General features: G+C 42.3%; 8 protein-coding genes and 1 pseudogene across 11 annotated transcripts; 6 read left to right on the forward strand and 3 right to left on the reverse strand.

The window, feature by feature from the left end:
• The first annotated feature begins 348 nt into the window (after positions 1-348).
• On the forward strand, positions 349-49,777 carry DSE (dermatan sulfate epimerase). 3 transcript variants are annotated; one of them, XM_030556161.1, is made up of 6 exons: positions 349-430; positions 16,397-16,865; positions 37,316-37,569; positions 40,609-40,848; positions 44,434-44,641; positions 47,469-49,777. In XM_030556161.1, the coding sequence occupies exons 2-6, from the start codon at positions 16,450-16,452 to the stop codon at positions 49,228-49,230; spliced, it is 2,880 nt and encodes a 959-aa protein (XP_030412021.1). In that variant the 5' UTR covers positions 349-430; positions 16,397-16,449; the 3' UTR covers positions 49,231-49,777. The 3 variants fall into 3 exon arrangements, with proteins under 3 accessions (XP_030412021.1, XP_030412022.1, XP_030412023.1); XM_030556162.1 differs by lacking the exon at positions 349-430 and adding an exon at positions 4,447-4,487; XM_030556163.1 differs by lacking the exon at positions 349-430 and having other exon boundaries at positions 16,791-16,861.
• Positions 49,778-71,643: 21,866 nt separating this feature from the next.
• CALHM6 (calcium homeostasis modulator family member 6) lies at positions 71,644-79,308 on the forward strand. Its single transcript, XM_030554234.1, has 2 exons — positions 71,644-72,240; positions 78,183-79,308. The coding sequence occupies exons 1-2, from the start codon at positions 71,710-71,712 to the stop codon at positions 78,600-78,602; spliced, it is 951 nt and encodes a 316-aa protein (XP_030410094.1). The 5' UTR covers positions 71,644-71,709; the 3' UTR covers positions 78,603-79,308.
• A 9,681-nt stretch (positions 79,309-88,989) lies between these two features.
• On the forward strand, positions 88,990-91,302 carry LOC115648488 (calcium homeostasis modulator protein 5-like). The gene is made up of 2 exons (XM_030556168.1): positions 88,990-89,529; positions 90,906-91,302. The coding sequence occupies exons 1-2, from the start codon at positions 88,990-88,992 to the stop codon at positions 91,296-91,298; spliced, it is 933 nt and encodes a 310-aa protein (XP_030412028.1). The 3' UTR covers positions 91,299-91,302.
• Positions 91,303-91,357: 55 nt separating this feature from the next.
• On the reverse strand, positions 91,358-129,837 carry TRAPPC3L (trafficking protein particle complex 3 like). Of its 2 annotated transcripts, XM_030556169.1 has the most exons (6): positions 129,539-129,837; positions 126,589-126,636; positions 123,883-123,980; positions 119,469-119,568; positions 94,871-95,056; positions 91,361-93,920 (listed from the first exon to the last, which is right to left on the reverse strand). In XM_030556169.1, the coding sequence occupies exons 1-6, from the start codon at positions 129,578-129,580 to the stop codon at positions 93,801-93,803; spliced, it is 594 nt and encodes a 197-aa protein (XP_030412029.1). In that variant the 5' UTR covers positions 129,581-129,837; the 3' UTR covers positions 91,361-93,800. The 2 variants fall into 2 exon arrangements, with proteins under 2 accessions (XP_030412030.1, XP_030412029.1); XM_030556170.1 differs by lacking the exon at positions 126,589-126,636 and having other exon boundaries at positions 91,358-93,920.
• LOC115648487 (calcium homeostasis modulator protein 5-like) lies at positions 95,792-100,712 on the forward strand. Its single transcript, XM_030556167.1, has 2 exons — positions 95,792-96,355; positions 99,675-100,712. The coding sequence occupies exons 1-2, from the start codon at positions 95,816-95,818 to the stop codon at positions 100,059-100,061; spliced, it is 927 nt and encodes a 308-aa protein (XP_030412027.1). The 5' UTR covers positions 95,792-95,815; the 3' UTR covers positions 100,062-100,712.
• Positions 129,838-146,573: 16,736 nt separating the features above from the next.
• RWDD1 (RWD domain containing 1) lies at positions 146,574-164,063 on the forward strand. The gene is made up of 7 exons (XM_030556171.1): positions 146,574-146,716; positions 149,231-149,296; positions 150,960-151,090; positions 154,605-154,748; positions 156,297-156,429; positions 158,671-158,733; positions 162,029-164,063. Exons 1-7 carry the CDS (start codon positions 146,644-146,646, stop codon positions 162,139-162,141), a joined length of 723 nt encoding a protein of 240 aa, XP_030412031.1. The 5' UTR covers positions 146,574-146,643; the 3' UTR covers positions 162,142-164,063.
• A 58,558-nt stretch (positions 164,064-222,621) lies between these two features.
• On the forward strand, positions 222,622-236,074 carry LOC115647509 (amine sulfotransferase-like). The gene is made up of 6 exons (XM_030554235.1): positions 222,622-222,775; positions 227,384-227,592; positions 228,462-228,588; positions 230,482-230,576; positions 233,153-233,330; positions 235,950-236,074. Exons 1-6 carry the CDS (start codon positions 222,634-222,636, stop codon positions 236,072-236,074), a joined length of 876 nt encoding a protein of 291 aa, XP_030410095.1. The 5' UTR covers positions 222,622-222,633.
• Positions 236,075-243,288: 7,214 nt separating this feature from the next.
• Positions 243,289-274,413, reverse strand: LOC115647510 (amine sulfotransferase-like). The gene is given in 7 exon segments (XM_030554236.1): positions 243,289-243,522; positions 259,761-259,939; positions 264,680-264,771; positions 270,165-270,291; positions 272,228-272,436; positions 274,022-274,059; positions 274,061-274,413. Coding segments are annotated over 7 exon segments (948 nt in total). The 5' UTR covers positions 274,162-274,413; the 3' UTR covers positions 243,289-243,320.
• Positions 251,300-251,555, reverse strand: LOC115649537 (annotated as a pseudogene).
• Positions 274,414-288,358: the final 13,945 nt, after the last annotated feature.

The raw sequence follows: 288,358 nt of genomic DNA on the forward strand, positions 1-288,358 counted from the left end.
GTTGTGTCCCCTGCAGGCCGGGGGGGGGGGGAGCATGTGCCTTGTTTGTGCTGCACCTCGGGGGAGGAAGCGCCCTGCAGGCTCAGCAGGGGTGGGGTCATGCTCTGCTCTCCAGCCGGGAGGGAGGATGTCCGGGCCCAGGCGGGGGAGGGGGTGGGCGCGGGGGGCTCCCCAGGCGTTTCCCCTCCCCCAGCCGCACTCGGTGACGTTGCGGTTTCCTCCCTCTGCTCTGGCGGCGCTCGGGTGTCCCGGCGGCGCCTGCACATCCCGGCTCTGCGCGCCGCGCCCGGCCCCAGGCGCCTCCGTCCGCCCCGCGCGGGGATGGCCCGGCCGACTCGATGAGCTGGGCGCCTCCGGAGCGGCTCCCCCTGCGGCTGCCGGGCGCTGCCGCCGCGCCCGGGACGGGCTGAGCAGGAGACTCGGGGGCGAGGTAAGGGGTGAAGGGGGCGCGGGAGCTCGCCCATGCGCTTGGAAGTGGAAACTTTCTGGGAGCGGCTCCGCCGCGGGCGGGGGGCTCCGCTTGTCTCCCGGCCCTGCCCCTCGCAGCTGGGGCTGGGGCTGGGGCTGGGGCTGGAGAAGATCGGATCCATTGTCCCGGGAGAAGCGCAGGGGCTCTCGAGCCGCGCTAACCCCACGGCAGCCGCTGCTGCTCCGGGGCGTCGGGCAGTGAGTCGGGCGAGGGGCTTGTTGTGGGGCTCGGGAAGAGTTCACCAAAGTGCGTGAGCCGTGCTCTCTTGGGATGTGTTGTGTACCGCAGTGCCGGGACACGTGTGCGGCTGAGCCTGACCGACTCCTGGTTCTCGTCAAGCCTGGAGCTGAACCCTCTCCCCCCAGCGTACGCAGCAATTGCATTTCCGAATAGTTCTTTGCAGCCAGGAGTTATGTGGCATGTTTTCTTTTTGACAAAGTGCTTCCAGTCAGTGATCTCCCTCTACCAGGAAATGTAAGGGGGATTGACACATCCAGAGAGAGGGATGGGTTGGTTTGTTTTTCATTTGCAGAGGTGCTGTGGCCACCAAAGTGACCTACTGACTCCGATGTGGCTCATCACCTTTGGGAATCAAGCCAGTAGAATTTGAGTAGAAATGTCAGTTTTCCTTACCTGTCTAAATCAGTTTGCAACAAACCACTTGGGAAGTGATCCTGAGGGTCAGCGTCCTTTCAATGGTCTACTCTAGTGGTTTTCAACCTTTTTTCGTTTGCAGCCCCCTAAAAAATTTCGATTGGAGATGCGAGGCAATTTGGAAATCTTAGACCTACTCTGCGGACCCTCAGAGTTGAAAACCACTGGTCTAGGCAATGGCTGCTCATTACCACTTGAGACATTCAGCACCTTACAGAATTGGGCTGTATTAGAGAAAGGTTGGGTGGTTAGGTGGGAACAAAATGACTAAAAGTAGTACAAAAGCTTTAAACTTTGGAGCTTTGTGCTCTTCTGTAGCGCCAAGAGCCCCCAAGCTCTTTACAGACACTAATGAGTTAAGACTTATAAAATGCCCATGTGAAAGGTGAGCATCCTTGTTTTGAAGCTAGGGAAACTGAGGCACAGAGCAAGAGCATGATTTGCCTGAGGTTGACCAGCTTGCCATTTTTGCTTGTTATCAAAAATGTTTAAGTGCTATAGGACCATTATTACTAGATCATCAATTTCATCCCCCCATTCCCATGATGATGGTGGGATATATTTCCTTAAAAGAAGAGAGATCACATACTGTACTAAATTGATAATACCCTGGAACACAGGCATCAATATCTGGTGCTCCAAAATGAAGTTGCAGCAAAGTGGTTATAATCCTTACCTTTCTAGCACTACAGATTCTTCCATGTCAAAACAATGTGAGTTCATAAAGACTCAATATAATTATTTCTCTGGATAGTGAAGCTGAGGTAGAAGCTGTTTGCTAAACTGTCCTTCAAACGTACACAATAACAGCATGTTTTTTGGTTGCCACAGAAAGGCCAGTGTCTATTTCAGTAACATTAAAGTTTTTTGACACAATCCAGCAAAAACAAAGAAATTCCAGGCAAGAGGTGGCTCATTGGCTGTCTTTATCATACTATGTTGCCAATATATATTGCAGCACAACAAAATATTTTAAATCTAGTAGTTGAAGTTCAAGATGTGGAGTCAATATTTAGATTCTGCTTCTAAAATAGTCTTGTCGGGTCACCCTGGGGCAAGTCACTTCACCTCTCCAGGCCTCCGTTTTCTCCACCATAAACAGGGATGTCTGTACTTTTCCCATCTCACAGGGTTGTTGTGAGGTTTAGTCAATGTAATGTTTGATAATTGCTTAGAGATCTTTGGATGGACAGTGCTATTGATATGCAGAATCTCATTTCAACTTTGAATCCACTTACAAGTGATCATTGCTTACATGCACTTTTTGTGAGCTAAGTAATATAAAGATTCTAGCACAAAACAGCAAAAGTAAGGAAATCTCAAGCTAAAGCTGACACTCTATCTCTAAATTGCCCTGAACAGCAAAACAAAGGGGTTTTAAAGGAATACATTGTATTGGTCCAAAGTTGTTAGAGCTAAATAAAACAATAACAATTTTAATTCCTAGCAATCTTTTCTATTATTCTTGCTAAGTACAGAAGCTCTTATCTCACATTTATCTGGCTGTATATATAGCTTGATGATTTTGTTTGTTTGTTTGTTTTTGTTTTTGTTTAATGTTTGATATCACTTTGTATTGTCACCAAAAGAATGACTCTGCAAATTGAGCATTACGTTTTAATGCAAGATCAGTTAAAAGAGAGAAGAGTTTATGAATCAAAGAACCAGAGCTTAAAGCTTTAGCTGAACTTTCAAGGCACTTCACACCTTACAGACTGATCTAACTATAACTGGAATAGTAGTAAACAAATCTCTCCAATACCGGAACAGGAAATAGATATGTATTAGTTACTTGTGGGCAAACCACATTGGTTGGGTGCATCTAGCACAATTTGGATGGTATACGAATAAAAATAACAATAATGAAAACAGTAGACAAATAGAGTTTTAGATATAAAGTACCAGGACTTTAGGATTAATAACATTTTATCCAGATCTCTAAACCTGTTGAAGTCTTCTGTGCATTCCATTTCACTTGCTCAAGAGAATGATAATGGGATAGAAAGCCTTTCATCAGAACTCAAGCTATAAATCCAGTTCAGGTCATTCCCACTGTGGAATGGGTGTTGGGTGACTTGAGTATGATAGTTCAGTTCCTAGTGAACAAATGTTCTTATTTATTACCAAGGCCTGGTCTACCCTTAAAAGTTTTGCCTGCATTGCTACACCAGCTAGGAATGTGTGTGTGGCGGGAGAAGAGATCACAGCCTAACCGACATACCTGTGCCACCAAAAATCAAATATAGATGCAGTTATTCTGTTCAAAAAAGCCCTTTTACTAGTATATCTTGTATTGTTCAGGAAATTGGTATAAGCTATATTGGTGAAATCACTGTTTTGCTGGTATAAACTGCATCTCCACTAGCTAGATTAGGTATGCCTACTTAGCTATACATGCAAATCCGTTCTAGTGTAGACAAGGCCTAATTAGTAGTCTCAGCAGAGAGAACAAGTATTGAATGGGATTATAAACAGAACTATCCTCCCCATACAGAAGCAGCAGAGTCCTGTGGCACCTTATAGACTAACAGACATATTGGAGCATGAGCTTTCGTGGGTGAATACCCACTTCGTCGGATGCACTCCATACAGAAGTGATCCCTCTAGGTCAAGATTGAGACACATTTCGAGGATTGCATGTAGAAACTTGCACAGTTCGTATCCATGATATATCCATTCATTGAGTAAAAAGATTTTTGTTCCCGCTGCTGTCAGTCTGGTGCCTTTAACTAGCAATACAACTATTTTTAAAGGATATAAAACACTTTCCCCAAACCATTTTGGTTGATTGGTCTAACCAGATAATACAAAAAAGTTGATTTGAGAAAAGACTGACCTATGTTGGAGACCTTTTCTTATCCCTTTAAGTAACATTCCAGCAACAAGTTTGTCCCAGCCTGTTTTAAAAAATTGCCCAGTCTACATTATACACAGAGCCATATCAAGAACCAAGTTACAGCAGCTTTGTGTTACAAACTTGGTACCAATCTGTATTCTGGAACTTAACTGCATTTAGTAACCAGGCTGAATCTAAGTTATTTCTTTATAACTCCTCCATAAAAAGCAGCCCAAACTAATATGAGGCATTTAAGTTTTGTTTCAGATGTTTTTATGAGCACTAGTCATAGCAGAGCTAGGAATATAATCCAGGGTGAAATCGTAGCTCCACTAAAATCTCATAAACTCATAGACTTTAAGACCAGGAGGGATCATCGTTGGAGCCCTGAAAATCTGCGGCTATCTGCATTCGGGAAGTGGCGCAGGCCAAGGGATGTGCTGGCCACTGCTTCCTGCAGCCCCCATTGGCCTGGAACGGCGAACCGTGGCCAGTGGCTGTGATCAGCCGAGCCTGTGGACACTGCAGGTAAACAAACCATCCTGGCCTGCAGCTGATTTCCCTGATGGGCTGCATGCCAAAGGTTGCCGATCCCTGATTTAGACCAACAGCTCTCAAACTATGGGACGAGCCTGCCAAGGGAAGTGTGGGAATGTGCTAAGGGAGGCACGAGCTATGTGCTTTATTTTATTTTTTGGGTTTTTTTGAAAAGTTGTGGCTGTCAGCCCAGGATAGTTCGCGCTCGTGCAGAAGGGCCGTGCACACTGGAAGGTGGGGATAAAGGAGATAACCGGAGCCCTGCCACTTAGGCTCTCTTTCCACTTGCCCAGTGCCTCGTTGGCAGTGGCTCAAGTACCCCCCCACCGAATTCCTTCTCCGGAGGCATCCCAGGGTTAAGGTCTCTTTCCTCCTCATCTCCAATCCTTACCTGGAGGAGGTAGGGCTCCGGCTGTCAGCCCAGGGGTGGCAGCAGCAAGGCAGAAGTAAGGGTGCCAGTGGGGCAATAAATCAGCTGTGAACAGTGATATTGGTGAATATCATTTTTCACATTGCCATTCTTACTTGTGCGCTGCTGCACACTTCTGCGTCTGCTGTGAACAGTGAGTGATATTGACAAATACAGCTTTTCACATTGCCATCCTTACTTCTGTGCTGCTGCTGGTGCAGCGCCTTCAGAGCTGGACTTCTGGCCAGAATCTGCTGCTCTTCATTCTGCCTTCAGAGTTGAGTGGTGGTATATGTACTTGCGGGTGGGGAGGGAGTATAAATGACTACAGACACAAAGAAGGGGAGCTCAATCAAGTAAGTTTGAGAACCATTGCTTTAGACTGTAGGCTCTTTGGTGCTAGGACTATATTTTTGTTATGTGTTTGTGCAGTGCCTGCCATGACAGGGTCCTAATCCATAACTGTGGTTTATAGTTAATAAATAACATGTGAATGTGTTTCCAGGATTATAGCCTTGAATGTTATCAGGGCTTGAGAACACAATTAAAACATACTTTGGGTCCATCCTAACTGAAAGACTAAACATGTTCTAGAGTTTTCTTCTATTAATCTTAATTTCTCTGGAAAGATTTTACAAATAAAAATAACTGTATTTTATATCCTGAACTACATACCTATCCCTTAATAAGTGACTTCAGTTGAGTCTGAAGTAAAAAGTACTAAGGCTGTGTGATTCAGGACATCTTTCTCTGTGTTTGTGTAGTTTTACATTTTTGATGGTGACACTGATTGATGTTTCATTCAACGAATGCAAATATTTAAACGAGTCTGCACTAGTTGGGAATGAGTGCCTTTAGGAATATCCCAAAATGACTTATTCACTCCATGGAGCGTGGGATAAAAGGGCCTAAATGGAGTTAAGGATAATAATGTTAGCACAAGTAGGAGATTACTGAAGGAGCATTTCAATACTAAGTAAATATTATATTAGAAAAAAAATCAGTTGTTGGTGTACCAACAGTTTAAATCTTGTTTTGAAACTGACAAAACTTTGCAGTTAATCTTTTTAATATAGTGCGCTTCGCTTTTATTGCTCTATGTAAACGGTTGTAAAATGACAAATTATAAGACGTGAAAAAATAACTGCAAGAAGTCTACATACAGAGAAAATGGGCAGATTAAAAATGCTTAAAATAAACGGACTAAAGTACATTGCTGTAGCTATTTTACCAGTAGCATGTTGCAAACTTTTTGCAACCCTTAGTTCTTACCAGTGTTCCTTCTAATTTTTCCCACACGTGTGCGGAATGACGCATCACCACCATATTGGTGCATAGAACAAAATTCATGTGATGGGGGTGGGGCCGAGGGATTCGAAGTGTGGGAGGGGGCACAAGGCTGGGGCAGAGAGTTAGGGTGCAGGGGTGTGAGGGCTCTGTTTGGGGGTGCAGGCTCGGGGTGGGGCCGGGGATGAGGCGTTTGGGGTCGCAGCAAGTCTGGGGCTGGGTTGGGACTGGGAGAGGGGCGCCCCTCCCCCGGCAGGTCCCAGCCAGGCAGGTTCATCAAGCACCTGTGTGGTGTTTAATAGCCTGCTGTGTGGCCATGCAGTTTACAGGGAACCTAGGTTTTTATGAGGTGATATTTCTTGCAGGGCTGCACACTCCTCTAAATACATGGAGAGCTAAGTGCATAATTTAAAACCATGTATAAACTTAATTTTAATTAGCCAGTGAAATTGTTCAGTATTACATACATCAAATATTATTTCCTTAGTATTGAAAAATATTGTCTCTGGTTGTCTCTTATTTCTCTGTATACCTCGTAGTGGGATATAAATAGTGAAAAACCAACTTTTTTCTTAGTAAGATGCCTTTGCAAACATATTAGCTGTAGTTGAGATTTATGGAGATGAATTAAAAGCAAAGTTCAAAATGCTTGTCCGTATCCGAAAACTCTAGGATGACGATGACAGATTGCTAATTTTGGAAGGTTAGTGCCTAGGAAACATGCTGTGCCTGTATTTGACTTCCTGGCTTTCATACTGTGGGTTTGCATATCGTGTGTACAGTGTTTCAATACAAATTATTTTCTCAAGCTAAAATGTATTTGCTTACAGAACAATAAATAAATCAATAACATTTGCCATTTAACATTTTTTCTACCCAGTGGACTCTACAGCAGGGGTAGGCAACCTATGGCACGTGTGCTGAAGGCGGCATGCAAGCTGGTTTTCACTGGCACTCGGGTCTGAGGGCCTCTGCATTTTAATTTAATTTTAAATGAAGCTCCTTAAACATTTTAAAAACCTTATTTACTTTACATACAATAGTTTAGTTATATATTATAGACATAGATAGAGATCTTCTAAAAACGTTAAAATGTATTACTGGCACGCAAAACCTTAAATCAGAGTGAATAAATGAAGTCTTGGCATACCACTTCCGAAAGGCTGCCGACCCCTGCTCTACAGTAAAATAAATGAAGTAATGGCCCATAGTAAAGGTATATTGTGAATCAGGAAGTTGTGCTTTTGAACTCTTCTCAGTATTTTATTCTCTTATTTGGCACTGGACTGATGTTTGGTCACTGGTTTTGCATGGTTTAAATGGGTGTGGGGAGGGAATGAAACAGAGGACTTCTGCTGACTGTACTGGAACATCTGAATTTCTTGCCCCATTGTCCCATCATGAAGTTCTGAAAAGAACAGAAAATACCTTGTTTCTAGTGCTGTTTGAACTGTGTAAGTATGGGAAGTCTGAATAGTTAGGTTATAATTTGTATAGAATCAGGTGGTACTTTTCCTGGGCCCTCTCTGTGTCCTGCTTAATTTGCCATGGGGTACATGCACACATGTGGGAACTGCACACATATCCAGGAATTCCCTTTACCTGTATTACAGTGTTTAGCTCTTAAGCTCTGTTGATCTCAGACCAGATTGGTTGATTGCTCTTCCATATGTAACTCTGTTTTGCTAAATATTTAAACCAGTATTAAATCACTTTTTTAATGGGAAAATAGTGAGGGAGCTTGCTATTTCAGGCTAAACAATTCTCCAGTCAATATGTGGAGGATTTACCAGCTATTTCCATTACCATCAATGAGACTAAATTGCAACATGTATATATGGAAAGATTTGCTTAATTTTTTGAAGACTGTGGGCCAAGTGCCAAAAAGGAAATTTCCTAGCCTACCATGACTAGTGACCTAGCCTACAACCAGCTGAGAGACTTAACTATATTATTGGCAGTTATCAGCAGTTGTGCAAAAGGATGTCTATGCATGCCTATTTAGGGGAATATAATACACTCTGCTGTTCAGACCAACATAAGAAAGCAGCTGTTATTGGAATTAGATAATTTTCCACTCACATTTTCACAGCTCTTTTATCTGATTGGCTGTGAGTGGGTGTTTTCAAGATTTGTATTTTGACATTGTTGCTTTAATGGGCTGATATTATCATGCAATTTAAGTTATTACATGGGAAGTGTCGTCACTGTGTAATTCAAGACAGGATTGGGGATGGACTAACGCAATATATTAACCTGAGTAGTAGAAGCTATCACTATGAATAGTGTATCAAGAAATTATGTTTTTATTACAATTAAAGAACAGAATGACAAAAACAATATCCCTGAAACTCAAGAGCCCCTTTTTAGAAGACAAGTTCTCTTGCAGAACTTGACATTTTTCATTATGATGGAAGAGAGTTTCATTTAAAACTATGGTACTGTTTCAATTGTATCACTCTTCTGAGTGCTTAGTCTCCATCATGTACATCTGCTCATATAAGAGATGAGCCTCACTGGAGTTGAGGGTGCTAGCAAGGTCTTAGGTCACTTCGGCTTTTGGACTTGTAGAGCATTATTCTGCAGTTGTCATGCCAGCCAAACTTCCACTAAAGTTTAGTAACGTTTTTTGAGCACAATGACTGTATAATCAGTCCCCAAAGTTAGTTCCAGGACACTCCAAATAATGCCTATGTTGTAAAGACACCATGAGGGATCTAGAAGATCAGATTATTTAAAGGGTTTTACCATAAATGAGGTGAAACTGTATAGGCAGGGAACCTTGTGGGTCTCCACCCCTCCCTCTCACCCTCCCCATCTTGTGGAGCTCAATGCTGGAATTTTCTTTGCATGCACTTCTAACTAGAGTAAAGCCTACCTCTTGTTTTACCTTAAATGCTATATCAACCTAACTTTATTTGGAGGACTCACAATTTGCACATAGCAATATTCAGCTCCATAAGGGCCCTCAATGTTATGACACATTTTGGCTACAGTTGAACATCCGTCCACTGATTGTGATTCACAGGAAACTGTCCTTTCAAACTATTGAGAAATTGGTATATTAACCTTTTTCTTGGCCAGTTAGGCATTTGCCCTCTTTTTATACTGACTGTATCCGCGAGTGATTTCCTACTAATTAGGCAAAGAAAATTCTTTCCCCAAAATGTTGAATGGCTTTCTAAAGCTTAGCTTCCAAGTTGTGTATGGCGGCTATGTGGCTTCACATTCTGAGACAAGATTAAGGGAAATCTCTTAATTTAAATAATAGTGTATGATAGGATCCCAATTATCTGACTGCCCGGTATCCTAACCTTTCTGTCTAACAAACTATCTCCCCACTGATATCTGATTGAATGAGCTGCCAATTATCTGAACAGATTTGGAATTGCTTGTTGAAATAACAGCTGTGCAAGTAATAAGGTTTTTTATTCATTTGCAAAATAACTTGATTTATTTCTGTAATGTTCATTATTTTAGAAAAAAAAGCACATTAGAGAACAATACACAAACAATATAAGTCAGTTGACTGTCCTGTTAAAGGGTATTCAGCTTGCAGAAGTTAATTTTCAAAATAAATGAATTCTACTACAGTAATTAAATTTTGCTATATAAATCAATCCATTTGTAGTGAATCTAAAACATGTGTGCTTTTATTATTATAATTGTTACTATTTGGGGCCAAATTTTATCCTTTGTCCTTACATAGCACCTTACATCTGAAGATAGATATAAAAATAAATGAATTTACCCTTTAAACAACCATGTAAGGTGGGAGAAAATTATCCCCATTAGACTGATGGAGAACATTCTAAAATGTCAAGTATCAGAGAGGTAGATGTGTTAGTCTGGATCTGTAAAAGCAGCAAAAAGTCTTGTGGTACCTTATAGACTAACAGATGTATTGGAGCATGAGCTTTCATGGGTGAATACCCATGCATCCCATGCATCCGACGAAGTGGGCATTCACCCACGTCCAATACATCTGTTAGTCTTTAAGGTGCCACAGGACTCTTTGCTGCTTATTCTAAAATGTGTTGACTCTTTCAGCTAGGATGGACCCAGAGTGCATTTTAATTGTGTTCCTAAGCCCAGAAGCCCCAATTGAGCAAAGCACTTAGGCAAGTGATTGAGTCCATCCCTATTCAGCAAATATGGTTGCCAACTTTGTAATATTTAAAAACTGGACAATCCCGGAGGAGTGCCGGAACCTCCCCTTCCCTACCCCTTCCGCCAGGCCTCAACCCACCCTGCCTCTTTCCCCGAGGCCCCGCACCTGCCCTGCCCCTTTTCCCTGAGGCCCACCCCACCATTTGCTCCTCTTTCCCTCTCCCTCTGTCTCTCACTGCTTTTCTCCTCCCACTCCATGTGTGGGTCGGGAGGGACTCACCTGCAGAGCTGGAGCTGGAAGCTGCAGCCACCCAATGCTGGTAGGAGGTGGCCTGGGCTGAGTAGGGGCTGGTGCAGGTGATGAATTAGTACTTCCCCTGCCCACAGTAACCAGATGTTGGGTGTCCACTCAGTAGATTCAGTTGAAAACGGGCCACCTGGCCACCCTATCAGCAAAGCAAGAATTGGCCACGTACTTAAGTCACGTTGATTTCACTGAGACTTAACCATGCATTTTAGTGCTTTGCTGAACAAGGATAGATTTGTTTCATCATGGGCTTAAGTGCTTTGCTGAATCATAGACAAAATGATTCGTCTGATGGTGAAAGAAGGTCTGTGACAGACACAGGAATAAAACTCAGATCTCCTGAGTCCCTGTCCTGTTCTTTGTTCACAGTACCACCTTTCATTATCATAGCTTCTTCTCAGATGAGTGCCTATATTGTATCTGGATGAGGAGAATTCATACTTCATGATATGGGAACATAACTCAGATAATGTGGGTGTCATGGTATAATTTCCCACTCTGAACCTTAGCATCCAAAAGATGGGGTACCAGCATGAATTCCTCTAAGCTCAATTACCAGCTTAGTACTTGTAGCGCTGCCACCAACCAGGAATTCCAGTGTCTGGTACACTCTGGTCCCCCCAAAACCTTGCCCCGGGACCCCCAAGACCCAGACCCTCTGGATCTTAACACAAGGAAAGTAAACCCTTTCCCTCACCGTTGCCTCTCCCAGGCTTCCCCTCCCTGGGTAACCCGGGAAGATTACTGTGATTCAAACTCCTTGAATCTCAAAACAGGAAAATTCACCTTCTCCCCTTCTTCTCTCTCCCCCTCCCGGACTCTCCCTGAGAGAGAAAGTAATTCTAACACAGAGAGAAAATAACCTTTCTCTCCCCCTTCCCTCCTTTCTCCCCACCAGTTCCCTGGTGGAGCCAGACCCAGTCCCCTGGGATCTCACCAGAATAAAAAAAACAGTCAGGTTCTTAAACAAGTAAAGCTTTTAATTAAAGAAAGAAAAAAACAGTAAAAATTATCTTTGTAAATTTAAGATGGAATATGTTACAGGGTCCTTCAGCTATAGACACTGGGAATACCCTCCCAGCCTAAGTATACAAGTACAAATTAAAATTCTTTCAGCAAAATACAAATTTGAACTCCTTCCAGCCAAATACACCTTTGAACTCCTTCCAGCCAAATACACATTTGCAAATAAAGAAAACAAACATAAGCCTAACTCGCCTTATCTACCTAGTACTCACTATTCTGGGCATATAAGAGACTGTATCAAAGAGATTGGAGAGAAACCTGGTTGCACATCTGGTCCTTCTGAGCCCACAGAGTGAACAACAAGCAAAAACAGCACACACAAAAACTTCCCTCCCACAAGATTTGAAAGTATCCTATTCCCTGATTGGTCCTCTGGTCAGGTGACAGCCAGGCTCACTGAACTTGTTAACCCTTTACAGTCAAAAGAGACATGAAGTACTCCTGTTCTATTAACCCTTAACTATCTGTTTATGAAAGTGGGGTTATATGGAAAACTGCAACTACACAGCTCCTTCCGAAGTGAAAGGAGAAGAGGAGTGGGCCCCAATTTTGTCCTAACTTTGTGCTCCTGCTTGGGGAATCTCAACCCCGAACTGAAGATAAGAAATTGACAGTGTGCATGTCTTAAATGGTGAGCCACATCCAGTGTGCTAATCTTATCAAATAGTTAGAACAGCTCCTGGAGAGCCTCTTTTGGAGCTTAAATGAAAACTGATCCCCCTGGCAGAACCTCCAAGAGAGGGCAGTGGTTGTACTGCTATCTGACCTTCTTGGGGGGGAGACACAGTCTGTCGTAGTGGTCCCAGTGTGTATAGGGCTGCATAACCTGTAATTACCATTATTTTTTATCATTATTTATTGTTTTATCTGATTTTATTCTTGCAGCTTTTAATGTTCCATGATCCTTAAAGCCGTGTGATTGTTTCCATTATTACTGTCATCAGTGCTGCTGCTTCCAAGGATTCCAATGAACTCTGCTAAGATCCAGAGTTTTTGTCTTGCCTTTTGACTGTTTATTCACTTACACCAACCTTTTCTCTGTCTTCACAAAACCCAAATAAGTGGGTTTTGGGCAGGGATCATCTGTGTTTGTTGGTGAGGAATAGTCCAGACCCCTACCCAGGTTGTAGAGTCCAAGGGACTCTCCCTGTTGTATGCAGAACAGTTTGAACAGGGGTGGGGTGGAGTGAAAACCTAGTTGGGGAGGCAACCTGGTGACAGATGATGTGGAAAACGCTGAAGTACTCACTGCTTTTTTTGGCTCAGTTTTCACAGACAAGGTCAGCTCCCAGAGTGCTGCACTGGGCAACACAGTATGGGGAGGAGGTGAGCAGCCTTCAGTGGTGAAACAGCGTAAGGACTATTTAGAAAAGCTGGACATTGGGGCTGGCTTTAGACCTATTCCACCAATTCCCCCAAATCGGGCCCTGTGTCTAAGAGGGCCTCGTGCCCAGTGAGAATCTCTTCCCTGGCTAGAGGCGCCTTTCAAATTTTTACTCACCTGACGGTGCTTCAGGTCTTCAGCGGCAGTTCAGCGGCAGGTCCTTCGCTCGCTCCGGGTCTTCGGCACTTTGGCAGTGGGTCCTTCGATGCCGCTGAAGACCTGGAGCAAGTGAAGGACCCACTGCCAAAGTGCGCCAAAGACTCAGAGCACCACCTGGTGAATACAAGCCCCACGTGTTTTTTCACATGGTTTTTTTTTTTTAGTCATCCCTGCCGGGGCTCCATCAAAACTGTTTGAACTGAGCTCCGCACTTCCTAAAGCCGGCCCTGCTGGACATGCACAAATCCAGGGGTCCAGATCCAATGCATTCAAGGGCTGAGGGAGTTGGCAGATGTGATTGCAGAGCCATTGGCCATTATCTTTGAAAATTCGTGGGAATCGGGGGAGGTCTCAGACGATTGGAAAAAGGCAAATATCTTTAAAAAAGGGAAGAAAGAGAACCAGGAGAACTACAACCTCACTTCAGACTAGATGACCTCCTGAGGTCTCTTCCAACCCTAATATTCTATGAACAGTGAATCCACAGAGACAGTGATCCCATGGGCTTGCCAGGATCTTACCCCATTGACCCTCTCCATACTGCGGTGGATGGTGCCTCCACAGAGAATAGAGTCTAAAGAAAGGAGTATGAACACCTTGTGACCTTCCTGCTCCCTTACATAGCTGCTGCTGATTTGGAGCCCCTAGATACTAATTAAAAAGGAGACATGATTTGGGTCTTTTTGAACTTTAGAGACAGTATGTTGTCTTCTCTGCAGCTTAAGAATATCCTTATGATCTTTTAACATTTTACTCCAGGATACATGAAATATAAACAGGAATGATTTTAAAGTACTGTTTTTACCAGTATCTGCTGACTTTCTTCAAGATATTGATTTCTGAGTATAATGAAAGATGAGGTTTATCCTACACCAGCCTGTCTTCAGGTCAAACAGTCTTGTATGATGGTTACTGTAAATGTCTGAGGGGGAAAAAGGTTCATGTGGCATTTATATTTCAGTTCCATTCTGAGACATTTATGAAGGGGGGAGATGATGCATGGCTTGTATTGACTGATGTTAATGGAATGATAGGGTACTAGGAAGATGTGATCTACCTTGCAGGGATCCTGGGAAATGCTCCTGTATTTTTTGTGGTGTTTGTTCAGAGAGGCTCTCATTTAGGAAGGCACTTAAGCACACATATGTAAGCAAATGTTTAAGTCCCATTGTTGTTGTAACGTACTTTCCTGAACTGGAACCAGAGAGAGGAATGAAGGATTTGCCTATTGAATGGCTGTGTCTTGCTTTTCTTGTGGGCAGCAGGGTGATTTCTTGTAATGTATGACTATGAAGATAACATTTCATTCTTCCTCTTATTCTAGAATCAGGAATTGTTGCTTGTTCTTCAGAAATCCTTTCTAGTTTATCTTTTGTTTAATCTTTTTTTTTTTCCCAGATCTAAAGAATTAAAAACTTTTGGAAAACTATGGCTTTTATTATGGAAACAGTCCTTCAGTACTATTAGGAAACCAACATCATGTTTGAAGCATGATGTACTGGTTTGGTTGGTTCTTAACTCCTTCCTGTCAGAATATTCTATTGCAGGAATTCATTGTTTACAGCTGGTTGATAGGATTAGTCTTAAGCGTAGCTGGATAAACCTGTGTGTGTGAGAGAGAGATTTGATATAATAGAAATAGTCCCCAGCAATCTACACACTTGCTCTATCATAATTCTTTTGTCTAAAAGACACAGAATTTATTCATACAATGTAACAAAACACAAGTGCTCTATTCATTTTTTTCCTCCTGTTACTTAGTGTTAAAAGAATTATTGTGCTGGAAATAAGTGTCTGAACTAGAATTCTTAGATTATTTTTATCCTGGTGGCACACATGAAAGAAGAAGCACAGCATGGCCAAAACTTAAAAGCTGGGTTCCTGAAGTTAGGCTCCTAAGTTCATATTTAGACACCTGAATCATGATCTGATTTTTCAAAAGTGCCCAGTACCAACAGCTCCCTCTTCTTTAGGGCTCCAGTCCAACAAAGCACTTAAACACATGTGTAACTTCAAGCACATAAGTAGTCCCATTGACTTTGAATGTGCTTAAATACCTTTTTGAATCAGGGCCTGGGTGCCTAAATATGGATATGACATAGCCTAACAGCTTTGAAAATCTTGGCCTCTGTGTACGTGGGGTTGGCGGGGAAGCAGGGGGTAACTGTGTGCTTTAGCTTCTTAAGATTTTTCTTTCTGTATGTATGAACCACGTTTTCCTTAGAAAAATCATTTTATCTTTGATTTTGGCTGCTGGTTTCCCTCAGCCTACTTCTCTTTTTAATAATTGAAAACTAGTCTTCATTATTTACATAAAACTGTCTTTCTTAGGTCTGCTTTCTATAACCTTTCCCGGCTGAAGAATTTCAGGAATTCCCTGATTTTCCTCCGGGGGATCCTAGCCTTGATTTGTCTGAGACCTGGAGCTAGAGAGCTAGTAATTTTCAAAAAGTAACTACCTATATTTAAATCTGTATAGATATGTCATTTAAACACATTTTAAGGCAGCCATTTATTTAGGATTTGCTTCTTTAGTGTCTGGTAGTAAATCTCCACGTGCAAAATGGAAGGCCCTTTAAAATAATAATAAGAAAAAAACTCCACACACCCTACGGGCCATTTATTTCATGTGCTTTGCCAGGACTCTGCTGCTTGCTTGCTTTTTTCTTTTTTAAACGAAGACGTGTCAGAACCAGAGGCCTTATACACAGTATAAAATGACCCCAGCACAAACCTCTTGCATTCCAAAATCTTTACTCCACAGCTGGTAACAGCCAATCCAGCACTCAGTCTTGGCTGCTGTTAACATAATCTCTGCTTCTCTTTCCCTCCCCCACCTTAGCTAGCACAGTCAGTGATGTTTTACATTAGGCACAGTCATAATTATTCTGTTTCTTAGGAAGTCAAGAGTTTAAGCTCCATATTGAATTGTATCTATCTGTGTATTATGTCATCCTCATCACTCTGGAATCTGAGTAAAGGTGTGTTTGTGGGAAAGGGCCTTTCCAAAAATGTACCTTCCCTGATTTTAAAGTTGGTTGCTCAGAATGGGTTTTATCTGAAGTATCAATGTAAAAATGATTTAAAAGCCACCTGTACAGCACGTTTTCTTATAATTCCAGACTGAATCAGATTTCTTGTGAAATATGCTGTGATGGCAACTGTTGTCCAATGAATTGTGTCTAATGGCCCCTTTCACTCTTGTTTGTCATCCCTAGGATATTTTAAAGATGGTTTGGCTGCCATTGAGACTTGGAGATCTGATGCCACAATGAGGACTCACACACGGGGGGCTCCCACTGTGTTTTTCATACATGTGGTTTGCTTTGCTTTGGCCTCCAGCACCGATGAGAATCCAAGCGCTGTGATTCCTTTTGTCAACGCCAACTACGACAGCTACCCCATGCTGTACTTTTCTAAAGGAGAGGTGGAGGATTTGCGGATCAAGGCTGCCACTACACATCAGCACATTGCAGCTCATCTGACTGAGGCAGTTCAGACCATGCTATCCAGTCCCCTGGAGTATCTTCCTCCCTGGGATCCCAAGGAGTTCAGTGCTCGGTGGAATGAAATTTATGGCAACAATCTGGGTGCCCTGGCAATGTTCTGTGTGCTCTACCCCAAGAATATTGAAGCCATAAACATGGCCAAGGATTACTTGGAAAGGATGGCGGCTCAGCCTAGTTGGTAGATTTTTGTCTTTTTGTTCTTACTGCGTAAACTTTACTTGGAATTGAATGAGTGAAGGAATGTGTGAGAGTATGTTAGTATAAGGTACTGACTTTTATATTTAACTTGATATGCTTGTCTTTTCTGAATATGCCAAATCATAATTCAGTTGTCTGTATACTTAGTTTGATAACAAATAATATTGAGAATTAATTTGCCCTCTATTAGAAATGGTGCACCAGCCACTCTTTAATCTCCATTGAGCATTATCTGTTATAAATAATTCTAATTGTGACAGAATCATCAGATTTACAATCCTGGAGTGACCTCCTGGCTCCGTTGAAGTCAATAGGGGAATTCCAACTTACTGCAGTGGAGGCAGGATTTCACCCCAGGTTTGTGCATGAGATGTTGGGTGGCTTTTTATCTTTGCCAGGCATGAAGGGCTGGTCTCCACTACACTGTTAGGTCGAGGTAAGGCAGCTTAAATCAACCTGCTTATGTCAGTGTCTACACTACAGCCTTCCTCCCACCGATGTAAGTGACCTACTACTCTGACATCATAACTCCACCTCCATGAGAGGTGTAAGGCTCATATCAGTGTAGTTAGGGCAAAACAGTGGCTGTGTAGACACTGCAGTTACTGTTGTTGTATGTCTTGTCAATTTCATGGCAGGAGCTGTGAAATTGACAAGAAAGCCTGGGAGCCCCCACCCACTCAATCCCCTGAAGAGCTGTGGGACTGGACCCTGCTCCTGGCTGGGAGCCAGGACAAGAATGGACCTCACTCTCCCAGCAGGGATCTGGCTGGACTCCACTCTTAGCTGAAATTGACATGGCTGCCTGGCTCCTGGTGGGTGGGGGGAGAGGGAGAGGGGGGAAGACCCTGCTCCCCAGGGGCAATAAGCCCTGGGCTACTTCCCCTCACCTTCTGACAGGGAAAGGGGAAGCGAGAAGTCCTGGGCAGCTTACCCACACCTACTTATGGTGGGAAATGGGGAAGCAAGAAGCCCTGGGCAGCTTCCCTCCTGTTCCTTACTGCGGTGGCTGTAAGTCAACCTAATATAGGTTGACTTATGTTTCTAGTATAGACATAACCTAATAGAGAAAAAAGATTACTTTCAGTGTAAGTAAGGGTTTCAGATTCTGTCCTTTAAGACCAGTAGAGGAAGTGCAAGATAATATTCTTCATCTGTAAGAGTTAATACTGTATATAGATGTCTTTTCCAGTGTTTAATTTCAAATTTCATAATATTGTCTTAAATAAAAACAATGAGGAGTCCGGTAGCACCTTAAAGACTAACAGATTTATTTGGGCATAAGCTTTTGTGGGTAAAAAACCCACTTCTTCAGTTGACTTAAATCAAATCTGTCATTCAGAATGACACATGGCATTTGCTTTCTTGATTAAATACTGTATGAAATGTCTAATTTGTCAAAGCTTTTCATTCCTGATTTGCAGCACCGATATAACATACTGTTCTTGAACCTGTCTTGTACACATCAGATTTTCAATTAATGAGGCATTATGAAAAGATAATATGTCTCTTGAAGAAACTTTGGTTTTGTTTGTTTGCCTGGTCATGTTTTCCCTTTTGAAATTCATTTATCTTTCTTACTCTGGGGTTTTTATGTTTTGAGTGGTATTTGTGTTTGAGCAAGTGTGCTATGAATATAGAGTGAAAAGTAGTGCGTTCTTCTGTTGCTTGTTTTCTTTTCATTAATATCTGCAACATTCATTCATCCCAGACCTAGGGAAAGGACAAATAGGCAAATGCATACCCCTTTGTAACAGCTAGTGATGGTGGTTGTTAGACTACGAATGGTTGGGACAGCCAGATTAGCCTAAACCTGTTGAGGGCAAAGATGCTGCAGGTTAGCAAATGAGAACCTGGGACAAAGGAAACAGGATTGAAAGAAACAAACCTGCAGAAACATCAGGAGAAAGAGAGCTAGCCGGGGAAGATCTTGATCTGAGTTGACTAATGAACCCCATGTTATTGTGAGCTACGTTGTTTATGCTGTAGTTTATAGTAGTTTTTGTGCCCACGTTTTTGTTTGGTCTCTTTTCCCAAGGTGGGGGTGAGGGGACTAAATCATTCTATTTTATTTTTAAGCTGTCTGGACTGGAAAATCTTTTTTCTTTATAAGCCAACTGTGCTGCTTGGTCTCTGACAGTCATCCTACACTCAATATGCAACCTCTGCTGTGTAGAGCAGTTGTTGATTTTCCTGTATTTTAATAGTAAGTGTCACTTTAGATCATGGTTTAACTTTTAGAGGGAAAACATAATGGATTTACATTGCCTCTTAAATTTTGTTGTGTTTTCATACACTGTGCAGAGTTAATATTTGTCTCCCTGTGCCTTCGATAGCAGTGTGTTCTGAGGTCAGTGCTTCCCCTTTTCTTTAATCACTGTTCCTTATAGTTACAAGTGACAGACACAGAATAAAAGAAAATGACAAATAAGATTATTCAAGATTAACATAAAAACTATCCGCTAATGCCTCTGAGCCCACATGGAGCAGCATGCAGGATTGGGGCTGTAGCTCTACAAAACTAGGCTTGGCAGAATTCAAAAATATCCATCAAAATTCTAATGTTTATTTTTAAGCATTGTTTTCTATTTTTATCTATTTATATTTTCACTTTTGTGGAAAACTATGCAAGGGGGATGGTCAGACCATAATTTAATGACAGTAGATGTTGAAATTCAAAAAGTGAAAGCTTTAACTGTTGAAACACAGATTGTCAGCATCACATCACAGGTCAAAATACACAACAAAATGTCTTCAAATCCAATTAAGTTTTCAAGGAGTGTTTTTCTTACTTTGCCTACATTTTGTACATATTGGTTATTATTTTTTCATTGGTTTGTGCGTCTATGGTGGAATCGATGTTTGTCAACATTTACTGATTAAAAATATAATCCTTCCAAGCCCAGATAAAACCCTTAGGAGAGGTGAGATAGAGAAAGAGGTGAATTATATGCAGGAAAAATTCTTCACTGGTTGCTTTTTAATAAAAACCAGTGACTGTTCCTTATCAAAACCTGTCATTGGCCTGCTCTGACCTAAACCTATTCAGAGTACCAAGCAAGTTATTTTTATTTTTTATTATTTATAAGGAGTCTTATTAAGAGTCTGTCACCCTGGAGATGTCCTCTGGGTCTCTCTACAGACTCAAGGGAGTCTCAGGAGGGATTTAGTTTGACTGTGAGCCCAGTCCTACCACATGGGTATCCTATGACTTGAAAAGCAGCAGAACTGCTGTGGTACTGCTGCATCATGAAGTGAGAGGGTTAAAAAACCCAACAAACCCTATCATGGTGGTCTAGGAGCTAGAACAGAACAGAGTGTAAGCAGGGGAGTAGGATGCAGAGATTCTGCACTGGCTGGGCATTGTGGGAGAATGCCACAGAACAGAAGCTTTAGCCACACATCACAAAGGGGATTTTTGGGAGAAAGATAGTGGCATGGCAATCAGGTCCCCAAGTACATGGATCAACAAAATTAAAAATCACACATTTAGTCTTTTAAACTTGGGAAAGGATTCCGTTCCCTGACTTCTGTAGCAGTTTACTGCACAAAACCCTTTTTCTCAGGCCTTGCACTCAGGGGGAGAGAATTTGGCTCTTGAGCTATTCAAGATGTCCCAGCTTTCACTCTCTCTGCTACCCAGCAAATCATGGAAAGCAAATGTGTTCTTGTTGTGACTTCCCTCTTCCAAGTGAATTTGGGAGCCTTGGATAGCCACGGATTGCTACAGAGATGCTATGCAGACAAGTCTTCAGATTCCAGTGTATCCACAAGATCCACTAAAGCACCACAATGAAGATGACAGTTGACAACTTCACTCCTCTGGCACAAAGGAACTTCATACAATAAGGGTAAAGCTCATCTGTATAGGAGACAGAGTTTCTCGAGTTCGTTCTCGCCACCTTTCACTCCAAGGGCACATTTGTTTGACTTTGCTTTCTCAGACATAAATACATAGCAACACATGCTCCACTGCACACACTTTTCCCCCTTGAGAGAGAATGAGAGAACAGACACATGACAGATTTTAGTTACATTGCTTAACATACTATTGGACTACTAGATGGAGCTCTGATACTACACTGAGGAGCATGGTAGATGAACCTATGCAGAATAGAACATTGCATGCACTATCACAGGAATGGAGCTTCAGAAAACTTGGACCTGTCTTGCTATAGAGTTTATTTAAATATACCTAATTTGCTTGGAATTATGGAAGAAAATTATCTTTCTTGTTGATATTAGTACAACCTCGCTGATTTAATAAGTGTGAGGGTAGATAACATTGTTTCTTTTAAAATGTCATTCTGTCATTGACAGGATTCATCTCAATATATTGGAATGTTTCAAAACTGGCTTTCTCAAAGTTTTGTTGTTAGCAGCTTGATTTCTTCTGCTGTTACATCTGGGTTTTGCTTTGATTTCTACGAAGATGACACTGAATCTGAAAATTAACACCCTTAATTTTTTAAATTGTAAGTGAAGATCACTTCACATAAGTGTTTAAGATCTACCATAAAACCAAAACAGGAATTTTGGTGACTTTGGCCATATTTAAATAAAATAAGTGTGATTCTAAGTGCCACAGGCTTTATTCCAGGGCATGATGGAGTGTAGTGAGAGTAAAAATTGTCATTTTAAAATTTCATTCTTGTGTGAATGAGGCTCTTTCCATTGTTAGAATATAATTTATTTTTTCCATAGTATAATTATGATAAAATATGAAACTGTTATATAAATTACAGAAAACCTAAGTGTCTAAGTAATTTTATCTTTTTATTACAGTGATGAATTTATAATATGTAATAAAGAAAAATCTTAAGTCAGTTCCCATTCAAAAAGTCTAAGCAGAAAATTGAACTGTTGGTTACAACAGGAAATGTTGGTAGCATATTACTGACTGCTACCCTGATGAAGGTTATTTCTTAAGTAAACAAAAAGCAACTATTAATGGAGAAACATTGTCAATCATTAAAGAAATAATATGAATGCAGAGGATCCTTTGGAATCTAGTAAGGAAGAAAGAGCACAACAGAAAGTCAGTCTTCCAACAGTTAATCAAAAGATACATTTTAAAAACGCTTGTACTGGGACATTAAGAAGATAAAGAGACCCCATTTATCCAAATAATTAGTTTGGTTTTCCTGGGATTTGACGTGAAATTTGTCTGAAATCTCAGGAAAAGTTTGTCCTTTTATTTAATCCATAGTATATTGTTTGGGGAACCTCTTAAAGAAAACAGGATAATTGTGGAGGTAATAGATTAGCTCTCTGGCATTTTATCTGTCATTAGCTTCTAGAATTTTTCCTAGCAAGAGTGCATTTTTGGCTGACGGGATATGTAATAGCAATTATTTCCATATGCTTGCTATGCCTATTCCAGAAATGAGTTATGTAATTAAGAGACCCACATCATGTAGACATAAGAGTCTCATCAGGTTTTATATTTTAAAGCATTTCTTTTTAACCCAGCCAACCTTAAAACTGTGCAATCCTATGCCCTTTACTTTCACAAGTTCTCTGTCCTTATTACAGTGAGATTGGGCATTCTGAAAGGCAAAATCTGTGTAGCAGAGGTCAAAATATTTTTTTCATTGTCCGCAGGCCATTTTGTTAATGCAAATATTTTGCCATCACATTCCTTAGCAGAGAGTGCAATCTGAAGATACGTCTTACTTGATGGGCCTTATATGTGAAAGAACTGTAGTCACGCAAATGCGAACTTTCTAACGAAACAGTAGTGAATGAAGCAGTGACTAACAAGAGATTATGGTATTGCAAATCTCATCCCTTGTTAACTCTTACCCCATTAGCCTTTTGGGGGTACCTTGTTCAAAGTTATAGAGCCCACCATACTCTTTCCATCAATTTTCAGGTACTGTTCAGTACAGAATTCACATATGCTGAAAGGAGATTGCACCATGACCATAAAGTTTATGAAGTTCTCACACAGCAGGACTTATCTTCTGGACTCATAAGTAACCGCCACCAGATATATTCAAATAATGGTCAACTAGGTTTTTTTTTTCATAAGATTGTGTCATGGAAACTTCTGTAAGAGAGGCATGGAGGATACAGCAATCATTTGGCCAGTCCATTTCTTAATTTAAAAAAAAATCCTAAAAAAGAGAATCTAGAATTTTTTTTAAAAGTAAATTTTATCATAAGGCCAAAGTGTTTCTTCATATATTTGCAACAGGCAGCTCAGCTTGGCTCACTAAGAAAGAATGGTTAAACTGATATTGAGAGTTTACAGTACAGCTCATTTTTGTGGCATGTCTGGTATAAACATTTGCTGCAAAGTACCAGAAAGTCTGTTGAAATAATAAAATGTAATATCTGTTTCTGAAAGGAACTGTACCTTGTTATGGCATTCAACACTAGTAAAATAAGCTTTATAACATAAGAACACAGAAGGATTATGATTAATACTAATTATAACTACAATTTCCAAACAATCGTTCTTCTAATGAAAGTCAAAAATCTGGAATCTTCCTCATGTGTAGATAAAAAAAGAGAAGAGGGTGTTTGAGTGGCATGAGAGTAGTTTTAATGGCAATGGAGGAAGATGAATGAGAGGGGAATGGAGGAGTCTCACAGATCCAAAAAAATAATGGTTAGTGTGCTCTCCCCTCTCCCCCCAGACACTCTAAGAGCTACATTATAACCAAATTCTTTTTGTTTTGAAATGTGCTCTAGAAAACTTAAATTAGTAAGGAAAGTTGCATTTTGCCCTTTACATATGGCCAATGCTGATTTCCCACCCCCCACGTTTTGAAGTGAGCTGAAGTGAACATGACTATTAGTACTTCCTTCCTCTTTTGTGTACTAGCACCATTGTGAGCTTGTGACTGCTGCAGCAGAACTAGGAAAAGGAGCATGGGCACATCTTTTTTTCCCAGGACCCCACAGAAATAGTAATGTGCAATTTTTGTAGATCTTTATTTTCTCAGAAGCCACCCCAGCAAGCTACTGAGCACCCTCTGAGAGGTGCTGAAAATTCTCACACTCCATTGTCTACGTTAAGCGTTAAAGGTATTCAGCACATTGCAGGATTTACTCCTTTAGGTATGGAATGTGATTTCTTTAAATTAAACACCAAAGGACGCTTGCTACCAAGATATAGAAATATTTAAGATCAGCCAAATTTGGGGGATTTATTGACATGTCCCTTTTCAGTTTTACATTGAGTGTATTAACATAAAAAGGGTAATTTTAAGGGGTAATCAGAGGTCTGATCTGAAGCCTATCAAAATAAATAGGTATCTTTTCATACACTTCATTGGATTTTGGAATGCCTGTGAAAATTAATAATTCAGGGATTAATGCAAACACTGGTAGGTTTTTTTAAGTTTGGTCTTCTCTTGCATAGATAACCCAGGTCCTACCCTTCTTTCTAACCCCTGTCTCTCTTTCCCTTCTTGTACTGTCAGAGAATTCCTCAGATACCTCCCTAGTCACACAAGTCCTTGGGAACTTCTGGAGACATCACAATGTCTAGATAATACCCATTATGTTTTGTCTTATTTTTCAGAAGAATGATGTTGACAATAAGCTACTATGAGGCTATCTTGTGAAGCCCTAGTTTCAAAAACAGAAGTGCACTGTATGAAGATTATTCAGTAAATCATTTCTAAAAGTTTCTTCTTGATAGTGCCTTAACTAGTTAAATCAATGAGAGAGCTGCATATGAATGTGAAAGAATGAGTATTTCTAAATTAAAGCAAATGCATCAAAATGTTTGAAGGGTATAAAATAATTCCATAGCAATTCAGGTTAGAAGTTGTTTTTAATCTACTTTTTCTCTGCTAATATTTCTTAGTGCTGCTAAATTTTGGCCTCACTACAGATTAGAGAAAATGATGGAGAGACTAAAGAAAACAGTTTCTGAAAAGAGAAATGGTGGCTTAAGGGAGCAGAAGCCAACTAAATATGAAAAATAAGTTGGTAGCCTAATAAAGAGGAATTAATGTTTGGTAATACATTAGTTGGCACACTTTGTCCTTGAGTGAATTTAAGGCCCCTTAATGGTGTTTACTGGGCACTGGAAATGCTGTCAAGCAATGAAGCAGAGACCTTCTTGACTACTCATGGTCACTTAAGATCTCATGGGACATTTCACAAGAGTAAGAATATTAATGCCAGTGTCCTACGCATATTCTAATTAAGTTATGCCTATCTAAAACTTCCTCTAATGTTTTAAGTGGAGATGAAATCCATCTTCACTACTTCCCTTAAAGAGCCAACCTCTGATTACTCCTATGGAATCCAGTTAATTAAATTGCACTGCATGGATACTGATGGTCCCATTTATGTCAGTAGTCACAAGAGGATTACAGGTCTGGGCTCTAACTTTTTACCTTACGGCTTATTGATTCTTAGAAGATGTCAGATCCAAAATAGATGCCATCTTGCACCAGGCCAGACTCTTGAAAAGCATCTAAGGAGCAAGTTGTTTCAAGCAACACTACTTATATAAGATTGTCAGTATTTCCCTTCAGTTTTACAGGCAGGAGCCAAATCAAAAAGTTGATTGTGTCAACTTCTCTTTGTTTAAAATAATGCAACAAAGATTTCTTATGAACTGAAAATAAAGAGCCTTATGTTAGATAGCTGAACAATATTATAAATTCTTTCTTCCTGTAAAGTTTGGCAAGCTTCCAATATGTGCCTCTTCTAAATGATATGCATTTTTGTACTACAGTATCATTTACCATATGTAAGCCATAAGTATATTTTTTTTCATTTGCCTCTATTTATAAGGATACATTTAAGGCCTATGAATGAAAGCTGTTCTGAGTCTGTTCAAAAAATTCAAGTAATCCTTCCTTCTTAATTGCATGGAGTCTAGTATATTTTGGATACATGTCTTGCCTTATCCAAAGTTTACAAAGAATTTACTGTAATAGTGGTAACTCCTTAGAATAAGTTTTCATGTTTGCGTGATCTCCTTCATGTCTTCCTTCTGTTGCCATCTCTAAAAAATATCTATTCTCCTTTCTTTGGGAAGTGTAAAGTAAGTCCTAATTGCATGGCAGATTCTGGAGCAGTAAGAGTAGTTCTAAGAGATGTCTCTTCCTTCTGAGTTTTTCTGTTAAGACTTCTCCCAAGCAAAAACTGTGGATGACTCTGTTTAGCCAAATACTCAGTAAGATTATGGTCACTAAGTGGTTCATCTTGCTTGCTGTCACTTTTTATTCGTGGCAAGATGATAGAGTTGCTGTTATTCAGGGATATCCCCTCCCAGGGATATTTTTAACCTCTCTCTGAAGATATAAATACATCCAATATTTCTAATTTAATATTTTAGTGTTAGGTGGTAGATTGACAGCCCAAGAGACAAAATCTGTTTATCCACAGAACAGGTGCAGCACAGACAAATAATTACAACTTTCCCCATTCTTAACCAGCAGTGTGTTTTCCAAATCATAGAATCATAGGACTGGAAGGGACCTCTAGAGGTCACCTAGTCCAGTCCCCTGCACTCATGGCAGGACTAAGTATTATCTAGACCATCCCTGACTAGTATTTGTCTAACCTGCTCTTAAAAATGCCCATTGATGGAGATTCCACAAGTTCCCTAGGCAATTTATTCCAGTGCATAACCACTCTGACAGGAGGTTTTTCCTAATGTCCAACCTAAACCTCCGTTGCTTCTTGTCCTATCCTCATAGGTCAAGAAGAACAATTCTTCTCCCTCCTCCTTGTAACAAACTTGAAAACTGTTATCATGTCCCCTCTCAGTCTTCTCTTTTCCAGACTAAACAAACCCAATTTTTTTCATAGGTCATGTTTTCTAGACCTTTAATAATTTTTGTCACTCTTCTCTGGACTTTCTCCATTTTGTCCTCATCTTTCCTGAAATGTGGCGCCCAAAACTGGACACAATACTCCAGTTGAGGCCTAATCAGCATGGAGTAGAGTGGAAGAATTACTTCTCGTGTCTTGCTTACAACACGCCTGCTAATACATCCCAGAATGATGTTTTCTTTTTTTGTAACAGTGTTACACTGTTGAGTCATATTTATCTTATGATCCACTATGACCCCAGATCCCTCTCCGCAGTACTCCTTCCTAGGCAGCCATTTCCCATTTTGTAATGTGTGCAACTAACTGATTGTTCCTTCCTAAGTGGAGTACTTTGCATTTGTCCTTATTGAATTTCATCCTATTTACTTCAGACCATTTCTCCAGTTTATCCAGATAACTTAGCATGATGTACAAGCTTGTTACTCTGTCAAAGAAAGCTATCAGTTTAGTTTGACCCAGTTTATTCTTGACAAATCCATGCTGACTGTTACTTATCACCTTATTATCTTCTAGATCAGGAGTGGGCAAACTACAGCTTTGGATCTGGCCCATGGGATTTCCCCCCTCCGGGCAAAGTCCCCCATAGCTCCCATTGGCAAGGGCAGCGCATGTGGAGCCCTCCATCCCCCTCCTCCCCACCTCCAGGGGCCACAGTGCTTCCTGGAGTGGCGCGGGTCTGGGGACAGGGCAAGCATGCAGGGAGCCTGCCCTGGACCCGGTGCGCGCCGCTGCTACCCCAGAGCCATTTGAAGTAAGCAGCACCAGGCCGGAGCCTGAACCCCTCCTGTACCCCACCTCCTAACTCCCTGCCCTAAGTCTCCTTCCTGCACCTTGCACCCCAACTCCCTGTTCTGAGCCCGCTCATACACTCCGCACCACTCCTGCGCCCCAGCCCTGCATACAATTTCCCCACACAAATGTGGCCCTCGGCCCAAAAAGTCTGCCCACTCCTGTTCTAGGTATTTGCAAATTGATTGCATAATTATTTGCTCCATTATCTTTCTGGGTACAGAAGTTAAACTGACTGGTCTGTAATTCCCCAGGTTGTCCTTATTTCCTTTTTTATAGATTGGCACTATATTTGCCCTTTTCCAGTCTTCTGGAATCTCTCCCCTCTTCCATTACTTTTCAGTGATAATCTCTGATGGCTCAGATATTTCCTCAGTCAGCTCCTTGAATATTCTGGTGACTTGAAGACATCTAGTTTTCTGAGTAATTTTTAACTTGTTCTTTTCCTATTTTAGCCTCTGATCCTACATCATTTTCACTGACATTCACTATGTTAGACGTCCAATCATGACCAACCTTCTTGGTGAAAACTGAAACAAATAAATCATTAAGCCATTCCCACATTTTCTGTTATTATTTTCCCCCTCCTCATTGAGTAATGGTCCTACACAGTACTTGGTCTTCCTCTGACCTAGAGGAATCGCTCTAGGAGTGAGAGGGGAGTTCAGTTTCCAGAACCATATAATGGTTGACCATTTTCTCTTCTGTGACTTGCAGCAAGGATTCCAGTTGTTGTGATGCAGATGTTTGTCCATCAAGAACTGTCTTCATTTATATAGGTCACTAAGGCCATGTCTACACTTGGAGCTGCCTATGTGCACCACATAGCTCATGATAATCGGCTTAACATGAGTCCCAATAACACCATTGGATTATTTTTTTCCTGCAGCCTGTGTGAGGCAGTAATATGATGATATTCTCTGACATGCTAGGGATCCACCGGAACCTTGTCACTTGAAAGATGATATATCTGTCAATGATGACATACCTGTGAATATTCATTGTAACTCGTGCCATGCTAGATATGTGAAACAGCAATGAAGTGATTAAAGTGTATGGGAGATGACAGGGAGCAGTTTGCTAACCTTTTAAAATAAAACCCTTCTGCTGTGCCTACCACAGTTACCTGGAATTGACATCACTGTCCTCCATTATCCTGTTTTTATGGTTGTCTACTTAGAATGGGATGCTGACCTCTTTAAATGTCTCTAACTATGAGTAACCCTTCTCCCCTCCATGCCCCAAAAAGTCAGATGCAAATTCATTTTTAAATGAGTACATCATGAACCCTGACCTCCAGATATATCATCACAAAATATTTGTGCATTCATTTCTACAGTATGTCAGCAGCAACTCCCTTGGTGCATTTCTTTAGGAGCTAGGTGTTCCATCTGGGCAGTGGACCTGGGGGTTGCAGCTGTCATTTAAGAAATGTGTCACCTGGCTAACAGATTTTTTAGGTTTCAATTTGGCTTAATGTGAGTCACATATTTGTTGAAGTTTCATGAGTATCAGGGCAAGTTTAAATTTCCTGTGCTGCTTTTGTACCTTACTTTCTGTGTTAGAGTCTGTGGGTCAGATTCTCAGGTGGTGTGAATTAGAATAGCTCTATTGAAGTTAATTACATTAATGGAATGCTGATTTAGCAGCTAAAAATCTGGCCCATGAAATACAAGCTTCATCATAAGTATAGAGATTGGCTCTTTTCCATGACTGTTAAAGCAGTGTGTTAAGTTTGATCCTCTTTGATTTGATACTTTCTGTTGGAGACAAGTTAGTGATTCATTCCTGTTGTCGGGCAAGTTACTATTTAGTGTTATTGCAGAATGATTTAGTTTAAGCTTGGGCAGGTACTCTACTGATGTAAAGTTTGTCTTGGGCATGTAACTACTTGTGTCAATGTTGTCTACTTCAGTTGTAGAATCTAGAGGAAGTTTCTGACAGACAGAAAGGCAAGAACTTTTATATATCAAAAAGCCAAGTTAAATTCACTGAAAAGGGAGCAAATCTGACCCTCTCCTGGGTAGCTGAAATTCCTTATTTTGTTAAAAAACATGTTTGTAATGAACTCACATTCACTCAAAATGTTTTAATATTTGAATTAGTAGTATTCTACAAAGAATCCTGTGGCACCTTATAGACTAACAGACGTTTTGGAGCATGAGCTTTCGTGGGTGAATACCCACTTCCTCAGATGCATGATGCATGATGCATCTGAGGAAGTGGGTATTCACCCACGAAAGCTCATGCTCCAAAACGTCTGTTAGTCTATAAGGTGCCACAGGATTCTTTGCTGCTTTTACAGATCCAGACTAACACGGCTACCCTCTGATAGTATTCTACACTTCATGCAAAGTAATGCACATCGGAAAACAATCCCAACTATGCATATAAAATGATGGGGTCTAAATTAGCTGTTACCACTCAAGAAAGAGATGTTGGAGTCATTGTGGATAGTTCTCTGAAAACATCCACTCTATGTGCAGTGGTAGTCAAAAAAGCGAACAGAATGCTCAGCATCATTAAGAGAGGGATAGATAATAAGACAGAAAATATCGTATTGCCTCTATATAAATCCATGGTACACCCACATTTTGAATACTGCATGCAGATGTGGTCGCCCCGTCTCAAAAAAGATACATTAGACTTGGAAAAGGTTCTGAAAAGGGCAACAAAAATGATTAGGGGTATGGAATGGCTGCCATATGAGGAGACATTAATAAGAGGGACTTTTCAGCTTGGAAAAGAGACGACTGAGGAGGGATATGATAGAGGTCTATAAAATCAAGGAAGTGTTATTTACTCCTCATAACACAAGAACTAGGGTCACCTAATGAAATTAATAGGCAGCAAGTTTAAAACAAACAAAAGGAAGTATTTTTTCACACAACGCACAGTCAACATGTGGAACTTCTTGTCAGAGGATTTTGTGAAGACCATGACAACAACAGGGTTCAAAAAAGAACTAGATAAATTCATGGAGGATAGGTCCATCAATGGCTATCAGCCAGGATGTCCAGGGATGGTGTCCATAGCCTCTGTTTGCCAGAAGCTGAGAATGGGCAACAGGAGGTGGATCACTCAATGATTACCTGTTTTGTTCATTCCCTTTGGGACACCTGGCTTTGACCACTGTCGAAAGACAGGATACTGGGCTAGATGGACCTTTGGTCTGACCCAGTATGGGCCATTCTTACTTTTCTTATGTTGATTCTAACCTAAAATCACCATAGTAGAACCCAGATACTGTGAACTCTAGCAGTACTATTACATTTATGATGAAGTATGGCGAAAGATTGCCAAATTGTTTACATTGATTCCAATATACAAGCTGTGATTGTATTTAAAGATGCTTCCACTTACAGTGAAGTTGAGCTTTGAACTTAGCTCTAAAATGGTTCCCTTCTCATTAATTTACTGTAGTTCACCCATTGGCCCGTGCCATATTTAAGCTGTTCCAGGATAAGGCACTTACAATGGCACCTCTGCCTCCTGAACACAGACTGAGCTTTGAATGTGCAAAGATCTAGTAAGAACCAAAATAACATGATTTGAAAATGAGGGGGTCTCTGAATACTTGTTCAAGGGTCTGTACACTGATCAGCTGTTCACGACATAGAGGTGAAAACTCTGGGATTCAGTATGCAGTTTTCAGAGTGATAGCTGTGTCAATCTGTATCAGCAAAAACAGACATTACAAAACCTAAACCTAATTTCCCCAATACTGTTTTTCCCCTACTGTTATTCACACCTTCTTGTCAACTGTCTGAAATGAGCCACTCTCATTACCACTTCAAAAGTTATTTTTTCTTCCTTGGTATCCTGCTGTCAATTGAATTGTCTCGTTAGTCTGACCTCACACATGGTAAGACAACTCACATCTTTTCATGTATTTATACCTGCTACTGTATTTTCCACTCCATGCATCTGATGAAGTGGGTTCTAGCCCACAAAAGCTTATACTCAAATAAATCTGTTAATTTCTAAGGTGCCACAAGGACTCCTCATTGTATGCAGTTGTACACCATAGCTGGAAAATGTGTATAGCATTTTCTAGTGTAGGCAATGTTTAATAGTCACATGAGGCACCTTCTGTGTTTGATAGAGAAGAATTCACCTTCTGAGCTCCCATGCTCTGTTGGTGTAAATTAAATTTTTCGTAAAAGCAATCTGCACCCAAAATGAATTAATGGGTCTAAATTCTGTCCTGAATTGTACATCATGCAATTCCATCAAAGTCAATGGTATTTCATGAGATTGTTAGGCAGAATGTAACATTTAAACTACAAAGAAATCTACCTCTTTATTAATAAGATCACATAGTTCAGAGTCATTTTAGTGCAAAAGAAAGATGCAAAAGCATATAATGGATTAACCAGACTTCCCAAGTTTTGTGGCTCTAAGGAGACAGTAAAAAAAAACAAAAAAACACCCTAGATGTGTGCAGACTTGTTCACCTAAGTCAGTTAGCGTCTCAGTTAATTTATTTGGAAATGTTTGCTGTTGTCAAATGGAAATGATGAGTTTCTAGGGAAAATGTGTAAAATCTTTGACTATAAGGGCTACAGTTCTTCTACACTGAACAACTGCAAACTCCAGTGAGAAACTTTGTTGCACCTGGCAACAAGCCCTGGTTACTAGATTTAGAGTTTGATTTGGCAGAAAATGACAGAAGTTGTTGAGGAACAGAATGTACATGTAAGGATTTGGGAAAGGATAATAGTTAAGGCATCGTCTTAAAGATAGTCAGCTCCACCACACCTTTAGTTGTCTATCTTTATATTTTAGGAAAGGGATAGAAAATAAGACAGAATATAATTCCATTATAGAAATCTATGATGTGCTCACACCTTGAATACTGTGTCCGGTTCTGGTTGCCTCATCTCAAAACAGATATAGTGGAACTGGAGAAGGTTCAGAGGAGGTCAACAGAGATGATCAAGGGTGTGGAGCGGCTTCCATACAAAGAGAGATTTAAAAGCTTAGAGCTGTTCATCATAGAAAAGAGATGACTAAGGGGGCTATGATAGAGAGAGGTCTATAAAATTATGTGTGTGGAAAAAAATGAATAGAAAAGTGTTATTTACACTTTCACACAATACAAACAAAAACGGGGTTACCACCCAATGAAATTAATAGGTAGCAGATTTAATAAAAAACAAGAGGAAGTACTTTTTCTACACAATGCACAATCATCCTGTGGAACTCATTGTCATGAGATGTTCTGATGGCCAGAGGCATAATTTCATTCAAAAAAGGACTGGATAAGTTCATGGAGGACAGGTCCATCAGTGGCTATTAGTCAAGATGATCAGGGATGCATCCCCATGCTCTGGGTCAACCCTAAACCTCTGACTGCCAGAAGCCAGGAGTGGAAGACTGGATCACTCCATAATTGCCCTGTTTTGTACAATCCCTCTGAAGCTCTGGTATAGGGTGCTGTCGGAGACAGGATACTGGGCAAGTTGGACCATGGTCTGACCCAGTGTGGTAGCTTTTATGTTCTTAGTGACTCCACAGTATTAATTAATGAATGAGTGTACAGTCTTCTTTAATCATATTCCATCAGAACCTCTAGCATACCTGTTTAGTCTGCTATTTATAAAAGTTTAAGTTGAAATCCTGGCCCCACTAAAGTCAATGATAAAAATCCCTTTAGCTGCAGTGGGCCAGGTTTCACCCCTCCTCTCCCTCCCTCCCTCCCCCCCGATAAGTGTTCAAAATGTATTTTTATAAATAAAAAACATTGTAAGGTGAATGAGTAGAGGTTAAAGAGAACTGAAAGCTCTGCAAGCAGTTGCTTATTTCTCATACCAAGTATTGATATTCAGGATATATTCCTTCAAACGCTGCTCTGCGAAACAAGTCTGAAACGTACATGATCCTATTGATTATGAGAATCCTTTGCTCTGCAAATTTTTCCCTGTTTAAATTTAATCCTTTGTTAGGCTTAGCATAATTATTATTCTTCACACAAGCAAATCAGATTTTTGAATAATAGCATTTTATTCCAGCTATTTCGTGTATTTGTTTGAAATTTGTATTTTTGATTATTCTAAATGTGTAAATTTGCTTTCATATCGATAGGCCAAAGTCTCCCTTACTTACTCTGGCATAGCTCAATTCCATGACTGTTTGATGGCCTACGTGAAATACAATAGTGGCCTGAATCTACTTCCTGGTGGACAAGGTGTCTATGTTGCAAAAAGCTCATTCACAGTTGGCACTCTTCTTGGCAGTCTTAACACAGAGTCCAAGAACTGATTGAGCACGGAGACTTCTGGAAGTGGCCCCTCTAGGTCAGGGATGAGGAATATTGGCAGTTGTGAAGGGGAACACTCACTGCCAATACTGCTTAGTGGTAAGGCTGGTGTGGCAAGTTGACTTCCTCACAGGCATTCCCCTTTTCCACTACTGCTCCACCCTGCAGTAATCTGTCCTTTCAGTGACTCAGCCCTTTGTCCAGGTCACATATTCAAGTCCACCCCTTTCAGGATAGATAAAAGAAGAGTTCAATAACAGATAAGTCTTCAGGACCAAATGAAGGATTCAGGGTTTCCTCCTTGGCTCATGGTCTTGTGGTCCGGAACTTTATATCTTCCAGGTCTTCCCCCAACTAAGTTCCCCATCGAGGGGTAGATTCCTGTAATGATCCCTCTTTAGGGGGTAGTCAGGAAGCCCAGGGCCACACCCTCCACCAGGCTCCAAATTAGAGCCCAATGGTAGGTACTTAAGTTGTGCACCAGGGGGTGCTGTGCAGCTCTTTCTCTGGATCACTTCCTACTAGTCCCCTTTCTTCCCACAGGGTAAAGTAAAAGATTGAACATAAAGATGAAATTCCTGACCCTCAGAGAATCAGTGATCTCTTTGCACACTTGGTTAGGCCACCATAGCCAGGTCTCAGGCAGCAACAGCTCCTATGGAGTTCCTTCCCAGGAGCTGAGAGTGCAAGTCAGCTCACTTGCACTGTCTGCCTGCTAGTGAGCTACTTTGCTTCCCTTTTAAATTTCCTCCTCCAGCAGGGTTGCCAACTTTCTGATTGTAGAAAACCACATTAAACTGCTGCCCCGTGCTTTCCCCAAGGCTATGCCCCTTCTCCAAGACCCCAACCCCACTCACTCCATCCCCCCTCCCTTGCTCACTCTCCCCCCCCACCCTTGTTCACTTGCTCATTTTCACTGGGCTGGGGCAAGAGATTGGGGTGCAGAAGGAAGTGAGGGCTCCGGCTGGGGGTGTGGGCTCTCGGGTGGGGCCGGGATGAGGGGTGTGGGATGCAGGAGAGGGCTCCAGGCTGGGGGGTGGGGCTGAGGGGTCTGGAATGCAGAAGAGGATGAGAGGTGTGGGCTCCTGGAGGGAGTTAGGGTGCAGGAGGGGGCTCGGGGCTGGGGCAAGGGGTTGGGGTGCGGGCTCCCTGAAGCAGCCGATATGTCCCTGCAGCCCTTAGGCAGAGGTGCAGCCAGGCAGGTCTGCGTGCTGTCTGGGCCCACAGGCTCTGCCACTGCAATTCCCTTTGGCCACAGTTCCCAGTCAATGGGAGCTACGGAGCCAGTGCCCAGGGTGAGGGTAGCACACGGCGCCTCCCTGGCTGCCCCTGCATCTAGGGGCCGAAGGGAACATGCTGGCTGCTTCTGGGAGCCACACATAGCCAGGGAGCCTGCCTGCCTTAGCCCCACTGTGCCACTGACTGGACTTTTAGCGGCCCAATCAGCAGTGCTGACCAGAGCCGCCAGGGTCCATTTTTGACCAAGAGCACTTGGAGGAGTGGAAAGTGATCAGTCAACATAGATTCACCAAGGGCAAGTCATGCCTGACCAACCTGATTGCCTTCTATGATGAGATAACTGGCTCTGTGGATTTGGGGGAAGCAGTGGACATGTTATATCTTGACTTTTAACAAAGCTTTTGATAAGGTCTCCCACAGTATTCTTGCCAGCAAGTTACAAAAGTATGGATTGGATGAATGGACTATAAGGTGGATAGAAAGCTGGCTAGATTGTCAAGCTCAAAGAGTAGTGATCAACAGCTCAATATCTAGTTGGCAGCCAGTATCAAGTAGAGTGCCCCAGGGGTCGGTCCTGGGGTTAGTTTTGTTCAACATCTTTATTAATGAACTGGATGATGGGATGAATTGCACCCTCAACATGTTCGCAGATGACACTAAACTGTGGGAGAGGTAGATACGCTGGAGGGTAGGGATAGGGTCCACAGTATCCTAGACAAATTGGAAGATTGGGCCAAAAGAAATCTGATAAGGTTCAAAAAGCTCAAGTGCAGAGTCCTGCACTTAGGACTGAAGAATCCCATGCACTGCTACGGGCTGGTGACCAACTGACAAAGCAGCAGTTCTGCAGAAAAGGACCTAGGGATTACAGTGGATGAGAAGCTGGATATGAGTCAGCAGTGTGCCCTTGTTGCCAAGAAGGCTAACCGCATATTGGGCTCCATTAGTAGGAGCATTGCCAGCAGATCGAGGGAAGTGATTATTCCCCTCTATTCGGCACTGGTGAGACCACATCTGGAGTATTGCGTCCAGTTTTGGGCTTCCCACTACGGAAAGGATGTGGACAAATTGGAGAGAGTCGAGCAGAGGGCAGTGAAATCAGGGGGCTGGGGCACGACTTACGAGAAGAAGCTGAGGGAATGGGGCTTGTTTAGTCTGCAGAAGAGAAGAATAAGGGGAGATTTGATAGCAGCCTTCAACTATCTGAAGGGGAGGTTCCAAAGAGGATGGAGCTCGTCTGTTCTCAGTGGTGGCAGATGACAGAACAAGGATCAGTGGTCTCAAGTTTCAGTGGGGGAGGTCTAGGTTGGATATTAGGAAACACTATTTCAGTAGGAGGGTGGTAAAGCACCAAAATGGGTTACCTGGGAAGGTGGTGGAATCTCCATCCTTAGAGGTTTTTAAGGCTCGGCTGGGATTATTTAGCTGGTGTGGGTCCTGCTCCTGAGGTCTCTTCTAATCCTAATCTTCTATGATTCTATGCCTGGCAACCTTATCATCCAGCTTCTGCAGGCTTTGCATGTGCAGCAAGATAGGGCTACCTGGGCCCAGAGAAGCTCTTAATCGCTTCCTTTTCAGTGTGAAGTTTGTATTCCCCATCACAGCAGGTCAGTATAGAATAGTTTGCACTGTTTCTGCCCATGTAATACTTGCTCTGGAAAGATATACTGTGCTATCATAGAAGACTCCAGAAGGCCACCACGCAGATACTTTTCACCAGCATTAAATTCACTTAAAAATAAAAGATTGTAACAAACATTGAGAATAATATTAAGTTTATGTTATTACTTTCAGATTAGAGGTCATCCTTGAAATTTATCAGTTTTACCTCAGATAAATGGATATTACCTCAATACCTGTAATATTACCTAATTTTCCACATATCTACTCCTGCAGCAAAACCTAGAATACTGCAGATACTGAGGTAAAGATATCCATTTATCTATGGAAAAGGAATTTGTTTATTGAATGCAACTAATGAGCTTTTAAGGATGACTACTGTATCTATTTAGAAACAAGTGAAATGCTCCAGAGAGACTTAATAGATAGTCCTATGATGTATGTGTTAGGAACATACATCATAGGACTGGAAGTGACCATCTGTGTTATTAAGTCCAGTCCCCTAGTATTTCAGGCAACCCTGTCCTATAAAACTCCATTCATAAATTTATCAAGCTTCAGATGAAAACTAGTTAGGTTGTTTCCTGTTGGAAGGCTGTTGAACTCGGCATTAGGTACTTAATTTCAAAGATATTGAGTTACTTACACATGAAAGCCTGGTGAAAAATCTTTGGACCTCAATTTATTAATTGACTTTTCTTCTTTGACAGGTTAGTGAAGGATGCTCCATGGGATGAGGTCCCTCTTGCTCACTCTTTGGTTGCGTTTGCCACTGCTTATGACTTCTTGTACAACTACCTTAGCAAGACTGAACAGGAAAGATTTCTTGAGGTGATTGCTAATGCCTCAGGATATATGTATGAAACATCATACAGGCGTGGATGGGGTTTTCAGTACCTACATAACCATCAGCCTACCAACTGCATGGCCCTGCTGGCAGGAAGCCTGGTTATGATGAATCAAGGTATGCACTAATCAGTGGAGACATTCTTTTTAAAGTGTGTTAGTCGCGTTTGTAAGTTATGAATAAAGTCTCAAGAACTGATACGAGTATGTATTCTAAGTTGTACATGTTAGTGCTCTACCTCTAATTCAGCCATGTGTAAACAGGTGCAAGTGTATGTATCAGCTAAAGTACAGCTATATTCAGCATCTTTTTTTAATTGTTGATTACACATATAACTCTACTGGTTTTCATTCATATGTGTATATATATAAATCAGTTACACACGGTGTAAATTGTACAGATTGTTGTAAAGGTGAAGATCAGTAATTGTCAAATCACTACTTGTAGGTATTAAAACAAATGTGACCATCCCAAGCATCCAAGTGTAGGCTCTTCAAGTCTTTCTAATTCAGGCTAACTGAATAGATCAGAAATTCCTTGGGGTGGGGGCCATCTTTTTGTTAAGCATTTGTACTGTGCCTGCAGCTGATCACTGATTAGGATACCTTACCCTCCCTACAGTAGTAATAGTAATATACCTAAGGGTTTTTTTTTCCCCCTGACATATAGAGTGTGAAAGTTGGCTTTATCTAAGTAGGTTCCCTAAATGTTCACCCATTCCTCATAATCTACTCTTTCCCCTTTGTGGTAGCTGAGGGTTGTCCCCACTTTCTCTGAGAGTAAAGAGCAGTAACTATGGTTTGCATCCAACAAGGTTGGCATCATGAATCTATCAGAATTTGCAGTTTGGGTTGAACACTTGATGTGAGCATGTGGCTACTATCATCTACTTTTAGCAACTTCGAATTCTTTTAGGAATTGGTAACATGAAACAAATATTACTTCTGAGTTAAAATTAGCAGAATAAATCTGTCCTAGATAGTGACTAAAATTAGCATTCAGGAAGAATTTTGATTTCTGTAGTTTATATCTGTAAGTTTCCAAAAAAGTAAAAAGAAAAAAAAATTATTGTAGTATTGCAGTATAGTTTTAGATTGCCTTTCTAGCAATACAATGCTGTTTAAAAATGTATTCTCTTTTAGCTTATGATAGAGCAAACAAATAGGTGAGGTAAACACATAATTATATAAAACTAATTTATTTTAATATTATGACTTTCAGGGCCAGCTCCAGGGGTTTTGCTGCCCGAAGCAGCCAAAAAAATTGCGATCTATGGCAATTCAGCGGGAGGTCCTTCATTCCGAGTAAGAGTGAGGGACCCTCCGCCGAATTCCTGTCGAATACCTGAAAGTGCCGCCCTGCTCCGGAATTGCTGCCCCAAGCACCTGCGTGATAAGCTGGTGTCTGGAGCCAGCCCTGATGACTTTATACAATGTGAATAACATACCATATGTAAGGAGTATTACAGTTGCGTCTAGAGGACCCAATTAAGATCAAGATCCCATTGTGCTAGGCATTGTGCAAACACCTTGTGTTGAGTCCTGCTCCAAACAGCTTACAGTCCTAATAGACAAAATAGACAAAGGAATCAGTATTATCTCCGTTGTATAGATGGGAGGGATTGTCACACAGAGAGATTAAGTGGCTTACCCAAGGTCAGACGTGATGGTTGTGGCAAAGCTGATAATTGAGCCCAGTTCCAGATGCAGTCTAAGTATTCAATAAATTATGATCTTCTGAGTTAAAATAACAACTCAGGTTGTTTTGAAAAATATTTGGATAACCAATAGGCTGATACATAATGTTCTCTAAAGGAAAACACTGATTCTCTTTTCACATTTGACTAGAGATGGTATTAAATAGCCTACTTGTTCCTTCTTATACACTGATGTGTAATAGATTGATGGGATGGAATAGTTGTAAACCAAGTAACAGCCACCTACTGCATGTTTCAGGATGATAAATGCACTGCTACTACTGAACCATGAGACGATAATTCTCCCTAGTGTGATATTTTAGATCAACAGTAAGGGTACATGTTAGAAATGCTAAAGAAATATTAACAACCAAAATATTTATTGTGGCTTTTATGTCACAGCACATAGCAAGGGTGATGTGCATCACTATAATGGAGGCATTATGTGCGTTAGGATGGCACAATGTCTCTAAGATCATTGAAGGGAGTTCTTACAGAGCAGTCACTAATGCACCTTTTAGCATGGTATAGTATGTGCCAGCTGCCTGCATCAGCTGATCTCTGCTAGATGATGCAGAAATGAGTGGTGCTCCACATTCACATACCTTGCTCTCTTTGGAGACTCTACTGCTGCTACTGCTAGTCTCTCAATATTTGTGTCTGGGTGCACATTTTGGCTGGCTCATGGGCAGATGGCACGATGTGGGGTTTCCTTCACCTTCTCCCCACTTGTTGAACAAGTCAAAAGGGACCAGAATGATAAGACCTCTGATAATCTTTTCTGGAGAAGAAATCTTTAAATGTTTAGATAATACAGTATTCTAAAAATGTACATAGTATGGAACATCTTCTACTATGTAATATCATTTAATTTCACTTTAAGTTTAAACTTCTTGATTAAGTATTCTTATTGTTAATGGTCATTCACATCTGTTAAGCACCCACCCATCGGTGTGTGCATTTTGTGAATGTTTCACTTGTGGCAATCAGATTGCTAAAAAATAAATGACTCAGATAATTCCATTATTGGAGCCCTCTGGTGGAGATAATAGATTTGTTTGCATTCTGTTTTAATTTCAGATGCATGATCCCATGTGGCAAGAAATGATTCTCACTATGTGAGTGTATTGAGCATAATAGGGACATCTTTCTTTGAAAGTACAAGATGTGCTTCCCTTATTTGTGTCCTTGCTTAATAACAAATAGGGGTTGGCAGATTTTCTTCACTAAATTAAGCTTGAACTCCTTTGTTCATCAAAAATTAAAATCTGCATGCAATCAGTTTTATTCTCACCCTACAACTGCAAGGAGATGGCAGACTTAGGTCATATTTTAGGACTTTAGGATTTTAGGACTGCAGAGGTCATACTTTGGAGCACCCCTGTTTTAAAAAAATCATATGCTGGAGGCACAGTATGTTATAAAGTTGTGTCAGCTTTATCCACATCTTCCTCTTTCAGGCTATCTTCAGGAAGCGTACTTGTGGACTAAGCAAGTGCTGTCAATCATGGAAAAGTCTATAGTCCTGCTGCGAGAAGTTACAGATGGATCCCTCTATGAAGGAGTGGCTTATGGCAGTTACACCACCAGATCTCTCTTTCAGTACATGTTTCTTGTCCAAAGGCACTTTGACATCAACCACTTCAATCACCCGTGGCTTAAAGAGCACTTTGCATTTATGTATAGAACTGTCCTGCCAGGTAGGTAGCTTGGATTAATAAAGGAACATCTGCTAATTTCTAAATCAATTACAAGTTTCACAGTACAATTGTATATAGCTCAAATAGTGCAGCATTCTGTATGTTTTTATATACTTGCATGAAAATGACAGTACTGTTGTCTATTAAGTGCTTGCCCTTAGAATTGGTCAAAAAATAAGAAAATGATTTTATGAAGAAGTTTAACATTTCAAAGTTGCTTCTATCTTTGGAATGGACCCATTTTCTGTTTTGGATTTTTTGTGTGTGTGAATTTTCTCTTGATATATTTTCTTGAAATTTTATCAGAATCATTTTCAAAATTGTCACTGAAAATTTTCTCTTACCAAAAATCATTGCATTGAAAACAGAGTTTTTTGGAATGGAAAAAATTGATAGGCATTTTTACAAAAATTGAAAAAGTTTTCATAACATCAGTTTTTCCCCAAGAAGTTTCATTTAAAGAAAAAGCAATTTTGACTAAAATATTTTTCATGTAAAAAAATATTAGCTAGCTCTATTGGTAGGGTTCTCAGGGCAGTACAAGGAGACATGGGCCAAATTGTTCCAGTGTGAGTGCCTAAGGTTATACAGATATATAACTATTTAGGCACCAGTGATGGCGCCTGCATTTTGGCTTATGTCATTGTGGCATAGAACTACTATCAGAGTTAGTTAGTGGAAGGGAAAGCTACCTTTGCTGGCTGAAAGTTTGGGAAGGTTAAATGGGGAGAGATGTCCCTCAGATACATGAAAGAGAAGTTTGTTTTTCTGTGGAAAAGTACCAGGAAAAGAAAATTATTAGGACTGATGGGCAAAAGAGTAACTACCTTCGGGCTCTCTATTAAGTTATACATCATTTGTTTCCTATGCTCTGTCAAGTTCTTTGTTTTCTGTTCAGTGAATATATTTTCTGGTATACATAATATGACCATGGGTTTCTGTTTTTGAGGTATTCCGTGTGTTCTAGTGGTAAACTGTATTGCTATTTAACATCCAAAATACGGGACTTATAATATCCTTTGGGTAGGTCAAGTCTTCTGCTGTTTCATACAGCACAGTGGGCAATGACTATGTTCAGTAAATAATAAGAAATACACCTCTACCCCGATGTAACGTGACCCAGTGCAACACAAATTCGGATATAACGCGGTAAAGCAGCGCTCCAGGAGGGCGGGGCTGTGCACTCCGGCGGATCAAAGCAAGTTCAATGTAACACAGTTTCACCTATAACGCGGTACGATTTTTTGGCTCCTCAAGAGTTATATCAGGGTAGAGGTGTAGTTACTAGCTTTTAATTTAATAGATATCAAAGAACTTTGCAAAGGAAGTTCATCATTATTCTCATTTTAGTGAGGAACAGAGATGCAAAGTGACATGTCCAAGGTTACCCCACAAATTAGTGGCAGAGCTGGGAGTGGAACCTAGGTCTCCTGGGTCCCAATCCTCTCTGTGCACTAGGCCATGTTATGTCTTAGTTACTTTAAAGTTCTGTGTTTACCCAGGAGCGGCTCCAGAGTTTTTGGTGCCCTAGGCGGGGGTCCTTCCGCGCTCCCTGTCGTTGGCGGCAATTCTGCAGCAGGGGGGTCCTTCTGTGCTCTGGGTCTTCGACAGCAATTCTGCGGTGGGTCCCAGAGCGAGTGAAGGACCCGCTGCAGAATTGCCGCCGAAGACCTGGAGCGCGGAAGGAACCCCCACTGCCGAATTGCCGCCAAGAGTGGCAAAATGCCACCCCCCCAAATCCTAGTGCCCTAGGCGACCGCCTAGGTTGCCTAAATGGAAGTGCCGACCCTGCGTTTGCCACTGTATGAAATGGAGGAGACAGGGTCCCTGCCCTAAGGAGTTTCCAATCTAAAAGACATACACTTGATGACCCAGAGGAAAACTCTATCTTAGACCATAGCAATGAGTTGTTGTATTTTGATAGGTATGTGACAGCATCATTCACATAGGTGCAATAACATTGGGAGGTTTCATGAAGAGAGTTTTAAGGGATTTAAATGGGAAGAGTTGGAGCCCTGTGGACTGCAAAAAGATGATGTTCCAGAAATAAGGTGCAGCATTGCGGGGCAGGGAAGGGTGGGGTTTGGCAGAAAGCATGAAGGCAAGAATGGGAGAAGGATACAAAAGTAGTGGTGAAATTAGTATCTTGGGCAGAGCAAAATGAGAGAGGACAAAGAGCACACTATGATTAAGCACAGACTTAGGTAGGCATAGAGTTGCACAGAGAATGAGATGCTCAAGTTTAACATGGAAGGCAAGTGGAAGCCAACAGAAGAATTAAATGAGAATGAAATTACAGTAATGAAATTGGGACAGAACCAAGGAATGGACATGCATTTTAGCTACATGGGTCATCTATTTTAGGTGTTGTGGGAATAGAAGAGTCATGACATTTAAACAACTTGGATGTGTGGAGACATTAGATAAAGTACTCATGAAGTATTTTGCAAAGCAGCTATAGGAGTGTGAACTGAGGAAAGATTTAAAAAGGGAGAATGGGAAATATAGTAATGTGGGGAGAACTTGAAAAGTTTGAGGTTTGCTTCAGACTGGATAAGTAGTCCAAAATTCTGTTCCTGCTCTGAACTTTTTCTGAGTTATTGTAACTTCTTGAGTTAGCAAAATTAGGCTGGAAATCTTGTAAGAGGCAGCACAGTTGCAAACTTTCTGGTACTTTCTCCTCTGATCAGGCTGTAATCATACTTTTGTTTTGAAGTCCCAGCTGGAATTAAAGTGCGGAGATGTAAATATGAAAATTAATTGTAAAAAATGTAACCAAACTTTGTCAACTTTCAGAAGAGATTTTTGTTCTAGTTGGGCTCAAGTTTGTAATGAAGACTTATGTTGGTTCTTTCTGTGTCCAGATCAGTTCAGCCTGCTGTAAATACAAGTTTAACCTCAAACTATGGGTAAAAATACAAAATCCTAACTTGGATGGATTTGAGGGGCCAGTTCTCTGCAGTCATAAATGGGCATAGCTCTGATACAGTCAGTGGAGCTATGCTGATTTACATCAGCTGAAGATTTGGCCCTGTATTCTGAATACCACCCAGAAGGCAAGAATACCTTTGACATGGCAGCACACACCCATATTAGAAGAATGGCTCACACAGACTCCACATGATACCTCAGGCATCGGCTTCAGAAAGATACTTAAACAACAAAGCACACTTGTTTTAGTTTTTTTCAAGGTATAGATTTCATTTTACCTTGAGGAGCTTCTGTGAGCTGTAGTTACTTTTAAAGGGCATGGATTGACATAAGAAAAACAAAATCTTTAAACTGATACTATCCTTTGTGAGAGGTTAAAGTGAAGAAAGGGAGGTGGATGGGGCCTTTCTCCTTGACATTTCTGTATCACTGTGCTTTCTTTAGTTTAAGAAGAAAGGCGAGTATTAAAGTATGCTACAGCAATGGGAAAAAGCTACTGTATAACCTGACTGTGGGTCATTCAAGAGTATGTCTATAAATACTTTAAAAAGGTAAACCCATTTGTAATGTTTGGCTTCATCATCCTTACTTTACAGTACAAGTCTTTGTTCATTTATTTGCTTGTTCTTGTGTTCCTTTTAACTTTTTACCAAGGATTTCAGAGAACTGTGGCAATTGCAGACTCCAACTATAACTGGTTCTATGGGCCAGAGAGCCAGTTGGTGTTTCTAGACAAATTTGTCATGCGCAACGGCAGTGGGAATTGGTTGGCAGATCAGATCAGAAGGAATCGAGTGGCAGAAGGCCCCGGGACTCCATCCAAAGGGCAGCGGTGGTGCACTCTTCACACTGAATTTCTCTGGTATGAAACAGAATGAGTAGGCTTCAAAGAAACATGGCAGCTGCTTGGCATTAATCAAAAGCCATTAACTTCCGTTTTGTAATGAACTGTACAAATTGATGTTATGCTGGTCATATACCTGTGTCTAGTCGAAAAGAGACTCAGAACTTCTTCAAGCCATATAATATATAGACGCATACAACACAGGTCTTGTACAGAACTTGTTTTCCATCTGTTTGTTGGCAATGCTTTTAGTTGCATTGTTGTAGATAACCATTTTCAAAGAGAGTGAAATTCTTGTACCAAAGTTCCCACATGAGTTCTTTAACAAAAAAACAAAAAATTCTTCCACTCATGTTACGGCTTATTGTGTGCTTTGGTAGTTAGTTACAAACCCATTGAAAACCCAGTTCCTTCTTTTAAATGCAATTTAAATGTAAATTTCAATGCTTAAAGAAAGAGAGAAACATAGATTCTTTTAAAAATGGTACATACATTAGCATGTAAGCAATGTTAAAATGGAAAAAAAAATCTGGAACAGGATTTGAGCCACATTTTCCACATAACTTACAACTCAGCCCTAATTTGTAAAACTAGATCATTCCACTGCAGACAAGAAATGAAAATCTTTTAGGGCCTTTAATACATCCAGTTCTTGCTGGTCAATAGTGTGTGTATATATCCAGCGTTTAAACTGGCATCATGTTTTTCCCTCACAGTGGCTCAACGTGTATTTCATGCATATGTTTTTGTAATTAAGATATGTACATTGAGAAAATTCATGGCTTGTTGGCTCCCTCTGGGTGCTGTGCTAGTTATATATTTAGTGCAAGCTCCCTTTCTCCTCCTCATGCACCCCTAGCAAGTCTTTAGTTAAAAGAGACTCCTTCCCCTGGGAAGATACCTTAACATTCAGGAGTAGGATGTTTCAGTGGATTTGAGTCACAGAAATAAGCCCTAAATGTCCTGGAACTTGACTACTTGAAAGAGTCCCACTCTTCTTGTGCCATAGTGCTTCTATTGCAGTCAGCAGAGGCACTTGCATTGAAGTCTCCTGGATTTAATAAAGAAAGGGGATCGTTGTAGAGCATTCTCCACGAGGTGTCATTGGCTGTGGAACAAGCTTTCACCTTTGGTCAAAATCACCGAGAGTTGTTGTCCTACCAGATATATTCCAAGGCCTGTCTTTGTGCCAGGGCCTGAAGGGGGTAGCCATTAATTAGAGAGATGTATTCTGATGAGGAAAGACTTTTTCATCTGGTTGTGTTAGAGATGGAGTTCTTGCTAGGGGATTGATGCTGGTTTTGTTTGTTTTGTTCCTTTAAATAATGCCTGAAATAGTATGTAGCTGCTCATATTAAATAGAAGGAAATAAAAAAATAATTAATCTTATTTAGGTACGATTTCTTTTTAAACTGAAGTGTATTACTTTAGTTTATATACCTACTGTCTTACAAGTTTGTCTTTTGGCTTGGCAGAGGATAAGATCATTTAAAAAAAAACTGGGGGATTATAATTTATTTTCAGTTTATTTCTAATCCTTTTGAAGAGTTCAGACTCTCCATATGCTTCCTTTCCTGGGAAGTCTGGAAATTACACCTTGTGCATGATAGGAATTGAGTTTCTTGTAATTGAGTAGACAGTATATGAGGGGGCACACTCTTCTGAGAGCCTCCTGTCATTTGAGTGCAAACCTGAACTCTCTTTTTTCTGTCAGCTGTCGCCCTCATCAGGCAGGTCTTCACTGGCTCAGCCTCTGGCTAAGTCACACACAGTTTAAAACAAATGAACCCTTTTCAAGGTGAAAAAGGGCCTGTCACTGTGCCCTTGTCAGTTTCTGCAGCCCTGCCTCTGGGCTCAGTTCTCAGCCCCTTCTGGGCTAGCTTTAAGTCTGTGTCTGTTCTGGGATAGAGCAGTAACCCCAGGGCTTTCTCCCTGGAAACACTTTGCCTTTGATGGTTCTTATTGCCCCACCTCTTCAGCTGTGTCACTCCTTCAAGTCCAATCCCTTCCCAGGATAACAAAAAGTTCAACAAAATGCTTAATTATTTTCAGTGTCTTCAGCCCCATGTGCGGGCGCCTGTTTAAATTCCAGCCCTTTGTTTGGGTTCCAGAACTAAACTGGCCCCTTCCTCGGGCTTTGCCAACTTTGCCTTTGGCCTGTGGGGGGGGTCCTGGGCCTACCCCCTACTCCGGGTCCCAACCCAGGGACCCTACAAATAGCAGCCACGTCCTGCTTCCTTTAATAGTTGCTGCTGCTGCATTCCCTGGGCTGCTTCCCGCTCTGTCCCATCACCTTTATTACCTGCGGGTTATGGTCCTTGCATTCTCTGTCTGTTCCCTGCCTGAGCAGGGTCTTTCCCAGGTCTCCTCACCTGGAGAGTTTCACAGCCCTCCAGTCCTTCCTCACTCAACCAGCAACTGGACTGCTCAGGCCCGGTGGCTCCTTTTAACTAAGACAGCTGTGCTCTGATGCGAGTGTAAACTCTTATCTGCAGACTAGCATTAAATTAGTTATTAAAATTAAGAGGACTGCAGTTTGACATGGTGGGGAAGATGAGTATGTTCCAGTGACCCTGAGAGCTATATCAGTAGGAATTTAACTCCTAGTAGGGCTACCCAAGCCAGACAGTTCAAAGGATAGGGACCAAATGAAAAGATATGCAGTCCACTTTTTCTCCAGGCTGGAGCCAACAACCTATCCTTGTAAAAATGTTACACTGTAGACAATTCTTTCTTTTAAATATTGCAAAATATCTTGAGTTTTGAATAGGTGCTGGAAAATCAAAATAAAATAATTCTAATTTTAATGTTTAAGTGTAAAACCATGTTCTTTGTCTTTTGGCAGGTATGATGCAAGCTTGCACTCCGTACCTCCACCGGATTACGGTATTCCAAAGCTGCATTATTTTGAGGACTGGGGAGTTGTAACATATGGAAGTGCATTGCCAGCTGAAATCAACAGGCCCTTCCTCTCCTTCAAATCTGGAAAACTGGGAGGTCGTGCAATATATGATATTGTTCATAAGAATAAGTACAAAGAGTGGATCAAAGGGTGGAGGAACTTCAATGCTGGCCATGAGCACCCTGATCAGAACTCCTTTACCTTTGCTCCCAATGGTGTACCTTTCATAACAGAAGCCTTGTATGGGCCAAAGTATACCTTCTTAAACAATGTGTTGATGTTTTCTCCAGCTGTGTCAAAGAGCTGCTTCTCTCCATGGGAAGGGCAGGTTACAGAGGACTGTTCATCAAAGTGGTTGAAATACAAACATGACCTGGCTGCAGACTGCCAGGGGAGAGTAGTCGCCGCTATGGAGAGAAATGGAGTGGTTTTTATCAGGGGAGAAGGAGTGGGTGCTTACAACCCAAAACTGAAGTTGAAAAACTTCCAAAGAAACCTTCTACTTCTGCATCCCCAGCTTTTGTTGCTTGTGGACCTAATTCATCTTGAAAATGATAGCCCCCTGGAGGTAGCCACCAGCTTCTTCCACAATGTGGATGTGCCTTTTGAAGAGACTGTTATTGATGATGTCCATGGGGCTTTTATTAGGCATCAAGATGGGATATATAAGATGTACTGGATGGATGACACTGGCTACAGTGAGAAGGCTACTGTTGCCTCAAAAATGTATCCCCGGGGCTACCCATATAATGGAACAAACTATGTGAATGTTACAACCCACCTGCGGAACCCAATCACCAGAGCAGTTTACCTCTTCATAGGACCTTCCGTAGATGTCCAAAGCTTCAATGTCCATGGAGATTCTCAGCAACTGGATGTCTTCATAGCCACCAGTGAGCATGCCTATGCCGTTTACCTGTGGACTGGTGAGGATGGAGGCCATTCTGTCTTTGCACACATTATTGCAGATCGCCAAAAAATTCTATTTGACCAAACCTCTACCATAAGGAACTCTGCTGTATCAGAGGTGAAAGATTATGTTCAGATTGTGGAGCAGAATCTTCAGCATTTCAAACCTGTCTTCCAGCAGCTTGAGAAACAGATTCTGTCCCGTGTGCGGAACACAGATAGCTTTAGAAAGACTGCTGAACGCCTGCTGAGATTTTCAGATAAGAGACAGACGGAAGAAGCCATTGATAGGTTATTTGCTATCTCCCAGCAGCAGCAACAGCAGCAAGGCAGGGCAAAGAAAAGCAAAAAGGTAGCCAAAGGCTACAAGTTTGTCGATGCCGTTCCTGACATCTTTGCACAAATTGAAGTAAATGAAAGAAAAGTGCGACAGAAGGCACAGACTCTGGCACAAAAAGAGTTACCAGTAGATGAAGATGAGGAAATGAAAGACCTTTTAGATTTTGCAGATATTACTTATGTGAAGCACAAAAATGGTGCATCAATCAAAGGCCAATCTGGCCTGGAACAAATGGTGAGCACTGCTCGAAGCAGTGCTCCATTGATATCGGCTTCTTATACCCGCCTCTTCCTAATTCTAAACATTGTTATATTCTTTGTCATGTTGGCAATGCAGCTGACCTATTTCCAAAAGGCCAAGAGCCTACATGGTCAAAGATGGCTTTATGCAATACTTTTAGCTGACAGCTGTGTATTATTGTGGCTGTATTCTTCTTGTTCCCAGTCACAATGTTAGCAAAAGATCATGTACTGCTTGACCTGTTTATGGTCATATCAGTCTATGCAAAAGAATTAACCCTAATAGGGCCATAGTTTGTTTTTTCCTTTTCTGAAACATTCCAGGAAACAGCTAAGGGAAGGTTGATTTCACCCCATGAGGGAAGAGGGGAAAATAATGCATTTTTGAGAGACCTAAGTGTTCTTCATCTGTGCTTTGGTTGCGTTTGACATCTGAAGAATATTATGCTTTGTTCATTAAAGCACAGTCTGTGAAACTGTAATTAATTTCTACCAAAAAAAAAAAAGAGCCTTCTTTAAGGGGTGATTTGTTTCCTAAGATCCTTGATTTTATACACAATTGTTTTTGCATAGTATTACTTTCAGGCTTCTAAAGATGCCTATGACAGGTAGGTAGGAAATGGTTTTCCTGCTCCATGAAACTGTTTGAGATATCAAAAAAAGTTCCTGTTCCAAATTGGGACATAAAATGACCAAACCTTGAAAATATCCATGTATCAAAAATCCACACACCCCCCCAAATTTGGGGTTTGAAAATGTAGAAACAGGACATTTTGACCATTTCATAACATTTTTTCCCCAAAATTTTTCAAGTTGAGATTTGTTGAACTTTCAAGAGAGATTTGAAGAAACCAACTCTGTTTCACAAACAATTTAGGTTTTGATGAATCATCATTTTTCAGTGGAAAAAAGGTATTAAAAATTCTCAACCAGCTCTAATGCCTATAGACATAACCTTACAACAGAGTGATTCAAATTTAAAGGGCATAGGAAAGATTAACAAGTTACAGTCGGAGGCAAATAAGAAGCAAACTTTATTATTTCTCATTATGAGAAATCCCCTTCCCATTCGCCAAACCAGATGAAAACTGGAAGATGAACCCTGATATGATCTGCTTTTGATTTTACAGGGTAACATTTCCCAAACATGTTCATATGTGGAGCACATCTCAATAGGGAAATTGACTCCTATAGGTCCTCTTCTTCTGTTTGCAATTGCAAAAAACCACTTCCATCACCACCACCACCCTGTGGCAATCCCAGCAATTGCTTATGTGGAAAAGCTGTGTTAAGAAAGTATTTGATGGGGGGGCGGTGGGGGGCAGGTTAGCTCTCAGGGTGATTATATAGTTGGAAACAAAGAAGAGCCAGAACCATGTGACCAGCCAGTTCTTCACTGACCACCAGCTAGTGCTCTGCAAATCATTGGAGGCACATGGATCATTAATTTGGCCATCATTGATATGGGGAATACTGTGGCTTTTGACAATGAGTTTGACACCTGCATTAATTAAACTGAATTTAAAAAATCATAAATGTCTGTGAGGTTTTCAGTATGGAGAGGCTATAGAACTGGTGTATATTACTGTATGTCTTTAAAAAACAGAAAAGCATTTCTTCTCATACATTTTGTTAAATGAACAAATCATAATTGTTTCTTATGCATAGATTTTTTTTCTTTGTTGACTGGAATATTTTCCGTGATAATTTAAACAATTCAGTGGTGTTCATTAGCTCCTAATTCACAACATATAATATTGAGGGATGGTTCTCTCGAATTTCATCACTTGGGCCCTTGATATTGATGTTTTTTCTTCAAATGGTTCTGGCCAAGGGTGGGGACCTTTTCATGAAATAAAAATATACAGCTGAATATCTTAAATTAATGGCCTAGGATGCAAACTAACACTTTATAAGATCTAGAAAATGTATAACAACACTTACCATTTAATTTCAGTTTCCTATACTGAGGCAAATTCTGCTCATGTACAGAAACCAGAAGTCTCTTGAAGAGCAGCAAAATAAATTGTCACCCAACATTATTCTTCATAACTATGCATATTGCTTTCTTCTGAGTTGGATTATAAATTGGTCCAATAATAGGGTGTTGAAGCAGCTGGTAACATTCGATAGATCAATAAAAGTGCTTAAAAATGGCATGTGATTTTCTGCTCAATGAAAATTTGTTTATTTCTGCATTTTACATTGAACAAATTTAAAAGAGGGGCAGAAACAGTTGTTGGGTTGTTTTTATTTTCCTAGAGACTGTTGATTAATTTTTAACTCTTGTGTAATATTAATGGTCATTAAATGTTGAATCTTCAGGCAAATGTGTGTTTTCTGTTTCTTAGTTACTTGGGGTTCAGTTTTGCTCTCTAGATACATTACTTGGTGGAAGCAAGGGAAGGGTTCCTGTTCTGCTTGGCCTTTGGGCACTGTGCCCCCTGCACACCCATGTAAGTACTAGACACAATCTGGCCATTGTTTTATTGAAATGAGATCGGATTTAGAGAGTAGTACAGAAATCCAATGGGCAGAGTTTGTATTTCCTGAGCCGTTACAGAATGTGCTTCGTGACCCCTATCAAGAGGTCAGTAAAAGCTGGAGAGAGCATGTATGTGTTTATATGTAAGCATACAGTAGAACCTCAGAGTTACAAACATCTTGGGAATGGAGGCTGTTCACAACTCTGAAATGTTTGTTACTCTGAGCAAAACGTTATGGTTGTTCTTTCAAAAATGTACAACTGAACATTGACTTAATACAGCTTTGAAACTTTACTATGCAGACAAAAAATGCTGCTTTTAACCATCGTAATTTAAATGAAACAAGCACAGAAACAGTTTCCTTACCTTGTCAAGTCTTTTTTTAAAATTTTCCTTTATATTTTTAGTAGTTTATGTTTAACAGAATACTGTACTGTACTTGGTTTGGGCTTTTGTCTCTGCTGCTACCTGATTCCAAATGAGGTGTGTGGTTGACTGGTCAGTTCATCAACATGGCTGTTGTTTTCTGATAGACTGGACTCTACTTAAAACTGATGTGAATTGTTCACACAGAAGCCAGTTTCCCAAACCAAGCTGACTTTATATATGGCTTCAGTTATCTCTTCGACACATAGAAAATGTTTGTTCTGGCCATTTTTCAGACATTTACCTCCTCCAGTGTCCCAATCCCTTCACACAACTGTGCTGTAACTATCCTAAAATTTCCCAGGGGGATCTGTTGTAGTCATTTCAAGTGTTTGTGATAGTTGGAAAAGAGGGGTGGTATAAGGGCAATTTTCTTTTTTTAGCACACAGCTTGGGTCAGTGTTAGTCACTGAATTAGGGAGTGGGGCTCTTTCTAATCCTTGTCGCATTAGTATGAAATACCACAGAGATCCCACAGGAGGGTCCTGTAAGTCCGCAGCAGCATCAGTGGCCATCTTCCTGGTTCCACCTAGACTTTTCGTGATGGACAATGTTTAGTGTTACTTTTTTCATTTCTTTTAATCATTATTTGGTCTTAAGTAAGCAAAGATTTGTCTTGTTTCCGACAACACTGAAAACCAAGCTGAAATATGTCTGCACATGCTATTCTGTTTAATTGCTTCTTGTAAATGTGTAAAACCTTATATTTTTCTCTGTTCTCTAAGGCCCCAGTGAATTCATGTATACATGAATCCATATTCTCTCTGATTTTATGTATGAGAGAAATGCAAGAAGCATGAAAGTAATTAACATGGCCTAAACTCCATATTCTATCTGATTTTACATATGAAAGGGATGCGAGTAGCAGGAAATTAATTAACATGGCCCAAATTCTGTGAGAGGAATGAAGGAAATGACTGTGGTATTGTTCTTCTCTTCTTCTGACCCCAACAAATTGCATGTTTGGAGTTTCATGGGGTTTGGGCTTATAACTGGCCAAAAGGAAAATTATTTATTTTCCTTTTCCCAGCGAGCTCACATTACCAATTATTTCCACAGGTTTCTTCTGTGCACAGTTCCAGTTCCGTAAGGGAAAGAAACGAAGGCAAGGAGGCATGGTAGCATGACTCCAAGTATATGTGCCTTGAGAATGCCCCAAAATCTGCTGGAAGGATTGGGTGAAATTCTGTGGCTTGTGTTATCTAGGAGGTCAGACTAGATGATCATAGTGGCCCCTTCTGGCATTAGACTCTATGAAATTGGTAAACTCCTTTTCAGTTCGGATGTAAGCTTTTAACTTGTGACAGTAGAATTTGAGCTCAGATCTCCACAATTGAAAAGCTAAGTGGATGAATTCACTGAGTTAACTAGTCTTTTCTTCTACCTGGTCAACATGTCGGTGTGCATACGCACCCTGACCCACTTTTATGCTGTGAAGAGAGTAATGGCAGATTACTTCAAGTGACAAACTGTTAGGTGAGTACAAGGTGTATGTGTGAGGTTACATATGCCCCTGGTGTTGTTCTGTTGCTGCATTTCCATGGTGTGTAGTAGAACTAGATAAATTCATGGAGGATAGGTTCATCAATGGCTATTAGCCAGGATAGTGTCCCTAGCCTCTGTTTGTCAGAAGCTGGGAATGAGCGACAGGGGATGGGTGACTTGATGATTACCTGTTATGTTCATTTCCTTTGGGGCACCTGGCATTGGCCACTGTCGGAAGACGAGATGGACCTTTGGTCTGACCCAGTATGACCATTCTTATGTGTACTTCATTTCTGCACCTAAGTGTATGGCAGCCTGCCCAGAGCTTCATGCTTACACAGGGAAGCAGCACTCATTTTGCTTAATGCAGTTTTCTGAAAGTTTCTGTTGAAAATCACTGGGAAATTGTCCAGCATTTGAAATCAAAGCTTTACAGTGTTAAATTATAAGTGTGACTCTAATGACCTGATTTTCCTGTCCTTATGCCGGTGGAACTTCAGTGATTTCAATGGCATTACTCCCGACTTACCCAGAGATAAGTGAGAGGGGGAAATCAGGCCCTGAGAGCATCGGGCTGTTGCAGCTGTCTCTCAATATTGTGTCCTGAGTCGCATGTGGAATCCAGAAAGTGACTTGTGAGGAACTAATTTTCCCTCTTTTCATGTAGAGGGCCCCTTGAGAGGATGTCATTTCACACTCTGTTTAAGAGAATAAAGGACTGAGGCCTGTTTTATGTGACAGATTTAATGTTTATTAAACTATAATTGATCCCCCTCACCCTCCAAGAAAGCCTCCATGAATACTGGTAGTTTGTTTCACAACTGCTCACAGAGAAATACCATATTAAAAAGCAAAGAGAAAGAGAGAGAGTTCCTTTAATGCTGCAGAGCAGGACTGAGTCGAGAGGTTCCAGGGAACATACAACAACCATTTTTTAGCATAGTAAAATAGACATGACTGGCACCTTCCTGAAAGTCAGTCTTCCTCCTGTAGCTGTCTGCCCCATTGTTGAGTGCTTAATGGTAGACTGACAGTCATTCATGGTTTGTACACTGTAATTATCCTTTTTTCTCCATTTTTGCTGTCATTGTGGGGTATAAATCCTATAGAGCCTTGAGTACTCAGAGAAAGACCAAAACCAGCTTAAAAGCTGCAGAGCCACTGTGTGAGGAGACCAAATCAGTGGTGACCCCAGTAGGCAACACTGAGATCTACAGTGAAACAGAAGGAGGTGAGTGAGATGTGTGTGTTGGAATATAGGATGGGCCAGGCAGTATTTATATGCCCATACTCAGCAGTGGCTGGATGCAGTCCAGCTGTGCAGATACTGCAAGCCCTACTTCCAAGTAGTTCATGTGGGCACAGCACTTTTATTCCTATGCCTGGAATGCCTTCCCTCATCCAATATAACATGCAGCTTACTCTCCTCCTTCGAACTCTTCCCTCAAAGCATACCTTTCATCACAGTTCCCTAAATAGCAATTTTCAACTTCCCGTCAATCTATTACTTAAAAATCACTAGGAAAAAAGCAATAAATCTTGGAATTAGTTTATAGCACCATCCAACTAACTCCAGAACATTATTCCATGTCCTCTTTGCACCATTCCCCTATGATTCTTATTTCCCTCAGGATCCTGTCTTGTGTGATCATCTTATTTTGTACGCTCTTGCAGGCAGGGATTGGTAAATCCTGAAATCCTTGTCCCATTGAAGTCGATGGGAGTTTAGACGTTGATTTTAATGGGGCCAGGATTTCACCCCGTCTCTGTACTTGCTATCTAAGGTGAACACCACTGTATACAAATACAGTATATATAAATGTTAAATATTACGTGGGCTTTACTAGTGGACTCAGAATTTGTTCCTAGGGTATTAGAATATTATTTCAGAACAAATTTCTCATGTCCACATTTTTCCTCAGGCTGGTCCTTTTTTTTCTTTCTTTCATAAATGATCGAAAATTCAGTGTAAAATGGATCAATGGGTGAAATAGTTTGTTAGAACAAAACTATTTGTTAATAATGTACAATCTACTCTTAGTTTGGATAGCCTCTTTGTTGGGACACTACTCAGAGAACTGATTTGGCTTAACCATATTGAATGGCAGTGCTTACTGCTTACTTTGTATGATATTCGCATCAATTCTGTTGAAAGAGGGCCAACAATTTAAATACACTTAGCCATGGATTAAATAGATGTGAAATTGAAATTTCCTGCCTTTTAATACAGAAATGGCTGGTAGCTGGGATGTCTCAAGCAAGAGGAATCTACAGGGTCAATAGGGTAGTTTTAATGTCGTTTTTCTTCAGTGTTTCTTTGAGACTTAGTATCATATTTATTTGTCATGAAGCCCTTGCATCCTTCAGCCTTCTAACTGGATTAATCTATTTGTGTCTCCATTCAAGCCAAGAAACTGCTAACCACAAAAAAGGTGTTGTGAGTTCACTAAGTAGAATTTTGGCCATTCCTTGGGAGCCTAGTAAAAACCAGAGCTATGGCCCTAAAGAAAGTAATTTGATGGTCAAAAAGTATACAAAACCACTCTGGGCAGTTTGAGATGAGGGAAGCAACAGGTTTCCTTTTCCAGAAGTGCATTAGCTCAGAAAGAACCCGTGAGATTTTGTACAGTTCTCTGTGAATAGATACACCTATTTTACTGTCTGCCAGTGCCTTAGCAATAAATACCCTTCATTTTACAGCCCAGTCAATTGGATGATCACAGCTGCTCTGAAAGAGTACTATTTTCTTAAGATGTTTAAACAGAACTTTTGGTATTAAAAATCAGCAGGGAATGGATAGAAATTTTACAGGTGTTTGCTTGCTCCTAATCAAGAGAATGTCTGTCTTAAGAACCATGAAAATGTGAGCACTCATTTGCAAGCTAGTTTTTGTCTAGCCCAGTCCTATTTCCACTGAGGTTAATAGGGGCTGACATCGGTAGGAGCAATACTGACATCAGGAGGAGAAGAATTGGGGCCAAAGTATAAAGATTTGGTTCCCTCGTGTCTAATTCATTATGGCTTACCATTGATTTTAGTGACATTCTTCATCTGTCATTGCAGACTATATCTCACTTACCTGGATTAACAGAGATAATGAATTTATATTGTATATTCTGTACTTCTGTAATAAGACTATTATGGGTTTAATTTTGTAATCCTTTTACCTGCACTCTATATGATGCCAACCCTCATTAACTCCATGGGTAAATATGTATGCGTTTAGTATTTTCTCCAAATTTAACCTTGACAAGTTTTTAGCATGTAAGCGTGTTGTTTTTAAATCCAGTTACTGACCATTTTCACTCCATTTTCCTGTTATTTTACAGGGCCGTCCGGGTTCAGCATTGTTTTAGGGGGCAGAGAAATCTGGTGCTGAGACCACGAACAGAATCTGGGTTTCTTCCTTGCCCTGGCCCTTACTTGCATGATCTGGGTATGTCACATAAAGAGTTGTGCCTCTTTTTCCCTATCTGTAAAACGAGGATAATACCCAACCCAGAATATTGTGAAAACTAATGAATGCTTGTGAAACACTTTTTGAGATCCTCAGATGGAATTGCAAATGCTCCATGTTTTCAATTATTTATGTATTCTTTATGCAATAATATCTGGACATTATAGAACTGAGGTAGAAAAAGACTTGGAGCCTTAGAAAGACACCACCCAACTTAGTCTAGGCAATTTTTTAAAATGAATTAAGAATACTTTCCAGTGCAATACCTGTCCCTGAAGCTCTGCTAACTATTTTTGATTAATATATTTTCATCTTTTTTAAAAATGATTTTCTCTACCCCAATCACTGTGTCTAATGCCAGGCGAAACGGACCGACTGACTACCTATATGGGGGAAATAATGGAATTGCACACAAAGTGCTTTCAAATAAACAAAGTAAACAAAATTATCTGGTCTTTTTTTTAATCTCTTTCAGTTCTAGTAATCTTAGGTTTCTCCTAAAAATGTCTCCAATATAAACCTTCCTTGCGAGATTCCCCGCACCTATACATCAGATTTTAAAAATCAGTGTAAACATGAAGCTATCATCTGGAGTTCATTTTAAAATACAATCAGCTTCAGAGCTCAAATGGAATTATTTTTCTTTTCTGTACATATGAAAAAAAATCCTTTACATTTTTCAATACTTTCATTTGACAAAATAAAGAGTATTTTTAGAAGGCATGCAAGCATTTCAGGGGCATGGGGACCCAGTGGGTTAGCCCATTACCTATTGATTTCTGAATCCCAATGTTCAAATCCTGGTTTAGATTAGAACTGAACCTCAGTTTGTTGCTCTCATGCTGGTCTCTGTTTATCTTAACACAAGCCAGACAAAGCCATCACAAATTTGACACAATTCACCATGAATGGTGTATGCCTGGAATAACAAGTTATTGCAAGCAAGGAATGAGACACATTGGTAAAATGATGTGAGGAAGCATGGACAGGGGCCTGCCTTAAGCAAGGGACATTTCTCTGCAGTGAGTATTAAATTCACTTACATGAGTCTAAAAACAGCTGTAAACATCCTTAGCGCTCACCATAATTAAATTAAAAAAGGTGAATGCACACTATGCAAGTAGAAATATATATTCAAATGGACTTAAATTGTGCTTATGTAAGTAGGCTAATCCAGTGGGAAGGGGGCTGAAAGATTTGTGGTAATGTCCAGTCACCCGCATTTCCTTCGACAAACTAGAACTTCCCGGTTAAGTTATCTTTGTCCCTAGGTTTACTCTAGAAAGCTGCTGCTGCTAATTTACTTTTACTGACAAAGGTGTATGTAATTTTTTCCAGGAGAATTTCAGTTAGGAGTTTCTTCCATGCGGTTAAATGTCAGATCTGTAAGTCTTCTAAACTTGTCAAGTAGAAATGACTGACATCTGTACGCACCCCTTCAAGGGCAACTCTAAATGCTTCATTTATGGTCATTGGGGTAGATCCAAGGGTAGTGGTTTTCCTCTTTGTGTTTTAAAGACCAACTGAGAGGCTTTCAGATGTCTTCTTTGTGCTTTACAGTAGATATATATTAGTTTAATGAAACATGGGGAACCAGAGAGAAATATTACATGTATTTCAAATGAGTCAGAACCTTACCCTTTAGCCAAAAGAGTAGCTTTTACATCAAAGGAACAAGAATTTGCTCATAATTAACCCACAGCCACTACTGAATGCATCTGAAGAAGTGAGCTGTAGCCCACGAAAGCTTATGCTGAAATAAATTTGTTAGTCTCTAAGGTGCCACACGTATTCCTGTTCTTTTTGTGGATACAGACTAACACGGCTGCTACTCTGAAACCATTCATGAGACTGTGTTTCTTCCAGGTTTCCCCAGCACTGGTGGGCAGCTTTCACACTTGAGGATTTTAGAACGTCTTTAGGGGCTCCCTTACTGCTGAGGTGAGGAAGATGAAGCTTTATGAAGCTGAAGCTCCATACTCTCCTGCATCTTGGTCTGGACATTGGGATTATAATGGGGGCTATAAACCAGGCTGGATTGTTAGTACTAATTAACATTAATGTTTGAGTGAAAGATCTTTCTGCCAACACGTTCATGTAAAAAAATTGTCAGGGACTGAAAGCTTTTTCTGAGGCACAGAAGGTTTGACTGTCAGAAGCTGGGGCTGAACGACAGGTGATGGATCACTCGAAAATTGCCCTGTTCTGTTAATTCCCTCTGAAGCATCTGGCACTAGCCACTCTTGGATGACCTCATACTGGGTTAGATTGGTCTGACCCCGTATGGCCTTTCTTGTGTAAAGAAAGTTCAAATGTTTGCAATCTGATAAACTTCCTCAATTTGGATTTTCTTTGTGTCTTTTCAGGGAGAAAACCAACTACTTTTGCCAGGGGCCAAAGACCTTCAAATCAAAACAGCAGCTGCGTGTTGGTTGCAGATTTATTAACACCCAGACTCTCCACATTAATTCACCAAGAAAAGGCAGAGGGTGAACTGACAATCATTTTTGTTTGTTTGAGCAGGTTTAGTATTTTCGAAGCCATTATTCGGGCTGAAGTTCACCCTTATGCAGAGAGCCATTACAAGGCATATGCAGACTTAAGTCCCATGTAAATTTTCAAAACTGAGCTTAAGTGAAATTTAAGTGGCCCACTACACAAGGGTGAATTTGACGCCTTTTCTTTTTGTGAGCAATATTACTTTTACTTTTTTGTTCTTCTTCTAGTGTATCTTCTCTTAGGCCCTGATTCTTCAAATCATCTCATACATGCATAACTTTATTCATACAAGCTGTCCCATTGAAGTTAACGCAGCTACTCACATGACTTAAGGTATGCAGGTAGGTAATTTTTTGAAGGATCAGAGTTAAAGCCGTTTCAATGGTTCTTACTTTAAGTAGTGAATTTCTGAACAAGAGGAAAGCACAGGACTGGAAACTGCAGGTGATTTTCAACTGCACTAAAGTTATGACATAATAACATAAACCAATCAAGAGAGGAGTGTAATATGAATATATTGAGCATGATGTTACAGTTGTAAGGATATCATGAGACAATCAAGATTTGATGTAACAAAGAGAAGAAAGTGATGTTATATGGCACATTCATAAAACCTTAGTATCCCTCCCCAATTCTAATCACATAGAAATAACTTGATTTTTTTCAAATACTCAGTGAATATTTTTCACAAGGACCTCAGTCATGTAGAAGACATTCAGAATCTCACAGACTTACATATGTCACCTGTGGAGTCGGTGTAGATCATACAGTAAATACCTTATAGTGTTGGTCCCTGTGGAACTACTGGACTCATTCCCCACCCTCCACTCCAGCTACTCTGCTGTTGTTGGAGCTGACTTGTGATGTTAGAAGAGCAACAGGAAAAGGGAAGGGAAGGGGGAAATCTGGTGGAATTACTTGCATAGTCAGATAACTGGTTTAGCACCCTTTATTTCCCTGTGAAAAGACAAGCTCGATTTTTGCAGAGCTGAGCTCTTGCTCACTGCTAAAACCTTCCTCCAGGCATACATTTTATTTTGTAAACACAATTCCTACCCAGTTCTGAAAATAAAAACTACTAATACACTTAATGCCATAAAATGCCAACAAATGTAAGATAGATATGCACAGTTATAGTGCTATTTCTCAGGCTGCTGCTCTGTTGAATATTAGTGTTCTTTAGCCACTGAGCTGCATGATACTTTCCAAACATGTAAGACAAGTGGTTCAATCATAAACTCAGAATAACTCCCTAGATTGCACTAGCTGGGGTTGTGGCCCCATAGGAGAGGTAAATCACCTGGATGGAAGGTGCAGTGGTACAAGCCACCTGTAACTCTTGCTCTGCTGGGGGACAAGAACCTGGCTGACTCAGGCCCATTGAAGACAATAGAAGTTTCGCATTGCTGTGAATGGAGGCAGGATATAGCCAGATCCCAGCCAGGAGATACAAAGATTCAGCAGGTCTTCTGAGCAGATTCCACCAACAGGGCTGTTATGGGCCACAAACAGATTTGAAAGCTACTTACCCCTGGAAGGAATCACTTCTCCATCAGGTAGTATAGATTGCAAGCTTTCTGCCTGAGGAAGCCAGTCTGGTTCTTTAGTCTGTGCCTATGCCTCCATTGCTTATCTGTAAAATGAGGGGAACACATCCTCACCTTGCACAGATGGCGTGAACATAAAATCCATCAGTGATTGTGAGGCTTTCAGATTCTATGTTGATGATGGCCATATTAGTACTACCTAGAATGAATGGACGGATGGTTTGAACTTGAAGTGAGCTGAAATAGGAATTGGGGATGGAGTGTGACTTGACCAGAGCAGTCAGCAAGAATAATAGATTTAATTACATCAAATATATCAATGTTTCCTCTGCTCTGACTGAAAATAACATTTTTTAAAGGTTTGCCGTGGTGTTGTAGCTGTGCAGGTCCCAGGACATTAGAGACACTTTTTTTTTTTTTTTACCAAAACAAATTGCCAGAATTTACAGAAATTTGAAAAATGTTGTGATCCCACCTAAGATTTGATCCTCTAAGATTTTCCAGTTTTACTTCCTGGAGTCGGATCTTAAACACCTTCTTGATTTGAAATTACTGGTATTTTTTTTTTATTTATAAAGGAAAAAAATTAAATGAAATTAGTTTTTGACTTTTCAATTTGCTCAAAATAGTTGATCTGAAACAATTTTTGTTTTCTGGAACTTCCAGAGAACTGAAAAATCCATTATTAGCACAGGTCTAGTCCCTTTGGGGTCTTGGTGGAAGCTGTTTATACTGTTAAAGTGAGGGCAGCTTTTACAACTGCTAATGCAAGGTCTAGCCTTAGTTCTTGCTGCACAGCAAGAACTGACTCAGAGCATGGCAGTTCCCCCTCTCTCCAGTAGAGTGACCAGATATCCCGATTTTATAGGGACAGTCCCAATTTTTGGGTCTTTTTCTTATATAGACTCCTATTACATCCCACCCCCTGTCCTGATTTTTCACATTTGCTATCTGGTCACCCAACTCTCCAACGAGAGTGGTCTCTCCACTTCTACCGTTACCGTATTTAGTGAAAATATGAGTTGTTGTTTTTTTTAATCTTTTTCACTAGAGAGCTCCCTTCTGCTTTTCCAGAAAACTTGGTCTTGAGATCATGTTTCTTTGTAGCTGTAAAAAAACTGCTGAAGTAGTGCCCTGAAATGGTGGTGTTAATCCCATGACCATAAATACTCCCCTTGCATGAATATTACTTGCTGTAGAAATTCGCTTTTTTTTAGACACCAAAGGTGTTAAATCTGTGCAACTGTATCTGTCACAGTGATGAAATATCTTTCAGTCTTCAAACAGTGATGCTTCCTGATTGTTGTGGGCTGCTGTACAAGTCTGAACAAGTCTCACAGAGTTTCCAGAAGTTCTCTGGCCAAACAAACAAACAAAATAGCGCTAATCAACACCCTTCACAGATGCTTCATGTCTGTCTTTAATGTAAATTCAATCATGACGGCGTGAAAATTGGGCTGAAGGAATAGCAAATACCAAAGAGGACAAAACCAAACTGCAGTGTCACCTGGGGAGATTAGAGCAGGAGAGACTGCAGATAATAAGGAGAGAGCCAATAACAATACATGCAAAGCCCTGTGACCGGAAAGAGCAGCTTCACCCATCACTTTGAAAGGTAGTGAATTTCACCTTGTCTGTTTTACACTGTTATCTAGCTGCTGCAGGGAAAGTGTAGAATTTGGATTGGTTTGCTAGTAGATTCTCTTGTGGATCATCTGTTTTAAGAAGTGGCTCATGAGATGAAAAATGTTGAGAGCTGCTTTAAACTAGCCCTATTCTTGAATTAAGGGGGAGGGCAGTTGATTCTCCCCATCACACTCCCCAGAAGCCTAGGGTGTTAGATGGAATTCGCTATGAAGAGATCCTGCTCCCCATAAAGTCAACTGCAAAACTAATTGTCTTCAATGGGAGTAGAAGCAAGTCCTGTGCTACTGTTATTCCCATCATTCCTGGCCCCCTCAAACACTCTTCCAGATATTCAGAGTTCTGGTTCCACCCTGCGCTGACAGTTACCTATACTTTAACATCGACTGTGGCGTAATAGCCCTTGTAAATGACGAGGAATTGGCCAACCCTGAGTAGGAAGGAAGAAACAGTATCTCTTATTAGGGGATTACTTTACGCACCAGTCACCCCCAGCTCCATAACACAGAAGTTAGCATACTGGCCTCCTAAACCACTGATCACAAATCTAAATCCCAGTAGCAGAGCCATAGCCAGCATGAATAAGGTCTGTGAGAAGATGTTGAGAAAGGCCTGTGATAGGCCCAAAAGAAGACGTGAAGGCTAATGACACCTCAAAGTAGGGCGACAAAACTATCATGTAAATACAGTGCATGGTCCAGAGCCAATTTACAGCAGCAGGTAAAGAATATGCTATTGGGTCAGGGGTTCCCTCTACAAATATGGGACCTCAATCCTCAGCTGTATTCTTCCCTGGGTGGGGATGAGAGATGCACTGTTTGCACCTCTCCATTTTTGAGGCTGCTCTGAACTATAGTCAGCCAGGAATGACCCAGAGGACCTGCTTGCTAGCTGGGAATTGCTGGAGTGCAGCAGCACGTCGGTCGTACTCCTTTCTTCTTAGGGTATGGCTACACTTGCAACTTCAAAGAGCTGCAGTGGGAACGCTCCCGCAGCAGCACTTTGAAGTGCGAGTGTGGTCGTGGTGCCAGCACTGGGAGAGAGCTCTCCTAGCGCTGCAGGTACTCCACCTCCCCGTGGGAATTAGCTTGCAGCTCTGGAAGCCGCAATCCCAGCGCTGCAGCACTGTTTACACTGGCGCTTTACAGCGCTGTAACTTGCTGCGCTCAGGGGTGTGTTTTTTCACACTCCTGAGCGAGAAAGTTGCAGCGCTGCAAAGTGCCAGTGTAGCCAAGGCCTTAGGAACAAGTTGAGCACACACTCTGTGCCAGGTCCTCAGCAGAGATCCAGCTGCTTTCTAGTGCTGTCACTTCGTAGAGGGAGCAGAGCAAGGCCCAAGACGGAGCCTAGTGTCTGATTGCTGAATTAAAAAATGAACATATATTTCGGCATGTATATTCCCAGAGTGCAGAAAAATATTCAGAAGTTCTAATGAACTTACATTTTAACCATTAAAAATTTCTGTCCATGCCAGGCTTTAGAATTCATTATATCTTATTCCCAAATAAAACACAGTCCTTTTACCGAGTGCAATTCCTACAAGAACATTTTCCCTAACTGTGCTTTTTTTGTTTAAAGGTGGTAATAGCTCCTGTTTTATTTAAACAATTTCTACAAACATAAGGAGAAATCCTAGTCCCACTAAAGTCACTGGAAGTTTTGCCATTGGCTTCAATGGAGCCAGGATTTTCCCTACATCATTTAAAAATTAGACAAGGTCAAAATTTGATTTTATTTTTGCTTCATGAAAAATAAATATAAAAACTGGGTTTTGTTTCGTTCAACATTTTTCACAATTTAATGGGGGGAGTGAAAGGGGGTTGTAACATTTCAAACCTGAGAAAACTAAAAAAAAAAAAAAGTGACAGTTTAAATTTCTTTGCCCAAACCACATTTGGGGGAGAGATAGCTCAGTGGATTGAGCATTGACCTGCTAAACCAAGAGTTGGGGGCCACTTAGGGATCTGGGGCAAAATGAGTATTTGGTCCTGCTAGTGAAGGCAGGAGGTTGGACTCAGTGACTTTTCAGGGTACCTTCCAGTTCTATGAGATAGGTATATCTCCATGTAGTTAAATATTTTATATTTAAATTTTTACAGAAAAAAAATCAACAAGCTCTATTAATGTGTGTAATTCTAAAGTGAAAGGAAAATGAATACACCACCGTTGGTAAAACTAAGGCTAGAGCTGCATAAAAGGATGCCTGTTACCAGTCAAGAGGAATGAACAAGTAAAAATGACATGTAAGTAACTATTTTTGTTACATTAACACTTAGCTTTGCTTTTTGTTAACATAAGAACGGCCATACAGAGTCAGATCAAAGGTCCATCTAGCCCTATATCTTCCGACAGTGGCCAATGCCAGGTGCCCCAGAGGGAATGAACAGAACAGGTAATCATCAAAAGATCCATCCCCTATTGCCTGTTCCCAGTTTCTGGCAAACAAAGGCTATGGACACCATCCCTGTCCATCCCGGCTAATAGAGATTGATTGATGGATCTATCCGTTTCTTCGTTTTTTGGAACGCATTTAAATTATTTAATACTGTTGTGCAGGAATGCCTACAATCTCTGGGATAGTCTCTGTTTTGATATTTGGAGAGGTTTATCTTGGAAAGGCACTAAATAATAGGGGGAAAACTCTTGTCAAGGTCAATAAATCATCAATGAACTATCCAATTATGTTACTGGCTCATTGCCAATAATCCTTTAAAATAACTTCCAAACTCATAATAAACAAATTCAGAAGTAAAAAGTCTTTTAATTAATGGTATACATAATATTTTTGGTGCTTTTTTAAAGCTCCCTGTCATTTTGTTTTGTTGTGTTTCAACACCCGAGCATGGCAGAGATTGCAAAGTGATGCACTAGCACCATCTAGCTTGTTTTCTAAGCATGCAACACTTATCCAAAAATAAAAATAACTGGAAGGTACTTTATGTGTTTTAGCTTTAGGCTCATATACAATCTTTATATATATATATATATTGCACTGAATAAAGGATGTACATATGAGTAATATGAATCGATCACAGTCACATTCTAGCTAACTTTTTAAAAAAAATAATATTTTACTAAGCTTACTATACCATTCAGAGGTGTCAGGATATGTTTTAAAAGTGAGGGGTAGCACCTCTGTAAGAGAGTCCCAAGTTAAGATGTGTTTGTATGTGTAGCATACATTTTCCTCACCAGTCTCTTTTGTATTTCTCTTTTAGCAGTGAGCAACATGAAATCTTAAGCCAGTTTTTAATTCTCCTAAGCTTTCTGTTCACCATTTTATTTCGCTTCACCTTTTTATGGCTTGTCTTTGTTTTAGTGTCTCTCATCCTACTGAAGTCAATAGGCAAAACTGGACCAACAGGCTTTGCACCACATTAATGATTTGTGGATTACGGTCCTGGATTACTGGTAAATTAGCATTATCAGCAACTTCTACCAACATCCCTTTGTTTTTCATTAATCTGATTTCTTCCAGGCACACAGACATCTTGGGTTTTATGATGGAGAGGCTGTCAGTGAAGAAAGAGTTATATAGTTGGCTACCATTCATGCATATTGATGGCACCTAAATCTGTGCCATCTCTCTCTCTTGATCTCACCCTCACAGACAATATGTTAAAGGTGATGAGGAAGAAAATAGAGCCTTCTGAAACTGCATGTGGTAAGGAGTCTGTATGATCTCAGTACCATCACCAAAGAGGTCTGTTTGCTGCTAAAGGGCAGAAGATTACTCATGTATTCAGTAGTGCCAAGAGCTTTGTTGGTTATTTTGGCTTGTTATGTGGAACATGGATTTGAAAAGCCTGACACTTGGAACAGGCTCATGGAAGTTACCTAGCATTATGACATGATGTTGGTGGTGAGTTTATGTTTCAGCATAATACATTTTGATCCTTGTACAGAGGTTGATATCCTGTTGCCTTCCATGTTCCATTCATGCAAATACAGAGCTAGATTTTGGATACATGATTTTACCAATGAGGATGTTAAAGTGTCAATAAAAAGGGCACTTCTAAGTTAGGTCAATGTTGTCACATGGGCCTTGGCTACACTGGCGCTTAACAGCGCTGCAACTTTCTCGCTCAGGGGTGTGAAAAAACACATCCCTGAGCGCAGCAAGTTACAGCGCTACAAAGTGCCAGTGTAAACAGTGCCCCATCACTGGGAGCGTGGCTCCCAGCGCTGCAAGCTAATCCTTATGGGGAGGTGGAGTATGTGCAGCACTGGGAAAGCGCTCTCCCAGTGCTGGTGCAGCAACCACACTTGCACTTCAAAATGCTGCCGCTGAAGTGCTTTGGAGTTTTGAAAGTAGCCAAGCCCTCTGTGTAGCAGTGTACTATTAGTCCAGCTATTTGGTTCATCATACTGTTTATTTAGCATTGATTGGTACACAACCTTTGATATATAAATGTCTAGGGATGCAATTGCAAAACAACATGGTATCAGCAGGCCTTGCTCCGCATACGCTGTTAGTGTGTATTTGCCGTCTTTCAGACAGCACAATTCCCTAAGAACATTAATAGTCACGTGAACCAGAGCAGAAACACACAGATGTTTTTACTCATGTTTTAAAGAATTCCAAAGACCCAAACTCAATCAAAAATAATTGAACCAGAATCAATGTTCTGGCACCTTCGTTAAACAAAGGAATAAACTTTAAATAAGGTAATTAACCTGCAAAGCATGAATTTAGACTGTAGGTGGCACCCCCAGTTGCTCCACAGTGAAAAGAAGGACTAACCTTCAGAGAACTAAATGAAGAGGGATGTTTTCTGTTGTCCTAGCATTACTATTCTATAGTTTTTTATTTTATGCTCTTTTTTTTCTTTTGAAACGGACTTGTAGAGTGAACCCTACTTTTATTAGTCACAGAAAAAGTGCAGCATGAGCAGTGATGATCCAAATTGCTGTATATCATCTCACCAATACCTCAGGCCCATTCGTAAGGTGTGAGACCACCTCACCCAGCAGCCAAGAGAACTAACAGGGTGGGAAGTTTTAAATGGCCTGTGAGAGTAATTACTTCAGCATAAATACCAGCATTTAGGATCTAAATGACATGGAGTCACATTGCTGATGTAAAGAGCTTCAAATTCATGTGAGATAGTGCTTCTTTTGATCTTAAAATTATGAGCAAATGGTTGTGATAGGCATGATCATAGCAACCACTAGGTCTTGGTTCTTCTGTATGTCATATAATGAGGGTCTTGGGAGGGTGAGTGGCATTGCTAGGAATTTTGATAGTAAGATGTTATGCTAAGTTTCAAAAGTGTATTTTCCTGGGAAGTCAGAGTTACATCCCTCTACACCTGTGGTAGGCAACCTATGGCATAGGTTCTGAAGGCGGCAGGTGAGCTGATTTTCAGTGGCACTCACACTGCCCAGGTCCTGGCCACCAATCCGGGGGGCTCTGCATTTTAATTTAATTTTAAATGAAGCTTCTTAAACATTTTAAAAACCTTATTTACTTGACATACAACATTAGTCTAGTTATATATTATAGACTTATAGAAAGAGATCTTCTAAAAATGTGAAAATGTATGACTGGCACCTTAAATTAGACTGAAACCTTAAATTAGAACGAATAAATGAAGATTCGGCACACCACTTCTGAAAGGTTGCCGATTCCTACACTACACAAACAACCCACAGAATGTTTCTCCTTTCTAAACACCAAATGTGTAACAATGACCTCCTAAGTGTGCAGCAAAGATCCAAAACAAGGACTATGTAGCCAGGGGGCTATTAAAGCTCCTGTCTTTAAAGCTCCTTTGATACTTAGGATGTCAAGAGGCTGAGGCATGATCTAGGGAAATGGAAACACTGCTTCTTTGGGGGTGAGAGCCTAGGAACATGTCTTCAAGGGAATCATCTTCTTCTTAAAATCTAAGGATCCCCCCCCCCCCGATTTCTCCCTTATTCCTCCACTCTGCAAATCTCTTCTTCCTTCATACCACCAGATTGACCTGCTTCCCCCTAGTCCTTTAGTGGCGCAGAAAAGTTGGAAAATGGGTCTCCCACTACATAGCACCACAGCAGCTGGAGCTTCAGAGGAAAGCACAGGCTTGAGCAATCCTAGGGTCAGGCTTTTTGCTGCATTGGCTGATTGCAGCTCTGGCACAGGCTGTGTCTGCTCTGCTCAGCTTCCTGAGCCACCTGGAGGCTAAAATGGTAACTCAGCAGTAAAAATAGTTGAGGGCTTATTCCTAGGGTGACCAGATGTCCCAATTTTATAGGGCCAATCCTGATTTGGGAGACTTTTTCTTATATAGGTACCTATTAACCCCCACCACTTGTCCTCATTTTTTACACTTGCTATCTAGTCACCCTAGTTATTCCATTTGTTGTTCCAACCAATACCTCCCCTCTTCACCCTCCCCAAAACAAGGGTTGCTCAGCTTCCTCCATCAGAGGCCGCTGTCTGCTCTTTTAATAGGAGGAGACGAGGAGACAAGAACAGAGGGCAGAGAACAAAATACAGAAACTCTCTGACTCAGTCTGAGGAGAGAAGCAGAAATTTGCGACAAACCCAGCAGGCTATGCAAAATTCAGAGCACTTGTGGTACAGTAACCACACTGTTAAACGTGATTATTATGAAACCAGATTATGACATGCTAAAACCAGCCCCGGGCCAAACTACAAGTCCAATTCTGCAAAAATATTACTGCTGTGCACACAGCTCACTCCTGTGAGTAGTAATAAGGCAATCACAACTAATCCTAGTGGAAGACATCAACGCTTGTTACTAAGTAGGGTGACCAGGAACATTCAGTTGAAAGGGATCCTGGCAGCTCCGGTCAGCATTTCTGACCGGGCCGTTGACTGTCTGGTTGGTGGTGCCACACGGAAGGGCTAAGGCAGGCTCCTTGCTAGCCTCCACGCTGTGCAGCTCCCAGGAAGCAGCCAGCATGTCCCAACTCCGGCTCCTATGCATAGGGGCAGCCAGGAGGCTTCGCAAGTTGCTTGCACCTCAAGCACTACCCCCACAGCTCCCATTGGCCGGAAACTGTGGCTAATGGGAGCTACGGGGGTGGCGCCTGTGGATGGAGCAGCGCGCAGAGCCGCTTGGCCATGCATCCACGTAGGAGCCGGAGGGAGGATGTGCCGGCTGCTTCTAGGAGATGCTTGAGCTAAGTGCCACCTGGACCCTGCACCCTTGACCCCCTACCAGGGTTGGGGCTTCCCCAGCACTGATTCCACCTCCCACCTTCTGAACCCCTCAGTTCCAGCCTGGCGCACCCTCCTACATGCCAAACCCCTCATCCCCAGCCCCACTCCAGAGTCCACACCCCTACCCAGAGCCCTCACTCCCCCCACCACATCTCAACTGCCTGTCCCAGCCCTGATCCTCCTCCCACCCGCAAACAGCTCATTACCAGCCCCACTGGAGAGTCTGCACCCCCAGCCAGAGCCCTCCCCCCACGCACACATCCCAACCACGTGCCCCAGTCTGAAGCTCCCTCCTGCACCCTGAACCCCTCATTTCTGACCCCACCCTGGAACCCGCACCCCCAAATAGAGCCCTCACTCCCCTCCCGCACCCCAGCCCTCTGAACCAACCTAGTAAAAATGAGTGACTGAGTGAGTGAGGGTGGGGAGAGCGAGCGACAGAGGGAGAGGGGATGATGTGAGTGGGTGGCACGGCCTCAGATAAGAGGCGGGGCCTCAGATGAGGGGTGGGGCAAGGGTGTTTGTTTTTGTGCGAGTAGAAAGTTGGCAGCCCTATTAATAAGTGATGGCTAAATCAGGATCTAAATTCTAACCATTGTTTTGTTGGTTTTTGTTTTTTTAATAAAAAATATATTTTAAGGCCATCTACAATACATATAAGGATCTGTGGACTTAAATGTCCAAACCAAGCTTGCTAAAGCTTTGGCACATTTCTGAGACATACAAGAGATCCAGCCTGCAGTGCAAGCCAACTGAACTTCAATCATATCAGACAATAACCATGTTGTAACTGGGTCCTCCAACCCAGTTATACATTTAGTGTAGGCCTCTGTTATGCTGAGAGTTACTGGTGACTGTATCGAACACAAACTGCTTTGAGTCTGAGTGTAAACACACCCTTCATTTATCATAATTGTCAGATGACTTAACCAGGAACTAAGACAAAAGAGGGTTGTGGGCGCACCAAAGAGTTTGGGCTGAGAGGGGGTTTTACTGAGTATTGTGTGTGAGACGGGTGGGTAAAAAAGCAGAACACACACACACACACACACAAAGAACAAAGAGTGATGCAGAGTAAAGCAAGAAAGCCAAGCAATGTCCTGTGAGCATAAGGTATAACCCTGGAAAAGCTGGAGAGAGACTTTTTGGGTCTGATGTTTACTAAAGAGGCTTGGAGCTGAAAGCTAAAAAAAATGCTCCTTTTGTTATTGATTCTTTCTGCATTCAGAGACACAGGACTGTGGACATCCTTTGCAAATAATACACAAAATTGCATCAAAGAAATAATTGCCTATCCCCAATTTCTCCTCTCAACTGGAATATTACCAGGGCTGTGAACTTTGACACCCGGGCCAAAAGGGGCAACACCTCAGTTTAGATCTCGGCATGATCTAAAGCATATAGTGAGCCTGTTTATGATATAGTTTGGCTCCATCTAGCCAGAGGCCAGATCAAAGTATTCTATAACTAGAGTTAGTCAAACAATACAAAAAATACTTCATGATATTTTTGTTTCTATATTATTTCCTTTTTCCTTGACATTTGAATTTTTGACAAAAACCTTCCTAAAAACATCCAATTTTGGGAGGGGAAATTTTAGCCTCCTCTACTTATCAGTCACAACCAAATTGATCAGCCATTGTGAGACTCAGGCATTCTGGGGAAAGTATATGTAAGATTTAAAGAAGCAATGATGGTGGCGTGGGAAAAATAACAATAGCAGTGTGGGTTTCGTGTGCTATCTGCCTGCTGTTTCCTGTAAGTTCAAAAATGCAGAGAAAATGCTCAGTGGGTATTTTCAGATGTTTTCTCCTACATTGCGCCACCTTCACTAGACCGGGAGAAAGTGAAACCTTTCTGTCTGTTTGTGAGAGTTGTGGGAACTAGAGACCTCACATCCTCTTCCTTTTGTACACATAATCAAGTGAGATTTCATCCCCCTCAAAGGCAAGGGCACCAGGCAGCAGCGGGGCAGGAGATGGAGAAGTTTCGCACTGTGTTGGATTTCTACCTCAGTCACCGGAAGGTGCTCAGTTACAGCGCCGTGTCCCTGCTGACCGCGGGCAGCGAGCGTCTCTTCTCAGTCGTGGTGTTCCAATGCCCCTGCAACTCCTGGAACACGCTCTACGGCTCTGTCTTCCTGCTGGTGCCTGCCCTGATCCTCTTCCTTCTTGGCTACCTGCTGAACGTCAGGACCTGGCGGCTGTTCACTGGCTGCTGTGCCCCAGGCAAGTGTTGCTGCTGCATCCATAGGAGGCGCTGCTGGCGCTACTTTAGGGTGCTGTGGCTGGTGACGGTGAGCGCTGCTGTGGCCCCGCTCACCTGGATTGCTGTGGCCCTTCTTGGAGCCAACTTCTATGAGTGCGCAGCAAGTGGGAGCAGCCTGTTGCAGAGGCACTTGTGCCAAGGCAGAGGGACCCAGTGCCATGAGCAGGTGGCCAGAATACCCTGTGGTGGGACTCTCTCCCAAGAGGCACAGACATTTGTGAGCCTTCGGGCTCAGTCCCAGGTACGGTCTCTTCCATCCTTTGATTGATCCTATTGGCTTTTGCCCCATGGAGGTGCAATGGACGCAGAGTGATTTCCGAAGAGATGGAGAGGCAACATAAGTTGGTCAGTTAAAGTAGGTGCTGTCCCTACAGGTGCCACCTCAGCTTACTTATGCTGATCTGATGGCCTTGGGATGCAGCCTCAAGACTATGATATGAAAAATAAATTTTTGCACTTATGTAGTTAGCAAAATATTCTAAACTGGCTAAAAGAAAGGTAATATGTTGTTAGTTGCATCTCCCACTGCAGTCTGTATTGCTTTCTACCATTTTGGCCTGCTGTAAATCTGAGGAGATTGCTTCATAACGATGTCCATGCCTTTTCCTTTGAGGCAAGTTGAGAATAAGCCTGCATGGGCAGGGAACTTGACTGGATGTCACATAATTGGGCTTTCCCATCTGTAGATTTTTGTACCCATTTCAAAAGAGATGTATTTTGAATTTCTCTTCTCTTTTTCCACTTCTTTGCCTCTCTTTAAATCATGAACCCTTTTAAGTTCAGTTCCTATGCATAAGAGGCAGCTGGTGTTTATTTAAAATCTTTCATTACAGCAGAGAATTAGCATTTGAAAAAGAATGTATTGAGGGTCTGACTGTGGGGCCCCCAAGTTTGAAATCACAGTCAATTTCACACTCATATTCCAGAAATAGGATTTAATTTTTGTTTCGCTGAAAGCAAAGTAGCTATTGACTGTGGAGAGCTGAAAAGGAAGAATGTGTTTGTTTCCCCCTTCCCCTTCTTTATGATGAAAAAAGAGGCCTACAAAGTTTGGGGACTTTTTTGTTTGTTCTTGTTTTAATTTCTCCTGTTTTCTTCCATTAGTAATCCAGGTTTGATCATCTCCTCTTTTCATTAGAAGATTATAAGACTTTGACTTCAATAAGAAAACAGGGTGTATCCTTAACTGGAGTTTGCTAACTAGAAGCAAAATCCCAGTGAAGACATGGCAGTTTGTAGTTTTTGCATGAGTAAGCAGCTCAAGTTAATTACTCAGAGTATGGCTACACTTACAGCTGTACAGCGCTGGGAGTTACAGCTGTCTTCGTACAGCTGTGTAGGGAAAGCGCTGCAGTGTGGCCACACTGACAGCTACCAGCGCTCCAGTGTGGCCACATTTGCAGCATTTGCAGCACTGTTGGGAGTGGTGCATTATGGACAGCTATCCTACAGAGCACCTCATCCCATTTTGGTGCCGTGGGTTGTGGGAAGGGGACAGAAGGGTGCAGGTCATTCCGCTTCCTGTCCCAACGCCCCGTGATGCATCGCTTCACATCCCAACAGTCACTGTTTTTCCGTCCATGTTTGGCGCCATTGTGACTCTCCCAACAGTTTCTGTGCAGCGTGATTTCTGTGGGAAATGGAGCCCGAACTGCTGAAGACTTTGCTGACGAGTGTCGCCAGCACATCCCGTTTGGCAGTTGAGCTGTTCCTTCAGCTCCAAAGTGACAGTGAGGAGTCCGACGATATCGAGTCACCTGATGCGTGTGACACTAACTTGCTTGTGGCATTCACGGAAATGCTCAGCACCGTGGAACGCCATTTTTGGGTTCGGGAAACAAGCACTGAGTGGTGGGATCACATTGTCATGGAAGTCTGGGATGACGAGCAGTGGCTGCAGAACTTTCGGATGAGAAAAGCCACTTTCATGGCACTGTGTGCTGAGCTCGCCCCCATCCTGCGGCGCAAGGACACAAGATTGAGAGCTGCCCTGCCAGTGGAGAAGTGGGTAGCTATTGCAGTCTGGAAGCTGGCAACGCCAGACAGCTACCGATCGGTCCCCAACCAGTTTGGAGTGGGAAAATTGACCATTGGAATCGTGTTGATGCAAGTTTTCAGGGCCATTAATTGCATTCTGCTGAGAAGAACCGTGACTCTGGGGAACGTGCAGGACATTCTGGATGGCTTTGCACAAATGGGTTTCCCTAACTGTGGAGGGGCGATAGATGGGACGCATATTCCTATTCTGGCACCAACCCACCTAGCATCCGAGTACATTAATCGGAAGGGGTATTTCTCTATGGTTCTCCAGGCGCTTGTGGATCACCGTGGGCATTTCATTGACATTAACACAGGCTGGCCTGGAAAGGTGCATGATGCACACATCTTTCGGAACAGTGGCCTGTTCAGGAAGATGCAGGCCGGGACTTTTTTCCCAGACAGGAAGATTACAGTAGGGGACGTTGAAATGCCCATTGTGATCCTTGGAGACCCCGCTTATCCGTTAATAATGCCTGGGCTCATGAAACCGTATTCAGGGAACTAGACAGGAGCAAGGACTGGTTCAACTACAGGCTGAGCTGGTGCAGAATGACTGTGGAGTGTGCTTTTGGCTGTTTAAAAGGGCGCTGGCAATCTCTGTATGGGAAGCTAGACTTTGGGGAAAGCAGCATCCCTGCGGTTATATCCGCGTGCTGTACCCTCCATAATATTTGTGAAGGGAAGGGTGAAACATTCAGTCAGGAATGGATCTCCGAGGTTCAATGCCTGGAGGCTGAATTTGCACAGCCAGAGAGCAGGGCTACTAGAGAGGCCCTGCACGGGGCTACAAGGATTAGGGATGCCTTGAGGGAGGAGTTTGAGGCTGAAAACCAACAGTAGTGTTTGGTGCCTTGCACGGGAGTGAAGTGCAGTGGTTACTATTGTTAGTAGGAATGTTTTTCCTGAAATGATTTGCAGTGCATGTTTCTTTCCTGGGCTACGGTATCTTTCACTTTCTGCAATAATAAATACTGTTTTCAAAGCCAAGAATTTATTTATTGAAAAGAAAATAACTTTCTTGACAGACACACAACTAAAAGGGCAGGGGTATGGGGTGGTGAACTGTACAGTCACAGGTGTGAATATGTCCTGTCTGGAGTGCTGTGCAATGATTGCTGCACTTCAGGATGCCTATACTGCATGGTGATGGGAGTTGAGTGCAGAGGGTAAGGGTCGTAGTTCTCAGGGCTGGTTGGTGAACGTACAGGTGTTGGGGGCAGCTGGTGGTGGTAAGAACCTGGATGCTGGGGAAGGGGGTTTGGAGCTGACATTGGGGCACAAGGGAAAGAGCTTTGGGACGGGGGGATGCCGGCACGGTAGTGCTCTGCCTGCATGGCTGCGAGTGGCTGGATAGAGTCCGCTTGGCGCGCCAGGATGCTTATCAGCTGTTTTGTGCTTTTCTTCTTAGCCGCTGTGTTTCTCTGGCGGATCCTGCTTTCCCTTTCCCTCCAGTCCTGCAGTTTTTTACTCTCTCTGGCAGAGTGATCCATAACTGCTTTCAGCATGTCTTCTTTGCTTTTTCACGGCTTCTTCCTGAGGTTTTGTAGCCTCTGAGCAGTGGATGATACGGGCAGTCAACTAGTCAAGGACACTTTTTGAAAGGCAAAAATTGCAACAGTTAACAGGGGCTGCATTGTTTATAATCTCACCCAGAAAGTTATTCCCACACAGTGAAGGAGTTTACAGTCTTCACTTTAGCATACTTTTCCCATACCAAACAGAGCGCACATAACCCGCAGGAGCCACGAAATGGTGAGTAAGGGAGACTGATTGCTTCAGGGATGTGAAGGGGTTTCTGTGCATTGGGGAAAGCAAACTGCTCAGGGGGCATCTACACTGAACAGTCTCCCAACATTTTCCACAGGAGTTAATCCTGGAACATATCTCGCTGCTGCTGGTCACCTGGGAAGAGCAGGAGGGTCTTCTACAGCAATGCGGATTCCGCCTTGGCCCCTACTCAGCTTGCCTGTGTGCATCAATGGTCCCCCCACCCCTCACGGCCCAGTGGCGCGGACGCGTTAGCCCGACTGGGACAAGGACCACAGTGGCTCTCCCTATAAACTTGCGCAAGCGCATTGCCAACGCTCTGGCTGAAACTTTTGAAGAGAGTACCGAGGCCGATTACCGCGATGTGATAGACCACATCAATGGACTATTCCACATCTAGGCATGCATGCATGCAGCCCTAACCACCCCCCTCCTCTCCTGAAACATTTCTATCCTGAAAATAGAAGCCACTTATTGGGAACCCGCTCCTCTGCTTGTCCTTCACCAAGTACCAGTTGCTGAGACTGGCTGCCTTCCTCCTGGCTCGAGAAGAGCTCCTGGGCTGCATGCCTCCTGGGACTCCGGGGTGTCTCCCTCCACCCCAGTACCCTCACTCTTGGTTTCCTACCCCTCCTCCTCCTTCTCCTCCTGTCCCCCCCCTCTCTCCCCCCGCTCTGAGGTGTCCATCATTGTTGTCAGATTGGCAGTGGGGTCACCCCCAAGTATCACGTCCAGCTCTTTGTAAAAACGGCAGGTCGTGGGGGCAGCACTGGAGTGGTGGTTTCCCTCACAGGCTTTTCAATAGGCACTCCGCAGCTCCTTCACTTTAACCCTGCACTGCACCGCGTCCCGGTCATGGCCCCTTTCCAGCATGGCCCCTTTCCAGCATGAGATCTGCCCATAGGTATCGTAATTCCTACGGCTGGAGCACAGCTGTGACTGCACAGCTTCCTCCCCCCAAACACTGATGAGGTCCAGCAACTTGCCATTGCTCCATGCTGAGGCTCGTTTGGCGCGTGGAGGCATGGTAACCTGCAAAGATTCTGATTGCACTCCACACCTGGCTGAGCAAATAGGAAGGGGATTTTTAAAATTCCGGGGAATTTAAAGGGCGGGTCACCTGAGGCCAGGGCAGTAGAGTGTGAAGTGATGAGCAGAGTGGCTGAACAGGCATTCTGGGATACCTCTGAATACTCTGGAGGCCAATTACAGTGCTTTTGGTGGCCACACTGGTGGAGCAGCGCTGCATCACCAGCGCTGCAATCGTTATACCCCAGGCAGAGCAGGAGTACAGCCAGCGCTGCAGCCAGGGAGATGCAGCGCTGTATGTGCCTTGCAAGTGTGGATGGTGAGTAAGTTGCAGCGCTGTAAACCCACCACCAGCGCTGCAACTCTCCAGTGTAGCCATACCCTCAGTTCCCCCAGAGGCAACTTGTGTGAAAACTAAAGACTGCCTTGTCTTCACTAGGATTTAACCTTGAATGAACTGACTCAAGTTAAGAACACACCTTATTTTCCCTAGTGAAGATGTGGCCTGTGGTTGACTAGAGAACTAGATTTGTGAAATCAGGGAAACCAGGTAACTGAAATCTAATTAGTTGAGATGGGAAGAGATTTTTAATCAGTTAGTTTAACATCCTTTGTTTTTTATCAGCACCTGTTTAATTCAAACGTGTCAGAGAAAAGAGTTGACAAATTGGTCAAAGAGTTAGCACACTGTTCCTTCAAGTAAGGAACTGGGATGGGAAAGGTACCAATCCATATCTGTGAGTCATGCAAAAAACCTGTCAAAACCAGGGGAGATAAGATCAGCTATTCCTGATATTTCTACGGTAAAAAAAACAAATAATAAACCAAACAAAAAAGATTAGACTCTTATTATTTATTATTATTATTATTTTTAATCAGGTCTTTATAGCTAACTAAAAAGCAAAAAGGGATACAAACCCATTTTTTCTTTGATGGTCAACTTTAAATATTATAAAAATACATTGGCTTTTTTATTTGTAAGACTTAATCTGTAGGAGGTCTTATATGAGAGTGGACACTATTAACGTATCCCCAGTCAGCATTTATAGCCATTTCCAACAGAATGTTGGCTAGAAACCTGAACCCACCCACAGTCAGGATGAATTATTCTCTTCCAACCCCAAAATCTCATCCCAGGCCCTTGAAGTTTAGCACACTTTGCTGGGATTGTTCACATACGTGGGGTACCCATTGTCCACAGACAGCACAGTGTGATGGGCTTTTCCAGCAGTGACCGCTTATTGATCCCCTGTCTAAAACAATGTTAAACTGCATATTCTTATCCAAGAACTTTTGATGCTCCTAAACATTTGCAACCTTCATTGATCCATCTGTATGTTCCCCCAGGTGCTAGGCTGCATACTGGTAGCAAGCATCATGGCTTTAGTACTGACTGTCACATGCATCAACCGCTGTCGTTCTCCAGTCAGTTTTCTTCAGCTGAGGTTCTGGAAAATCTACTTGGAAAAGGAACGGGAGGTTTTTGAGAGGAAGGCCAAGGAGCATGCAACCAAGCTGGCAGAAAGGAACCTGAAGTGCTTCTTTGAGTTCACTGAGCCAGAACCATTTCAGACACCCAGCAACAAAGACTGGCAGCAGATCTCATCCTTGTATGCCTTCAATACTAAAGGACAGTATTACAGCATGATACACAAATATATTAGTGCAAACAGAGGCACCAGCATCAGATCTACTGCAGAAGATGTGCTTTCTCCTGCTCTAGGATTTGTGGATGGCACTGATTTTAATGAAATGGGGACATTATAATGAAACAAAGAAATTCTAATTTTGTAGCATGGACAGTTATGTAATTCTGGCCATATAAAAAGGGTCTCGTTCTATGCACTGATCTCTTGTTGACATCAATGGGACCTATGTGCAGAGTCTTCAGGAGAAGATGACCCATAAAGTTTGCAGCATTATTTTTAATGGATTTTCTTACTTTTACTTACGTGCCTTTAGTAAACTACATATTTCTGGGTGGTGGTTTTACAATATTTTTATCCCTTTGACTCTTTCAAGTTATGATATTAAATAGCTTAAATCCCAATATCAAAGACAAGTGTATGTGCTGTTTTGAAGTATTACAAAGCACTTACTAGAAATATATATTAGCTAGTCTGCCCGCTCAGAACATTTGGCAATTAGAGTCGCAAGACCAAAGTTTTACCCTTGTCATTGCTTGCCCATCAAAAACAATAATACTATATATTTTTTAAATTAAGAAGTAGTTTTCTAGGCTTTGAGCCATAAGGAAGTTCCCCACAAGTGTGCAGAGAAAGAGGGAATGTTGAGTGTGTCTTTGTATCAATGAGCTGGTGCATTCTGATGAATCACAATTGAGAAGCTTGCTATTAACGCTGAAACGGAGGGTCACACAAGCCGTTAATGTGCAGCAATAGTCAAAATAAGTTAACAGAATGTTAGGAGCCATTAGGAAAGCAATAGATAATAAGACAGAAAATATCATAATGCTACTGTGTAAATCCATGGTACGCTCATGCATGCAGTTCTCATGGCCTCATCTCAGAAAAGATATATTAGAATTGGAAGAGGTACAGAGAAGGACAACAAAACTTACTAAGGGTATGGAACAGCTTCCATATGAGGAGATATTAAAAAGACTAGGACTTTTCAGCTTAGAAAAGAGACTATTGAGGATAGATATGACAGAGGTCTATAAAATCATGTCTGGCATGGAGAGAGTGAATAAGGAAGTGTTATTTACCCCTTCAAATAGCACAAAAGCCATGGGTCACCCAATGAAATTAATCGGCAGTGGGTTTTAAACAAATATAAGGAAGTACTACTTCACACAACACACAGTCAACCTGTGGAACTTACTGCCATGGAATGTTGTGAAGGCCAAAACTATAAACTTGATGATTGTCTGTTCTGTTCATTCTCTCTGAAAGCCCTTGCATTGGCCACTGTGGGAAGACTGGATTCTGGGCTAGATGGACCATTAGTCTGATCTAGTATGGCCGTTCTTATGTCCTTGTAGGAGACCAAAGAAAGTCAGGAAAATACTGAGCATGAATCTGAGTATATAACCTAGTTTATTAATGAAGTGACATGAAAATACCTCTTGAAGGATAACTTCAAGCAAGCGGTGGACTAACCTGTGTCTGTGTCTGTCTTTAGTCTACAAGCTATCTAGGAAAGGGTCATCCCTTCAAATAATATGTAGTTCCAATTAGGTTGTGAACATTCAGTAAGTAATAACTCTAAATCAGTGGTTCTTAACCTGGACTGCACTCACCTCGGGGGTGGGGGGGAGATATGAGATTCCCTTTCTAAGAGTGTGAGACATGCCAGATTTTTTCAGAAGGTAAATCATCGAAAACACAGATTAAGCACAGGCATGTAAGTACAACTACTTTGTTTCATCAAACCTATGTATGTATTAACATTATACATTTTTTAACAATTACTGTAATATACAAACAAAAATATATCTAGGTTTAAGGGGTGTGAGAACATATTTTGAGAACCAGGCTGTAGTAAAGGTTAAGAACCACTGCTCTAAAGTTTGGCCCAAAGTTTGGTTGGCTGGACTGAAATATGCGAGTGTTACTATTTGTGTACAAGCAGAACTGCACCATAGTAGTGAAACTAAAAACTTCCTTTGTGGTAACTTCAGTTCTACTTTACAACAGTCTGAGTTGATCAGAGATTGCAACATAGTCTACTAAGTTGCTCCACTGCTAGTATCATGCTGCCCAAAGATCGATCTCTAAGGTCTGAATGCACAAAATGAGTTAGGTGCCTGAGTCCATTTTAGGCACCTAAGCCCCAGTCTTGAAACCACCATGATGCACAAAACTCCCACTGAACCCTGTAGAGGCCTAAACTCACTTGATGCCAAAATTTTTGCAGTAAAAGTTCCCTGGGCACCTATGTTTCTGCCTCTGGGTATGCACACTGCTGCCTACCTCTCAACACCTGTATGTCTATCTCCCGCTGATAACTACAATTCTTACCCTGTGCACTCCACCCCCATTGCACTGCAGCATAGTAATCCTGAAGTGCAGCAGACATTGAACAATAATCCAAACAGGACATATTCAAACCTCTGAATGTACAGTCCACCACCCTAACCCCCCTGGCCTTTTATGTACTGTACTTGGAATAAAGGATTTTATGGCTTTTACAATACGTTTTATTATTGCAGGAAGTGGTAAATATTGTACCCCAAGGTAGAAAGGAGCACAGCAAAGGCACCAAACATTACTGTTGGCTCTCAGCATCAAATTGCTCCCTTAAGGCATCCCTAATCCTTGAAGGCCTTTCCTGGGCCGCTCTAGTAGCCCTGCTCTCTGGCTGTGCAAATTCATCCTCTAGGCGTCGAACCTCGGAGGTCCATTCCTCACTGAATCTTTCAGCCTTCCCTTCACAAATATTATGGAGTGTACAGTACGTGGATATAATAGCAGAGATGCTGCTTTCCCCCAAATCTAGCTTCCCATAAAGACACCTCCAGCGGGCTTTCAAACGGCCAAAAGCACACTCCACAGTCATTCTGCAACGGCTCAGCCTGTAGTTGAACTGGTCCTTGCTCCTGTCAAGCTTCCCTGTATATGGTTTCATGAGCCATGGCATTAAGAGGTAAGCGGGGTCTCCAAGGATCATAGTGGGCATTTCGACGTCCCCTACTGTGATCTTGCAGTCTGGGAAAAAAGTCCCGGCCCTCAGCCTCCTGAACAGGGCACTGTTCCGAAATATGTGTGCATCATGCACCTTTCCAGGCCATCCTGAGTAAATGTCAGTGAAAAGCCCATGGTGATCCACAAGCGCTTGCAGAACTACGGAGAAATACCCTTTGCGATTAACATACTCTGATGCCAGGTGGGGTGGTGACAGAATAGGAATATGCGTCCCATCTATTGCCCCTCCACAGTTAGGGAAACCCATTTCTGAAAAGCCATCCACAATGTCCTGCACGTTCCCCAGAGTCACAGTCCTTCTTAGCAGGGTGCGATTAATGGCTGTGCAAACTTGCATCAGCACCATTCCAACGGTGGACTTTCCCACTCCAAATTGGTTCGCCACCAATCGGTAGCTGTCTGGAGTTGCCAGCTTCCAGATTGCAATAGCCACCCGCTTCTCCACTGGCAAGGCAGCTCTCAATCTCGTGTCCCTGCGCCGCAGAGTAGGGGCGAGCTCAGCACACAGTCCCATGAAAGTGGCTTTTCTCATCCGAAAGTTCTGCAGCCACTGCTCGTCATCCCAGGCTTGCAGGACGATGTGATCCCACCACTCAGTGCTGGTTTCCCGAGCCCAAAGGCGCCGTTCCACGGTGCTGAGCACGTCTGTTACTGCCACAAGCAATTGAGTGTCTTGAGCGTCAGGTGTTTCAATATCATCGTCTGACTCCTCACTGTCACTTTGCAGCTGAAGGAATAGCTCTACTGCCATGCGTGATGTGCTGGCAACATTCATCAGCAAGATCCTCAGCAGCTCAGGCTCCATTTGTAACAGAAATCTCAGAAATCGCGCTGCAGACTCACAATGCCACCAAAATGCTCGGAATGTGTAGCAAAGCACCACGGGGCGTTGGAACAGGAAGCGGAAAGACCTGCACACTTCCTTCCCCTTCCCACAAGCCACAGCGCCAAAATGGGACGAGGTGCTCTGTGGGATAGCTGCCCACAATGCACCACTCCCAACAGCGCTGCAAGTGCTGCAAATGTGGCCACACTGCAGCGCTGGTAGCTGTCAGTGTGGCCACACTGCAGCACTGGCCCTACACAGCTGTACGAACACAGCTGTAACTACCAGCGCTGCAAAACTGTAAGTGTAGCCATGGCCTAAGTGCGTATTGAGGATCAGATCTGCTTACTTGTGTGACAGAAAAGATTTTGCTGCTCTTTACTCCTGTTAGCTTTGGGAATCTGGTTCTGCCTAATCATCAACAGAATTGGTACCCAAGTTCTCCAGAACTGCATTTCTAGTGACTGTGCATGAGCCAGAAAAGCCCAGTTTGACTTTGAGATCCCAGGTTGAATTTACTAGGTTGCCTCTCCATCCTCTTCCCCCTGCTCCATTTTTTTTACTTGTAAACTGGGCACATTTAACATGGAAACCATTAAGACACAATAAATATTGAACTCCATAGAACTTCTTTTTTAGTCACTTTAAAAAGAAACCAGAAAAGAAGATCCTAGTTTAACTGACTGGAGATGCCTGGCCTGGAAGACTATATTCTTATTGTAAACAGTGAAACTATAAAAATATAAATAAAAACTCAAATCAGTGATTTTTTGTGTTGAGAAGTCAAAAATGCATGTTCCCCCCGGATTCAGTACTCTGCTTAGGGTTTTGGTCTTCCCAGCAGGTAAAGACCAGCACAGTAACAAGACAGTGTATTTTCATTGTGCCTTTAGTTTGTGATACCCAGTAAATGTCATTCAGTTAAAAATGCCCTACCTTTCTCTGTCACATATGAGTTAATTTGCTCATTAACTACTAACAAGAGTAATTCTATTATAGATGGTTCCACCGTGCAAGAGGGTGAAATCCTGGCCCCACCGAAGTCAGTGGGAAAACTCACATCGACTTAAATGGGGCCAGATTTTACTTATGGAGTATATAATAGAATCACTCATAGACCCATTGATTTTAAGGTCAGAAGAGAGCAGCATGGTCATCTCGTCTGATCTCCTGCACATTGCAGACCACAAAACCTCACTCATCCACTCCTGTAATAGACTTCTAACCTCTGGCTGAGTAACTTAAGTCCTCAACTCATGGTTTAAAGACTTCAAATTACAGAGAACCTAGTTTAAACCTGAAATAACCTGTGCCCCATGCTGCAGAAGAAGGCAGAAAATCCCCAGGATCTCTGCCAATCTGATCTGAGGGAAAATTCCTTCCCAACCCCAAATATGGTGATCAGTTAGACCCAGAACATGTGGGCAAGACCCACCAGCTGGACACCTGGGAGAGAATTCTCTGTAGTAACTCAGAGCTCTCCTTGTCTAGTGTCCAATCACCATCTGTTGGAGATATTTGCTGCTAGTACTCACTAATCAGTGACATGCCATTGTAGGCAGTCACATCATACCATCCCCTCCATAAACTTATCAAGTTCTCTTGAAGCCAGTTAGATTGCTTACCCCCATTACTCTCCTTGGAAGGCTGTTCCAGAACTTCACTCCTCTAATGGTTAGAAACCTTCATCTAATTTCAAGCCTAAACTTGTTGATGGCCAGTTTATATCCATTGTTCTTGTGTCCACATTGGTGCTTAACTTAAATAACTCCTCTCCCTCCCTGGTATTTATCCCTCAGATGAATTTGCAGCGAGCAATCATATCCCCCCTCAGCCTTCTTTTAGCTAGGCTAAATAAGCCAAGCTCTTTGATGCTTCTTTCATAGGGTAGCTTTTCCATTCCTTGGCTCATACTAGTAGCCCTTCTCAACACCAGCTCCAGTTTGAATTAATCTTTCTTAAACATGGCAGACTAGAATTGCACACAGTATGCCAGATGAGATCTCACCAGTGCCTTTGTATAATGGTACTAACATTTCCTTCTCTCTACTGGAAGTACCTTGCCTGACACATCCTAGGACTGCATTAGCCTTTTTCATAGCCACATCACATTGGCAGGTCATAGTCATCCTGTGATCAGCCAATACACCCAGGTCTTTCTCTTTCTTTGTCACTTCCAACTGAGACGTTCCCCAGCTTATAGTAAAAATTCTTGGGTTTTGTCCCTAAAATGCATGACCTTGCACTTTGCACTATTAAATTTCATCCCATTTCTATTACTCCAGTTTACAAAGTCGTCCAGATCTTCTTGTATGATATTCCAGTCCTCCTCGTTATTGGCAAGACTATCGAACTTTGTGTCATACGCACATTTTCTTAGTATACTCTCACTTTTTGTGCCAAGGTCAGTAATAAAAATGTTAAATAAGATTGGTCCCAAGACCAATACCTGAGGAAAGCCACTAGAAACCTATCTCCAGATTGAGAGTTCACCTTTCAGTATGACCCATTGTAATCGCCCTTTTAACCAATTCCATATCCACCTTTCAATTCTCCTATTAAATCTTCATCCTCTCCAATATAGCTAATAATTCCCATGTGTAAATGTATCAAATGCCTTACTAAAATCCATATAGATTAGATCTTCTGCATTTCCTTTGTCTACAAAATCAGTTACCTTCTCAAAGAGGGAGATCAGGCTCGTCTAGCACAATCTACCTTTTGTAAAACCATGTTGTATTTTAGCCCAGTTATCATTAACCTCTATGTCCTTTACTTTCTATTTCAAAAATGTTTTCCAAGACCTTCCATACAATCAGGGCTACCCACGGGCGGGGGAGCAAGTAGGGCAATTTGCCCCAAGCCCCGCAGGGGCCCCCACGAGAATTTTGGAGGCTCCCGCCCGCGTCCGCCTTCCCCCATTCCCCGGCGCCTCAGTGCTCCGTTCCCAGGTGGCCCTGGACAGAGCTAAAGTGGCATGGTTCTGCTGGGGCCTGAGCTCCTCCTGCGGTGCGCTGAGGCTCCAGGAGAAGGGGGAGGTGGGAGTAAGAAGCATGGTAAGCCCCTCTGAGCCGGACACTCCTGTGATCCCCCGCTGCAGGTCCAGTCCCTCTGAGCCAGACACCCCCCTGACCTCCCCCCTACAGCCCTGATCCCCAACTCCGAGTCCAGCCCCTCTGAGCCAGACACCCCCTGACCTCCCCCCCCACAACCCTGACATCCTGCTCTGAGCCCAGCCCCTCTGAGCCAGACACCCCCCTCACCCCCAGCTCTGAGCCAGCCCTGTGAACCGGGCACCCCTTGATCCAGAGCCCAGCTCCCCACCGAGCACTGGACAACAGCAGCACCACCCCCCGGCAGCGACAGCCCATTGACACCAACCATCATCATCACTGAGCGACAGCCCATTATGTAAATGCAAACGTATACATACCATGAAAGCATTTAATGGTTTTAAATAATGTATTTCATGTATTTTTAAAGTATTAAAATTTAATTTTTGAATGTATTTCAGTGGTTAGTATCATGTATTTGGAAATGTAAAAAATATAGTATTGCAACTTTTTTTTATGGAAGGGGCCCCCGGAAATTGCTTTGCCCCAGGCCTCCTGAATCCACTGGGTGGCCCTGCATACAACTGAGGTCAAACTAACAGGCCTGTGGTTTCCTGGATCATGTTTTTTCCCTTTCTTAAAAATGGGAACTATATTAGCAATTCTCCAGTCATAGAATATGACCCCTGAGTTTACAGATTCATTAAAAAGTCTTGCTATTGGGCTTGCAGTTTCATCCACCAATTCCTTTAATATTCTTGGATGAAGAATTCCCCCCTGATTTAGTCCCATTAAGCTTTTGCATTTGACTTCCACTCAGATGTGGTAATTTCTACCTTCATATCCTATTGTCAGTAGGCATCCTGCCACTCTCCCATAGTACTTCGTTAGCCTCATTAAAAATGGAGGCAAAGTTTTGTTTAGGTGTTGAGCCATGCCTAGATTTTCTTTAATCTCCACCCCATCCACATGCCCATCCTAGTGGGCCCATTAAACACACAACACCCATAGTCTTCTAGATTATTGAGTCTATTCTCAAACCAGTAAAAGGTATAGTTCCACCCCCACTGTTGGCATTTGGTTTATAAAATGCAGGAGGGGGCTATGGAATTACAGAGTAAAGGAAACAACTGTTATCTGTTAGCTTAGAATGAAAAACCACATAAAGTACTTAATGACAAACCAATTTATCCATAGCATGGTGACAGGTTTCAGAGCAGTAGCCATGTTAGTCTGGATCTGCAAAAAGAACAAGGAGTACTTGTGGCACCTTAGAGACTAACAAATTTATTTGGGCATAAGCTTTTGTGGGCTAAAACCCACTTCATGGGATACATGAAGTGGAAAATACAGTAGGAAGATATATACACAGAGAACATGAAAAAATGCATGTTGCCATACCAACTCTAACAAGACTAATCAATTAAGGTGGGCTATTATCAGCAAGGGGAAAAAAAACTTTTGTAGTGATCATCAGGATGAGAGTGGATGGGTCATTGCACAAAAAACACTATTTGCCCAGGCTAATTTTCCCCCTACTGTTACTCACGCCTTCTTGTCCACTGTTTGAAATGGGCCATTCTGATTATCACTACAAAAGAAGAGAGGGACTGACGGACCCGCCGCCAAATTGCCACCGAAGACATGCCGCCCCTTTTCATGGGCCGTCCCATGCACATGCTTCCTTCGCTGGTGCCTGGGGGTAGGTCATTTAGCTCCTTTGTCCCCAATATTAAAGTAGGACAGTTTTCCCCATCATTATAACTGGAGGAATTAACTGTATTTATCTCACATAACTATATGGATTCCGTGCAGTTGGTAAAGATTATTAATGATTGCTTATAAAGTGCTTTGAAATCCTTGGATGAAAGGCAATATGTAAGCACAATGTATTATAATCTATGCATGCGGAAAGACTAAATGTTCAGACATTTCTGTGTGTTGGTGTGAGGAACTTCGTTCCCTGGGGTATAAAATGAGACATACTGACAATGGAGACAGCCAGCCTACAGAAGGAGAGTGCTCTGGACGTCAGCTCACTTAATTCTTCACTTCAAGAACAGCAATGTTGTTGTGATGCTGTCTAACAGGTTGCCAGCTCAGACCAAGGCAGTAGGCTAATTCACTTGCATGCTAAGAGAAATCAAAGGAGTGTCAAAAGGCATTGTAACGTGATCAGGCCAATTCACTTGTATATTAACATAATTCAAAGGAAATGTGACAGTATTGCCTTAATTTATCTATAACCTGTTGGATTTTCTTACATTACAGTTTATATTATATATATATATATCCCTGTACTTCATTAGCCCTAGATCAAAGGATGTATTACTGTTTAGATGAGAATTTACTTAATGTGTAAAACTGCATGAAAACTAATGAAGGATTGTTTCTGTCATAATGTCCTTCTGCCATATCATCAGGATGTGTCTTACGTGTGATAAAATGTCAGTACCACTTGTGTTTGGGCGATACACAGCACACAGTCACAGCATGCTAGTTAAATGAAAATTTTGTAATGGCCATACATTCAGGATCAATGCGAGACAGAGAGGGTGTGATGGGGCGTTCACCCCACACTAGCGCTGAAGGGGTTAAGAGAGGCCAGTTAGCCGTAGGCTGCGCCTGCTGGGGAGCTAAGGGGCAAAGATAGTAATTGAGAATGAAGCTCACCTGGGCAGGAACAGGCAGGGGGGCTCCTATAAAACCTAGGAGCTGAGGATAGAGGAGGCAGCTGTGAGGTAAGCCTGCAGTCACACACTCTGGTACTAGGTGGAGACTAGAAGCCTGAAAAAAGGGCAGTCCAGGGAAGGAGCAGCAAAGTCTAAGATAGTATAGACCCGAACTGCTGGTTTGAGGGTCCCTGGACTGGAACCCAGAGTAGAAGTTGGGTCTAGGTTCCCCTACCAGCCATTGCAGGAGTGGCAGAGTTAGTGCACGGATATGGAGTCTGCCTGAGACTTTGTGGAAAGAGCTTCTGATGAGACCCTGGAAGCAGAGGATGATTGTGACGTGGCCAGAGGGTTAAGCCAGGAAGCAGAGACACTGCAGCTCCTGACTAGTGAGAGAGATGCTGCAGAGCAAGTGACTGAGGCAACGGGCTGATTGGGGTGCAGACTCCCCAGATGAGCTACGAGGAGGGGCAGCGAATGGTGAGTAGTAGAATCCATTGCAGAAGGGGTAATTTCAACTACCAGGTTTTCTCTTAATCATTATTTATTATTTCATAGCTATTTTAAATAAGAAAAAAATTCTATGGCTAATATAACTGCTCAGTAGACACTAAGGCTCACATTGCTCAGAGTGATCCAAAGGAAATAGCCAGAACTAGTGGGCAACTATAAATTGCATAGGACAAAACTGAGCCTGGTGCAAGACTGGTCTACTTGCCCACTGACAAAGGAAGGGCCTGCTGTATGTGTGCCATTTGAAGCAAGATTTATTAATGATGACAAATGACTGTTCACTTCATCTGAGCTGCTCCAAACCAGAGAGACTTGTTTTTTTCCTTAATAAAAAGCTCCACCCAAACAAGTGCTAGAAATAGCACTTGTCCCACTGATAATGCCTCACTTTTCTCCTGTTTTGTGGGGTTCATCAGTTCAAACATGGGTATCTCCCAAACAGTTTTCAAATTCCTCAGTAGCCAAAAGAAAGCAATTGGTTACAGTTTGATGGGACTGCTAACAGTGGGAAGTGAGCATTTATTTTCTCTTTCTGCCTTTAAATGTCCTTGCAGCAACAAAAACTACACGTATGGGCTGGTGTATCTCTTTGTCCCAGCCTTGGTACTACTATTTGTTGGGTTTGCGTTGAATGGCCGTACCTGGCAGCTCTTCACAGGCTGTTGTGTGAACCCCAGGAAACGATTTCCCAACGGGAATAGCTGCCATTTTTTTCATGCCTTCGGTGAGATCACCTTTAAGGCTTTTGTAGCCCCTGTGATGTGGCTTTCTGTGGTTTTGCTCAATGGGACTTTTTATGAATGTGCCATGAGTGGCTCAAAAAATCTGAAGTACCTGGAGATGCTTTGCCACAATAAATCCAACAAGTGCTTGGAAGAGCTTCCCAAAGTAGCATGTGGCCAAACTTCTCTGTCCTCTTGGGAGACTGAGGAGATCCTACTAACACTTCAAGCGGAATCTCAGGTAAGATATCATTTTAATTCAATCATGCTTTGTGTTATCCTTTTTTTTAACATGAGGCCCTAAAATCAAGTGTCCAGAGAGTTTAACTATAATTTTAAAAAATGTCAAATACATATTTCATTGCAATGCAAGCAGGATTCAGACTGCGTTTTATGGGAGTGTCAGAGAAGTGAAATATCCAGCGCCTCAGGCAGATTTCTGTAAGCAGCATAGCACACCAAGGTGTGGAAGGGTTTGGCAGCTCAGAAGGGCTTGATAGGATATTTGCCAACAGAGGGAGGTGGGAGAATTTTAGCAATGTGGCTAGAGAATTCAAGTTGCTTGACGTTTTTGGGAAGAGGGCTGAACAAAAGGTTTAATCAAAGTATAGGAATGGTAGGCAGGGTTTCGAGGATTGGGAAGGGAAAAGCCTAAGCCTAACCCTAACCCTTCCATTCATCTTGAAGGGTTTTGGGACAGTGGTTGGTCATTTTTAGGGTAGTTCATAATACAACAAGGCTCCTCCAAAGTGTACAGCCCCCAGGATTTTTGCAAGCGTTGGGCTGACCCTGAAGGCAACAGTAGAACAACAATGTTAAACATCTGGAGACAATTCTTTTGGAATAAAGCTTTACTGAGTTTAAAATTAGGAAGAAAAACATATATGTACCTTGTTAGAGGGCTCATGCCTTTGAATAGGCCTCATTTAGACTTTCTCTTTTTTTAATAGCAAGATATGAAGTACCCCAGCAATTATTTTAAATTGTGCACTTCACTTTCAACCATTTAGTAATGTAGACAAACATTCCGTTAGTTTATCTGTACATACAATAATCATTCTAAATATATATAATAATGTGTCATAAGAATTCATTAATACTTCAGACAGTAAGATTTATTACATGTATTTTGGATTTATACTATTAGGGCCTGATCTAAAGTCCATTAAAGTCAATGGGAGTCTTTCTATTGACTTCAGTGGGCTGTGGATCAAGTCCATAATCCCTATGTTTAAAGTGCTGAGACTTAATTTTTGGTTAGAGCTGTTCAAAATGTAAAGGTATACAGAAAAATAATATTTACATAGCTGTGTAGATCATATGATCCTGAAAATGACATCCAATTTAATCTCTGACTCTACTGATGGTCCTTACAAATTCAGGGCCTCTGCTTGTGAATAGAATTGACACTTGGTGGATCACTTTATTTTCAAAATCTTGTATTTTATTACCACTTTTCAAGGTTTTTATACTGAGCATTTAAAGAACACAGTCTCAGTGCAACAGTAAGAACCAGAATAACACTAGTTCTTCTCAATCTAATTTGAGTTTGCGATCAGCTTTTTTATTATAGCCTTTTCTTTGTTCTTCGATACCAAATTATCCTTTCTTTAACAGGTCATAGGGTGGTGTGTGATAGTTTCTGCTGCTTTTCTGTCTTTGTTGATCACTTGTTATGGTCACTGCCAATCTAATACCAGCCATCTCCAAAAGATGTTTTGGAAGATCTACACTGAGAAGGAGAAGGAACAATTTGAAAAATATTTTGAGGACTATGCCACCAAATTGAGCGAACAAAATCTGAAAAGCTTTTTTGAGAACAAGAAACTGGAACCCTTTCCCATGCCAAGTTTCCGGGTCTGGGAAGAAGCTTCTGCTTTGGACTCTTTCAACATTAACCAGAAGATCTTCAGCACACTTCATAAACTAGTGGAAGACAGCATGAAAGAAAATGATTCCAGTGAGGCACAAGATACAATGGTAAACTTAGGTGAAGGAGAAACAGTTTAGCTAATATCAGCTTTCATTAACATTATAATTTAATATAATTCACTACATTTTTCACTTTTCAGTCTTCATTTCTGTTTTTCTGGTAATGACCAGTTTTCTGCCATAATTTCTCTCTCCCACCAAACTTCTATAGCACCTCCTCAGGCAAGATGGCAAATGTTTTCTGAGCTCTAATAGCACAACCCAGGACTCAATACAGTTCCATGAGGTCCATTGTCCTACACAGACTAACAAAATAGCTTTCCAAGGGATGTTCCTCTTCTCTCATATGTGTCTACTGTGCTCATGTTATTTAAACAAAACAAATACACCCTTAATGTTACTGTTTTTCATAAATGAAATTCTGTCATTGTCCTTCTTTCCTAGAATTGGGTATGCAACTCAAAGACAACCAGTGAAACAGTAGAATTTGATACTGTTCAGCTTCATTATGCTTGGTACTGAGGCCAGCGGTTACTAATTTGAATGTGCTGTCTTTTGTTAACTACCTTGTCTGCTTCTGCATACATCTTGAAAAGAGTTAAGGTGTTGTAAATGTGGAGCAGTCAGTGTACATTAGGCTTGATCTTTCACCACTGATGTCAATGGCAAATATTCCATTGAGTTCACTGGGTTGAGGAACCGGCAGACTGGGGTTAGCTGAATTTTTATACTCTGGGATTTTTAAAGGAAATGGCCTTTTCCCTCTTTTGAACCTGTAAATATTTTTTTCATACCCTACATGAGACCTAAGCTCTGCACCACTTAAGTCTCACTAAATTAATCAATGTACAGGCTTTGTCCTGATCCTCAGCACAAAGAAGAATGTCATCCTCTATAAAATGTGAACTCTAATGGATACTTTTTTCTTTTTTTAATTATGCATTAATATTTTTTGTGCTTTGCTTTGTCCTGCCTTAGCACATAATGGACATACTCTGTATAATGAGGGAAAAAATGAAAACTGAAATTAAAGTGTGTGTGTGTACTGGCTTTTTGAAATGTACTATGAATAAGTTGACGGGGAAGAACTTCAGTGGGGATTCACTAGTAATTGAGTGTTTTGCTGAATCAAGGCGTAAAGTGGAAGCTCATTGCTTTCCTACATTGAGCCCTGCAGCAAACACGAAGTTCATTCATTTCTAACAATTTTAGAAGATTTGGTGACATGGCGTGAAATCTTGGCCCCATTTAAGTCAGTCGCAAAACTCTCATTGACTTTAATGTGGTCAGGATGTCACCAATAGTCCCTGCCACTTAAGTCCAGGGCCCTGCACAAACAACCTATTCACATCACATTGCAGGATTGGAACCTAACAGACAAAAGAAGATGGGAAAGGGAGATGAAGGACAAGTGTTTCAGTAACAGGGTCATATGTTTACTATGGGCAGCATTTTATTGATTGATTAAGACTGATTATTTTGCATTGTAATAAAAATAGGGAATTCTGGCTCCTAGAGAGAGGCTAAGAAAGGAAGGTCTAGTGGGTAGGCCAGTGGACCAGGACTCAAAACCTGGGCTAAATTCCAAGCTCTGCCACAGGTTTCCTGTGTTACTTTGGCAAAACACTTAATCTACCCTGTGCCTCAATTTCCACTACCTCCACACCTCATTAGGATTTTATAAGGATTAAATCAAGTAATGATTGCGAGATGCTCAGAAACTGAGGTGATGGGGGCCATGTAAGTACCTCCACAGAGAAGAATTGGTGGCACAATAGTGTTTGCATTTTTTATTACAGTTTGCTTGGGTGAAGCTCATATTTAAGATGACTGTGCATTAGAATACATCATGCTTTTTCAGTTTGCTAACAATCTATCTAGTCTCAAGAAGAACACACAAGTTAAAGCTGCACAAGTTGCTTAGTCTCAAACAGCATCCATATTCCATTATTTAGAAAAATTCTCTACATCTGCTATATGCACCTGAACAAAACTGCATATTGTCATGTTTACCTACAGAAAACCTGATCCCAGTGGAATCACATCTCTGTTTGATTTCAGTAGGAGCAGATTAGGCAAAATGAAGGAAAAACCATAGTCACAAGTGAAACAAAGGAAGATGCATTGGAATGAGAAAGTGCACAGTTTATAGCAAAACAATTTCTTGTTCACAATCATAAGGGCTAGAAGGAAAAGCATCAGTACAAGCACAGTTCTTTATGTCTTTGAAGCATCACTAATGAGCAAACTGGAAAATACAATCACATATTTAATGAAAAAGAACAGGAATTAGGATGGAGATTTGGGGCCCAGTCACACATTTGTTACTCAAGCAAAACTTCTGATGAAATCAATGGGATTTTCCCTGTGAAAGGAGTAAAGGACTGGTCCTTTTTAAGAATGTATGTTGAATTCTGCGAGATGGTGACAGTACATTTTGACTATATGCTCTGACTGTCTTTACCACTCTAAGATGTAACTATACCTGAATCAATGAAGCCATTGCCACTGTGTGGATTTTCTTCCTAAATAGGTAAAAATGGGCAAATTGTAAGTTAGAGAGGATTCCTTCTATCAGCTTCACTTCTTTCTTTTGTGCTTCTTGTCTTCGACCTTCTTTGAAAATATAATTCCTATTTCCGTCACATCATCACCCTTCAGTCTGTCTTGAACGAAGGTAACTTCTGCTGCTAAGTGAACCTGGAGAGAAACAGGCCCGGTCACTTCATTTAAAGTAATTTTTCTTCCTTTTCTCCATTTAGTTCATCCAGCTGTTTATTCCCACCACAAGAGGGGCCTCTTTCTAAAGTTTCACTATAGAGGAATTCTATAAAGAACCTTAAGAACTGCACAACGCATTTGAGTTAAAAATATATCCTTCTTATGAATTGAAGCATGTATACAAATTTCATTCTGCTAACAATAAGCCAGTATTTTGGTTAGTAGGGCTTAATGTCAGAATGGTGTTTTACTTTTTTCTAAGGACATGAAACATAAAACAAATGAGCTTCATATTGTGATCTCAAATTCCTGCCCCCCCACGTAGTGAAATGATAACACTTCTGTTAATACCCTTATAAAATGATATCAGAATCTTGAGATTGATTTACAGCCCTGTACATGAAACTGTATTCTTATAGTACCTAGGAAACATATATTATGTGGCAAATTAGATATTGTTTGTAGGAAAGAAGATTGTGGACAAAATGCATCCTTGGTGCAGTTCTACTGTCTTCAGTAAAGTAATACCAGAGTTGAATTTGGCCCTGCAAGTTCAAAATGATGTGAGTTATGACTTGTTCTGTTGCAGCTTTTGTAAAAGCTTAGATTTGAAAATAAAATATATAATGTTCTTTGCTGTACCATAACTTACTTCTGTTACTATATTGAGCCAAATTCTTCTGTTACCCCAGTATAACAATGGAGCAACTCCATTTATTTGGAGAGAGTAATTCTGAATGTACTGTGGTGTAAACTGAGAGCAGCTTTTCACTTGGTATATTTGGTGAGGTGCAGGAGTTGCTATTGCTAAGTCTGATACTGAGATTAAATATTTATAAGTGATATTACATTTACTTATCCAGTGTTTCCACTTTCCTATATCTATAGGTAACAACAGAGATAAGAAAGTTCAGTGTCCAGTTCTTTACCATTTCCAGGGCTCCTCTAATAACACCACACAGGAGGTTACAGTAGCAAAGTGAACATCGTCCTGCTGGGAGCTCCTCCACAAAGTCCACTAAAGGGTTCTTGTCCAGTATTAAGAAGAATTCATTTTCTGTTGTGTTACTGCAGCTCACACTAGGGGTAACCCCAAGGTACATCTTGAAAGCAACCTGTAAAGGGACAAAAAAATGTGCCACTTGAAACTATTTGTGTGTAAGATAGGCTAGAAGCTTTTAGATGCTACATTCTATTGTTCAGCTTACCAATGAGAATAGAAGTAAGGGCTGAGGCCAGGCAGAGAATCAGGGAGCTATGGCTGGCGAACTGACAGCTTCCCACTCTGCTGTACCCCACATAAGCTTGACACAGCAGAGAATCTGGGCCTATATTGGATTCCAAATAGTGTAGTAGAGGGGCACTGATTCCCTCCACATACAGTGGTTTTAGTCTGGGGTTACTCCATTGGCTTCAGCAGAGTCACACTTCATTTACGCTAGTATATGTGAGATCCAAATCGGGCCCAAAACTTTTATGCATATTTCTGTAAACACTGATGATCATTGCTCAAGAATTCCCATGATCATCTAGTATGTATTTCTGTTGCATTCTCATGTGAAGCTACAGTCAAAGAACAGGAATGATAACTGAGATTGTGATTTTATTTGACAACAGAGCATTGTCTATATTGCAGGTTACAATACAGATTAATAATACTGTAGATATGCAAAATCTGCTTTGCCAGTAGCTAGTCCCATATGGGTATATTTGTGAGGAAGAATCTACAATGACATCATCACTTTATCTAGGCTGCACTAAACCAGCCTCTAGCTGGGTATTTTTCTTCTCAAGAGCTCCTCCCTAATACATTGCTATAAACTTCTGCACAATAAACAAAGCCTTATTTTTTGTCTCTTTTATGGACATCAAACATGGACGGTATCCAAACCTTTCTGAAATTCCTTATAAATAGGAAAACTGCCATTGGTTACAGTTTTATGGCTCTACTGACAGTGGGAAGCGAACGTTTATTTTCTCTCGTTGCTTTCAAGTGTCCCTGCAGCAATGAAAACTTCATCTATGGTTTGGTATTTCTCTTTGCCCCAGCCTGGGTGTTGCTAGTTATTGGGTATTTCATGAATAGCAGGATGTGGAAACTTTTCACAGGCTGCTGTCTGAATCCTAGGAAAATATTCCCCAAAGGCAACAGCTGCCGTTTCTTTTATGTCTTTGGACAAATCACCTTAAATGTTCTGATAGCTCCTGTGATGTGGCTTTCTGTGGCTTTGCTCAATGGAACTTTTTATGAATGTGCCATGAGTGGCTTGAAATATCCAGGGTACTTAAACACACTCTGCAATAACAAATCTATCAGGTGCTGGGAAGAGCTGAACAAAGTAGCTTGTGGCAAAACCACCATGTCCTCTTCAGAGAGTGAGGAGTTAAAACTGACACTTCAAGCACAGTCTCAGGTAAGAAATTCAGAATAACTGCTTTGTTGTTTAGAATAAAGTTTTGTATTATTCCTTTGATTTATCAGCATGAGATCCTAACATCAGGGCTAACATAGTAATTTAAAATCAGAATGCCTGTACAGTGCAACAAAACAATATAGAATTGGCAAGGTGCAGATTCTATACACTTGCTCAAGTTGAGTAATGTCTTACTCCTCAAGTAGATCACTGAAATCAATGTGAGTAAGAAAATTCGAATCAGAAAGTTTGTTTCTTTAGTGAAAGAGAGTGACTCTTGGGAGAAGAGTGTATTGCATTGCTAGAGAAGGCTGAAGTAATTAAAAAGTCATTAAAAAAGTAAAAAAAAAAGGGGGGGATACTATCAGATTTTTTAAATCAATTACAGATTTTTAACTCTGTTACAAATAGCATCTTAGATTATTAAAACCAAAACTATTTTTAAACAGCTGATTTCCTGTGAACAGTTTATAAGGCTTATTTCATTTTGCATTTCTCTCATCTCGGATAATGAAAATGGACTAGTTAGTTTTACTTTTATATGAAGTGTTTTTATTATATGAAGGAAAATAGAACTATAGCAGTTACAGTGAAATAACAAAAACCATACAAAGTTAAGCCATATTACTCACTCATATCCTACAATTCTATTTTATATTTGTTCATTGCTTTGTGATATAAGGAAACTCAGCGAAAAAGAACTAAAGAAATTAAAAAGAGAAAGGAAATGAGGGAAAGATGCATCCCAGGTTACTGCATCCCAAGCAGAAGAAATTTCCTGCAGAGTCAGAAAATGATCATCATACGACAGTCATATCAATCTATAACAGTTGCCAATGCTGGAGACAGTTTAATTTTCAGGTCCTCATGCACTGGAAGAATCCTGCAATGTATGGGTTACAAACAGTGCAGGGGGATATTTTATTGTTCACAAAAATCAGTGTCCAGAAAATTAGAATTAAAAACTTGGATGTGTGTCTACTGGTCTTAAGTCGAGTATGTGGGAAACAGTGAAATTCATCTGGCTAGCTAATTGTGCATGAGCAGCTAGATCATAGAACCACAGAGTTCCCCGTGTCAGGGGGAGCACTGAACTGCTAAAAGGATAGATTATATGGGGAAAAGTTCATGTCACAAATTCTGCCAGTTAGTACAACCATGATTTGAAAATAAGCATAATGAGGCTGTCCTTTAAACACCTCTCTCAAAATTTGTAGTCAATAAAAGAACAAATGGTTCATCAGCATTCTGGTTCATCCAGGGATGTGATCATTCCCCTCTATTCGACATTGGTGAGGCCCCATCTAGAGTACTGTGTCCAGTTTTGGGCCCCACACTACAAGGAGGATGTGGAAAAATTGGAAAGAGTCCAGTGGAGGACAACAGAAATGATTAGGGGGCTGGAGCACATGACTTATGAGAAGAGGCTGAGGGAACTGGGATTGTTTAGTCTGCAGAAGAGAAGAATGAGGGGGGATTTGAAAGCTGCTTTCAACTACCTGAAAGAGGGTTCCAAAGAAGATGGATCTAGATTGTTCTCAGTGGTACCTGATGACAGAACAAGGATTAATGGTCTCAAGTTGCAGTGCGGGACATTTAGGTTGGATAGTAAGAAAAAAAATTTCACTAGGAAGGTGGTGAAGCACTGGAATGGGTTACCTAGTGAGGTGGTGGAATCTCCTTCCTTAGAGGTTTTTAAGGTCAGGCTTGACAAAGCCCTGGCTGGTCCTGCTTTGAGCAGGAGGTTGGACTAGATGACCTCCTGAGGTCCCTTTCAACCCTGATATTCTATGATTGTATGATTCTCTGTTTCACACTTCTGTGAGCAAATTGTTTACATATTTCTCTCAGGTAAATACAGATTTTACCTGGTAATTATTTTTACATGACAGGTTGCAGATCTCCATATCATCACTATAGAGCCCTCTGGAGAATGATAATTCCATTTTACAGCAACATTTGAGGTCTTCAAATTTATGAAAACACACATTTTTGCACAATGGAATTCTGTCAACTGAGCATTTCAATTTGGAAAAGCTGGGGTATGTTTGTGTGGGGCTGGTGGTTAGAGCACTGGCCTATGAGTTGCCGGCTGAAATCCCACAGGAAAGGATTGGTTTCTATAAATCTCCCAGTACAAAAAATGTTGACAACAAAAGTCATAATTTTGACATTTTTAGAAGGAAGTTTCAGGTTTTTTGTTTGAAATGGCTTTTGTTTTGAAATGTTAGTTAACTTATACTAAAAAAGCTCATTACAAATTGAAATAAAACATTTTGATTAACCTGATACGCACCTTTTTTTCTCCGTATTATTGGTGTGTGAAAATGTTTATGCTTTTGACTTTCCATCCCATTTCAGGATGGGAACAGTTTTTGAAATCTCAAAAATTCTCATGGGACAGGAAAGTGGTTACCCACCCAGCTCTAGTGCTAATTTACCCTCTTCTACCTACATACATTTTCCTTGGTGTGAGGAAATATACTGAGCAATTTCAAACATATTATAAACCCATATATTTCTGTGATGAAATCTGCACAGCTGAGACCTTGATATCATCTTCTCTATCCTAACTGGTGAGATGGATTTATATAAGTAAGACAGCATTCCTGCTGGAGGGAAGCTTCATTTTTAAAATAATGCTGTGCTTTTTTTAAATGCTTTGGTTGATCATTTTGACTTTTCTTGGGTTTCTACCAGTCAATTAAGAAAACTATAAAAGACACAGGATGGTCTTGTGGTTAAGGCAGTGGACTTGGATGATCTAGATTCACTTCCTGTAATTGTTGACAAGTCACTTAATAGTTCTGTGTGTCAGTTTCCCACTGGTAAAATAGTTCCTTTCTCCCACCCTTTATCTGTCTTCTCTATTTAGATTGTAAGTTGTTTGAGGCAAGGACTGTCTCTTACTATGTCCATGTATTGCACTTTTCTCATTGAAACCCTTGTCTCGGTACGGATCTCTAGGCACAACAGTAATACAAATAAATAATAATAAATTTAAAAACCACACAGATCTGTGGCAAAATACAAAATGTAGCATATTCAATATTCTTGATCCTCACTTATCGCATATTTTATTGTTTTTTCTCCAAATACAGAACTCCTGTTGACATCAGTGGGAGTTTTGGGTACAAAAGGAATAAAAAGAAATATGCATTATTGGTCTACACTGTGGCTAAGAGATCCACTCTGTGGCTGGGAAAAGAACACTGTATCCTAAACACAAAGAACTGTGACTCTGTCAGTTATTCCTGATCTAAGTGCAATTTAGATTCAGGTTTTTTGAAGTGCATGGCCTGTTTATTTTCTTTTCCAGGTTCTAGGATGGTGCATCATAGTCACTACAGCTCTTTTGTCTCTGTTAACCACCTGTTGTGCCAGGTGTCAATCTAAAATCAGCCACCTCCAAATGAAGTTCTGGAGGATCTACATAGAGAAGGAGAGAGAACAATTGGAACAACTTTTCCAGATATATGCTACCAAACTCAGTGAACGAAACCTGACGAGCTTTTTTGAGAACAAAGAACCGGACGCCTTTCCCATGCCAACCTTCCGGGCCTGGGAAGATGCTTCTCAACTCTACTCTTTCAACAGCAGTGAGCAGCACTACAGCACCCTTCATAGACTGGTCGAAGATGGCAAGAAAGACAGTGAGGAAAGAGAGACAATGCTGGACTTTGTAGATGGGCAGGAAATAGTATAGCTAATGTTCAGCCTTTTTAAATATTTTGCTAATGTGATTTAATTTTAACAGCTTTAATCTTTATATTTATAAATATAGTGGCCTCTCTTTCTCCAATCTTTCTTTCTCTCCCAATCAGTGGCATGCCATCTATGAGTGCAATGCACACATTGCATCCCCAACCGGCTGTGCGTCATTCAACTGGCAGCCCAAATCCAACCTGTGGGATGATTCTAGTCCAGCCCCAAAATGGCATCCTCTGCACAGCTTGACCTTGCACATACCATATATGTGCGGTCATGCTGCATGGAGTATGCCATTTTGGACTGCCTATGGCATGCAAATGAGTTGTTGCATCATGCTATACTAAAACTGTCATGGCACACCATCATTACCAACTATATGCTTGCTCAAGAAAGGTGGAAAGAAAGTTCTTCTGTGCTTCAGACTCCTAATCCAAACCTCACTGGAGTCAATGGGAATCTTTCAATTGACTTCAGTGGGCTTTGAATCAGGCCCCAACACTATAAAGAAATCAGCATAGATTTTGATTAGATGATTTGTTCAATGTCAACAAATACAATAGTTCTTTGTATACAATACATAGCATGCCATATCAATTCAATAAAGAAAATATCATAAGGTGGTTATTTAATTTAAATAATGCATTGTTGTTGTTTTTTCTCCCATTGGAAGTCTGGGAATCCTTCCTTTGTAAAGATAGAAAGCTCCCATTTCTGCTTCCAGAGGGTTCTGCGATGTTGGGACTTAAACATGTCGCAGGAATGTAAAATCTTGTCTGCCATTGGCCTTGGTCCAGTGGAAAACTGAAGGGGTGGGAGGAAATTCCACATATAGAGAGAAAAGAAATATTTTTGTGGCAGGCTGATTTTATTGAGTGTCTGCAGCAGCTAAAATGTTGGAAAGTTAGAATAAGTCTGGAGTGAGATGAAGTAGCAGTCAGAGTACTGGTGAGGTGACTGTGGTACGGAGGTTCATAATAAGTGCATTAATCACATAGCCCTGTGATTTCTCATAAGGATTTTGAATTCAGAACCACCACATTTGGTGACCCATGTGGTGGGTCACAACCTCATTTTTCCTTCTTCAGAATTTTTAGAAATATTGTAAAAACTGAACACAAAGCAGCCATCAAGCTCTTTTCCCTTGGGTGACTGGCAGGCTTTTACGTAGCACCTTACCATCAATCTCCTCAATCAAGAAAGAGATCATATTTCTGCACAGATGAACTGTTTTTAAATCAGACTCTTAACAAGTAAATTTCCTCCACTCCTCTGTTCTGTTTTCAGTAAATATATTCACTGTGATCAAGGCAAGGAAATTTCTATTCTGCATTCACATTTTAGTTCCTTTTCCCCTACAATATCCAAGAGTATAATACACATGTAAGATTTAGTACTAATATCTATTTGGGGTTTTTTGTGGAGAAGTTAGTGATTTCAAGCAATTGTAGGATTAGTAAAAAACGGGTTGATACAGACTAACACGGCTACCACTGAAAACTGTAGGATTAGTGTTAGTTGTTGGTGTTAGTGAGACTGATTATCCTCATCTTGTGTGAAGATCCTGATATGGGCCATTAGTAACAATTAGCAGCAGAGACTATGGAGGCAGCAGCTTTTAGGAAAAAAAGCTATAGCAATTCTGTCATGCATGTTATCACATATCAGGCCATTCTCCTTATCTACTCAGTGCTAGAGAGCCCATGAGCCAACCTCTCTGTGGTAGCAAATGAGTGCGGCTTAAGTAAAGTTTTAACAAACTATGTACACCACCAAAGAATTTGGTTCTATAAAGTACAATAGTGTAAAAAATAATTGCTGCACATCATAAGCCAAATCCTTCAGTCCTTATTCAGTCATAGAGTCAGCTCAATTCTGCATAAAATTATTCATGAACAAATATTCAGGCAACACTGCAAATTCAGTTTGACACTTGCCTTTTATTTGCTTTCCACAAACATTCATACAATTAATTTTTTATGTACCAGTCTGTTCCTGGTAAAAGAAAACATTGGAATACTTTATATTAGTACTGAAAGTGTCTGCCTGTAGCTTTCTAGGTACAGATATGGCTTCCATCACTTTAGTATCTGAGCATCTCTTTACAAGGCTCTTCTGGGATTTGAGACTCCTCCAATCAGGATGCGGAATCAATATCATGTTTCTTAGGTGACAAATCTCACCTTGTGAACAGCAAACCAAGAATAAGTGAAGGAATAGTCATGGTTAACAGTTTGTGAGAAATTCACAAGTTGAAATATATTTGTATAAACTATTCATGGAATAATTTCAGTTAATAAATTCATGCAAATTGAAGTCTCCTAGTGGATAATTCTTGAGTTGAAAAAGGGCTTAAATTCATTGAATAAATTATTTGCTGAAAATAGTTCATCTAGTTCTAGTCAGTCTTCACTCAAGCAAAATTCAGCTGTTACCAACATGAGTTCTGCATAAGTAAGCACTACAGAATACAGCCCTAAAGCTTGTGCTTATGTGATAAATCCATATTGAAACAGATCCTCAGTCAAACCCCCAGCAAGTGTGGGCTTTTGTGCTTTGGATGTTCTGTGAGGAAAATAATGGATGGCTCACATGGTCTTTGGACCACCTAGATAGGGTGACCAGACAGCCAGTGGGAAAAATCGGGATGGGGGTAGGGGGTAATAGGCACCTATATAAGAAAAAGACCCAAAAATTGGGACTGTCCCTATAAAATCGGGACATCTGGTCACCCTACACCTAGAAGACTTGTGGAGGAAGCAAGGAATGCATGTGTACCTTAAAGCAATCAATTTGGGGGCTATTGCCCTGATTCAGGAAAGCATCCCCGTTCAAGAAAGCACTTAACTTTAAACATGTGCTTAAGTCTCATTGAAGTAAATGGGATTTAAGCACATGTACGTACTTAGGTGCTTTTTCAAATAAGTCTTAAGCACTGATTTGTCATCCAAACACCATATCTGCGTTTTGACAGGAAATGTTGATGAGCTCCTTCACTTTCTAACATGTAGGTGAAGCATAGAGACTTCCAGAAATTCAGGTACATCATAATGAATTTTGTCTTACTACGCTAATTTTAGATTACAATTATTTAACCCGGAATGGTTGATATAGAATGTGTTAATCTTTGAAAAAGTGGCCATTCCTTGAAAGTCATAAAATCCATAGGGTTTAAGACCAGAATGGACCATTAAATCATCTAGTCTGACCTCCCATATATAAGAAGACATTAAATTTCATCCAGCTATCCCTGTATTGAGCGTAATGACTTGTAGAAAGCACACAGTAAACATAAACCTTTACAACTATAGATCCAGTCCTTCAATGTTTACTCTGAGCTCCAGGGAATGGGAGAGAGGTTGCCTAAAGACCGATTAAGGATATCAAGAATAAACACTTAATAAGAAAAATGTATTAATTTTGTCTTCAAGGTTGTTTTTTTACATCAAACAAATTCTCTTTTAGCATTTAACATGTACAGAAATGGATACTCAGCAAAGTATAATTCACTAGGAGTAAAAATTTCAAAAGTGCTTCATCCTGGGCAAGAAGCAATGGGCTTAAATTGCAGCAAGAGAGGTTTAGGTTGGACATCAAGAAAAACTTGCTAACTGTCAAGGTAGTTAAGCACTGGAATAAATTGCCTATGGAGGTTGTGAAATCTCTGTCATTGGAGGTTTTTAAGAGCAGATTAGACAAACACCTGTCAGGAAAGGTCTAGTTATTACGTAGTCCTGCCTTGAGTGTAGGGGACTGGACTAGATGACTTCTTGACATCCCTTCCAGTCCTACACTTCTATGATTCTATGATCCCATTTTTCTAAGTGATGTAGACATTCAGGAGTCAAAATCTCCTTAATGCCTTAGTCCCTTAGTCATTTTTGAAACTGGGACTTTGTCTCCTAAGTCACTTAGGCACTTTTGAAAATTTTACTCAGACCTTTGGTTCTCTCTCTCTGCACTCCCCCACACCCCCGCAAAATAAATAAATAAATAAATAATCTTTAGTTTCATTACAAATCGCCATTTCGCTACTGAGAACCTTCTGCTGAAAATCAGTTGAGTGTCCCTCAGTTTGAAGCATACGTTTTCAATTAAAGGTTTCAGAGTTGTTTTCAATTAAAATTGACTATGACACACAGCCCACGGAGTCCAGCAAGCAGATGCATCAAACGCCACTTTTATGAAAATTGCCTCTAAAGAAAACTTTCAGTTGCAACATCTCCCTGCCTTTGCTGGACCTTAGGGGCAAAAAGGATGACTGAAGACTGAAAATTCATCCACAGAAAGTTAGTGGGACATATCCCTTTTACAGATAATTTTGAGATCAAAGTGTATTAGAAAAATGATCAAAACCTCATTAATACCCCAGAGAGACAGGTATATGCCATTATCTCAATTTTAAAGGTTGGAAAACTGAACCAGAGATGTTAAGGGCTACAATGTAACTTTACAATATACCCAAGCTAAGGGGCAGCGCTTAGCTGAGTCTAGGTGGCCAACTTTTTAATCGCACAAAATCGAACACCCTTGCCCCACCCCTGCCCCACTCCTTATCTGAGGCCCCGCCCCGCACTAACTCCATCCCCCCTTCCCTCTCTCATTCGCTCTTCCCTACTCTCACTTGTTCACTTTTACTGGGCTGGGGCAATGGGTTGGGTACAAGATGGGGTGAGGGCTTCAGCTGAGGGTTTGGTCTCTGGCTGTGGGTTCGGGCTCTGGGGTGGGGCCAGAAATGAGGGGTTCAAGGTGTGGAAGGGGGCTCTCGGCAGGATCTGGAGGTTGGGGTGCGAGCTCTGGGGTGGGGCTAGTGATGAAGGGTTTTGGGTGCAGGTGGGGGCTCTGTGCTGGGGAGTGGAGCAGAGGGGTTTGAAGTGTGGGAGGGGGCTCCAGGCTGAGGTGGGGGTGTGCGGTGTGGGAGGTGGTATGGGCTCTGGGCTGGAGGTGTGGGTTCCAGGGGTGAGCCCAGAAATGAGGGGGTCAGGGTGTGGGAGGGGGCTCTAGGCTGGGGCAGGGGGTTAGGGTGTGGACTCCGGGCGGCGCTTACCTCGGGAGACTCTCTGGCAGCATCAACATGTCCCTTGACTCCTAGGCGTAGGGGTGGCCAGGCAGCTTTGCATGGTGGGTGCTGCCCCTGCAGTTCCCATTGGCTGTGTTTCCCAGCCAATTGGAACTGTGGAGCTGGCGCATGGGGTGGGAGCAGCATGTGGAGTCCCCCCAACTGCCCCTGCATCTTGGAGCCAAAGAGACATGTCGACGCTTCCGGGAGCCATGTGGAGCCAGATAGGGAGCCTGCTAGCCCTGCACCATCTAGACTTTTAATGGCCTGGTCAGCAGTGCTGACTGGAGCTGCCAGGGCCCCTTTCTGACTGGACAGTTCCATCAAAAACTGGACCCCTAGCAAGCCTAGCTGAGCCACCCCAGCAGCAGTCCATTGACAAAACAGACTCAGAGTCAGAATTCCTCCCCGCTTTGCTCTGGGTAAGGAGTAAGTTACTTCATCCTTTTTCATGAAGTACCCTACGTATCCCACACTGTGTGCCTGGCTGGCTACTTGGCTGGTGAAGAAGAAGAACCAGTGCCAGGTCACTTCTAATCTCTCTCAGTCCTCTCTCCTTCCAGTGTGGAATGGAGACCACTGGGTAAGTAGCTCCTGCTCTCTCCTCAACATCTAGAGCAGCAATCTAAGCCAAGCTGAGCATGGGAGTAAAGTCTGTGAAAATCTAGCCGTGAGTGATTTGTAAAGGGCATGTCCACATTGCAAGTGAAGGTGTGATTATAGCATGTGTAGGCATGGTAACATCAGTAGTAGTGAACAAATGGTGCTGGAGTCTAGCAACACAAGTATATGCCAGGGTCCCCAGAAGACTTGCACTTGGGAGGTTAGCCTGACTGAAGCCGATGCCACCACATCTGCCTACCTATGCTACAATCACACCTGCACTTGCAGTGTAGACATACCCAAAGAGAGTCAATGGCAAAGTCAGTTATAACTATGGAGGTCCTGGCTCTTAGATTATTAAACCACTCTCTCTAAAGTGGATTAGAATGAAGTTTCCATTTTCTGAAATCAAGATGGTAAAAAATAAACAATACCTAAGAATATAGGAATGATCTGATAACATTTACAGCTCCTATTTTCTAAAGCTGATCAAAACCAGAATTTCTGCCCCACAGGAACTTATATCAATATTTTTCTTCATTCCAAATCTGGACAAGAAGTCAACATAAAAATGTTCATGGAACCAAAAGTTCTGAAAAATTTTGATTTGTGCAAATGTCAAAATATTTTGGTTCAGTTTGTTGACTGGAAACAAAATCTTTTGTCTCTGGTCCTTGGACAAAGGTAAATCTACATCTGCCTGTGCTGCCTCATGGGAGTTATAATTCAGATGTCTCAGCCTCATGCCCTCATTCTCTCCTATCACCTGGGCTCCCCAGTCAAACTACATTTCCCATGATGCATTGTGGCCATGGGACTCCCATGATGCACTGCAGCAGCTCAGCCGGGGGAGGCAGAGAGCAGTTTATCCTGGGAGATGAAGGGTGGGTGGGGAGTCTGGCCCATATAGGAGACAGAGGGACAAGGCACCTGAACTACTATTCCTATTAGGTACTGTGGTGGTGCAAATGGATGCAGAGATGAATGTTGACCTACCCAATACAAAAGAAAAAAATAATTTCAGAAAAAAACCAATATTTTCCCATGGAAAATGTCAGTGTTGTATTAACCATATTTTTCATTAAAAAAAAGGTTCCCAAGCAATGCTATTGTTTGCCCTGTTACTAGACCCTTCCCTGTAACAACACATTTTTCTCATTTAATTATCAGAGTTCTGCTAAACTCTTCCCCTGCTTTGTATCTCACTCTCCTCTGTCAATCTCCAAGCTTCTGTTATTGAGGAAAGTAACCAGTTAAATGTGCTAAGTGCCTCATATGCTTTGCATTTAGTCTGAGCTGTATTTCACATTAGAATATTTTGTGGCTTTCCAAATTCTTTTGCTGAAATTTCCTGTGCAAAGTAATTCGCAAAGCAGAACTCACATGGAAACTATATAGGACAGTGGCTATTAACTAGTAAAGGGGATTAAAATAAGAAGGTAAAACATTAAAACTATAAAAAAGTAACTGAGAAAAGCTTAGGACTTCACAATAAGTGGATGGAATGTGAGCTAGAATAAGAATATTTGAAGAAATCTAATTAATAGCTAAGAAATGAGCCTTATATTTTCACCCCAGTGTATGTCTGACCACAATGTTCTTGAAAGCATCCCTGTCTAGTTCCGTTGAGGGTGAAAAAAGGCAACCTGTGGTTGGGGCAGTGCTCACTTCCAGGCCATCCTCATGTGGAAGACTCCCCAAAATTGAGGCAATTTTACAAAACTGAATTTCATCCTCCCTGTGCCTGTTTCCACATATGCAAAATTAGAGAAATAATAGGACCTCTCTGACTACCACCCATATATTTATGAATTTACCATGACATCACCCTTGTAAAGGGCCGGCTCCAGGCACCAGCTTAGCATCCACCTATTCAGCGGCAATTCGGCGGAGGGTCCCTCAGTCCCGGTTGGAGCGAAGGACTTCCCGCTGAATTGCTGGAGATCATGATCGCAGCTTTTTTTTTTTTTTTTTTGGCTGTTTGGGGCTGCAAAACCCCTGGAGCTGGCCTTGCCCTTGCCAAGGAACCGAACACACACACACACACCCCTACCTAGCAGGGCATTCTTTAACTACAGGACCCTTCCTAACTGCTGAGAACTCACTTCATTAACATTTGTAAGATGCCTAAGTACAATGCTGAGTAGCTGAGGGCAGGTCTATACTTAAAATGCTGCAGTACGCTTTAGTGAAGATGCTATCAGAGGAGGGCTCCCGTCATCATAGTTACTTTACCTCCAGAAGAGGCAGTAGCTATGTTGACAGGAAAACTTCTCCTGTCAACACTGCGCTGTCTACACCAGGGGTTAGGTTGATATAAGTGGGTCGCTTTCCACACCCCTGTGCGACATAGTTATACCAACAGAAGTCTGTCATGTAGCTTAAGCCTTAGAAATGCCTATAAATAAAAAATAGCTTGCTTTGGCATCCCAATATATGTTACGAGGGACTTTTCACTAACACTGCATACTGGACCATACATATGAATAATGGCGTAAAGTGAAGAATGGTTGCGATAAATAAGCTCAAACAATGACATTAGGATTCAGATCAGAAGGCAGAACTATAAGTGACCAAAAATAAATAAATAAACTGCTGAGAAGGCAAAAGGCTGCTGGCCAAAATCACATATTTTGCTGGTATACTTTTCATTCTTCCCAAGTACTTTTCCCTAAGCACTGTTTGGATGTAATATGATACTAGAAAGGCTTTGGCATGTCACTGCTGTATCCCCGGATTAATACAAGTCTCATTACTGCTTGCAGTACAGTACTTCACTTTGCAATTTACGACTTAGCAAATTACCTTTCATGTGCATTCTTCCCTTTCTCAGAGGCTGCTAAGCAATCATTTTGTAATTTTTTTGTTTGTTTGTTTATTTATTATGTAGCATTTCAGAGCTCCAGTTCAGGTTTGAAGGTTAGCTTTAAAAAAGATATTACACAGAGTGCCACTTAGTAGAAGAACAGTATAATACAGTTGGATATATATCTTCCTACTGTATTTTCCACTGCATGCATCTGATGAAGTGGGTTTTAGCCCACGAAAGCTTATGGCCAAATAAATTTGTTAGTCTTTAAGGTGCCACAAGTACTCTTGTTCTTTTTGCTGATGCAGACTAACATGGCTACCACTCTGAATCCATTCCATTACAGTATATCTTCCTGTTTAAGTTCTACTTTCCAATAGTCTACTTTCCAATAGTCTTGCCATGACCATTCAGTTTCACTGTCCAGGCAACCTCTATGTCATCACAAGTTATAGGTCCCAGAAAAATTGATTCTTGATTGTCTGTAATATGAGTCAACTCCCTGACAGCTTTGGTGTGGCAAACTGCTGCAAAATGTCCATATTTCATACATTTATTACACTGTGTGCCTTGGCTGGACATGCATCACCTCTTGGGATATGGACTTTTCCATTTCTTCTACATGTAGGCTGGAATTTGTCCTTTTTAGCTTGGGATTTCTCTCTCCTTGCCTCAGCAGTTTTATAATAATGACTTTTAACATTCAAATGTCTGTTTACAGTTTCTAAGCTAGTTTTAGGTTTTTCAAGTTTGTCCTGTTGCTTTAGGTTTTGCTGACTCACCAGCTCACATTGCTTTGCGCTCTGTGTAACTGTGGCTAGGGTTAAATCTCTCTTCCATTGTAGCTGCTGTAGAAAGTTTTTATCTGTTAACCCAGTAGCCAGCCCCTCTCTGATATTTTCATGTTTTGCATTCCCAGAATCACAGTTTTCAGCCATTGTACGCAGATCTCTTATAAAACATTCAACATTCTCTGATGGAAACATGTTCTTTCATAAATCACATTTTTCTGAGGTATGGCTCAAACATAGCCAGAATTCTTTCAAATCATCTTTGTGACAGTCTTCAGTAAAGTCAAAGGATTTAAAGACATGCTCTGCCTGCTTCCCTATAGCATAAATTAAAGAAGATACCTGAATATCTCCAGTTTCTTTGCACAGCTTGGTAGTAATGCAAAATGTGGCAAAATATTGTTTGCAGATTGTCCATTCTGAAGATTTACCAAAACTGAAGTTCTCTGAGGCATTGAAGAGTGGCAGGTTGATGAGATCCTGCAACTTTTGTTGCTTTGTTCCTTCCATTTCTGTTCTTAGTTTACTTCTGACACCATGTTATGTTCCTGTTCCAGATATAGACTAGTCATAGAACTTGCTTATTTGCACCCGATGTGTTCATCATAAGATCTTTTAATACTCTTCCAGGTATGGCTAAGGCTAAGGCTAGCGTTAAATAAGGTATTTCATACACAGTGCCACCTAGTGGCATAACAGTATAATATAGTTTAGCATTCCATTATACCCGTCATGGATCACAATCCCACTGTGTTGTACAAACACAGAACAAAAAGATAGTAGATAGAGCTTACAATCTAAGTATAAGACAAGAGTCAACAGATGGGTGTAGGTAGATAGGGGAATACATGGAAACAATGCCTACCTTACAGAAGGCTACTGCAAGAAATATTCCATTAGAAGTGATTTTCAAACTGTCTTCCAATATGAGACTTTGTATGGAAGACTAGCCAACTAAATAGTGATGGTATAGGAGACCCCAGACCACCGTCTAGAACCCTTAGTTCAAGGGGCATGTCAAGAGCAGGAGGGAGTGTCGCCAGAGTGCCCAAGTTAGCAAAACTGCCAATAGGAGGCTATTGCAGTCAGAGAAGATTAGAGTCTCTCTAAGGCTGCTCTGACTTTGACCAGAGGTTAACTGGGCTCTTACATGTTCCCAAGATCTGAGAAGTGTTAAGGTGGATTTGCCCCTGTCTCATATCCTGTGGCAAGCATGGCTTGGCTAGACTTCCAGATTTCTCACAGCTGACTGCAACATATTTACAATCATCATCTTTGTTTTATTCATCAAAGGAAGAAAGAATAGAATTTTAGCAATGTTTTGAAATGCGATCTACCTTATTTCTCATTCTGTTCATGGCCAAGTTCATCTGAAAAAAAAAATCTCTTCTACTTTGAATTGGATGGATCCAAACCAAAACTTCAAGTACTAGCCCTCTGAAATTTTATGGAATGTGGTTGGAGTCAAATGTCAGCATCCAAATTGCCCTATAATTTTGATCTGGGTTGGATCTAAAACTAGGCACCTATTTTCTAGATCTGGTTTGGATGCAATCCATGGTATTTGAAATCTTACAGGATCAGCTGAAGGATTTCTGATTTTATGGAGCAAAATCTCCCAAGAAAAGATCACCAGATTTCAGAACTTGGCCTCGTTCATCCTCAAACCCAAATTCTAAACCTTAGTCAGAACCTAATTTGGATCTGGATCCAGACTTGCACATCGTCTTCTTGGCTCATCTCTATTTTCAATATATTTCTTCAACTTTTCCCCCCTTTCTTATCTGGCCAGTCAATGACTGGAATATTCATTGGATTTTTAAGAAAGCGAGCTATTCTTTTACTTTTATGAGGGTCATTGCCTCTTTTTTTCCATTCCAGTGGTAGCCATGTAGCAAATATGTTCTGTCATAGGATCCCATGACATGAGGATTCACTTCACAGCATGGAAAATTGATGGAAGAAGGGTTTACTTTGGCTGATCATCACTCTCTTTTGGCCCCATACCAAGTTTAAATTAGTAGTAACATCTAGCTACTGGCGTCTGAATTGCTAGACTAATATTTTTAAATCCTCACTCATACTAAGTGGCTGTGTTAAATTCTGTCCTTCTCCCAGCGGTTCTGATAGGGTTGGCAGAACAAGTTGTTTTGGTGCTCATCATTTGAAGCTGCTTGTTTTGTTTAATTTCTTCCCAATTATAGTTGCATCTAACAGTTATGGCCTGATCCTACAGGCTCCAGTTTTATTTTCTTAAAGACTGCAGGATCAGAGCCATAATGCTACATAATGTTGTCCCCAATTGATTGCTGGCTCTAACAATCATAATAATTGATCCTGACTTAGTTTATTTAATCTACAGGGTCAATCAGTGCATTTAGATTGTGGAAGTAGAGAAAGAACTGACAGGGATTTGTAGGGGATCTTAATGCAAGACAGTCTCTGTTAGCAAGATTTAGGCTAGCTGTAACCCTACTAACGTGAGATCTGTAGAAGCGAGAATTGTGTGAAGCGAGTGGGAAAGAACTGTGGGAGAAGTCATTGCAACCTTGTGTCGATAATAAGGAATGTAAATTGGCATCTAAATAGAAGTGAGAAAAATAAGATATCAAGATGGCCTATGTATAAACAAAATGCAGCTGTTGCGTATTATTGTATGTAACAAAAAGTATAAATGCTTTCTGTAATTGTTTACCGGTGGAGAGACCTGCCTGGAACTGGGGCAACCCTGTGTCCTAGGGCACTCCCTCCCTCTATACAATTGTAAATAGAAAATAAAAGTATCTGACTCTGCTGCACCCAACCAAAGAGTGAGAACTGAGTTTTTCTCCGACAAGATATACCAGCTAAAAATGTAAGTACCTTGCCTGTTGTTTTTAGCCTGGTTAATGATGAGGAATTAACATATTATATAAACAGCTAATGCAAAAAGATGTGTAAACCTAAACTAGCAGATTGATTGCATTTACCTGAGATTATCTCTTTTATTTCCATTTATATACTGGTTATTTTGGAGAAATTCCTGATTATATACACATCAAGAACACTGTAGAAAACCAGTGCTCAGACTGTTGTGCTGGTTATAATTGCCAGAATTTTCAGAACATTAAGTTTTCAGACATTTAAGAACATTAAACTGCTATTTTATAAACAAAGATTCACAACTGTCTGTCAGTTACTTAATCTTATTTTTTTACTCACTGCTAGAGACCCCTTCTGTTAGTATGCTAAATAGTCTTGAAAGCAGTTGATAGCAGAACCTGTCATGAGGAAAATAAAGTCCTTTCCCTTGTTCCGAAAGTTAGTCTCTCTCTACTTATATTTGTTTTGTTTGATCAACTGTACTATACAATAAAACAGGGAAAGAAGAAATAGGCAGAACTTTGGGTAACTTCAAATACCCAGTAAAACCAGAAAAATCATCTCACATCTGGTACAAATATTTGAAACCACAGAGAAAACAAAGGAAAATGCATCACACAGAAAAAAGAAAAACAAGCATAGAAGAATGTGACCATGCCCAGAGGCCAATTTGAGGGACTTTACAACACTCTTCATTTCATGTGCTGGCCACCTGGAGTTGCTTTATGCAATATAAAGGTGTCTATTTTGTCTTCTATATCACAGGGGAGATGTGATTGTTACTTCAGTAACATGGCTCACAGTCACACCAACGGATCATAGTGTGTGCAGTGAGTCACTTTGGCTCTATGATTTGTTACAGGGTATTTGGCAACATCAGCTGTAGTGAATGCAAAAGAGATCCTCTCTGTGTTTCCATACGAGCACTTATGCCAAAATCCTCAGAGGTATTTAGGCACCTAACTCCCATTGAATTCAATGGGAGTTAGGTACCTAAATACCTTTAAGGATCTGCGCCTTAGTCCCTCCATGGCCAGCATGAAAGATATAGTGATTCTTGACTTTCCATATCAGTCACATTATTCATTATATTGCTCAGCAACTGTCCTGGATGCCAAAATATCAGAGAGGATCACATGTCACATAACTTAGTTTCTATCATGTTGCACAATCAGTATCTTCAGCTAAACGTTTGGCCCGAGATTTTGCCACCTTTACTGAACTTGAGGAATACCTTACTCAACAAGTGGTCTCACTGAAGTCAATAGGGGAATTCATGGAGTAAAGTACCAGGTTAAATGTAAGGGCAGCAGAACTGGGTCCTTTGTGATTTGTTTACCTATTGTTTTTGTTTGGTTGTTTTCTTTTGCTCTATTAACATTTGACATGACTGTGATGGAGTAGGGGCTGTCTGTGTGGGGAATGGGAGAGCAGGGGAGGACTTTAGGGGATGGACGATACCGGAGCCTGTAACCTGAGCTAGGTAAGGGAGGGGAAAGGTCAACACCTTTGCCCAGGAAGGAGGACAAAGGAAGGGAGTGGCTGGAGGGAAGCAGTTTTGAGTTTGGGCTTGGGGCTGTGTGGGCGGGATTCAGGGTATCTTAGCTAGGATCCAAGCACCCTGAAAGCCCAGAAGGACTCGATGGAGGGGTCCTGACTGTGCCTGCAAGCTCTGCTATAACCTGTGTTCCTGTTGTCCAATAAACCTTCTGTTTTACTGGCTGGCCAAGAGTCACTGTGGGTCCCAGGAAGAGGGGTGCAGGGCCGGACTCCCCCACGCTCCGTGACAATGACACATAGTAATATGACAATCCAGGTGTATTCTCCTGAAACTCTGTACAACTTGCAGGTCCACTGCTTTCACCCAGTCATGGAAACGTACTAGTTTTTTTCCTGTTTCTTACACATGTAATGGAGTCTCATAATTTTGACTATGAAAGAATCTCAGAGTTTGTGTATTTTTTCTGAACTGAATGTTTATAGATTTTATAGCCTGTCAAATTAAAACTGCATGGGGAAACCACAGTATGATTGGGCTGGAAGCAAAATGGCAATATAGGTTGTGCTGCTTTGGTGTAGACACATTGTTACTGTCAAGAGGCATATCAGCTTTAGGCAAATACAGAAATAGCATCTGCTGTACCCTTCCCATTTGTCACTGGGTCTCCCTAACTGTTTTATTTTTATATATGATAATTATTTTGTTTTCCAAATTGATCCAGTTAGTGCCAGTTATAGAAGTGATTTTTGTGTGGTGGTCATCTAGTTTAATTGAACTGAGCCTGAAAAGCTATCAAATAGTTCTCAGGACTGTTAAAATGTAAAAGTGATTTAACACTTACATGCCACAGACATAGGATAGTCTGGGGAATATATATGTTTGAAATATTGTAATAAATTGCTTATATTAGGTCCAGCCGAATTTTTTTTTAATCTGATTTAGATTCACCTTTTCTTAATGCATATTTGGGTTTCCTTTTGCAAATGCTTGGAAAACTACACACCTCAACTGCTAGAACAGGGCCTCATCCTCCCTGATTGAACTGACCTCGTTATCTCTAGCTTGCTTGCTAGCATATATATACCTGCCCCTGGAAATTTCCATTACATGCATCTGAGGAAGTGGGTATTCACCCACGAAAGCTCAGGCTCCAAAACATCTGTTAGTCTATAAGGTGCCACAGGATTCTTTGCTGCTTACACACATTTAATGTACTAGGTTGTATGATTTGTGCATATTGCCCTCTACTGGATTGAAAAGGACAATGCCTGTTGGATGGGTAAATAGCAGGTGGAACAATGTTAACCCACTAAGTAAAAAGAAGCTGGTGTTTTACAGATGAATGGGTTCTAGTCTATGCTGCTAAATCTATAGGATTTGTTTAGCTGCTGTTCACAGGCTGTATATTATAGATCATTACAAGCAGTCATAATTGTGCTCATATAAATTTACCTCACTAAATGATAAAATGGAAATAAAACCCTGATTTAACTTATTTTAGCAATAAGTGGTTCCCAGCTCAGAGATTCCAGTCCATGACCACCTAGTAAACAATCTTTTCTTCTAAAATGTTGTTTAAGTGTTATTCTCTGACCAAAGATCATCCAAACATCACAATATGCAACAGCTGAAAAATCTCTTTTAAGGCTATGAAAGGAACTTAAAGGAGACCATTCACAAAATAAGAATCTGATTTAAAAGTATAAGTCATAGGCATATTAACAACTAAGTGCTAGGTCATCTTCTAGGCTGAGGAAACCTATACAAGGGACAGGGAGCCCTACGTTTCCTCTGCTAGAGTTTACAATGGACAGTTTTCTTTGAGAGGTGAGATTTGCCCTTGGAGACATAAACCATGTGTGCAAAGGGCCTGTGCCTCTGGACTGCCTCCCAGCTTTTCCCTAGCCCTCTCCAATCCCCATGGCAGTGTCAGAGGGTCCTTCTCCAATGACCCTGAACTCCCTACCTCTTAAAATAGAATTCCATACCATGGAAGGAGAAAGCACCTGAACTGGATACATTATTCAATAAGGAGGGCTTGTGGGGAGTAGGGACAGCAAGCTGGTAAACACCATTAATCAGACCCTGTTCTTTTCCAAAAATTATGAGATGCTATGACACTGACAGACCAGCTCAGGCCAGCACTATAGGCCAATTCACTTGTGTGTGAATATCATATATATGTGTGTATTAGCATATAGTCAGGCCAATTAACTTGTGTGTTAATAGAGATCAAAGGAGATATTGATCATATTGTTGTCACCTATCTATATCTTGTTGTTTACTATTACAACACATTTACATAATACATGCCTGGTAATTAAATTACCCTAGATCAAAGTGTGTGTTAATGGGAGAGTATATTCAGGTGTTAGAACTTAATGACAACTAATGGAGTGTTACTTGTATTGTTTTCACTTACCTATTCCTATTATAATGTAATGGCAGGCATTTACATTATGTATATCCCTGTAACTAAATAACTCATTGAATGCAAATGAAGAAGAGTGTTAAATTCAAAGCAATTGGCCACTGTGTGAGTAAACCAGGGGTGAAAGTAAGGCGGTATGGCATTCCAGTAAAAGGTAGCCGCCAGTACCGGCCCATACCACTGACTTTAAAGCACTGCCGCAGCAGCACTTTAAGGACTCTACTTAAAATACTGTCCCTTTTGCACCCCCCCATCGGTGGCCCTGCTGGGTCCCTACCAGCAGGGCCGCCAATGGGGGGGGGGGGGCACATAAGGGGCAGCAATGACCCATCCAGGCTGGGGGAGGGGGTCAAAAGAAGTAGCTGCCCTGTGGCCGTGATTTAAAAGGGCCCGGGGTAGCAGCAGCGCCGGCCAGAGCCCTGGGCCCTTTAAATCATCGCTGGAGCCCCGGGTGGCGCTGGTCAGGGAGCACAAATGGACTGGCTGGGGGACGCTGACCCTCCCAGCCCCAACCCTTCTGCCCAAGGCCCCGCCCCTTCCGGGGGGAGGGCAGAGCGGCCCCATACCGGTAAGAGCTCCATTTTACTTTCACCCCGGAGTAAACATACGTATCAGACTGTTGTCTGTGAAAAGATGCTGTAAGTACTGATTCAAGGAGAGATCCTCTATCACTGGACTGTTTGGTTTCTAACAAAGCAGAATAAGTGAATGAGAAGATGGAGATCCCCTGAGATATTCTGGGTAGCCCTGAAGGACTTTTGGCAAACGCAGTTATTGCATCACTGCCACCATTTGGAACTACAAACTGCGACTTACTCGTTATTATATTTTATCTGCTTTAACCTCTCAATAACGGTCATTCCTTTTTCTCGGCTAATAAACCTTTAGTTAGTTAACTATAGAACTGACTGCCAGTGTTGTTTTTGGTGTAAGATCTGGAGTACCAATTGATCTGGGGTAAGAGACTAGTCTCTTGGGACTGGAAGCAACCTAATATGGTGTGGTTTTTGGTTTTAATAATCTTTTACCGCAAAGTTCTGTTTGTGGCAAGATAGACTGAAGGAACTAAGCCCTCCCTTTATATTGTTCTTTACAAAGTGTTCTCACTAAAATCGAGACCACTTAAAATGACTTGTCACATAATCTGACTAAGTGACAGGTCTGCCCGGGCTGCTTTGCACCATTGGTGGCCGAAATCTTACAGATCCTGTTCGCTGCAGCATTACCCCTATATACGGGAGAACTAATCTGTCAACAAATAGAAAGGTAACTACTTTATTTTTTACTTTTCATTTCTATATTTTTGGGCTTCACTTCAGACTTTCAATTGCCCCAGCCTGATATTAGCAGGAAACGTCCTCCCTATCCATTGTGATTGCTTCCATTTAGAATAGCCAGCAAAAGAGCTTCAGTCTTGACACCATTTGGATAAGTACCTGGGCCTCAGCTCCTACAGTTGACAGCAGTGAGATTCCACACAAGCACAAGGATATACTGTCATGGCTCTGACAGCAGGGTCAAGGCCTTAGTACCAAACTGTTCACCATTACTGCATGATCCAAGCATTTTTAATAATCACTATGTATAATCAGTATATGTGTAACAAGGATCCAATATATTTCTTACAGTAAATTTTCAAATTGATACTGGTCATTAGCTGCATTAAACTCCAGTCAACACCTAGAAAATGTGATTCTACTTCTCACAAGTTCAAATATGTCTGACAATAATGTTCATAATATGCTGGATGGTTTTAGGCCAACAGCCAATGGGAAGGAAGGGTGGTCCAAGGGCTCGGGGCACCAGCCAGGGTGCAGGAGACTGGGGCTCCATCCCCTACTATGTCAAAGACCTTCTGTGTGATCTTGGGTAAGCCTCTCTGAGTCTCAGTTCCCCATCTGTAAAATGGGGATAATAGCTTTCCCCTGCCTCACAGAAGTGTTATGAGGATAAATATATTAAAGATTGCCAGGTGCTCCAACAACGTAGTGATTAGTACCTTAGATGCACGGAAAATAAGATGTCTCAATTTGTGTCTCTCTGTTGCTTTCAAGAGTAGAAAAACAGCTGAATACTTCAAACACATCCCTCAAAAAGGAACAGGAATCATAAAATATCTTTATCACCTGATTCTTTTGAAACACACATAGCACAAGTCACTATACGCAGGACATTTTGTACACACTGTTCATTCAGATACAAAGAAGAGATGTGATATCTGGCTAAAATATTTGGAAGGAGACAGGGACGTTCTCTATATGCATGTTGACTGCATACCAATGCATTAGTAACAAAAGTATAGTATATTTGTAATGACTAATGTACATTGAGTGTCTCCTGCATAAATAATTGTTTAACATACTCACCAATTAGTGCAAACCTGAGCGTTAGAGTATGAACTTTGACAGATGTCTTTGTGCTTGTTGTTGTTAAGTATATTTTTAAAAGCTGTTAACTGTAACTTTATATTCTAATAAAACAACTGCATTCAGTGTGGGAGTATAAAAGACAATGTATTCATGGTGTCAAGTCCTGCTTGCCTTACTCACATAATATCATATGGCTAACATCCCTCTGTGTAGATATTTGAATTCGTACCTATTTGAACCAGTACTTGGTTATGATAATTCCTTTGGGGAAACATAGTACCATGTGTTTTTAATTTTAGGATCCAACTAAAAGGTTAGTGATTGAATATGGACCTACTATATTGAATTTCCTGTTTTCAAGCATTTCTGAGTTGAAATAAAACATCAGTGATGCTATGTAAGCGGAAGCCAATGTCTCCTCAAGAGACTTAGCCCCACTGAGTCATTGAAATATAGGTAAAAGCCAGTGCTGCATAATGGAGCTATGGGAAGGTTGCTCATGAAAGTTAAAACACATGCTTAAGTGTTTTGCTGTATCAAGCTCTTGGTTAGAATTCCATTGCCCTATCTGCGTGACCTACTGCTAGTATTTTGAATGTAGTGGGAGAGCTCAAAGGCTGACAGTTCACACAGTATCACAGCACACTGAGAGCTCATCAGGCTAGGACCCAGAACTGCTGCTGCTGCATCCGCTCTGAGCAGAATTAAGTTTGTGTGCTGTTAGCTGGATGTAAAAAAGTTCTAAATAAGGGAACTAATTTGATTAACACCAGGAGAGCTTGTGTTAATATGAAGAACATCACACTGTCCTGTTCTTCTACTTTGTAACACCTTCATTTCAGACTGGAGAGTTAAGCATACTGGTAGATGGACTAACTCTGCTTTGGAATGAACTGGGTAGGAGATGAGGCTAGTATAGTCTTCCCAGCAGCTGAGGACATCAAATGATACCAGAGTCTAGCTATTTTATTCTTATTTACCTGTGCAATCACGTCTACAGTTTCAGAATAGCTACGGCATTTCCTCACAGCAGAGCGAGCCAAAAAGTCTTCAACCAGCCTTATACCAATGTCATACCCCCTGAGGCAAAGAAAAGAAAATTGTTCAGCTTTGCATGTAACTTTTGTCTCCTCCCCTCATGCCTTTCTCTAGTCTCACTCTTTCTCTGTGCAAAGCAGCTGCATGAACTGGATCTGAAAAATGCTGTGGGTCCTGAATGAGGTTGTATTCTGAGACGTGGAGATTTTACTGGGCCTAATTCAGATATACACTAAGGCCACTTTACATCACGCTGGCAGTGTAAAGTAGGCCTGCTCCTCATGTCATGTAAGGGGTCTTAAAATTTGCCCAGATATAATTTATGCCCATTTTAGGGCCTCTTTGTATGACTAGAGTGGTATAAAGTGGCCTTAATGTAAATGAGAATCAGGTCCTACTATCTTGTCATTACTAAAACCTAACCACGGTTAGTGCCATCTTTCCCCATGTCATTCTCTGAAGTCGGATCTCTAAAGGGGTTCCTCTGAGAAGGCCATTACACACTGAGCATACAGATTGACCAGCTGGAAATGTGATGACAATAGTAGACCAGTGTTGTCTCTAATTTTTTCCATCCATGTGCAGAACTAATTTTGTTATGTGAACCATATCAAGGTAATGTGCGAATGTGCATCACCAATAGAAACAAAAAAACCTAGATATAATATATATTTTTAAAAAGCTACCACAGGATAATTACTCCAGCCAGGACAAGTTAGGCATTTTAGATTGCATTACTCAAAGAATTAAATTTTAGTGTAAGAGAGAAATAAAAATTATGAAACGCATAGACCAGTCAAAAAACAAAAACAACACACTTTGAAAGAAGTAACAACAACAATAATACAAGTATATGTTCGGAGATGAATGTGAAAGGCTGTGTGTGGTGGGGTGGGAGACAGAGACACACCCAGTATGTGTGTGTGTATGAGATAGAGACACACACACAGTGTGTGTGAGCCAGAGAGACAGACGTACACACACACAGTGTGTGTGAATGAGCCAGAGACACATAGTGTATGTGAATGAGCCAGAAACATATACTGTGTCTGCGTGTGTGTGCGCATGAGAGAAGAGAGAGAGAGAGAGAGAGAAAGATGTGTTGGTCCTTTAATTATGCTGCCTTTTTAGGTAGATCAGCACTCACCAGTCTGAAGCCTGCTTGTTCAGACACCACAGCAGACACCAGCAAGCTCCCTCCATCCCACTCCTGAACCCTGTCCTGTCCTCCACTCTGCTCTATGGAGATGGGATACAGGGACAGGTGGGTGTGGGAAGGGGGCACCCTCCCCACCCTGAACAGCAAGCAGGAAGCTCCCAGGAACAGCTGGCCAGGGGCTCCAAGGCAGAGGACAGGAGCAGCATGGCAGTGGGGGGGCACCTGAAGTGCACAGCATTTGATAGACTGCTGGACAGTCATGTGGCCACGCAGCTTAGAGGTAACTTAGTAGTAGCCTCATTGCCCTAAGTGTGGTGGTTTGGCATACCCATGCGTAGTCTGAGGGACTCACTCATGCTTTTCATGACATTTGCTTGGAGTGAAATTTGCCAATTTTAGATTCATTGAAGCATGTGTGAAGCAATAGGTTAGTTAACAACAAATAATTACAGAAACCAGTAAATAAAATGGTCCCAGTTAACTGACCTTCACAGTGAAAATGTTGCAGTGTTTTAAAGCAGTTCATTTCTGTGTTTTGGCCTGGGTAGTTGAACTTGATCACAAGTGGAGTCACATTCTGTTTTGCTCTATTTAGGTTGTTTGTTTATTTTTTACCACGTTCATTGCCATGGTACATTAACGCTGCATGGTATGTCTCCTTGTTCCATGACTGGCTGAGCCCAGCCTACCTGGTTAGGCAGCTTGGCAGAAACCATTTTACCTGAGGTTTTCAGAGAGTTATGTTTTGTCTGAGCTCCTGCAATAAACTATAATTTATATATTACAAAAACAAAGGGAACATTTATCTGACCCTCTATGGTAGCCTTCCCCTTAGACTTGAAATTCCCTGACTCCTGACATAGCTGTGATATTAATGTATTTATTAAGAGTACTTCAGTAGTCTCTCATTAATAAAAAAGGTACTTCTCCATCAGGTCACATAATTTGGGTTGCCCAACAGGTCGGGCCAGAGCCCAATTTGTCCTGGGCATCTTGGCTTATCTGCCTGCCACAGAAATTGCAGGTTGCAGAGATCTTGTCCCCTGCAACTTCTCTGAAATGGCTCACACAAGAGAAGAGTCGGTCCTCCCATTCCTGCATATCTTCTTCTTCTGTTGCCCCTCTTCTATTATATACCTTCTCCCTATTCTCTGCTGCTCTCCTTCTCTTTCTTTTTCTTCTCCTCCTCCTCTGAAATTCCTTCTCTACTTTCTCTTCTCTCTTTTTTCCTAGTAATATGCTCCTTCCTCTTGATCTCCCATCACCATAAAAGAATAGCTACAGTGTCTGTTATGCAACTTCACAAAATTAGTTGTAGTTAGGCAAAATGCATTTTGCATTTAACCAAATTTAAATTCAATTAAACTGTTCACACAGAACTGAAATTCCAGACAAATTAGATAGACAATGTAAAAAGGATGTAAAATCCTTCTCCAAATAAAACAGGTTTTTTTTTAAATTCACTGCAAGCCTTCTGAAGATAACACTGGCTATTAAATACAAAGACGCTCTGAACTATTCCTAAATTATGGCAAATATTGTACAGGAGGCTTTGTAGAAGAAAAAGTTAATGAATGTAAATGCAAGCACCTGGACCAAGCTCAGAAATGCTTTTATTGATTTTTTTCCCATATCCATCTAATCTTAATTGTTTCTGAATCTCTTACACTGTTCATTATGGGCCTTATTCAAAGGCCACTGAAGTCAATGGAAAGTTTTCCATTGATTTCAGATCAGGTCCTATAACAAGAAGTCTAAAAGTTACACGGTACCCAATGCCATGTTATAACCAAAAGCTTTCTGGAAGACTAAGGTTCAAAATAACACTGTGTGATGTACCGGCAAGCCATGAAATATTTATTTATTGCTGGCCCATTTAGCTAAATATCACTATTAGCTGCACTAGTAAATATTGCATTAGCCTTTATTAAAATATGTACATCACCAATACAAGAGAGTGCTCAGTTTATTTTTAAGTTTAACCTTTGGTTCCATAAAACAAATGGTAAACTAAAGTGATAAGTTGTTGTCTGACAACCTGTATATAGCAGAAACACAACAGCCATATTATTATATCTATGTGTATAGGCCCTGCTAGGTTATAAACTTTGCTTCCAAAGCTTTGCTGCTTTCATCTTCACTAATGGTGCTGCATAAGCAGAGAAGTAAACCAAAATAGCCCTATTGGCAAAAACTTCTGTAAAAACACTAGGGGCTAAATTTATAGAATTATGTTAATTGTGTTAAACCAATGGTGTTAAACCAGGGAGGAGTTTGTTCATCAAATGGAAAAGAATACAATTTGGTAGGAAAAAAGCTCATGTAGTAGGAGAGAAGTACAGTACGACTCCACACCTCCCAGTATGAACCTTTTCCTATTTCTACCACAGAACTTGCAAAGAACCTATCTAGAGTGTGCTGAAATACATGATACTGATTGGGGCTGGGTGAAGAATTAATATCAGGTGATTGATTCAATGAGTTTTGTTTCTTTTTTCTGTTTGTGAGTAGATGACAGTTTTCTCAAACGGGTGCTGTTTTGAATAACTGTTGTGAAGAACTATTGGCCTGTAACTTGTTTGCAAGCACTTTATTGTATGTCTGATATTCAAAATTCTAGTTGTTTTAATTGAATGTGTAGGTCACACGGTATGATTCTGTTTTCCAAATGGATGAGCTTAACTCTTAGAATCAGGTTTTGTTGATAACTAATTCAAAAATTGCTTCTGGCAAATTTTCTACAATATTTTGTATTGTTTTCTATTATGGTAATCCCTAGGAGCCCTGGTCATCGACCAGAACCCCATTGTGCTAGGTGTTGTACAAACACAGAACAAAAAGACCATCCCTCCCCCAAAAGAGCTTATTTGTTTAAAATTCATTGCCATGGTGAACATTCCTGCCATTCAACTTATCTGCTTGTATGTCCATGGAAAACAATCATCAAAGGGGGTCTGATGAGTTCTAGGAGCCTGCACAGAACACGGGGCTCTTCTCCTGAACCATCTTCTGATAAAGTTTATTGTAAGTGCCTTAGTGTCAAGGACTCTGTCTTCATTTGTGCTTTGCATGGTCCCAAACACAGTTCTGTTATTCAGCAAATAATAGACAATAAGAGGGTGGAGGAAAATATACAGGTAGGTGGACATCACTAATGCTAAGCTGGATGTGTAATGCAGAATAAACTTGTTACTTACATTCTGTCTAGATACTTGTTCACATCTTCATCCTTTTCGTAGTCCTTACACAGCTGGGCTACCAAAGCCCCATAGGTGAGCACAAAGAGTTCTCTGCTCTGTCAAACAAAGGGATAAATGAGCATGGATATGGTTTGAGAATAAAACAAACTAGGCTCAAACTCTTACTGCTCCTCCTAACTTCATATGGTATAATAAATAAATAATTGGAATAAATTGGAATAAAAAGCCCAACATTTATCTTTATAGGAACCTTTTGTCTATGGACACACAGCCACTGATATCTAGGGTGTGGGTTCAGTATACCTTATTTTATTATCATGCCTCGCTTAGGCCCCAGTAATGCCAAGGGATCTGTGCAGATACCCCTTATGCATGCCTGGAATACCATTTGCAAGACTGTGGTGTTTCTAATCTCATTCTTTTTTATGACTATAGCATCATGTTTGAATTTTGGAAGGAAGAAGGGTTATAATGCAAAAAAGTAAATCCAAGTCTAATGGCATTCTGGATTATTGAAGCAATGCATTATTAGATCTTTTACATGAGTAAAAGCAACTTGGACGGTGAAATTCAATTGCAATAAAAAGGCACAATGGTTCTGAGTCTTGTCATTTACAGCTGTGCACAGTGAATGCAAAATGGATGAAGAAAGCGGTCAAAGCTGAATAATAGTAGCATTTTACACCCACTTTGCACTTATTCTATACAGGTGTAAATGACAAGGAGAAGCAGATGAGAATCAGCCCCAGAGTCCTCCCCTTCTCTTACAGATATGTAATAAGAGGCCAATATTTTTAATTCTTTTGGTCAGTAGCTCTTATTCCATTCTTAGTGTTATTGCACCTCCAGATTCCTGAACTGAAGAGTTTTATCCTTACACTGTTTCTGTCACACAAATAAATATATCTAATACTTTCCACTTTTAAGCCAGAAGTCTGTCCTGCTGCTAATGCTACCTGCTTCTAAATCAACAATTTAGGTAATGCTACCTTAAATCAACAAGGTAGGAAGGCAAATGTCTGAACTGGCCAGGAAGAGATGGTATATTCAAGGGGATCTGGTTATTCCCAGAGGATTTACGTATATTTGGAAAAATGGACCTTGACCTACTAAACTGAGGTAGAAGGAGTCAACCTGCATCTGCACTAGGGAAAAGGCTGAGGTTAGTTACAACATGCGAGCTAACCTTGACCAGTTTTCCAGAGTAGACAAATTCAGACACACCTACACTCAGTTTCCATGGAAGTTCACTATAGAATGTTCAGAATTCTACAAAGCTTGGGTTCTGTGCTTGCTGGTTTACACTAAGGAACCAGGGGTCTTCCATGGCTGAGAGACTTCCCTATTCATACCATACCTGGGCTCTTAGGAAGAAAGCAGGATTGCTCAGACACATACCCAAACAATACGGCCATGTAAAGTCAAGTATAAGGGCTCCTACCACCTTGTACATCTAAGTGTACATATTACAAGAGAAAATTAAAGAGTTAGGCCCAGTCTACATTTGAAAGTTGTACCAGTATAACAAATTTGGTTAGGAGTGTGTGTTTTTTTTTGTTTTTTTTTTACACCAAAATACTTATACTCTTAGGCTACGTCTTCACTACCCGCCATATCAGTGGGTAGCAATCAATTTCTCAGGGATCGATATATCACATCTCATCTAGACGCGATATATCGATCCCCGAACGAGCTCTTGTTGACTCTGGAACTCCACCAATGCGAACTGCAGTAGCGGAGTCGACAGGGGGAGCCGTGGACGTCGATCCCGCGCCGTGAGGACGGTAGGTAACTCGATCTAAGATACTTCGACTTCAGCTACGCTATTCACGTAGCTGAAGTTGCGTATCTTAGATCGATTTCCCCCCCAATGTAGACCAGCCCTTAGTGTGGATGCAGTTATATCAGTATAAAGCTGCCTTTACCCGTACAACTTATTCCCTTACCCGTATGGGAATAACTATTCTGATATAAGCACGTTAATTCTGATAAACTGTGTCCACTGTAAGGGGCTGCCCCCCTTTTTACTATACTAGTGCAGTTAAAGTGGTACAACTTGTGTGTGTAGGCAAGGACTTATATTGTGCTCTTAGGCACAGTCCTGAGTACAGGCTGGTGGGTAAATGGCACCAACCTGTGAGTAGCTCCAGAAGACCTAGTGTCTCAGAGATGCCCCTTTGGGACACATTTCCTCCTTTGCTCTGGGTTGGGGGAAGGGGGTGCAATTTATTTTTCCCCCTTCTGACTGGCTCTCTCCTCTAGCCAGTGAATAGGGGCAATGTGGAGCTGAGCTCTTCCCAGCCACTTGCTCATAGAGGAGAATATCGAGAGAGCAGGGACGAGTGCATCAGACCTAATCCAGACCCCGAACTTGAGTAGGTCTTTCTTATTCAGTTGAGCTCTTACTTAACCCTGCTCAGCTGAGTAAAACAGGAGCACAATCGAGCACTTTCTGGCAAGAATGAAATTCCACCTGCTGGATTGTTCCTTCATTAGTAAAGGACTTTGTGAAATATATCAAATGTAATGTTTTGTGAGGACTTTAGAAAAAGCAGAACAATTCTGTCCTGGAGGAAAAGTTCTGATGATTTTTTTTAATGAAAATGATATTTGTTTATATTTGAAACACCTTGCACACCATGTGAATTTCTGAAAAATCTAAAGGAATGGTAGGAAACACAGTAATCTAGATTTGTTGCATACCATGTGATGTGCTGAGGCAGAGGATGAGATGCTTGGTAAATGCCAGTCCTACAAGATAAAAAGAAGTAAAGAAAAATGATAAGGGTTCGCACAATTCTTTATGTGGCTGCTGATGGAAAGTTAAAATAAAGAAGCAAAATGTGATTGACTGAAATGTAAATGCAGTTGAAACTTTAAACAGAAATTTAAATCACATTGGCAGGAATAAGCCTCAGCACTTTGCACGATCTGGTCCTGGACTAGGGTTCTTAGTTGCTACCACAATGCAAAGTATCTGAACAATAGTAATTAAAAAAATCTCAGCTAGTACTTGGAGCCGAGGTGAAATAGTCTCTTTTTGTCCTACTCTGCTATTTAGGTTCCTCATGTCCGTGTCACATTTTTATTGCTGGTTAGTTCATTCCTTTAAAGAAAAAAGTTGACCCTGGCTGGAGCTCTTTTAAGACAGACTTTGTCAAGGGCTTGAAGACAGACAAATATTTGTGGTGCTCGACAACAATAGACTTGGATTCTAGCAGCCTTGGGCAGGGAGCATATCCCGAGAGTGTACGCCAGCATTTGGTGGTGTTTGGGACAGGACAGAGGGAAAGGCCAATGGATCTACATGGATTCTCCTGTCACAAGCACTAGACTGGCCTCTTTGGGTTGCACTCCATTCTGGAGGAAAGGTTTCTGCTTTCCTACTCCTGGAACGTCTATTGCTCGCCCCAACCTATACCCCTTTTACTACCCTTGGACTGGACACTGGGGACAGTATTTGACCCATAAAAATACAGAGCTCAATTTTGTTCCCATGTAAATCAATCAAACAGGATCAAGCCCTTCCTGCCATACAACCTGATTATTCCTATTGGCTTCAATGGGAATTAGTATAATTTTATTTATATATGGCAGTGTCTGACAGCCCCACCTGAGTGCTGGCCCCATTGTGCTAGGCTCTGTACAAACACATATTAAGAGACAGTCACTTCTTCAAAGAGCTTGTAAATAAGACAACAGCCAAAAGGGGAAACAGAAGCAACTTGAGCAAGGTTACACAGCAGATTAGTTGCAGAACCCAACTCTTCTGACTTCTAGGTCAGTGCCCTAGTCACTGGACCACACTGTCTGTCAATGGGCTTACATGTAAGGGAAGAAGTAAATTGCAGTATTAACAAAAGCAGTGTTAATTTAATCACGTATACTTGGAGTCTAAATGCTGATTGCAAAGAGTTCAGTGTGAGTGGATGTCTGCAGCCTATGGGGAGCTCATTGCTGAATCAGGTCCTTCATCTATGCTCCCTTTAGCTTTAGTCAGAAGCTTCCATTTATTCATTAATTTATTTTACTTGTCTGCATGAAAGAGAAAGATCATATACTGACTGGTGCACTCAAGAGCTGTGCTTGGAGCAACATGAAACTCTGCCAGTGCATCTCCTTTCTGATCGGAAACACCCCATTTCTTCTGATCTTGAGCAGAGACTACTAGTTGGGCACATCCTGTTGTTATCCAGACCTTTTCACAAGAGACTAAACTAGTGCTGATAAATTCATTTTCATTGATGATCAAAGCTTTATTTTTCAAAATAGAAGGCTAGCGCCCTATGCCACTATGCCAAATAGCACCCATTAAAGGTAATTTTGAATAGCAGTTAAAAACTACATCATATCAAAAATGGGTTGGTAGAACTGAAGACAATTCACCTTAAGGTCCTAACATAAACAAGGAAACTTCCAATCTGTACTTCTGCGCAAACTTAATTAATGGGGAAATCCAAAAATGTAAATCCTTGTACATGCATATTTGGCTGGCAGGCGCCTGAACAAAAAGTTAGAGCCAAGTGTTCTTAGGTTTTCAACAGTTGGCTATTTCACCCCTTAAAACCACAGTCAGAGAACTAGAGAATAATTGACAACTTTGGTTTTCCAGACCTTTAGTGCAACAGAATATTCTTTTTTTTTTTTTATGCTCATGCACTTTAAGAAATGCTTCAGGGATAGTTTCCCATGACAAGTCTTTAAGTCGACTTTGGAATATTAGGAGAATATTCACAGATACTGCATTTGATCAAAATACTGAAGAAGCATAATAGTTGGAACAGCAAAAGGCATCATTTTGTCTGTGTATCCCCTACTAGATGTAATACCATATTGTGCAATCAATAGTTCCTCATTATGGGACAAATTCAGGTCCCATAGATAGCAGTATGAGTTTTACATTGTTTTCAGTGGGAGCAGATTTTGGCCTTAAGGACCAGCTCCTACTCTGTGAAGTGCAGGTGCACTATTTCCTGTCCCTCTAATGCAAGCAAGAGTGTAGGATCTCTCCCAAGCACTAGAAAAAAAGACTGGCCTCGGTGCTGGCCAAGCACCACACAGCTCCAAGAGGGTGTGGTCCACCAGCAAGGAGGCATATTTACTTCTCCAGCTGGGCAGCTCAGATGCTGCAGCTCTGCCTAAACCATCTGTCCCTGCAATTGCAGAATGGCTCATGCTAAGTGCATGACTGATACTGCTCTGCTCTCCCCAAAATGAGGGCAGAGTTCTGCCATCAGGATTAATCATGTTCCAGACTAGGGCTGGCTGAAAAAAACATTTCATATCACAGTCACAGGCAGGAGAAATTAGAATGTTTCTATAGCAAATGTTAATGTCTATTGTTTCACAAGTACTTTTAATACCAAGATCTGATTTTGTAAAAAATTAAAACAAAAAAACACTCTTTTAAGTCACAGCATTGGGTGCTCACAAGAGGGTTAATATTTTCATTGAAGCCATAAATGTCTTCAGTGCAGCCATTCTAAAATGGACAGATTCATCCCTCAGTACATAGACTTACTAAAATTTGGTTCACTGCTCTACTTTCTAGCTAGTCTACCATCATGATAGTACAAAACAATACACTTCAATAAAACAATAGTTAGCTATAACTCCATGTGCAGTAATATTTATATATTTAAATAAGCCTTACTATTTTGTGATTATCTTGTCTTCTGTTCATTGGCCGTGACATGTTGCTTGAATAATGATGAACTGTGTGATCATTGGTTTATATCTTTTTTTCTTTAAGAAGCATTTTCCCCGATAGTAACTGTATTTCTTTCTTCACCCTTCCAAAAGTTTTCTCATCTCTTCTGTTCTGTCTTTGCATTAGATCTGTTTGCTGCACTCTGTGCTGTTGCTGATGCTCCTCCTATTTGCTACAAGCATTAAACCTTTTAGGAGAAATTTGATTGGCAACAGATCTGCTTCTGAGTATAACAACCTAAATAGCTGCTCCGTGCCTAAGAACGAATTGTAATCCAAATACACAATAGCTGGATCTCACTGTGTGAAATCAGGCCAGACAACACCAAGTGATTCTAAATTCTTATGCTCTGAGAGATAACAAAGGTGGTCTATTGTTCATGCCAGCTTTTGCTTTGTAAAGCCAAACAAAAGCTTCCACAGTGGAAAATGAAAACTCAAGTACAAGACACTGTTGAATAAAGCAATTGTTCTTTAGATTCTTTTCAAGGATAAAATCAAGGAGCTATATTCAGCTGCCGGTTCTATCAGCTTCTGCTGGGCTACTATTGAAAGGGCCTGGTAGTTAGAAAGAATGCCTAGAGAGTAGATGCAGGTGCTCCCTCCTATAGCACCCCTCCTCACAAGGCACCCCTCCTATAACTTACAGCAGTGGTGCCCAAGCTGATTACACAGGAGGGCCACATAAACCTAGGCACAACCTTGTGTGGGTCAAACAGAGTTTACATATTTTAATAAAATTTAAAGTAGGGCTGTCAATTAATTACAGTTAACTCATGCAATTAATGCAAATTAACCAGATTAAAAAAATTAGTCGTGATTCATCTCAGTTTTAATTGCACTGTTAAACAATAATAGAATCCCAACTGAAATTTATTATAAATATTTGTGGATGTTTTTCTACGTGTTCAAATATATTGATGTCAATGACAACACAGAATACAAAGTGTACAGTGCTCACTTTACATTATTATTATTTATTACAAATATTTGCATGGTAAAAAAGATAAGCAAAAGAAACAGTATTTTTCAGTTTACCTCATACAAATACTATAGTGCAATCTCCTTGTCGGGAAAGTGCAACTTACAAATGTAGAATTAAATTTTTTTACATAACTGCACTCAAAAACAAAACAATGTAAAACTTCAAAGCCTACAAGTCCACTCAGTCCTATTTCTTGTTCAGCCAGTCACTAAGAAAAACAAGTTTGTTTACATTGATGGGAGATAATGCTGCTCACTTCTTATTTACAATGTCACCTGAAGAAAGTGAGAATAGGCATTTACATGGCAATATTGTAGCAAAGTATTTATGTGCCAGATATGCTAAACATTCGTATGCCTCTTCATGCTTCAACCACCATTCCAGAGGAACCCTGGGGAAAGCTCTTCTGTAAACAACATCCCCCCTTGCAGAAGGGCATTTCCCTTTCACCTGGGCAGCAAGTGCCCTGTTGGCATAGAGGGGAATGAAATTTCCATCCTCCTGCACTAGAAGAGATTAATTTAGTCCATTTTGCAAATTTAGTTTAGGGTCAAATTTAGATCATGGTCAAACATAAATTTAGAAATATACAGGGCGACTATAATCCTTAATAGGCCAGATTCTGCTACATGCACTTATGGTGAATAGTATCTAGCTCCACAGATAGATAGTCCCATTGACTCCAGTGAGGTAAAGGGTGGTGGTATCTAAACTACTATGAATGAAAAATTTTTCACAAATTCATTTTCCAAAATATTCAATACAGTGTTAAGAGGCAAGTAAATATTCCCCTTCAGGGTTGGAAATGTAAGGGAAAGTTCATTATAAATAGTAATAATAATAATTAAAAGTAAATTAGGGGTAAAATTTTCAAAATGCCTAAGTTCCATCTTCAAAAGAGTTCTAGGGCCAGATTTTAAAAAGAATTTGGGCACCTACAGATGCAGATAGGCACCTAATGGGTGCCTACTTGCCTACCTCCCACTGCAGAGAAACACACAGAGATACATTTTAAAATATATTACAAATATATTATTCTAACAGTGCCCTTTTATTTGACGCAGATATCATTATCTTTAATTCCTGTTAACTACTGTCATAAAGTAAGCTTGTAAGCAGTGACAAACCAAAGAACTAATAGAATGTCTACTTTAAACCTGCACTGTTTGTGTCTCTCAACATTAGCTTTTTCCCCAATTCAGAACAGGGCCTATGAGGGGGGCGAGGGGAGCCGGTACAAATGACCTGGGCCCGGCTTCCCCGGCCCTGTTTAGCCGGTCTGCCCTTTCTGGGGGGGTCCAAAAAATTTTTTCAGTGGCCCTGAATCAGATTATACAGGGATAAATGACCTGAATGTACTTGGTTCATCTGGCAGGCTTCAGTGCATAAAACCTTGATACGGCAGAGTGTTTATGTACATGTTTAACTTTGAGCAGGTAAATAATCCTGCTGAAGACACTGGGACTGTTCGTGCACTTAAAGTTAAGCACATGCTTAGGTGCTTGACTGGATTGGGGTCTAAATAAGTGAAAATGTTCCATTTGATTAGAAATCAGTAAAGTTAACAATGAGTTAAAAGAGCCAAATTAATTTTATCATTACCCATTCATTCTTAGTTGTCTCTTTCCCCCTCATCTTTTATGCAAAGTTTTAATTTAATATACTGGGTAGACAGCATTAAACAACACCAATATCTACAATGTTTTGTCACAAAGCAGAATGTGAACAGCAGGTTATTTCATAAATTGGGAGAGACATTTCCCTTCTATTGTGCAGAACTATTTTTAGGAGGGTGTGGGAGGAGAATTCCTATTGGGGGAAAATACCTTTTCTTATATGATTGTGATACTTAATAAAATCTGTTGCACAAATACCTGATATGGAAATCTGCATTTAGTCTAGATGAGTTACAGAACTCATCATTTTATGATCTGTTAAGTCTCTGTTATAACACAATACATCTGAAAAGTTATTAATATTGAACTATATTGTAATGACAGAAGTAAGTATGAATATATATGTGTGTGTCTATATGCAATCCTCTGTTGTTGGGAATAGAGGAGATACAGGCCCTTTACTCCTCTGCACAGTGGTTCTGGGTTGGCTTGACTGATCCAGGGGATACTTGGGCTGCTAAGCCACGGATTGTGAAGAGGAAAAGGGGGAATTACTTAGTTCCCACTTCTGCAAACACTTTGGCACTGGTTTCAGAGAGCTACCTCAGCATCAGATGTGCTATTTGATTTGTATTCATTATTGGATCCGGACCTAAAGTAACATTACAGCTAAAGATTTCTGACAGTGGACACTTTGTTTTAATGCACACAGTTTAAAACAAACAAAAAAAAAAGCCTGTGAATTACTGGAGGGAAGGGATGAAAATAATTTACTTACAAAAAGCACTTAAGATTATGTCACAAGCCAACAAAAATAGGAATGTGCAGAGATAAGGGGGAAATGTAAAAGCAGACTTTTAAATCCTGCTATGCAAAATGAGAGTCATCTTACCAGCTTGCATATTGCACAAAATCATGGCCTTGTGTTGGAAAGCATAGGCTTTAGTAAGTTTCTATCATCTTTAACTGGACTTCCATAGTTTTGCGGGGCTTTGTCACAATGGCCCTAGAATTATGTAAATGAAAGTGTTAAAGGCGAATGTGATGGCTCAAATAATACCACTGGATAACCATTCATTCAATAAGTTATAAGGGCAGGCACTAAAACTGTTCATAAAACTGCTTGTTTTTCAGTAGTACAATCCCATCCCAATTACTGAAAGGAACTGTTTCCCAGTTGTGCCTGCTTAACTTTGGGCACAAGATCAAAACTTCTCTCCCACCACAAACTTCAGAAAGAAAATAAACTGTATTTCATTTTAAAAGCTAGTCCTAAAAATTATCCTAAATATAATAGATCCTACAATTGAATCAGCACAAAATACTCAGGAGCATCATGTGAACAGATACTATTGTGTATATCCAGTTATACATAAAAGAATGAATGACTTTCAATCTACATTGTTTATCTTGCAATTATGCCGGAGAAAAATGTACACCAGAGTGCATAACACATGTCAGAAATCTCTGCTTTGTTGGGAAAATACATTGTATGAAGTTGAAAAATTCAATATGCAGTAGTCCACTGTGTCTATGAAAGCTCTCCAAACATTAGACGAAATACGAAAGCTAAGATGTTATGCAAACAGGTTGGGAACTAAATGATTCAAGTGATTGGTAATAGGATAATGACACCTTTCACTTCTAGGCTGCTGGTTTGTAGTCGCCCTCCATTACAAGAGGTCTGTCTGATCTGTGAGGTAGATTCAAGCCAGTTCTTAGGGACCAGGTGTTTGCATTATGAAAACATATCTATTAATGACCCTTAATGGGCATCTTAAGTTCAGTCCTAGTAGAGAGGTGAAGGTTGGCGTGGAGAACATATGACTTCTTAGGTATGGTCTCTCCAGAACAGGGTTGAAGCAATTTGGCAAGCCAGTGTGAGAAAGCTGGCACTGCCCAGTGTCTATACTGTAATGGTCTGTGGAGGATTTCAGTCATCAGCCACCAGTGCTGCCAGTTCAACACACTTCATGAGCACTAAACTATGTCCAAGCTCCCGCTCCTAACCCCCCTCCCTCAAAAAAAGTCTGCCAAAGCTCAAAAAATGGCTGAGTCATGCATCAGACCATCCTCCCACACCAATGATACTGTAATAGATTGTCCGATTAGAGAATGCTGCTCATTACAGAGCCGAGAAGAGCAAAATCGGGATGGGGATGGGGCAATAATAGGAGCCTATATAAAAAAAAGACCCAAAAATCAGGACTGTCCCTATAAAATCGGGACATATGGTCACCCTAGTACCACTGAGTTATTGTGGCTCTGGCCAAAACACTTGGACTGTGTGTTGATGAACAGTCATTATGTATAGAAGATCATTGTTTAGCCATATTCTGCTCTGTATACAGGAGCCAGGAGTAGGGATTGTGCTAATCTGATCTAAGTGAGCATGACTTTGTGTGTGTGTTTTTTTAAATCTGTAAACAAACAAAAGCAGGGATTTTGCAGACTCAAAGATTTGCATATAAGACATAATCAGTGTGGGAGATGCAGTATGTTACCAATTGATAAGTCACTTCTTCTGGCTTTTCCAAGAATTGATTAGCTGTAGTGTAAATGTATCTGTGACTTATATGCAGCATAGTAGCAAAATGATGCAATGTTTAGGGTTAAGAATAAGCTGTACTTGGGTGTGAACACTTTTTTATTAGCTTTTTTTTTTTAATTCATAGAGATATCTCTACTTGATTTTATGTTTTATAAACTCTTATGTTTACTAACCCTGAATTAACATGACTTCCACCTCCGAAAATAAAAGTCCAAATATTTGAAATTAGTGATTGCTTTTTAGAGACAGTTGATATTTTGGGATTTGAAATTTGTTTATAATATCAAAAATATTTGTTAATATAGTAGTCATTACAAATACTACTTAGCCTCGGAATCCATCTGCCAAGGTTTACAGAGAATTGTATTACTGAGAGAGTGGTACTGTTGCTAACAAAAATGCAATTAGCTGGTTTGAGATGGCATGTTTTTTCTCTTCTTAAGTGTATTTAGACTGGTGCAGAGTAAGGCACAGCTTTCAAAAGAACTTGTGACTATCAGAAATCAATAAGATGGCATAATAACTATGTCTACTGGAGGCTGAGTCACCTCATCCAAAATCAATTTATACTTTATCTGTTTCACTTTAGAGCTCAAACTGTCCATTTTTTCTCTCTCCTAAAAGCAGCTGCTGGAAAAATTAGAGCTTGTGAAACAGATGGAGAAGAGTACGCTGGCCATAATCACAGCAAACTGATTTATCTTAAAACCGTTCTATATACAGTATTGCAGGTGTGAACAGGGGTCATTTACCCACATACAATTGCTAAAATGCTATTCACAGTCTGAGCCAGGAAATTCAGTATTAACTCTATGTGTAAACTCTGACCTTGTCTTGGTCCATTCTACATTTGTAACTGATATGGTAAATATGACCAAGTAATTCTAAGGTACTTGACAGGTTGCTGTGGAAGTTCCCTTGCATATTTGTCAATACATCTTAATCCTGACATTTAGCACAACTGCTTTTTCACCCTGGAGTCAGCCTGCCTGCCAGCTTGCTGGATAGACTTATGATATGGACCTCAGTTTTTAGCATTATAGAAATGAAGGACTAGAAGGAACCTCAAGAGGTCATCAAGTCCAGCCCCCTGCACTCGGGCAGGACCAAGTAGACTTAGACCATCCCTGACAGGTGTTTGTTTATCCTATTCTTAAACACCTCCAATGATGAGGATTCAACAACTTCCCTTGGAAGCCTATTCCAGTGCTTAACTATTCTTATAGTTAGAAAGTTTTTTCTAATATCTAACTTAAACCTCCCTTGCTGCAGATTAGATCAATTACTTCTTGTCCTATTTTCAATGAACACAGCGAACAGTTGATCCCTGTTCTCTTTTTAATAAGCCTTACCCTGCCAGAAGACTATCAGCTCCCTGTCAGGATTTTTTTTCACCTCAAGACTAAATATGCCTGTGGGTTTTTTAAATCTTTCCTAGGTTTTCTAAAACTTTAACCATCTCTAAGGAGGGTGCCATCCCTCCATGATCTGTATGTGGAGAATCCTCTCCCTCTTGGATCTCAGCTCCCCTGTACAGAGTGGTATTCAACAGACTTCATGGCACCATTTCTTCCCTGGCCCCCAACTCGCACCATTCCCTTGACCAGGATTGCACATAGAGGCTCCACACAGAGGAAGGCAGCTAGAGCAAGGGGATGAGGACAGGGCCAAGAAGGACACCCCTGATCCCCATGGCATCCAGTAAGAGGTTGGTCTGTGTCTATACCATCAGCCCAGCAAGGAGAAATAGAGAGGCCAAGAACTGTAGCAAGTGAACAATCAATTCTTTAATTAGCCCTGCTTTTGGGGTGCTACAAGGTGGTTCAAAGACACCAGGCACTTCTCCTACTCCATTGAACAGTTGTAGTTCAGACAATGGAAGCTGCTGCCATGCAATAAAATCCTCCCTCCTCCCAACAAACAAACTGTGCCCAACCAGAAAAAGCTTGTCTTATTCAGCTTGATTATTCTATAAGTGAACCCCAACCTACAGAACTCAGTTTGGTGGAATTAGATCTCTATTAGAAACTAGGTTCTCTGTTAGATCATAATCCACTCTTTTGTGAGGAGGCCAGGGACAATGCAAGGATATTTTGCGCCCTAGGCGAAACTTCCACCTTGCGCCCCCCCTTTTCCTCCCCTTCCCCCAGAGCATCACTTGTTATAAACTTTCAAAAATTAATACAGTGGAGTCACATCTTATGTGGGGGTTAAGTTCTAAGGTCAGTGTGTAAGAGGAAACTCGCATATAGTGAAAATTACCATAAAGTACAGTACACACACTATACACTGTATACAGTAGAAATGTGCTATCTGTAGCAATTATTTATACGTATAGATTGTAAGAAACAGCTTTTGTAAAAAGATGCTGCTTCCCCCATAGGTCATGTTTTCTAGACCTTTTTTTTTTTTCCTCTTCTTTGGGCTCTCTCCAATTTCTCCACATCTTCCTGAAATGTGGTGCCCAGAACTGGACACAATACTCCAGTTGAAGCCTAATCAGCGCAGAGTACAGCAAATATCCCAGAGTGATGTTCTGTTCTTTTGCATAGATCCCTTTCCAGAGTACTCGTATTCAGTTTGTGGTCCAGATCCCTTTCCGCAGTACTCCTTCCTAGGCAGTCATTTCCCATTTTGTGCGTACGCAGCTTGTTATCATTCACAAACTTTATAATCAGCAAAAAGTCCTGTGGCACCTTATAGACTAAGACGTATTGGAGCATGAGCTTTCGTGGGTGAATACCCACTTCGTTGGATGCATATTCACCCATGAAAGCTCATGCTCCTTATAAGTCTGTTAGTCTATAATGTGCCACAGGACTCTGCTGCTTTTACAGATCCAAACTAACATGGCTACCCCTCTGAAACTTTATAATTGTACTCTGTATGCCATTATCTCAATCATTGATTAAGATTTGAGTAGAAACTTATCCAGAACTGATTCCTGGAGAACCCCACTCATTATGCCCTTTCAGCCTGGCTCAGCCCTTTCAGCCTATGAATCACTGATAACTACAGTTGGAACTGTTTTCCAACTAGTTTTGCACCCATCTTATTTTAGCTCCATCTAGGTTGCATTTCCATAGTTTGTTTATGAGAAGTCATGGGAGACAGTATCAAAAGTCTTACTAAAGGCAAGATAGACCGGTCCTACAGATAGCATTTTCACACACATATATGTGTAAGAAACTGCAATCTGTAGAGATGTGCTACCTGTAACACTGCAATCTGATGAAGCTAATTCCTACAGATAGCAATTTCTTACACCGTAGGCATGTGAGAAATTGTATGCAATTGAAAAGGTGTAAAGAGGCCATCCTAGTGCAGTGGGATAATTCCTTTTACTTGAAATAAAAGACAAGCTGAGTATTGATGAACTAAACATTTGAAGCAATTTGTAGCTTCTGTCATAGTGCATTCTCCCTTCTATTAATACTGTAATTTTCCCTACCCTAAAATTACCTTTTGATGGATTTGTTTGTATTTTCAACTAGTCCATAGGTTTGTGGATGGTATGGGTTGGTGAAGCTACATTGTATTCCCAGATTTTTGCACATCTCTAGGTTAAGCTGAAAGGAAAAAATGTATGCCATAAACTTTCCTTTGGACAGGTTTGGTGTGTAACCCTAACCCTAACACCTTACATGGCATGCTTTATATCAAGGTCGGCTCTGATTTTTTTGCCACCCCAAGCAAAAAAAAAAAAGGGGGGGGGCAGGCCCACCGGAGCAGCAAAGCAGGGCAGGGAGAACACAGCAAGGCTGGAGAGGCAAAGGGAGGGGGAACAACACAAAAACCGCGCAGCTGGAGCAGCAAAGCGGGGGAAGGGGAGGAGAGGAGGGAGGGAAACAATGGCACAGCCGGCAAAGCAGGGGAAAAACAAATAAAAAAACCCTACATGGCGGCTAGAGAAGCGGGGAAAAAAAAAAGCAGCTGTGCCGCCCTAGGTTTGGGCGCAATGCCACCCTGTAGAATCTGCCACCCAAGCAGGAGCTTGCTCAGCTGGTGCCTGGAGCCAGCCCTGCTTTATATGTAAGATCACAATTTATGAAAATGAGGAATACAGGGTTGTCATGGTATGAACACCCACTCTGAACCTTAGCGTCCAAAAGATGGGGTACCAACATGAACCCCCCCTAAGCTTAATTACTCGCTTAGAAATGATAGAGCTGCCACCACCCAAAAATATAGTGTTTTGGGGCACTTTCTGGCCCCTAAACCCTTCCCTGGGGACCCCAAGACCGAAAAACCTCTTGGGTCTCACAACAAAGGGAAATAAACCATTCTCCCCTCCTTTCTTCCTCCCAGATTCTCCCCTCCCTGGTTAACACTGGGAGATCCCTGTGATTCAACTCCGTGAATCTCAAAACAGAGAGGAAATTCACCTTCCCCCCCCTTCTTTCCCCCTTCCAGACTCTCCCTGAGAGAGAGACAGTAATCTTAACACAGAGAGAAATCAGGCTTTTCCTCCCTCCTTCTCGCCTTCCTCCCACTAATTCCCTGGTGAGTGCAGACTCCCTCCCTTGGGTCTTACACAAGATAACCAAAAAATCAATCAGGTTCTTAAAAAGAAAAGCTTTTAATAAAAGAAAGAAAAAAGTAAAAGTTGTCTCTGTAAAATCAAGATGGAAAATGTTACAGGGTCTTTCAGCTTATAGACACTAGGGAGAATCCTCCCCCCAGCACAAATACAAGTTGCAGCAACAGAGATACAATCCTTCCAGCAAATACACATTTGCAAATAAAGAAAACAAACAAAAAGACTAAACCGCCTTTCTAACTGGTACTTACTAAATTGAACAGAAGAGGCTGTTTCAGAAACTTGGAGATATCTGCTTCCATGCCTGTCCCTCTCAGAACCCAGAGAGAACAAAAAAAAAAACCCAGAAAGCACAAACAAAGGCTTCCCTCCACCGAGATTTGAAGGTATCTTGTCTCCTGATGGGTCCTCTGGTCAGGTGTTCCAGGTTTACTGCTAGTTAACCCTTTACAGGAAAAAGATATATTAACCCTTAACCATCTGTTTATGACAAGGGTACACTCCCTCAAGGAATAGAATGTCACACATTCATTTTCTGATATAGCTGTAAAACTTCTCTTAAAAGTTTTCTAAATAAATCACTGTTTAAAAATGTATAGTGTGTACCTTCCAGAAATGAAACTTATATCTAACTCTGAGTTGTGAAGAATATGTATTAAGGCTAAAACAACCAACAAGAATGCACTTTTATCTAGAAAACCATGATTAAATCGAGTCTTCCTGACTAATGATTTAAATTATGATTTAAGCCTTATGTACATGTTTATTACTCAAGAAATCTTAAGTGACACTTTCACTGTATGACAAGATGCTTAGTCACCATCCTCAAAATACCCATTAGACAAACACTTGATATCACATACATTTTTGGAGAAAAGAGAACCAACCCCACATTCCTATATTTTCAGGACTGTTTAAAAAATATTTGGCAAGTGGAATTTCATGGCTATTGCATGAAAAACCCTTAATGAAAGTCTGAACATTTAAAAAGAAATCTTTATTAGTCCCTTTCCACTGCATAGTAGGTCTTACAGTCTATTAAAAAAAAAGTTGAATGCACACAAAATATTGAGAATAGTGAAAAACATCATAAATAATATGTGAAATACTTAATTCCTTTGGAAAGCAAGCTTATAGGCAGAAAATCTACTATTGTGCTTTATACAGACTTCTACTTCTGTCACTGTTACACACGCATAAGGAGCAAAGAGATATCACCACAAAAATTACACTGAGAACTGAGGTACTCACGTGTCACCTCATTGCGCTCTCATTTAATTTTTGAGATGTTTTCTTTAGCCTTTGTCTTCACTGTTAAAAATTAACTTGTGTTTTCATTAGTTTTATTAGCAGTGAGAAAAAGGCCTATGTCTGCATAATGAGGACAAAAGATATATTATACACACTGGGATTATTTTTCAGTGGTTGATAATGTCAGATCCTTCTCATTCTCACTATGCTGAGCTGAGCTGAAGTGTCTGTCTTCCCATCATCCTGATTGCTGGGACAATCACTTCTCACTGTTCAGTCTTTGTACCTTGAATGTTTCCAGTTGTTCTTGTAAGCTGTCATTGTCCACCTTTTTTTCTTCCCCTCAGTCTCTGGAAGGCTCTTGTGCTGTCACCTGGGTCAAACAGCACCCACTGTGTAGACGTATCTGATCTTGGTCAAATAATCCCCATCGTATAGCACTATCATTCAAAGGTTCCTATTGCACATAGTTCCTGGGGTAATCTGTCTGGCCTCATCCAACAGAGCACATTTGAAATACAGAGACATGGTCAATATTTCTAGCCTCAGATACAAACGTTACATGCATACAGGTTGGATAAACACAGTCAATAGGTCTTAAGTTTTGCAATGATACCCCACATCAGCCATCTTGCATAAAGTATATATTATCTATGTCATATTCAGATCATAAGCATATTTTCATTAAGAATGTAGAGTATGTCACACTCCACATGTATGTTTGCTGATCTGCAAATAGTAAAGGAGCATGCATCTTTGGGTGCAAACGCTCATGACAATAGTGCAGAGCCATGCAAGTTCCATGATTCTGTGTGAGATGGCAGACAGTGAGGAGGGCCAGGCAGGTTTTTGGGTTTAGAAAAAAAAGTGTAAACATTATGTATACATTTATGTACAGGATACATATAAAATTAGTGGATAGTTAACAATGCATTAAAAGAAGTTGGATCCCGTGGCCACAACCACCCATCTGACCTGTTTGGTACCCAGCATACACTCCCAAACCAAAGCTTCCCAAAATACAGTGGGATATCTATTCATGGTGCACCTCACTCTGAATCTGTACAAGTGCTACTGGTGAGTACCTTGACTGCTGAGACAAGGAGTCCAGGAGGCAGGCACACAAGTGACATAGTAACTGTAAAAACAACAAGGAGTCCGGTGGCACCTTAAAGACCAACAGATAAGGTGCCACCAGATTCCTTGTTGTTTTTGTGAATACAGACTAACACGGCTACCTCCTGATACTTGACATAGTAACCATAGTGACTCTATGCTGACATAACTTGAGTTAACCCACAGTTAAAGTGTAGATATGGCCTTAGGTACATTCAGGGGCAGCTCTAGTCATTTCGCCACCCTAAGCATGGTGGCATGCCGCGGGGGGCGCTTTGCAGGTTACCAGTCCTGCGGCTCCGGTGGACCTCCCGCAGGTCTGCCTGCAGATGGTCCGCTGGTCCCGCGGCTCCATCGAAGCCGTGGGACCAGCGGACCCTCCGCAGGCACACCTGCGGGAGGTCCACCGGAGCCGCGGGACCAGCGGACCCTCCGCAGGCATGCCGCCGAAAGCAGCCTGCCTACCGCCCTCCCAGCAACCGGCAGAGCGCCCCCCGCAGCATGCCGCCCCAAGTACGCGCTTGGCGTGCTGGGGCCTGGAGCCGCCCTGGGTACATTAAATGTTTGGGAGAAGTAACAGGAAAGTATGAGGGTAGACTAAGATTCGTTTAGGCTCAAGGCATTGGAACTGGCCTTACTGCACCCTACAGGCTCAGAAACAAAGAGGCACATAAAAAAAATATATCATTTATTAAAATTTGTTGACTCAAGGGTGTATAACTCAAGATTTTAGAATTCTTGTGGTTGTAAAGGTATCTTGGGGTTGTAGATGTGTGTTCATTATATTTTGAAAGGCAAAACTATGAATGGCTTGAACAAAGAATTAGATCAGGCCCTCAGGATAAATACATTGGCTATTAGCCAAGATAATCAGGGATGCAGGCCCATGCTCTGCATATCCTTTGATTGCCAGATGCTGAGAGTGGACAATAGGATGGTTCACTGAGTCATTGCCTGGTCTGATCATTCCCTTAGAAGCACCTGGCATTGGCCATTGTCACAAGACAAGGTACTAGATTAGGTGGACTATTGGTCTAACCCACGATGGCAGTTCTAATTTTCTGCAAAAATTACAATAGATTTTTTTCCAGGGAGAAAGATGTTATAGGAGATAGTATACTGCCTTTATTGAATATTTGAGAATCAAGTTGTACACAATGGCATGCGAAAAAACACTAAGGCTAGACTGAGAGGCTAAATAACAGTTGCAAAAATGCAATCTCCACTGGTGGATTGACTCAAAACAAAATTTTGACACTAGGCCAGAAATTCAGTCAGCTCAAAAATGAGAAGAAAAAATTAAATTTAAAAATTCAGGGAATTCAAGGAATCCCAGCAGCAGATGAAACAACTTGGAAAATTGCTGGGAGACTCTATGCAATCAGATATAGTGATAAGTGATTCTTTGTTTCTGAGGGGATACGTTTCACTGAATTAAATCTCAGGGATTATCTACACAGGCAAGTTAAAGCACTCTAAAATCAAGCCCCGGAGCGCAGCAAGTTTGATCACTTTAAAGCACTAGTGTGGACAGGCTCGAATCCCAGTGCTCGGAGCTAATCCCCTCATTGATGTGGATTACCAGGCGCACTGGCACATGCGGCAGCACTTTGAATTTTGTAGTGTAGGCATAGCCTCAGTAGGTTAGATCAGACAAAGAGGAGTTGCATTGACTAGGCATTGGGATGCCTGTGCCTTTAAGAACCCAGCCCTGGGAAGCCGATGCTGAGAGGTGCTATCTGTGTGATGGGAAATAAAAAAAGCTGCTTTGCCCCCCATCATTTTTGCAAACACGGGGGTCTCAATCCCACTGGGGTAACTGTTACCCACTGTGCCCCTGCCTGTGCCAGGTTTTGCCCTCTGTCATCCTCCGCCAGGACCTCACCCCTCAGCCCTAATTTTGCCCTTTAGCCCCTCTCCTACTGCTGCCTCCAGCTGCTTGACCCCCCTGACCAGTCAATTTCCACCCCCTGCTTAGACTCTGGCCAGCCCCCTGGTCTGATTCACCCCCTTTGCCACTTTTTAACCCCTGTAAAAAGCAGTCAGCAGATTTTTTACGGCTAATAAGGGCAGGGTGAAGGGCAGTGGCTTCAGCAGATGTTACTGAGCATGCTCAGTTTGTGTGACCATACAAAAAAGCCACTCTGCTTAAATAAAAAAGCCTCTTGCCCCACACAACCAGGGCCATCTCCAGGCACCAGTGCAGCAAGCATGTGCATGGGGAGGTCAAGGGGAAGGGGCAGCACATCCGGCTCTTCAGCAGTGGGTCCCTCGATCCCTTTCAGAGGAAAGGACCTGCTGCCGAAGTGCTGCGGATGGCAACTTTTTTTTTTTCCATAAAAAAACCAGGAGTGCTTATGACACCTTAGAGACTAACAAATTTTTTGAGCATTAGCTTTTGTAGGCTACAGCCCACTTCACTGGATGCATAGAATGGAACATATAAGAAACATATATATATATATATACACACATACAGAGAAGATGCCGTACCAGCTCTAAAAGGCTTATTAATTAAGATGACCTGTTACCAGCAGGAAAAAAACTTTTGTAGTGATAATCAAGATGGTCAATTACAGACAGTTGACAAGAGGTGTAAGGATGGTTATCATAAGGAAATAGATTCAAGTAGTGTAATGGCTCAGCCATTCCCAGTCTCTATTCAAGCCAGAGATAATAGTATCTAATTTGCAAATCAATTCAAAGGCGGCAATTTCTTGCTGGAGTCTGTTTTTGAAGTCTTTCTGTTGCAAAATTAGCACAGAATCCTGTGGCACCTTATAGACTAACAGACGTTTTGGAGCATGAGCTTTTGTGGGTGAACACCCACTTTGTCGGATGCCACCTTCAGGTCTGTTAGTGAGTGGCCAGAGAGGTTGAAGTGTTCTCCTACTGGTTTTTCAGTGTTATGATTCCTGATGTCAGATTTGTGTCCATTTATTATTCTAGGGTGACCAGATATCCTGATTTTATATGGACGTCCCGATATTTGGGGCTTTTTTAAATATGGGCTCCTATTACCCCCCCCCCCCCAAATCCTGATTTTTCACACTTGCTATCTGCTCACCCTAGTTTATTCTTTTTGCGCTTGGGGTGGCAAAAACCCTGGACCCAGCCCTGCCCCCAACAAACTATTTTGCAAAGCACTGGTGTCTCAGTGCCACTGGGGTAACTGCTACCCCCTCTGCCCCTGCTTGGGCCAGGGTTTTGCCCTCTGACAGCCTCTCACTCCTGGGCTTAACTCCACCTCCCCCCTGTTCCTGATTTTCCCCTTTAACCTCTTTCCTAATGCTGCCTCCAGCTGCTTGACCCCCTCCCAGACCAGTAAATTTTCACCCCCTGCTCAGACCCTGGCCACCCCCCCTCCTCCAATTCGCCCCCTTTGCCACTTTTTAACCCGTCAAAAGCAATCAGCAGAATGTTATGGTTAATAAGGGCAGGGCTGAAGGGCAGTGGCTTCAGCAATGAACTGAACATGCTCAGTACAGTAAGTAGCACATTCCTAGGGAGAGCACTTTACTACACTGCACCTTGGCACCATCCCCAGGTTCGCCTCTGCAACAGGGCTGCCCAGGGGATGCAGGGGGCCTGGGGCAAAGCAATTTTGGGGGGGGCCACATAAATAAAAAAAAGTTACAATTCTATAGAATAGTCTCATGGGGGCGTCTGTGGAGCCCTGCTCTGCAATAGTAGCGCTTATGAGCCAGAGTATCTGAATTTTGCAGGTCTAACGCCCCTGCAAAGCCCCGATCCTCCCCCTGCTGCAGATCTCGCCAAGCATCGGCTGCAGGCCCAGGCCCGTCCCCGCCCCTTGCCACCGAGTCACTCCCGTTCCCCCACCCACCACGGCCAGGCTGCCCTGACGCCAGAGGCGGAAACGAGGAAGACACGCTCCTGCATCACGTGACCCCGGCGTAGTCTGCAGCCCCTGTCGCGCTTCAGCGCCCCCCCAACACGTGACAGCCAAGCCTCAGACCTAACACAGCCACTGACGAGTGGCGCCCGCCCAAAGCGAAGCTGGTTGTGTCCCAAGGGCGGGGCAGGGAAAGGCAGAGCAGGGAAGGGGGAGGGGGCTGTCAGTGACTGAGAGAAACAACCAACAGTCAGTCTAGACTTGAACATTAATGTGGATTAAGGCAGGGCGTGAATTTTAGGCAGGTTACTGCTCCGGATTGACTCCTTGCCAGATACTTTTATTCCAGAACAAAAATGCTCTATTCTGAATTAGTTAATGGTGGGGTGGCCACTGCGACATTCCCTGCATAAAGGATGATCTGATACTTCCAGAAATGGCGTGGGGCCGCCCCTGCTGGCTGAGCTTGTACATACACCAGTGTGTGGGGGTCCTCTTTTAAGAGCACATCACCCCCCCCCCCCGGCGACCCCACAGACGTGATTTTGCCTGCATGGGGTTTTTGAAGTCACACCGGAAGTCACACTGTCCAATGCCAGACAAAACTATCTCAGATTTTGTCCAAGTTTTGTCTGGCATTGGACAAAGCATGTCAGATTTTGTCCAGGTGGGGGGGGGAATAAGGCACCCCAAAAGAAGACTGACGCCTGCCTCCAAATCGGATGACTAGTCTCGCTAGTTTACACTGGTTTAAAGTCCTTCAAACTGAAACACTCTTATTCTTGACTGTGTGCACGGATGGAGTGAATCAGCAATAGCTCTTCCCGAGTAATTTCCCGTTTAAAAGTGGATTAAGATGAACCGGAACAAGCGTCCACACGGAGCGCCTGTTACAGCTAATCCAGAGTCACTCCATGTGTAGACAAACCACACGGTGGAGGGGAACTGCCGGCTGCCTAGGTCAGCTCAGACCTGCCCGGTCGAGAACAGAGCTGGGAATGTGTCACGGCTTCAGCTCCTCCCCCTTGCCCGGGGAGCAGCCCCGGCAGCCGCCGCCGCGCGGAGCAGAGTGCGCCTGCGCGGCCGCCCGGGTGGCTGGGCCGTGGCGGAGCGTTCCATGGCCGGCGGCGCGGGACCATGACCGATTACAGCGAGGAGCAGCGCAACGAGCGGGAGGCGCTGGAGTCCATCTACCCGGACTCGTTCACGGGTCAGCCGCGGCGCCGCGCGGGGGGAGCCCTGCCCGGCCCGGCCCGGCCCGGCCCGGGGAGGCGGCGGCTGGCGCAAGCTTCCCTGCAGCGGGGCGGGAGTGGACGCGGGGCCCGCTCTGTGCACGGCGCGCAGCTCCCCAAGCGCCTCCCGGCTGCTGCAGCTTCGTGCCCGGGCAGGGAGCCGCGGGCTGGGGGCGGCGGAGCCGCTCTTTGGGTCCCAGCGCTGGAGGCAGCAGCCACGCACCTAGCAGCGCCCCCTCCTCCCCGCCTTGGCCCGTGCAAAGAGGGTCCAACAGGTGCGGGGTCCCTGGTCCTCTTTAAATACGCCGGTTACACGGCACAAGCCTCGTGGGAGTGCTGTGGAGTTACCTGGCTTCCCCGACGCGCGGGACAGCCGACCCGGGCTGACTCCTGCCACCTGCCCCGCTGAGCAGAGCGACTGGCCTGCGCTGGGTTAGTTCTCACTAGTCCCGGGCTGCTCCCGGCCCCCTCCGTAGGTTCCTGACCTTGAGTTGCCTTTCGTGTCGTGTGTCAGTCCGGCTTTTGTGGCACCCCTCGTTGCTGGTAGGCCACAGCACTCCTAGCTCACCCTGCTCCAGCAGGACGCCGGGGAAGGTCTAGGACGAGCACCTTTGGGCGAGCTTTTACAAGCAGGGCTCTTGTGGACACCTGGGTGGAAATTAAAGACAAAAATGAGTTAACTTGATGCCCTGTTTAGCTTTCCTTCCTCGTTTCTGATCCTCGCCAGGCATGTGGCATTGCTGAGCAGGTAACAGATGCTCTCTTTGCCTCCCTACTTGTTGCATTACCAATACCTGCCTTTTTTTTTCATAGTTTCACAGGCCAGAATGGAGCATTGTGATAATCTAGTCTACCCCCCTGTAAAACACAAGACAGAGCTTCCCCCAAATAATTCAGTTTTGCTTATTGCTTTGTAAAGACCTGTGAGGTAAAGGAAGTGGCAGTAAATCCAAACTCTTCTTATTCTAGACTTAATTAAATGTGCAAGTGCTGGGGTTCTTTATTTTTCAGATTCTTATTTAATTGTCTTGCTGCTTATGTCAGCCTTTTAAAATCTGTGCTGAAGTTATTTTAGCTTGTTGTTAAGCCAAAGTTATTACCAGTGACTCAAGATGCAGAATCCTTGAACATAATGAAGTCATAGATCAAAGCTGTAAAATGCCATTTGACCTGAGCCAACTCTCACTGCCAGGATTTCCTCAAGCCCAGAAAAAAGTGTATTGTAGTTTGCAACAGCAACAGCAGGGCTTAGGTCAGATTTTAAGACTTTTTGATGAAAATTTGTTCACTTGCTTACACTCCTGAATAATCAGGTGAATTTCACTCTGTCTTCCCAGTGCAAATCCAGAACATGGGCTGTAATAGAGTCCCCCTCTGGCCATTACTCCAGGCAAAGTGCTACAGCCTCTCTGAAAAAATTGTACAATGAACTGGAACCACTAATATGCAAAATTGTGGGTCTCATGTGCCCATCCTTCTTCCCAGATTATGTACAGTTGTCAGAGACACCCCCCCTTGTGGTGCTGCTCTTCTAGGGGCTCCCTACATAGTCCTCATAAAGCAGTGGTCTCAAACTTTTGTACTGGTGACTCCTTTCACACAGCAAGCCTCTGGGTTCAACCCCCCCCTTATCAATTAAAAACACATTTTTATATTTAACACCATTATAAATGCTGGAGGTGAAGCGGGGTTTGGGGTGGAGGCTGACAGCTCATGACCCTCCATGTAATAACCTCATAACTCACTGCGGGGGTCCCAACCCCCAGATTGAGAACCCCTGTCATAAAGTGTGTAACTGGTGGTTAGGACTTGGGTTTGTGGTCTTAGGTTAATTTAACTTCCATCTCTAAATTGTTCATGTCAGCAATTAATTGCCTACACCTGTCATATCACTTCCAAAGTTAAATTGCTGATTCTTTGAGGCAGGATCCAAGCATTTCTGTTTTCTCTGAAAAGTATTTCCCACTTTTCCGGTAGCTTTTTAAAAATATCTATAGGAGCTTATTTCTATTTTGTAGAGTTGCTACATATTCTTCCTATAATAAAGATAGAAATGCACCCTTTGCAGTTCTTCTGCTCATCAGTGAGGCTGGTAATGAATAGGTAGTGAATGAGCAGCTGCATTTAGACCCAGAAAGCACCTGGTATTCAGTATGCATATAATTAATTCATAAACCGACATGTTAACAGAGAAAAACTTAATCAAAATTAGATTTGCACTGTATCTATATCCTTTTGGTGAACAAACATTTTGTGTGAGATACATGTACATTCTGTAATAGCAGAAGAACAAAACAGACATTGCATCATCAAGAAGAGAAAATACTTAATCTAGAGAAAAAAATTAACGTATTGGAGGCTTCTTAGTGACCTAGAGATGTTCCGGTTTAATGAAATAGTAGGAACAAGGTAGCACAAATATGCTAGTGAAGAAAAGGTGTCAGACTTTAAAAATCTCTCATTTATTTACTATTTCTTTTTTTTTTGTACAGTGTTATCAGAAAACCCAACAAGTTTCACTATCACAGTGACATCTGAAGCAGGAGAAAATGATGAAAGTAAGCTGGTCATGGGGAAAACTTTTCTTTATAACTTTTTAAATTATAAGGCCTGATTGTTTTAAAATATTATCCCAAAAATCTGTGTCCTTCAGATTATCTCTAATAGACATAATGTGAAATAACCTGCTGTGGGAAATCTGGTTGGCCTTGTGTAAACGGCTCTGAATATCGGGTAAGCCTACAGCGGTAGTTGGTGTTTCAGAATAGTTTACAATTATGTTTTCCTAGATCTGTTATTTAAGAACTCTGAATCTACTGTTAATATGTTCTGATCATTAGACTTGCCCAATCAGAACAATTCCTTGTGATGTTTAAAGTATAGCTTATTGTTACCTCTAGAAATGTAAAAACAACGAGGAGTCCTTGTGGCACCTTAGAGACTAACGAATGTATTTGGGCATAAGCTTTCATGGGCTAAAACCCACTTCATCAGATGCATGGAGTGGAAAATAGAGGCTAAATTTGTTAGTCTCTAAGGTGCCACAGGAACTCCTTGTTGTTTTTGGTGATACAGACTAACAAGGCTGCTGCTCTGAAACCTGTCACTAGTAGTTGTTTGTTGGTTGGGTGTGATCCTGCTTCTGTTGAAGTCCGTAAGAGCATGTCCTTAATCATTAAAACATGACAGTCTATGTAAAGTGTAGATTTGAAGTGTATAACACAGGGGTAGGCAACCTATGGAACGAGTGCCGAAGGCAGCACACGAGCTGATTTTCAGCGGCACTCACACTGCTTAGGTCCTGGCCACCGGTCCAGGGGGCTCTGCATTTTAATTTAATTTTAAATGAAGCTTCTTAAACATTTTAAAAACCTTATTTACTTTACATACAACAATAGTTTAGTTATATATTATAGACTTATAGAAAGAGACTTCTACAAACATTAAAATGTATGACTGACATGCGAAACCTTAAATTAGAGTGAATAAATGAAGACACGGGACAGCACTTCTGAAAGGTTGCCGGCCCCTGGTGTAGCAGTTCAGAACTGCAGGAAGCTCCGCCAGTCAGTCACAATAATGGTTCAGTATGTCTTCATATCACAGACTAGCTGCTCAGTACTCAGTCTCTGGTCACTGTACAAATGCTGACTAGGGTATTTACATACCAGATATTGTGGTACAAATAGGCTATATAATGGTTTGGTGCAAGACATTTTTTTGGTGGCATGGTGTACTAGATTGGCACTGAACTGGGATCAAGGAACTCCTGAATTCTAATCTTGGATTTGCTGTTGGCCCACTGTATAGCTCTGGACAAGTCACTTAATCTCTCTGCCTTACTTTGTTCTTTAAAAGGTGATATTGCTTGCTGATCTGTAGTACCTCAGAGGAGTATTACGTAGAATAATTACTGTTTCTAATGTGAATTGAACATGTTAACAGCTAGTAAGTGCTAAGAATTATCTCCTGTGTAATGGGTAACTTTTATAGCGCTTCTGAGGGTTAATGATGAGTTGAGATTCATATATTATATTCAAACCAACTGTTATAATTACAGCATGTATGTAAGGTGATAGTTCCATTTTTAAAATACTGTTTTTATTTAAAAACCTGTTGTGGATTGTTAGAATAACTATTGTTTGATATAAACTTTAACATTAAGAGTTAATATATATGAAGTTTAAGGCTGGCACACTAAGATTGCCTTTTGTACCATAGCTGTCCAGGCAACCCTTAAATTTACCTATGGAGAAAAATATCCAGATGAAACTCCACTTTATGAAATATTCTCCCAGGAGAACCTTGAAGATAATGATGTCACAGACATATTAAGCCTTCTAGCGCAACAGGTAAGGCAAATTAAGACTATATTGACTCTCTTATTGATGTCATTTCACAAATCATTGGTTTGGGAGGTGAATCAGGGACAGTAAATTCGGATGCTAACCAAAACTTAGAAGAGCATATGTCTTATGAATTGGTTTGTGCATTCTGCTGTGGGGAGTCACCCTGACATCAACTTGAGTTTAATTTTCCAAACCCTAAGACTTTGCTTTTTGACCGTTATAAAAAGTTGCCTAGTGTATATTTAAAACAAAACATTATGCTCTTTTTTTTTTTAATGCCATGTAAGAATAATAGTTCAGCCGCATAAAAATGCGTGATCAAGCTTCAGAAATGGTGATGTTTAAACAAGGTACAAAGAAGAGCTACTAGGCTAAGTGGGTTTTGGAGGGCCTATCTTATGAGAGCAGACTAAACTAGCTTGGCTTGTTTAGCCTGTGGCCTGACCTACGCTACAATGTCAGTGGCTACTCTACAGCCTTGTTTTTGACAATGTAAGTGCCTACTACACCGACATAATAACTCCACGTCCACGAGAGGCCTAGGGCTTGTGTTGGTGTAGTTAGGGTGAGGCAGTGTCACTGCATTACTTACTGTGGCTGTTCGCTGTCTTGTCAATTTCATAGCAGGAATCCTGAAATTGACAAGAAAGCAGGGCAGCTAGAGCAAGGGGCAAGAAGCTCCAAGTGGCTTCTTGCCCCTAGGAGGGAGTAAAGCAGTCTGCTGGGGGCAGCCAGGTGCCCAGTAGGGAACTGCCAGCAGAGCTAAGAGACTGGGTTCTCAGCTCCCCACACTGTCTCTCTTAAATTGGGAAGAGCTCCTGGTGAGGACACTCGCCATCAACCAAGGAGGATAGTGTGGACATATACCACCAAAGTAATTTCTGTGGTAAAGTTGACCTAACATAGGTCGACTTATATTTCTAATGTGGAAGAAATGAACTCCACTCTCAGGTTGAAAGCAACAAAATCAGAGACAGCTTTATTCCGGACATGCAGTTGCAAGGGAAGGACACAATTGACAGAAAGCATCTCTGCCTCAGTTTCTCCAAAGTACAAGCAAAATCATATAAGCATTTATACCTCTTCATGACGTCCATTAATTAAAAACATCTGCATTTTATTTAGGCTATTTGCTATCTATTCCAGTATTTTCTCTTTCTCTTCTCAAACATCATTATCTCAAGGCTAGGTTACACTGACTGGTCTACTGTTTTACACTCGCTTCTGATGTGAGCCCTGCTTCTACAGATCTCGCAATATTAGGCTAAGACTTGACAGAATACTTGCTCTGTCTCTTATACTTAAATGACTGCACTTAAACCCTCTCTTTCTTTCCCTGTTTCTGCACTAGTATAGATTTACCCTAAGAAAATGAAGTCTGCAATGGGATCTGATTGCTTCCTATAAATACATGAAAGGGATAAACACCAGCGAGGATGAAGAGCTATTTAGTCCTTTAGAACAAATTGGTATTAACTGGCCATCAACAAATTCAGGCTAGTAATTCGAAGGTTTCTAACTGTCAAAGAAATGAGGTTCTGAAACAGCCTCGCAGTAGGAGATGTGGGGCAAACAACTTAGTTTTAAGAGAGAGCTGGACAAATTTACAAGTGGGATTGTATGAGAGAGTTGTTTGTGATGGTGGGGAGGCAGGGCTTGGCAGCCGCAGCCCTGAGGATCATTTTTTTTCTTGTCTGATATTCCTAAAATCTCATGTGCAAGGGCTTCGGCCAGTCACTTGTTCAGATCAGGAAGAGATTCCCCTATCTCCCCCTCTACACCCCATTTTTTTCCTTTTCGTTTTCTCTGAAGCATCAGAGATGGCCATGACTGGAGATGGGACGTTGGATCGTGTGGGCTAACTGATCACCATATGTGGGGTGGGAAAGAATTTCCCCCCAAGTCAGATTGGCAGTGACATTGGAGTTTTTTGCCTTCCTTTGCATCGTAGGTGCAGGTAGCTTGCCAGGATCATCTGGGTATATTTCACTTAATGAATATCATTGCAGAGGTCTCGAGCACTGGTCCCTCCTATTCTCTGCCAATGGCACATAATAGTTTAGTCTACTGTGGGCTGTAATTCTTTGGTCTAATTTTGGTTGTTGGGTTTAGTGTGTGGGTGTTGGTGGCCTGTGATATATAGGCGATCAAACAAGATGATCTGGTGGTTCCTTCTGGCCTTAAACTCTGAGAATGACAAAGTAAGGTTAAGTTGGGTCCTGTGTTTAAGTTCACAAACACAACAACAAAGCTCTAAATAAATTGTTTAACACCTCTCTTGCGCCACAACTTTTGCTTGGCACAGATGCCTTTGATTGTATTTAACAGTTTTGTGTAAGTAAGTTGCCTGATATTAAGACTTCCAAAATAAAAGAAAACTCACTAGGTCTTTGGACAACTAGAGTATAAGGAAGTATTAAGGCACTTAAGAAAGAAACTAAAAATCAAGACAAGACCTTGCTACTAACTGTGAGCTAGCTGAACGATTCTAGCATGCATGTTTCTGATAGGACTGGTAACTGCAGTGAGGACTGGGGACAGAGTGCTGAGATGCGGCCTTCGCTACCGTTTTGGCTTGTGCAGGTAGTTAGTAAGCTGTGAGTATGTCTACCCTGCAGCTGAGAGTGAGCCTGTAATGGCCGTACTGTAATTTTTAGCAGCTTGGGCTCTCAAGCCCACCCAACCCCTTGGGTCTGAGCTCGAGCTATAACCTGAGTCTCCTCCAGAGCCACAGTGTCCACGTCGCTATCTTTACTGTGATGGCTCAAGCTCCATTGGCACAAGTCAGTCTACTGGGCTGGAAGGCTCACTTTGAACTGCAGTGTAGACAGACCCAGAATGACTCTAGGACACTAGGGAGTTCTGTCCCCACCTGCTTTAAAATTATTTAATTTAACAAACGTGTTCAGGTTTTTGTGGTTAATTAGCAGCACCCTGTATCACCTTCCTGCCAAAAGTGCAGGCTATAATCAGACGGTATTAATAACCTGTTGTGAAGATAGTAATTATTGGTTAAAAACGTTGATATCCCTAAGTATCAATCTTAATGGTTTCGGTTAATGATTAAACTCCGCTGCCAGCCCTGCATCCGAGGTCCCGGCTGCTGGCCTGGGGTCCCGGCAGGGGGATCTCACGTAAAATGCGGCAGCACCCTCCCCCCCGCACCCATAGTTCCCCGCTTATGTGAACTCCTTAACGGTTGATAAGAATCAATAGAATTTTAGTAAGTTTAATGGTTACTATTTTTAAACCCTAATAGTGACCTGAGAGAACAGTGCTGATGTTCTGCTGCTCTTCCTTCCTCTCTCACCTGGGATCATTTTAAGTGGCTTAAACCCAGTGAAATAAATTTGACTAAATTTCCAAAACTGGTGCAAGGCAATTCAGCTGTGAAACTTGCATTCCTACAGGACTAAGCATAAACATTTTCCAAACAGATGTACGGTGTAACCTCTCTGTCCACAATGAGTTTGCCTAGTGAATTGCCTGTCTGGGGCTGCTGCCTTTTATGTTGCAGGCAGAAGAGAACTTGGGGATGGTGATGATCTTCACTCTAGTGTCAGCTGTACAAGAGAAATTAAATGAAATAGTGGATCAAATAAAAACAAGGCAAGAGGAGGAAAAGAAACAGAAGGAAAGAGAAGCAGAGGAGGCAGAAAAGGTGGGTGAAGTATTCCATTTTCAACTAACAATTTTCTGGTTTTCCTTCCTAAAGCTGCTGTGGTTGCTGTACAATTGGCTAGTAGTAGAATTGTCCCAGACACACACAACTAGCAGAACCAGAAGCAATATTTAAAACTTCAGATGTAGTTACACACTGAGCACAACTTCATTGTTTTAATAAATCATAAATATTGCACTTTCCGGGTTGAATCTTTCTGGTATTAACTGAATGCATAATAGCTTCTGGCATTGCTTTAAAAGCTTGGGGCATGTGCTCTGACCACTTTACTCCCTTTGGACCCCCAAACAGCACAGAGAGTGGACATTGACATCATCCCTTTAGCCAAATATTCTTCCTTGAAATGAGAGAGTGCCCACTTAGTGCAGAGCTGGCGTTAACCAGCTCTATGCCATCCTCCATGTGGTTTTCATTTTAAGTGGAAGGAAAAGAAGAGACTAGAGTGTATTGGATTACTCTCATACTGTTCTCAGATGTTGAACAGTCCCTGGGGCACTGAGGCCGGCTGTTCAATTTTCTGATGCCTCCTCTCCCTCCTTTATAACGTGAATGCCACCAAGAAGAGAGGTAACGCCACTCCTCTGTCAGTCGATTGACTTGATGGAAAAGAAGTTGAATGGCTCAGCCTCTAGTGTCAGCCACACCCAATAGCCTCTTCACTGTAGCCCAGTATTTATTTGCCATCACTAAGCAGCTCTTCCCATTCTCAAGATGTGTTAGAAGAAATTCCGCCACTGAATTTTCACTTCTTTCGGTAGCAGCTAGATGATTGTAGGACTCAATATCCCTTCAGTTTGGATCCCATCACTGGTCTGTTCACACACACATGCTCTTTGGTGTTTCCCTGGTATTTACACATCAGAGTGCACAGCATTTCTGAAATCTCACATTATGAGGTTTGGCTGTGGGCTTTTACAAGCATAACGCACTCTGGAGGCCCCATAGTATGGAGGAATGTGATTGCACAGCAGGATCACTATGTAGTTTCCACATGAGGGTGGTGGTGGAAGGAACAATTATTCTCCTCTCCCTCCATGATATAGGACCAGCAAGACTCCTCCTCTATTTCACCCCTCTGTGGTACAGATATTAAATATAAACTTGTTCTATGGTTTTAGGAATTTTAATAGCAAATATTCATATACAAAGCATATCTGTCCATCCTTGCCACTCATGTACCTGCCCCTTGTTCATTGTGACTTGACCTAAACCACTAATAAGGTGCACTACCCACCTTTGCATATGCTGCTTTATCTTATTGGTATTACATTATAGATCTAAATCAAAACAGGGATTTTCTACAGTAGTTTTCTGTGAATAAATATGCAAGCTATACGTAAAAAGCAACAAGAATGTCACGCTTTTCACTGTCTTACTGTAGTGTGGGTTAATTTGCTATAAGAAACCTAGTTAAAATTGGTGCCTAGTAGTTATTGCTTCTTGGCATACAATAATTTCAACCGTAAAGAGAGTATTAATATTCACTCTTGCTTTGCCACCGAACTCTTAACTGTTTTTCTTTTGCAGCTATGTTTCCATGGCACTCCTGTTACAATTGAGAATTTCCTAAGCTGGAAAGCAAAGTTTGATGCAGAGCTCCTAGAAATTAAAAGAAAAAAGATGAAAGAAGAGGAGCAATCAGGCAGAAATAAATTAAGTGGTATGACTTTGCAGTTTTTCTCCAAGTTTGCCAATTTATCAGACCAGAATGTCAAATAATGAAACCATGTCCAAGAATTTTAATTTTTATACTAAAAGATTTGTCAGATGCCAATGAATGTCTGATTGTTAACAGGGAAGATTTATCTTGTAAATTGAGCGTTAGCGTCTTATTGTTATGCCTTACAAAAGAGGCTTGAGCATTTATGTTGGTGCAAGTGTGAATCCCGAATGTTTCCATTTTCCACATGAAACCCATTCACTACATCAAGGATTGGTGAGGAAAATTGGAAAGGGGAGGAAAATGGAGAGTGGTACAATAGGATAGTCTGTATTGAATTGGAACATATAGACTGCCAGCTCCACATTAAATTATTCAGCTGAATGTAGCTGTTGGTATTGTTTCTGGTTTGTTACTACAAAATAGTTGATATATTTGTTAAATGCATGAGACAGATAGTCTCTTCTTTATACTGGCTATCTCTTGTGCTCTAAGAAGTTTAGAAGCAGGGTTTGGTGGTGTTGCAATATTTCTACTGTTCGTATAATTTGGTTTAGTCTGCCCATATGCCATAAGGGGGGCAAAATTGATATCAAGTGGGCAAAGTCTGAATTACCTGTAGGAACTATCTATGGAGGAAGAAATCTTCTCCCCCAGACAACTGTACAGGTTGCATGTGGCTGCAGCAATTATCTCTGGAGAGGAGTAGTGATTGTGGCCTGTCATTGACCCCTTCCCTCCAATGGGATTACAGCCTCATAGATCCATATCTTCTCTTTTTAGGACCATGCTGGCCCACTGAAAGTATCCCCTCTATGTTTAAAATCAGGGCAGTGCTGCAGAGCTTGGCTCCATGGCACAGAAAGGGTGAAGACCATATAGAGACTTTCTGCTGTCTGGCCTCCCACACAGCTGAAATGCATCATTTTCATTGCATTTAAGCCTATTTGCTTGTGCATGACGAGAACCAGGGTTGTGCCAACAAAACAAATACTAATGATGTAGCTTGTGTGGAATAGGTTGATATCAGAGATGTGGTTTCAGAGCCTGAGGTATTGACTTGGATGAGAGTTTGACTGAATAAGGACCTCTGGATTTGGCTTCTGAGTATCGGAATTTTTTGCAGTATAGTTGTAGCCATGGGAGTCCCAGGATATTCAGGAGACAGCGTGGGTCAGGTAATATCTTTTACTTGACCAACATCAGTTAGTGAGAGAGAGAAGCTTTCGAGCCACACAGAGCTTCTCGTGTAACTTGTGAGGATATATATTAATTTATTAGGCTAAGTTCATGGAAATGTATGTTTGAAAGGATTTTGCTAAGTCTGACAGGTTTTCAGAAGCCATGTGTAGTAGCAATACAAATATAGGTGTCTTGAGCAATTTAATATGAATATTAAGCATGTTAAATGGTTTTTGAGTAGATAATGAATTCCATTAAATTCTTGGAAGATAGATAATGTGGGCATGGAAAGATTCATGTCCATTTTTATAAAAGGTTCCATTTTACTTTACATGGACACATGTAGGAAGGGGAATCAAATATATGCTGAATGCAACAAATATGGGCCTGATTGGCCCAAGTCAGTGCATGGAGACAACGATCTGACCTGTTGTGCATAGATGTGATGGATCCACAGCACCATATTCTTCCTTCTTGACACTTAAGGAGCATTGTGTTCGGCCTCCAGGCTGCAGGCAAAACCAGAGGAGACAGTAGGGGTGTATTCCTTATCTCAGCATCGGTTTCACCTGAGGCCAGGGCCGCCCGGGCCCGGGGGGTGGGGGCCAGGGGCGGGGAAGACAAGTGGGACAATTTGCCCCAGGCCCCACAGGGGCTCCCAGGAGAATATAGTATTCTATAGTATTGCAACTTTTTTTTATGGAAGGGACCCCTGAAATTGCTTTGCCCCAGGCCCCCTGAATCCTCTGGGCAGCCCTGCCTGAGGCTGCATTAATTCTTGCATAGAGCCCTTTTGCAGGGCCTGTTTCACCTGTAAGGGAAGGAATCCCAGAGAGATGGACAACACCTGCCCAGAAAGCTTAAAATTTAATAGGCAAAGAAGTAACTGGTCCAAGTATAATTTGAGCAAAATGCCAAAGGTACATAAATTATCAAATATTACTTTGATGTTATTTAAATATCAAAATTCTAAAATACTCTTACAAAATTTCATGTTACATGATTTTAGTAACTACATTCCAAGCTATCACTAATTTTAATATTTATTATTCTTTTTAGGAAAACAGCTATTTGAAACCGATCATAATCTTGACACATCTGACATACAATTCTTAGAAGAAGGTAAACTTCTGTTTTTTTCCCGTATTATTTGCACTATTGAAAGATTTGATTTGAAATTTGACTAAAGCTCAAATTGTGTAGCTTAGTTATGGTTAAGGCTAAGATTTTGTTGCAGTTATTTTTAGTAAAAGTCACAGGTCACGGGCGATAAACAAAAATTCACGGAACCCATGACCTGTCCATGACTTTACTAAGAATAACTGGGAGGGCAGAGCTAGGTAGAGGAGAGGAATGGAGTCCCAGCGGCCGCAGCGGGGTCGCAGCCATTGTAGGGGGACACAGCACCTGCTCTGGAGCTAGCCACAGCTGCAGAATAGGATGTGTGGCCCCAAATGCAGCTGCTTCCAAGCCCCGGTCACAGTAGGGGGGTGGAGGGAGGGATGGCTCCACAGCAGCCACTAGGCTGGGGCATGTGGCTCCGGCTGCAGCCCCTGCTAAGCCTGGCACACCACAGGGCTGGGGGGAGGGTGTCCACGGTGGAAGCCACGGTGCTTGGGGCAGCAGGGTTCTGATTCCAGCCAGCGCCACTTGAAAGGCAGGGGCACACAGTCCTGCTTCTGACAGCATAGAAGTCATAGAGGTCCGGTAAAGTCACTGAATCTGTGACTGTCGTCACCTCCATAACTAAATCCTAGCCTTAGTTGTGGTTAAAAGTTGTCTTAAATGTTTGTTTAATATGGGGAGAACTTCTTAATTAGAAATATTGTGAAGTAGTGTTTTTTAAAGAAACAAACCAAAAACACTGAGAGCATTAGCAAAATATATATTCTTCAAAACCAGTTTTTTAAGAGTTTTAAGTTAAACCAATATAATTTTCCCATTTGACTAGGGCCTTATTAACTCAGTCAGTTGATGCACAAGAAGCAATAGAATTCAGCTGTCTTAGCTTTCTTGACTCTTTAGGTCTATCAGAAGTAAAAAAACAGTAAAAACTTCTTTTGCCACTGATATTGGCAAGTAAAACTCTGAATACAAATTGGGGAGTGTGTTTTTATGCAGGTTCTGCCATGTTGATGATGATGTCAGCAACTTTATAGCAGAAAAATAGACCCCTGTGCACATTTTGTTCAAAGGTGTTCGGATTGTCACCAAGTTTTGTTTTGTTTTTCATGCATCTGAGGAAGTGGGTATTCACCCACGAAAGCTCATGCTTCAAAACGTCTGTTAGTCTATAAGGTGCCACAGGATTCTTTGCTGCTTTTACAGATCCAGACTAACACGGCTACCCTCTGATACTTGATATGTAAATGACCTTTACTTTAAAGCATTAACTTCTAAACCATACAGTGGTCCTAATTTAGTGTGCATCTGGTCCTGCTCCTGTCAGTGACAAAACGCCAACTGACTTCAGTAAGAACAGGATCTGGTCCTAAATGAGGATGTTGCTCTGGTGTCTTCTACCATGGGCACAACTGAGGTGTGCATGACAACATGAGAATGAGTAAGAAACTGCGGTTTAGTTTTAAATAACTCCATTTTAATAGAGTGCCATATTGTAACTCTGACATTAATACACAATGGGAAGGAGGTGGATAAATCTCAGACCTTTTCTATATTATTACCTTTTAATTGAAAACAGAGGCCTCCTGTGAAATATGCACAGGTGAGAAATATAAGCTTGGAATTGTTTTAAGAGGCCAGTAGATGTCACTATTGTTCCATGCAGACCCAGCTATGACATACTGGAGGTTTTATCAGTCATTTATGTAGCTGTCGGAAGGAAATATGAAAATGTACAAAGCTGTACGGTATCTCTATGGACTAGTCTACACTAGAAGCGCTAAAGTGGTGCAGCTGCATAGTAGTGGGTCTGGTGAAGACGTTCTGTGCCGAGAGAGCCTGCTCTGTGAGAGGTGGTAGCTGTGTCCACACTAGCACTTAGGTCAGTGTAACTTAACATTGCTCAGAGGTGTGGCTTAGTCAAACCCTGAGTGACATAAGTTATACCAACATAACCTGTAGTGTAGACAAGCCCTATGACTTGCTATGACCACCATTGAAGCCTTGAAACAAGGTGGGAGTTTTTTTTTGTTGGCAGTTTTTTTGTTTGGAAGTACAAGTGTTTGAATTTTATCTGCTCTGCCTTTTCCCGTTAGACATCATAACTGATTTAAATGTAGAACTCTTGAATATATTTTTCATGTTTTTTCCATAAGTCTAGCCTTAGCAGTTCCTTAAAATATGTTGGTTTTTTTTATGTGCTTAACCAATAACAAGGGGTCAATGTATGAAAAAGGGTGGTTGACTTTAAAGAAAAAAGTTTCAGGTTTTGTTGCTTCCTTGTAAATCTCATATAGCTTTGCAATTTTTCCCTCTGTATAAAGTAACTGATACTGCTTCGTAAGCTAAATTCGTTTGGAAAAATTTAGACTGTTGCTTGATGTGCTGAGAAGAGGGAGGCTTGAGGAATTTGGAAAGATCTTATGCTGGGCTAACCAGCACTCCTCTAAACTGCTGTAGGTCAGATGTTCTCAAATAATATTCCAGTAGTTGCTGTCCTGAAAGCGACATGTGGCATTATGTTAGATGTAGATTTGAGGTGTTGTGTTTTTAATATTCCCATAGGCCCATATTTTGTACATAAGCGTAGAGTAACTTCATACACGTCATCCCTTTGATTTTATTTATTTATTTTACTTACACTTGTGTTTGCGAGATTGGGGCCATAGTTCCAGCTTCCAGGAATTTATCTTAGAATAAATTGGATAGTTTAGAACTATTGCCATCTCTTGGAACTAGCAGTTCATCAATGGGCTGTGGATATTTTACCTGTGTCACAATCAGCTCTGTTAAGCACTGGGGTGGGGAAAGCATCATTCTATTTAATAAAAAATTAGGGGGTGATTGTTCTTCCATCTATCCCCATTCTGTTCAAGTCAACATGTATGAATCAAACAGTAAAGTTCATTAAATTTGGACCGGCAACATGGAATAACTTTAAATAGTTGGTACCTGGGAATTGTTCTCTGTGGTGAAGCAGAGGACACAAAGGTTCTTAGACAATCTGATCTTTTCAGCTAGCTCAGAGGGTTTCAACCTTCTTTCGTATGCGGACCCCTAACAAATTTCAAATGGAAGTGCGGACCCCTTTGGAAATCTTAGACACAGTCTGTGGGCCCACAGGGGTCCACGGACCACAGGTTGAAAACCACTGAGCTAGCTGATAGAGAAGTAGCAGAGCAACGGGTCTTTCTTTTCTGTTTGAAGAATGAAGGGAAAAACCCCTCATTTTCTTTTTGCCGTTTCAATAAAAATCCATAGTAAAACACCATTTTGTTTTTTTTCACTCTTACAGCTGGAAACAGTGTGGAAGTAGATGAATCCTTGTTCCAGGAAATGGATGACTTGGAGTTGGATGATGAAGAGGATGACCCTGATTACAACCCTGTTGGTTTAGATAGTGACTAGACTGAATTTGCTGAACTGGCTGTGTCATTAGTATGCATGGACACGTGGGGAGAAAGAGGCAGTCAGGAAAGCCACAGTATCTGTGGCTCTACCATGCATGTATTGGTTTTCATTTTTGAAGGAAAAAAACTTTTAATTTCAGGAGAATACTCTTCTGATGACTTGCATCATAATTAATAAATTGACTTTAACATTTCAAATGTGAAATGTTAGGCATATCGTTAATCTGTATGAAGTCTAGAAACCTATACATCTGTTCTCTCTCCCTTCCGACCTCAGTAACTGCCCTTGAAGAGATCAGACATGCAAGATGACAAGGTGCTAGAGCAGATGCTGTACGTGCCACAATTCAAATGTGTGCTGAGCACCTATTCTGTTATCTTCAGCTTGAAATACGTGTGGAAGTTCTGGTGAAGAAATGGGGAGTGCTTACTATAAAACTGCTCTATTTGTGGGACTCTACAGTGCATCAAATACAACTTATTAATGGTGCTTCTAACCATTCTCATTCATTAACGGCTATAGAGAGACTGACTAGTGGTGACCTTCCAACTTCATACCACCTCGTCAGAGTTCCATGTTAGATGATATCCTTCCTCTTCCCCATACTACAGCAGCACCAGTAACGCTGCTGATGTTAAAGATAAAATAGTTTCTATGTTATAAAGGTGGTTCGATAACTTGGCCATTTCAGATTACATAAAATTGACATCTTGGATATGATTTTTTTTTAAAAGATAAAACCAGAGCAGTGAAAACCCTTTCATTCCTCTTGTTTTCAAATTTTAACTTTTTGGCCATAATCCAGACAAAGAATTTGGATAAAGTTCTAAAGGAGATGAAGGCCTTAAAATGATTTTCAAAAGTTAGATGGATCTGTTTGAAAGGCAACTTCTCTTTTGAACTTGTGCAGTAGTTAGCCCTATTGAAAATGTTATGAAAATAATAATTTAATGAATGGGACTTGTTTTCTACAATCAGCAGAATACAAGTCTACGCCATTGTAGTTAAACTTGAGTAACAGTTCAGAATATTGTCTCTCTCTTAGTAATTACAAGGTGTCATGTTGTCTAGATGTGAATCTAGTTGGCATTACCACTGTTGAAGCCAACCATTGTGAAAGTCCGTTAGTACAAGATAGAGCACAAAGATCCAGCCAAGCTGCAGGAAACAACATGCAGATATTAGCCCAGCTGTTTTCTTGGCATTATAGTGTCATCGGTGGCTCTGTGCTTTGCTGCACTGTTTTGTGTTCCACAGTAGTACATCTAGGAGAAGAGCAGTAGGATGGCTGGAAGATCACAGGCTGTGGAGAGAGGTGAGAAATGGAAGACTGTTGCTAATGGGAGAAATATGTAGCATGTCAATGTGGGTATAAGAGTAAGGAGGATGCTGTATTCGGCTTATAAAAAGGAACAGGAAAACATTTTAAATGAAGAAATAGAGGAAAGAGTGAATAAACCAAGGCAAGAGATATGAAGCAAAAATGAATAACTGAAATGTGGCGGGGAGGGGAGGCTAGCAAGACATGGAGGGAGGGGAGAAGACACTATTCTATTGTAACTCCTCTGTGGTTATAGATCAAGCTGCAATAGATGTTTTCTATTGATCATCAGTTACAAATGAAAATCCAAGGATCTCTGTGTTGCTAAATATTTTAGCAGGTTTACTTCTTGTTTATGAAGCTATGGTCTCTCTCCCTCTGATGGAAAAAATATTCATAATGTAATATAACATTTTTCAAAGATAACTTGCTCTTTTGTATAAAGTAGTTTGGGATACTTTGTACAAAAGGAACTAAGTACAAGTGTGACTTGTTAGTGTATGAGTGATTGTTCAGACAATAACTAGGCATGAAGCTAATTTCAAGAGACAGGTCTCCGAATAAATCAGGAACAGGGGTTGCCACGCCTCCTAGATGATTAAGGGTTCTGTGCGCAATTCAATTTTAATGTATTTTTAGTATGACTATTTTAGCTATCAGGGCTTCAAATAAGGTTTTTTGGTTTTTTTGTATGCAGAGTGTTTACTGCTATTGCCACATTTGTTTTGAGAACTAGAAATATTTAACTTCGTTACATATTTAGAAGTGAGACCCGTCAGCCCAGAAGATCCTATGTAGCATGATAGTGTCACATTCTGGGGTGCATTTCAGACCTGTGAGGACTCGCATCACTGCTTGGCCTGCACCCTTGCATGCCTCACAGTGCTTTACTGTTGTAGCTCCCAATTTGGGCCACCCACAACCAACCTGCCAGCATGCAGGTCACACTCTGAGTGTCCATGTATAGCTACAGACTTGGTCCAACAACTCTGACCCCAGCAGCCTGTCAGCAGCAGGCCAGCCACATTCTGACTTCTAGCAACCTTGGTTACTGCTTTCAGGGTTACACTAACACACACCCAAATTTTCCCCAAAAACATGTGTTCTGAGCTCTTTTGGACTGTTCAGATATTAGAGGTCCTTTGCACTTGTAAGGGGTCAAAATTCAGCTGTTTGCTAGACTCCTGGAGTTACCAAACAGTTCAGTTTAAACACAGCACTGAATTAGTTTGTTAAAATGAAATTAGTAGTTAAAAAATGAAATAAGTTAAAACTTACCTTGTTAAGATAAATTGAGTACATGTATAAAGTATTAGTCAGAAATGGTTACTAGAGAAATAAAGACAAAATGCCTTCTAGTAGCTGAAATTTAACAAGCTACACTTGATTCAAGGTAAAACCCTTACCAGAGGTTCCCAGCAACACAGATGACCATATTCTCTGGTCATGGTTTCCCCTCAGAGTTAAAGGGGTGGTTACTTAGTCTTTCTTAGGTGAAAGAGTGATAGAGGTTGGGGCCTGGTCTACACTAGGCATTTATACCGATTTTAGCAGCGTTAAACCGATTTAACGCTGCACCCGTCTGCACAGCGAGGCCCTTTATATCGCTAAAAAGGGCTCTTTAAACCGGTTTCTGTACTCCTCCCCAACGAGAGGAGTAGCGCTGAAATCGGTATTGCCATATCGGATTAGGTTTAGTGTGGCTGCAAAGTGACGGTATTGGCCTCTGGATGGTATCCCACAGTGCACCACTGTGACAGCTCTGGAAAGCAATCTGAACTCGGATGCACTGGCCAGGTAGACAGGAAAAGCCCCGTGAACTTTTGAATTGCATTTCCTGTTTGCCCAGCGTGGAGCTCTGATCAGCATGGGTAGTGATGCAGTCCCAAATCCAAAAGGAGCTCCAGCATGGACCGTACGGGAGATACTGGATCTGATCGCTGTATGGGGAGACAAATCTGTTCTATCAGAGCTCCGTTACAGAAGACGAAATGACAAAGCATTTGAAAAAATCTCCAGGCTATGATACAGAGTCCATAGCACCGTGCTGTGTGACAAGCATAACGGAAAGCCAAAGAATCAAATGGATGCTCATGGAGGAAGGGAGGGGGGGACTCAGGACTCCAGCTATCCCACAGTCCCTGCAGTCTCCGAGAAGCATCTGCATTCTTGGCTGAGCTCCCAATGCCTATAGGGTCAAACACATTGTCCGAGGTGGTTCAGGGTATATCTCATCAATTTACCTCCCTTTCCCCCTGTGAAAAGAAAAGGGGAAAAAATTGTTTCTGGACTTTTTTCAATGTCACTGTCTACTGCATGCTGCTGGTAGATGCGGTGCTGTGGCACTGAACAGCAGCATCTTTTCCCCTCTCCTCCCCGGTGGCAGATGGTACAGTACAAAATGACTGATAGCTGTCCTCATCATCCTGTGAGTGCTCCTGGCTGGCTTTGGTGAGGTCAGCTGGAGGCACCTGGGTAAAAATAGGAATGACTCCCGGTTATTCCCAGCAGCTGGTACAGAACAGCTGGTAACTGTCCTCATCATAGCAACTGGGGGTTGAACTCCATCAGCCCCTCCCCCCTTTCACGTCTAAAGAAAAGATTCTGGACTGTCATAGCAGTGGGATGCTGGGCTCCTCTCCCCGCACCGTTTAATGTCTTGCCTGGACTATCATAGCAGCTGGAGGCTGCCTCCTTCTCATTTTATCTCACTAAAAAGTCAGTGTTTCTTATTCCTGCATTCTTTATTACTTCATCACACAAATGGGAGACAGTGCAACGGTAGCCCAGAAGGGTTGGGGGAGGAGGGAAACAACGGGTGGGGTTGTTGCAGGGGCACCCCCTAGAATGGCATGCAGCTCATCATTTCTGTGGGATCTGACACAGAACAGCTGTGCTCTCTGGTTCTCTGACACACTGGTTCTCTAGTATACTTGCCCCATATTCTAGGCAGGACTGACTCCATTTTTAGATATAACATGAAGGGAATGACCTGGGGGGGTCATTCCCATTTTTGTCTTTGCACCCCCAGCTGACCTTAGTGAAGGTCAGCCAGGAGCACCCATGACAGCAGCAGACAGTACAGAATGACTGATAACCATCATCACATTGCCAATTTACAGTGGCACAGCAGACAGTACAGAACAACTGGTAACTGTCTCTGCTACCTTGCAAAGGCAAATGAATGCTGTATAGTGCTACAGTACCACCTCTGTCAGCAGCATCCAGTACACATACAGTGACAAAAGGTAAAATGGGCTCCATGGTTGCCATGCTGTGACGTCTGCCAGGGCGATCCAGGGAAAAAGGGCGCAAAATAATTGTCTGCCGTTGCTTTCATGTAGGAAGGAATGAGTGATGACATTTACCCAGAATCACCCGCAACACTGTTTTTGCACCATCATGCACTGGGATCTCAACCCAGAATTCCAATGGGCGGGGGCGACTGCAGGAACTATGGGATAGCTACAGGATAGCTACCCACAGTGCAACACTCCAGAAATCAATGCTAGCCTCCGTACATGGACACACACCACCGAATTATTGTGCTTTGTGTGGCCATGTGCACTCGACTTTATACAATCTGTTTTACAAAACTGGTTTATGTAAAATCGGAATAATCCTGTAGTGTAGATGTACCCAGGGTGTGATCTGTTGGGGGTGTTTTTGGCCCTCACTTTTATAGTCCAGTCACCCTTTGCAGTGGATTCTTCTAAGGATTCAAACAGTAAAGAAGGTGACATGGGGTCTGGTGGTGTATGCTGAAATGCAGATTCTCCCCTGTGTATGCTGAAATGCAGATTTGCCTCCTCTGCCATTTCCCCCTCTTGCTCTCTCAAGGACCCTATTTACTACTTATATGTACATTGAGGTAAACACACATTTCATTGTGTAGGATAAACCCATTGAACAACTTTTGCCGGTGCTGGGCTGGGAGGGTTTGAAAATGTGCAGACAGTATCATACAAGGGGGGGTTTATAACTTTACATATAAAGTTGTTACATGTAGTAAGAAGACAGCCTGAAACATAAGGCCTTGTATCAGAGGCCTGGGATAAAGTAATGCTGATATAAAGCAAAGTTAAGTTGTGAGCAAGAGGCAGGCCCTGCTCACAGAATCTGGCAAGAACAGGCCTGATATTGCAGAAATGCATATTCCTAAGTAGTGCTAAGCCTAAGACTATATACGCAAATGCATTCCAGAAAGATGGTCCCAGAACACCTTAAGATAACACCCCATCCTAAAGATAAGGTCAGGATGACAGTATGATGGATAGAGATGTTTAAATCAAACAACACATACAAGGTAATGGGTGGTACTCTAATACATTGGGGCAATATGTAGTTTGTTTGCACTGGTGTATAAAGATGTATCTTAGAAGGAATGTCTTTGGCCAGACTAGGGATCAGTGGAAAGTTCCACCACTGACTGAGATGCATCCATTGTCATGAGCATACCTGTCCTAGTATCCTTGTAGAGTCTGCCAGGTGCTATTACCGTGCTTCGTCAACAATAAACCTGGCTGGGTGCCTTTGCTATAAACCAAGTCTTGTGGTCTGATTGGACAGTTAGCCAGTACAGCAGGCTCCAATCTATCTGCCAGAGCCAGTGCAGCACACAGAAAGAACACACACGAACATCTGATGACACTACATACATTTTAAGATTCTTTTGGCCAGAAAATTACTAGTTTCCATATGATACCTTACAAAGGATGTTTTGTACAAAAATAAATTACAATAGTGTAAGGTGTGAATACTGGGGTGCTTTTGGTCACAGTTACAGAACAAGATTATTTGTTTATATGACTCAACTACTTGTTTAGAAAGGTTTTAGTAGTCATTAGGGCTGTCAAGCGATTAAAAAAATTAATTATGATTAATCATGATGTTAAACAATAATACCATTTATTTAAATAATTTTGGGTGTTTTCTACATTTTCAAATATATTGCTTTCATTTACAACATAATACAAAGTGTATGGTGCTCACTATATTTTTGATTACAAATATTTGCTCTGTAAAAAACAAAAGAAATAGTATTTTTCAATTCACCTAATACAAGTACTATAGTGCAATCTCTTTATCATGAACGTTGAATTTACAAATGTAGAATTATGTACAAAAAATACCCTGCATTAAAAAAATAAAACAATGTGAAACTTTAGAAACTACAAGTCCACTCAGTCCTACTTGTTCAGCCAATCGCTCAGACAAGTTTGTTTATGTTTGCAGAAGATAATGCTGCCTGGTTCTTGTTTACAGTGTCACCTGAAAGTGAGAACTGGCACTGTTGTAGCCAGTATTGCAAGCTATTTACATGCCAGATGCGCTAAAGATTCGTATGTCCCTTGATGCTTTGCCCACCATTCCAGAGGATGTATCCATCTGATGATGAGTTCTGCTCGATAACAATCCAAAGCAGTGTGGATTGATGCATGTTCATTTTCATCATCATGAGCCAGATGCCACCAGAAGAAGGTTGATTTTCGGTGGTTTAGATTCTGTAGTTTCCACATCAGAGTACTGCTCTTTTAAGACTTCTGAAAGCATGCTCCACACCTCGTCCCTCTCAGACTTTGGAAGGCACTCCAGATTCTTAAACCCTGGATTGAGTGCTATAGCTATCTTTCGAAATCTCATTGGTATCTTCTTTGCATTTTGTCAAATTTTCAGTGAAAGTGTTCTTGAACAACCTGTGCAGAGTCATCATCCGAGACTGCTATAACATGAAATATATGGCAGAATATGGGTAAAACAGAGCAGAAGATGTACAATTCTCCCAAAGGAGTTCAGTCGCAAATTTAATTAACACATTTTTTTTGAAGAGCATGATCAGGATGGAAGCATGTCCTCTGGAACGATGGCCAAAGCATGAAGAGGCACGTGAATCTTTAGTGCATCTGTTATGTACATATCTTGTGACCCCAGCTACAATAGTGCCATGCAAATGCCTGTTCTCACTTTTGGGTGACATAATTAAAAAGTGGGTAGCATTATCTCCCCTAAATGTAAACAAATGTGTTTCTCAGCAATTGTCTGAACAAGAAGTAGGACTGAGTTTACTTGTAGACTCTAAAGTTTTACATTGTTTTGTTTTTGAGTGCAGTTATGAGTAAAATGAATAAAGCAAAAAAAATCTTATTTTTGGGAACTTCAAAGAAATTCCATATTTCAAGAAAATGAAAGAAAAAGTTCAGAAAAACTAGAATAGACTGGAAAACCTAATTATGACCACACACTCCAATGTCAGTTCTGTAAAATCATATGAAATACAGTCTCCAGTCTTACAGATGATTTAAGTAAAGGGCTTCTTTTTAGTGTCATTCCAGACTAAAAGAAAGTGGGAGTTGTGGGTTCTGAGACTATGGAGTTAAAATTGTCATTTGGGGTCTGAAATCACAGTTGCCAGCTTTAATGCAGTAAATAAGCACCCCAACTTTCACTATAAGCCAAAAATCAAGCTAATCCCATTTTAAAACAAGCCAATCCCTAAGAACCCTAACATTCTATGTGACTAGACTTCCCCCCGGCTGAATCTGGGACTGTGATGGGCCTGCTGTGCACCCCTGACTCTCTCTCCTGGTTTAGCCCTGCTTGCCCCCACTTGCTGGAAGCCAATAAAAAAAAAAAAGCAACAAGCTGCAAGCCAAACAAGCTACAAGCCAAACACTTAGCCAACAAGCAAGTCACAAGCCAATTAAGCCAAAAACAAGCTGAATTTCTGCGTTTTTTTTTCTTCATGGGTTTGGCATGTCTGCCTTAAATGTCTCTCTTTGAAGTCAACTGCAAAACTCCAATAGTTTTCAGTGGGCACAGGGTTGAGCCTCAGAGGTGTGCTTAGTGCCAGTTTATACACATCAGCAGATGACACAGGCATCTTACTCAAAATCAGGGGTAGGCAATGCCTTCCCTATTGGGATCTTCTAGGCCACCCTAGCAGAAATGTTCCTTTGTATGGTTTAATCCCATGCTCCAGCCATAGGGTTTTAACTGCCATCTTTATGCTGATGACTCTCAGATCTACTTCGCCACCTTTTTTTTTTCCTCCTTCCATTTATCCTGTCTTCCTTAATCATGCTGCTGGTATAAAAAAGTTGGAGTGAAAGTGAAAACTACTATACTATCATTTGAATAGTTTTACTGTTGAGTTATTTAATTCAGACATACTCAGGGAATTTGAGTCATATTGCCATATTTTTATTCAGACATTTTGAACTCTTTTCACATTTCTAAGAACGACCCTGTTTTGTAATCTTTCACTAGTGGTCAGACTTCAGGTCAAAGGTAAAAGTCTAATCAGGTTGCACACCAGCTGTAAAGAAAATATTCTGTTTCTAGGAGTGAATACCAGTCTTGTCTATTCAAGTGGAAGGCAGCAGTGTGGGCTTGTGTCTGGGAGCAACAGAAATAGAGCAGAGAAGGTAACTATTTTATGATATAACATATTAATAAAACATCTCCATCAGTAAATCTGTGAATGAATTAAATATTTTATGACCTTCAGCAGTGAACTGTATATAATGGAAATATTTTCCAGCACAGCTCTTTGGCAATAAACTGAGTGGTATGGGAATCTGATCCTGAAATGCTTTTTTTGGTGTGTGTGGTTATCCAACAAAGAAGTCACAACAGTGTGTATTCAAGAGTTGACTGGTGAAAGTAAATGTAATTTAAGCCGTCATTTGTTTTACAATATCAGCATGATGATGGAGCTTTTAACTGGTACTTGATAGTTCCTGCTATGTCAGCAGAGGTGGATGGAAAAGTTAAGAGAGAAACAGGTTTGTGTACGAGTACAACTGTTGCACCTGGCTGGCCTGATGCCATTCTTACACATCAGTGCTGGAATCTGAGATTTGTAAAGAAAGTTTATAACTCCCGTACTCCTGCATATGAGTGACCACCCTAGGCCAGCTCTTTTGCAGTGTCCATCAAGCTGAAAACTTCTGTAGAGCTTGTAGTGAAGCCTGAAGGGTAAAAGGAAAGGGAAAAAAAATAGCAGGTACTCAGCATGCACCAGCAGCCCCTGATCAGCTCCTCCCCTCACAGCCCTCCAGCCTGCTGTTGAATAGCTATTCAGTAGCATGCAGGAGACACTGGGAGAGAGGAGAAGGAGCTGGGGCGGGAAGAGATGGGGTGGAGTGGGGGTAGGAATAGGTGGAGCGGAGTAGAGGAAGAGGCAGGGCCAGGGTTTTGGGAAAGGGGTGGAATCATAGAATATCAGGGTCGGAAGGGATCTCAGGGGGTCAATCTAGTCCAACCCCCTGCTCAAAGCAGGACCAATCCCCAACTAAATCATCCCAGCCAGGGCTTTGTGAAGCCTGACCTTAAAAACCTCTAAGGAAGGAGATTCCACCACCTCCTAGGTAACCCATTCCGGTGTTTCACCACCTTCCTAGTGAAAAAGTTTTTCTTAATATCTAACCTAAACCTCCCGCACTTCAACTTGAGACCATTATTCCTTGTTCTGTCATCTGCTACCACTGAGAACAGTCTAGAACCATCCTTTTTGGAACCCCCTTTTCCACATCCTTCATGTAGTGTGGGGCCCAAAACTGGACACAGTACTTCAGATGAGGCCTCACCAATGTCGAATAGAGGGGAAAGCTCACATCCCTCAGTCTGCTGTCAATGCCCCTACTTATACAGCTCAAAATGCCATTAGCCTTCTTGGCAACAAGGGCACACTGTTGGTTGACTTATATCCACCTTCTTGTCCACTGTAACCCCTTTCTCCTTTTCTGCAGAACTGCTGCCTAGCCATTCGGTTTCTAGTCTGTAGCAGTGCATGAGATTCTTCCGCCATAAGTGCAGGACTCTGCACTTGTCCTTGTTGAACCTCAGATTTTTTTTGGCCCAATCCTCTAATTTGTCTAGGTCACTCTGTAACCTATCCCTACCCTCCAGCATATCCACCACTCCTCCCAGTTTAGTGTCATCTGCAAACTTACTGAGGATGCAGTCCACACCATCCTCCAGATCATTAATGAAGATATTGAACAAAACTGGCCCCAGGATCGATCCTTGGGGCACTCCACTTGAAACTGGCGGCCAACTAGACATGGTGCCATTGATCACTACCCATTAAGCCCGACAATCTAGCCAGCTTTCTATCCACCTTATAGTCCATTCATCCAGCCCATATCACTTGCCGGCAAAAATACTGTGGGAGACCACATCAAAAGCTTTGCTAAAGTCAAGGAATAACACATCCACTGCTTTCCCCTCATCCACAGAGACAGTTATCTCCTCATAGAAGGCAATTAGGTTAGTCAGGCATGACTTGCCCTTGGTGAATCTGTGCTGACTGTTCCTGATCACTTTCCTCTCCTCTAAGTGCTTCAGAATTGATTCCTTGAGGACCTGCTATCATAACATTTCTTCCCAGATCTGGACCTTAGCATCCAAAATATGGGTGTTAGCATGAAAACATCCAAGCTTAGTTACCAGCTTAGACCTGGTAATTGCTACCACCAGCCAGGAATTATACAGTGCCTAGCTCACTGTGGTCTCCCCAAAACCTTCCCAGGGGACCCCAAGACCCAGATTCCTTAAGTCTCACCACAAAGAGAAACAACTCACTTCCCTTCTACCTCTTCCCCTCCAGGTGTTCCCTCCCTGGGTTCCTGGAGAGAGATACAGATTCAAGCTCTGTGAGTCTAAACTAAGGGATTCCACCCTCCCTGCTTCAAGTCCTTGAAACACAAGTACCGAGAGATCTAACCTCTCTCCCCCCTCACCCAGAGGGTATGCAAAGTCAGGCTTAGTAAATCTAACACAAAGAGACTTTCCCCCTCCCTTCGTTTCTTAGCCTTAACCAGTGAAAAACACTCAAACAGGTCTTAAAAAGAAAGCTTTATATAAAAAGAAAGAAAAAGGACATAAAATGGTCTCTGTATTAAGGTGACAATATACAGGGTCAATTGCTTAAAGGACAAAAAAATGAACAAACAGCCTTATCCAAAAAGAATACAATTTAACACATTCCAGCAACTACACACACGTAAATACAAAAAACAATATAAACCTATTGTCTTACTATCCTTGTACTTACAACTTGGAAACAGAAGATTAGAAAGCCTGGAGATAGACAAATCACTCTCAGAGCCGAGAGGGTCACTGAACCAAGACAAAGAACAACGAACTCACACCTAAAACTTCCCTCCACCCAGATTTGAAAAAGTCTTGTTTCCTGATTGGTCCTCTGGTCAGGTGTTTCAGGTTACTATTTGTTAACCCTTTTATAGGTGAAAGAGACATTAACCCTTAGCTATCTGTTTATGACATGCCTCCCCAAATTGCAGACAGTGGAGAACCTCACTGGCGGCAATTTCTTCCTAGAACTTTAAAATAAACAGCTTAATACAACACATACACCTTTACATATACCAGTAAATATATAACTAACAGGCTTTTACATTTTAAGAACACTTTTTAACTATTGGATTCTGGGAAACTTTCACGAGAGAGCGCATCAGCTACTTTGTTAGAAGCTCCTGAAATGTGCTGAATTTCAAAATCAAAATCTTGGAGAGCTAAACTCCAACGAAGAAGTTTCTTGTTGTTCCCCTTGGTAGTATGAAGCCACTTTAGCGCAGCATGGTCAGTTTGTAGCTGGAACCGCCATTCCCAAACATATGGGCGTAGCTTTTCCAGGGCGTACACAATGGCATAGCATTCCTTTTCACTGACTGACCAGTGACTTTCCCTCTCAGACAGTTTCTTGCTGAGAAACACGACAGGATGGAAGTTGTGATCCGTTGCTTCCTGCATGAGAACTGCTCCTATACCACAGTCAAATTCATCCGTGGTTACTAGGAATGGTTTGTCAAAGTCCGGGGCCCTGACCACAGGGTCAGACATGAGCGTCGCCTTAAGTTGGGTAAAGGCCCTTTGACACTCATCATTCCACTTAACTGCATTTGGCTGGGTCTTTTTGGTCAGGTCGGTCAGTGGGGGCAGCAATTTGGCTGTAGTGTGGTACAAATCGCCTGTAGTACCCGGCCAAGCCTAAGAAGGATTGGACCTGTTTCTTTGACTTTGGGATAGGCCACTTTTGGATAGTATCCACCTTGGCCTGTAGGGGGTTTATGGTTCCTCGTCCCACATGGTGTCCCAGGTAAGTTACTCTGTTTTGGCCTATTTGACACTTTTTGGCCTTAACAGTTAGTCCGGCCTGCCTGATGCGCTCAAAGACCTTTTCCAGGTGTAGTAGGTGTTCGGGCCAGGAGTCTGAAAAAATGGCCACATCATTGAGGTAGGCAACTGCATATTCGCCCAGTCCTGCTAGTAGACCATCTACCAGCCTCTGGAAGGTGGCGGGTGCATTTCGCAGCCCGAAAGGACATTAAATTCATACACCCCCGCATGGGTGACGAATGCTGACCTTTCCTTGGCAGGTTCATCTAGCGGTACTTGCCAGTACCCCATGGTTAAGTCTATTGTAGAGATGAACTGGGCACGTCCCAACTTCTCCAATAGCTCATCGGTGCGTGGCATTGGATAGTTGTCCGGACGAGATACCGCATTTAGCTTACGGTAGTCCATGCAAAAGCGTATGTCCCCATCTGGTTTGGGTACCAGAACCACTGGAGATGCCCATGCACTGGTAGATGAGCGGATTATACCCATCTGTAGCATGTTCTGGATCTCCCGTTCTATAACAGCTTGGGCATGAGGAGACACCCGGTAGGGTGGGATTCTAACTGGGTGAGCATTACCTGTATCAATGGAGTGGTATGCCCGTTCAGTCTGTCCTGGGGTGGCTGAGAAACATTGGGCGAAGCTAGTGCACAGCTCGATTTGTTGCCGCTGCAGACGTTCCAGGGTTGTGGAGAGGTTCGCCTCTTTCACGCCACCGTCTTTTTTCCCATCGTAGTAGACACCTTCAGGCCACTCAGCATCATCTGCTTGGACTGTAAACTGACAAACCTGTAAGTCTCTGGAATAGAAAGGCTTGAGAGAATTAACATGGTACACTCTGGGCTTTAGTGGGGAATTGGGAAATGCTATGAGGTAGTTCACAGTTCCCAGGCGCTCCTGGACTGTGAACGGCCCTTCCCATGATGGTTCCATCTTATGGGCCTGTTGCGCCTTCAAGACCATAACCTGGTCTCCTACCTTGAAGGAACGTTCTCTGGTATGTTTGTCATACCAGGACTTTTGCTCTTCCTGAGCATCCTTTAGGTTTTTTTTAGCAAGGACTAAAGAGTGTCGGAGGGTGCTTTGTAGGTTGCTTACAAAGTCCAGAATGTTAGTTCCTGAAGAAGGGGTAAACCCGTCCCATTGCTGCTTCACCAACTGTAATGGCCCCTTAACCTCGTGGCCATACACACGTTCAAATGGTGAAAACTCTAAACTGGGATGTGGTACAGCCCTGTAGGCAAACAGCAACTGCTGCAACACTAGGTCCCAATTATTGGAGTGTTCATTGACGAATTTACGTATCATGGCCCCCAAAGTTCCATTAAACCTTTCCACCAGGCCATTGGTTTGATGGTGGTATGGTGTGGCAACCAAGTGGTTTACCCCATGAGTTTCCCACAGTTTTTGCATGGCTCCTGCCAGGAAATTAGATCCTGAATCTGTAAGGATGTCGGAGGGCCAACCTACCCTGGCAAAAATGTCTGTTAGGGCCTGACACACAGCGTTAGCCCTGGTGTTGCCTAGAGCTACTGCTTCCAGCCATTGGGTAGCAAAGTCCATGAAAGTCAGTAAGTACTGCTTTCCTCTGGGCGCCTTTTTTGGGAAAGGACCCAGAATATTCACAGCTACTCACTGAAATGGGACCTCAATTATGGGGAGTGGCTGGAGAGGGGCCTTGACCTGGTCTTGGAGTTTTCCCAGTCTTTAGCATACCTCACAAGACCGGACATACTTGGCAATGTCCTTGCCCATCCCCTCCCAATGGAAGGACTTCCCCAATCTGTCTTTGGTTCTGTTTACCCCAGCATGGCCACTGGGATGATCTTGGGCTAAGCTTAAGAGCTTCTCCCGGTACTTAGTTGGAACCACCAACTGTTTTTGCGGCTGCCATTCTTCCCGGTGTCCACCAGAAAGAATTTCCTTGTATAAAAGTCCTTGGTCTATAACAAACCGGGATCGGTGAGAAGAGCTGAGAGGCGGTGGGGTGCTCCGTGTCGCCGCCCAAGCTTTTTGAAGGCTGTTATCTGCTTCCTGCTCAGTCTGGAACTGTTCCCTTGAGGCTGGGGTCACCAGTTCTTCCTCAGACTGTGGACTTGGGCTTGGTCCCTCTGGAAGCGATGTAGGTGATGGGGTTGTTTCCATTGCTGGTGAACCGCTCTCCGTTGGTGCACCTGAGGGTATTTCAGGCTCTGGCTGAGCCTTTTGGGTATGGCTGTCTGCTGCTTCTGCCAGTTCAGGCTCGCCAGTTCAGGCTCGCTGGTGCCCTCTGGCATTGGGGTTGAAGATGGATTTGCAAGCACTGTCGTCAGTGCTGGCAACGGTTCTGGTGCTGGCTGCTTTTCCAGTTCCTGGTCTGGGACTGGAAGCACTGTGGCTGTTTTCGTTGTTTGCATGGGATCTGGGTCCACTACCTCTGTCTGGGTCTCTGGTAACAGATGTGGCCCCTGTGGACGGCTCAGGAACAGGAATGGGTCTGGAAGCTTGCCTGGTTTGGCTACGTGTAACCATTCCCACTCTCTTGGCCCGCTTCACCTGGTTGGCCAAGTCTTCCCCCAGTAGCATGGGGATGGAATAATTGTCATAGACTGCAAAAGTTCACATTCCTGACCAGCCTTTGTACTGGACAGGCGGTTCAGCTGTAGGCAAGTCTACAGCTTGTGACATGAAGGGGTAAATTGTCACTTGGGCCTTTGGGTTGATGAATTTGGGGTCTACGAAGGATTGGTGGATAGCTGACACTTGTGCCCCCATGTCTCTCCACGCAGTAACCTTCTTTCCGCCCACTCTCAAAGTTTTTCTTCACTCCAAGAGTATTTGAGAGGCATCTGGGCCTGGGGATCTTTGGTGTGATGGTGGTGTAATGAACTGCACTCGGTTGGCGTTCTTTGGGCAGTTGGCCTTGATAAGTCCCAGTTCATTACACTTAAAGCATCTTCCAGCTGACTGGTCACTGGGTCGAGGTGGGTTACTGGAGACTGGTGAGGTGGAAGAATAGGGTGTCTGTGGCTTTCCTTGGGTTGTAGGTGGGGTCTTTGGCTGCCCTCGGTTGTAGGGTTTATTGTCGGTGTGCCCTCTGGGGTATTCGTTACTCTTGACAGTAGCTTTCTTTCTTTTTGCCACTTCCATCCATCTGGCTTCAATCTCCCCCGCCTCGGTGAGATTTTTGGGTTTTCCATCTTGTATGTACAGTGTTATGTTCTCAGGAACACCATCCAAGAACTGTTCCATTTGTATGAGGAGGTGCAGTTCGTCTATGGATTTAACATTGGTTCCTGATATTCAGGCCTTATAATTCTTTCCAACGTATTAGGCGTGTTTGGGAAATGACACATCTGGTTTCCACTTTTGGGTTCTGAAATGCCGACGGGCATGATCCAGGGTTATCCCCATTCTGTATCTGGCCCTGGTTTGAAAAAGTTTATAATCGTTCATTTTCTCCTTAGGCATTTCAGCCGCCACCTCTGCTAAAGGTCCACTGAGCTGTGGCCTCAATTCTACCATGTACTGGTCTTCAGGGATGCTGTACTCAAGACAGCCCCTTTCAAAAATTTTCTAAGAAGGCCTCAGTGTCATCACCTGCCTTGTAGGTGGGAAATTTCTTAGGATGTGGAACCATAATTGGCGAAGGGTTGTTAGGATTGGCTGGAGCATGCTGCCCAACCTACGCTAACTCCAGTTCATGTTTTCTCTGTTTTTCCCTCTCTTCCCTTTCTTGTTGTTGTTTTTCCATTTCTCGGTGGTAGGCTGCCTCTTCTTCTGCTTGTTTCATTTTGTGGGCCACCTCTTCTTCTTGTAGTTTTCTGTGGTGGGCTGCATTTTTGGCATCATCTTGTTTTTGTAGCCTTTCCATCTCTTGTTTGTGAGTTGCCTCATTTCTGGCCATTTGTGTTCTTAGTAGTTCTATCTGTTTTTCCATTGCTTGCAGCTGTACTGCTTCTGGTTTTCATGACATTCTGGTTCCTGTTTTCTTGTGTTGGGGTACCCTCTGGTGTTTATTGTCTGAACTGCAGGTTCTCTGTTGCCTCCTGGGGTCTGCCTAGCAACAGTGCCTTTTTCCCTTTCTTCCTCTAGCTAATCTTTTAAATGTAAAGTAAACCAGAAAAACAACTTTATTTGCATGTGTATTGTGCTGGGTACTTGACTCACAATCAAATGCTATTGTCTCACAAAAGACCCTTAATAGTTCCTTAATGGTTCCTTGCTTAATATGCAAGCTACTGCCATGAGAGAACAGAAAAAAAAATATCTCTCTGGTTCCTTTTAAAACCAAACCCTCTCTGCTTAAAAGCCCCTAGCAGAGAAAAGGAAAATATAATATTCCTACTGGCTTCTGGATTCTATCTTTCCACACCACTGCACACCATATCATAACATTTTTTCCCAGATCTGGACCTTAGTGTCCAAAATATGGATATTAGCAGGAAAACCTTCAAGCTTAGTTACTAGCTTGGACCTGGTATCGCTGCCACCAGCTAAGAATTATACAGTACCTAGCTCACTGTGATCTCCCCAAAACCTTCCCTGGGGGACCCCCAGACTCAGATGCCTTGAGTCTTACAACAAAGGGAAATAACCCCCCCACCTTGTTTCCTTGGTACTTCCTCCCAGGCTCCCCTCCCTGGACGACCCTAGGAGATTCCCTGCTTCCAGTCCTGGAAACACAAGTACGTAGAGATCTAATCTCTCCCCCTCACCCAGAGGGTATGCAAAGTCAGGCTTAGTAAATCTAACACAAAGAGATTTTCCCCTTGACTTCTTCCTCCCACCAATTCCCTGGTGAACTGCAGACTCAATTCCCTGGAGTCCCCACTAAAGAAAAGCTCTAACAGGTCTTAAAAAGAAAGCTTTATATAAAAAGAGTGAAAAAGGACATAATATATAGTCTCTGTATCAAGGTGGCAATATACAGGGTCAATTGCTTAGAGAGAAAAAATGAATAAACAGCCTTATCCAAAAAGAATACAATTCAAAACACTCCAGCAACTACACACATGTAAATACAAAAGAAAACAATATAAACCTATTGTCTTACTATCCTTGTACTTACAACTTGGAAAGAGAAGATTAGAAAGCCAGAAGATAGAAAAATCACTCTCAGAGCCGAGAGAGTCAGACCCAAGACAAAGAACAAAGGACTCACACCCAAAACTTCCCGCCACCCAGATTTGAAAAAGTCTTGTTTCCTGATTGGTCCTCTGGTCAGGTGTTTCAGGTTACTGGTGTTAACCCTTTTATAGGTGAAAGAGACATTAACCCTTAGCTATCTGTTTATGACATAGCCACAGGAGACCAGCACCCTCACCTTGTGGCTGGGCCAGGCGGGCTTCAAGTGGGAGACATTCTTGCTGTGGTGAAGCAGCCCGAGCCACCCAGAGACTGCGGCAGAGTGGCCAGAAGCAGCAGGGAGGCTGTAGAGGGCAGGGCCCGCGTCCTGCTCTCTGGGGCTCTGCTCCCTCTGGGGCTGCCCTGCCCTGGCTCCTCACCCCTCTCCTCCGCCCTTCCTGGTCCCAACTGGTCCTGGAAGCGGGAGCCCCAGCTGGAGGGACCCTGGGCTGAAACACAGCCTGGGAGCCCCACTGCTTACCCCAACCCTGCCAGCACCAGACTGGCTGGAGGCAAGGGGGGAGCAGGTGGAGTCAGCACTGGTGGGGGGGGGGAAGAGAGCCCAGCACTGGAGCAGCAGGGGGTGTGGGTGGGGTGGGGTGGGATGGGATGGATAGCCCAGAGCTGGGGCAGCAGGGGGTATGGGTTGGAGGGGGTGAGAGGGAGAGCCCAGAGCTGCGGTGGGTGCGGGGGAAAAGAGAGAGAGAGCCCAGGGCTGGGGCAGCAGGGGATGCAGGTGGGGAAGGGCACAGGTGTGGGGAGGGGTGAGAGCCCAAGGCTGAGGTGGGGGGGGTCAGCGAAAATTTTTTTTGCTTGGGATGGCAAAAGACCTAGAGCTGGCCCTGGTCCAGGGGAGCAGCATAGGTACATGCATTGCACCAATGAAGTGCAAGTTGTCTTGTGTATCTCAATTGGTTCTTCACTCTGAAACCTAACCATGAAGATTTCAATACATTTCAACTCCACTTAGGTGCTCAGATAACACAGGTGAGGAGATAAAGTTGAGCGCTATGCAGAGAACACACAGAAGTAGTTTTCTATTCATTTTCTGGTTTAGTAGTGTTCCACAACTGTTATGCCTATCCTGCAATCCCAAACCACTACTTATACCTTCCAAAGAGCCAAGAGACTCAGCTGTAACCTCTCTAGCTCCTGAGTTCTCTCTTAATATCTCTGACAATGCAACATTCTCACTAAGGCAGTTTATGGAACACTGAAAATTTAAGTGCATAGTAAAATAAACTCTACACATTCTTCTGTTATGGTAATTAGTGTGACTCTCTCATCTGCATAGGATCTTTTGGCCCTGAATCCAGCCTCTTCTCCCCTAAGCTTTGAATCCACTGCCTCTTATGTCCTGTGTAGAATCACACTACAGATGATTTTCCTTACAACAGAGAGTAGTGTGACTCCTCTCCAGTTATTGCCGTCAGTGAGATCACCCTTTTTAGGTACTCTGCCAACGATTCCATATTTTCACTTGTCAGGAGGGGTCTCTTCTCCATAGAACTTGGAATAGTTCTGTCAGTTTTATTAGGGATTCTGGGGTCAAGCTCTTTTAGCTTTTCTGCTGTGATTTGATCATGTCCTGCCATTTGGTTGTTTTTCAGCTTAATTGCAGCCTGTATTGCTGACATCTCTGTTGCATCAGTGTTAATGCCAAGTAGATTATGTTCATGTTTCATCAATATCTGGCGTTGACCTGGGGCTGACTCTGTTGAGGACTTGTCTGAAATGCTCTGCCCATCTGTCATTTTGTTATGCCTCAGTTGTAAGCTTTTTTTCATCTTGACTTTTTATTGGCCCATTTCTTATTTGAAATGTCCACACTTTTCACTGCTTTGTCTGCTTTCTTCTACTTTTTCCTTTGCTTTTTCCAATATTTCGTTTGTCTTAGCATTCAGGACTTTTTCCTTTCAGTGCTTTTCTTTCCTTGTTCAGATGCAAGGTCTCTTGGCTTATCCAATACTTGCTCTGTGTGTGCTGATACCAGGTTGTGACTGCTGCAGTTTGAATCAAGTTGTCTCAGAGGACAGTGCATTTTTCTTCAAGTCCAATCTCTATCTCACCTGCCTCTGTCTGCACCCTAGATCTGTTCTATAGTTCATGCTGGAATTTCTCAGAGCACACTTTTGTTTTCAGTTTTATATTATTGATTTCTTTGCCGCTTTCTGTTTAAAGTTGGTCTTTCTCCGTTTTAATTTCCGTTTGGCAATGCAAAGATTTTGGTTGCTCCTGTCATCCTGGGCTTGATGTGCCCTTGCACCTTGGACAGATGACCTGAATCTCAAACTGATGCCGATGCAATTGATTTCTTCTTTTGTTTTGCCATCTGTCAAATTCCATGGTTCTTTGTGTATGTCTCTAGAAGGGACCAGGGTACTTACAAGAACTAAGTTAGATAACTAGCACAATTCACTGAATTCCAGGTTTCCTTCATAACTGATATCATTGACAGCCTGCATAGACATGTATTGTGGAATATTCTTCAGTCCTGTGAAATTCCAACTAAACCTTCAACACCATCCCAGCCATGTACAGAGATGCAAGGTTGCTCTATAAGAGTGGACAACCTGACAAGAGAGTGGTTCATTGTTGACACTTATGTGATACAGGGCTGCAATTTATTTTTGCTGTTCTTTGGCATTTCCACAGACAAGATAATGAAGAAGTATGAGTAACACAAAAACTGGTACAGAGATGGCAAAGCCTAGAAGGCTTAGACTGAGAAACTACTGAGCAATACCCTAGAAAAGCTACAAACAAAAAGACAGACAACCTGGCAAAATCTGCAGGTCAAACAGGGCTCAGAATCAATTACCTTGAAACTCAGATGTCAAGCAGTAACTTCATATTAGAAAGCAAAATCATCAAGAAACTGGAATAATCCATCTACTTGGGCAATACTATTCTAGCCATCAGGGACACCAAAGTTAAGAAAAGCGTCCACCTCATTCACTAAATTCAACAACATATGGACATCAAAGATATACAGTACCAAAGCAAAACTGAGAATTTTCAACTCAAACCTCTCAGTGCTAACGTATGGCTTTGATAGCTAAAGATCTACTAAAAATGTTAAACAGAAAATTAGATGACTTCAGAAATAAGTGCCTACAAAGATTCTGGACCTTGAATAGAGAGACGTCATCACCAATAAATATATCGTAGAAATCACCAGGCAGCAGTTTATTTCCACTAGAATTAGAAGGAAGTATTGGGCATACATGGGACATGCACTTCAGATGCCAACACAGAGTCCCACATAAAGCTGTCAAATTGAAACCAACTGGGTTAGGAAACGATGGCGCCCAAAAGGCCTTAAAAAGAACCCTTTTCAGGGAGGTCAGAATAGTTGATCATAACGCCATCAAGTAGTTGGAAGTAGTATCAAATGACAGAGAGGAATGGAAGAGATTAGTTTCACCCTGAGGATCAACAATGACATGATTATTTTGCCCCTGTATTTGGCCCTGGTGTCCAGTTCTGGTGCCCACAATTGAAGAAGGATGCAGATAAATTGGAGAGGGCTCAGAAAAGAGCCGTGACAATGATTAAAGGAATAGAAAATGCGCCCTTTAGCAATAACTCAAAGAGCTCAATCTGTTTATTTTAACAAAGAGAAGTTTAAGGGATGACTTGATTACAGTCTGTAAGTACTGTGATCTACCCAGGCCGGTTGGGAACAGCAGAGTAGTAGAGGGAGATATACTGGCCACTGGATAAGCAGTTTTCTATTCCCTGAGTGACCAGAGCAGAGGCTTCTCCAGGCTATTGAGAACACCTGACTCCAATTAACCTGCTGAGAGTCAAGTGAGGCTGTTAAGCACCTGACTCTAATTAAGACCCCTCTGATGCTATAAAAGGGCTCACTCCAGTCAGGCCAAAGGGAAGCCAGGGAGCCTGAGGAGAGGAAGTGTGTGTGAGGAACTGGGAGCAAGAGATGTGCAAGAAGCCGAGAGTGAGTAGGCATAGTGCTGGAGGACTGAGAAGTACAAGCATTATCAGATATCAGAAGGAAGGTCTGGTGGTGAGGACAAAGAAGATGTTGGGAGGAGGCCATGGGGAAGTAGCCCAGGGAGTTGTAGCTGTCATGCAGCTGTACCAGGAGGCACTCTAGACAGCTGCAGTCCACAGGGCCCTGGACTGGAACCCGGAGTAGAGGGTAGGCTTGGGTTCCCACCAAACCTCCCAACTCCTGATCAAACACAGGAGGAATTGACCTGAACTGTGACTTCTATCAGAGGGGAAAGTCTCTGGGCTGTTTCCTGACTCACAGGGTGAATCTGAGAGGTGAGCAAATCTGCCAATAAGCGCAGGACCCACCAAGGTAGAGGATGAACTTTGTCACAGTTCCTACATGTGGAACAATGCGGCAAGAAAGGTATAATACAATTCAATGGCTGGCAGTTGAAGCTAGACAAATTTAGACTGGAAATAAGGCATAAATGTTTAACTGTGAGAGTAATTAACCACTGTAACAATTTATGAAGGGTCATGGTAGATTCTCGATCAATGACAATTTTTAAATCAAGATTGGATGTTATTCTAAAAAGATATGCTTAGGAGTTATTTGGGGAAGTTTTATGGCCTGCCTTATACAGGAAGTCAGACTGGATGACCACAATGGTCCCTTCTGGCCAGAGAATCTATTAATCTATGAATCTATCAATTTAATTCTACGTTTGTGATCACTAATCCATCAAAAGTAATGGAAAATATTATCCATAAATAAATAATCCAGGACATAAAAGTGCAAATATGTTGTGCTGGGTGCAAGTACCATTCTATGGTGCCAGTAGATTCTAGAGGTAACAGTACAATGTGTATTAGTTATCATGTAAAGGTCTGTCTGTCTGTGGAAAAAACAAAACTTGTCCTCAGATCCCTAGATTAGAAGATGGACTTGGCTTGGCCTTTATCTCATGTTTAAAGTGAAAGATAATCCAGGATAAGTCTGTGAATAAAAACAGGGACTGAAAAATTCTCTGTAAGCCCAAATATCATCCCAACAGCAGAGCTAAGAGAAGCTGAAAAAAGGAAGTCTGCTCCATTAATTCTGCAGCCATGCTTGTGAGAGTATTAGGATGCAAAAATGTCAATAACTGAATGGTTTTTCTGTTTGAGATCCTTAACATTTATTTCTATCATTTTTCTCCTTACTAAGTTCTGGCTGGCTCCTGGCTGGATCACATCAGAGGCTGGTCCACCCACAGGGATGACTTCAATATTCTCTTCCTTACCTATGAGGAGATGAAGGTGAGACCAGTCAATCAGTTTATATCTGAAAGAAACAGTAAATAAAATGCCTCAATTTTTCAGTCAGATTTTGCCACCTTTACTCACATTGAGCTGTACTTTACTCTGTGAAGAGTCACATTGATTTCACAGAGTAAGGTACATTGCTCTCATTGATTTCAATGCGAGTACTTGAAAAAGTACTCACACTGAGAAGTAAGGATGGAAGAATCAGAACTGTGGGGTGAGATGTTCAGAAGCACCAAAGTAAGTTAGCTGCTTAACTCCCACTGACATTCAATAGCACATAGGAGCCTACTTCACTTAGTCACAAGAGGTATCATTTGCTTCCTGGTGAAGAATATCTGCTGGATGTGAGTACAGTTAGAAAAGAGAATAATCTTGCTTTACTTCATTTCCTTTTCTGCATAGTAGGATGGCTGCTACACAACCCATCGTATGAGGCATCCTAAAGGGAAAGGAGAAGTTTTGTTACATTTTAGAACTTCTCAAACTGTTTTCAGAACTAAAGATGTTTTATCAAAATGTCATTTTTTTGCAAAACTGAAGATCATGTAATTTTTTTTAATGAAAAATAATTTTATTGCACTACTTAGAACTAGATTTTTAGTAAATAAAATATTTTAATAAATATTTTGATGTTTTCACTAAAGATACCTATGTGAAATCTGAAAAGTACAGAACACTTCAAAATTTCAATTATTTTTAGAAATTAGTTTTTCACTTTTCTACCAGCTCAGCTAGCTTTTAACTCCTTATCAACTTCACCTAGCTTAGCAGAAGTCAGGTTTAGACTACTTTCAGTGTTCATACATGGATTTGTTCTGGTTCAACTAAATCCATTTTAAACTGATTTTAGTCTGACTTCATAAACAAGGTCAGGAGTATCTGCGTGCACCTCTTAGCTAAATAGGTAGCAATGCAGCAGCATCCTCTCAGTTGACTTCAGCAGGAAGCATGTTGATAGTAGCAGCAAGACTGATTAACAAAGCGAGGAAAAACCCTTCCCATTAAGAGGTCCAACTCCTGATATCTATATTCATAGATTCCAGCGCCTTAAGGGACCATTGTGATCATCTTGTCTGATCTCCTGTATAACACGGACCACAGAACTTCCCCAAAATAATTTCTAGAGCAGATCTTTTAGCAAAATATCCAATCTTGATTTAAAAATTGACTCTGATGGAGAATCCACCATGACCCCTTGGCATATTGTTCCAATGGTTAATTACCCTCACTGTTCAAAATGTAACCCTTATTTCCAGTCTGAATTTGTTTAGCTTCAACTTCCAGCCCCTGGATTGTGTTATATTTTTCTTTGTTAGACTGAGGAGTCCATTAATAAATATTTATTCCCCACGTAGGTAATTATAGACTGTAATCAAGTCACCTCTTAACTTTCTCTTTGTTAAATTAAATAAGAACATAAGAATGACCATACTGGGTCAGACCAAAGATCCATCCAGCCCAGTGTCCTGTCTTCCGACAGTGGCCAATGCCAGCAGTCTCAGAGGGAATGAACAGAACCGGTAATCATCAACTGATCCATTCCCAGCTTCTGGCAAACAGAGGCTAGAGACACCATTCCTGCCCATCCTGACTAATAGCCATTGATACATTGAGCTCTTTGAGTCTTTCACTGTAAGTTATGTTTTCTAATACTTTAATCATTCTTGTGACTATTCACTGAACCCTCTTCAGTTTATCAACATCCTTCTTGAATTGTGGACTCCAGAAAAGGACACAACAGGGGTCCTTCTGCTTCCAAAATAGGTTGGCACAGACAGACCAAAATACAGTTAGCCAGAAAATTATGACAACCTTTGTCTTAAATGGTGCTAGCAGTTGTAATCAGTCACAGAAATGAGCCTCTCTCTCCTGATTAGGCCATGAGAATGGGTCGGTTAATGAAGGAATTTGCAGTGGCTTAACTTGCTACTCACCTGTCCGTTTTTAATGCTGCTATAGCCTCTTGCAGTGAATTAAAATCTTGCTTATGAAGTAGTGTACTAAGACTTAAGGTATTGGAATAGATATGTATTAATTATATACTAATGTTAGATGTGTAGAAAGTGTGAATAGAAAGGAGTAGTTAAATGATTGGATGTGTGCCTGCCTTTTTAGCCTTGCTGTAAATTGTTACAGAAATTGCTATAACTAACCCAAGGACAAAAACACTAATTATCTAAGGCCTAGAGAAACAAAACAGAAAGTTTGTACCAGGGGGTGATAAGGACTTGGGGAAACAGTGCTGTTTTACCACTAACCCTTTCATACCTTGGAATTTTGATTGTGCCTATATAAATCTTGCAGTCGTGCTTTTTGGCAATGTAAAGGGGGAGAAAAAACAGAATAACCTATAAATCAAATGTGTTAAACTGGAATGTGAAAACATTGAAATGTAAGCATGCTGGGTGAGTGGAAATGAGTGTCTGTGACAGGTAAATGATCGATCAGGAAATAGTACCAGCCAAACTCAAAGAAGATTCACACCTATCTGTTGGCTAAAAATAATGCAGGAAACAGATGATCCCCGGAGGGCAAGCTGGAATCTGCCCAAGGTGCATCAAGGAAAAATAAAAGATGACATACACGTAACACTTGCTGTTATGAATGTACCATCCGCCGGTCAAGATGATTGATGACTATCTCAATCATGACAGAGCAATTCTCATAGACTTACATTAAACCAAAAACCTATAAAAATAGAGCCTGGGGACTGTGATCTTTGAATTTGGTTCTGCAACCACCCTCCAGGAGCTTCAGATGCGCATCTGACAATGGCTCTGCTCCAACCTTGTGTCCAGGGCACCTGGCCAGTGACTTGGCACGAGCAACTGAAGGCTGGTAACTATAAGTGATCATTGCAGAACCTGTGTGAATGGTTGTGTGAGTGAATGCTTTTAACAGCTGTCAGTACTATCCTGTTGTATTTGCAATAAACTCGGCGATTTGCCTTATCCCTCTTATAAGATCCTGCTGGTATCATTTTATTAGTGTAACAAAGGTCTCAAATAAGAAGTCATCTTTATCCTTCAATGCTATATCCATGTGCTCAGTTTCCCTTTATTTAAGTATCCCATTATCCTTTATGCTATCATTTTATTTATCTAGTTTTTTATTTTTGGAATTCAGGAAACTTACTTTGAAATAATGTTCATTTCAGGATGTCAGAGGCGCTGTCCTGAGAATCTGTAAATTCTTAGGAAAGCAGCTAAATGAAAAAGAGCTGGACATTGTTGTGGAAAAGGCTACATTTGATCAAATGAAAACTGATCCCAGGGCAAACTATGATTTGTGGCAAATTGCCAGTACTATTATGTTGGGTCTCGTGCTTTCTCTTCTTTGGGGAAGGTTCAGGGTGCCATTGCTTGCCTCTGAATCGGTATTTTAATTACCCCACTAGTGTCCTTGAGGAGGGAAGTGGAGAGGAGGGGACCTGGGCCTGCCCTCTTCTCCAGGTCCCAACCCAGGGGCCCTGAGGTTTGTGGTGAACCACTTGAACTAGCGGTTCCTTCCCCTGGACTACTTCCCTCTCCTGCCCTTCAGCTTGTGAAGGGGTATCATGGTATAGTTCTCCCACTCTGAACCTTAGTGTCCAAAAGATGGGGTGCCAGCATGAATTCCTCTAAGCTCAATTACCAGTTTAGTAGTTGTAGCGCTGCCACCAACCAGGCATTCCAGTGCCTGGCACACTCTGGTCCCCTCAAAACCTCACCCAGGGACCCCCAAGACCCAGTCCCTCTGGATCTTAACACAAGGAAAGTAATCCCTTTCCCTCACCGTTGCCTCTCCCAGGCTTCCCCTACCCTGGGTTACCCTGGAAGATTACTGTGATTCAAACTCCTTGAATCTTAAAACAGGGAGGAAAATTCACATTCCCCCCTCCTTCTCTCTCCCCCTCCCAGACTCTCCCTGAGAGAGAAAGTAATCCTTTCTCCCCACCAATTCCCTGGTGGATCCAGACCCAGTCTCCTGGGGTCTCACCAGAATAAAAAAAAAAAAAAACAATCAGGTTCTTAAACAAGAAAAGCTTTTAATTAAAGAAAGAAAAAACAGTAAAAATTATCTTTTTAAATTTAAGATGGAATATGTTACAGGGTCCTTCGGCTATAGACACTGGGAATACCCTCCCAGCCTAAGTATTCAAGTACAAATTAAAATCCTTTCAGCAAAATACAAATTTGCACTCCTTCCAGCCAAATACACATTTGCAAATAAAGAAAACAAACATAAGCCTAACTCACCTTGTCACCTAGTACTTACTATTTTGAATCTATAAGAACCTGTATCAGGGAGATGGGAGAGAAACCTGGTTGCACATCTGGTCACTCTCAGAACCCAGAGAGAACCACCAAAAACTAACAGCACACACAAAAACTTCCCTCCCTCAAGATTTGAAAGTATCCTGTCCCCTGATTGTCACCTGACCAGAGGACCAGCCAGGCTCACTGATCTTGTTAACCCTTTACAGGCAAAAGAGATATGAAGTACTTCTGTTCCATTAACTCTCACTTATCTGTTTATGACAAGGGGCTTCTTGCCCTCCTTCTACATAAGCCAGGTGCCCCTTACCTAGGATTTTTTTGGATTTCTCAGCCCACCACAGCACTCCTCCAAACTTTCCTTTTGTCTCTCTTCAAAACTGCTCCCTTCAATCTGCTCCAACCAAACCTTCCTGCTCCAACTCCCACACTGTCTGGTTGAAGCAGGGTTTTTTTATCACATGACTGACTGCTGGTGCTCTAATTGGCTTCAGGTGCTCTAGTTAATCTATAGCAAACCTTCCTCCCCTTGCAGGGAATAAGGCTCCCTGCAAACACTCTCCTGCTGCCCTCTGGCCACACTGTATCACAGATTCCATGCTAGCCAATCTCCTGGAACCAGGCAAAAGACATTTTCTTCCCAAAGGTAAGGCAGAAGCAGCCAAAGCTAATAAATATTTAATCCTGCAGATCCTGGCATAGGATGTGTTGAAGCTAGCTGTCTAGGACTTCCAATCACAACTTTACATCCCCAGAAAACAGTTGGCTTTGAGGCACTAAGACTGCTGAGTGAGGTTGTATTGCTGTGTAACAATGCATCAGACGCCACGTCTCACAGATTAAAAGAGAGCTGCACTACTTTGCTCAATGCAATATCTTAAATGTATTGCACTGAGCAAAGTAGTGCAGCTTTCTTTTGATCTATGAGAAAAAAGTGTGAGCTTGAGGCCCCACCCAGTGACCTGGGACACTTACATGCCCCCCCCCCCCCCCCCCCCCGGGCACCTCTAGGAGGCAATACTTCCCCTCTCGCAATCACGGAGTCTGAGTGTAGCAAAATCCTTTTAATAAAAGAGGGAAACAATGCGGCATGACATTGGAGAAACACCACAAACAGGATTATAACACACACCATACGCAAAAACCCACCTCCAAGTACGTTTGGCAATGTCCTTTCCCCCTTAGGGTCTTAAGTCCAATCACCCCAAAGTCCAACAACCCTGAAGTCTCTGATCAATGCCACCCCAGAGTTCAAAAGTTTATCTGCAGAGTTTTGCCCCCCACCTCAGCCTGGATGGAAATGGGGTGGGGGCCCACACAGAGTGGTAAGGGGCACCTTACATGGGCCAAGGCCAACTGCTCCGCCTCTCCATGGAGTTCTGCTGCAGCCTTCACCATGACCAGCTCCACTTCACCAGCTGTGCCGCTCCTCCAGCCATCCCCACCAACCGCTCCACTTCACTCACTGTTCCATGGGCTGATCCAACATGCTACAAACTGCTCCGCTCTGCCAGCCATTTAGCAATAGGTCTTCAGGCTCCCCCAGTAGTTAGCACAGCACTCAGCTCAGTAATTCCAGCTCTTTATTGATTTCAACTCTCAGAAATTTCAGCTCATAGTAGGGGAGCCCTGGTGCTGGTGCACCATTGGCCCAACATGAATTCAGTTCAGCAGCCTTTAAATGGACTCCTGATGGAATCAAAATTAGCTGTACTCTTTAACAGTGGAGAGAGGAGGCTGTGCAATTGGTGTTCCAGGCCCTCAAAAAGGGGGCCATACTATCAGATACACACACCAATCCCCACCCTCTCTCAATTCACTGGGTTTTGGAACCCATGTCCCTTGTCTAGCAAGTACTACTTAATTTAGGTTGAGTCATTTCTGTCATAAAGCAGTCTCATAGTTCCTCATTCACATAATCAGGTGGCAACACTTTATTTATCCTGCCCCAATAACAAAGAAACTGGGGATCCCAGAGCTGTCAAAATAACCATCCCAGGCTGCCTTGTGTGCCCATGCAAATATTTAAAATTCCTTTCCACACTCCCCATCCCAGGCAAATATTTACAATTCCTTTCCACACTCCCCATAATTCACCACCAGGTGTCAGGGTAGGGCGCATCCTGACTCTGCTTACACTTCTCTCCATTCTTTTATAGTCCAGTATACCTTTAATATGAACTCTTTTGAAGGTTACCCCTCAATGCAAATCGTAAAGTTTATTCAAACTATGAGGAAGGTAACACGGAGTCTCCTGGCGAAGGAAATTCCATACTGATTTCTTCCCCTGCTGGTGTTTGAGAAATTATCTATTTCCTGCAATCTCCTACTGTGTTTTTGTCTTCTTTTGTTTGATGGTCCTGCTTACCTTCTGTGTAAATTGATTTCCCATTATCTCTTAATGTATTTTCTGGGTGGCAGAACCACATTCCTTTGTCTAGGGTAGGGTAGCTTCAGCCCTGCCCTGCCTAGCAGACATTTTGGTAACATAATTTCCAATATGTTTGTTATTTTGAATTTGTCCCCTTGATTCACATCAGACAATAATATCATTGATCAGTATATGTGATGGGGTGTACCAACCCCGCATTGACCCAGCAAGGGTTAACCACTCACTTTGGGCCCAGGAGGCCACACCCTCTCATCCTTGCTGGGTATACTCCAGGTAGAAGCAGTATATAAAAGGGAGCAGCTCAGTTCAGTCAGGGCCGGCTGTTGGAGGAGAGTGGATGCATGTTAAAGGCTCCAGTCAGGAATCCAATCGAGCCCCAGACTATGGAGGTTGGGTACCCACAGAGGATCAGAGAAATGGAAAGACACTTGCTGTGGAGGAATCAATGGTAAATAGAAAGCCTGAAGCCAGAACCAGGGCTACTGTTTCCCTGGGACCCTGAATCAGGACCTGGTAGAGTAGGGCAGGCCCAGGTCTCCCTACCACTCCCTGTGCCTAACACTAGGACTCCCTGCCCTGAATACAAGGGCTGCTGCATAGACTCGCCACTAGGCATCACTGCCCTGAACACAGGAGCAGGTCCATAGACTGTGGCTGCTAGGCCTCACTGCCCCAAAGGAGAGGAGCCACATTGACTGAAAGGGGGTGTTCCCCCTTCTTTCTCTCCGGATGGTCTGATATTCTGTGAGAGTATGTTATTAGCTTTTCATTGCTATCTTCCATGACACCTTCTAGAGTTAATTCATAAGTAAAAAAGTGATTTTATTAAATACAGAAAGTAGGATTTAAGTGGCTCCAAGTAGTAACGGACAGAACAAAGTAAGTCACCAAGCAAAATAAAATAAAATGCGTAAATCTATGTCTAATCGAACTGAATACAGATAAGATCCTCACCAGTTCCAGAATGCTACCTTTTTACAGACTGATCTCCTTGTAGCCTGGGTCCAGCAATCACTCACACCCCTTGCACACTGTCCTTTGTTCCAGTTTTCTTCAAGTATCTTGGGGGGGGGGTGGAGGGGCTCTTGCTTTAGCCAGCTGAAGACAAAATGGAGGGGTCTCCCATGGGCTTAAATAGACTTTTTTGTGGGTGGAGACCCGCTTCCCTCTCCTATGCAAAATCCAGCTCCAAAATGGAGTTTTGGAGTCACCTGGGCAAGTCACATGTCCATGCATGACTGAGTTCTTTACCAGCCAAGCCACACTCCTGGAAAAGCCCAGATGTGGATTGGTGTCTCCAAGTTCATTGTTGGCTTAAGTGTTTCTGGACTGGCCACTTACTGAGAATAGTCTTTTCTCAGGAAAATAACCAACTGCTTCACTACAGCCTACTTAGAATCAAACAAGTATGCAGCCAATATTCATAACTTCGAATACAAAAATGATACATGCATACAAATAGGATTAATAGATTCAATAGATCATGACCTTTACAGAGATATGTTACATGGCATATGTAGTATAAAACACATTCTAGTTATGTTATGTATACATCCACATTCATATGCATTTTTCCATAAAGCCTTATGGGAGGTACCATCACACCTGCTTCCTGTGAATCCCCACCACTTGTAGTATTTCAGGACCTGCATCCCTCCTGGACCCCAGTGCCTATTATCATGGGGTGCTGCCCCACAGCAGTGCCCCCACACTCTGGGTCTCCTCTCCCAGGGGAACCCCAACCACCTATACCCATCTTGCCTCAGTGGCTACTGCCATTCATCATCTAGCCCAGGGATCATCAATCTTTGACATGTGGCCCATCAGGGAAAGTCACTGGTTGGCTGGGATGGTTTGTTTACCTGCAACGTCCACAAGTTCGGCCGATCGCAGCTTTCATGGGCCACGGTTGGCTGCTCCAGGCCAATGGGGGCTGCAGGAAGTGGCAGCAGCACATGCCTCGGCCTGCACCACTTCCCGCAGCCCCTATTGGTCTGGAATGGTGAACTGCGGACAGTGGGAGCTGCAATCAGATGAACCTGTGGATGCTGCATGTAAACAAACTGTCCTGCCCCGCCAGCAGCTTTCCCTGATGGGCCGCGTGCCAAAGGTTGCCAATCCTTGATCTAACCCCTTCTCTCAGGGGCAAACTGCAGTCTGTAATGGCCACTCATCACTGGCAAGGGAGTTAGACCTGCTCCCTTTCTAGCTCCAGCTGCCTCCCTGCAACCGTAGTACCTCCCCTGGCCTTTAGAAAGGCCTCAGTTTGGGGACTCACCAGGCCAGAGCTCCCCAGCTCTGCCTGCCCTTCCCCAGCCTGGCTCTGCCTCAAGTACCCTGCTTGCTCTGCCAGGCAGCCTGGTCCTCTCTGATCTCCAGCTGAAGCAAGAATCTCTTCTTTCTTGCTCTCTCAGCCTGCCCTTTTATCAGGGCCAGCTGTACCATAATTGGGTGCAACCACACTTGTGGCTGACTACCCAACCAGCCTCTCTGGGCTGCTATTAAGCCCTTATTGGAGCTGAGTGACCTCCCCACAACAAGTATATTCAGCTAGTCAGGCCAGCTGAAATTCACTACCAGATACCAATGTGCCCTTTACCATCTTGCACTGGGATGCTGTTAGGATCACACATATAATACACTTAACTACACACAATGCCCTCCCCTGCACCTGATAAAAAAGGCCTAAGAATTAAAAGGCCTGCATCTTCGACTTCTGCTTTTAGCTAAAGGATGGGCCTAGGGATTTGAATAATAGACGAGACCTGGGAATCAAGGACAGGGCATGCATTTAATCTTACATTTAACCATGTTAGCTATTTACTAATTGGCCCGCTTGGCACAAAAGTGTATGCAGCTGTTTTCTCATATATCTTCAAAGATATATTCAATGCCAGGGTTCAAGGCATGTACCTTACACTCCCTTCAAAATGATAAATGTATCCGCAACAGATGTCTTTTGTATCACCCCTCCGCAAAATAATCCATGTATTCTGTGTAACCTGTTATCTATGGGTCAGTATAATGACGTAAACTAAGTTGTTTGTTGCTGATTATAAAAGGGGCTCATGTCGCCCATGTAAGGTATGTTCTTCTTCTCTGGTACTAGTCGAGAAGAAACACCCGCTCAGCTGAACGAAAATAAAGGTGTGGTATCCGTCTTCTTGTCCTCCGTGCCTCCTTGGTGTAATTAGGTAAGCTCCAGGGGGAAACGGGCCCTATTTGGCCAACACACCCACACCACCTCTACCCTTGACATGTAGAATAAGTGTTTACAAAATCCTATGGTAATTGTAGTCTCTCAGTGAAGTAGTATGTATTTTGATAGGATTTATTTTAAGAGCTAAACAAACTTATGAGACTTCTATAGACACTTGCCTCTTTTTTTTTTAATTGGCATTGTATGTCTAATCCACCATGCATGGAACTAGAAACTTACCCATTATTGTCCATCTGAGTCACTGGTGAAAGCCTTTGTTGGTTTGACTTTCATATTACAGATTTCAGCAGCCTTAGTGGAGAATGCTGCGCTTGTTTTTAAACACATGCCATTTCTAAACTGTGGATTCTAGAAGAACTGTCATGGAAAATCAGAATGGCCTAAATTCATCCTTGATCTAACTTTGATTGCAATGAGTATTTCTAAATAATTCCACCAATTCTGTTTTAGGCACCAGTAGCCCAGCTCAGATTCTATCATCATGTAGTGATTTTTCCCCTCACAAATGTTAGAGGGGAAACTGAGAGTAGGAAGTAGTTATTGTTAAAAGTAGCATGAATTTCTCTGAACATCCTTTTCAGCCAGTGCTGTATTTGATACAAAATGGTGGTTCTCCACCTTTCCCATTTCCATTCCAGTCCCCCACTTCCATCTGTTGGGAACCTCCTCTCTTGTTCAGCAATAGAGCAGGGTGGATGCTAACCCCTGATATCTACTCATGACTGAGAACCTAAACTGTAAGGGATTTGACATGGCTAAAAGCCCATCTCCTGCTCTCCCGCACAAGAATAATTTCTTGGATTTTATTTATTTGGCTGGATTCATGCTCTAAATAACTCCCGGAAGTATAGGGCGCCTGAGCTGATCTGCCTCACCTTTTGTGAAATTGCACAGAAGCACTAGACAGGATTGCTTCCAGTTTTCTCCTACTGGTCTCAGATTAACTTTTATAAATGGTACAAAGTGATCGTTACCATCCAAGGGAGCTTGTAAAACAATATTTTGTCAAAACATGTTACTGTATATTTCCCGGCTCTGTTCTGTGGACACTGACAATGTTGCACTCAGCAAAACAGTGGAACTTTCTTTTCACCTTTGAGAAATGGTGCCTGATGCTTTGATATCCAATGATAAAACCCCAATCACAAATCATACTGCCACAAAGCCAATTCTTACCTAAAGACAGAATATTCTGCTTGTGACTGGAAGTCCTAGGCAGCTAGCTTCACATATCATGTGCCAGGATCCTCAGGATTAAATATTTATTACACTTGGCTTCTGCCTTACCTTTGCGAAGAAAATGGCCTTTGCCTTCCCCTAGAAGATCATCTACCAAGGACTCATTTTGCCCTGGGATCAATTTTCATGTTATCAAATGTAGCCTTTTCCACAACAGTGTCCAGCTCCTTTTCATTCATCTATTTTCGTAGGACACTCAGATTTGCAGCGCAGTGCTTCTGAGATTCTAAAATAAGCATTATTGTGAAATAACAGTTTCCCAAATTAGAAAAGTAAAAGAGCCAAATAAATAAAATGATAGAATAATGGATTACTAAATAAGGGAGGGAAACTGAACCCAGAGCCATAGCACTGAGGGATGAAGGTGACTCGCCTTATCTGGGTCCATTAAAGTGCTTCATATGCAAGATTTCAATTCACTGTCAGAGGTTTCCTGAGTAGTAAAAACTGGCAGGTGACTAGCAAGAGAAGCCATTAGAAATGTCTTCTTTAGCTAACCCTTCCTCTTGGCCTACTAAAAGAGCATAGGTACATTTCTGTGAATGAGAATATTATTTCCATCAGCATTTTAAACAAAGGCTGTCATAATTTTCTGACTTCCTGCATACTATAGCCACTTTGATTAAGGGATCTATCTATCTTAGAGCTACATGAAACAGGAAACATCTCAGGAACTGGACCTCTTAATGGGAAGCTTCCTTTGCTTTTTTTATCAGCCTTGATGGTATTCTTCTCAACGCGCTCCCTGCTAGTATCACCGGAGATACTGTTTCTGCTTTTTTCCCTGTTTAGGTAGGAGGTGCTCTCAGATACTCTGTTTGTTCATATGTTCAGTGTAATTAAAAACCATTTGAAATTGATCTAGCTAATCAGCACAAACTCCTGTGTTGATACTCTTACATGAGTTGGTAAGGAGTCAAAAGGTAGAAGAGCTGGCCTTACCTTCATCTCCTCAGAGGTAAGGAAGAGAATAATAAAGTCATCCCTATGGGTGTACAAGCCTCTGACATGATCCAACCATGAGCTAGCAAATACTTATGAGAGGGGAAATTAATAAAAATAAATGTTAATGATCTCAAACAGAAAAATAATTCAACTCTTGACATTTTTGCATCTTACTACTCTCTTGATCACAGCTCCAGAATCAATGGAGCACACTTCCTATTTTCATCCTTTTTTCCGTATGATGTTGCGAGAATATTTGGCCTCTTGGAGGTTTAACTCCAGTTCCTGTTTTTATTCAAAGCCTTATTCTAGTTTATCTTTCACCTGAAGCATGAGATCAAGGCCAAGCCATGTCCATTTTCTAATCAAATTATTTGAAGATAAGCTTTGTTTTTTCACAAACAATTACATAACTAATACAAGTTGTACTTTTACCTCTAAAATGCACTGTTATCTGAACGATACTTTAACCTTGTACAACATTTTTATACTTGTATATCCTGGATCATTTATTTGTAACTAATATTTTTCATTCCTTTAGTGGGTTTAGTGATCACAAGACTAGAACTCAAGTATCAGAGGGTAGCCGTGTTAGTCTGGATCAGTAAAAGCAGCAAAGAATCCTGTGGCACCTTATAGACTAACAGACGTTTTGGAGCATGAGCTTTCGTGGGTGAATACCCACTTCTTCAGATGCATGCAGAAGTGGGTATTCACCCACGAAAGCTCATGCTCCAAAACGTCTGTTAGTCTATAAGGTGCCACAGGATTCTTTGCTGCTAAGACTAGAACTAAATTCCTCCATATTAACGTCCAAAGTCCAATGTACTTTGTGGCAACTTGGACTAAATACTACAGCAAGTATCTTCATGGTTTCTTCAGAAGTCCAGTGTGGAAATCAAAGTTCTTCAGCAGCTTCAGAAATGGAAGAATTTTACTGAATTAAGTATGAAAATGAACACAATAACAGCACAATATTCCTGATCTTATAGATTTAATTAATAAATTCAATTTATATTTTATTTTATTTATTATTTCCATTCTTCCCATGTTAATGCTAGTGTGCAGGGTAGAAACTCTTCTATTCCTCTCTATCATTTGCTGCTGCTTTCCTCTGCTATATGGTGTTAAAATGAACTATTTAGTTCTCCCTGCCAAAGGTCTTTCTTAAGATCTCTCTTGGGCACCCACCTTTCCTCAACCAGTTGGTTTCCACTTGAGAGCTTCATATGTGTATTGTCATCTGAAGTATATGCCCCCAATACATCCAGTACTTCTTTCTAATTCTAGTGAAAACAAGCTGCTGGCTGGTGATTTCTCAGATATATTCATCGCTGATGAAGCCTCTTCATCCAGTGTTCAGAAACTTTGTAGACACTCATTTTCAAAGGCACCAATTTTCTGTGTAACGTTTTAGTAGATTGCCAGCTCTTGTGGTCATATTTAGCACTAAGATTACATTTGGGTTGAAAATTCTCAGTTTCGCTTTGGTTCTATATTAGTTTGATTTCCATGTGTTGTTGAGTTTTGTGAATGCTGTGGATTCCTATTTTCCTATCCTTGATGTCACTTTCTTCTTGAAGTCTCTGTTGGCTAATATGGTGCTGCCCAGGTAGATGAACTGTTCTACTTTGTTGTTGTTTTTGCCTTCTACTCTGATGTTACTGCTTGATGTCTGAGTTTCCAGGATGTTTGGTATCAGAGGGTAGCCGTGTTAGTCTATAAGGTGCCACAGGATTCTTTGCTGCTTTTACAGGATGTTTGTTTTAGCATAACTGATTTTGAGCCCAGCTTGGCCTGCTGGTTTTGCCAGGTTGTCTGTCTTTGTTTGTAACTTTTCAGAGATGTCACTCAGTAGTGCAATATCATCAGCAAAGATGAGGTCTTCTAGCCATTTGCCATCAGCAATGACCACAGTGTTTGCATTCCCAAACTGAAATTAAAATGGCGGTCTACACTATACACTTATTGCGGTATGACGATGTTGCTCAGGGGTGTGAAAAATCCACACCCGTGAGCGATGTAGTCATACAGATCAATCACCCCTGTGTAGACAGAGCTATGTTGACAAGAGGGCTTCTCTTGTTGACATAGCTACCACCTCTCATGGAGGTGGAGTTCTTAGGCCAATGAGAGAGCTCGCTCATGTTGGCTTAGGGCGTCTTCACCAGAAGTGCTACAGCGGTGCAGCTGTGCCAATGCAAGTTTGTAGTATAGACCTGCCCTGAGAGAGCCCAACCTTAAACAGAAAGCTCTTTGCTGGAAAGGGTTGTAGACAGTCATGAATGCCCTAAACAAGCCTTCCCTGTGTGAAGACCTGAGTGAAAGTGATCTGATCTGTCAACTGGGAAAATGGAAGCTGGTGAGTCAAAAGGGATCACCATCCCACCAAAAGGGCACACCTGAGTATTGTATGTATGCAAATTGCAGTCATTTCAGAGAATGGGATCCCCACAAAGCCAGTTCAATGCATATTTTAATTGGTATGAAGAAACAGAAAAAATGGTACCACACAATTAAAAGAGATAAAAAGGGAATTGGCAAAAAATTTAAATTCAACCAAGCTGGCAAGAAATATTAAGCAACAAAAGCCCCTTACGTTCACCCTCAGACAGTGTCTCCCTGTGCTGAGGAAATATTCCCCTTGCACCAATTCCCCGGCATTGACTCTTCGGGTCAGGAGACCTTGGTGGCTGTGCATGCACCTTGGTCTCCCACGGAATTGTGTAATTTAATAAAAAATTTTCTGAAAATAAAAGAAGACCCTGTTAAATTCCAAAAAGACTTAAAGACTGTCATGTACTGTTATAACCCCACCTGGGCAGACTTAAACCAACTCTTGAAGGGAGTCCTGCCCAGGAAAACATTAAATCTGCCTTTATCAGGCAGCCCAATGGCCCATGGAGAACTCAGACCATGATCAGGACAAAATAAATAGGATTAGAAACAGGCTGTGGGAAGCAATTCTCCCAGTTTGCCCAAAGAAAGCAGATTGAGCCAAAATTAGCACCTGTAAACCAAGTAAAGAAAAGAATCTAAATGAAATTTTAGCAGTTACCCAACACTATCACCGCCACATTGAAACTAAGTTAATGGCCCTCCAGTTCCAGGACATGCAGAGACCCTGCAATAGCCACCCGTTGTGGGGGAAAGGGAAAAGGCTAAACCAAGGTCCCCACCACTTATCTCCCCAGGACTCAGTGATGGCACGTGTCACTATTGCAAACAGATGGACCACTGGAAAAGGGAATGTCTCTACCGCCCTGGCCGCTCCACAAGCAGTAGGGGTGGGCAACGTTCTTGTGCCCCAGTCCATCTCTTCACCTCTGACCGTTTATGTCGGTCCTCTGTCTAACTATTATGCTTTCCTTCTCAGTTCTTGTTTACTAGATGACCTTTTGGGGAAAGTTTTACTGTGTAAATTAAATTGTACAATCTGCTATACCCCAAATGGTGTGCATCTGGATGTGCCTGATCCCACTTACAATAAGGTCCTGGCAGTTTTGCAGAAGGACAGTCTAAAAGAAAAGATCGACCCCAGCCCTTCCTCGTTGCAACAGGAACTGCTGGTTAAGGTCTCTCCCTCCCTGTGGGCCTTGTGAGTCGATCATGCCAACCAAGTTGAGTGCATTGGGTTTGCCCAACCCATTAAGATTCACTTAAACCCAGCAAGACCACTTCCCAAAGTGCAGTGAAATCCTCTCTCAAACTAGACTGAGGAAGGAATTTAACCTGTAATGGCTCCTTAATTCAACAAGAAGTCATTATTCCTATGGTCAGTAAATGTGACTTCCCTGTTTTACTGTGCTGTTCATGCTGTTGTTCTCCCTATCTTTCCCGCTGTCCGTAGCCCTGCTACTATCCTTTCTTACAATGCACCGGTGCTGAGGGGTTGTTACTGCCTCAAGGGAAGATTGTATTAAGTCCGGACATAGAGATAAGGTTATTATTAAATAAGATGCATTTAGATGTAATGTGTGTATGTAAATAGGTGTGTATAAATAAATAAAAGGGGGGTTAATCAAAAAGCCCACCCTCCTTGCTAAATTGATAGTGAAACTATGCCTTTGCCCATGGAAAGAAATAATGCAATAAGAAAAAAGGATCGGGCCCAGACAAGCAGGCAAAAAGTTAACTCTGTAGTTATTGGAGGGAATTAAGCAGTGAAACTATGTATAAATGTTTAAAGAAGGTGTTATGAAAAGAAAAAATCTTGGTTTCTTTGCAGTCATTCCTTTGGGAATGTCTGTAGATAATCCAGGCAAGAGGGCACCCCTCCCATTTCCACCCAGGCTGAGGGGGGTAAAACTCTGCAGATAAACTTTTGAACTCTGGGGTGGCACTGACCAGAGACTTTGGGGTTGTTGGACTTGGGGGAGATTGGACTGAAGACCCTAAGAGGGAAAGGACATTGCCAAACGTACTTGGAGGTGGGTTTTTGCTTATGGTTTGTGTTATAATCCTGTTTGTGGTGTTTCTCCAATGTCATGCCACATTGTTTCCCTCCTTTATTAAAAGGATTTTGCTACACTCAGACTCTGTGCTTGCGAGAGGGGAAGTATTGCCTCCTAGAGGCGCCCGGGGGCATGGTATGTAAGTGTCCCAGGTCACTGGGTGGGGGCTGGAGCCGGTTATGCATTGTGTTATTGAAACGGAACCCCTGGATACTGAACCTGGCCCTTGTTGCTGCCAACTCAGAGGGGCAGAAGGTTTACAGGTTATTTAAGTAAAATCATTTGACTATGAAAAAGTTAGTCAAATTTGCTAAAGAACAATCCTGGTGTGTACAATCTTAGTTATATAAGTTTAAAATAAATTGATGTTGTTTAGGGGTTGCAAAACCGAGAAATACTTTTGCCAAACAAAAAGAAACTAGTATTGTTTAATTTTGGTATTTAGTATTTAATCCTTAAAGTAACTTAATGAGTTACAAGATTTAAATTGTTTTTTTTAATATAAAAACCCCCCAAAGTAGTATCTGCAGTAGGGCAGTTGAGGCCAGGAGAATGGTAAACGATTTTAAATCTGTTTTGGTAACAAATAGCAGATAGAAGCTGTAGTGAGTATCCTACACTAAGCCTTAAGGTGGCTCTGCGTAATCACCAGTCGCTTTGCCAAAGGGGAGCCAAAGTGGATTGTATTTTCCATTTCAAATCAGCATGTGTTTAAAAGCAAAAGTTGAAAAAATAGAAGCCATTAAAACCTGACCTGCCTATAAAACAATTACAATTAAAATATGGGGAATAATTTAAGTAATTCCTCAGTTTTGCCTGCAATCAGCAAGGGTATTTGTAAAAATAAAAAAAGAATATTTTAAGAAAATCTGATACCAACTGAAAAGTCACAAATTGTTCTTGAAGTGATTGCTGGGTACAGCTTACACCTTGATCACCTTTGGTGCTCCCTGGATGGTTGCGTCTCAGGTGCTCTGGCCCTATTTGCTTGCATGCATCACCGGATGGCACGCGTGAGCATAAGGGGGGTTGATTGCTGCAGTTAAATAAGACTTTACCTCTGTGGCCCAGCACTACTGCCAACAACATAATGTTGGTAAAGCTGTCAAGGTTAGGCAGACAGCACATCCCCCTCCCTGGGGACCCTTTTATAAATATTCAGATTGATTTTATTCAAATGTTTAAATGTTGTAATTGTAAGCATGTGTTAGTTTTAGTAATGTATTTCCTTGTAAAAAGGCAAATGCCAAAACTGTTGTAAAACTTTGGCATTCCTGTGAGTAGCAACAGTGATTGTGAACCTATTGGACAAATTATAACAAGTTATGTGCAGCTTTACTAATAAGGCCACATGCCCTTTGAAGGCAATTCCCAATCAAAAGGCCAGACTGAGCCCTCATAACATTTCTACCAGGGCACTCAGTGCAACTACCAACAGTGCCCTGCTGGCCCTGGCTCAGATGAACATTCGTTTAATAAATAACACAATGCTTAATTATTGCCAGTCACTAATGAAGTGTGTTAGGTCTTTTTATATACAGTAGCTTTGCCACTCGCTGAAACCAGAAGACTGGGTCTACATGGAGGTCCATCAGCAAGGAATTGCCCTGGCCCCGTGCTGAAAGACCCTCATCAAGTCCTGTTAATTACCAACACCCTGTGAAGTGCCAAGAATTGACTACCTGCCCATGTTTCTGACTGTAATGGCGCTCCGACTAATGATCGGTCCATCTTTCCTTCTGGTGTTGTTGCTCCTTTTGGACAGCAGGAGTGAAGGACAAGGTAAAAGAGCTGGTAACCTCTCCTTTGTCTGCTGACAGACCCACTGAGCCTTTGAATCTTGCTAAGAAAACACTCTCTCCACCTGAGGACATAATAAAGCCTCTGAGCAAGCAAGGTGATTGTGCTAGTAACCTCTCCCTTGCTGCCTCACTCCCGGACAGCTAAGTGAATTAAGACTACGAAATCTTGAAGAATAGCTTGCGGAAGCTAGCCAAAACTACCTGAAAATGAAACTTTTAATGTTCCTCAGCCTCTCCTCCTTAATGAACTTAGGGTGGAGATGGGAAAGTAAATTTTTTCTAGATCTTAGCCAATCAGTAGCCTCACTAGTAAATAATCAAAATAATCTTCTGCCACTGAAGATTTTACCTGTACTGAAAATTATTCCCGTAACTAATCATTTATCCTGTACCATATTGCAATATACCCCTTCTTATACCATTCATATTAATGCCCCTCTGCCCTTTGTAAAAGTATTTAACCAACAGATGTGGTTTAATATTTCACAGAGGAGAGATGTGTTAGGACATCAGTGGACTGTATTTAATGCCACACTAGGGACCATCAGGTTCATGCTGCCCTTGTCCAGTTTTCGGGTCATCGCTATTTACCATAATTGTTCAAAGGGGGCTGTCCTCAAATTAACTCAACAAAAAGGTTTGGGCTTCTCATAAAAAAAAGAAAGAAACTTGGCTGAACACTTGTGGGATGGGGCTAATGGCGCCAGCTGCAATTTGGAATATCCACATAAGCCAACAGCATGAGAAAAAAAATTAGGCTAATTGACAAAGACCTCTGATCTTACTTCTGGAGCACAGTTAACTCAGGTGCAAGCTGGAGTGAGTGAATTGCACGTGATTTCAGCCCTTAGTTCTATAACCCAGAAGTTGCTGATAGAGATGCTATTAAATATCACTGATGCTGGGAAGGCATTGCAATAGGACTTGGCACGTTACCCGGCCTGGCCCACTGCCCTTACAGACACTTCAGGAATACCATCTAATCTGTGGCCATGGAGGCATACTTGGAAATTTTCTGGGTGGAGGTGTGGACAGTTACAGTGCTCCTTCCAAGCCTATGGACCAGTCAAAGGGATGTGGGCCCCCACGTACTGAATCCCACATGGTCCATGGGGAAACTGTACATGAAATTGGGTGATTCACTGAGACATTTGGGAATTAAGCCACCTGATATGCCTAGCCAATTCATAGTCAGTGCTCCTAAAATAACAACCAATATTTGGATTGGGATAGGAAACCAATGGACACTCTCGCCATTAGGACCTCCACAGCTTCAGTGTGTACGTAAACTGAAGCCAGGAGAAGTCGTCACAGTTAATGACGGTGTTTGTTGGAAAAGTATAGGACAAGAAACTACCCTGATAGGACACTATTATTCAGAGCTAATGACAGTTGTGTGCTCATAGAGGCCACAATATTACAAGACATGCATTTTAATCTCACCACTGCTGCAGGCAGTCATATCTTGTATTGGCCTACCGAAAAAAATGTTGCAATCAGCCCTTCAGCCTCAGATACCCTTTAATTGGACTACCCTAATGCCTGACTGGTTCCAGAATTTGCTTGCAGTCTTACCAGAAGTACAGAAAATTTCTGAACTTCAATGGCAAATTCACGTACTCCAGAATATATATCAAATTGAAAAGAATGCTTTTCACACAGCCTATAGGGTGTCTACTTTATGTATTAAATATGATGCTTTGTGTTTTGTGACTAAAACCATTTAGTAATCTCAACCTCATAACTTTATTGCCATAGGAATGTTATTGCTTTTATTATTATTTGGTATGGGTAATAGATGCATTTATCATTGCCTGCCCAGTCCTAGACCTGCTAGGTTCAATGCACAAGAGCGAGTGGAGCTAAGGATTGTTAATGAACTTTATGACAACAGTTGGAAAGAAAGGAAGCCAGAAGCAGTGATGAATGTGTATGAGGATATGCAGGAAAGGGGGAGGAAGAAAAGGAAAATATTAATGAATTGATGAATATAGAAATGTAAGCTAAGGTGATGCTGTAGAAGCATGAAAGGGGGAATTTTGAGGGAAAATATGGTGGGCTTACAACTTTGGCCAGGCTTTTAGGCCTAAACTTTGGATAAGCTTGTTTCTAGGCTGTGTTGAATTTTGGTTCAGCTTGTCTCTGTGTATAAGGGGCAGAGAGGAGGGGGAGAGAGTGATGAAAGAGTGATGGAAAGTTGCTTCTGTGTGTCAAGGGGTAAAAGGAGTCACAGTGGAAAGTTTCCAAAATGGAACAATGGCTTCGTGTGTATAAAGGGCATGAGGGGGCAGAATGATAAAGTCCTCAAGTAGCATAATTTGCAATAGCCAGGCTTATGAAATATATAACCACAACAGTTACGTTAGAAAGATCGCTGACTACAAAAAAAGAGACAGTAAGTAACAGGGGAGCCTAGTTTTTTGTCCTATATTAATTTTTCAATATATTCCAAATAAGGTAATTAATATGGAAGTATATGTAATTAGTCTGTGGTTTTAACCTTTATAAGCTAGCTAAAAATTTACGGAAGGCAGAGCATGGGCCCATGCTAACTCTCCTTGCATATATGCTCTTATAAAATAAAGGAGCCTCAGGCTGTCTGATCCAAAATCAACCATGTGGTCAATTTTCCACAACCGTATACTGGTAAAGTAGATGAGCCAAAACATAGTCAGAGTAGATTCCTAGGCCTGGTCTACACTACGCGTTTAAACCGAATTTAGCAGCGTTAAACCAATTTAACCCTGCACCCGTCCACACAACGAGGCCCTTTATATCGATATAAAGGGCTCTTTAAACCGGTTTCTGTACTCCTCCCCGAAAAGAGGAGTAGCGCTGAAATCGGTATTGTCATGTTGGATTAGGTTTAGTGTGGTCGCAAATTGATGATATTGGCCTCTGGGCAGTATCCCACAGTGCACCATTGTGGCCGCTCTGGAAAGCAATCTGAACTTGGATGCACTGGCCAGGTACACAGGAAAAGCCCCGCGAACTTTTGAATTGCATTTCCTGTTTGCCCAGCGTGGAGCTCTGATCAGCACGGGTGGCCATGCAGTCCCAAATCCAAAAAGAGCTCCTGCTTGGACCGTATGGGAGATACTGGATCTGATCGCTGTATGGGGAGACAAATCTGTTCTATCACAGCTCCGTTACAGAAGACGAAATGACAGAGCATTTGAAAAAATCTCCAGGCTATGATAGACAGAGGCCACAGCAGGGACTCAACACAGTGCTGTGTGACAAGTGTAACAGAAAGCCAAAGAATCAAATGGACACTCATGGAGGAAGGGAGGGGGTACTGAGTGCTTTCAGTCTCCGAAAAGCATCTGCATTCTTGGCTGTGCTCCCAATGCCTGTAGGGTCAAACACATTGTCCAAGGTGGTTCAGGGTATATCTTGTCAATTTACCTCCCTTTCCCCCCATGAAACAAAAAGGGAAAAAATAGTTTCTTGACTTTTTTCAATGTCACCATATGTCTACTGCATGCTACTGGTAGACATGGTGCTGGGGCAATGAACAGCAGCATCCTCTCCCCTCCCTTCCCCGGTGGCAGACGGTACAGTACAAAATGACTGATAGCCGTCCTCATCATCCTGTGAGTGCTCCTGGCTGGCTTCGGTGAGGTCGGCTGGGGAAGCCTGGGTAAAAATAGGAATGACTTCTGGTCATTCCTGGCAGATGGTACGGAACGGCTGGTAACCATCTTCATCATAGCAACTTGGGGCTGAGCATCATCAGCCCCTCCCCTTCATGTCTAAAGAAAAGATTCTGTACTTCTTGGACTATCATAGCAGCGGGGGGCTGGGCTCCTCTCCCCACTACCATTTAATGTCCTGCCTGGACTATCATAGCAGCTGGAGGCTGCCCTCCCCCTCATTTAATCTTACTAAAAAGTCAGTGTTTCTTATTCCTGCATTCTTTATTACTTCATCACACAAATGGGGGGACACTGCAAAGGTAGCCCAGGAGGGTTGGGGGAGCAGGGAAGCAATGGGTGGGATTGTTGCATGGACACCCCCTAGAATGGCATGCAGCTCATCATTTCTGCGGGATCTGACACAGAGCGGCTGTGCTCTCTGGTTCTCTAGTACACTTGATCCTATATTCTAGGCAGGACCGACTCTATTTTTAGACACAACATAAAGGAGGGAATGACCCAGGTGTCATTCCCATTTTTGTCTTTGTGCCCCCAGCCAACCTCAGTGAAGACCAGCCAGGAGTACCCATCACAGCAACAGATGGCGCAGAACAACTGATAACTGTCATCTCATGGCTAATTTACAATGGCATAGCAGACAGTACAATAGGGATGGTAACCATCTCTGCTACCTTGCAAAGGCAAATGAATGCCACTGTTTAGCACTGCAGTACTGCCTCTGTCAGCAGCATCCAGTACACATACGGTGACAGTGACAAAAGGCAAAACGGGGTCCATGGTTGCCATGCTATGGTGTCTGCCAGGACAATCCAGTGAAAAAGGGCACGAAATGATTGTCTGTGGTTGTTTTCATGGAGGAAGGAATGAGTGAGTGACAACATTTACCCAGAATCACCCGCGACACTGTTTTTGCACCATCATGCATTGGGATCTCAACCCAGAATTCCAATGGGCGGAAGAGACTGCGGGAACTATGGGATAGCTACGGGATAGCTACCCACAGTGCAACGCTCCAGAAAATGATGCTAGCCTCGGTACATGGACGCACACTGCCGAATTATTGTGCTTTGCGTGGCCGCGTGCACTTGACTTTATACAATCTGTTTTACAAAACCAGTTTATGTAAAATCAGAATAATCCTGTAGTGTAGACATACTCTTAATAAGAAAGAATAATTTCTTTCAGATAATTTGCAAACAGAAATATTTTCAGACAATTTTAATAGTTATAGTGTTTACTGAGTAAATCTAACATGCATTGCTGCACATCTTGAGCAATTTCTCCAACAATCTGGCGCTGAGACTCTCTGGAAAACCACACAGAGAGTTAAGCCATGCAGTGGTGCACGCTCAGAACAGCCAGCCACAAGGCATGAAAAGAAAAAATTGCCTACACTAATGTTTCTCAACAACCAGTCTATGGCAGTCTCCTTGCCAGTCCCTGAGATTTCCCTGAGACAGTATATTAAAAATATACCTGTAAAGTGGGGTTTTTTTTAACTTGCATTTTACATCATTGTATTATTTAACTTATTTCAGAAATTTTGAAGTGTTCTGTATTTTTCAAAGATGCGAAATAGGTATCTATTGAAAACATCAAAATAGTTATTAAAATATTTTATTTGCTAGTTTAAATTAATGAAAAACATCAATTGAAATTGCAATCAAATGTCATTTTTTCACAAAAAGTTATAAAATGACCTTCAGTTTTAATCAAAATGTCATTTTGATTAAAAAAATCTTTAGTTCTAAAAGCAGTTTGAGAAGTTCGAAAATGTAGCAAAAATTCTCCTTTCCCTTTAGGATGCCTCCTGGGATGGGTTATGTAGTGGCCATTCTGCTATGCAGGAAAGGAAAGGGAAGTAAAGTAAGAGTATTATCTTTTCTAACTGTACTCACATTCAGCAGATATTCTTCACCCAGAAGCAAATGATACCTCTTGTGACTAAGTGAATTAGGCTCTTATGTGCTATTGAATGTCAGTGGGAGTTAAGCAGCTAACTTACTTTGGTGCTTTTGAACATCTCACCCTATGGTTCTGATTCTTCCACACTTACACTGAGAAGCACTTTTTCAAGTACTCGCATTGAAATCAATAAGAACAATGTACCTTACTCTGTGAAATGAATGAGTCTCTTCACAGAGTAAAGTACAGCTCAATGTGAGTAAAGGTGGCAAAATCAGACTGAAAACTTGAGACATTTTAGATATAAAATGATTGACTGACTAGCCTCACCTTCTTCATCTCCTCAGAGGTAAGGAAGAGAATACTGAAGTCATCCCTGTCAGTGGACCAGCCTCTAAGGTGATCCACCTATGAATTAGCAAAAACTTATGAGGAAGAAAAATTATAGAAATAAATGTTAAGGATCTCAAACAGAAAAACCATTCAATCATTGACATTTTCACATTCTAATACTCTCACAAGCATGGCTGCAGAATCGATGGAGCAGACTTCCTTTTTTCAGCTTCTCTTCCCTCTGCTGTTGGGGGGATATTTGGGCTCACAGAGATTTTGTTCCAGTTCCTGTTTTTATTCACAGCCTTATCCTGGATTATCTTTCACCTTTAACATGAGATAAAGGCCAAGCTAAGTCCATCTTCTAATCTAGGGGTCTGAGACACGTTTTGTTTTTTTCACAAACAGACAGATAACTAATACACAAACATGATAACTAATACACGTTTACTGGCAGCACAGAATGGTACTTTCACCTAGCACAACATGTTTACAGCTTTATGTCCTGGATTGTTCACTTATAGATAATATTTTTCATCACTTTTGATGGATTAGTGATCACAAACCTAGAATTAAATTGATAGATTGATAGATTCTATGGCCAGAAGGGAACTGTGGTTATCTAGTCCAGTGTTTATTAATGACCTGTCTGTGGACCAGTGCCAGTCCATGGCAGCCTCCTTGCCAGTCCCTGAGATTTCCCTGACACAGAATCTTAATATTTAAAATGTGAAGTTTTTTTTTGTACTTGCCTTTTACATCACTCTATTCTTTCAAATATTTCTCAACATTAAAAAATAATAAATAAATAAATAAACTATCTGGGTTGCCATTGGTTGTCATGGTGCTGATATGCAAAGCATGTTCGCATGTATTTGTTGGAAGTCAACAGAAAACTGTGAGCAAAACGTAAGCTCTACTACAACTTTTACTTAGCTAAATCACACAATGTCATTGTCAAAGCAGTTACCTCTGGATCAATTTTTCAGAACTGTGGTTCCTGGAGCAAGAGTGGTCAGCATGGGGGAGAAAGGATGACCCTGCCAGATGACTGGTGCCTCCCCATACTGGGGGGGCATCCGCTAAAGGGGTGGACACATGACCTCCCCACATGTCTCCTCCCTGTCCTGCCCACAGTTTGGGACCTCCATGCTTGCTCTGTCCTCCTACTGTACTACCTCCCCTGGCACATTTAGCTGCTCTCCCTGGCAGCCAGGCCTGGGTGGGGAGCAAGACAGAGCCATTCGCAGTCACTGCTCCATGCAGCGTGGCCAGCTGCTTGGGAGAGAGTCTGGCTGGGGAGTAGTGGCAGCGGTGGCCTGTTCCCTGTCGGGGCTCAGCTTCCAGGAACAGGGGCTGACTCCGAGCATGCTGTCGGGAAGGGTGGGCTTCAGCTCATTTGACCACTGTCCCTGAAAGCTGAGCCTGGGTGGGGGCAGCCCGATGCCACGGGCAAGGGTTCTCCCAGACAGGCTGTGCTGCACTGGGGGTGTAGAGCAGCTGGAAGAGGTTCTGGCTCTGCCCTTTCCACTCCCCACCCAGGTGGCTGCTTGGGAGGCACTTGACCCTGCGTGCCCCCTGCCTTATTGGCCAGGGCTAATCCCCAGAGTGATCAGGAGGAGGTGCCACTAGTGGTGAATGACAAAAGGAAAAAGGGAGAGCAGCAGAATACAGGCCCTGGATTTCAGAAAAGCAGACTTTGACTTCCTCAGGGAACTGATGGGCAGAATCCCCTGGGAGGTTAATATGAGGGGGAAAGGAGTCCAGAAGAGCTGGCTGTATTTTAAAGAAGATTTATTGTGGGAACGGGAACAAACCATCCCAATGTGCAGAAAGAAAAGCAAATATGGCAGGCGACCAGCTTGGCTTAACAGTGAAATCTTCAGTGAGCTTAAACACAAAAAGGAAGCTTACAAGAAGTGGAAACTTGGACAGATGACTAGGGAGGAGTATAAAAATGTTGCTCGAGCATGCAGGGGTGTAATCAGGTAGGCCAAAGCACAAATGGAGTTACAGCTAGCCAGGCATGTGAAGAGTAACAAGAAGGGTTTCTACAGGTATGTTAGCAACAAGAAGGTCAGGGAAAGTGTGGGTCCCTTAATGAATGAGAGAGGCAACCTAGTGATAGATTATGTGGAAAAAGCTGAGGTACTCAAAGCTTTTTTTAGCCTTGGTCTTCACAGACAGGTCAGTTCCCAGATTGCTGCACTGGGTAGCACAGTATAAGATGGAAGTGAGGAGCCCTCAGAAGTGAAAGAACAGGTTAAGGACTATTTAGAAAAGCTGGACATGCACATGTCCATGGGGCTGGCTGCAATGCATCTGAGGGTGCAAAGGGAGTTGGCTGATTGATTGCAGAGCCATTGGCCATTATCTTTGAAAACTCGTGGCAACTGGGGGAGGTCCTGGACAATTGGAAAAAGGCAAATATAGTGTCCATCTTTAACAAAGGGAAGAAGGAGAATCTGGGGAACTACATACCAGTCAGCCTCACCTCAGTCCCTGGAAAAATCATGGAGCAGGTCCTCAAAGAATCCATTTTGAAGCACGTGGAGGAGAGGAAGGTGATCAGGAACAGTCAACATGGATTCACCAAGGGCAAGTCATGCCTGACAAACCTGACTACCTTCTGTGATGAGATAATTGGCTCTGCAGATATGGGAAAAGCGGTGGACGTTATGTACCTTGACTTTAGCAAAGCTTTTGTTATGGTGTCTCACAGTATTGTTGCCATGAAGTTAGAGATGTATGGACTGGCTGAATGGACTATTAGGTGGATAGAAAACTGGCTAGATTGTCAGGCTCAACAGCTCAATGTCTTGTTGGCAGCTGGTATCAAGCAGAATGTCCCAGGGTCGGTCCTGGGACCGGTTTTGTTCAACATCTTCATTAATGATCTAGATAACAGCATGGATTGCACCCTCAGCAAGTTGTGGATGACACTAAGCTAGACAAATTGGAGGATTGAACCAAAAGAAATCTGATGAGGTTCAACAAAGACAAGTGCAGAGTCCTGCACTTAGGATGGAAGAATGCCATGAACTTTTACAGGCTGGGGACTGACTGACTAAGTGGCATTTCTGCAGAAAAGGACATGGATGAGAAGCTGGATATGAGTCAACAGTGTGCCCTTGTTGCCAAGAAGGCTAATGGCATATTGGGCTGCATTAGTAGGAGCATTGCCAGCAGATCGAGGGAAGTGATTATTCCCCTCTATTCGGCACTGGTGAGACCACATATGGAGTATTGTGTCCAGTTTTGTGCCCCTCACTACAGAAAGGATGTGGACAAATTGGAGAAAGTCCAGTGGAGCGCAACAAAAATGATCAGGGGCCTGGGGCACATGACTTATGAGGAGAGGCTGAGGGAACTGGGATTATTTAGTCTGCAGAAGAGAAAGGTGAGGGGAAATTTGATAGCAGCCTTCAACTCCCTGAAGGGGTAGGGTGGGGTCCAAAGAGGATGGAGCTAGGCTGTTCTCAGCAGTGGCAGATGACAGAACAAGAAGCAATGGTCTCAAGTTGCAATGGGAGAGGTCTAGGCTGGATATTAGGAAAAACAATTTTACTAGCAGGGTGGTGAAGGAGTGGAATGGGTTACCTAGGGAGATGGTGGAATCTCCATCCTTAGGGGTTTTTAAGGCCCAGCTTGACAAAGCCCTGGCTAGGATGATTTAGTTGGGGTTGGTCCTGCTTTGACCAGAGGTTGGACTGGATGACCTCCTGAGGGCTCTTCTAACCCTAATGTTCTGTGATTCTATGAATGGACACCATGACACTGGTGGAGAACTCAGGCATCGCCTCTGTAGGTGTCTCTGCTAGCCAGAGGATGGACTGTTTTGGGCTTTCTGATCTTTCTGCCTTCTAAGTAAGGCTTCCCTCTCCCCTCCTAGTGGGAGCCACTCCCTTTTCAGGTGTTCTTGTCTCCCACAGGCATAACACTGCTTTGGCCAGGTTTCTGGCCCTGGTACCTCCCTTCCTATCCTGCTGCCTCGGACCTCTGCTAGCTTTTTCCCACAAGAACTTAACTAGAGCCAGTTGCTGTTTAGCCAGCTGGGCCAGATAATTCTGAATGTACCAATGTGCCTCCCACTGTTTCTGTTGGTTCACCAGCACCTGCTGCAGCAGACCCTAGATCCATCCCTGCTGTTTGTCACCCCTCTTTCCACTAGGGAGGTGACTCTGGAGTCTAGCATGGGAGGTTATAAGTGCTCTCTGCAAAAAAGCCTTCCGCTTACTGTGGCTTTATTGTCTTTCCTTTTTTCCACTATGACTCTACATGTTTCCCTTGTATCGGGGTGATCATGTGTCCATGTTCTCCACCAATGCCACAGAGTCCACTCACCAGAAGGGGCACACTCCGTAGATTATAAGCTTTGTAATGATACCTTCCAAGAGATTGTTTGCATGAATCATATTTCAGTTACATTATATTTAAACTCACTAGCATATTTTCATAAAATCATATAGAGTGCAACATCACAGGCACCTCCTCCTGTCCACTCTGGGGAATCTGTTCTTTCCAGGTATGAGGTTCTCTTGTGCTACTTGTTGCATTCTCTGTTGCTTCTCTCTCACACTCGCTGTTTAGAACTCAGGATGCTCCTTCTTCATGACTTGGCCCTTTGGCCAGGTCACTATATGTGTGGTACTCCAGAAAGGTCTCTCCTGAAAAATGGGCTCAGGCAGTCTTCCCAGTTTCCCTACCAGCTACTGAGGAAGTGACACTATCTGGGCAGTGAAAAGGAAGACTGCCTGAGTCCATTTGTCAGGATAGTTCCCCTTCTGAGGTACCAGAGTGTAACATGTACAGTGACCTGGCTGGAGGGCCAAGGCACAAAGGAGCACCCTGAGCACCAAACAGCAAGAGAGAGGCAACAGAGCACATGGTAAGCAGCAGAAGAGGGCCTTTGATGTGGAAAGAACCGATTCCCCAGAATGTCCAGGAGAAGGCGCCACTAGTGGTGAGTGGACCCAGTGACAGGCCCCCAACTCCCTTGGGGAGTTAGAACCTAAATACATTTGAAGATCTCTGCCCTTGTATAGTCTTTAAACTTTTTTAAAACTATCTATTTATCTGAAAAGGATCAAGCTATTGGTAATAAAAGCTAGTAACAGCTACAGGACTGTATATTCATGTTGATTCCTGCATCTTTGCTGGATTCTTCTGTTGTATCTTCTGCTAGGAAATTCATGTCTTTTCACTGGGACTATCACAATACTCATACCACTGCTTTGCACCCTCATACCACTGCTTTGCACCCTAATACCACTGCTTAGCTGAAAATTTCAATTGTTGATGAAACTATTTTCATCAGTTTGTGTGTGCACAGTGAAATTGATGTTTACTGACATTTACCAATAAAAATCTAATCATTCCAAACCTAATATTGGATTGTATAGGACACATAGCTGAAATGAGTCAGCTTTAACAATCTAATCTATGGGGATATTTGGGGTATTGCCTTGATAATAAAAAGAATTGCAGCTTTGTTCTCTGTTTTTGTTTAGGTCTGCAATACTTGCATATGTAACCCTTCTGCCCCTCTGAGTTGGCAGCAACAAGGGCCGGGTTCAGTATCCTGAGGTTCCGTTTCAATAACACAATGCATAACCGGCTCCAGCCCCCACCCAGTGACCTGGGACACTTACATACCACCACCACTCCCGGGCGCCTCTAGGAGGCAAAACTTCTCCACTCTCAAGCATGGAGTCTGAGTGTAGCAAAATCCTTTTAATAAAGGAGGGAAACAATGTGGCATGACATTGGAGAAATACCACAAACAGGATTATAACACAAACCATAAGCAAAAAACCCACCCTCAAGTATGTCTGGCAATGTCCTTTCCCCCTTAGGGTCTCAAGTCCAATCACCCCAAAGTTCAACAACCCGAAAGTCTCTGGTCAGTGCCACCCCAGAGTTCAAAAGTTTATCTGCAGAGTTTTACCCCCCCCCAGCCTGAGTGGAAATGGGGGGAAGGGAAGCTCCCACAGGGTGTTAAGGGGCACCTTACATGGGCCAGGGCCAACTGCTCTGCCTCTCCATGGAGTTCTGCTGCAGCCTTCACCTCGACCAGATCCACCACACCAGCTGTGCCAGTCCTCCAGCCGTCCCTGCAAACAGCTCCACTCCGCTCACTGTTCCATGAGCTGCTCCAACATGCTGCAAACTGCTCCACTCTGCCAGCCGCTTAGCAATAGGCTTCAGGCTCCCCCACTAGTTAACACAGCACTCAATGATTTCAGCTCTTAGTAAGGGAGCCCTGGCGCTGGTGCACCATTGGCCCAACATGAATTCAGCTCAGCAGTCTCTAGATGGACTCCTAATGGAATCAAAATTAACTCTACTCTTTAACAGTGGAGAGAGGAGGATGTGCAATTGGTGTTCCAGGCTCTCAAAAGGGAGCCCATACTATCAGGTACACACACCACTCCCTAACCTCTCTCTATTCACTGGATTTTGGAACCCATGTCCCTTGTCTAGCAAGTACTACTTAATTTAGGTTGAGTCATTTCTGTCATAAAGCAGTCTCATAGTTCTTCATTCACATAATTAGGGTAACAGCACTTTTTTTTCCTCCTGCCCCAATAACAAAGAAATTGGGGATCCCAGAGCTGTCAAAATAACCCTTCCAGGCTGCCATGGGCTTATGTTAGCTGGAGTGGGTGTGCCAATTCAAATACCTGGGATTCCTTTCCACACTCCCCATAATTCACCACTAGGTATCAGGGTAGAGCTCATCTTGACTCTGCTTACATATACAAAATCATTTTAAATGTTGCCATGTCTGTAGCAAAATGATCAAATGGCAGACAATTCTTGACTTACTCACTTTTTTGTTGTTATGGCAGCAATGAAAGAACAAATCAAGTTGGACAATCATTTGAAGACTGCATGGTTTTCATGGGAAATTGGAGAGTTGTGCTATGTGTATATTTCACAGAGCGCACCGGTATGTGCGGTGTGTGCATGTCACATAATGTAATAAACTGGGAAATGTGTATTGGAGCCCATAGAGCAGTCAGTCCATTAATGGCTAAAGGCTTATTACTACTAGCTCTCTGAGGTGGTCTATTAGTGCCAGGGGACAAGGCTCCTGCTTTTAGTGTTGAAGGTCTTAGGTTCAAATGGTGGTGATAAACAGACAGGTGGGTTATTACACTCAGATTCTGTGTGGCTCCATATAAATTGTGCAATTAATAATTAAAATGTAATAAAAATGAACTTCACTCAATTTTTTAGCAAAAGCTATATATGTTAATACAAACTCACTATGGTATATCCACCGATTTTTTCTCATTACTAAACTACCTGAAAGTAGGTGAACACACTTTACAAAACTGGTTAGATCATTTTTAACTAAGGTTCATCAAGGATTAAAACAGCTTTTTCTTACTCCTGCCCATTTCTGCTGTTGCCCTTTTGAGGTGTTGCTGGTGAGAAAAGTTAGAATGAAAGTGAGAACTACTATGCTGTCATTTAAATAATGTTTGCTATTGAGATGTTTAATTCAGACATATAAGTGGAATTTGAGGCACATTCATTACTGTTTTTTCATACAGACAATTTGAAGTCTTCACATTTGTAACAATTACTTTATTTTTAATCTTTTACTAGGAGTCACCCCTCAGTTCAAAGGTCAGAACTGATTAAAAGAAGAAAGGCTAATGAGATCATGACACTCCAATCTGATTGTGCACCAGCTGATCTGCAAGTAGTATAAATATTTGCCAGTTTTTAGGACTGAATATCAACCTTGTTTATTCAGGTGGCAGCAAGGAGTGTGGATGTGTGTCAGGAGAAACAGAGAAGAGAAGATAAACATTATACTGTAAGATAATGCTACTGAAGTTTTTGGTGGTAAATTTGTGACTGTCTGTAGTATTTTATATGATTGAGTGAAGGTGGATTGGATGCAGTGGAACTATTTTTCCATTACTGCCCTCTGGTAATTAGTTGAGGGGCATGGAATCTGTTCCTGAATTTACTGTATTTTATTTTTGTGACCATTCAGCAAAGTGTTGTTAAGGAGCTGATTAATGAAAATAAACGTAATTTAAGCTATCACGGCATTTACAGTATCAGCAGCATGATGGGGCTTTTAATTTGTAATTGAGTCAGCACTCAGCTTTGGTCAGTCTGAGCCACACTGGTATTTCTCATCTCTACTGTCTGATTGTCTGTATCAGCACTTTTTGTATAGATCCTGCTGTAGCAGCAGGGTTCATGGAGAAATAGATGTTTCTACAAGTGCAGTTACTGCACCTAGTTGGCCTGCATGCCTATCTGTATAACCATGCTGGAATTTGAGATTTCCAGGAAGGTTTTATAACTCTTGTCCTCCTACATATGGGGGACCATTTTCGAGCAGTCCTTTTGCAGCGTCCATCAAACTGAAATTTTCTATAGATCTTGCAGTGCAACCTGAAGGGTAAAAGGAAGTTGTGTAAATCTTTTAAAAGTTGAAAAAATAATAAAATTGGCAAGGTGGCTGATTGCTGTAACAAAGTAGGAAGTGGGTATTCACCTACGAAAGCTCATGCTCCAAAACGTCTGTTAGTCTATAAGGTGCCACAGGATTCTTTGCTGCTTTTAAAGTAGGAAGGAGAGACTCTTCAAGATGAGTGCACCCCTGCTGGGTGAGAGCATATCATTGTTTCATTTTCCAGGTTCGATTTGTCATGTGACTCAAGTATTTTATCATACACTGCTATCCTATGGACACATCTATTTCTAAAAAAAAACTATAAAAACAAAACAATCATTTCTCAGCGTGATTTAAAAGCTCCATTACTTAGCAGGGAGATCAGCAGATTCATTTGACAAAACCAAAAATATAAGCTCAAGGGGAACATTTTCTGAGGCCCCAAGGGAGGAAGGGTTCTCTGGAGATTGCATATTGGTATGTTTTTGTTCCTAAAGAGCACTGGGTCACAATGGAAAGCAAAATGATAAACTCCCCAAGTCTGGCTCTTGTACCAGTAGACAAAGTCGGTCAAACTTCTCCCCCCTCCACCACTCCCACTCCCCACGCCATCTTCTTGCTGCTCAATCTTTCATTTCCCAGCTTGGCAACTTTGATCTGAGTTTCAAGAGAAATGAGAGAGTTCTCAGATTTTTTTCTCCAGATGCACCTCTAGTCTGTTAGAAGTAGTGTAGATCATGGATTGCGATGGACCTTGTCAGATGGAATATTACTAAATTACTTATGATATTCAAAGGGGTAGGGGGAATGTGAGTATAGAAGAATTGCAACAATTCCTGCTCAGAAAGTCCTTCTTTTGCAATATATTCTAATCTGATACTTTTCCTGAAATATTCAATAGTGAAACTGAATTTTGTCTTGCTGATACAAAAAATATGGTTCTTATTAATAACAATGATCTGCCTTTTTTAATTTACATTTTATTGAAATTTTTTTTTTTTTTACAAAATTAAGGGGAGAACAAACCAACCAACAACAACAAAAGTAAAGGAATGAAAAGGAAGGGGGCAGGGAGAAGAATATTCTGCATCTCTGCAGAGAGCTAGAAGTGCTGATAGAAAGAGCTTGGAGTCCTGCAAAGTTGGTCAAAGGCCCAAACTGCAACGGGGCCCCTGGGAAGCAATTTGCAGCTGTCATTTGCTGAGCAGACCTCAGCCAGCAGGCAGTCAATGTCAGGCCAAACACATTGTACACCAGCCTGGGAGGGCACAAATTATTTTTCACATAAATACTGGAATTTTACAAAGTTTCATGAAGCCATACAAGAGATGCCTTTTTTTCCTCATTGGATGATAAGGTACATGACTTGTAACCTGGTTGGACATTTCAACTTTTTGCCAGAAGCACGGGTCACTTTCTGATTGGCACATAGCGGTGTTGCCAGTAAAAGGAACCAGGTCACACTGCTCAGCAGAAAAGAGATAAAATGCTCTGTGTTGTTCAACTTATTGCTCCCTGAAGCTGAAACATCTGGATGAGAGAGTATGAGCGGCCAGTGACAGCACCACTGGCTTAGTAACAAGTGAAATCTTGTCATGTGTCCTAATAAACTTGAAACCAATGAGGACTCCTTGTGGCACCTTAGAGACTAATTGATTTGGGCATCAGCTTTCATGGGCTATAACTCACTTCATCAGCTGTGTGATTTTGTGGGTTATAGCCCAAGAAAGCTTATGCCCAAATAAATATGTTAGTTTCTAAGGTGCCACAAGGACTCCTCATTGTTTTTACTGATACAAATTAACATAGCTACTACTCTGAAACCTAATAAACTTGCTTTTTAAAGTCCTTTCTAAGGAAACAGCAGCAAAATCTGTAACAAGAATAGGACAGCAGCTGTTACAATACCTTGAGTGAATCACCTGAATTTCCTATCTCAGGAAAACAATCACTGCAACTGTGAATCTGAGCTGGAGAAATCACTATGCAGTTCCAATTGATAAGTGCCTGAATTTTATACATGTATTGCTTACTCCTGTGATAGCTTGATTATGTTAAGCTAAATGCTTCTCAGAAAGAACTTATGTGAGTTAAAACCCTCTGAAGAACTCAAATGTATGATGTGAACCTTTTTTACTAACAAGTTTCCTCTCAGTTGTCTAGAAATTACACTAAATCAATAAGTAATTGAGAGCTAGCATTGAGGCTAATGACAACTAAGTCTAATAACTTTTGTAAGAGGAAACTGTTCTTCCTGACACCAAACGTTACTGTGAGATTCTTACCCCTGAGTGTTTCAAAGGGTTCAGCCTAAAAAAAATCAAATTTTGTTGTCAAGAGACTTGATCGCTCCTCAGACAAAAAGAGGAAGTGTTGTATTGGCTGGGTCAATCTTTGTTTAAAGTAGCATGAAAGTTGAGCTTAAATTTCAGAAAAATTTGAATCGTTTCATAATTATTACATTATAGACTCATAGACTTAAAGGTCAGAAGGGACCTTTATGATCATCTAGTCTGACCTCTGCACAACACAGGCCACAGAATCTCACCCACCCACTCCTGTAACAAACCCCTAACCCAGGGGTAGGCAACCTACGGCACAGGTGCTGAAGGCAGCACACAAGCTGATTTTCAATGGCACTCACATTGCCCAGGTCCTGGCCACTGGTCCGGCGGGCTCTGCATTTTAATTTAACTTTAAATGAAGCTTCTTAAACATTTTTAAAACCTTATTTACTTTACATACAACAATAGTTCAGTTATATATATTATAGACTTAGAGAAAGGGACCTTCTAAAAGCATTAAAATGTATTACTGGCATGCAAAACCTTAAATTAGAGTGAATAAATGAAGACTCAGCACACCACTTCTGAAAGATTGCCAACTCCTGCCCTAACCTATGTCTGAGTTACTGAAGTCCTCAAATCATGTTTTAAAGACCTCAAGGTGCAGAGAATCCTCCAGCAAGTGACCCGTGCCCCACACTGCAGAGGAAGGTGAAAAAACCCCAGGGCCTCTGCCAATCTGCTCTGGAGGAAAATTCCTTCCCAACCCCAGATATGGTGATCAGATAAACCCTGAGCATGTGGGCAAGACTCACAAGCCAGCACCCAGGAAAGAATTCACGGTAGTAACTCAAATCCCACTCCATTTAACATCCCATCACAGTCCATTGGGCATATTTTCCTGCTAATAATCAAAGATCAATTAATTGCCAAAATAAGGCTATCCCATTATACCATCCCCTCCATAAACTTATCAAGCTTAGTCTTGAAGCCAGATATGTCTTTTGTCCCCACTACTCCCCTTGGAAGGCTGTTCCAGAACTTCACTCCTCTAATGGTTAGAAACCTTTCTCTAATTTCAAGTCTAAACTTCCTAATGTCCAGTTTATATCCATTTGTTCTTGCGTCCACATTGGTACTGAGCTTAAATAATTCCTCTCCCTCCCTGATATTCATCCCTCTGATACATTTATAAAGGGCAGAATGTTTTGGATTTAATTTGTGCTACTCTTGTGTGTGTAAGTGACAAAGGTTGGCAATGAGTATTACCTGAGCAATGCACTTCTGAACAACACTGACATTCTTTAAGAATGCAATTGCTTTGTTTAATTCTCCAAATTCCACCATAGAATTGTTTGGTTGAACTCATGTGAGCAATTCCATCATTTCATTGGCATATGAACTTGATTGAACTAAATAAGGGAAAGGATCTATAGCTCCATGCTGGTAGCAAAACCACTGAATCATAATATTATAGAACTAGGATAAAAATTGCCTTTGTAATAAGATTTTGATAAGACCTTGAGTAAACTGTTACCGTTTATTATTGCTTGAAAATTTTAACAATCCCATGCTGAGATCAATTTCTGAAGTTGTGAACATCTTTATTTTGCTTGTTCACTTTAAAAGCAATTTTAGCTGATCAAAACTCATAAGTTTATAATAATTCTCCAGTCTTTGTTTTAACTATGGAACACAGATCCAAAAAGACAGTAAAACTTAGGAACAGTAACTAGTTAATTACATTATTGAACCAATGTATGTCTTGCCTTTCTCACACTTTGGACATGCAATTGCCTCTTCTGAGGCTATTGTGTTGTCTATTGGCTCTGTTTCACATACCTGCTATTCTTTGTTAGCCGTGCCCTACAAAAATACATCTATTATTGGGAAGCATGAGGGGGAGAGATCTGGGTATTAGGTACACTTCATTTGATAAAATAACTACTTGGAGATTTCTTAAAACTTGTTCCATTTCAGACACATATGCTGAAATCTTCTACAGGGTTTCTTTTACTCCTTCCAATCTCCATCCATGTCCTGAACTCCTCTCTCTTGGCTGTAGAAAACATGCTTCACTGGTACATATGTGGTAACAATGCTACTGACTTATGTCACAAATCTTATGAAATATAGCAGATGAGGACAAAGAAAACTTGAGAAAAAACAAAATTCCTCTCCTTCCATTCCATTTTGCTGACTTTGTTATTGGACAAGAAGAACAAATATATTAAATAGGGAAATATGAACAATAGAGAGAATCAGTAACAGAAATAATATGTGAACAAAATTCCAGACACAAAATTAATTTGATTGCAGCTTGGTTTCTCTGGATGTTCACATAGCCCTTAGAAAGCATTGGGCTCTGGTGAGCTCCTTGAATAGATCTGATGTTTAGTGCCCATTTACATGGATTCTGTACAGTTAGATAATTCTTTTTTTTTTAAAGTTTGTGTATAACAACACTAGATACCTTGTACCAGTAAATAACCTGCAGAAACATCACACATCACTTTTTCCTGGGAACAATATTCTGGTCTCATACCAGTCCCTAAATATGCCATTTTTATGCTATCATTCAATTTGCTGTTTTTGTTGTTCATTTTGCGATCAGATAGGGAACTGTTTTATGTTGTAGTGAATTTTTTTTCATAAAAGATGACAGCAAAACAAAGGCTATTAAAATTATGTTCTCTTATCTGCAGATTCTTGACATATAAGAGAAACCTTACCAATGGAGCCATCAGAAGAATTTATATTCAAACATAAAGGATTTTATTTCCAACCAGACTTGACTAACTCTGAATATATAGATTCATTGGAGCATTTTGTAGTCAGAGACAGTGATGTATTTGTAGTTACTTTTCCCAAATCAGGTAAGACTGTTATGATTTTCCTAAAGGGAAATAAGCAATCTGACTTTTGTTTGAAACCTTTACTGACCCCCTTCTTACTGAGCAACATTGTGACCTATGTTTGGTGGTAACATTTGTCAGAGCTTTTTAACTAACTAACTGTTTCATCCAGCGAAGAAGAGTTTTATGTAAAGAAAAATTGATAACAGAACTAAAATGTATTGGTAACATCGATACAAGGGATCATGACTTGATCACATTTGTTAGGTGCAAACGGAATAAGGTCCGGACCAATAATATATATACTTGGTGCTTCAAAAAAGCCAGTTTCACAAAGCTAAAAATAATTATGAGCCAAATCTGATGGGAGAAAGAATGTAACTGGAAAAAATGTGAATTGTAATTGAGAATTATTTAAGAACATTTTACTATATGTCCAAAAAATCCACAATAGAGAAGATTAAAAAACATGGTTAAAAACCAACCTGGCGCTCAGGGGAAGTAAAGGCCACTATTAAAAAATATATATAAAATAAATGGAAGAAAAGGGAAACTGATAGTAATGAATATCAATCAGAAGTTAGGATTTGTTGAAAATTAATTAGGGAAGCAAAAGGATACCAGGAGAAGTTTGTAGCCAGCAGAGTTAAGGACAATAAAGTATATTATGAACTAAAAGAATGCTGGCAATGGTATTGGTCTATTACTATACGGAAAGAGTAGGATTGTCAAAAACAATGCAGCAAAGGCAGAAGTGTTCAATACATAAGAACGGAAATACTGGGTCAAACCAATCATCCATCTAGTCAAGTATCATGTCTGACAGTGGCCAGTGTCAGATGCTTCAGAAGGAATGAACAGAATAGGACAATTTTGAGTGATCCATCCATCCATCCCCTGTCACCCAGTTTCAGCTTCCGGCAGTTAGAGATTTAGGAACACAAAGAGTATGGGATTATGCCCCCAACAGCCATTGACGGACCTATCCTCCATGAATTTATCTAATTATTTTCTGAACTCAGTTATACTCTTGACCTTCACAACATTCCCTGGCATTGAATTGCACATGTTGACTATGTGTTGTATGAAGTACTTCCTTTTGTTTGTTTTAAACTTGCTGACAATTAATTTCATCGGGTGAATCCTAGTTCTTTCATTATGTGAAGGGGTAAATAACACTTACCTATTCACTTTCTCCATATCATTCATGACTTTATAGATCTGTATCAGACCCTCCCTTTCTAAGCTGAACACATGCTATTTACCTCTCTTCATTGTGAAAACTGACCATTTAGTCCTACCCTTTGTTTCCTATCTTTAACCAGTTACTAATCCATGAGAGGACCTTCCCTCTTATAGCATGACTGATTACTTTGCTTCAGAGTTTTTACCGTGGGACCTATCAAAAGCTTTCTGAAAGTCCAAGAATACTATATCGACTAGATCACCTTTGTCCACATTTGGTGATCCCCCCTCAAATAATTCTACTAGATTGGTGAGGCATGATTTCCCCTTTACAACAGCCATGTTGACTCTTCCACAACATATTTTGTTTATCTAGATGTCTGATAATTTTGTTCTTTACTATAATTTCAACCAGTTTGCCTGCTACCGAAGTCAGGCTTACTAGCCTGTAATTCCCAGTATCACCTCTGGAGCCGTTTTTTTAAAAATTGATGTTGCATTAGGTATCCTTCACTCATCTGGTACAGAGGCTGATTTAAGCTTTAGTGTATATATAGCATACATACAGATATATAGTAGTTCTGCAATTTCATATTTGAATTCCTTCAGTACTCTTGAGTGAATATCTTCTAGTCCTGGTGACTTATTACTGTTTAATTAATCAACTTGTTCCAAAACCTCCTCTCCTAACACCTCAAACTGAGACAGTTCCTCAAATTGGTCACCTAAAAAGAATGACTCAGGTGTGGGGATCTCCCTCACAGCTTCTGCAGTGAAGACTGATGCAACAAATTCATTTCACTTCTCTGCAACCACCTTGTCTTCTTTGAGGGCTCCTTTTAAACCTCAATCATCTAATGACCCCTTTGACTGTTTGACAGGCTTCCTGATTATTTTGTACTTTAAAAAAAGGTTAGTTTTTGTGCCTTTAGTTGCTCTTCAAATTCTTTTTTAGCCCACTTTATTGTAATTTTACACTTGACTTGCCAGAATTTATGCTTGTTTCTATTTTCCTCACTAGGATTTGACTTCCAATTTTTAAAGGATGACTTTTTGCCTCTAACCACCTTTTTTACTCTGTCTATCCATGGTGTTTTTGTTTTGGGCATTTTCTTGGATTTGTGTGGTGTGGTTGTTTTTTTTTTTTAATTTAGAGTATACTATTAGTTTTAGCCACTATTGTGGTGTTTTAAAATAGTCTCCAGGAAGTTTGTAGGCACTGCATTCCTGTGACCGTGCCTTTTAATTTCCATTTAACTAGCTTCCTCATTTTTGTGTAGTTCTCATTTTTGAAGTTAAATGCTACTGTGAAGGGTTTCTTTGGACTTTTCCCTCCTACAAGAATGTTAAATTTAATTACACTTCTTTTCTGTATGTGGGGGAAACGCCAGATGATAAAGTTATATCATATAAAGATGGTGAAATAGTTTCCATTCCAATAGTAAATCAGAAGAGTGTTACACAGCAGCTACTAAACTTAAAGATTTTTAAGTCATCAGGTCTAGATAACATGCATCAATGAGTCTTAATAGAGCTGGCTGAATAGCTTGCTAGACCATTAATATTGCTTTTCAATAACTTCTAGAGGATTGGAAGAAAGCAAATGTTGTGCCAATATTTTAAAAGCGTGAACGGGACAAGCCAAGTAATTACAGGCCTGTCACTCTGACATGGATACCAGGCAAAATAATGGAACAGCTGATACAGGTCTTGATCAATAAAGAATTAAAGGAAAGTGATATGATTAATGCCAGTCAATATGGGTTTGCAGAAAATAGATCCTGTCAAACTAACTTGATATCTTTTTTTGACGTGATTACAAGTTTGCTTGACAAAGGTAATAGTATTGATGTAATTTCTGTAAGGCATTTGACATGGTACTGTGGGATATTTTGATTTTTTTTAAAACTACAATGTTACAAAATTAACAGAGCACATATTAAATGGACTAAAAACTAACTATTGGACAAGTCTCAGAATGTAACTGTAAATGAGAAATAATCGTTGAATGGATATGTTTCTAATGAAGTCCCACAGACATTGGTTTTTGGCCCTGTGCTATTTAACATTTTGATCAATGTCCTGGAAGAAATCATAAAATCATCACTGATAAAGGTTGCAGATGACACAAAGACTTGGGGCATGATTAAAAAATTAAAGGGACAGATCACTGTTAAAGAACGATTTGGTAAGCTGGACTCAAACATATAATGTCTTTTAATATAGCCAACACTAAAGTTATGCATCTAGGAACAAAGAATGTAGGCCATACTTATGGCCTGGGATACTCTATCCCAATGGTTCTCAAACTTTTGTACTAGTGACCCCTTTCACACAGCAAGCCTCTGAATGCAACCTCCACTTGTAAATTAAAAACACTTTTTAATATATTTAACACTATTATAAATGCTGGAAGCAAAGCAGGGTTTGGCTTGGAGGCTAACAGCTCATGACCCCCATCCCACGTAATAGCTTCATGACCCGCTGAGGGGTCCTGACCCCCAGTTTGAGAATTCCTGCTCTATCCTGTGAAGCATGACTCTGAGAAAGATTTGGTGGTCATGATGGAGAACAAGGTGAACATGAATTCCCATGGATCCTGCAGTAGGAATGGGGCTCTTCCACTTCACGGATGGAGTAGGGGCCCTTGGAGACTCTTGCAGCAAAAGTATACAGGGTGGTTTGGGTGACGCCAGTGGATCTACCACCACCCCTGATCATTCCCCTTCAGGCATGACATTGTCTATTCTATTGTATTCTATTCTGCACAGGTTCTCATACCATGCTTATCACTGTAGTATCTGAGAGTCTTCTAGTACTGCATAAGTGATGTGATTAACTTCTGTCATATGTTGTTTGTTCTCTTCTCAACAATAGGATTTGTTAGTAGCTTTGCTCTGCAGCCCAGGATTAGGTTATTTCCCTGTTCCCCCAGGAACCTTTCACATCTCTCTTGTGCCCCACACATCTACTTCAGCTGTGTGCTAGGGACCAGATTTGGCTCCTAGTGTGTAGTTGTATAAATTGCTCCATTATGGTTCACAACACTCTGTAGGAGCCATAGAAACAAAAGAGCCATTTCTAACACACTTTTAACAGGAGATTTCCAGGGCCCATTTCATGATCAACACAGAAACACAACAATGAATTTACACTGAGTGGATATCTGAATATATTAGATAAAGATATTTGAAAATGTAGTTACTGACCATCACATATATACAGTAGTAAAATGTACAAAAATTAACAATTCCCTGATACACTTATGAACTCTCTAGAGTAAGACAGAGTATTATCTTTAACTTTCAATTGTTGCAAGTATTCATACTTTCTTTAATAATGTAAAACCAGTGTGGCTTTGAAGATATTGTGTTTGTCAGATTATTGCTCTAATTTAAAAAAAATCATCAAATCAGTTTCAAATAAGATTATTTCCTTTCCCAGGAACTGTATGGATGCAGAATATTTTGAGCTTGATTTATTATGAAGGCCACCGGGATGGAACAGCAAAAACTGAAACAATTGACAGAGTTCCATGGCTAGAGTACAATTTCAATAAAATGGATTACGACAGTCGTCCATCACCGCGTCTCTTTTCCAGTCACCTGCCGTACTATTTAGCTCCAAGAGATCTGAGAAACAAAGAAGCAAAAGTAGGTGATGCTATTTTTACAAAGTAATTAAAATTAACCAAGAAAATTCATTGCTTTCTCTAATAAATCGGTCCAAATTGTCAGGGCTGGGTTGTCTGCCTCTCTCCAAGAACCCTTCCAAAAGCAACCTTCCTTGAGGGATAGGGGCTCACGTTCCTCCAAGGCTCCATTCCATCTCACTAGACCCCAGCAAAGTGGCGGGTGGGGGGTGGGGGTGGGGAAGGCTGGCAGAAGAAACAAATTCCAGTGCAACCTCAGGACTTCAGTGTCCAGATTCAGTGGAGATACCATTTTTCATGGAACTGCTGTGCTTGGCCTCTGGACCAAACTGCTTCCTCCATCCCATGACAGTTCACCCAAAAGTGGGGGTTATGATCATTGCAGTCTGCATGTTTTCAATGTATATTAGAAACAATATGAGTGAAGTAATATCTTTTATTGGACCAACTTCTGTTGGTGTGACAGAGACAAGCTTCTAAGTTTTATTACTTCACCCTGCTGTCTCTCTCATATCCTGGGGCTAACACAGCTCCAACAATACTCCATATTCCATGCATATTGTAAGTTAATGGTTTTGTGGTGTATGTAAATATAAGCTGTTACATTCTTCATGCAGGGGATGTTTCATGTCTCCTGCACGTTTATACATAAGGAGACTTTTTGCCAAAGATGGAGCAGTGGAGAGAGGGAGAGGGAGAGGGAGAGGGAGAGGGAGAGGGAGAGGGAGACGAAGAGAGAGGTGTGTGTGTGTCCCTGAGCTAACTCTCATGGAGATATCTGACCTCTCCTTCTTGTCCTTAATCTCAGTGAAGGTTAATGGTATCCCTTTAACGTATCTGAGATTGCCAGTCTTTTTTTTAATCTTGCAGGTTATTTATGTAGCCAGAAACCCTAAGGATGTTGCAGTTTCCTATTTTCATTTTAGCAAACATGCATTCATATTTGAGAAAGTACCAGATTTTAATATTTTAATGGAGAGGTTTTTATCTGGGAAAGGTAAGGTTTCATTTACTGCTAAAAGGCCAAACCCTGTTCACTGAACACAGCCTGAATAAAGTATCCATGTCTGTAAATTATACAGCATGTGGTGCTGGTCATAAATCTCCTCCTTATATGGGTGTGGGGCTGCGGGGAGGGACAGTTTTATGGCTGCAGTGACTGCAGTAGGATCCACAGCTCACTATACAAATTTGGTGTGTAAAATTAGTTCAGAGGAACTATGTAGTCACATACAATGCACCAATAAAGTGCACGTTGCCTGATTTAATTTATCTCAATTAGGTATTCACTCTGAAACCTAATAATGAATATTTAAATACATTTTGACAATTAAGTGCTGAAATAACTGAGCTGAGCAGATGCTAATAAACACTGTCCAGAGAAAACAGAAGAGCTGATCATTTTAGTAGAAATATCCAACTATTGTGTTTAGTCCACAATCCCAAACTACCACCCATACCCTCCCAAAATCCAAAAAGACTCAGCTGTCACCTGTCCAGCTCCTGAATTCTCCTTTAACTATTTCTAACAATACAGTGTTCTCTCTAATGCAGCCTGTGGTTCAGTGACAATTTAAGTTCACAGTAAAATAACTTGTTTGTTAATAAAACCAGGAATAGTTTATATTTAATTCAATAAAAAAAGCCTTCCATTTTTTGCTGAAGTTGCTGCAGACTCTCCAGTTTGCCACACTGGAGAGCTGAAGAAATGATGAAGATCCTCGCTTTGGACTTTAAGTCAGGTTGCCACAAAGGACACAGGTTATTGGATAATACAGTGGCGTTTAATTCTAGGCAGCTCATAAAAATATAATAGAAATTATCCAAAAGTAAACTATCCAGAGCAGGGATTGGCAACCTCCGGTATGTGGCCCACCAGGGCAAGCCCCCTAGTGGGCCAGGCTGGTTTTTTTGCCTGCTACATCCACAGGTTCAGCCAATCGCAGCTCCCACTGGGCCAAGGGACATGCTGGCCACCGCTTCCCGCAGCCCCCAATGGCCTGGAGCAGTGAACTATGGCCAGTGGGAGCTGCGATCGGTCGAACCTGCAGATGTAGCAGGTAAACAAACCAGCCTGGCCTGCCACGGGACTTACCCTGGCGGGCCATGTGCCAAAGGTTGCCGATCCCTGATCCAAAGCATCAGAGTAAAAATACTGGGTAAAGTACCATTGTATGAGGCCAGTGAAGTCTAAAGGTAAAAGCACAACTTGTTAGCTATGTAACTGACTGTCTGTAAAACCCAAGTCAGGTGTAAGCCACAAGGGGGTCTTTGGTGTCCAACTGCCACTTTAGGGGCCTAAACACAAAATTTAGATTCTCACAAGCCCCATTCAGCTGCCATCTAACTCTGTAGGTGCCTAAATTCCCTTGATGCCTAATTTTCCCCTGGCAAAGTCCCCTAGGAGCCTCCATTTCTACCACTGGCATGTGCATAGGTATCTCAGTCCTGAGCAGCTTGGTTCATTGCACACGTGGTAGGCTTCACAAAGTAGGTGGTCCCCTGTCTATCTTGCCCATGGAATCCTATCCACTAGGTATGCTCAGAGGCCACCTTAAAGACCATCTGCCATGTCTGGACCCACATGACAGCACATCGAGGAGAGGTTTTACTCTATCACACAGGGGTTAGAGCACTTAGAGGATGTGGGATACCCTGGTTGAAATTCCTGATTTCACACATGTCCTCACTACTGGGTTATGGGGTCTTCTGGGGTGAGACAACTTCTTCAATCTTTCCTGTTGAAGTTTTCTACTAGTCTTTAAAGGCGGGACTTGAACTGTCATTCTCAGCCCTGCTTGTGACAGTATTAAGGTGCTAAAGTGTTGATAATTGAACTATTTTGCTCTTAGAGATCATTAACGTTTGATTATTTTTTCCCCCTTGTAAGTACTTGCTAGTTCGTGGTTTGATCATGTCAGAGGCTGGTACACCCACAGAGCTGATTACAATATTCTCTTCCTTACTTATGAGGAGATGAAGAAGGTGAGACCTGTTGATATCATTATATCTAAACACTAAAGCCGCACAAACTTTGTATCTGTGAGCCAAGGCTGCCTTGCATCCTTTCCTTCTCCCCGGCTCCCAGTGTCCCATTCTTCTATCCCCTTTGTCAGGGACTCTCTGCAACCCCCCACCTCCACTCACTCAGTTATGCCAGAGGCTCGGTGTGCCTCACTTCCATTCCCACTCATCCAAGCCAGTGCGCTTTGCATCCCCCACTCCCACCTCTCTAGTATATCCCTCTCTGTCCCCATGCTATGGTTCCCTGAGCATCTTAGTGATGTTGACCTAACTTTTAAGTGTAGGCCAGGCCTAATGCCTCATTTCACTCATCCAGTAAACCAATCAGATTCTGCCACCTTTCTCACACTGTGACTCCTCATGGATTTCACTGACACTCCTTGAAAAAATACTTCTCCATGTCAGGGAAGCAGAATCAGGACCATAGGGTGAGATTTTTCTAAAGCATCCAACTGAAAAATGGGAGGTTTCTGAGTTGGCCGCAGAACTCCAATTGACTTTCAATAGGAGTTAGGTGTCTAACTCATTTAGTCACTTTTGAAAATTCCACCCATAATCTCTTGGGCTGCATATTGTCTGCATTTAACATACAGTGAAATATATGCTATATTATCTAATAGTAAAATAAGGAACATCTGCTGAAATAATGAGTAGAGTTGTTTGGGAAAAGAGTTCCCCCCCCCTCCTCCACCCAAATGTGGAAAGCAAAAAATAAAATATTTTGTCAAAATTTCTCCTCAAAACTATTATACTCCCCTGCACACACATGCTGCTGAAACCCTAAAACTGAAACATTTTCTGTTTTTCATTAACTATAAAATAACTCAAACTACACACAACAGCAATTAAAGGCAACTCTAATAATTCCTTTTTAAAGAACAAAAACAATTCAATAGAAATTTTTTGAAAAGCTCGAATAATGAACAAGTTTATTCTACCACCACAGAAGAGTAATGTGATGTGAAAGCTGAAAATGGAGAAAAGAAAAGGAATTAGAGAATTTTTTCTCAGTAAATGACTGGCCTGGGGAGTGGTGTTTGCCCCTACACATGCTTGCAGGGCTTAATGAGCAATACAAGGCGATCAGTGAGTATGGAATACTGCAAGAGCACAGGGAAGAAGAAAGGGCAAATTGAGTCTGACTTTCCCAGTGGAGTCAATGTGACAACCTGATATCTATGATAAGACAAAGAGGGTGTGCGAGATAATACCTTTTATCGGCTCAATTTCTGTTGGTGAGAGAAACAGCAGTGTAGCTCAAGAGCATGTCTCTCTCTCTCTCCCCACCAGAAGATGGTCCAATAAAAGATAGTACCTCACCCTCTTGTCTCTCTAATATCCTGCTGGAACTGACCCATCTACAACAACACTGCATACGTAATACCTCTGGAGGCACCCCAGGCAGTCTAATCTAGTTCTTAGTGAAGAAAATATGGTGAATGTGACAACCGTTGGAGTAGTTAACTTGCTTTATTTCCATTCCTTGTCTGCACAGCAAAAAAGCAGCTACACAACCTTACTCAGGTGGCATCTTTAAGGGAAAGGAGAGTATTTGCTACATTTTACAGCTTCTCAAACTGTTTTGATCAGAATGCATTTTCATCAAAATGAAGTATATTGTAAAAAAAATTTTAGATCCTCTCAATTTTTTGAGAAACATGTTGTTATGTAACTTTTAATTGAAGCTTTCCATGTACTAAAAACCCAGTTTTCAAAAACTAAAATATTTCAATAACTCTTTTAAAGCTATCTATTTAAAAAACTTTTAAAAACACAAAATGATCCACTTCAAAGATTCCAAAATGGGAACAATTTCAGCAGTTTGAATTTTTTAGAAATTAGTGTTTCATTTTTCTACCAGCTCAGCTATATTTGATTCCTTATCAACGTCAGCTAGATCAGTGGAAGTCAGGTTTACACTGCTCTAAGAGGGGCCACCCAGAGGATATGTTGGTTGAACTGAATCAATTTAAAACCAATTTTGCTTTATCTTTAAAGTGAAACAAAGCTTAGATGAGTGCACCTCTTAGCTAAATAGGGAGAGAAGTGCTGACACTGGCAGGGAGCACATTGAGAATAGCATCAAGACTGATTAATAAAGCAAGGAAAGGCACTTCCCTTTAAGAGGTCCAATTTCTGAGATGTATCCTTCTACTTCCAAACCACAGCTATGAGACAGACTCTTTGCTCAGAAAATTGTCAGGCTTTATCACATATGTTAGCAATAGTATTCTCACACCCAGAAATGAGCTTGTTCTCTCTTGGTAGGCCATGAGGAAGGGTTACCTAAAGAAGAGACTAAGAACTCTTCTTGCTACTCACCTGTCAGGATTTGATGTTGCTGTAGCCAGTGACAGTGAATAAAAATCTTGCCTATGAACAGTGTGATAAGAGGAGAACCTTTCATTCCACGTTCAGTTTCCCACCCTTATTGAAATATCCTATTATCCTCTATTCTCTCTCTCTCTTTTTTTTTATTTAGCTCTTTTGCTTTTCTAATTTTGGGAATTGTTAAATTGAAATAATGCTCATTTCAGGATCTCAGAAGTGCTGTGCTGAAAATTTGTGACTTCTTAGAAAAACAGCTGACTGAAAAGGAGTTGGATGTTGTTGTGGAGAAGGCTATATTTGATAACATGAAATCTGATCCCAGGTCAAACTATGAGGACAAAACATGTATCTTGGAAAAAGGAAGAGACCATTTTCTTCGCAGAGGTAAGGCAGAAGCAGCCACTTGGATTAAATGCTTGTAACTGCAGATCCCAGCACAAGATGTGTTGAAGTTAACTGTCTAAGACTTGCAATGACAAACAAAACTTTCTGTCCCTAGGTAACGACTGGCTTTGTGGCATTAAAGTTTGGGAAACAAAGCCCCACTCACAAAGGCAGGGGAAAAAAGATGCACTATTTTGCTGGGTGCAACACATAAGTGTTTAGAATCCTGTGGCACCTTAGAGACTAACAGACGTTTTGGAGTATGAGCTTTCGTGGGTGAATACCCACTTTGTCAGATGCATGTCTGACGAAGTGGGTATTCACCTACGAAAGCTCATGCTCCAAAACATCTGTTAGTCTATAAGGTGCCACAGGATTCTTTGCTGCTTTTACAGATCAAGACTAACACGGCTACCCCTCTGATACATAAGTGTTTGTTTGCAGAGCAGATCAGGGCCAACAAATAGTAAAGTTTGAATGAAGAAAAAAGTCAACATTTCAAAAAACTGAAAAATCCACTTCATACCATCTATAAAAGTTGAGCTCAACCCCCCCCCCAAAAAAAACCCCACAAACCTTAAAATCTGTCAAGTATCAGGGGGTAGCTGTGTTAATCTGCATCCACAAAAACAACAAGAAGTCTGGTGACACCTTAAAGACTAACAGATTTATTTGGGCATAAGCTTTCATGGGTAAAAAAAACCACTTCTTCAGATGCATGGAGTGGAAATTACAGATGCAGGAATTGTTATACTGACACATGAAGAGAAGGGAGTTACCTCCCAAGTGGAGAACCAGTGTTGACAGGGCCAATACAATCAGGGTGGGTGTAGTTCACTCCCAATAATTGATGAGGAGATGTCAATTCCAGGAGAGGCAAAGTTGCTTTTGTAGTGAACTAGCCACTCCCAGTCCCTATTCAAGCCCAAATTAATGGTGTTAAATTTGCAAATAAATTTTAGTTCCACTGTTTCTCTTTGAAGTCTGTTTCTGAAGTTTTTTTTGTTCAAGAATAGTGACTTTTAAATCTATTATAGAATGGCCAGGGAGATTGAAGTGTTCACCTACCGGCTTTTGTATGTTACCATTCCTGATGTCCAATATGTGTCCATTTATTTTTTTATGTAGGGACTGTCTGGTTTGGCCAATGTACATGGCAGAGGGACATTGCTGGCACATGATGGCATATATCACATTAATAGATGTGCAGGTGAATGGGCCTTTGATGGTGTGGCTGATGTGGTTGGGTCCTGTGATGGTGTTGCTAGAGTAGATATGAGGACAGATTAGGCAACGAGGTTTGTTATAGGGTTTGGTTCCTGGGTTAGAGTTTCTGTAGAGTGGTGTGTAGTTGCTGGTATGTATTTGCTTCAGGTTGGGAGACTGTCAATTATTGGGAGTGAACTACATCCACCCTGATTGTAATGGCCCTGTCAACACTGGTAACTCCTTTCTCTTCATATGTCAGTATAACAATGCCTGTATCTGTAACTTCCACTCCATGCATCTGAAGAAGTGATTTTTTTACCCATGAAAGCTTATGCCCAAATAAATCTGTTAGTCTTTAAGATGCTACTGGACTCCTTGTTGTTTTGCTTAAAATCTGTGAACACCAGGAGAAAATGAAAGTCTAGTGCTTCTGTGCAGCTTCATAAATGGTGAGTTCAGATGCTCTACAGCTTTCAGGGATAATGCAGAGCATGAAATAATCCAATTAAAATCTAAAAAGATTCTTGTGCTTGAAAGGAGGAGTTGAGTTTTTAATCATGTCGTATCCTTTATCTTGGAGGTTCTCAAGTTGGGATTGTGAATAGATGTTACAGGCTTGTGATAAGACTGTTCTTCTGATATTGCTAAATAGGAGGTGATCTTACCTAGAAGGGAGTAGGGCCCTGGAATGGAAACAGGTGTCACAGTATGGAAAAGCAGAAAACCACTGCCAAGTGTTAAGTACAGCATTATCTGAAAAGGATGTTCAGAGAAATTCATATTTCTTCTAGCAATAACACCTTCCTGTTCCCAATTTCCCCTCTACCATTTGTGCCAAAAAAAATCGGTACAAGATAGTAACTGACTTGTATAAAGCTATTGGTGCCTAAAACAGAACTGGTGACACTGTCTAGAAATATTGGGTCAAATTACTGCCATTGCTGTCAAGTCATTGGCCCATTAACATTTCTCTACAGGAACACTACTAGATTCTACAAAAAACAAAATCAATTTTCACCAATAGCATGGTTTATCAGTGGGACAGCGTTTTCAGTTAAGGCTGCGGACATCTGTAACATGCAAGTCACATGATCAAAAGCTGCCAGCAGCTAATCAGAGGAACAATAACGGTATGGTGGACAGCACTCATAATTCTAAGTTTAAAAATTGGTGTCTGTGCTATATTTCAGCCACACCCCAGATCTGGAAATGTACCTTCAAATCCCCAAAGACCTAGAGAGCTACACTTTGGGGAGATGAGGTAGGAATGAAGTGAAAAGCAGCTGTTCCCAACTAGCAGCATTCACAGCTTCTTACCTGCTGCACAAGCTTTATTCAGTTTATAATACAAAGTCCAGGTAGCAGCAGAGCATCTAAGCAGAACTTCTCCTTCTCCTCCTTCCATCTCAGGAACTGTTGGAGACTGGAAGAACATAATGACTGTGGCACAAAATGAAAAGTTCAACAAGGTTTTTAATGAGAAGATGAAAGACCTGCCCTTCAAGTTCATCTGGGATCTTAATGAAGAAATATAGGCTGATTTCCAGTTTGAAAGATGTGAAAGTGGACTGAAAGTCTTGTACAAAATGTTCAAATTAAAATCCATAGCTCTGTGAAAGTTCAAGACTTGAAACTAGCATTTTTCCCTACTAATTACATAGATCAACACACTCATCATCACCATGGTGTATGTATATATAGGAAAGACTTATTTTAAGAGCTTATTTTTAGGCACTGTGGCAGATGAGAAGAGATTTGGAGGCTAGGGTAGTAGCCTTATGGAACAAACTAGTGAAGGGTAATTTGAGTATACGGGGCAACATGGAAGAAGGCACAGATCATTGTGTGAGAAATTGACATACAAGCAGATAAGACCTAGTATCACAGCAGCAGTGAAGGAGGAGAAAGAGGAAGGATGCAGGAAAGAGAGCAGCTAAGTAGAGAGAGGCACAGTTCTAAAGGGCCATAAAGGGGAGGACAAGCAGAAAGAATGAAGCCATGAAATGAAAGGAGCTAATGGAATGATTTAAACACAGGATTTATGGGCTAAGAATCATCTGCAAAGAAGATATCAAACTTAGGCCTTGGCTACACTGGCACTTTACAGTGCTGCAACTTTCTTGCTCAGGGGTGTGAAATAACATCCTCCTGAGTGCAGTAAGTTACAGAGCTATAAAGCGCCAGTGTAAACAGTGCCGCAGCGCAGGTCCCAGTGCTGTAAACTAATCCCCACGGGGAGGTGGAGTACGTGCAGCGCTGGGAGAGCTCTCTCCCAGTGCTGGTGCCGCGACCACACTCGCACTTCAAAGCGCTGACACGGGAGCGCTCCTGCAGCAGTGCTTTGAAGTTGTAAGTGTAGCCATATCCTAAAACATAATTTTATATGGGGCTGAGTGGAACAGTGTTCAATTGGGCAGGGCTGAGGGGAGGCATTTACAGTAATCAAGACAGGAGATAAGAGGAGCCTGAGTGAGATTTCTTGCTATGTACACAGAACAAAGAGGCTAAATCTTAGATGGTGCAGAGCAGTATTTCTCAACTAGTCACAACCTTTGCGGGGAGGTGGTCACAAAAGGCAATCAGAGCTCTAGATATGTTGAAAATTTTATTATAATTTAAAGCAAAGAAAAATCTCACTGCCTGCACAAGCTTACCCTTGAAGGTCAAGTATTCTCTGTCAACCTCTGGAAAAAACAAACACACATCTTGTTATCACCACCAGTACATTTACCATAAGAATAAAAATGTATGGACAAGCTGCATTTCTTTAAACTTCAAATCAGAAGTCTCCAACCTGAAAAGTTTTAGAGACACTGCCACAGAGGAAGAAGAAGAAAGAGTTAAATATTGTCTGGGTGTGAGGAGCAATAGAAAACGAGGCCAAGACAGTTCCTGGGTTTTAGGCCTAAATCACATGGAAGATTGGGAGTTTATGTTGACTATGAGACACCCGAGAAGAGATGCTGCAGATACTGGAAAATATGTAGGATAGGATGGAGGGAAACAGACCACCTTCCCCCCAGCCCCCAAAGGTTGTGACCCACCAGTCTACATTGCCACTTTACAACAGTGGAACTTGCAGCACTCAGGGGTGTGTTTTTTTCACATCCCTGAGCACAAAAGCTGAAGTGCTGTAAAGTGGCACTGGAGACAAGGCCTAGGTCTTATCCGCCCATATGTCAGTTTCTCACACAATGATCTGTGCCCTCTTCTATGTTGCCCCTTACAGTCAAATTGCTCTTCACTACATTGCTCCATAAGGCTACTACCCTGGCCTCCAAATTTCTCCTCATCTGCTACAGTGCCTAAAAATAAGCTCTTAAAGTAAGTCTTGCCTAGAGAGAGAGAGAGAGGCTGCACTATTTTGCTCAGTTCAACATCGTAAGTCTCCACAGAATAGAGCTGGGAAATACAGTGACATGTTTTGGCAAATATATATATACACACAAGTGAATGGTAACAATCACTTTGTGCTATTTATGAAAGTTAAGATTTCCCCCCCTCAAAATTAAAATCTGTGATCAGTAGGAGAAAACTGAAAGCAATCCTGGGCAATTTCACAAATGGTGAGACAGATCAGCTCAGGTGCCCTATAGCTTCCAGGGGTTATTTAGAGCATGAATCCAGCCAAATAAATACAATTTAAGAAATTATTCTTGTGTCAGATCTCTTATATCTTAGGTTCTCAGTCATGAGTAGATATCAGGGGTTAGCATCCACCCTGCTTTTCCAGTACTGCTGAACATGAGAGGGGGTTCCCAATGGATGGGAGTGGGTCCCTGGAATGGAAATGGGAAAGATGGAAAACCACTGTCTTGTATCAAATACAGCACCAGCTGAAAAGTATGTTCAGAGAAGTTCATACTACTTTTAACAATAACTACTTCCTACTCCCAATTTTTTCTCTAACATTTGTGATGGGAAAAAAAAACACTACATGATGATAGGAACTGAGCTGGGCTACTGGTGCCTAAAACAGAATTGGTGAAATTATTTAGAAATACTCATTGCAGTCAAAGTTAGATCAAGAATGAATTTGGGCCATTCTGATTTTCCATGATGGTACTGCTAGAATCCAGTTTAGGCATGGGTTTAAAAACAAGTGCAACATTCTCCGATAAGTCTGCTGAAATCTATAATAAGCAAGTCAAACCAACAAAGGCTTTCACCAGCGACTCAAATGGACAATAATGGATAAGTTTCTAGTTCCATGCATAGTGGATTAGACATACAACTCCAAAAAAAAAAAAAGAAAAAGAAAAAAAGAGATGTGTCTATAGAAGTCTCATAAGTTTATTTAGCTCCTAAAATAAATGCTACCAAAATACATGCTACTTCACTGTGGGTATGTCTACACTACAGGATTATTTCGATTTTACAGAAACCAGTGTTTGGAAACAGATTGTACAAAGTCGAGTGCATGCGGCCAGACTAAGTACATTAATTTGGCGGTGTGCGTCCATGTACCGAGGCTAGCACTGCTCTGTGGGTCGCTATCCCATAGTTCCCGCAGTCTCCCCCTACCCATTGGAATTCTGGATTGAGATACCAATACTTGATAGGGCAAAAACAGTATCACGGGTGATTCTGGGTAAATGTCATCAGACAATTCTCCCTCCATGAAAGCAATGGCAGACAATCATTTCGCACCCTTTTCCCTGGATTGCCCGGGCAGACGACATAGCACGGCAGCCATGGAGCCCATTCAGCCTTTCTTCACTGTCACCATATGTCTGCTGGATGTTGCTAACAGACGCAGTACTGCAGCGCTACACAGCAGCATTCACTTGCCTTTGCAAGTTAGCAAAGATGGTTACCAGCTCTACTGTACTGTCTGTTGCCTTGCAAGTTAACAGTGATGGTTACCAGTCATACTGTACCATCTGCTGCTGTCATGGGTGCTCCTGGTCAGCCTCGGTGAGGTCAGCCGGGGGCGCATGGACCAAAATGGAAATGACTTTCCAGGTCATTCTCTTCTTTAAGTTTTGTCTAAAGAGAGAGTCAGTCCTGCCTAGAATATCAGGCAAGCCTACTAAAGAACCAGAGAGGCAAACGACCGCTCCAGGTCAGAGCCCGATACATCCTGCAGAAATGATGAGATGCATGCCATTCTAGAGGGTGCCCACCTGTTGCTTCCCTCCTCCCACACCCCTCTTGGGCTACCATGGCAGTTATCCCCCCATTTGTGTGATGAAGTAATAAAGAATGCATGAATAAGAAACAACACTGACTTTATTGCCTCTTCAAGCATAGATCAAAGGGGGGAGGGGCAGGCAGCCTTCAGCTGCTATGATATTCCAGGCAGGAGTGAATCTCCAGGAGACAAAACTTCAAGAAGGGAATGACTGGGAGTCATTCCCATTTTTGCCCAGGCACCCCCGGCCGACCTCACCAAGGCCAGCCAGGAGCACTCACAGGACGACGATGAAGGATATCAGTCATACTGCACCGTCTGCCGTCCGCAACAGAAGGGAAGGGGATGCTGCTGTGTAGAGCTGCAGCACCACGTCTGCCAGCAGCATCCAGTAGACATACGGTGACATTGAAAAAAGGAGAGAAATCATTTTTTCCCCTTTGGTCTCACGGGGGGGGGGGGGGCGGGGTCTGACGACATATACCCTGAACCACCGGCAACAATGTTTTTGACCCGTCAGGCTTTGGGAGCTCAGCCAAGAATTCAAATGGTTTTCAGAGAGTGTGGGAACTGTGGGATAGCTACAGTCATCAGTCGCCCCTCCCTTTGTGAGCGTCCATTTCATTCTTTGGCTTTCTGGTATGCTTGTCTTAGCTCCTTAAGTTTCACGCAGCACTTTGTCGAGTCCCTGTTGTGGCCTCTGTCCATCATAGACTTGGAGACTTTTTTCAAATGTTTTTACATTTCGACTATTGGAATGAAGTTCTGACAGAACAGATTCATCTCACCATAGAGATATCAGATTCAGTATCTCCTGTACGGTCCATGTTGGAGCTCTTTTTTGATTCTGGGCAGGAGCAGCGCCAGGGTTTCTGGCACCCTAGGCAGAATTCGGGGGGCATCATTTTGTGCGCTCCCCACTTCCATCATGCCATCGAAGAAGGACCCTCCTCCAAAATGCCGCAGGTGACAGCGGCAGTCATTGAGCTGCTCAATTGCCTGCTGCTGTTTTCTCCGGCATGTCGGCAGAAGGTCCTTCTTCAACAGCGCGATGGGAGTGGAACCGGAAGCTCCGGCATGCCCAGTGGGGAGCACACAAAATGCCGTCCCCTGAATCCTGGAGCCCTAGGCAATCACCTAGGGTCACCTAATGGAAGCACTGGCCCTGATTCTGGGACTGCATGGTCACCTGTGCTGATCAGCTCTCCATGCTGGGCAAACAGGAAATTAAATTCAAAAGTTTGCGGGGCTTTCCCCGTCTACCTGGCCAGTGCATCCGAGTTCAGATTGCTGTCCAGAGTGGTCAAAATGGTGCACTGTAGGATAGCTCCCAGAGGCCAATACTATCGAATTGTGGCCACACTAACCCTAATCTGAAATGGCAATACCGATTTCAGCGTTACTCCCCTTGTCAGGGAAGAGTGCAGATATCGATATTAAGAGCCCTTTATATCAAAATAAATGGCTTTGTTGTGTGGATGGATGCAGTGTTAATTTGGTTTAACGCTGCTAAATTCGAAATAAACTTGTAGTGTAGACCAGGCCTGAGGTACTACGATTTCAGTAGAGTTTTGTCAACACTTATTCTACATGTCAGGGGTAGAGGTGGTGTGGGTGCAGGGTAGGGTATTGTGTGTAGTTAAGTGTTTTGCATGTATGACCCTAACAGCATCCCAGTGGAAGATGGCAAAGGGCACATTGGTATCTTGTAGTGAGTTTCAACTTGCCTGACCAGCTGAATGTACCCCAACTAACTAATGTCATAACCTGTGGCTAGAAGGTATCATGTAAGATAGCAATGAAAAGCTAACAACATACTCTTACAGCATATCAGTTCATGAGGGGAGAAAGAAGGGGGAAAACACCCCCTTTCAGTCAATGTGGCTCCTCGCCTTCAGGGTAGCAAGGCCTAGCAGCCAGAGTCTATGGAGCAGCTCTTGTGTTCAAGGCAGTGAGGTCTACTGACCAGAGTCTATGCAGCTGCCCTTGTATTCAGGGCAGAGAGGCCTAGTGTTAGACACAGGGAGGGGTAGGGGGACCTCAGCCTGCCCTACTCCACCAGGTCCTGATCCAGGGCCCCAGGGAAACAATAGTCCTAGTTTTGGCTTCAGGCTTCCTATTTACCATTGATTCCTCCACAGCAAGTGTCTTTCCATCTCTCTCATGCTCTGCAGGTGCCCAACCTCCATAGTCTGGGGCTCAGTTGGATTCCTGACAGGAGCCTGTGACATGCATCCACTCTCCTCCAACAGCCAGCCCTGACTGAACTGAGCTGCTCCCTTTTATATACTGCTTCCACCTGGAGTATACTCAGCAAGGATGAGAGGGTGTGGCCTCCTGGGCCCAAAGTGAGTGGTTAACCCTTGCTGGGTCAGTGCGGGTTTGGTACACCCCATCACATATGCTGATCAATGATATTATTGTCTGATGTGGATACAGGGGACAAATTCAAAATAACAAACATATTGGAAATTATGTTATAAAAATATGTCTGCCAGGCAGGGCAGGACTGAAGTTACCCCACTAGACAAAGGAATGTGGTTCTGCCACCCAGAAGGTACATTAACAGACAATGGGAAAGGAATTTTCATAGAAGGTAAACAGGACCATCAAGCCAACAAGGGGAGAAGATAACCACACAGCATTACAGACGCAGGAGATTGCATGAAATAGATCAATTTGCATTTTGTATACACCAGCAGGGGAAGAAATCAGCATGAAATTTCCTTCGCCAGGAGACTCCATGTTACCTTCTTCATAGTTTATGTTGAGGGGTTACCTTCAAAAGAATTCATAATAAAGGTACACTGGAGTATAAAAGAAAGGAGCAAAGAACCCCAAGTTATGTTTCATGTAATAAGACAAAGAAGCCAAGCCCATTGGACATTGTGGGAGGTCCTGATCCTGACCTGAAGGGTGGGCAGCCATCTGGCAGGAAGGTAGTGTTGTAAGACTTTTAGCCTGAAGAGAGGTTGTAGCTTTTGTTAAGTCTTAGTCTCTAGAAAGCATTTTGCTTATAACCATTTCTAACTCGATCCTTTGTACTTGAACTCACTTAAAATCCAAACTCCTTTGGTTATTAAACTTGCTTTACTTTTAATCAAAACCAGCCGACGACTGTGTTTGATTTAAAGTGAATATTAACTCAGGTTAATGTGGTAAGCTGCTGGGTAGTGTATCTTTAAAGGAACAAATGAACCTTACTATCTCTCTGAATGGTCCAGGAAAGGGCAAGATATTGGAAAGCAGTTTTGGGAAAATTAAGGACCGCGAGTGTGTTTGGGTCATCGCTGCATAAGGTAACTGGGTGACCGAGACTAGAGTGGGGCTGTTGTGTCATAGGCAGGCAGTTGGGTCAGAGCACTGAACCAGGTCTGCATAGCAGAAACTCAAGATACTGCATGTTTGTCTGCTGGATGTTGGTGTCCAGGCTGTCAGGCACAGCCTCAGGGCAGTTAAGACACCCAGGTTTATAGGACATGTGGGGACACAACCCCTGACTGGCCTGGATTGCACCCCAGAACATGACATTATGTAACACCTTTTCATAGCTTAGAACTGGGATACTGTGGTAATGTGCAAATACATGTAAGAAGTAAACATTTTTGCATGTTTAAAATCTTTAATTTGCACAGAATGATGAATTTTTATGAACATTGGAGACAAACACATACTTTCATTCTCTTTAGTGCACTTTCACCTCTTTCCAACTGGAAACCAGCCTGTATGTCATCATTAGTATCCCAGTTGAACATGGAAGACAAGTCTTTCATTTTCTCCTTAAAAACATTGTCAAACCTTTCGTTCTGTGCCACAGTCATTGTGTTCTTCCAGTCTCCAACGATCCCTGGGGCAGGAGACACAGAAGAGGAATTGGTCGTTAGATGCTCTGCTGCCACTTGGACATTTTATTATCATTTGAATATTGCTTGTGCAGGTAAGAGGCTGTGAATGCTGCTAGTTGGGTGCAGTTCCTTTTCTCCTCCATTCCTTCCTCTCTCATCTCCCCAGAAAGTAGTTCTCTATGGCTTTGGCGGTACATTTCCAGTCCTGAAGGTGTGGGCAAACTACAGTAAAAAACACCCTTCTGTTTTGTAAATTGGAGTTGTACATCTCATCTATCCTTTGCGGCACTAGAAATGTACGCATTGGTGTCCATTTGATTAGCTGGGCAAATGCTTTAGTGATGTGACTTGCATGTTACAGATGTCAGCAGCCTTATCAGAGAGTGCTGCCCCTGTGAAAAAACACATGCCACTGGCAAAAACTGTGACTGTGGCCTCATCCTCCCTGATTGAACTAACCTCATTATCTCTAGCTTGCTTGCATATATATACCTGCCCCTGGAAATTTCCACTACATGCATACGACGAAGTGGGTATTCACTCACAAAAGCTCATGCTACAGAACGTCTGTTAGTCTATAAGGTGCCACAGGATTATTTGCTTCTTTTATAGAGCCAGACTAACACGGCTACCCCTCTGCAGTGTAACTAATTTGACCCAATATTTCTAGACAATGTCATTAATTCTGCTTTAGGAACCAGTGGTTTTATACATCTCAGTTATTGTCTTCCTGTACTGATTTATTTTGTTGCAAATTTTAGAAGAAAAATTGGCAACAGGAAATAGTTACTTTTGAGAGAAATATGAGCTTCTCTGAACATTCTTTTCAGGCAATGCTATACTAAATGGTAGGCAGTGGTTTTCTACCTTTTCCATACTACAGTGCCCACCACCATCTAGCTGGGTCACCTTTCTATTCAGCAGCAGTACCGGGTTTACCATGGTGCCAGTGGCTCCCTGGCACCAGGCCCATGCTCAGAAGGGACCCATAACACCTGCTTCCTCCCCTTCCACAGTGCTGTGAGGGGCTCCGAGAGCGAGGAGCAGCATCCTGTTTACCACATTGCCCAGCATCCAGCCCCAGAGAACACCTACCCCCACCCTCTTCAGGCCCGGCCAGCCCCTGGGGCAGGCCAGCAGACAGACAGCCCCCCTCCCTGTGAATATGATACACCATACTAGGACCCTGATACCTGCGCTGCACCCAGAGACAGGCAACAATACTCCAGCTCTCACCGTCTGCCTGCAGGCATAGGGATCTAGCCCAGTAGCTGAGAGCCCAAGGGACCCTGGGAACAGTAGTTCCTTGGCCAGCTCCCTACCTGGAGAGCCAGCCCTGGAGCAGGGAAGGAACTAAATTTCCCAGCATTCAGTTGGCAGCTATCAACAGGAAAGGGAGCAGGGAAGCTGATAGGGCTGGTGAGACCCAATGCACATTGGGGTTGCTGTGAATGGGGAGCTGACTGCTAGAAGGGGGTAGTACTGTGAATGGGGAACATATATACACAAAGAGTAGAAGGCTTTGGCCCAGCTGTCACCCTCAGAAGACTTCCCCAGACTGGATTAGGGATGACTCTGCTGGCAGCCCTCAAAGAAGGGACTGGGTGGAATGAATGGACAGTGCACCTCTATCTGAAGCCTTGCAAGGGAGGTATACGGAACCTCCCTACCTCCTGCCCCCTGCCAGGAGATGTTAAAATGATAGGTAAGGGAGAGAAGGCTGTACTAGAGGACCTGGGCAGCTTTAAGTACAGTACCAGGAACACAGGAGGATCTGAGTCACGGAAGCAGAAATTGGCTTTTCCTTTCTAGATTTATGTGATATTCAGAAAGGGAATTTAGAACATGCCTTCCAGATGTGAATGCTCTCTAAGTTCAGGCATGCTCAAGTTCAATTTGTGCTGCTCTCTATTATTTCATTTCTCCCAAACCAAATGCTGATCCACTGTAATTTGCTGTAGAAAACGTAGGATAAAATTGAGCAACTTTTTGAGCAACCAGATAAACTCTTTCCAATTCTAACTCAGACTGGCATTGCTATTTTCAACAACCATTACGGGTTGTTGTAATTTTTCTTTTAGTTTTGTTTGTTTAGAAAGAAAACGATAGCAAATTTTGCACTGGCAAGTTCCCCACAGAAACTAAGGCCTTGTCTATATTGCCACTTGCAGTGCTGAAATTTTCTTCATTCCAGGATGTGAAAAAACACACCCCAGAGTGATGCAAGATTAAGCACTGTAAAGTAGCAGTGTAGATAGTGCTGGGAGCACTTTAACGTTTTTCTACTCTTAGGGTGTAGACATATCCTAAGAGTAGAACAAAATACCTTTTCCTCATGATGTGGGCAGGGGCAGTGCAAGGATGTTTCGCACCCTAGGCGAAACTTCCACCTTGCACCCTCCCCCCCCGCACCCCCACCCTGAGGTGCCCCTGTCCCCACAACAGCTCCCCCCCTCCGCCCTGAGGCGCCCCCCTTGTGGTAACTCCCCACCCCCATCCTTTGCCCTGAGGCACCCTGCCACCCCAGCTCACCCCTGCTCCATGCATGAGCACAAGCACCCCATGGCTGCTTCACTTCTCCCGCGTCTCCTAAGCTGATTGGCGCCGCAAGCCTGGGAGGTGGGAGAAGTGAAGCAGCTCACCCCTGCCCACGTCCTCCCAGAGCACGCTGTGGCCGCTTCACTTCTTCCGCCTCCCAGGCTTGTGGCGCCTAGTGCTCGGGGAGGATGCAGGGCATGGGTGAGCTGGGGCGGGGAGTTCCCCTGCGTGCCCTCCCCCTCCCTTACTTGCTGCAGGCAGCCCTCCCCGCGCTCCCTTGTCCCAGCTCCCTCTGCCTAAATGCCGGCAGTGAACGGGGCGGCCGAAGATCCAGCCGCCGCGGTTGCTGCTGAAGAAAATGGTGCCCCCCAAATGCTAGTGCCCTAGGCAACTGCCTAGGTCACCTAAATGGTTGCACCGGCCCTGGATGTGGGACAGTCTTATAGTATAGACCCAGATATCTTCCAATCACACAAACAGAACTTTACTGCAGTTCTGTAATTGTGCAGGAACTAGTCCTGCATTCTGTGCACATCGAAAATTCCTGCTGAATTCAGAAGTACGTTGCTTTTGTAACCATACCACCTGATAGTTTCAGCCTTTGTAAGCTAAGCAGGTTTACATTTAGTAATTGGGTGGGAAGTCTCTCAGAAATAGTTAAGTGCTGAAAAAGGTGTTGATTATTCACTAGGTAATGTGAGACCCGCCTATTTACAATAGTAAACCAGTGCAGCATAGTTTTAGGATGCACTGTGCTCCTAGAGTCTAGAATGGAGTCCTTTGCTTCTATACACCACCCATTAAAGACAGGGCCGACTTTAGGCCAATTCAGCCGATTCCCGGGAATCGGGCCCCACGCCTAAGAGGGCCCCGCACCTTAGGCGCCTTTTTAATTTTTTTTACTTACCCCAGCTGAGGTCTGCTCCGGGGTCTTCCATGGCCCCGCTCCCCTGACCAAAGCGCCGTTGAGAGTGCGGCAGCCCCACAGCCCCGCTCTCCCAGCTGGAGCTCTGACCGGAGCATGGCAAGCTGCCCCCCAGCCCCGGCTGGAGCTCCAGCTGGAGCGCGGCAAGTAAGCCCCACAGCCCCGGCTGGAGCTCCGGCCAGAGTATGGCAAGTAAGCCCCGCAGCCCCGGCTGGAGCTCTGGCCAGAGCACGGCAAGCCCTACCCTGCAGCCCCGCTCTCCCGGCTGGAGCTCCAGGCCGTTTAAATAGCTCCCAGAGCCCTGGGATAGCAGGGGGCTCTGGGGGCTATTTAAAGGGCCAGAGCTCCAGCTGCCTCTGCCACCCCGTCCTTTAAATAGCTGCCAGAGCCCCGCCACCCTCATGCATTCCCCAGGGCTCCCATGGCTGTTTAAAAGGTCCGAGGTGGGGTAGAAGCAGGGGAGCCCTGGTCCCTTTAAATAGCCCCCAGAGCCCTGGGATAGCGGTGGGCTTGGGGTCTATTTAAAGGGCCGGGGCTCCAGCTGCCTCTGGTGTACCACCTGCCCTGCTTGCACCAGCACCGCCTCCCCCGCCTGCAGCCAGCTCTGCACCCCGTGCCCACAGCCAGCCCCTGCCAAACCCCCTGCTCTGTCTCTAGCCAACCCCTGCCACACACCCCGTGGCCCTGCCCAAAGCCAGCCAGTCCCCCACATACCCCTGCCCGCACCAGCCCCGCACACCCTGCCCTGTCTCCAGCCAACCCCTGCTGCACCCCCCTGCCTGAAGCCAGCCAGTCCCGCACTCCTCTGTCTCCAGCCCTCCCAACCCCTGCTGCATTCCCCTGCGGCCCTGCCTGAAGCCAGCCTGCCACACACACCCGTCTCCAGCGAGCCCTGCACCCCTTGCCCTGCCTGCAGCCAGACCCTACCTCCACTCATCCCCTGCCCTGCCTCCAACCAGCCCCATGTCCACTGCTGCCCTGCAGTTCCCAGGGCAGTACCCCTGCACAGCTGATTCAATGACGGGGGCAAGGAGCAGCTGGGACCCACACATGTGCACACCCGCAGGGAGTGGCGGGGACCCACACATGTGAAACAGCAATCATTAATAACCAATCAACAGCATATATGATGCAATGTACATAATATACAATTGTATTATTTATATAGTTACGGAAAGTAAATAATCCATGGAAGAAATGAAAGGCTTTTTTTTTTACACTTTTTTTTTTTTTTTTTTTAGTCATCCCTGCCAGGGCCCCGCCGAAAATGTTCGAATTGGGCCCCGCACTTCCTAAAGCCGGCCCTGATTAAAGACAATGTAAAGACTCCCACTGACTTCAACAGGCTTTGGGTGGAACTAGTTATACACAGGGTAACTCCACTGTCTTCATAGGATCCTGGTCCCATAGCAGAAGGGGGCAGTGTGAGTTTGTTGCAGAGCTGCTGCACAGGGATGGGGAACCTCCTGGCACCCCAGCCTCTAAAATCATCCAGGTTGTACCTTCTGCATGACTATGTATTGGCTGAGGGGTGCATGGGAATTGGGGGCCTCTGCTGCAGGTGATGGGCATCTCAGGTACTTAAAGCCATGGCCTGGAGTAGGGAAGTGCTTTACTGCAGAGTCTGCAGCTGCCTAGGGCCAGCGTTGAGGATTGAGACAGAGTCCCTAGTGCTGCTGTTGCAAGGTTCAAGCATGCTCAGCCTTGGAATTGCCACCCCTCCTGCAGCTAGTTGGTGCAGCTGTCTAAGGCTGGCCTCTGGCAATTGGTCCCATGGCTGTAGCCAGAGAAGCAACAGGTGCCTCTCTGACTACGGGGGGCCATTAGAGCTAGGAGGAGATAAACTGGAGTTAACCTCAAGGAACAGAGGTCAGCAGTAGGAAAGGAATGTCAAGAGAAACAGGGAAAGAAGAAGCAGGTCAGACTGGCAGGGGGAGAATAGGACCTGCTGGCTGGAAAGCATATCCAAGATGGAAGGGAAACAAGCATGGGGAGAGGTGGTGGTGACCACATAGTGGAATAGAATGTAGATGGGAGCAGAGGGAGAAAAAAGGCTGGTGACTTTCAGGTTCCCAGGGGCTAAGTGCTCACGGAGCCAGGGCTGGGGAAATGGTGTTTGCAAGTGGCCTCCTCAAATGGCAGGAAGGGTGCTGGGGAAGGAATTTATCAGAACTGATCAGGCATCTGCTGGCTGTGGAACTTTAGCCACGTACAGTGACTGGTGAAATAAGGAGGTACTGGAGACATGGCTTCCTCTGAGTTAGGAAGGAGATAAATCTGTGGGGGGTTTCCCTATTCATTATGAAAGTTCTGCTCACTGTGGACACTAATAAACACACATGGGTACAGCTCAGTGAGAAAAACTGGGGGCTGAGAAAGCTGTGTATGGCAATACACAGTTTTGCAGAGGTGCGTGATCAAAATGAAGAACATCTCTGAGATTCAGTACCAGGAATACCATGGCACCAATGGCACCGCCAGATCAGGCCCTCACTCGGAAGAGACTCATAACACCGATTACATGGGGGCCTACAAATATGTCTGGCTCTGGGCCCACAAAAGCTTAATTCGGTCCTGTTCAGCAGTATCAGAAGACCATAAACCCCTGACATCTATTCACAACTCTCCCATATAAGGACTATAACATGAAAAATACCTCTCTCCTCTCAGCCACAAGAATAGCCCCTTAGATTTTATTTCTTTGGCTAATTTCATGCTCTAAATAACCCCTGGAAGCCGTAGAGACAAAATCATTTCCAATGCCCACCACGTGTGAAGTTTCTCAGAAGCACTAAACAGAAATACTTTTAGTTTTCTCTAATGTTCACATTTTAATTTCTTGAAGATGACCCTTCCCTTTTACAAGTGATACAAAATGAATGTTACTCAGGGCCAGCTCTAGGCACCAGCTAAGGAAGCAGGTGCCTGGGGCGGCAAATATGAAGGGGCAGCAGGTCTTTCTTTTTTTTCTTCCTTGGCGACAGTTCAGTGGCAGCTTTTTCATTTTTCCTTCTTCGGCAGCACTGCTGTGGCCATTTTTTTTTTTTTTGCTTGTTGCTTGGGGCAGCAAAAAAGTAGAGCCAGTCCTAATGTTACCCTCCAAAAGAGCTTATTAAACATTTTCATTTTTAAAAAAATATTGACTTTTTTTCTCACAGATCAAAAGAAAGCTGCACTACTTTGCTCAGCAAACATTTAAGATATTGCATTGAACAAAGTAGTGCAGCTCTCTTCTGATGTGGAAAATTGACCACATAGTTGATTTTGAATCAGACAGCCTGAGGCTCCTTTATTTCATACAAGCATATATGCAGGGAGAGATAGCATGACCCCACGCAAGAGGCAGGCTGCTCTGCTTTCTACAAATCTTACCAAGCTTATAAAGGTTAAAACTGCAAAACATAGCACACTCGTTACACATGTTAATTGCCTTATTTGGGATATAATATTAAAAACAAGCAAGCTGACTCATTACCTTTCCATCTATGGTTTTTCCTGTTATTTGTCATCCCTAGCCAAGTCTGCGGTTTTACTATTCTAACATCTTTTTTGTAGTCCCGAAAGCAAGCTCAGCTGTTATAACTTAACAGATCTTCTGGTTCCCCTTTATCCAATTCCAGTTCCTCTTTTTGGGGCCATGACCACATCTTTCTACGCTCACGTGCCCTTTGTACACACAAAGTCATTGTTCCATTTTGGGAACTTTCCACTGTGACTCCTTTTACCACTAGACACACAGAAGCAACTTTTCTTCATTCTTTCATTACTCTGTCCCACTCCTTTCTTCCCCTTATACACAGAGACAAGCTGAACCAAAGTTCAACATAGCCTAGAAATGAGCTTATCCAAAGTTTAGGCCTAAAAACCTGGCCAAAGTTGTAAGCCCACCGTATTTTCCTCACAGTTCCCCCTTTTGATGGTTTTTCACCATCACCTTAGCCTACATTCTATATTCATAAATTTATTAATCTTTTCCTTTTCTTCTTCCCCCTTTCCTGCATATCCTCATACACATTCATTACTGCTTCTGGCTTCCTTTTTTCCAACTATTGTCATAAAGTTCATTAACAATCATTAGCTTCACTCGCTGTTGTGCATTGAATCTAGCAGGTTTAGGACTGGGCAGGCAATGATAAATGCATTTATTACAATAGCAACAATAACATAACCCCATACCAAACAATAATAAAAGCAATAACATTCCTATGGCAATAAAACAATGGGGTTGATATTACTAAATGGTTTTAGTTACGAAACACAAAGCATCATATTTAGTACATAAATAGAGACACTATAGGCTGTGTGAAAAGCATTATTTTCAATTTGATATATATTTTGGAGTATGTGAATTTGCCATTGAAGTTCAGAAATTTTCTGTACTTCTGGTAAGACTGCAAGCAAATTCTGGAACCAGTCAGGCGCTAGGGTAGTCCAATTAAAGGGTATTTGAGGCTGAAGGGCTAATTGCTGATTAAAATGCTACTGATTGGCTAAGATTTAGAAAAATTTTCAACTAGCAATGATCACGCCTCGGATTAACCTCATTAGCTACGATACTGCCACTGCGTAGGGAGGAGAGGTTAAGGATCGTTAAAGTTTCATTTTCAGGTAGTTTTGGCTAGCTTCCGCAAGCTATTCTTGTAGTCTTAATTCACTTAGCTGTCCAGCAGTGAGGCAGCAAGGGAGAGGTTACTAGCATAATCACCTTGCTTGCTTGGACGCTTTATTATGTCCTCAGGTGGAGAGGGTGTTTTCATAGCAAGATTCGAAGGCTCCGTGAGTCTGTCAGCAGACAAAGGAGGGGTTACCAGCTCTTTTACCTTGTCCTTCACTCCTGCTGTCTAGAAGGAGCAACAAGGCCAGAAGGAAAGATAGACCAATCATCAGTCGGAGAGTCAATACAGTGAGAAACATGGGCAGGTAGTCAATTATTGGCACTTCACAGCAGTGTTGGTAATCAACAGGATTTGATAAGGGTCTTTCAGCATGGGGCCAGGGCAATTCCTCGTTGGTGGACCTCCATGTAGACCCAGTCTTCTGGTTTCAGCGAGCGGCAGAGCTACGGTATATTAAAAGACCTAACACATCTCATTAGCGCCTGGCAATAATTAAGCATTGTGTTATTTATTAAATGAATGTCCATCTGAGCCAAAGCCAGCAGGGCACTGTCGGTAGCTACACTGGGTGCCCTGGCAGAAATTTTATGAGGGCTGAGTACGGTTTTTCAATTGGGAGTGGCCCTCAAAGGGCATTTGGCCACATTGGATCTGTGAAGCTGCACACAACTTGGTTATAATTTGTCCAGCAAAATTAGGTTCACAATCACTGTTGCTACTCACAGGAATGCCAAAGTTTTACATCAGTTTTGGCCTTTGCCTTTTTACAAGGAAATACATTACTAAAACTAACACATAGTTACAATTACAACATTTAAACATTTGAATAAAATTAATCTGCTTAAAATATTTCTTTCTTTACAAATATCCTTGCTGATTGCAGGCAAAACTGAGGAATTACTCAAATTACTCCCCATATTTTCCTGTATTTGTTTTATAGCCAGGTTAAGTTTTAATGGCTTCTATCTTTTTAACTTCTGCTTTTGAATACATGTTGATTTGAAATGGAAAACACAATCCATTTTGGCTTCCCTTTGGCAACGTGACTCTTGATTACACAGAGCCACCTTAAGGCTTAGTGTAGGGTACTCACTACAGCTTCTATCTGCTATTTGTTACCAAAACAGATTTAAAATCTTTTACCATTGTCCTGACCTTGACAGCCCTGTTGCAGCCACAACTTTGGGTTGTTTTCTTGTTTTGTTTTGTGTTCTGGCAAAAGTATTTTTTGGTTTTACAACCCAAAACAACACCAATTCATTATAAAACAAAGATTGTACACACCAGGAGTATTCTTTAGCAAATTTGACTAACCTTTTTCATAGTCAAAAGATTTTACTTAAATAACCTTTTACTGATTATTTAAAGACATTTCCAAAGAAACCAAGATTTTTCTTTTCATAACACCTTCTTTTAACATTTGTACATAGTTTTACTGCTTAATTTTCTCCAATAACTACAGAGTTAACTTTTAACTTTTTTTTTTCTTTTAACTTCCTCAAACTGCGGTTGCCTGCTGGTTTGGGCCCGATCCTTTTTTCTTGCTGCATTATTTCTTTCCATGGGTACAGGCATTGTTTCACTACCAATTTAGCAAGGAGGGTGGGCTTTTTGACTTGCTCCCCTTTTTCTATTTATGCACACCTATTTACATACACACATTACATCTAGATGCATCTTATTTAATAACAACATTTTCTCTATGTCCGGACTTAATACAATCTTTCCTTGAGGGATAACAACCCCTCAGCACCAGTGCATTGTAAGAAAGGATAGTAGCAGGGCTACAGACAACAGGAAAGATAGGGAGAACAACAGCATGAACAGCACAGTAAAATTCCTTCCTCGATCTAGTTTGAGAGAGGGTTTCACTGCACTTTGGGAACTGGACTTGCTGGGTTTAGGCAAATTTCAGCCAGTTGGGTAGACCCAATGTGCCCAATCTGGTTGGCATGATCAGCTCACAATGCTCACAGGGAGGGAGTGACCTTAACGAGCAGTTCCTGTTGCAAGGAGGAAGGGCTGGGCTCGGTCTTCTCCTTTAGAGTGTCCTTCTGAAAAAACTACCAGGACCTCATTGTGAGCGGGATCAGGCACATCCAGATATACACCATTTGGGGTACAACAGATTGTACAATTTAATTTACACAGCAAATCTTTTCCCAGAAGATCATCAAGTAAACAAGGGCTGAGGAGGAAAGCATAATAGTTAGACAGAGGACCAACAGAAATGGTCAGAGGTGAAGAAGTGGAGTGGGACACAAGAACATTGCCCATCCCTACCCTTTGTGGAGCGGCCAGGGCGGTAGGGACATTCACTTCAAGAGCTGGTTTAAATTTGCCCAGGTGGGGTTATAACAGTGCATGACACTGTTTGAGGGTTACATGTACAGGCTTTTAATTCTTAGGGCACTTGATATTCCTTATCCTTGCGGCTGGTGGGGGCTGGGCAGCAGCTCTCTGCCTAGTTCCTAGGACCATAATTTGAGTATATGTACATGGCAGGAATGCCCTTCTCTGGAATGGGAATCTGCTTAGATTCCCCCTTGCCCCATTATGGACATCTGGCAGACAATAACAACCCAGCTGACAGGCATCCTCAAAGGGCTAAATATAAAACACTTAACAGACAGGCTAGCACAGTGGACAAAACGTACAAAACACCCCACATTTACCGTGTGCCCTTTCGCCTCCTGTCACCATCAGTCCAGGGTGTAACTCTCAATCATTCCAGCATTCACACCAAAAAGGTTGGACATAAAGGTGCGGTCCCTGCACACCCTCCTTCAGCACAGAGAACCAGCCCATCTTCAAGATAACGGTGTCGGTTACTCTGCTGCCTCTGAGTTGGCGGGCAGTTTCCCGGGGCTCCCCCTCTCTCTGAGTGGGGGAGGGAGCTTAAGGCTCCGGGAGGGAAAACAAGAGAAAGGGACCCTGCAGCCCTCACTCATTCGCTGCAAGCACTGGCACACCTACAGGCTTTTAGCTCCAATTACTGGCAGCTAGTTTTACAGTCCCTCCACTGTCTGCCTATTGCTGATGGGAGCCTTGGCCAACCTTATCTTTAGGGTCACTCCAGGGTCACTCACTTCCCCGGGGTCCATAGTGGCTCCTACCTCGGGGGGGTTCCAGCCCTGAACCTATGACAGACACAAACAATCTTCACAACACAAGAATTGGAAAGGATTTATCTCTTTTAATTGTGCGGTACCATTTTTTCTGTTTCTTTATACCGATTAAAATACACATCAAATTGCCCCTTAGGCATTGCATTGACAAGAAATGTGCCCCGCAGGTGCACAATCTTGTCAAGGTCGAAACTCCCTTCCAGGGGAAACTGCAGTTTTGGATCATCCCTGGTATACCAATTCCATTTCTTTAAATACTTACATGTCGACTGGCCATAGTTTAAGTACATATAAGCAGCAGGCATGCCTCTCAGCGGGACCAGGATGCCCTTTGACCCTCCGGTCCCCATTTTCAATCAACACACTTTCACTCAAGCCTTTCGCACAAAGGATGTTTGCTTCAGGTTGCCACGACGATCTACACCTGAATTGGGGTGCTTGGACCCGCCAGTAGCTCCATAAAACATAATTCCAATTGTGCCAGTAAATGCATGATATGTTGAATGCTGTTCAGCTGGCATCAGTTTTCTCTGATTTTCTGAAAGACAAAAAACCCAGAGATCTACCCCTTCTGGGCAGTCAATCATCGCTTAAAATATACAAATACTCTTGTTGATTTCAGGCAAAACAGAGGAATTACCCCATATTTTCTTGTATTTCATAGGCAGTCCAGGTTTCAGTGGCTTCTACCTTATCAGTTAGATAATTTGCATTAATACAGATGCTTTCTGGCTTGCTTCTGGATCCAAAGCTATTCACAGCTTAAAGATTCTTACCTTAAAAGGGACATAATTAACTTTACCAGAATTCTGATGGCTTTTTACTACTAATTCCTGCTTTCAAACACTAGAAGGAAAGCACTTCTTATAGTGCTCCTTAGAGCCTAATAGGATTTCAATTACATAGCACTGTATACATTCTTTAGCTAATTCGACTAAATTGTTCATAGCCAAATAATTGCAATCTAATAATTTCTTTGCCTGAATTTATTTACAAACATTTTAAAGACACCAAGAACTTTCCTCTTTAGCATTTTTACAAAGTTCAACTGCTGTTCCCTCCAGCAACTACAGAGTTAACTTCTCACTTCTTCCTTAAATCACTTGCTTGTCTCCCAACAGCCACTTTTATCAACTCAAATCACCATTTCAAGTATTGTCCTGGGTATTTGAAATCCCCATGCTTATACTTACTTACTCCTTCCTTCCACTATGCCCTCAAAATTTTCTAACCTGCTTTCCAATCTCTCTGTCTGTGACCTGCCCGCTTGGGCCCAATCCTGCTTTTCTTGCTGAACCGTCCCTTCCATGAGCACCAGCTTGTTCCACTACCGGTTTAGCTAGGAGGGTGGGCTTCTCAACTAGCCCCCACCCTTCCTGGTCTCTCCCCTTAAACATTCTTACTCACAAGACTATCCGAGTCCTCCCTCGTGAGGCTTGCCACCTGGGCAGAAACGCATGGCCGATTGGTGTTAACTATTCAATTTCCTCTTGTAGCAAACACACTGCTGTTATGGCGTATGCTGAGCACAAATGGTTAAATTTTGACAAGTCCCTGAAGGACCGGTACTTGCTTAGCCAGGGCTTCCTTTTCTACTTGGAAGTCCTGTCTCAAGGCTTGCAACTTGCCCCGGGCGTAGGTTTGAGTTGCTGCCTGGTTCATGATCTATGCTCTTAATTGCTCAATTCTAGTTATCAAGTACACATCTCTTCCCTTTTCTCCAACTTGTCTATTGCCCAGTCCTGCTACAACTGGGGTAGATCCACCTGCCACCCTTCCCAGTCAAGCAGGGTGGAGAGAGGAATGCTAAACCCCTCTCCAGTTCTCAGACTTACTGCGACTGAGAGCGGGCACTCCTTTAATCATGCAATCCTCAACATATAACATCAACAATACCAAGCAAAGCAAACATAAAAATAACAAGGGTAAAACAAATAGATGGTGTAAATTCTGCAGGGCTCCCCCCTTCTCAATTGCTCACCAAACTGTGACAAATTTCTGTTACCAATCTATCCCTTGTGTCAGGTGATCAGGCTGAGACTGCAGGACATTGGGGAAGATAAAGAAAACACACCATATGACTGAATTTTAAAGCTTTTAAAATAATAAAACAACAATGGAGAGTGTTGGGAACACTCCCACATCACTCAGGAAAAACATTAATTCCCCAAGCCATTTTCATACTCATACATGTCCAGACTGGCCACGTCTGTGTATAACATTCAGAGAAGGGGGAGAGGTGGATGGGAGATTATCCTGTATACAGCTTGTCCAGAACTTCCAACATGCTTCCGCTCTTGGGAGGGCTGTTCTTTTACACCCTGGAATCTCCTGCAGCATCTCTTTCAGAGATTCCGGTCCAGGTCGGCTGCCTGTGGCTTCTTCAGTGTCACCAAGCCACGCCAGCTCCGGGGTCACAAAGGCACTCTGTTGGATCTCACTGGACAGTTAAGCTTTGCAAATGTAATATCAGTTCTGTAACTTGTATTGCCTTTGGTTTGCCTCTGTCTATATTTTTTTTTTCACAGCCAACTGGGGCCAAAAGCAGTTTTTCTTTGTACTTAGCATAGTCTGCGTTGATTCTTGACCTTGAACACAGAGCAACTTTCTCTTTATCTCTGGGCCAAGCTGAATTTCAAAATAACCCATTCCTTTCCTCAATAGACAAATTGCTCACACTGTCAGAGGCTTTTTTGTGATTAAAAGCTCCTCTTAGATATATGATCTTATCTAGATTGAAGGTACCTTCTAGTGGGCATTGTTTAGATGGATTTTCATGCGTGTAAAGATTCTAATTGTCTAAATACCTGCAGGTTGTTGGACCATAATGTACATACATGAAGTAAGATGGGGTACCCTTAGGGAGTGAGCTGGAATGCTTAGATTGTCCCCTACCCATTTTCCAATCACACACACACACAGGGTGGATGCCCTGTCCACGCAAGTGGCACATGAACTAAGGGTCTCTCCCTATAGGGTACTCACACAGGAGAGGCTAATGAGGATGGCCACGACCCTCCTACCTCTCCCTTCAGCAAAGAGCGTCGGCTAGTCTCTGGGAGACGGCGCCGCTTACTCTGATTGCATCCAGTGAAATGATCAGACTGTCAGTAGCCCACACGGAAAGGAAAGAGGGAGGGAAGATGAGTTCACACGCTCCTAGACCCAGGTAGCTTCCTCGCTGGATGATGCCAGGCCAAGTCAGCCCACTGTGGGTCGGATCTTCTAAAGATCCTCTAGTTACTGGGCTTGCGTTAGAGTAGTCCTGGTCATGAGCTTTCGCTTCACAGGGTACTCTGGGCGTCTTCCGGTAACAGTCACTCACACTGGTGTACACACACACACACACACACACACACACACACACACACACACACACACACACACACACCAAGGCCTTTATTTCCAAATACCACGATGCATCTGTACCTTATGTCCAGACCCAATACAATGAGGTGGTATGACAACCCCTCTTGAGGCGGTAAAAACCCCTCAGCACTGGTGCATACCTAATACATTTCCCTATGCATTACCTTGTTGGCCAGCCCAGCAGTTTCCCAGTACTGCTATAAACTAACCTTATTGGGGCCTTTCCCCAATACCACTTTGCATCTGATCTTGCTGCACAGTCAATAAGTTCAGATGGCGTGAGCCTAACAGAGACAGAAGGCCCCACGGACAGTCCTCCTCTGATACCCCAACAGAGATTTCAAAAGGTCTCATACCTCTCTTGTGGCGCCATGGGGTTCGAAGGGGAACGATCCGTAGCAGCTGCCTGTGTCTCAGTAGGCATTGCCATCCCGGACGAGCCCCCAAATTGTCGGAGAAAAACTCAGTTCTTGCTTTTTGTTTGGGTGCAGCAAAATCAAATACTTTATTATTTCTCCAGCAATTGCAATAGAGGGAGGGAGTGCCCTAGGACACAGGGTCACCCCAGTCCCGGACAGGTATCTCAACAGGTAAACAATTACAGCAAGCATTTATACCTTTGTTACAGACAATAACAAGCAATAATACAGACAATAATAAGCAACAACTGCATTTTGTTTATAGGCCATCCTGCTATCTTATTTTTCTCATTTCTGGAAGGCGCCAGTCTACATATTTGGTTATTAGTGCAAGGTCGTGACAGCTTCTCACACAGTTCTTTTCCACTCGCCTCACATTATTCTCGCTTCTACAAGTCTCACGTCATTAGGGTTACAGCTGGCCTAACTCTTGCTAACAAATTGACATGCATTAAGATCCCCTACAAATCCTTGTCAATTCTTTCCCTTCTTCCACACTATCTACACCTGTGGGAGGGTGCTTGGACCCATAAATGGTTCTATGGCTATCTACACCCCACCCACATTCAGATGCTTGGACCAGTCGGTGGAAGGGAAGAGGTTTGGGTGAAGGATAAGAGGATAGGGTCACACGCATCTAGACCCAGACCTAGATAGGCTCCTCACCGGGCATGCCATGCAGAGGAGACCTAGTCTCAGTCAAGGTCCTCACAAACATTCCAAGGTGTTGTTGTGGGGCTTGCTTTTGAGGCACTCCCGGTCACGAGCTTGTTAACTTTGCAGGAGGCTCTTCCTACAACCATCACTTACACCGGTCTTGCGACCTTTATCTTCACTCATACACACACAGGCATGCAAGTCAAAATCCCGACATAGCTGTCAGGGCAGGAAACAGGATCCGGCCAACCATGGCCAGATCAAACCTACGGACCGACAGGAACTAGTCTGAGGCCTACCGAGCCACACCTAGTGACTCTCCCCGGGGAACAACCAGGTCCAGGTGAACAGAACTGGACCAACCCAGGTCCCGGTGAACAGAACGGGAACAACCAAGATCCAGATGAACAGAACCGTATTGAAGGGCATCAGGTCTGTCTGATTAATTAAAAGTTCAGATCCAGCTCATGACTCACCCAAACCCGGAGCCTACGTGTGATTGGAAGTCCTAGGCAGCTAGCTTCAACACGTCCTATGCCAGGATCTGCAGGATTAAATATTCATTAGCTTTGGCTGCTTCTGCCTTATCTTTGCGAAGAAAATGTCTTTTGCCTCGTTCCAGGAGATTGCCTAGTGTGGACTCGTAGTTTGTCCTGGGATCAGTTTTCATTTGATCAAATGTAGACTTTTCCACAACAACATCCAACTCTTTTTCATTTAGCTGCTTTCCTAAGAATTTGCAGATTTCCAGCACAGCGCCTCTGAGATCCTGAAATGAACATTATTTCAAAGTAACAGCTTTCTGAATTAGAAAAATAAAAGAACTAAATAAATAAATGATAGAGTGAAAGATAATGGGATACTTAAAGGGAAACTGAGCACAGGGATATAGCATTAAAGAATAAAGGTGACTTCTTATTTGGGACCTTAAGTCTTACTACACTACTTCATAAGCTAGGTTTTAATTCACTGTAAGAGGCTATAGCTGCATTAAAAACTGACAGGTGAGTAGCAAGTTAAGCCACTGCAAATTCCTTCATCATTAGCCAACTCATCCTCATGGCCTAATCAGGAGAGAAAGGCTCTTTTCTGTGACTGTGATTACAACTGCTAGCACCATTTAAGACAAAAGGCGTCATAATTTTCTGGCTAACTGTATTTTGGTCTGTCTGTGCCAACCTATTTTGGAAGCAGAAGGACCCCTGTTGTGTCCTTTTCTGGAGTCCACAATTCAAGAAGGATGTTGATAAACTGAAGAGGGTTCAGTGAATACTCACAAGAATAATTAAAGCATTAGAAAACATGCCTTACAGTGACAGAGTCAAAGAGCTCAGTGTATTAATGGCTATTTGTCAGGATGGGCAGGGATGGTGTTCCTACCCTTTGTTTGCCAGAAGTTGGGAATGGATCACTTGATGATTACCTGTTCTGTTCATTCCCTCTGAGACAGCTGGCATTCACTACTGTCGGAAGACAGGACACTGGGCTAGATAGACCTTTGGTCTGACCCAGTATGGCTGTTCTTATGTTCTTATTTAATTTAACAAAGAGAACGTTAAGAGGTTACTTGATTACAGTTTATAATTACCTACATGGGGAACAAATATTTATTAATGGGCTTCTCAGTCTAGCAAAGAAAAATATAACACAATCCAAGGGCTGGAAGTTGAAGCTAAACAAATTCAGACTAGAAATAAGGTTTACATTTTGAACATTGAGGGTAATTAACCATTGGAACAATATGCCAGGGTGTCATGGTGGATTCTCCATCACTGTCAATTTTTAAATCAAGATTCAGAGGGGTAGCTGTGTTAGTCTGGATCTGTAAAAGCAGCAGAGAATCCTGTGGCACCTTATAGACTAACAGACGTTTTGGAGCATGAGCTTCTGTGGGTGAATATCCACTTCGTCGGATGCATGCTCATGCTCCAAAACATCTGTTAGTCTATAAGGTGCCACAGGATTCTTCACTGCTTTTATAAATCAAGATTGGATATTTTGCTAAAAGATCTGCTGTAGAAATTATTTTGGGGAAGTTCTGCGGTTAGTGTTATACGGGCGGTCAGACAAGATGATCACAATGGTCCCTTCTGGCGTTGGAATCTATTAATATATATATCAGGAGTTGGACCTCTTAATGGGAAAGGTCTTTCCTAGCTTTGTTAATCAGCCTTGCTGCTACTATCAACATGCTTCCTGCTGAAGTCAGCTAAGAGGATGCTGCTGCATTGCTACCTATTTAGCTAAGAGGTGCACTCAGATACTCCAGACCTCATTTAAAAAGTGTGACTAAAATCAGTTTAAAATGGATTTAGCTGAACCAGAACAAACCCATGTATGGACACTGAAAGTAGTCTACACCTGATTTCTGCTAAGCTAGGTGAAGTTGTTAAGGAGTTAAAAGCTAGCTGAGCTGGTAGAAAGGTGAAAAACTAGTTTCTAAAAACAATTGGAATTTTGAAGAGTTCTGTACTTTTCAAAGATTTCACATAGGTATCTTTATTGAAAACATCAAAATAGTTATTAAAATATTTTATTTACTAAAAACCTAGTTTTAAATAAAAAGAGAATTGTGGGCAGCGGAAAACACTATGTTGGGTACATAAAATCTGGGGAATACGTGGGTAACCAAACAATTAGTAAGCCAAAATGTAAAATTTCAACAACAAATAAACAAATTAATGGTACAGCAACTATTGTCAGTTGCCAAAGGATGAAGAACAGCAGTGAAGGTAAACTTCCAGTTAACACATTAGGCAGGGGACCTGGTAACATGGGTGGGGGGTGGTTTCAAAAAACTAACATGGGAAAAAATGTGTGTAGGTATTCAAAACGCTCAGTTAGTAATGTTAATAAATATTATAAAAAAGCTTGGTTAAAACAATGGCCTTCAGTATTAAATCAAAAGGCTAGCCCATATTTATCCACAGTTGCAAAAACATACCCATCTACCTAAAAAATAACATCCCGCACTGTAAAAAAAAGTTCTTGAGTAATTGTTCCTACACTACTAAGGAAAGAAAATGCAAATAAGATGGTCCCCTTAACCCCTATGGAAGTAACTAGGAAAGGAGGAGTGCATTGGGAGCCACTAGGAAACAGGCCAGGGGGAGGGTGGAATGGGGTAATTTAAACAGTCATCACATTAAGCAGTTGTATATAAAATATTATGTATGCCCCCCTCCTTTAACTATGAAGAAGCAAAATAAATGGCCTATTGCAAAGAGGGGGCATTTAGGGGTAATGTATATGGGGTATGGTGTATTCTGTTGGGAATGTATGCCATCCTGCAATATAACAGTAGAAGGCAAAATCCTTTCAGTATATAACCAAATTACAAATTTCTATACGCTGCCACCTAAACTATGGTGCACCAATGAATCAGTAAACTTAAATCGTTGCAAACAATCAAATCAGCACCTACTACCCCATGCCGTACCAAGTAGCTAAATTGGTTTAAACAATAGGAAATTTCACTGTAAATATTCAACAAACACACAATATAAACAGAAGTACAGAAAAATTATAAAAGCAATATGCTGTAAGTGCCAACAGTTGGACACACTTACAATACAGACTACAAAATGGCACTGACAAAATTTTAACTCTATCAAAACACAAAAGGCAGTGTTTTTGGTGGTGGCCAAAATGTTAGACCATACTGCAGTGGTCAGAACTCTCAGTGTACCTGTAAATTATCATAGCAGCTGGTGTATTGTTAATTGTATTTGTGTGTGTTGCATATAAAAACAATCAAGGGGGGCACAACCCCCTAGCAAACAGCCACTTATTATAACCTATAAGTAATGTAGTAAATCCTCCCCCTCAGTGTACTAAACAGCCCGAACCCAGCCTTCTTGGGCCCACTATAATAAAAAGCCTAAAACGCTAATTAAAATAGGTGTGGTATACCTGTACAAAAAATGGTGCAAAACATGGTACTGCACAAGGGGCAGTAAAATAAATAAAGCATCAACACCTTCCACCTTAATGCCTGGCCCTATCAAAAAGTGTGTCGCCATATGTTCTGTGCTTTTCCAGAAAAACCTGGGCAGAAAAATCCCAAAGGAAAAAAGGGGTGGAGTGTTAGGATACAGATATTCAAGCCTGTCTGTAAAGGCCTATACTTTAAGAATTTAGGTATATGTTTATCATTAGCTAGTTATAGAAGTATAAAAGAAAGAATCTGTGTAAGGGCCTTCTCTCACTATGACAGTCTGAGGCCCTGTTCTTAGGCCAAAGCCTTTGGCTAAGAGGCAGCCATAAGCTGGGAAGCGTGAGGTCACATCCTCACATTCCAAATTAGTTGTATTGAAATAAGGCAATCTGGGGCTGTTAGGAAGGTGATCCAATCTATCACCCCCAAAGAAAGGAAAGAGCCTAGAAAATGTAAAAGAAATTTTAGTTTGATAGATTTCTGTCTGGTAACAACTCACTTATCAATAAACACAGCTGGAAAACCCTTATGTCCGTACAGATGTGGTTGTAAAATCCTCACTTCTGTATTGTTTTGTCATTATAGTTCCCACTTTGCTATGTTTATTTGCATGGTCTCTGTTTGGTTCTGTGATTGTTTCTGTCTGCTGTATAATTAATTTTGCTGGGTGTAAACTAATTAAAGTGGTGGGATGTAATTGGTTAGCTAATCATGTTACAGTATGTTAGGATTGGTTAGGTAAATTTTATTAGATGATTGGTTAAGGTATAGCTAAGAATATTATTATATAAATTAGGGGCAAACAGGAAGTAAATTAGGATTTGAAAATAAGGAAAAAGGAACTTGGATTTAAGTTTGCTGGAAGTTCACCCCAATAAACATCAAATTGTTTGCACCTTCGAACTTCGGATATTGCTCTCTGTTCATGCAAGAAGGACCAGGGAAGTGGGAGAGTAAAGGAATAAACTCTCTAACAGTTATTAATATATTTTATTTACTAAAAACCTAGTTTTGAATAGACAGTGCAATAAAATATCATTTTTCACAAAAAATTACAAGATCTTCAGTTCTAAAAGCAGTTTGAGAAGTTCTAAAATGTAACAAAACTTCTCCTTTCCCTTTAGGATGCCTCGTGGGATGGGTTGTGTAGCTGCCATCCTGCTATTCAGGAAAAGAAATGAAGTAAAGCAAGATTATTATCTTTTCTAACTGTACTCACATCCAGCAGATATTCTTCACTAGGAAGCAAATGGCACCTTTTGTGACTAAGTGAATTAGGCTCCTATGTGCTATTGAATGTCAATGGGAGTTAAGCGGCTAACTTACTTTGGTGCTTCTGAACATCTCGCCCTACGGTTCTGATTCTTCCACCCTTACTCACATTGAGAAGCACTTTTTCAAGAACTCGCACTGAAATCAATGAGAACAATGTATCTTACTCTGTGAAATGAATGAGACTCTTCACAGAGTAAAGCACAGCTCAATGTGAGTAAAGGTGGAAAAATTAGACTGAAAAATTGAGGCATTTTATTTACTGTTTCTTTCAGATATAAACTGATTGACTGGTCTCACCTTCATCTCCTCATAGGTAAGGAAGAGAATATTGAAGTCATCCCTGTGGGTGGACCAGCCTCTGATATGATCCAGCCAGGAGCCAGCCAGAACTTAGTAAGGAGAAAAATGATAGAAATAAATGTTAAGGATCTCAAACAGAAAAACCATTCAGTTATTGACATTTTTGCATCCTAATACTCTCACAAGCATGGCTGCAGAATCGATGGAGCAGACTTCCTTTTTTCAGCTTCTCTTCCTTCTGCTGTTGGGATGATATTTGGGCTCACAGAGACTTTATTCCAGTTCCTGTTTTTATTCACAGCCTTATCCTGGATTATCTTTCACTAAACGTGAGATAAAGGCCAAGCACAACATATTTGCATTTTTATGTCCTGGATTATTTACTTATGGATAATATTTTCCATTGCTTTTGATGGATTAATGATCACAAACGTAGAATTAAATTGATAGATTCATAGATTAATAGATTCTCTGACCATGTAGGGATATTTAAAGGTTTATATTAAACATGGTTTATGTGAGAAATGATTTATTGATTTATAGTTAATTAATACTTTAGAACTTAAGGTTTATGTTAGAAGTAAAATTGGAATGATTTATTGATTTATTGTTAAGTGATACTTTATAACTTAAGGTTTATGTTAGAAGTAAATTTGTAATGATTTATTGTTAGAAATAGCTGTGTCTGTGTGAAGCCAAAGAGATACTTTGTATAAAACTTGTTAAATGTCAATAGACTCTAAGTGCCTGTTCCCTAAGTGAAACTTTGTAGCTAAATTGGTGGATTGACTCAGCGCGCAAGCTGTCAATTGACCCTATGCCTCAGGCAAAACTGTATAATTACTACAAATAGAGACCCCCACCTCTGTAAATTCATTTTTATCTAAAGATAAAGAGTGTATGTGAATGAGTGCCTAGTTTAAATGATGAATGAATGGTTAGGGAGTTACCAGCCTGAAAAATTCAGTGTGGCCAAAGAAGGTGTCAAGTGGAATCAACCAGATGACCCTGGGAGGGCGAACTGGAATCCACCCCAAGCACCTACAGAATGGAGCCAGCCACCTGCTGATTGATCAAGCAACAGCAGAATGAAATAACTCCCATAAACTAACATAGGGAAAAATCCCTATAAAACTGGACTCTAAAGACTGAGGACTTTGAGTCTATGGTTCTGCTGCCAGCCTCCAGGAGCATTAGGTGCACCTGACCCGGACTCGACTCCACTCTTGTGTACAGGGTACCTGGCCAGTATTCTGTCACAAGCAACTTTAGGCTGGTAACTATAATATCTATATAGAACCTGTATGAATGATTGTGTGAATGGATATATATATATATATAAGTAATCCTAGGAATAAGTAGCCAAACAACATTGTTTGCTGTTATCTTTTATTTTATTATGGTATTGACAATAAATGTGGCATCTTTGCCTTGTCCCCTTTAATAAGATCCTGCCCGTTTTTACTGGTCTAATATAATTGGTGCAACAACCACAAGGGACCATTGTGGTCATCTAGTCTGACTTCCTGTATAAGGCAGGCCATAAAACTTCCCCCAAATAACTCCTAAGCATATCTTTTAGAATAACTTCCAATCTTGATTTAAAAATTGTCATTGATTGACAATCTACCATGACCCTTCATAAATTGCTACAGTGCTTAATTACTCTCACAGTTAAACATTTATGCCTTATTTCCAGTCTAAATTTGTCTAGCTTCAACTGCCAGCCATTGAATTGTATTATACCTTTCTCTGCTGGATTGTTCCACATGTAGGTACTGTGACAAAGTTCCTCCTCTACCTTGGTGGGTCCTGCGCTTATTGGCAGGTTTGCTCGCCTCACAGATTCACCCTGTGAGTCAGGAAACAGCCCATAGACTTTCCCCTCTGATAGAAGTCACAGTTCAGGTCAATTCCTCCTGTGTTTGATCAGGAGTTGGGAGGTTTGGTGGGAACCCAAGCCTACCCTCTACTCCGGGTTCCAGTCCAGGGCCCTGTGGACTGCAGCTGTCTAGAGTGCCTCCTGGTACAGCTGCATGACAGCTACAACTCCCTGGGCTACTTCCCCATGGCCTCCTCCCAACATCTTCTTTGTCCTCACCACCGGACCTTCCTTCTGATATCTGATAATGCTTGTACTTCTCAGTCCTTCAGCACTATGCCTACTCACTCTCGGCTTCTTGCACGCCTCTTGCTTCCAGTTCCTCACACGCACTTCCTCTCCTTTGGCTCCCTGGCTTCCCTTTGGCCTGACTGGAGTGAGCCCTTTTATAGCATCAGAGGGGCCTTAATTAGAGTCAGGTGCTTAACAGCCTCACCTGACTCTTAGCAGGTTAATTGGAGTCAAGTGTTCTCATTAGCCTGGAGAAGCCTCTGCTCTGGTCACTCAGGGAATAGAAAACTGCTTATCCAGTGGCCAGTATATCTCCCTTCTACTACTCTGCTGTTCCCAACTGGCCTGGGTCGATCACAGTACTTACAGACTGTAATCAAGTCATCCCTTAAACTCTTCTTTGTTAAAATAAACAGATTGAACTCTTTGAGTTATTGCTAAAGGGCGCATTTTCTATTCCTTTAATCATTGTCACGGCTCTTCTCTGAGCCCTCTCCAATTTATCTGCATCCTTCTTCAATTGTGGGCACCAGAACTGGACACCAGGGCCAAATACAGGGGCAAAATAATCATGTCAATGTTGATCCTCAGGGTGAAACTAATCTCTTCCATTCCTCTCTGTCATTTGATACTGCTTCCAACTACTCGATGGTGTTATGATCAACTATTCTGACCTCCCTGAAAAGGATTCTTTTTAAGGCCTTTTGGGCACCATCGTTTCCTAACCCAGTTGGTTTCAATTTGACAGCTTTATGTGGGACTCTGTGTTGGCATCTGAAGTGCATGTCCCATGTATGCCCAATACTTCCTTCTAATTCTAGTGGAAATAAACTGCTGCCTGGTGATTTCTATGATATATTTATTGGTGATGACGTCTCTCCATTCAAGGTCCAGAATCTTTGTAGGCACTTATTTTTGAAGGCATCTAATTTTCTGTTTAACATTTTAGTAGATCTTTAGCTATCAAAGCCATATGTTAGCACTGAGACATTTGAGTTGAAAATTCTCAGTTTTGCTTTGGTACTGTATATCTTTGATGTCCATATGTTGTTGAATTTAGTGAATGAGGTGGACGCTTTTCTTAACCTTGATGTCACCTTATTCTTGATGTTCCTGATGGCTAGAATAGTACTGCCCAAGTAGATGGATTATTTCAGTTTCTTGATGTTTTTGCCTTCTAATATGAAGTTACTGCTTGACATCTGAGTTTCAAGGTTCTCTGTAAGTGATTCTGAGCCCTGTTTGACCTGCAGATTTTGCCAGGTTGTCTTTCTTTGTTTGTAGCTTTTCCAGGGTATTGCTCAGTAGTTTCTCAGTCTAAGCCTTCTAGGCTTTGCCATCTCGGTACCAGTTTTTGTGTTACTAATACACTTCTTCATTATCTTGTCTATGGAAATGCCAAAGAACAGCAAAAATAAATTGCAGCCCTGTTTCACATAAGTGTTGAAAATGAACCACTCTCTTGTCAGGTTGTCCACTCTTATAGAGCAACCTTGCATCTCTGTACATGGCCGGGATGGTGTTGAAGGGTTTAGTTGGAATTTCACAGGACTGAAGAATATTCCACAATACATGTCTATGCAGGCTGTCAATGATATCAGTTATGAAGGAAACCTGGAATTCAGTGAATTGTGCTAGTTATCTAACTTAGTTCTTGTAAGTACCCTGGTCCCTTCTAGAGACATACACAAAGAACCATGGAATTTGACAGATGGCAAAACAAAAGAAGAAATCAATTGCATCGGCATCAGTTTGAGATTTAGGTCATCTGTGCAAGGTGCAAGGGCACATCAAGTCCAGGATGACAGGAGCAATCAAAATCTTTGCATTGCCAAACGGAAATTAAAACGGAGAAAGACCAACTTTAAACAGAACGCGGCAAAGAAATCAATAATATAAAACTGAAAACAAAAGTGTGCTCTGAGAAATTCCAGCATGAACTATGGAACAGATCTAGGGTGCAGACAGAGGCAGGTGAGATAGAGATTGGACTTGAAGAAAAATGCACTGTGCTCTGAGACATCTTGATTCAAACTGCAGCAGTCACAGCCTGGTATCAGCACACACAGAGCAAGTATTGGATAAGCCAAGAGACCAAGCGCTGAAAGGAAAACTCCTGAATGCTAAGACAAACGAAATATTGGAAAAAGCAAAGGAAAAGTAGAAGAAAGCAGACAAAGCAGTGAAAAATATGGTCATTTCAAATAAGAAATGGGCCAATAAAAAGCCAAGATGAAAAAAGGCTTACAACTGAGGCATAACAAAATGACAGATGGGCAGAGCATTTCAGATAAGTCCTCAACAGAGTCAGCCCCAGGTCAATGCCAGATATTGATGAAACGTGAACATAATCTACTTGGCATTAACACTGATGCAACAGAGATGTCAGCAATACAGGCTGCAATTAAGAAGCTGAAAAACAACCAATGGCAGGACATGATCAAATCACAGCAGAAAAGCTAAAAGAACTTGACCCCACAATCCCTAATAAAACTGACAGAACTATTCCAAGTTCTATGGAGAAGAGACCCCTCCTGACAAGTGAAAACATGGAATCGTTGGCAGAGTACCTAAAAAGGGTGATCTCACTGACGGCAATAACTGGAGAGGAGTCACACTACTCTCTGTTGTAAGGAAAATCATCTGTAGTGTGATTCTACACAGGACATAAGAGGCAGTGGATTCAAAGCTTAGGGAAGAAGAGGCTGGATTCAGCCCCAAAAGATCCTATGCAGATGATAGTCACAGTAATTAACATAATAGAAGAATGTGTAGAATTTATTTTATTATGCACTTAAATTTTCAGTGTTCCATAAACTGCCTTAGTGAGAATGTTGCATTGTCAGAGATATTAAGAGAGAACTCAGGAGCTGGAGAGGTTACAGCTGAGTCTTTTGGCTCTTTGGAAGGTATAAGTAGTGGTTTGGGATTGCAGGATAGGCATAACAGTTGTGGAACACTACTAAACCAGACAATTAATAGTAGCAAACTACTTCTGTGTGTTCTCTGCATAGCGCTCATCCTCATCTCCTCACCTGTGTTATCTGAGCACCTAAGTGGAGTTGAAATGTATTGAAATCTTCATGGTTAGGTTTCAGAGTGAAGAACCAATTGAAATACACAAGACAACTTGCACTTTATTGGTGCAATGCATGTGCCTATGCAGCTCCCCTGGACTATCTTTGCAGAATATCTCTATTGTGAGCTGTGAATGATACTGCATTCACTGCAACCTTAGACCCCAGATTGTGAGGTAGGGGCCAGGATTTTGACCAGCTCCATCTTCTACGTAATTTACCCACTCACTAGTTTATTCAGGATGTGGTCAGTGAGCAGGGCTTAGCTTTTTAGCAGTAAATGAAACCTTACTTTTCCCAGCTAGAAACCTCTCCAGAAAAATATTAAAATCTGGTATTGTCTCAAGTTTGAGTAAAAGGTTGGAAAAATGAAAATAGGAAACCACAACATCTTTTGGGTTTCTGGCTACATAAATAACCTGCAAGGTAAAAAGAGTGACAGTCTCAGTTATATTAAAGGGACATAATTAACCTAAAAATCGGTGGTTTTATAAAATTGCTACTGATGCAAGTAATGCTAAAATCATTATATCTGAAAAGGGTTAGAATAAGTACTTTAGTAAATAGTTTATCCTGATTTAAATGAATGGGATTTTTTGTGTGTCTTTGCCAGTATTTTCTGTACATTCAATGGCACTATTGCACTTCCTTAATTCTAAAGACCTTCATGCACATGTGTACTGTATACAAGTTATAGTACCATTAACCTCAATGGGATTATTTACTGTTGTAAGGTTAGGAACATGAGTACTTAGAATCAGGTTTTCAAGTTTTTTCTAATTTTTATATGGGTCTTTCACACAGCAAGAGAGGAGCAAAAACATTTAAAAAATCATGGGAAATGTGATAATAAACAGCACAAAAATTAACAGGGAGTGCAGTTGCAGGTGTACTATCTGAAAAGAATTTAAACTTTAATAAATTGATTTGATTTTGAGTTCCTTTTAAATACAAACACTGTTATGTCAGCAACAGATATTTATTTGTGTGTCGTTTGGTATATTGATAAAGTATTTCAGTGAAAAACATATCATTCAACTAGAATCCTAGTAAGCATGAATTTCTTGCGCTTTCAAAAAAAAGTGCAGCTAGAGATATTTTTAGAGAATTGTAATGGATACAGTGTTTAAAAAGTAATGCTAACGTGCATTGCTGCACACCTCAATCAATTTCTCCAACAATTTGGAGCTGAGAATTTCAGGAAAACCACACAGACAGCTAAGGCATATGGTGGTGCGCACTAAGAACAGCCAGCCAGAAGCCATGAAGAGAAAAACTCCTTACATCATCAACATAGTCTTAAAATTGTGAAAACTCACATGAACCCTGTAAAATATACAGAAGCAATACAAGATTTTCTAATCTCTGTAGTAAAAATTGTGCTATGTGCAGCTTAGGAGATGTTGTTGTTCCATTTACTTTTACTGTCCCTGTAACTTTAAGGACTCTTTCTGCATGGGAAATTGGGCGAGCTATAAAGCAAATTAAAAGGAAGATTCCTATGGATTGAGAGGTTGCACTGATGGAGCTCATGTGGTGCAAACTCTGCACCATGCATCTGCTCATTTTATCATAGGTGTTACTGCAACAGAGATAAGGAAACTGCAAGGGTGACTGTGAAAGGAGTCTCCTGGGAAGTGGGTGCACAGCACATGCCACCTTTCATGGGAGATCCAGGTAGCAATGTAAGAGATTGGCATCGCTCCCACAAGGCAATTCTCACAGGCCAGCACTGCACACCTTCGGTGTGAATGACTCTCCATTTAGATTAGGGAAAGCCATGAGAGACAGCTCAGTGCGAATCCCTGACCCTGGAGATCCTTCCTCCTGAGCTGCATCTGCCACAGTCCACACCCCGATCCTTAGCAAAGAAGTTTCCTGACGTTTAAAGATGCAGAAGACATAAAACATGGATAACATAAGAGCTTACAATTACATAGCTACATACACCACCACAACAAAAACTCTGTAATTTATAATATAACATGCAGACTGCAATGATCATAACCCATCACTAACGCCCCTTTTAGAGGGAGCTGTCATGATGAGGCAGAAGCAGCTCCATTTCTTGGCCCAGAGACGAAGCTCAGCAGTTCCATGAAAAATGGGATCTCCACTGAAACTGGACACTGAAGTTCTGAGGTCTTGATTGAACTTGTTTTCTCCTCTTTGGCTGGGTCTAGGGACATAGAATGGAGGAAGTGAGTTCCATCCCCATTCCCAGGGGAGATTTGCTTTTGGAAGGGTTGTTGTGCAGAGGACAGTCTGGCCCTGAGGATTTAGACTGATTTATTGGTGAAAGCTACCAGTTTTCCTGGGTAATGTTAATTAAATTGTAAAAATAGTATCACCTACTTTTGCTCTCCTGTTCTTCAGATCTCTTGGAACTAAATAGTACGGCAGGTGAGTAGCAAAGAGACGAGGTGATGGACGATGAACATAATCCATATTACGTATGTTATATTCCAGCCATGGGACTCTGTCTATTATTTCCATATTTTCTGTTCCATCTCGATGGCCTTCATGATAAATCAAGCTCAAAATATTCTGTGTCCACACAGTTCCTGGGAAAGAAAATAGCCTTATTTGAAACAGCTTTGATGCTAATTTTATCTGTAATGTCATGTAATAATGTGCCATAATCACCATCTCTTCAAAACTGTGTCTCATTTCACATTATAAATGAAGTCCAAAAATTGGGCTTAAAGGGAGTCCATTAATGCAGCAGGGATGGGAATCCAAACAGCATTATACTTTTGTACATTTTAGTTTTAAAAAACCCATATCTATCTATGTGTTGGTCAATAACTAAATCTTCAAATATTTGTACCTAGGGTATTCAGGTTCCCCATGGAAACGGTGATTACTATGGGTGACTAGATGTCCTGATTTTGGGGGCTTTTTAAAATATGGGGTCCTATTACCCCAACCCGATTTTTCACATTTGCTGTCTGGTCACCCTAATTACTACAGACTATTTTTCTCCCTCTTATGTAGTCTCAGTGCTGCAGCATGACTGTCCATTACAGTAATAGCCAGTGGATTCACTGGCCCTATTCAAAGCACCCTGTATACTGTTGTTCTGAGAGTTTTCAAAGTATTCCTATTCCACCCCCACAGTGGAAGAGCACCAGTGCTACTTCAGGTCTCTTGGAGAAGGCTCACATTGATCTGTCCTTTCTGTGCATGTTACATGACATCTCAGCGATACAAGGAATTCTCTATTAAGAAGTGCCAAGGGTTCTTTAGTGACCAGAATTGGTCAGTGTCAAAAACTGTGTTACAATGTTTAGTATACAATGGGGTAAAGAGTCCTTCTCTCTGAGCTTCTCACAGAGGAGCTGGTTCTGCTATATTATAACTTCAGCTGCAAGTAATTCTCAAACCTCATAGGCTGGAAGCAGTGCTTTCTTGTTTTAAGAAAATATATCACTGTGAAGTCTGAGAACAAAAATGTTGATCACCTGAGTACATGAAGTTGGCAATTCAGCTTGAATAGTCTGTGACAGGACTGGGATCAACCAGGAGAGGGGGAGGGAAGGGGAGGATTGTCCTTTATTTTGTTGCAGTAGAGATGGCTGTCTCAGTGCAGTCTGAGGTTTTGTATTTGTGTGAAAATTCATTAGTCTGAGCATTCACACCACCTTCCCTTTCCATTAACTTACTATTTCCAAAATATTGCTGACAAATATTTACACAAAGGTGAATAAAAATAATTTGCTACTACAGAAACAAATACACGTGGTTTATTACAATACATATTTGTGAACAGCTTTTGGCAATATTTGCCCAGTTCAAATATATTTTGCAGATTATAACAAGGAAGCTTACATCCAAATAAATCTGTTAGTCTTTAAGGTGCAACCAGATTCCTTGTTGTTTTTGTGAATACAGACTAACACGGCTACCCCCTGATACTTTGCAGATTAATGCTTAGAGGTAACCTTCTGCCATTGCTTAAAACATAAAGATGAAACTGAGATAATGTTTCCAATAAAATGTTGGCAGGTAAAAGATTTTGAACTGCTACCACCAAAATAGGTCATAAAGGTGGTCAATAAGCAGTGGGGTGGTGGGGGGGTGTCAATTAAGGTTTCAGAGAAAAGTCAGATATGATTTTCCGAAAGGGAATCAAGCAATCAGTCTTACCTGATTTTGGATAAGTAACAACAAATACATCACTGTCTGATTTCAAAATCCTCCAGTGAATCTATGTATTCATGTGTAACAAGGTCTGGCAGGAAATAAAATCCTTTATGTTTGAACAAAAATTCTTCTGATGGCTCCATTGTTAACTCAGTTTCACTCCTATGTCAAGAATCTGCAGGTTAGAAAACATTATTTTATATCATTTTTATTTTGGTGTTATCTATTCTCAGGACAAAAATTTTAGTACAATATAAACAAAACAGATCTCCTCTTGATAGGAAAATATATATTAACAAAAACAGCAAACTGAATGACAGTGTAGAAATGGCACTTTTAGGGACTGGCATGAAAACAGAATATCTTTTGCAGTTAAAAGTGCTGTGTAATACGTTGTCTTTGAGTTATTTACCTGTACAAGTGTCTGGTATTGTTAGGCACCAAAATTGCTTTAATGAATTTTCTAACTTCACAGAATCCATGTAAATAGGCACTTAAACTCAGAGCTACTCGAGGAGCTCACCACGAAGTCCAGTGCAATCCATGAGCTATGACTTAGTCCTTGTGCACAACCAGAGTAATGAGGCTGCATTCCAATTAATTTTGTGGCTGGTATTCTGTTGGCCCCATCATGTTATTTCTGATTCTTTCTTTCCTATTTCCCTGTTAATATATTTCTCCCAGTCCCTTTTGTCTAGTAACAAGTTCAGCAAAATAGGAGTGAGGGAGAGGAGGTTTATTTCTTCTCAAGAGTTTTCTTTGATAATTTTATTTTTGGCCACTATATTTCATAAAATTCTTAACCTATAAATCAGTGACATCATGCCACATATGTGCCAGTGGAGCACATTGGATACCAGGCTGGCCTTACCATGAGGCGAACTAAGGCGGCCAGACTGGGGTAGGCGGTGGGGGTGCCACTAGGACCCAGAGTGCAGAAAATTCTGTCTGCTGCTGGTGCATATGTATTGTCTCTGCTCTAGATGCACAGAGATGGTGGAGTGCTGTGCTGGAGGAAGGAGGGCACGAGAGACAACAGGCAGGCAGGAGAAAAGGTGAGAGGGAATAACAGAAAGCAGCAGGAGCTGCAGGGAGAGAGAGGAGAAGGAGCCTCTTATGTACCTCTCTAGCACTCCCAGGAGCCTGGACTGATTAACACCAGCTCCTCAGGAAGCTTCCTGTTTCCTGCTGCTTCCCTGAACCCACTTGAGGAGAACTGGGAGTCAGCTGAAATAGTAGGAGCCAGTTGGGCCGTTAAGATACTTATATCTTCCCTCACTCAGGCCCTGCTACCAGCCTGCTTATTTGTCCCCTTCAGTTGAGAGTTGAAAGCCACTATAGCTGTCATCCTGTTTTGCAACTAGGTGCAGTTTCTGCCACACAACATAACCATCTGTGCTCCTGCTCAGGAATTGCTGCCGCCTGGTCCATGGGGTTGCAAATCAGGAGTGATGGGGTCTGTGGTCGAAAACACTCACAATCTGCTTCCTCCTGGCTAATGTGCCAGATTGACCTATTGGACGATTGAGGCACGCTCTTTCACTTTTTTATGTGTGAATACGTGAAAAGGGAGGTAAGCTTTGGGGGTACAGGGCATACCCCTGATCCCAAGGTGATAACCAGAGTGGCCCCTTTCATTTTTTACACTGGCTTCCTCCTTGCTTATTTCCAATGATTTGGCTGCCTATGCACCTGTCACTGGTCTGGGTATGGTTGTGCACCTGTCACTGGTCCATGGGGTTGCAAATCAGGAGGGATGGGGTGTGTGGTCAAAAACACTCACAATCTGCTTCCTCCTGGCTAATGTGCCAAACTGATCTACTGGATGAATGATGCGCGCTCTTTCACTTGTTTGTGTGTGAGTAAGTGTGTGGGTACAGAAGGGTTTCATTGCATCTTCTCTCTTGGCCCCAGCTACTGTTCTCTCTTCTTGTTGCATTGATAGTGGGTGGGTGTGTCTCACCTTTTTTTTTTTTTTAATCATATATGCTAGGGACAGTCTTGTCCTCTTCTCCTCTCCTGATGTTAGGGTAGATGCAGGCAGTGCAAAATGTACTAGAGTCATATAGTATCTCAAATGCACAGCTGCATTTCAATGATCTGAGGTTTGAAGAACAATGTGGAACTAGCTATTCTCCTTTGACTGATTGCTCCTGTGTATTCCACGGTAGGTGTGCGTGCTCGCCACATGCACTGGTGCCGGAAGTTTTTCCCTTAGTGCTCCGTAGTGGGCGAGCACTGCTGTGACCCCTGGAGTGGCGCCTCTATAGCGCGCTATAAAGGGAGCTGCGCACTCCCTCGACCCTCAGTTCCTTCTTGCCGCCAGTGAAAGTAGTTGGAACTTTGTGCTCCAGCCTTGCTGTAGCCCTTCTAGTAGCCTTAGTAATACTCCTCTTCTCCTTAGTTGGATAACTTCTTTAGTTTGTTGCCTGGTGCGGGGCATGCCCCGTGCCCCAGGCTTCAAGTCGTGCGACTCCTGTCGCAGTTCTATGCCAAGAAGCGACCCGCACACTCAGTGTCTTCGCTGCTTGGGCAAGACTCACGTAACTGATCACTGTAAGATCTGTTGGTTGTTGAAGTCTCGAACGAAATTTGAGAGAGATATCTGGCTCCAGACCCTGCTGATGGAATCTGCATTGGCCCCGGCCCCGGCACGCCAATCGGACTTGGCACTGGGTGCCTCATCCTTGGTGCGGAGCAAGGTGCCCTCCACCAGTAGGCACCACTCATCTGCTGAGAAGCAAGGGAAGACTCAGCGACGCCAACAAAAGGACAGAGGTGAGGCCGGACCCAAGCTGGGCAGCCCACAAATCTCCCTGGGACCCAGACCTCCGACTTGCACCGAGCAGAGTAGTCTGGTCCCATCCGCAAGTGCCCCTCCCGCAGTGAGAATGCCATAGACGCTGGAGGATGCACAGGCCACGCGTGACATTCTTTCCCTCTCAGTGCCAGGTGCGCTGCCCGAGACGGGCCCCTGGTCCTGAGGGAAGCCGCCGTTGGGAGCACACCAGCTCTCCCTAGCAAGACACAGCCCGCGCTCCAAGGACCGTGCGTCCCGTTTGCCGAGATCCTCACATAGCTTGCGTCAGTCCTCCACTCCGATCAGACTGGCTGACTCGCCTGTGCGGGAGCCTCGAAGGTCCTCCACTCCCCATCGGGAGTGCAGGCATCGAGACAAGCGGCGTCGACACCCCTCTTTGGATAGGAGCTACAGGAGCAGATCCCGACACCATTGTTATGGACGCTCGGGCTTGAGTGCCCGCTCCGCTAGACATGATAGACGGAGCTCTCCTCGGGCGTTACCAGCACTGAAGCATCGAAGCTACGATCACCAGGACGACTATAAGAGCAGCACTTCAGTCAAGTACCACTCCTCATTGTCGTCAAGGTCCACATCTCAAGGTCAGCTCTGGCATGACCATAGATGCTCCCGTCACTCCTACGGTACCGCTCAGCAGCCTGCACTGTTCGGCACCCAAGCCAGTCAGTGGCAAGGGGCGCTGTGGCAGGGTCAGTGGTGTCAATGGACAACGTGGCCACAATTGTCTGCCCAGGTGAGACCCTGCTCGGTAGCCGGGGCATCCCAGACCTATTTGGTGTCCCCTCTAGACAGAGTCAGAAGTCGACGGGCATCAAACTGGCGGCACCGGGCCTGGACTTGGTCTTGGGAGTTGAACCCGCGGCACAACCTGACGCTCTGGTAGCCGGATCGGCCCCCTCGCCGGCACCGGAGACCATAGCAGCACCTCCATCTGCTGTACAAGGGGACTTAAAAGCTCACCAGGAGCTCCTCAAAAGGGTAGCCTCGAATCTCTAACTCCAGGCTAAGGAGATGGAGGAGCCATTGGACACCCTTTTCAATGTTCTGTCCTCCTTGGCACCAGGCTGTGTGGCCTTACCCCTTCACCAAGGTGTGGCCAACATATCGACTGCCCTGTGGCAGACCCCAGCTTCCTTGGTGCCCATCTCCAAGAAAACAGAAAAAAAGTATTTTGTTCTGGCTAAGGGACATGAGTACTTGTACTCCCACCCGACACCTAACTCCCTGGTGGTGGAGTCAGTCAACCATCGGGAACGCCATGGCCAGCCTGCACCCACCCCCAAGGACAAAGACACTAAGAGACTTGATTCTTTTGGCAGGAAAGTTTATTCTTCTGCGAGCTTTCAACTTCAGGTGGCCAATTACCAAGCCTGTTGCCATGAGCGCCTCACAGTTAATAAAGTTTGTGTTCTGCAACCATTTCTCTGCGTTCCGAGTGCAGTGGTCCCATATAACGTCGGACTAGTGGGTCCTCAGAATGATTTCCAGGAGCTACATGTTGCAGTTCACCTCCCCTCCCCTCCACTACTCCCCGCCCCGGGAGGACCTCTGGGACTAGAAACATGCCGCCCTCCTAAACCAAGAGTGGCGACTTCTCAACCTGGGTGTGGTGGAGAGAGTACCAGCGGAATTTCAGGGCAAGGGATTTTACTCCCAGTACTTCCTGATCCCAAAGGTAAAAGGAGGGCTCCGGCCCATCATCGACCTGCAGAACCTCAACAGGTTTATGGTCCACTACAAGTTCCGCATAGTATTCCTGACCTCCATCATCCCCTCCTTAGACCCAGGGGATTGGTTTGCATCCCTGGACCTCCAGGATACATATTTCCACATCCATATTTTCGAGGGTCACAGGCGCTTCCTCCACTTCTTGGTAGGGAGGAACCATTACCAGTTTCTGGTCCTCTCCTTCAGCTTTTCCACGGCCCCCATGGTTTTTACCAAATGCATGGCAGTGATGGCAGCCCACCTCCGGAGGAACAGGTGCAAATTTTCCCTTACCTGGATGATTGGCTTCTCAAGGGCAGCTCTCAGTCCCAGATGCAGGCCCAGATGCAATTCCTGCTGTCCACATGCGCGGGTCTGGGCCTTATGATGAAAGAGGCCAAGTCCACGTTGGTACTGGCCCAGCACATACACTTCATAGGGGCTCTGCTAGACTCCGTAGAGGCCACGGCCTCTCTTCCCTGGGACAGATGCGAGACATTCACGACCTTCCCCAAGGGTGTGCCTTCAACTCCTGGGTCACATGGCAGCATGCATGTCCGTGGTGTGACATGCCAGACTCAGAATGAGGCCCCTCCAACTCTGGTTGGCCTCCCAGTATTCCCAGTCCAGGGACAGCCTGGACAATGTAGTCACGATGCCACCGAACGTGCTGGTCACGCTGCAATGGTGGTCTGTCCCGAGCAATATTCTAAACAGGATCCCCTTCCAGGACACCTCTCCCTCACTAGACTTGGTGTCGGATGCCTCGGACCTGGGCTGAGGAGCCCATATAGAGGACATTCAAACCCAAGGCAGATGGTAGACCTTGGAATTGTCCCTGCACATAAACGTCAGGGAGCTCAGGGCAGTACGCCTGGCGTGCATAGTGTTCAGTTTGCACCTTCGGGGGAAGGCGGTCAGAGTCCTCACGGACAACACGTCCGCGATGTATTACGTCAACAGGCAGGGGGACACATAAGAACATAACATAAGAACATAAGAGCAGCCTTACCGGGTCAGACCAAAGGTCCATCTAGCCCAGTATCTGTCTAACGACAGTGGCCAATGCCAGGTGCCCCCGAGGGAGTGAACCTAACAGGCAATGATCAAGTGATCTCTCTCCTGCCATCCAGCTCCATCCTCTGACAAACGGAGGCTAGGGACACCATTCCTTACCCATCGTGGCTAATAGCCATTTATGGACTTCACCACCATGAATTTATCCAGTTCTCTTTTAAACGCTGTTATAGTCCTAGCCTTCACAACCTCCTCAGGTAAGGAGTTCCACAAGTTGACTGTGTGTTGTGTGAAGAAGAACTTCCTTTTATTTGTTTTAAACCTGTTGCCTATTAATTTCATTTGGTGACCCCTAGTTCTTTTATTATGGGAATAAGTAAAACTTTTCCTTATCCACTTTCTCCACATCACTCATGATTTTATAGACCTCTATCATATCCCGCCTTAGTCTCCTCTTTTCCAAGCTGAAGAGTCCTAGCCTCTTTAATCTTTCCTCATATGGGACCCTCTCCAAACCCCTAATCATTTTAGTTGCCCTTTTCTGAATTTTTTCTAGTGCCAGTATATCTCTTTTGAGGTGAGGAGACCACATCTGTATGCTGTATTCAAGATGTGGGTGTACCATGGATTTACATAAGGGCAATAATATATTCTCTGTCTTAATCTCTATCCCCTTTTTAATGATTCCTAACATCCTGTTTGCTTTTTTGACTGCCTCTGCGCACCGCGTGGACATCTTCAGAGAACTATCCACGATGAAGCCAAGATCTTTTTCCTGACTCATTGTAGCTAAATTAGCCCCCATCATATTGTACGTATAGTTGGGGTTATTTTTTCCAGTGTGCATTACTTTACATTTATCCACATTAAATTTCATTTGCCATTTTGTTGCCCAATCACTTAGTTTTGTGAGATCTTTTTGAAGTTCTTCACAGTCTGCTTTGGTCTGAACTATCTTCAGCAGTTTAGTATCATCTGCAAACTTTGCCACCTCACTGTTTACCCCTTTCTCCAGATCATTTATGAATAAATTGAATAGGATTGGTCCTAGGACTGACCCTTGGGGAACACCATTAGTTACCCCTTTCCATTCTGAGAATTTACCATTAATTCCTAACCTTTGTCCCTGTCTTTTAACCAGTTCTCAGTCCATGAAAGGACCTTCCCTTTTATTCCATGACAGCTTAATTTACGTAAGAGCCTTTGGTGAGGGACCTTGTCAAAGGCTTTCTGAAAATCTAAGTACACTATGTCCACTGGATCCCCTTTGTCTACATGTTTGTTGACCCCTTCAAAGAACTCTAATAGATTAGTAAAACATGATTTCCCATTACAGAAAACATGTTGACTATTGCTCAACAGTTTATGTTTTTCTATGTGTCTGACAATTTTATTCTTAACTATTGTTTCGACTAATTTGCCTGGTACCGATGTTAGACTTACAGTTAGCGTTACAATAGCTAACTTCCAGTCATTGGGTACCGAAGCCGATTTAAAGCACAGGTTACAAACCTTAGTTAATAGTTCCGCAACTTCATATTTGAGTTCTTTCAAAACTCTTAGGTGAATGCCATCTGGGCCCGGTGACTTGTTAATGTTGAGTTTATCAATTAATTCCAAAACCAGATCTAGTGACACTTCAATCTGTGATAGTTCCTCAGATTTGTCACCTACAAAAGCCAGCTCAGGTTTGGGAATCTCCCTAACATCCTCAGCTGTGAAGACTGAAGCAAAGAATCCATTTAGTTTCTTCGCAATGACTTTATCGTCTTTAAGCATTCCTTTTGTATCTTGATCATCAAGAGGCCCCACTGGTTGTTTAGCAGGCTTCCTGCTTCTGATGTACTTAAAAAACATTTTGTTTTTACCTTTGGAATTTTTGGCTAGCCGTTCTTCAAACTCCTCTTTGGCTTTTCTTATTACACTCTTGCACTTAATTTGGCAGTGTTTATGCTCCTTTCTATTTGCCTCACTAGGATTTGACTTCCACTTTTTAAAAGAAGTCTTTTTATCTGTCACTGCTTCTTTTACATGGTTGTTAAGCCACGGTGCCTCTTTTTTAGTTCTTTTACTGTGTTTCTTAATTTGGGGTATACATTGAAGTTGGGCCTCTATTATGGTGTCTTTAAAAAGCGCCCATGCAGCTTGCAGGGATTTCACTTTAGTCACTGTACCTTTTAACTTCTGTTTAACTAACCTGCTCATTTTTGCACAGTTCTCCCTTTTGAAATTAAATGCCACAGTGTTGGGCTGTTGAGATGTTCTTCCCACCACAGGGATGTTGAATGCTCTTGTATTATGGTCACTATTTCCAAGCGGTCCTGCTATAGTTACCTCTTGGTAACTCCGGCGCTCCACTCAGGATTAAATCTAGAGTTGCCTCTCCCCTTGTGGGTTCCTGTACCAGCTGCTCCACGAAGCAGTCATTTGAAGTATTGATAAATTTTATCTCTGCATTTCATCCTGAAGTGAAATGTTCCCAGTCAATATGGGGATAATTGAAATCCCCCACTATTATTTGGTTCTTAATTTTGATAGCCTTTCTAATTTCCCTTAACATTTCATCATCACTATCACTGTCCTGGTCAGGTGGTCGATAATAGATCCCTAATGTTATGGTCTTAGTAGAGCATGAAATTTCTATCCATAGAGATTGTATGGAACATGTGGATTCACTTAAGATGTTTACTTCATTTGATTCTACATTTTCTTTCACATATAGTGCCACTCCCCCCTTCCCCCTCGCACGGCCTGTTCGGTCCTTCTGATATATTTTGTACCCTGAAATGATTGTGTCCCATTGATTGCTCTCAGTCCACCAGATTTCTGTGATGCCTATTATATCAATATCCTCCTTCATCACAAGGCACTGTAGTTCACCCATCTTATTATTTAGACTTCTACCATTTGTGTACAAGAACTTTAAAAACTTGTCCCTGTTTATTTGTCGGCCCTTTTCTGATGTGTCAGATTCTTTTTTATGTGACTGTTTATCATCTGATCTGGCCCTTACATTATCCTCTTCCATCCTCTGCTCCTGACTATAACCTGGAGGTTATCTATCATTAGACTCTCCCCTAAGAGAAGTCTGTGTCCGATCCACATGCTCTTCTGCAGCAATCGGCTTTCCCCCATCTCCTAGTTTAAAAACTGCTCTACAACCTTTTTAATGTTTAGTGCCAGCAGTCTGGTTCCACTTTGGTTTAGGTGGAGCCCATCTCTCCTGTATAGACTCCCCCCATCCCAAAAGTTTCCCCAGTTCCTAATGTACATAAACCCCTCCTCTCTACACCATCGTTTCATCCACACATTGAGACTTTGAAGCTCTGCCTTCCTACCTGGCCCTGCGTGTGGAACTGGGAGCATTTCTGAGAATACAGCTGTTAAAAAAGCAAATGCGATTTTAGGATGCATTAGGTGAGGTGTTTCCAGCAGGGATAAGGAGGTGTTAGTACCGTTATATAAGGCGCTGGTGAGACCCCATCTGGAATATTGTGTGCAGTTCTGGTGTCCCATGTTCAAGAAGGATGAATTCAAACTGGAACAGGTCCAGAGACGGGTTACTAGGATGATCCGAGGAATGGAAAACCTGCCCTATGAAAGGAGACTCAAAGAGCTTGGCTTGTTTAGCCTGGCCAAAAGAAGGCTGCGGGGGGATATGCTTGTTCTATATAAATATATCAGGGGCGTTAACGTTAGGGAGGGAGAGGAATTATTTAAGTTTAGTTCTAATGTAGGTACGAGGACGAATGGGTACAAACTGGATATTAGGAAGTTTAGACTTGAAATTAGACGAAGGTTTCTAACCATTAGGGGAGTGAAGTTTTGGAACAGCCTTCCGAGGGAAGTAGTGGGGGCAAAAGACTTATCTGGCTTCAAGACTAAGCTTGATAAATATATGGAGGGGATGTTATGATAGGATAGTTTAATTTGGGCAATTGATCTTGGATTATCACCAGATAAGTCTGCTCAATTGTCTGCGGGGAGATGTTGGATGGGATGGGAACTGAGTTACTGCAGAGAATTCCTTCTTGGGTGCTGGCTGATGAGTCTTGCCCACATGCTCAGGGTTTAGCTGATCGCCATATTTGGGGTCGGGAAGGAATTTTCCTCTAGGGCGGATTGGCAGGGGCCCTGGAGGTTTTTCGCCTTCCTCTGCAGCGTGGGGCATGGGTCGCTTGCTGGTGGATTCTCTGCAGTTTGAGGTCTTCAAACCAGTTTTGAGGATTTCAATAACTCAGTCCTGGATTAGGGGTTGTATAAAAGTGGATGGGTAGGGTTCTGTGGCCTGCCTTGTGCAGGAGGTCAGACTAGATGATCATATTGGTCCCTTCTGACCTATGAGTCTATGAGTCTATGAGGTCCTGGATTTCAGTCTCTTCCCTAGCAGCCTAAATTTGGCCTCCAGGACATCTCTCCTACCCTTCCCTATGTCATTGGTACCTACATGTACCATGACCACCAGCACTACACAAAAGTCTGTCTAGAGAGATCCGCAACCTTCGCACCAGTCAGGCAAGTCACCATACGGTTCTCCCGGTCATCACAAACCCAGCTATCTACATTTCTAATGATTGAATCTCCCATTACTAACACCTGCCTTTTCCTAGCAACTGGAGTTCCCTCCCCCAGAGAGGTAACCTCAGTGTGAGAGGCAACCCCAGCACCATCTGGAAGGAGGGTCCCAACTATGGGAAGGTTTCCCTCTGCTCCCATTGACTGCTCTGCTTCCCTGGGCCTTTCATCCTCCTCAACAGTGCAGGGGCTGTCTGAGCGGAGGTGGGACAATTCTACAGTGTCCCGGAAAGCCTCATCAACATACCTCTCTGCCTCTCTTAGCTCCTCCAGTTCCGCCACCCTGGCCTCCAAAGTCCGTACGTGGCCAGGAGCTCCTTGCACCGACTGCACACATACGCCATCTGCCCACAGGGCAGATAATCATACATGTTACACTCAGTTCAATAAACTGGATAGCCCTCACTCTGCAGCTGGGCTTCTGCCTGCATTGTCTCCTAGTTAATGAAAGGGTGGTTTAAAGCAAGAGTTTTTGAATGTAGTTTGGTTTATAGGTTTTAAGGGGACTAAAGGGTCACGTATAGAACCAGCAAGGGACCTTGCTCCCTTCCCACTCCTCTTCCAAACTCCCTTGTGAAACTCCCTGTTAGCAGCTCCTGGTTACTTGTGCGTGACTTTATAAAGGCCTGGCCTGTGTGAATGCCCCACCCACTGATTAAGGCTCAGCCAATTACCAGAGGCTTCTAGCTTTCAGACCTTCCTTTGAAGCTCACAACCTCCAACTGCCAGCCACAGCATACGGTCCTTCAAACAACCAAACAGACTGACAGATACAAGCTCAGCACACAGCAAGTAACCCCCAAACACACACTGCAGACAGTCACTTATCCCAAGGATGCTGTATTTGCTCCTCCTTCACCTGGAGAACTCCCTTGCAAAACTCCCTGTTAGCAGCCCCTGTTCACGCTCCTCAGCCCTGTGCCAGGAAGCTCTGGACCTCTGGGAGTTTTGTATAGCCCACAATATCTCCCTACGGGCCTTCCACCTACCCAGCGCACACAATGTGCGAGCCGATCACCTCAGCAGGGCGTTTTCCCACCAATACGAGTAGTCACTCCACTGGGAGGTTGCCCATCAGCTCTTCCAAGAGTGGGGAGCTCCCCCGGTCGACCTCTTCGCTACTGCCCAGAACAGGCGCTGCCCCCAGTTCTGCTCCAGGGCAGGGGTAGAAAGGAAGGCGATCTCGGACGCATTCCTCCTCCGGTGGTCAGGACAACTGTTCTATGCCTTTCCACCCTTCCCCCAGATAGGCAAGGTTCTGCAGAAAATAAGGGCAGATAGGTCGAGGGTTATCCTCATAGACCGGGATTGGGCCCATCAACATTGGTACGGGACCTTTCTGCAGCTTTTAGCACCCCCCCCCCGCACGAAGGCTGCCGCTTCTTCTGGACCTCCTCTCCCAGGAGAGGGGATGCCTTTTCCATCCTAACTTGGCTATGCTCCACCTGACAGCATGGCTGCTCCATGGTTAAACCAGGAGGAGGGAAGGTGTTTGGAGGATGTGCGACGAATCCTGCTGGAGAGCAGAAAGCTGTCTACACGATGGACGTACCTTGCCAAATGGTCTAGGTTCTCCAGGTGGGTGGGGAAGTGGGGCACCTCCCCATCATCTGCATCTCTCCAGCTTATTCTCGATTACCTCCTGTCCCTTAGGACCCAAGGGCTAGCTCCTGCCTGCGTCAGGGTTCATTTAGCAGCCATTTCGGCCTTCCACCCTCCGATGCAAGGTCAATCAGTGTTCTCCCACCAGATGACCTCCTGTTTTTTAAAGGGCCTAGATCTTGCATTCTCGTATGCCAGGGCCCCAGTCCCACAATGGGATCTGAACCTAGCGTTATCCGGCCTCATGGGTCCTTCCTTTGAAGCCTTGGCCACATATTCCTGGTCCCTATCCTGGAAAGTGGCATTCTTGGTGGCTATCACTTCAGCCCATCAGGTCTCGGAGCTTAGGGCCTTGACCTCGGAACCCCCTGTCATGGTATATTTCCCCAATCTGAACCTTAGAGTCCAAAAGTTGGGGTACCAGCATGAATTCCTCTAAGCTTAATTACCAGCTTAGATCTGATACGCTGCCACCAATCAGGAATTCCAGTGCCTGATACACTCTGGTCCCCCAAAAACCTTCCCTGGGGACCCCCAAGACCCAGATTCCTTGAGTCTCACAACAAAGGGGAATAAACCATTTCCCTTCCCCCTCCTCCCCTCCAGGTGTTCCCTCCCTGGGCTCCTGGAGAGATATACAGATTCAAGCTCCATGAATCTAAACAAAGGGATTCCCCCTTCTCCTTTCTTCCTCCCAGATCTTTCCCACCCTGGGTACACTAGGAGATCACTGTGATTCAAACTTCTTGAATCACCACACAGAGAGGAATGATACCTTTCCCCCCTCCTCTTTTCCCTTCACCCAGAGGCAATCCAGATTCAAACTCCGTGAATCTAAAACAAAGAGGAAATTCACTTTTCCCTTCTCCCCCCTTCTCTCTTTCCCTTCTCCCCACCAATTCCCTGGTGCACACAAAACTCAGTTCCTTTGAGCCTTAACTAGGAGAAAAAAAATCAGACAGGTCTTAAAGCAAAGCTTTTAATAAAAAGAAAGAAAAAAGGTAAAAGTTTATCTCTGCAATTTAGATGGTAAAAAGTTACAGGGTCTGTCAGCTTATAGAAACTAGAAAGAAGCCTCCCCCCCGCAGCAAAATACAATTTAAAATACTTCCAGCAAACTACACATTTGCAAATACAGAAACAATCAAAAGACTATAACCGCCTTTCTCACTAAATTACTCACTAGAAAAGACTGTAGCAGGGAGATTGGCAAAAAAACTGGTTGCCTGTCTAGTCCCTTCCAGGACCCAGAGAGAACAAAGCAAAACCCAAAAAACACAAACAAAGGCTTCCCTCCACTGAGATTTGAAAGTATCTTGTCTCCTGATTGGTCCCCTGGTCATGTGTTTGGTTCCCTGTTTGTTAACCCTTTACAGGTAAAAGAGACATTAACCCTTAACTATCTGTTTATGACATCCCCATATACGGTTTTCCACAAAGATAAGGTCCAGCTTCACCCACACCCTGCTTGTCTCCCGAAGATGGTCTCTGCCTTCCATATGGATCGGGACATTTTCTTACTGGTACTCTGTCCTAAGCACCATTCCTCCAATGAGGAATGCCACCTACACACGCTAGACATATGTAAAGCGCTGGCCTTCTACCTGGACCAAACCAGGCTGTTCAGGAAGTCCTCGCAACTATTTGTTGTGTTGACCAAGCGGATGAGGGGGCAACCAGTTTCCACGCAGTGCATTTCCCACTGGATGTGTTGCTCATGTCTATTCCACATCCCGCCCTCCTTCCCCTCTGTTGGAGTTGTCTGGCAAGAAGGAACTGAGGGTGGGGAGAGTGCACAGTTCCCCTTATAGAGCTATAGAGGCGCCACTCCAGGGGTTGCAGTTTTGCTCCCCCAGTATGGGTACAGCTAAGGGAAAAACTTCCAGCACCGGTGCACATGGCAAGCATGCACACCTACTGTGGAATAGACGGGGCAACACATTTCGAAGAACAAAGGATGTCTAGATTTCATTCTTGTAATAACAGAACTGGTGATAGGAAAGCAGGAAGAGGGGTGTGTGGGTGTGTGTGTGTGTCTTAAATTGGTTAAATAGCCTAACATTCAATACTCAGTGTTTCAAAAATGTTGGACTGCCAACCTGTGTTGTAGAGATGTCTTCTGTTTTTTAAAAAACCCATGAATAAAGCTACTTTAAGGGAAATTACTGCTTTGTCCAACCCCGAAGAGCTATGAGATCTTTGCTCACCAATTCTCATAAAACTTGTATTTGTTATGCCTTTTTGGTGACTTTAGTATTACAATCTATTATAAATAAAGTGCATTTCATTGATTAATTTTAAATGAAATTAGTAACTGGAAAAAATGGCTAGTATTTTTTTAAAACCTGTGCCAATTATAAAGTACTGTATTCTGTCATTTACTTTCTAGAATCGAAAGTATATCTAAGTATAATCTGACGTTCTCCTGCAAAATGCCGGCTGTGCAAACCCTTCTGTGGCTGGATCATTCTTGTGTTTTTATTTTAAGTACAAAATAAATATGTATAACAAATTTTAAAGTATGTAATTAGTAATTTGATATGTTGGGTGGTGCCTCTTTTTATGTGTTTGCTCCCCTGATGTTAGAACCTGGCTATGCCGCTGCTGTAGAGGGCTCA

This window comes from Gopherus evgoodei, chromosome 3, assembly GCF_007399415.2.
Source record: "Gopherus evgoodei ecotype Sinaloan lineage chromosome 3, rGopEvg1_v1.p, whole genome shotgun sequence".
Lineage (NCBI taxonomy): Eukaryota > Metazoa > Chordata > Testudines > Testudinidae > Gopherus > Gopherus evgoodei.

Excerpts from the sequence above, each read along its gene's own strand:
- DSE (XM_030556161.1), top strand. The coding sequence starts at position 16,450 with ATGAGGACTCACACACGGGGGGCTCCCACTGTGTTTTTCATACATGTG. Across the intron at positions 16,866-37,315 it reads ATGGCGGCTCAGCCTAGTTG|GTTAGTGAAGGATGCTCCAT; the intron begins GTAGATTTTTGT and ends CTTCTTTGACAG. Across the intron at positions 40,849-44,433 it reads GTATAGAACTGTCCTGCCAG|GATTTCAGAGAACTGTGGCA; the intron begins GTAGGTAGCTTG and ends CTTTTTACCAAG.
- CALHM6 (XM_030554234.1), top strand. The coding sequence starts at position 71,710 with ATGGAGAAGTTTCGCACTGTGTTGGATTTCTACCTCAGTCACCGGAAG. Across the intron at positions 72,241-78,182 it reads GCCTTCGGGCTCAGTCCCAG|GTGCTAGGCTGCATACTGGT; the intron begins GTACGGTCTCTT and ends ATGTTCCCCCAG.
- LOC115648488 (XM_030556168.1), top strand. The coding sequence starts at position 88,990 with ATGGGTATCTCCCAAACAGTTTTCAAATTCCTCAGTAGCCAAAAGAAA. Across the intron at positions 89,530-90,905 it reads CACTTCAAGCGGAATCTCAG|GTCATAGGGTGGTGTGTGAT; the intron begins GTAAGATATCAT and ends TTTCTTTAACAG.
- LOC115648487 (XM_030556167.1), top strand. The coding sequence starts at position 95,816 with ATGGACGGTATCCAAACCTTTCTGAAATTCCTTATAAATAGGAAAACT. Across the intron at positions 96,356-99,674 it reads CACTTCAAGCACAGTCTCAG|GTTCTAGGATGGTGCATCAT; the intron begins GTAAGAAATTCA and ends TTTCTTTTCCAG.
- TRAPPC3L (XM_030556169.1), bottom strand. The coding sequence starts at position 129,580 with ATGTCACGGCCAATGAACAGAAGACAAGATAATCACAAAATA. Across the intron at positions 126,637-129,538 it reads GACAAGATAATCACAAAATA|GACTGGCATTTACCAAGCAT; the intron begins GTAAGGCTTATT and ends TTTATCTTGTAG. Across the intron at positions 95,057-119,468 it reads CTGTAGACGTGATTGCACAG|GTTGCTTTCAAGATGTACCT; the intron begins GTAAATAAGAAT and ends GTCCCTTTACAG.
- RWDD1 (XM_030556171.1), top strand. The coding sequence starts at position 146,644 with ATGACCGATTACAGCGAGGAGCAGCGCAACGAGCGGGAGGCGCTGGAG. Across the intron at positions 149,297-150,959 it reads AGCAGGAGAAAATGATGAAA|CTGTCCAGGCAACCCTTAAA; the intron begins GTAAGCTGGTCA and ends TTTGTACCATAG. Across the intron at positions 156,430-158,670 it reads AGGCAGAAATAAATTAAGTG|GAAAACAGCTATTTGAAACC; the intron begins GTATGACTTTGC and ends TATTCTTTTTAG.
- LOC115647509 (XM_030554235.1), top strand. The coding sequence starts at position 222,634 with ATGGAGCCATCAGAAGAATTTATATTCAAACATAAAGGATTTTATTTC. Across the intron at positions 222,776-227,383 it reads AGTTACTTTTCCCAAATCAG|GAACTGTATGGATGCAGAAT; the intron begins GTAAGACTGTTA and ends TTCCTTTCCCAG. Across the intron at positions 233,331-235,949 it reads AGACCATTTTCTTCGCAGAG|GAACTGTTGGAGACTGGAAG; the intron begins GTAAGGCAGAAG and ends CTTCCATCTCAG.